Raw genomic sequence first — 260,174 nt, 5'->3', positions numbered from 1 at the left:
TTTTGTCATTTGGTAATGCTGTAGTTGCTGGGATTTATAGTTCACCTAAAATCAAAGAGCCTCCTGAACTCCACCAATGATGGAATTGAATCAAACTTGGCACACAGAATTCCCATGACCAAGAGAAAATACTGGGAAGGTCTGGTGGACATTGACCTTGAGTTTTTGGAGTTGTAGTTCACCTACATCCAGAGAACACTGTGGACTCAAGCAATGATGGATCTGGATCAAACTTGGCAAAAATACTCAATATGCCCAAATGTGAACACTGGTAGAGTTTGGAGAAAATAGACCTTGCCATTTGGGAGTTGTAGTTGTTGGGATTTATAGTTCACCCACAATGAAATAGCATTCTGAACCCCACCAACGATAGAATTGGACCAAACTTTCCACACAGAACCCCCATGACCAACAGAAAATACTATGTTTTCTGATGGTCTTTGACAACCCCTCTGACACCCCCTCGTGACCCCCGCAGGGGTCCCGACCCCCAGGTTGAGAAACACTGTTCTAGGGAGTCAAATATTTATTTATTTATTTATATTCCACCCTTCTCACCCCACAGGGGACTCAGGGTGGATTACAATGTACACATACATGGCAAACATTCAGTGCCATAGACACACAACACATATAGACAGACAGTCAGAGGCTATTTAATATTCCAACTTTCCTGGCCACCAGGGGAGCTGTCACTTCACCATCCATCTGCGACACTGATGAAGTACTTTCTGCATTCCCTGCATGCTTTGCAGGAGATTTTTTATGGCCTCGTAAATTTGTTAAATTAGCCTCCCCACACATATTCTGGACACCAGGGGAGCTGTCCCTTCACCGAACATTTGTGACACTCATGAAGTACTTCCTCATTCTATGCATGCTTGCTGGAGATTTTTATGGCCTCATAAATCAGTTAAATTTGCCTCCCCACATACGCAGTACCTAAATTTCCTTCTTTACAGATGCAACTGTCTTTCTGGTTGCAAAGGTTGACAACAAGCTACACAAAATTGGTCAGATGCTCACTCCAACCCAGGCTGGCTTCGAACTCATGACCTTTCGGTCAGTAGTGATCTTAATGCAGCTGACTCCCAGCCAGCTGCCCACAGTCCTGGTATTAAATATAATGGTACTAGTGGCTCAATGCTATGGAAACCTGGGAATTATAGTTTTACAAGGTGTTTAGCCCTCTCTGACAAAGATTCCTGGTGTGTCACCTAAAAGCCCCCTGGTTCGATAGCACTGAGCCATGACAGTTCAAGTGGGGTTAGACTGCTTTGTTCTATTATTTCTACTTTCTACTCAAGAGGAGAGGTAACCGATAGCAGTTTTCAGGGGATTAGGGATGTTTATGGATGGGAGATTAATAAAAATGATTAATTTGTGATGCCGAAAAGCAGAAGAGGAGCCAAGATTGGCTCCTGCTTGTTTTCATTGCAGGTGGGTTTTCGTACCGGGAGGGTGCTTACTGTTACGGACTCCTGAAATACTGAAGGTACTGAAGGAAAGTGAGGAAATGGAAGAAACTAATTCCGCGCACAAGTCTAGTCTATAATATAGATGCACACTATGTCGATGCCATATATTTCACCTCTTCATGGCTAGTTCAATATGGCTGCGAGACCCATCCTAGTGTCATTGCATGTAAAAAGCCTGCAGGCTATAGATAAAGCCTGGTGTGAAATATAACAGCCATGTGTCCTACCATACCTTTGATAGTCCTCTATCTAAATAAGGATGGAATTATTCTCTAATCTCAGGGAAAGGAAGGGGTAGATACAGAAATTCCCATCTTGTTTCTATACCTATAGTTTTCAAAGACAATTCCCAGTTTGAAGCTTGTTCCAAACGAAATTTGGTGGATGTATTTTTTTTTCTGTCCAGAAAATGCTATTTATTTATGGACAGTAGAATGCAGTTTTCGGTATTATTATTTTTTTGCTCAAAACAACTAAGTATGGGTTTTATGTAGAAGAAGTCCTGAGCTGTGCAACCACTGCGCGGGTTTGCTTTTGCCTTCCTTTGAAGCAGATCTACACTGCTATGTAATGAGGTTTCATAATGCAGTTTTAGCTGCACTGGACTACATTGTATGAGTCTGTACTGCCATATAATCCAGTTCAATGCAGTTAAAATATATTATAAAATGACATAATATGGCGGTATTGATGTGGTTTGAGAGAATGTGCCATGATCAGTATCAGCCAGTGTGTATTATTATTATTATTATTATTATTATTATTATTATTATTATTGATGCCCTGTTCTCCAAAGCCATAACCCAATTTATTTATTTATTTCACACATTTCTATCCCGCCCTTCTCAACCCCTGAGGGGGGACTCAGGGCGGCCTACAAAAGGCACAATTCAATGCCAGCAAAACAGATAATAAGATAAAACATATATCAACAACAATTATAAAACAATCCAGTTATACATCACAATTAATAAAAACCTATCTAATGATCAACGTTCGCCAAGCTCAGAATCCGTAAATTCATTCCGCATTGTCAAATCCTATCCAATTCTAGTAGTCATTGTCCTTTGTCTGTCTGCCAGATTACCCAAAGGCCTGGTCCCATATCCATGTGTTTAGTTTCCTTCTAAAAGAGAGGAGGGATGTTGATGATCTAATTTCCCCGGGGAGTGAACTCCACAGGAGAGGGGCCACCACCGACAAGGCCCTGCTCCTCGTCCCCACCAATCTCACTTGTGATAGAGGTGGGGCCGAGAGCAGGGCCTCGCCAGAAGATCTTAAACTCCGAGGCGGGACGTAGAAGGAGATGCGTTCAGACAGGTACGCTGGGCCGGAGCCGTATAGGGTTTTGTAGGTCAAAACCAGCACTTTGAATTGTGCTCGGAACTGGATCGGCAGCCAGTGGAGCTGACATAACAGAGAGGTGGTATGCTCCCTGTATGATGCTCCAATGCTCAGACCACTCGACCACATTTGGTTCTTATCTGCTAAACAACACTATATAACACATTTTGGGGGGGGGGGGGGAATCTATACCTGGTTTGAAAGTGTTATTCCTGTTTAATTCTTCACCCCTTACTTTGAAAGTAGTTGTTCTACTCCAGAAACTTTGTTTTTGTGGCACAAAATAGGTTAAATTGGTTGTAACTCTGTGAACTAGTCATTGAAAAACTAGAGCAAAAGGTGCTATAGCAGGATGTCCTTCCTGCAAAAACAAAGTTTTGGCAGTTTAGTAAACTTTGTCCATGTTTTTAGGATAGAACCAATAGGAAATGACATTTGTAACTCAGGACCAGAAATTGTGTTATTTAGTGATGCAAGGGCGGCATGATCAAGCAGCCTATGAGTTTGCAAATGCGGACGTGCTCAAGTTATGGTGTGTGCATTTGCCCACATGACAAATGAGAGAAGTTGTGAAAGCTTTCCTTTCACCCAGACTGCTGTTTTGTCCCATCTCTGCATGGAATATTTTCACTGCACCAATGTAGTGCCATGTAAACCACAAGAGGGCACACGGCGCACACAGAACTTGTGATGTGAGAACTGAACATAATTGGCTCTGCTTGTGTTTCCACTGCGGAGTGTTAGAATGATAGAATAATGAGGAGATCCCAAGGCCCATCCAGTCCAACCCCATTCTTTCTGCCAAGCAGGAAAAGCACAATTAAAGCACCCTCAGCAGATGGCCATCCAACTTTTGTTTAAAAGAATGAGCCTTCCTTATGACAGCCTTTCAAATATGTAAACATGGCTCTCATGTCTCCTCTCAACCTTCTCTTCTGAGGCTAGAGCCAGCTTTTTAAGCCGCTCCTCAGCGAGATTCATACTTTCCAGACCTTTGATAATTTCAGTTGTTTGCCTTTGTGTACATTCCAGCTTAGAGTCAATATCCCTCTTGAATTGTGGCATCTAGTTTTTCCAAGTGTCATGTTGATAGATTGTGGGTGGAAAATAACATATTTTCTCCTATATCAGTGGTTCCCAACCTGTGGTCAGTGGGCCACCAGTGGTCCGCAAGAACTAAAATATGATCCACGGCCTCACAATTACTACACCGTTGCAATGAGAGTGACTGGTCTTGTGAAATTCTCTTATAGTGTCAAGGCTTATTAAGTATGGTTTTCTGTGTGCAAGCAGATGATGACTACTGGATGGCATATGTTCTGTATCAGAAACTAGAGCTGATGTGGTCTATCCAATGCAATTTTCTGAGTCAGTGCTCCAAATAACCAAACTGAATCTAAAGTTGACCAAAAACTAATTTGTAACCCTTTTGGTACTAATGTTGGAGAGTAGTCCCTGGTCTAAATGGTCACTGGTCATAAAAAGGTTGGGAACCACTGTCCTATAAGGAATACTAAATACAAAGCCATTTCTATGCATTTCCATATGTTGAGTTGCGCCTCTTCTCCCTTAGCTGTCTAAATGAATGCTCTACAATTTGAGAAGCATCAAAAAAAAAAAAAAAACTGTTGATGGTTGACCATCCCTGCATTGAGAAAAGAAGGAAAGAATATTTCTCAAGGGCTCCCTTAGACCAGACTCCTCTTTCTTGCAATTGATCCAGATAATCCTGGAGAGCCAACAAGTGGGACCAAACTTTGGAAAACATTACTGATTTAGACCTTTTTGGCCAAGTTTGAAAAAGGTGTTGGAGCCCCTGAACTGCTGAACTTGCTGACCGAAAGGTTGGTGGTTCAAATCCGGGGAGCGGGGTGAACTCCCGCTGTTAGCCCCAGCTTCTGCCAACCTAACAGTATGAAAACATGCAAATGTGCATAGATCAATAGGTATTGCTCTGGCAGGAAAGTAATGGTGCTCTATGCAGTCATGCCAGCCACATGACCTTGGAGGTGTCTATGGACAATGCCGGCTTTTTGACTTAGAAATGGAGATGAGCACCAACCCCAAGAGTCTTAATGTCAAGGGAAAGCCTTTACCTTTACCTTGAAAAAAGGTAATTTTCTCAAGCCCTAAACTGGAAAATCAATGAATAGGTTAACCAATGATTGCTCGTGGTTCCCATGTGAATCTAATCTTGATCTTAGGATACAATGTGAAGTGAACCCTCAAGGCATTGAACCACATCTCTCAAATAGATATTTATATCTTGATATCACATTAAAAGTTCAGATCAAAACCCAGAGTAGATTCACTGCTAAGAAGACATCAGTTGTCTTTGGGTGCATCTACACTGGAGAACAAATGTGGTTTGACAACACTTTTGCTGCCATGCTTCCGTGCTAAGGAATCACAGGAGTTGTAGCTTGGCATGAAAAGGTAAATACTTATATGGTCAAATTACAACTCCCATTATTCCCTAGTGTTGAGCCTTGACAGCTAAAGTCGGCGCCGATTGCATTCATTCTATTGCAGACATGGGCAAATTTGGACCCTCTAGGTCAGTGGTTCTCAACCTTCCTAATGCCGTGACCCCTTAATATAGTTCTTCATGTTGTGGTGACCTCCAACCATAATATTATTTTCCTTGCTACTTCATAACAATGATTGTGCTACTGTTATGAATCATAATGTAAATATCTGATATGCAAAATGTATGTTCATTCACTGGACCAGTAGTGATCTTACTACAGCTGACACCCAACCAGCTGCACCAAAGTCCCAATATTGTTTTCTGATGGTCTAGGTGATCTCTATGATGCCCCCTTGCGACTCATCTCAGGGGTCCTGACCCCCAGGTTGAGAAACACTGCTCTAGGTGTTTTGGACTTCAACTCCCACAATTCCTAACAGCTTTGGGCCCTTTCCTTTTCCTCTTCGGCCACTTAAGCGGAAAAGGAAAGGGAAAAGGAAAAAGAAGGGGTCTGAGACTGCTAGGAATTGTGGGAGTTGAAGTCCAAAAAACCTGGAGGGCCCAAGTTGGCCCATGCCTGGTCTATAGTGTGCCTGTTGCATCCTTTGTCCATGGCTGTATCCTTTGGTTTAATTGATGGAGGATGATGGGAATTATAATACAATCCATCTGAGAGGTTGAAGAATGCTGGCAGTGACAATCATATAAATAAAAATGTAATGTTCATTTGTGGGATTAACAGAACTCAAAAACCACTGGACGAATTGCCGCCAAATTTGGACACAAGACAGCAAACAACCCAATGTATGTCCTTCACTCAAAAAAATTGATTTTGTCAATTGGGAGTTGTAGTTGCTGGGATTTATAGTTCACTTAGTTGGTGGTCAGTGTCCTTTGGTTTTGGAGTTGTAGTTCACCTACATCCAGAGCACACTGTGGACTCAAACAATGATGGATCTGGACCAAACTCTACATGAATAATCAATATGCCCAAGTGTGAACACTGGTGGAGTTTGGGGAAAATAGAATCTTGACATTTGGGAGTTGTAGTTGCTGGGATTTATAGTTCACCTACAATCAAAGAGCATTCTGAACCCCACCAATGATGGAATTGAACCAAACTTGGCACACAGAACTTCCATGACCAACAGAAAATACTGGAAGGATTTGGTGGGCATTGACCTTGAGTATTGGAGTTGTAGTTCACCTACATCCAGAGATCACAGTGGACTCAAACAATGGACCAAACTCTACATGAATACTCAATATGGCCAAATGTGAACACTGGTGGAGTTTGGGGAAAATAGAATCTTGACATTTGGGAGTTGTAGTTGCTGGGATTTATAGTTCACCTACAATCACAGAGCATTCTGAATCCCACCAAGGATAGAATTGGACCAAACCTCCCACACAGAACCCCCATGTGGGCCACAGCAATGCGTGGCAGGGGATGGCTAGTCCAGAGTAAAGATGAAGGCCAAGTCAAGTAAGAATCAAATGAAGCAAAGCTCCATTGCAGCCCAGGGTCATTGCAGTAAAATACACTGAGTAGATACAAAGACGTTAAATTCCCTATTGTAATAAAGGGCTAGCACCTGCCACTGTGTTTTTATATCCAGCTTCATGCTGGAACAGTTCTCCAGTTCTTAAGAAAAGTAGAAGCATCTCCAAATCGGGGAGTGTTGGAGAATATCTTCAATCACAGCAAGCTTTAATTTAAATTGCAAGCCCAGCGAGAAAAAGCAGAAAGAGGAAGAGAGAAAGAGATTCATAATGGCCTGGCTCAGCTCCCTGGCTGGAGCAGCCTCATCATTTCAGCCGATCGCAAGACAGGCCCGGATTGCTCTGCTAAGTACGGGGTGCTTGGGCTCTGAAATCCCATTTTCCCCTTGTCAAGCTTCATAATTGATCGCTGCACAAGAGGCAAAAGAACAACAACCGCCAATGGCCTCCAAGGTCTTGGCACTGAATGGTATAGCAGCACATTTTTGAAATGCAAGGTACTCATCCCGATAGTAAGTCTTCCCCAAGGGCAGAATGAAGGAAAACTTCACCCAGTTGGATTGATGTGTCTCAACAAATCAGTTCCGTAGTACCCATAATTGTAAGGAGCAGGGCCTTTCTAAAACGAATGGGGCTTAATCGCCCACCCAAGACAAGGCCACCTCCAAATTATTGACAAATAGAAGAGTGATGGATTGTTACTATGGAAATGCATTCTTTCTGCCTTCCTTTTACAGCAAAAGACCAAACATAACCCAAAATATCTGATATCTGAATGAGTCAAAAGCTATGTATTGTCGAAGCCATTGGAATACACAAGCATGTGGACAATTTCAACAAAAAGGAGGAAACAATGAAAATGAACAAAATCTGGCTACCAGTATTAAAAAACTCTAAAACTGGAACAGCACAACAACAGAGAGGAAACAAACAAGGACATCTAATCACCCCTCAACAAAAGATTGCTCCAGGCACTGTCAGGCCATCAAATGCTAATCAAGGTGGTCAGCTGAAACATTCACACCTAGCTCCAGCAGACAAGAGTCCTTTGTCCCATCCTGGTCATTCCACAGATATATAAACCCCTTTTCCTAGTTCCAACAGACCTCACTAGCTCTGAGGATGCTTGCCATAGATGCAGGCGAAATGTCAGGAGAGAATGCCTCTAGACCATGGTCATATAGCCCCAAAAAACCTACAACAACCCAGAGTCAAAAGCTGTTTGCATTTATATTGTAGAATGAATGCAGTTTGATACCACTTTGTCTACCATGGCTCAATCCTATAGAATCGTGAGGATTGTACAAGGGTTGAATGAAAAGTAATGCCTCCACCTTCATTACTTGGGTTTGGCTGGGAATATTTTAATAAATCAAATGCAGAAATAATCCATAGAATGTGCTCTATAACTACAACTATTCACTTTGCAACACAATTGGATACATTTCTGCCAATGATGAACAAGTTTTATGAAGCCGTCATGGGAGAAGTCAACACTGTTTCCGCAACCCATCATGCACAGATCTTCCGATAGCCAAGCAAAGCAATAATGTGACCCACACATTCTTGCAAAATGCCAATTATGCTTTCTCTCTGAGTGATACGATGATCATCCTGACTCAATCTGTCAACCTTTTGTTTGTGAAACTCGGTGGTCCAACTCTTTGTTTGTCATGCAAGTCAGATGTTCTCACCTCAACATCTTTAAACTTACTTGCCCAACAATGCACAGGACTCACATCAACACAATCACCATAAACAGCTTGCATTCTCTGATGAATCTCCTTTGGGGTGACACCTTCTGCTGTCAAGAATTCAATGACTGCACATTGCTTAAGTCGCATTGACCGACCGTCTGCACAGGGTTCCAGACTTTGCACTTTAACAACACAACCATTCAATGCTAAGGCTTCATGCCAAAATGGAACTTTAGAGGAGAGTCTACTGAACAAGCCAGTACCTGCCGCATACCAATACTGTCATCTGTTGAGGAGTTACGAAGGTGGAGGCATTACTTTTCATTCAACCCTTGTAGATTTGCAAGATCTTTAACCTACTTCACCCAAAAGACCTGCTGCATTACCAAACTATAAATTCTATTTTTCAATGCCATTGACTCATGGCCATTAAAGTGATATCAAACTGCATTAATGTTTCCATAAATGCACCCTCTTTGGCTCTTTTGCTTCAGCTGTTGGGTTTTGTAAAATTGATGATGATGATGATGATGATGATGTTGATAACATTATTCTTGTATCCTGCCTCCACCTCCCTGGAAGTACTCGGGGCGACTTACACACGGCACAAGGTGCCTAAAAACAAAACATAAAATGAAAACAAATTAAAAATATAATTAAATACAAGACATGGACATGTAAAACATCAACTGACATTCAATTAAAAACAGTGCTCATCAACCAATGGCGGTATGCTACGAAACACATGGCCAGGCAATAAATAAACGATGAAGCTTTGTAAGTGCTGGGCTTGGACCAGGATCTGAAAACTACATATCCCAGGATTGTGTTCCAAAAGGAAGAGAGCAGTGAGTTCTTCAGGTTGTCTGTTTTGTGTCAGGGCTTTGTGTTGGTCACATTGACATTGGGGATCAGCTTGAACTTCCCTAAAATCTGGAGTTGGGTACTACCTAAAAGTCATGCTGGGACAAACTCTCTTGCATGCCTTTCCCTGTTTGCCTCGCTCTCTTATTTGCTGGCAATGCATCGCCAGTTAATCCTTCCCTCCCTTTCAAAACCCATAAAAATAGGGATGATGAATAGATCGGCTTGACTAACAAGATGGATTTGCTAAAGCATCTTGCAAAAGTCACTCCAATTCCAGAAAAACCCTGTTGACAAAGTGGCATTAAATTGATGAGGGCCGGCCAAGCTCCTAGAACATCTATTTGGTTGCAAAAGGAGATGAGTTGATGCAAATTGCAGTCCTTTTTTTGGAGGTGGGGGAAAAAAAGACAGCAGGGAAGTGTTATCAAGAAACTGGACCTCCAAATTATGAAATGTAGAAAATATATGAATTACAAGACACGGCTTCATTGGGACTAATACTAAGCAAGAAATCTCGCCTTATAGTAACTCCTTTGGAATGGTGCTCAAAACAGCCAGAGCTCAGGAAACACATTTCCATAATCCTCTCACAATGAACTGAAAGACTAGAAGGGAGAACACAATGTATTTGAGCCAGAGCTCTGGGATACCTTTCCTGTTTTATTCCTAACTAGCTGGGGACCCGCCGCTGCCCGGGTTATTTGAGAAAGGAATTGTGTATCAAGGTTGGTCTTTATCAGTTATTTATACGGCTCACAGTGGTCTCAGGAAGTTAGTGAAGGTACTGCAAGTCCCATCATCTGTGGTCCATCCTCCTCCAAATTGCACCAGAATGGAGAGTGAGTTGTGGGGGCTCTGCATGCCAAGTTTTGTTCTTGATCAATCATTGGATGAGGGTCACAGTGGTCTCAGAAAGTGAGTTTAGGTACTTGGATGAATGTTGCTGTGATCTCAGGAACTGAGTGATGGTACTGCAAGTCCCATCATCCATGGTCCATCCTCCTCCAAACAGCACCAGGATGTAGAGTGTGCCAAGTTTGGTCTTGATCAGTCATTGGATGAGGTTCACAGAGGTCTCAGAAAGTGAGTGATGGTAGTGCTAGTCCCAACATCCATGGTTCATCCTCCTCCAAACTGCAGTAAGATGTCGAGTGGGTCATGGGGGCTCTGTGTGCCAAGTTTGGTCTGTATTGGTAATTTTCTGACACAGCCTCTGGTCTTTTTCTCTCCTCTCTTGTCACCTCAGAATCTTGGAACTGTCAGGCTGGCCAATCAGAGACCAAATGCAAATTTCCTTCTCTCATGTCCCTGCTTTTCTCATTAACCCTCTTCTCCACCTGTTGAGGTTGGCCAATCAGAGACCATATACAAATAGCACCACAGTGGCAGCCAATCAGAAAGCTGGCACATACACTTCCGCCCTCCGCATATATACATACATACAAACACTCTCTTTATTATATAGATATAGATATAGATATGATGTGGACAATCTGTGGGAACAATCCCTCTCCCATTCTCCAAGCCAACCTCACCCATTGAAATGCTCATCTTTCTCAAGCAGCATTGTGTACCTTTGACCATTGTGTTCACTGGAGCCAACCCATTCAGCTCAATATGAGCCCATTGCCCAATGCCACACCGTATTCCTTTTCAATCGCGCCCCTCTCAGGTGCGGACCATTGAACCTGTTATGATAAGTCCTTGCAGGATCAAGTATGTGTGTGTGAAGAAAAACCTTATTGTGGGTTGTTGTAGGTTTTTTCGGGCTATATGGCCATGTTCTAGAGGCATTCTCTCCTGACGTTTCACCTGCATCTATTGCCTGGCCATGTGCTTAGTAGCTTACCGCCATTGGTTGATGAGGTACCTCATACCTCTGAGGATGCTTGCCATAAATGCAAGGGGAACATCAGGAGAGAATACCTCTAGAACAGTGGTTCTCAACCTTCCTAATGCCACGACCCCTTAGTATAGGTCCTCATGTTGTGGTGACCCCCAATCATAATGTTATTTTCACTGCCACTTCATAACTGTAATTTTGCTACTGTTATGAATCATAATGTAAATATCTGATATGCAGGATGTATTTTTAGTCACTGGACCAAATTTAGCACAAATACCTGATACGCCCAAATTTGAATACTGGTGGGGTTGAGGGTGATTGATTTTGTCATTTGGTAATGCTGGAGTTGATGGGATTTATAGTTCACCTGAAATCAAAGAGCCTTCTGAACTACACCAATGATGGAATTGAATCAAACTTGGCAAACAGAATTCCCATGACCAAGAGAAAATACTGAGAAGGTCTGGTGGACATTGACCTTGAGTTTTTGGAGTTGTAGTTCACCTACATCCAGAGGACACTGTGGACTCAAGCAATGATGGATCTGGATCAAACTTGGCAAAAATACTCAATATGCCCAAATGTGAACACTGGTAGAGTTTGGAGAAAATAGACCTTGCTATTTGGGAGTTGTAGTTGTTGGGATTTATAGTTCACCCACAATGAAATAGCATTCTGAACCCCAACCACAATAGAATTAGACCAAACTTTTCACACAGAACCCCCATGACCAACAGAAAATACTATGTTTTCTGATGGTCTTTGGCGACCCCTGACATCCCCTTGCGACCCCCACAGGGGTCCCGACCCCCAGGTTGAGAAACACTGCTCTAGAACATGGCCATATAGCTCCAAAAAACCCCTACAACAACCCAGTGATTCCGGCCATGAAAGCCTTCGACAATGCATTAATACCTTATTGTGTTTAATTATCATGTACAGCTGGAAATGTAGGTCAACCAACAAGCCTGGGTGTGGCCCAAGGAGCTATAACTGTTTGAGTTTTCTTTTAATACATTCTGGAGTACCAGCACTGGAGTTCCAGCAGGAGATGCTGAAGGAGAGATCCTGGAGAGCTTCTGGAGAGATTTTTCTGTGAGGAGAACAATGCTACAAGGCTTTGCTCTGGGGAGCAGTTTGGAGAAGCTACCCTGAAGGAGTATTTGACTTCCTGATGGGAAGTCAAATGACAACTGGGATCACAGGCAAGCATGGTCTGGGAGAACAAAATGAAGCAGGACGCAGGCTGATAGAATTCTGCCAGGAAAACTCGCTGTGTATAATGAATACTCTCTTCCAACAACCTAAAAGACGGCTTTATACATGGACCTCACCAGATGGTCAACACCGAAATCAGATTGACTACATCCTTTGCAGCCAAAGGTGGCGGACATCCATCCAGTCGGTGAAAACAAGACCTGGGGCTGACTGTAGCTCAGATCACGAACTTCTTATTGCCCAATTTAGAATAAAACTAAACAGATCAGGGAAAATACACAGACCAGTTAGATATGATCTCACTAACATTCCTAGCGAATATACAGTGGAAGTGAAGAATAGATTTGAAGGACTAGATTTAGTAAACAGAGTCCCAGAAGAACTATGGACAGAAGTCCGCGACATTGTTCAGGAGGCGGCAACAAAGTACGTTCCAAAGAAAAAGAAAACGAAGAAGGCAAAATGGTTGTCTGCTGAGACACTGGAAGTAGCCCAAGAAAGGAGGAAAGCAAAAGGAAACAGTGAAAAGGGGAGATATGCCCAGTTAAATGCGCAATTCCAGAGGTTAGCCAGAAGAGATAAGGAACTATTTTTAAATAAGCAATGCATGGAACTGGAAGAAGACAACAGAATAGGAAGGACAAGAGACCTCTTCCAGAAAATTAGAAACATTGGAGGTAAATTTCAGGAAAAAATTGGTATGATAAGAAACAAAGATGGCAGGGACCTAACAGAAGCTGAAGAGATCAAGAGAAGGTGGCGAGACTATACAGAAGATCTGTATAGGAAGGATAACAATATCGAGGATAGCTTTGACGGTGTGGTGAATGAATTAGAACCAGACATCCTGAGGAGTGAGGTTGAATGGGCCTTAAGAAGCATTGCTAACAACAAGGCAGCAGGAGATGATGGGATCCCAGCTGAACTGTTTAAAATCTTAAAAGATGATGCTGTCAAGGTGATGCATGCCATTTGCCAGCAAATATGGAAAACACAAGAATGGCCATCAGACTGGAAAAAATCAACTTATATCCCCATACCAAAAAAGGGAAATGCGAAAGACTGCTCAAACTTCCGTACAGTTGCCCTTATTTCTCATGCCAGTAAGGTAATGCTCAAGATCCTGCAAGGAAGACTCCAGCAATACATGGAGAGAGAGTTGCCAGATGTTCAAGCTGGGTTTAGAAAAGGCAGAGGAACGAGAGACCAGATTGCCAATATCCGCTGGATAATGGAGAAAGGCAGGGAGTTTCAGAAAAACATCTACTTCTGCTTCATTGACTATTCTAAAGCCTTTGACTGTGTGGATCATAATAAATTGTGGCAAGTTCTTGGTGGGATGGGCATCCCAAGCCACCTTGTCTCTCTCCTGAGGAATCTGTACAAGGACCAAGTAGCAACAGTCAGAACTGACCACGGAACAACAGACTGGTTCAAGATTGGGAAAGGCGTACGGCAAGGCTGCATACTCTCACCCAACCTTTTTAACTTGTATGCAGAACACATCATGCGATGTGCGGGGCTGGATGAATGCAAAGCTGGGGTGAAAATTGCTGGAAGAAACATTAACAACCTCAGATATGCAGATGACACCACTCTGATGGCCGAAAGTGAGGAGGAGCTGAGGAGCCTTCTAATCAAGGTGAAAGAAGAAAGTGCAAAAGCCGGGTTGCAGCTAAACGTCAAAAAAACCAAGATTATGGCAACAAGAATGATTGACAACTGGAAAATAGAGGGAGAAACCGTGGAGGCCGTGACAGACTTTGTATTTCTAGGTGCAAAGATTACTGCAGAAGCAGACTGTGGCCAGGAAATCAGAAGACACTTACTTCTTGGGAGGAGAGCAATGTCCAGTCTCGATAAAATAGTGAAGAGTAGAGACATCAGACTGGCAACAAAGATCCGCCTAGTCAAAGCCATGGTATTCCCTGTAGTCACCTACGGATGTGAGAGCTGGACCTTAGGGAAGGCTGAGCGAAGGAAGATCGATGCTTTTGAGATGTGGTGTTGGAGGAAAGTTCTGAGAGTGCCTTGGACTGCGAGAAGATCCAACCAGTCCATCCTCCAGGAAATAAAGCCCGACTGCTCACTGGAGGGAAAGATACTAGAGACAAAGCTGAAGTACTTTGGCCACATCATGAGGAGACAGGAAAGCCTAGAGAAGACAATTATGCTGGGGAAAGTGGAAGGCAAAAGGAAGAGGGGCCGACCAAGGGCAAGATGGATGGATGGCATCCTTGAAGTGACTGGACTGACCTTGAGGGAGCTGGGGGTGGTGACGGCCGACAGGGAGCTCTGGCGTGGGATGGTCCATGAGGTCACGAAGAGTCGGAGACGACTGAACGAATGAACAACAACAACCCTGAAGGAGGCGATGGTGAAATAGCCATTTACACAAGGTTTATTTTGATCTTTCATTTGCTGCAAGATGAAGATGCTTTATTTTCTGTTTCTTAAAAAGACTGTGTAAGATTGGGTTGTTGTAGGTTTTTTTGGGCTATATGGCCATGGTCTAGAGGCATTCTCTCCTGACGTTTCACATGCATCTATGGCAAGCATCCTCACTACCTCTGAGGATGCTTGCCATAGATGCAGGCGAAACGTCAGGAGAGAATACCTCTAGACCATAGCCATATAGCCCAAAAAAACCTACAACAACCCAGTGATTCCAACCATGAAAGCCTTCGACAATCCACTGTGTAAGATTGTTGTACTGCTTGACTTTTGTATGCAACATTGTCATTTTTTGTTTCATCTTTTCTGAGTAAAGATTTTTTTTGTTCACTTTAAACCAGTCTGTGATTCCTTTTAATTTGGACTTTGGACACTAGGATGCTGGAGAAAATGTCGCTGCATAATAGAACCAACTAAAACTTCAAATGCTCCAATGACAGTTTATTGAATTTCCCGCCACCAAGGAAGAGGCAACCAGTGATGACACCAAAGGGAATCCCTGGCCAACCAGGAAGCAGATCCTAGCTGGACAATTTCTAAGCCAATCAGGAGCTGGTTTCTTGAATAGCTGTCAAATGAAACAAAAATGCTCTATGTTCACAATTGTGTTATGTCAGTACTTTGGAGTGCTTGCTCCACTGACATCCTTCTTGGCCATTGAGAATAATCCTCTGGTTTTGTTTTCTAGCTGTCAGATTTGGCCTTCTGGATTAGTTAGGCACATCGGGACTCTGAACCCATGGATCTTGCTGAAATCACTCAATACAGAGTTGGATGGATCATTGGATTCATTGCTGAACCACTCTTATTATTGCTGACATCCTTTTTGGCCATTGAGAATAAATCTCTGATTTTGTTGTCTCATTCGGCCTTCTGGAAAGTTAGATACACCAGGCCTTGAACCTGAAGTTTTAGCTGAAATCCCTTGACAGAAGGATGAGTCCTAAGAACTAGAGGATAAAAGACTGGGTTCATCTTAGAGAAAAGATAGATGAAGGGAAAGGTGTCTGATATATACAAGATTAAAACTAGACATGAACTTTGCCCATTCCTTTGGTCATCTGTCTTGGCCATGACGACACAAGATTTAGTTACTGTTTGGATTCCAATCACATGCTTTGTGAAGGACTTCCTTTTTAGAGTTTTGGAATCTTTAAGTAGTGTTAACATAGGCCTCTTCTACATTGCCATATAAAATCCAGATTATCTGCTTTGAACTGGATTATATGACAACGTAGACTCTGATAATCCAGTTCAAAGCAGATTTCTGCTTTGATGATCTGAATTATATGGCAGTGTAGAAGGGACCATAATATGATGCTTCTTTAACTTCCATGGCTCAATGCTATGATACTACAGTGACAGGGGCAGCTCAACCCATTACGCAAAGTAAGCATTTGCAGTATAGTTGATTTTGCCCAGTGGTGCTCTTGAGGCGCTCTTGGGGGAAAATAGACGTTGACATATGCGAGTTGTAGTTACTGGGATGTATAGTTCACCTACAATCAAAGAGCATTCTGGACTCCACCAATGATGGAATTGAACCAAATATGGCACACAGAACTCCCACGATGAACAGAAAATATATATCAGTGATTGGTTGGGGGGGGGGGGGCGGCGCCAAAATACTGTTTGCTTACCGTTGAAAATTCCCTAGGGCCGCCTCTGTACAGGGATTATAGTTAGACAACACCTTTACAGAAGAGTGCTGGCACCTCAGCAAACTATAACTCCCAGGATTGTAGTTGCTCAGCCCAAGTATCTAAAAGGTTGGACTATTTCCAGTAGAAATAGTGCCTTTTTTGCTTTTTGTTGGCTGGAAGAAAAACAATTCAAGGAGTCTGGAGAGGTCAAGAGAAATGGAAACAGCCCACTCCAGCTTCCTTGCCTTTTTCTCCTTCCTTCCTTCCTTTCTTCCTTCCATCCTTCCTTCCTTCCTTCCTTCCTTCCTTCCTTCCTTCCTTCCTTCCTTCCTTCCTTCCTTCCTTCCTTCCTTCCTTCTGCCTTTCTCCCAAAGGCGCTCCTATGTATAATTCTGGGACAATTCCATATGCCCTGTCCATATTTAGTTTTGCTGAGCTACGGAAACAAACAATTAAGAAATCGGATAGAAGCAAAGACTCTGCAGAGGCAAAGCTCCAAGCCAAAGAGCAATAAAGGAGCAATGGATGGTTTACTCTAATGGCTGCTGAAAGGCTAATACGTTTAAAGCTCTAATTTATCGCCACTGCGATTGGCAGAGAGTGAGATCGCAAGCTCCAAAGTCAGGACATTTTTTTTTGCTGAGCCTCCTGATTCATCTCACTTAGCATCCCAAACTGGGTTTATTAAAAAGGGATGCGGTCAAAAGTGATGGGTTGGCACCATGAATCATGACTGTGGAGTTTGACTCAAGTTTGATTTCAACACGAAATGTATTGTTGTTGTGGGCTTTCAATTCATTCCCAGCTCATGGCAACCCAAAGGCAAATCCATTACAGGGTTTTCTTGGTAAGGTTTCTTTTGTGGGTTTGGCTGAGAAAGTGCAACTTGCCCAATGTCACCCAATAGGTTTCCATGGCTGAGCAGGAATTTAAACACAGGTCTCCAAAATCATCGTCCAATGCTCAAATCACTATGCAATCCTGGCTTTGAGGGGAAGTCATAGCCATATTTAAATATAGGAAAGGACACCATATAGAAGATAAAATGACATTATTTTTGTCTACTCCATAGACTAGAATGCGAAACAATGGATTGAAATTGTAAGAAAAGACATTCCTCCTAAAAGTTTGGAAGACTTTTGACTTAACTGAGACTGAACTAGACTGCTTTAGTGGGTGACTGACACTCCATCTTTGGAGATACTTGAGCAAAGTTTGGATGGACATCTTCCAGTAGGTCTTTTCTTGCATAGTCCTTATGGAGCAAGGAGTTGGACTAGGTGATCCTTGGGGTTCCCCTTATTTCAATGATATATGTACCTCCCAATAATTCACAAGTGTGTCTGCGACATATGAGGGTTGAATGAGAAAAGTAATGCCTCCACCTTCGTTACTTGGGTTTGGACGGGAATATTTTAATAAATCAAACGCAGAAATAATCTTTAGAAAGGGCTCTTTAACTACCACTATTCAATTTTCCACATAATCACCAGAAAACTGGATACATTTCTGCCAATGATGAACAAGTTTTCTGAAGCCGTCACGGAAGAAGTCGACACTCTTTTTCTGCAACCAGCGTCTCATAATTCTCTCAACGTCTTCATCAGAAGCATAATGATGTCTCTGTAGATCTTCTGCAGAACAGATAGAAGTCAGACAGTGCTAAATCTGGACTGTATGGAGGATGTTGTACAGGGGTGAGATCCAGTTTCTGAAGTTTCAAGTCTGTGCGCTTTCATTTTAAGTATCAGCATCCTGGGTACCCATCATGCACAGATCTTCCAATAGCCAAGAAAAGCAATAATGTGACCCATACGTTCTTTTGAAATGCCGATTATGCTTGAAATTTCTCTCAGAGTGATATGACGATCATCCTAAATCAATCTGTCAACCTTTTGCTTGTGAAACTCGGTGGTTGCAGTCACAGGACATCCAACTCTTTGCCATGCAAGTCAGATGTTCCCACCTCAACATCTTTAAACTTACTCGCCCAACGACGCACAGTACTCACATCAATACAATCACCATAAACAGCTTGCATTATCTGATGAATCTCCTTTGGGGTGACACCTTCTGCTGACATTGATAAAGTCGCATTGACTGACCATCTGCGCAGCATTCCATACTTTGCACTTTAACAACACAACCATTCAATGCTAAGGCTTCCTGCCAAAATGGAAGTGTAGAGGAGAGTCTACTGAACAAGCCAGTACCTGCCGCATACCAGTACTGCCATCTGTTGAGGAGTTACGAAGGTAGAGGCATTACTTTTCATTCAACTCTTGTATACACTTGCTGAACTCCCCTTTTGCAATTGTTAACTAGTATATGCATTTTGCCATGGACCCTAACGTATAGCCACATCAGTAATGAAACGTCATGCACTAGCAGAATTCCTGCCAATCTCCTTTTTGTGCAGCAGCAGCAACAGAAAGCCATGCAATCGCCTCCCTCCCTCCCTTGTCACGAAGCTCCCCTCTTTCACGCTTTGCTTGCAATTTCTAGGCGGCCAAGGCTTTTGCTCGGGGCCAGCGATTGACCTTTCCATTGATGCGGAATGTGTTAAATGCTCCGCTTACGTTCTTCCTTCTGCTGCCGCTCGGTTATCTCATTTGCTCTGCATCGCTCTTTGAAGGGGGAAAATATTTCCAGCGCAAACACTCTGCTCAGGCCTTTCCAAACAAGAAGCAGGGGACTTGTGGCCTTTCCAACCATCTGCTTGGCTTGCAACATTGAAGGATGATAACACTTGCAATCCAACATTGCGCTCATTGATGTTGTTAGGAGGGGATTAAATTAAATCTTGGACTACTATCTTTGAATTCCGGATAAATCCAACAGACACATGTTGCATGTTGATACGACATTCCACTGCTTCAAACCTTCTTCCTTCTTCCTGCCATTGAATCACATGTGTTGTAGTTTGGTGAAACACCAACACAATTTGGGAGGGAAGGTGAAAGGTCTTGTGAAACTACCACTCCCAGGGTTCCATAGCATTGAGCCCTGGCAAATAAATTGATGCCAAACTGCATTACTCCTACAGTGTAGATGCATCCAAAGTCTCCCATCTCCAAACAGCAAATCTTAAGATATTGTAGGACAATGTGCAATGAAACTGAAATATGCTTATTTAAGATGACTATCAATTCGACCAGTTCAGGAACTAACCCAACAGTTTGGCACCTGAGAAGTCCTTTGATTATACCCCCCTTCCAGAAACCTTAGGTGCATCTACACTGCCAAATGAATGCAGTTTGATACCACTTTGATTGTCATGGCTCAATATGATGGAATCATGGGAATTGTAGTTCTTAGCCTACTCTACCAAAAAGAGGCGGTGCCTCACCAAATGATAACACTGAGGATTCCATTGCAGTTTGAGCGACGTCAAACTGCATTCATTCGACAGTGTAGATACAGCACTTGCTATACATACATACTTGCTCTATTCTGAATTCAAGAACGGAAAATGGAATGTTGTAGGACAGGAAAAGAGATTTAAAGACAGGCTCAAAGATAGGCTCAAATTTTAAAACTTTGGCATAGACACTGAGAACTGGGAAGCCCTGGCCCTTGAGCGCTCCAGTTGGAGGTCAGCTGTGACCAGCAGTGCTGCAGAATTTGAAGAGACATGAATTGAGGGTGAAAGAGAGAAATGTGCCAAGATGAAGGCGTGACAAGCCAACCCCAACCGGGACCTCCTTCCACCTGGAAACTGTTGCCCACACTGTGGGAGAAACTGCAGATCAAGAATAGGGCTCCACAGTCACCTACGGACCCACCGCCAGGATACTACACTTGAAGGACCAACAGCCTCAGACTATGAGAGATTGCCTAAGTAAGTAATACATACAAGTTTTTTGCTTCCCAGACAGAGGTTGTACAAACAGCCTGATGAACTGCTCATTGAGACCTTTAATCCATGGAAAATGTCAGGAGAGCAATATTGAGAACTTATTTCCTTTGCTTCCAGGCTTCTTTGCTTCCTTGCCTTCCCAGGAACCCCATTTCTAAGGCTCAATTTTTCCATTTCAGTCCAGCTTCTGTGAGCAAGAAGATTGAATGCAGTGCTTGGGAAATGGGGAGAAACCCAACGGCATGCCATTAACCTACGGAGCTCACACCTTGCATGCAAAGGCCACCTGCTGCAAAGCTTGGCAGAGCTTTGAATTACACAAACGCTGAGGAAAATGGAGCCATTTTGTGCTCCCCAAACGATGCATCCAACAAAATATGTGCTTTATTGGGGAAGAAACTGGGAAATAAATATTGGGTTGCTCACGGCGAGATCAGGCAAGTCCCTCCTCGACTCATTCTCAATGGATGAAAAAGTGGGGTGATCCCTGGAGTAACGCAACTCAAAGTGATGAGCCATGGGCAGGTGTTGCTCCATGCACCATTTATTTCTTGTCCCCAGAGGGTTTACAGGAAAGTAAGAAGCAATTGTCAGTAATGGGCTAGAAACATGGCAACTGTGCCTGGAAAAAAAATATTGCTCAGCAGATAGCTGAAAAAGAAGTAATATAGGAGTCGTATAGTATCCTCCTTCTGGATTCATGTCCTGTCTGTACATTGCTGGATTTGAAATCCGATCTGGAGAGAGTCCTTGACGTTGCTTGTGAAAGCTGGGAGTTGGGGTCCCAAATGGAGCTGGATGGATGTTAGCATATTAGCAGTAGTAGTCAAATTGCTCTGGAGTTTAAAGGAGCTGTCCAAGGTTCTGACACTCAGGACTCAAGACATTGGATAGCTCCATTAAAGCTCAATTATGGATAGACTAACCTGTAACCAAAAGGACACTAGTTACAGGTTAGTGTATCCATATTGGAAACTAGCCTAGAAATTGGGCCTTGTGAAGGCAAGGGAGCAAAGAGGCCTGGAAGCCAAGGAAAGAAGGTTTGAATATGGTTTTCCTTGGTATCTTCTATGGATTAAAGGTCTCAATGAATAGTTCCTCAAACTATTGATACAATCTTTGCCTTCTCTGGGAGATAAAGTGACTTGTATGCACATCAAGGGCTGTATCTACACAGTTGAGTGAATGTGGTTTGTCTCCACTTGGACTGGGAGTTGTTGTTCGGTGAGATAATTTGCAAATGCTGGGCGTTAGAATCCCAAATGGAGCTGGGTGTGGGTCCATCTAGTGATGGATGGGTGCCTTTGTGTTAGTAGCTGTACTCAATCTACTATGGATTTTAAAGGAGCTATCCAAAGTGCTGACACAATTTGAAACCTTGGATAGCTCCAACATGGGTAGATTAGCTTGTGACTTGGGTATGGGTAGACTAACCTGTTACCAGAATATCTGTAATCTTTTTGCAAAGGCTGGGAATTAGAGTCCTGAATGGAATGAATGTGGATTCAGCCAGTGGTAGATCAGTGGTTCCCAACCTTCCTAATGCTGTGACCTCTTAATATAGTTCCTCATGTGGTGGTGATCCCCAACCATAAAATTATTTTTCTTGCTACTTTGCAACTGTAATTTTGCTACTGTTATGAATCATAATGTAAATATCTGATATGCAGGATGTATTTTCAGTCACTCGACCAAATTTGGCACAAATACCCAATATGCCCAAATTTGAATACTGGTGGGGTTGGGTGGGGTTTTGTCATTTGGGAGTTGTAGTTGCTGGGATTCATAGTTCACCTACAATCAAAGAGCATTCTGAACTCCATCAATGATGGATTTTAACCAAACTTGGCACACAGAACTCCCATGACCAACAGGGTTTGGTGGGCATTGAGTTTGACTTCTGGAGTTGTAGTTCACCTACATCCAGAGAGCACTGTGAATTCAAACAATGATAGATCTGGACTGAATTTAGCACAAATACTCAGTATGCCCAAATGTGAAACCTGGTGGAGTTTGGGGAAAATAGACCTTGACATTTGGGAGTTGTAGTTGCTGGGATTTGTAGCTCACCTACAATCAAAGAGCATATTGAACCCTTCCCCTCCCCCCCTTGTTAGAATTGGGTCAGACTTCCCACACAGAACCCCCATGACCAACAGAAAATACTGTGTTTTCTGATGTTCTTTGGCGACCCCCCCCTGACAGCCCCTCAGGGGTTCCGACCCCCAGGTTGAAAAATTGAATGTTTCCATGTTAGGAGTTGCTCTGGAATTTAAACGAGCTATCCGAGGGCCCTTCCACACAGCCCTATATCCCAGAATATCAAGGCAGAAAATCCTACATTATCTGAGAAAAGACTCAGATAACCCAGTTCAAAGCTGATATTGTGGGCTTTTCTGCCTTGATATACTGGGATATAGGGCTGTGTGGAAGGGCCCCAATGTTCTCCGTTTGTTCAGAGGTTAGGATTCAGGACCTTGGATACCTCCATTAACACCTTGAATGAAAATCCACTGACAGGGAAGCCATAACTGTCAAGTTCAACATTCTGTTGTGCAAAGTCCTGGGATCAAGCCTCATGACCCCCACCCCCAAATGGTTTCTTAATGTCTTTCAATCTAAAGGGAGAACATTGTGTATAGTATCCCTGAGACCAATCCTTGGTGTTTGACCCATCCGTATCCTCCTTAGGAATTTCCTAGTTCCTCCAGGCACCTTGATAGTCAAGCCTAAAGATATCAATTACAGGGGGGGAAAGGAAAACGTCAATGGCTATCTTCAGATTATTTGCTACAGTATGGATGTTTTTCCCAATAGTTGCTCCATCTGCTCAGTCTAGGCACTCTTTGCTCCTTGCAAGGTACAGAGAATGGATTGTGAAGCAAAGGACGAGTAGGCTAGGAATCGTAGAAATACAGAGTGGGAAGGGACCCCCATGGGTCATCCAGTCCACCCCCTTCTTCCAGTCAGGAAGGCACACTTTAAGCCCTCTCGACAGATGGCCACCTGAACAGCTCCTACCCCCAGGAAATTCATCTGTTCCCCAATGCCAGCCATGGATTAGTGTTGCGTTTGCTGTCACCCTGCCATGCGCATGCCCACACCCCCATTTTCTCCCAGGAATCTGTCACGTTTTCGCAGCCAAAGAACAATTTGTGATAAAAGCTTCCTTTCCTGGGCAGAAATACCAAGCTGGCATGTGTGGCTTCATATTAAAGATCTTTTAAAAAAAGCTTTTCAAACATGTTTTACTTTTTTTTGGTGTGTGTCATCAAAAATGTTTTTACAAGTGGAATGCAGAATAAACGTGATGCTTCTTGGCACCTCTGATGTCTGTATATCATAATATGTTAGATCCCCCCCCCCCAATTTCATTAATTTATGAATATTCCAAGATTATTTATTTAATATTCTAATGTTTGATTATTCTAAGATTCAGAGTCTTAGTTTTAAGAAATACTCAAGGTCATTCAAGGACTCTTTCTCTCTCCTCCTCCTTTGTTAGTGTTTTGTTGTGCATGAGGACTTGGTAGTTAACGGACCCATTGAGAGAAAAAGATACCTCTTCTTCCAATGCGGTGCAAAACAGCATGCAGATGTCTGATTCATTACAATTAATTAAAATTATTCTGCTCCTTGGAAACTCCAGGGAATCTAGAAGGGGGGGGGGGAGATTTGTGACTCAGAACGGGAGAGGTGACTTCATGGAAATTAGTGGAGGATTACAACAGATATAGGACATCCCATAGATTGCAATCTCCCAACATCATCCAAGACATATACGTTTGACTGGAGCTTCTATCTGCTTCAGGTCATCTGAGTTTCAGGTGCAAAGTCCCAACAAGCCAAAGAGTAAGGCCCCATCTACACTGCCATTGTTTGAACTGCATCATATTTATTTATTTATTTATTGTGTCAGTAGCGAACCAAAACAGTTGTATTGCATTAAAAACAAACAAACACACAAACACAATGTTTACAGGCTTGGTATTCTATGAAATGTCCTTTGACCAATATCTGACCACTTGGAGTGCCTCTGGTGTTGCTGCAAGAAGGTCCTCCATTGTGCATGTGGCAGGGCTCAGGTTGCATTGTAATAGGTGGTCTATGGTTTGCTCTTCTCCACAATCACATGTCGTGGACCACTTTGTGGCCTCATTTCTTAAGGTTGGCTCTGCATCTCGTGGTGCCAGAGCACAGCCTGTTCAGCGCCTTCCAAGTCACCCAGTCTTCTATGTGCCCAGAGGGGAGTCTCTCATTTGGTATCAGCCATTGATTGAGGTTCTGGGTTTGAGCCTGCCACTTTTGGACTCTCGCTTGCTGAGATGTTCCAGCGAGTGCCTCTGTAGATCTTAGAAAACTATTTCTTGATTTAAGTCATTGGTGTGCTGGCTGATACCCAAACAGGGGGTGGCCCGGAGATGTCACTGCCTTGGTCCTTTCACTATTGGTTTCTACTTCCCGGGGGATGTCAGGTGGTGCAATACTGGCTAAACATGTAATTTCTCCAGTGGTGTAGGGCACAGACACCCTGTGATAATGCGGCATGTCTCATTAAGAGCCACATCCACTGTTTTAGCATGGTAAGATGTGTTCCACACTAGGCATGCGTACTCAGCAGCAGAGAAGCATAGTGCAAGGGCAGATGTCTTCACTGTATCTGATTGTGATCCCTAGGTTGTGCCAGTCAGCTTTCGTATGATATTGTTTCTTGTGCCCACTTTTTGCTTGATATTCAGGCAGTGCTTCTTGTAAGTCAGAGCATGGTCCTGGGTTACTCCCAGGTATTTGGGTAGGCTGCAATGCTCTAATCGGATTCCTTCCCATGTAGGGGGAAGAGATCAGGATGCTTGTCTGTTCTTAATATATCTGTGTTTTAGATGGATTAGGGATCAGCTTGTTTTCCCTGTAATGGGCAGTAAGAGCACCTAGAGCTTTGGAGAGCTTCTTGTCAACCATTTCAAATCTCCCTGCTTGAGCAGTAATGGCATGATCATGGGCATAGATGAAACTCTCTGTCCCTTCTGGCTGTGGCTGGTCATTTGTGTAAATGTTGAACATTGATGGAACAAGCACGCTCCCCTGAGGCAGGCCATTCTTCTGTTTTCGCCATCTGCTTCTCTGGCCATGAAACTCGACAAAAAAGCTCCTGTTTTGTAGCATCATATGATCAGTGTAGATTCATATAACCCAGTTTAAGGACTGGATATTATGTCAGTATATACTCATATAACTGAATATAAGAACTGGATTATATGGTCAGTGTAGACTCATATAAAGCAATTTAAGAAATGGATTATATGTCAATATATACTCATATAACTGAATTTAAGAGCTAGATTATATGGTCAATGTAAACTCATATAATTCAGTTTAAGAACAGGGTTATATGGTCAGTGTGGAGTCATATCATTGAGTTGAAGAATTGGATTATATGGTTAGAGAGACTCATTATCCAATATAAGAACTGGATTATATGGTCACTGTAGACTCATATCATCCAGTGTAGGGTCAAATGGCTCAGTTTAAGAACTGGATTATATGATCGGTTTAGATTTATATCATCCCGTTTAAGAACTGGATTATATGGTCAGTGTAGACTCATATTATTCAGTTTAAGAAATCCACCATATGGTCAGTGTCAACTCAATATCATGTAAGAATTGGATGATATGATTCTACAACGACCATATAATGCAGTTCAAACTGCATTATAATGGCACTGTAGATGGGTCCTAAGATGGTTGTGTCCAAGCCATGACTAAGAGCAGGCATTTGCAAAAAGGGGTGATCCAAAGGATACAAAAGATCAAAAGATCTCCAATGGCTTGAATACATTTGAGAAGTTAATGCCTATTGCTTAGTTGGCTTGCCGATGAACTGAAATGACCTCAAGCCCCTGCTCGGAAGGTGAAAGGACCAGAATCTTATGAATTTTTCAGAAGGTCCTGGGCTGTGTACCTTCAGATGCTGCTCAACACAGGCAGGCCTGCCTTGATTAAGATTAAAATCAACAGATACAGGCAGTTTATTGAATTAGCCGCCCATCTGGTCAACCTTTATATGGTGAGTCATTGCCATTTTATGTTTCCTAGAACTTATTTTTTAAAAAACAAAACAAACAGAAGCAAGTTCTGGCAGCGGCCCTAGAATGGCCGCTCTCAGGTTGACAGAGCAGCAGACTCGTTTCCTAATTGCAAAACTGGGCAGAGATGTGCACCAGAAGCCTGCAAAATTGGGTTGACTTTGCAGCAACATTCAAAGGACTGCTGTCGTTTCCAAACTTTCCCCACTTTCATTGATCCCTTAAACCAGTGTTTCTCAACCTTCCTAATGTTGTGACACCTTAAGGCAGTTCCTCATGTGGTGGTGACCCCCAAACATAACATTATTTTCGTTGCTACTACATAACTGTAATTTTGCTACTGTTATGAATCGTAATGTAAATATCTGATATGGAAGATGTATTCATTCACTGGACCAAATTTGGCACAAATACCTTATATGGCCAAATTTGAATACTGGTGGGGTTGGAGGGGGGCATTAATGTTGTCATTTCAAAGTTGTAGTTGCTGAGATTTATAGTTCACCTACAATCAAAGAGCATTCTGAACTCCACCAATGATGGAATTGAACCGAACTTGGCACACAGAACTCCCATGACCAGCAGAAAATTCTAGAAGGGTTTGGTGGGCATTGACCTTGAGTTTTGGAGTTGTAATTTGGTACCCAATATGCCCAATTGTGAACACTGGTGGAGTTTGGGGAAAATAGACCTTGACATTTGGGAGTTGTACTTGCTGGGATTTATAGTTCACCTACAATCAAAGAGCATTCTGAACTCCACCAATGATGGAATTGAACTGAACTTGGCACACAGAACTCCCATGACCAGCAGAAAATTCTGGAAGGCTTTGGTGGGCATTGACCTTGAGTTTTGGAGTTGTCGTTTACCTACAATCAGATAGCACTGTGGACTCAAACAATGATGAATCTGGATCAAACTTGGCACAGATACCCAATATGCCCAAATGTGAACACTGGTGGAGTTTGGGGAAAATAGACCTTGACATTTGGGAGTTGTACTTGCTGGGATTTATAGTTCACCTACAATCAAAGAGTATTCTGAACCCCACGAACAATATAATTGGACCAAACTTGCCACACAGAACCCCCATGACCACCAGAAAATACTGTGCCCCAATCTCCAGGTTGAGAAACGCTGCCTTAAAACAAAGGAGTTTGGTTGCAATGGCCCAAATCACTCACCTTTGGTTCTTCAGGTGAAGACGGATGGGAGTTGTCAATCAGACAATGGAAATGCAAAGCTTCCGGCTTAGCGGGTAGGGACTAGATTATCTTGGAAGATGGTTTGGAAGTCTTGAATTGATACCTTCCAGGAGGGCTTTAGTTGTGTATTGTTGCTGAGAGAGTTTTTAGTATGTCATCTCTTAAGTAGCAATAAGAAAGTATAAGTAAATGTAAGGAGCAAGCCCAATCACACTGTAAACATTAAGAATCAAGTCTTGTGTAATTTACAGCCCGGGTAGAGTAGTTGTAAAGGTACTAAAGTAGCACAACACTTGGTGTTGAAAGAGTTGTGTGGATGAAGAGTTGCTGTTGGTGAGAAAGCTGCATAGATGCAGAAGAATTGGAGAACAAGCCCATTGAGAGTCTTTTTCAAATAGAATCATAAAATCATGGAGTTGGGACTCATGGGCCATCCAGTCCAACCCCCTGCCAAGAAGCAGAAAAATTGCATTCAAAGCACCCCCGACAGATGGCCATCCAGCCTCTGTTTAAAAGCTTCCAAAGAAGGAGCCTCCACCACACTCTGGGGCAAAGAGTTCCACTGCTGAACAGCTTTCACAGTCAGGAAGTTCTTCCTCATGTTCAGATGGAATCTCCTTTCTTGTAGTTTGAGGCCATTGTTCCATTGCGTCCTAGTCTCCAGGGAAGCAGAAACAAGCTTGTTCCCTCCTCCCTATGACTTCCTCTCATGTATTTATACATGGCTATCATATCTCCTCTCAACCTTCTCTTCTTCAGGCTACACATGCCCAGCTCTTTAAGACACTCCTCATAGGGCTTGTTCTCCAGACCCTTGATCATTTTAGTTGCCTTCCTCTGGACACATTCCAGTTTGTCAATATCTCTCTTTAATTGTGGTGCCCAGAATTTGACACAGTATTCCAGGTGTGGTCTAACCAATGCAGAATAGAGGGGTAGCATGACTTCCCTGGATCTAGACACTATACTACTGATGCAGGCCAATATCCCATTGGCCTTTTTTTTACAGTATCATAAGCTGCTGACAGGTCTATGAAGACAGCTCCTGAGATCTGCTGCCTTTCAAAGCCATCTTCTATGTGCTGAGTCAGGTTCAGCACTTGCGATGTGCAGCTTTTGCCTTTCCTGATGCCAGCTTGCTGTGGAATCAGAAATTGGTCTATTTTTTCCATAATTCTATGCAAAATAAATCTCTCTAGATGATGATGATGATGATGATGATGATGATATTACATTCCTCTTCTCCCAATACGAGGTGGGATACATCACCCAAATAAAACACAATATCATAAAATGCCTGTATTAAAATACACAGATCTGCCAACAGAGCTGCTCTGCTGACTACGATCCACCAGCAGAAGAGCCAAAAGGAGGAGGAGAGGGGCTAATAGAGAAATGAATTTATTGGAATGCTCCAACACTGGATGATACAAATACAAGTGAAGTTCCCACCTGGGATATATTGTGGGTGTCTCCTTTCTTCAAAAGTTCCAATTTGAGAAGGAAGGAGGGAAGGATGGAGAGAGAGAGAAGGACAGATTGAGAGAGAGAGAGGGAGAAAGAAAGAGAACGTGTGCTTTGCCGCCTCTCTCCTCCTCCTTAGCCTACAAAGGCAAAGCTGCGAGATAGAGATAAGGCACCGACTTGAAAGGCTCACAGATGGCTGTTGCTATAAAATTGCACAAAAGGATTCTTTAATTAAGTCTTCCTCTCCCTGCTGATTAAAATTCGGGAACGATTAACCGTGGCATTTGACTGTTAGCAGAAGAACAAATCGTAACAATTGCTCTAGACTGCCCTAGACTCAAACATGGTTCATTCGTCTAGGGATGATGGAGACAGGCACACACTTAGAAACTAGGAAGTGTTTCTAAGAACCATTCAGGTTGAATCACATACAAAAATATTTCTCATAAAAGGAAAGCTCAGATAAATGATTCCACCGAAACATTAGGAAGAGCTGTTTCCAGTGGACCACGCTGCCTCGTAGTCCAGTAGAGACTTTGAAGGAGAATCTGAATGGCCCTCTGTTAGGGATGCTTTGGTTGTGTGATGCTGCATGGCAAAGGGGTTGGACTGGATGACCCTTGGGGGTCTTTCCCACCTCTATGATTCTATGAGTGTTTTGTTAAAGTTGCTGCTGGCCGCATTTAACATTGGAGGCATGCATAGTAGGTTTAAGCCCACGAATGATGGAATCAGTGAAAAAATGGGCACGATTTGTGTACCTTTGTATTTTAATATGTTTTAATATATGTATTTATAATTTTTTTACAATTTTTATGTGTTTTAATTATGCTGTAACCGACTTCAAGCCATGAAGAGAGGCAGATAAGAAATAAAATAATAATAAAAGTAATTATTATTGTTTCCAACTTATAGCAGCCCTATCAGAACCTGTCTAACAGTTTCCTTGGTAAAATTTGTCTTTGCCCTCATTTGAGGCTGAGAGAGTATGACTTGGGCAAGGCCACCTATAAAGAAAAAGGGTTATTTAATTAGTTTAATTAAATAGAGATGCAGACTCTCAAACAATATCCTGGTATTTGAAAGCCAAAAATAAAAAAGCTAATAAATAGAAAGGTGGTAACTTCTTTCCTGGCCGAAAAACCCCTTTTTCGAAAGTGCACTGGCACACACCCACTTAACAGTGCTGATAAGCCCTTGGCTTGTTGAGGTAACTTGTGAAAGAGTGTGATTGTGTTAGCCCTAAGGCTTGTGTTACTGAGGTACCCTTTGAGTTAGTTCTCTAAAACATACGCTGCCACCATTAAATTCTTGAACATTGCTTAAAGCTGCTTTGAAAACCTTTAAGCAAAGAGGCACACTTGAGTCAGATGTCATGAACAATTAACAATAAAGTTTATTTATAAGAACAGGAACAATGCAGGTACTAGCTTGGCTGTTTCAGATATTTGTCTTGAAAGCGTAATGGTTACAAAAACTGTCCTGACTTTGTTACTCAAGAAACTTTTCTTCTCTCCCTCCAAAAACAAGAATCCTGACAGGATAGTTTCTCTGGCAGAAATTCTTCAGCAGCACAGATAGTTCTAGCCTGGATATATCTTTCTACTACCCAGCTATCCTTCCAATAGCAGTAAGTCTTCACTAGCTACCCTGCTAGCAAACTCTGGCCAATCTCAGGCCTTTTCTACTAACCCTCTATGACACCACTAATCTTCGAAACCACTAATCTTCGAAACACCCTCTCCCTTCAACACCCCAGTTCCAACTCCTCACAGGGATTTAAAAACCACTCTTGAAAGACAGATTTTTCCTCTTGGCAAGTTAGCCAATCACAAATTTTCTCCTGTTTCCCTCCAAAAAGGCTGCTTTAACTAAACATGCCCCCTCCTGGAAATAAGTGACAAAATGGATTCCCTCGGTACCTCCTTCTAAGATGGCTGCCGACTCCTTGGGCCTACTATTTTTCTAGGCCTATTCCAAGCCTAACTGGAAGTAGATTCACTACACCACCCAATGCATTTCCATGGCTGAACAAAGTTTCAAACACACATTTTCCAATCACTACACCACATAAAGGGTATGTCTACATTGAAGAATTTATTTATTTGTCGTGTCAGGGCAGCCAGTCAATTATATTACATTTCTAACAGAACAAAGCAAACAGACAGAATACAAAATTTGTGAGTTTGGTAGTTGGTTAAATGTCCTTTGACCAGTAGCTGACCACTTGGAGTGCTTCTGGTGTTGCTGCAAGAAGGTCCTCCATTGTACATGTGGCAGGGCTCAGGTTGCATTGTTAAGAGATGATGGGGGTTGATGTTGACAGATTTATTTATTTATCGTGTCATCAGCAACCATTGTATTATAATTCTAACAGAGCAAAACAAACACACAGATTAAAAAGAGAAAGAAAAAAACACACAGATTTTGCAAATTTGGTAGTTGGTTAAATGTCCTTTGACCAGTATCTGGCCACTTGGAGTGCCTCTGGGGTTGCTGCAAGAAGGTCCTCCATTGTGCATGTGGCAGGGCTCAGGGTGCATTGCAGCAGGTGGTCAGTGGTTTGCTCTTCTCCACACTCGCATGTCGTGGATTCCACTTTGTAGCCCCATTTCTTTGTAGCCCCATTGAAGAATGAATGCAGTTTGTTACTACTGCAGTAGTAGTTTGTTACTACTACCACAGCTCAAGGCTATGGAATCCCTGGGATATGTAATATGTTGAGGCACCAGTGCTCTTTGCGAGAGAAGGCTAAACACCTTGTAAAACTACATCTCCCATACTTCTGAAATATTGAACCATGGAAATTAAAGTGGTGTTAAACTGCAGTAATTCTACAGTGTAGATGCACCCAATGTCTCTTTTTGAATCCCCACTTGGCCATGGAAACATCATTGGTGACCTTGGATAAGTCACATTCTCTCAACCTCCAAAGAAGCAAAAGACAAATAATCTTACAAAGTGTTAGGTTCATTTAGGGCTGCTATAAATCAGAGGCAACTTGATGGCATACAACGATGACAACGACATCACATAAATGCTGGGCAATTCTGTTGGAAATCAATGACAATGTGGAAAACTTCTTGCAAGTTGGTGGAGTTCACACTAGAACCTCAAGTGACCTTTGGTGGCTCTGATGTCTGTGTTGACGTGTGACAAGCCAACCGTGCGTTTACAAATGTGTCTTCCGTGTCCTTCATCTTTAAGGCTCGCAGGCAATACATTGGTTTTGCACTGAGCATGGCTGTCCTCGCTGCGTTCTTTGGATCTTATTTAAGCACGCTTTGGTTTATAGCCCGAAACCATGTGCCTGCATTTGATCACGTTCATATTATCTTGCCTTCTGCTTCGCTCCAAATTTCTCTTTTGCTTCTTCTGTCGTCCAAATCTCAAGTGAAGGCTCATATAGCATCAATGGCTGTCTTTTCTGCTCACAAAACTCAGCAGAGAGCCCTGTGCATCTGTGGTACCGTCTCGCTATAATATGGGCCATTTGTATAATAGCAGCCCATTATAACAGGTCTCCTTGCTCCACCGCTGAGTGAATCACAGTTTTCCCCATCAAAGCATGAATAATCTTCTGGCACAAGGAGACGGTGCTCCTTCGGAGTTGTAGATCTGCCGTACTAAGAAGATCTGGAGAGAATTGACAGCAATCCCTTTCCGATAGGAACGCATTAACACTGCGAACAAATCTCCCTTCCTCATTCTGTGAGAAATCTTCAAATGTTCTTTCAGCATTCACCTTCACTTTCACATTTGCAAAGTAGATGCAGCCATGAAAAGATTATCTCCTGGAAAGTGATTTTTGCCCATTCCTCTTCTGCCAAGCAAACTTCATGGTTGGTGGTGTTCTATTGATACACATAGTTCTCTTATTGAAACAGCCTTTTCACATGTCAACACGCAACTTGAAGGCACACATAGACAAGAAGGTGAGCTATGGATAGACTGAAAAGGCAAGATGCACGAAAAGACAGGTAGAATCCTACACTGGAGTTTTATCATGTAGATTTTGTTATCGAAAAATTGACCCCCCCCCCCCAAAAGATGGACTCAACATAAAGAATAAATGAATTTTATTTTATTTTTACATTTTATAAGGTTTTGCAATATTGAAAGAATAGCATTCCCTCTCCCTGCATTTGGCTTCATTTCCAGTAGCCAGGAAACGACACATTCCAAAAGGGAATCACTCACAAACCCTGTATTTGTGGGGGATCAATTCTGTAAAACTGTGGATATAGTGAACCCTATCAAAATAAAGGACTTCTTGCCCAAGAGTTGCACTTGGGGATGTAGAAAATACCTTGAGGGCCTATAGAGAGATAGGCAGGATATAAATAAATTATTATTATTTATTATTAGAGCAGACATATATTGTTGGACATGAATAAATGAAACTGTGGATATGGGAATCATAATGTAATATAAAAATGCCCAACCACTTCCATGTGAGGCATACACGTGTGTGAAACCCCGGCAGGAAGAATAAACTTAACAAAGAAACCACAAATATTCTTCATAATATTCTATAATACTCCTAATGATGGATGCAGCTGTGCAGTGCATTGGGCTCTGTTGTTTCAGGAGATAATGCATAAACTCTGTTTTTCAATAAATCAATTAGGTTGTTGTCTCATTTTTCTTACTTTAATTGCATTAGTATATTTAATCATGTACACTGCGCCCATGTGCTCAGAAGCCATTCATCAATGTGAGAGTTTCCCACCCCCACCCCTCCATTTTTATCTTAGGGCCATTCAGGAAAAACTCAATGAGGAAAAGTTACAAAAGCAATGTTTTTTAACATAAGCTAATAAATAATGCAATCGTTCCTCTGTATCCACGGATTCTGTAAGCAATAGGGGTATTGCCCTCTAACAAATATTCAGCCTGCCACAAATTGAATTTTCTATATTTATAGTGTTGCAGAGAGAGTGAAACTTTGGAAACCATTTATACCTAGAGATATTTCTATTTGGTCCATTCGTTGTGCTTGATGTGTGCCTTTAAATCCTTTCTCTGACCAATGGCGATACCAAGGTGAACTTGTCATGGGTTTTTTTGGCAAGCTATATTTGAGAAGGAAATTTTCTATTGCCTTCTTCTGAGACTGAGGACTTCATCCCATGGAATAAATAAAGCGTTGGGAATCTTTGTTTTTCCCTTAAGCATTGCAATGCCCCGTTTGGAAATTGGTTGTTGTTTATTCATTCAGTCGTTTCCGATTCTTCGTGACCTCATGGACCAGCCCACGCCAGAGCTCCCTGTCAGCCGTCACCACCCTCAGCTCCTTCAGAGTCAAGTCAGTCACTTCAAGGATGCCATCCATCCATCTTGCCCTTGGTCAGCCGCTCTTCCTTTTTCCTTCCATTTTCCCCAGCATCATTCTCTTCTCCAAGCTTTCCTGACTTCTCATGATGTGGCCAAAGTACTTCATCTTGGCATCTACTATCCTTCCTTCCAATGAGCAGTTAGGCTTTATTTCCTGAAGAATGGACTGGTTGGATCTTCTCACGGTCCAAGGTACTCTCAGAATTTTCCTCCAACACCACAGTTCAAAAGCATCTCTCTTCCTTCGCTCAGCCTTCCCTATGGTCCATCTCCCACATACGTAGGTGACTATAGGGAATACCATTGATTTAGCTATACGGATCTTGGTTGCCAGTGTGATGTCTCTACTCTTCACTGGTCATTGCTCTCCTCCCAAGAAGTAGATATCTTCTGATTTCCTGGCTGCAGTCTGCATCTGCAGTAATCTTTGCACCTAGAAATACAAAGTCTGTCATTGTCTCCACGTTTTCTCCCTCTATTTGCCAGTTATCAATCAGTCTTGTTGCCATAATCTTGGGGTTTTTTAATGTTTAACTGCAACCCAGCTTTTGCACTTTCTTCTTTCATCTTAATTAGAAGACTCCTCAGTTCCTCCTCGCTTTCGGCCATCAAAGTGGTATCATCTGCATATCTAAGATTGTTGATGTTTCTTCCAGCAATTTTAACCCCAGCCTTGCATTCGTCAAGTCCCACACATCGCATGATGTGTTCTGCATACAAGTTGAATAGGTTGGGGGAGAGTATACAACCCTGCCGTATGTCTTTCCCAATCTTGAACCAGTCTGTTGTTCCGTGGTCAGTTCTGACTGTTGCTACTTGGTCCTTATACAAATTCCTCAGGAAAGAGACAAGGTGGCTTGGTATCTCCATACCACCAAGAACTTGCCACAATTTATTATGATCCACACAGTCAAAGGCTTTAGAATAGTCAATGAAGCAGAAATAGACTTTTTCTAAAACTCCCAGTGGAGATTGGCAATCTGGTCTCTCATTCCTCTGCCTTTTCTAAACCCAGCTTGTCCATCTAGCAACTCTCGCTCCATGTATTGCTAGAGTCTTCCTTGCAGGATCTTGAGCAAATGATTTTCTTACTCCCATCACATGTTTTCCTTCAACTCAGCTTTCTTTTCAAATTATCCGTTTGCCTTCCCATCACGCGGGAGAAACTCTCTTCCCACTATCTCCTCCCCTGTTTTCTTTGAGTTGAAGAAATTCTCTGTGTTTATTCTCTCAAAATTACTTTTTATCGCAAGATCATTTCTTCTATTCTATATTATTCTATATTGCAGTTTATAAGTACAGATACTTCTCAATTCCAAAAGTAACTCCTTCTCGGTTCTAAAGATTATGGCAGAAGAAAGGATTCTATACTACCCATCTCAGCTTCTCCCTCCTGAATGAGTCACCATTATCTTTACAAGCGGACCATAGGGAATTCCTATGACACGTTAAATTTGACATTTTTGTGTATCTCTATGTGGGAAATTTTAAAAAGAAGTTGATTGCCAATCAACTTAGGAAGTGTAGGGGAAAAAAACAAACTTTAGGAACGGTAAAATACCTGGAACTCATGGTACGAGCTTTCATCATGTGATGGACTCTCTAGGTAGCTATTTCTTAAATATGTAGAAACGCTGATTTTATTGTGTGTGATGATGTCCTGAGAGAATATGATTTGTGTGAGGTCAGCCAGTGTGGTTTTGTAGCCAAGTGTGGATTCAAACTTTGGTCTTCAGAGTGTGCATACCGCCCTGAGTCGCCTCTGGGCTGATATGAGCGAGATAGAAATAATGCAAATAAATAAATAAATAAAATCCAACAGTGGAGTCACCATACTAAGTTCTGCTCCCTTTCTTTGGAGACTTAAACTCTTTCTCACTCACTCACTTATGTCTATTAAATCTATCATGTATGTATGTATATATATATATATATATCTGTTGCACACACACACACACACATTTGGGGAAATTAGCAGACTGGATGAAAATTTCAAGGGGGCAGAATTCCAATTCCTGTTGTCCTTTCTTTCTTTGGATTCTTAAATTCCCTCTCTCACACATACATACACTGTCTCTCATAGAATCATAGAGTTGGAAGAGACCTCATGGGCCATCCAGTCCAACCCCCTGCCAAGAAGCAGGAAAATTGCATTTAAAGCACCCCCAACAGATGGCCATCCAGCCTCTGTTTAAAAGCTTCCAAAGAGGGAGCCTCCACCACACTCCGGGGCAGAGAGTTCCACTGCTGAACGGCTCTCACAGGAAGTTCTTCCTAATGTTCACATGGAATGTTCATAATTATCTATATCTGACATCTACCTATCATATTTGGGAAAATTGGGGGACTGGAGGAAAATATCATAGGGGTAGAATCCTAATTCCTGCCCCCTTTCTTTGGATACTTGAATCTCTCTCTCTCTCTCTCTCTCTCTCTATCTATCTATCTATCATATTTGGGAAAATTTGGGGATTGGAGGGGCAGAATTCTTATTCTTGCCACCTTTCTTTGGATACTATCTATATCTGTTTATCTATCTATCTATCTATCTATCTATCTATCTATCTAATTTGGGAAAATTGGGAAATGCGGTAAATTGTCATGGAGGCAACATTTACATATGGGGGGCCTACCACATTTCCCACCCACCACATTTCACACTTTACTTCTTTCCTTGGCTGCCCTCTCCAGCTCTGCTTCCATGCCCCATTCCATTCCTCCAGTCCATCTGTCACCCAATTTTGAGCAGTTTGCTTGCTTTTTCCACCCTCTGCCATTGACCTCCCTTGCCCTCTTTCCGATGGCACTAAGGGGGCATTCGAGTGTTTTGATGACTGCCGTGCCCATGGCGACATGCTTTGAATTCCCTCTTCATTATCCCAGATAGTTAATAGGGATCTAATGATGGAACAGCTGTTAGCTGTTTTGTCATCTGCTGCCTCTTTTCCCACATTTAGCTCCCTTGGAAACTCTTTCTCTGCCTTAGTTTGGAAAATTTTGTAAAACAATGAACCTATCATTTCCAGATTGCACCTGAAATCATGGGTACTTTTGATAAAGGTACAACGGTACCTTTGGCCAATGATCTCTGCCATTTAAGTAATAATCATAATATTTTATAAACAGGGATTTCTAAGTAATTGTAGAATATATCCAATCTGATCACTTGTGTGTATCTATTAGAGCTGTGCAAAATTATCGTTAGTCACCGTAAGTCATATCAAATTTGTTAAATTTGTACTTACAATGCACAGGCATGGTCTGCACCAAAAACTTAACTATTGAAACTCACCCAATACCTTTTTTAAAAAATTTGTAAACCTCAGAAGCATCCTGTAATGGAGATAAGGGTCTTATATTGCATGTGACAGGGGGGAACCTTTCTATTCAATCCTACCACTGCCACCACTGTAAAGAAGATAGGGAGTATTCTTACAGGCAGGAGAGACAACACACCGTCTCTAATCCCTCCTGTCAGACCTAAAGCGCTTTGACACGAGTGTTGTTATTATAACGTGAGTGTGTAATGGTAGGTTTGCTGCCACCACCCCAAAATTAAAGTTTGAGGAATTGTCTTGTTGTTGTACTTGAGGTAAAATGTCCCTATACACCGGCTCTTCCTTTTGACTCCCTTTCTGGTGACTGAACTGTAGAGATGTGGAGGCTTACTGGATCTAACCTTATATGATGAAACAAGGCTGAGGCAGATTAACAGTCAACTAGAGAACAGGTTTAGTGAAATATTTGAAGCAAACAACTGACTACTGAAAGGTACATACGCGTAATTTGTTTCTGAAGCACAGACTTATTAAGCAAATGGTTTCTGTAGAAGGAGTAACTTTTCCTTAACATGAGCTACTTTCCTCACTCTATCCTGTAATATGTAACAGTGCGATTCTTTGACCAGCCGCCCCTGGCTGCCTTCCAGAGTATCTAGGTTTCCCCTGGACTACTCTGAACTTTAGGGAAATAAACCCACTTGTATTCTGTCCTAATACAAATAAACAAGCCTTCACTTTGGCTGCCCTAGTCAAGCTATACAGAAGCACTTGCTCTTAATTATTCCCTAACAGTCTAATTCCTAGCTCACTAAGAAACTCTCTTCTCTCTGTCTGAAATCCTAATCTTTTCTCTGCTAGATCAAATCCTTCTCTCTCCCTTCTGTCATTAATGACAGCCTATTTACACTCTCCTTCAACTCCTCCCCTTGAGGTCTGAATCAATCAGGAGTTAGCTGACTCCTCCCCTTGCCTCTCTGCCTATACCATCATGGCTGCCATCCTGAGCTGCCTTCCCAACATGGAGGCCAGCTCACTGACTTCCAGGCTGCGACCTACGAAGAAAAGGTATGAGTTCATTGCACATCCCAATGTCAGTTCCAATGTCAGTTTCATGTCCTGTGCAGGGAAGCAAAGCAAAGCTAAAAAAGGGCTGCCTTTCCTTTTTACATTAATGGCCTCTTGTCACGAGGAAAGAGAAGCAGCAGGGAGAAAGTACAGTTTGCTGGGAAAGAGACTGAGAAAGCACAGTATTCTGGGAAATGTAGTTTGGGAAGCTGAGAAGTCCTATGGCAGAGAATGCAAAAGAGCCTACTCTCAACTACATTTCCCAGAATTCTGCTCAGCATCAGGAAGCCCCAATCAGGAGAGGGGAGAGATGTGTCCCTCTATCGCAGCAACAGCCAGAGTTTCAATAAATTATTGAACCTGCAGAGAGGAGGATGGGTTGAGATTTTGCTTCGACTTTGCCAAAACTTTTTAAAAATCCTTAAAATCAGTAGATGTATGGATATTTCTGAAAGTTGTGGGTAGCCATCGCCTGCTATCTTGTGCCATTGTATATAAAATTCAAGGAGATCACTCTTGTAGTTTTCTTTTAAATATCTTGTTTATAAAAAATGAGGTAAAGGAGCCCTTGAATGTTCCCCACTTGCACAATTCCTATAATGAAACAGTTACAAAATTTCATTTTTCTTGTTATAGTAATGAATGAGGCCACTGAGAGTTGGAAGTGACTGAATGAATAAACAACAACATTACATTGCATATATTTTCCAAGATAGCTCCTATATCCAGATAGCCCTGTGACTCTCAATGGATCTGGGCCAAACTTGGTACACATAACCACCAAGACTAACTTAAAATATTGGATGGGTTTAGAGTGAATTGACCCAGGATGATGATGATGATGGTGATGATGATGATAGTGATGATAGTGATGATAATAATAATAATAATAATAATAATAATTTATATACTGCTCTATCTCCCCAAAGGGACTCAGAGCAGTTTCCAACAAGGAAGTCACAAACATTCAATGCCAAAATACACAACAAAGAATATAATCATGGTGGGAATTATAGTTCACCCCAAATCCAGAGAGCACTGTGAATCCCATTGAAGATGGATTGGAACCAAACCTTGGTAAAAACACCCATCATGATCAACTTTAACTACTTGCAAGTTGGGGAAAATTGACTCAGGATAATGGGAATTGTTGTCCTCCCACTTCCAGGGAGCACTGTAAAGGGGGAAAATACAATGGCTAAGAATTATACAGCTTTGTTGAGATCCTCCATCGGGGTTCTAACCACATTTAGCAAAAATCTCATCAACAGCCTTCATCTCTATAGGTGGGATTCTGCATTAATTGTTGTATGCAGGTGTATTGTTATGGCTGGCAGCAATGCTGAAGGAAAGGCACCCAAATGCATAGCCTATGTATTTCCATGTGCCATGTGCCATTTCGTGCACAATGGCAAAAAACGTGCCTACTCCGATTCCGCCATCTGGAACTGGATGCAGACATGCAGGCAAAGATGCCCAGCTGTTTCTATGAGGACACCTACATATATATATATATATATATTAAATACAGTATTTATATTCCACCCTTCTCACCCCGCAGGGGACTCAGGACGGATTACAATGTACACATATATGGCAGACATGCAATGCCAAAGACACACAACAGATATAGACAGACAGTCAGAGGCTATTTAACTTTTTCTGGCTGCCAGGGGAGCTGTCGCTTTCATTGTCCATCTGCGACACTGATGAAGTACTTTCGCATTCCCTGCATGCTTTGTTGGAGTGCTTTTCTGGAGTCTTTTTTATGGCCTCATAAATTAGTTAAATTAGCCTCCCCACACATAGGTGGTACCTAATTTTCCTACTTGATAGATGCAACTGTCTTTCGGGTTGCAAAGGTCGACAACAAGCTACACAATTGGTCAGAAGCTCACTCTGACCCGGGCTGGCTTTGAACTCATGATCTTTTGGTCAGAAGTGATCTTAATGCGGTGTAAGACCACAACAATCAGACTGTCAAGTAGTGCTCTTGCTACATGGGAACACACATACATGCCGTGTTTGCTTCCGAAGCTTGAATATATTTTATGGAACACTACGCAACGCCCCATATCTGTTTGGATATGGGCCCTGAGGGGGGGAAAAGAGAATGGGATTAGCATGAGTTGCAATTGCTTCTGTGCTCTGACTTTTCATTAATCTTTCTATGACATCTCATACTTATTTTCATCTCTGGCCCTGTCAGTACACTGGGTAATCGCTGATACTAAAATAGAACCGCGGGGAAATGTATATGAGAGAGAAACCTACCAAACTGCTTGCGAAAATTCCAAGTTCGTAAGCTTTGAAATATATTGGAAGCAAATGACATTTTCACCCAATGCACAGCATTCAAGACTAATGTCATCTTTGGAGGTCTTTAAGCAGAGGGACAATTGCGTACCTTTTGGGAGTGATTTAATTGTGCGCTCCTGCATGAGAAGGGGTTCGAATCCCTTCCAACTTGAAGGGCACATATACAGTGTAGAATTAATGCAGTTTGATACCATTTTAACTGCTATGGAGCTGGAGGTGGGGGAATGAGGGTTTTAGTTTGGTGAGGCACCAGCACTTTTTGATAGAGAAGGTTTGGTGAGGCACCAGCACTTTTTGATAGAGAAGGCTATATACCTTGGCAAACTATAACTCCCATGATTCTATAGCATTGGGCACAGAGGTGGCCCTAGGTAATTTTCAATGGTAAGCAAACAGTATCCCCACCCCCCACCCCAACCAATCACTGATGTATATTTTCTGTTCGTCGTGGGAGTTCTGTGTGCCATATTTGATTCAATTCCATCATTGGTGGAGTTCAGAATGCTCTTTGATTGTAGGTGAACTATACATCCCAGTAACTACAACTCGCATATGTCAAGGTCTATTTTCCCCCAAGAGTGCCTCAAGAGCGCCCCTGGGCAAAATCAACTCTACTGCAAATGCTTACTTTGCGTAATGGGTTGAGCCGCCCCTGATTGGGCATGACAGCAAAAGTGGTGTCAATCTGCACTAATTCTACAGTGTAGGTGCATCCAATAGCTTCAGTCCTCTCAGCTCCATATTGGATTGGGAAATACTTTTTAGAGACTTTTATATCTTTTATAGTTTTTATGGTTTTTATATGTATTAGGATGTGATTTAAATGTTTTAACTGACATATGGATGTTTATATATACGGCATCTAATTGTTGCCGCTCTGTATGCCACCCTGAGCCGCCTTCGCAGTCATGTCTGGTGGGAACGAGAGATAGGGCCTTTTCTGTGGTGGACCCCCGCCTATGGAATTCTCTCCTGAATGAAATTAGATCTGCCCCCTCCCTCCTGACCTTTAGGAAGCGAGTGAAAACCTGGCTGTGGAATGAGGCCTTTGCAGAATGATGGTTGAGACTGGTAATCGACCAAAGTTATTGATCACAATATATGGACTGAATATCCGGACTGAGTTGGACATGTTTTTATCTTGGCGAACATCTTTTATATAATTTATCTTATATGTATTTGTTAATTTACTGTCGATATATGATGTTTTAGATTTTTACTGTTAGCATTGAATCTTTGCTGTCAGCCGGTCTGAGTCCCTCTACAGAGGTAGAGAAGATCGGGATATAAAAGTTTTAAACAAATAATTAAATAATTAAATAAATGGGTGGGATAAAAATGACGTAAATAATACATAAATAAATAAATTTTCCTCTCGGAATGAAAGAGGAACGTTTCGACTCTGAAAGAGTTCTTGGACGCCAACTCCCAGCACAATTCACCATTGGCAGTGCTGTCCAGGGATGATGGGACTTGCAATTCAGCTGCATCTTCATTGCCACACGAGTCCCGGTGCGACAAAAGGCAATGTAACACACTGCCAAAAGCTATCATTTGCACTTATTTGCAAGTGTATACTTTGCTTTTTAACAGCCCCGAGACGGCAGCCAACGGACAACAAGAAGTATGGCTCTACTAAATTAGGTTTAGAATGATTAAATTTCAGCAACGTGAGCCATTATTAAATTGAGTAGAAGACCATTAAGCTGTTTATTAACTACAGCTTGAGATTTGGCGCCTGCCCTGTTCCCAAAGAAACAATGCATAGGTTAGGGAAAATGTTTTAGAAATGAGAAGAACAACAAAATGCATATATGTGAGGCATTTATAATTTTGCCATGTACAGTTTTACCTTCCTTTTCTCTTAAACCAGAGTTAAAGACCTTAGCTATCCTGCACATTTATTTTTGGAATAAGCTTTTCGTGCAAACTAGAGCTCGCTTCCTCAAACCTGAAATTAATATTTTATCCTATTGCTTTTCTTGTTTTGTTGTATTTGATTTTCACATTGCATTGAGATTATGTTTGTGTTGATAAACTTAAGGAGAGGCCATGTTTTGAATGAATACAGAAAGCTATAAAAATGCATTTTTTCCCTGGGAAGATTTGTTTCCCCCCGCCCCCAACCTTTCATCCAAGGGGTCTGAAAAAGCCCTATGAGGTTGGATAGGCGAAGAAATAATGCCAGGTCCAAGGTCATCAGAATGGATCATACTCAGGGGCGGCTCGTCCATTACGCGAAGTAAGCGGTCACAGAACACTTTTTTTTGCCAGGGGCGCAAAGGCGCCTCTGTAAATGCCCCTCGACTGCCACTTGAGGAGAGCCCCCTCAGCTCACAACAGCCCTAGCAGTCCAGGGGGAGCCTTGGCTTTCTTGCCTCGTTGCCGGGTGATCCTCTTCCCAAAGGGGCCGGGCCCTTGAGCCTCACCTAGCCTCTCTCGTTCCTGCTCCACCCGGCCACCGGGTGCGCGAGCAGAGATGGCGCTCAATCATTCTCTGCGTTCGATCCCTTTCCCGATCCCCCGGCGCTCCACCCGCCTCCTCTCCTCTCCCCAATCCGTGGGTGGGCCAAGGGATGGAGCCACCGCACTTGGCCCACTTCGGGTCCGGAGGCGTGTCTGAAGACCCCAGCGTGCGCACCAAAAGTCGCCTCTTCTCCTGACTTTCTCTTCAGCCATTGGGACCAAGAGAGAGAGAGAGAGCCCCTCCAGTTGGAGGTATCTCCCACCTTCGCTCCCTCCTTTGTTTTTGCGCCTACCTTCAGGAAAGGTGGGCATCTCCGGACTCTGGACCCAAAGCGGGCCAGGCACAGGAGCAAGTGCAGCAAGTGTAGTTACTGGGATGTATAGTTCACCTACAATCAAAGAGCATTCTGAACTCCACCAATGATGGAATTGAACCAAATATGGCACACAGAACTGCCACGACGAACAGAAAATATATATCAATGATTGGTTGGGGGGGGGGGGCGCCAAAATACTGTTTGCTTACCGTTGAAAATTACCTCTGATCACACTGACCATTGAAACCAAACTCCCACCTATTCAATGCAGGATCTACATTAAAAGCATCCCTAGGATTCACTTTTTGAAGACATCCAGATGATACAGAATCATATAGTTGAAAAAGACCTCATGGGCCATCTAGTCCAATCTCCTGCTATACAGGAAAAGCACAACCAAAGCACCCCTGACAGATGGCCAACCAGACTCTAAAGAAGAAGCTTCCACTGGACTCCAAGGCAGAGAGTCCCTCTGTTGAACATCTCTTATGGTCAGGATGTTCTTCCTAATGTTCAGGTGGAATTTCGTTCCCTGTAATTTGACTCCATTGCTCTATTGAATTGTAGTGTCCACATCAGCAGAAAACAAGCCTTACTCCCTCTTCCTTATGACATCCTTTAAAATATTTTAACACTTTCTCTTCCATGGGCTGAACAGACCCAGCTCTTGTAGCTGCTCCTCAGAGGGATTCATGATCTCCAGGCCTTTGGTCATTTTAGTCAATCTCCTCTGGACACCTGCTATAGCAGGTTTTGCTCTAGTTTCTCGATTATGGAATATCTTGGAGAGTTTGTTTACCACCAAGGCATTGAATGTGTTGTTGAAGGCTTTCATGGCCAGAATCACTGGGTTGCTGTGAGTTTTTTGGACTGATTTGATGAAGGCATGATGGAAATCCATATTACATATATTGGAAAATATATATTAGATGTAACCATATTAGAAATAGGAATTAGAAAATATATAGGATGTATGTATGCATGAACTTGGGAAAATATTCTCTTCTTAAAAGCTGCAAATTAGATCCCTCAGAAAGGCCAGTGTCTAGGAAATGAATGTCTAAGGCATCTGGCAAACATCATGACTGGTACCAAGCAGAGCTTATTGTAAGATTAACGAAGCTTTTTATATCAAGACGCTTCTTTAGGACTTATCTCAAGATGACTGGAAGCTCTTGCTATCAGTAGCCTGGTAGACATTCTGGCGCTATAGAGTATAGGATGGTCCTTTTAATGAGCAGCTCTTTAGATAAAGATGCTTAATGGAAGATTGAAGGTGTTGAAGTTAAAATATGCTATTGAAGTCAATGTAAAAGTGGAATTTTGTGACACACATTGTAATGCTTGTATGATGCATGCATATTATTTTAAAGGGTATATAAACCAAGGCAGTTCTGTTTCCTAAACTACCAGCAGGGTTCATATCCGGTTGGCACCAACCGAGAATAAATTGTGCTTTTACAGACCTCAGGAACTCTTTTTTGTCTCTTTTCCTCAAACCTTCTCCCTGCCATTTCAGTATGGCCATGTTCCAGAAGCACTCTCTCCTGATGTTTCTCCCACATCTATCACAGGCATCCTCAGGACAGTAAATAAAGAGCAGCACTCAAAAAACAGGGAAATTCCTGACATGAAACATCAGGGCCAGTTAACACCTCCCAACAAATGATTCCCCCTGGAAGGAAGCAGCCAAGTTTTGAAACTGCAAGGCCATTCAATGCTAATCAAGGTGGCCAATTGCAACATTCACATGTGTAAAATGTCAAGAGGAATGCTTCTGGAACATGGCCATACAGCCCGGAAAACTCACAGCACCCAGAGTCTGTGAATGTTTTATAATGCATACTTTTGTGAATGTTGCAATTGGCCACTGTGATATAGCCTTGCAACCTCAATGCCTGGCTGCTTCCTGCCTGAGGGAATCCTTTGTTGGGAGGTGTTAGCTCCTAAGAGCCAGGCTTTGAAGCTGCCAGGCTATCCAATACTAATCAAGGTGGCCAAGGTGGTCAATAAGACAAGAGTTCTTTCTCCCACCCTGGACAGATATATAAACCACACTTGCCTAGTTTCCAACAGACCTCACAACCCCTGAGGATGCCTGCCATAGATGTTGTGAAAAAGTCAGGAGAGAATTCTTCTGGAACATGGTCAGAGAGCCCGCAAAACTCACAACAACCCAAGGCACTGAGTCCCCCTGGGGAGATAGGGCAGCCTATAAATAATAATAATAATAGTAATAGTAATAATAATAATAATAATAATAATAATTGTTATTATTATTATCCTCCCCCCTTGTAAGTGTGTGTAAAAAAATGGAAATGTCTAATAAATATATATTCAAAACAAAAATGCCCTGTATTCACAATTGCTATATGTCAGTACTTTGGAGTGCTTTCTCAATTGACATCCTCCTTTGTCATTGAGAATAAACCTCTGGTTTGGCCTTCTGGATTCGCTAGACACACCGGGCCTCTGAATTCACGGATCTTGCAGTAGCTGAAATCACTCAACACAGCAATCAGTGGGCCATTGGGTCTATTGCCGAACCACTGATACTATCAAGAAGGGCCTTCTAACCAACAGCCAACTGAAATCTACCCTGTTGTAACTTCAAACCATTCGAATGGTCTAACCCTCTTGGGTAGCAAAGAAGAAACATGAGGCTGGATGTATACTGCATTATATGGCATTTCCCCATTAGTCAAAATGCAGTATGTGAATGTAGTTTTTGCAGTCTTTTCCTTCATTGGGAATCCAAACATATTTAGTTCGCCCCCTCTCTCTTGATTTTCACAAGAGAAAAACATTTAGTTGCTTTGATTCCATAACAAGACTCATAAATCAGCCTAAATAAGATAAGCTTGCATTCCTGGCGGATGAGGTTTTGGCTGTACCAAGCAAAAACGTTCTATTAAGCAGCATCAATCATTACCCTTCATCCCTATTGCATATATGAGCATTAAAGAATGTAATATCTAATATATAATGTCATTTTATGTATTTATGTATTTATTTATCATATCAGGAGTGAACCAAACAGTTGTAATGTATTAACACCGCCCCGCCCCCCAAAGTTTGCAAACTTGGCATTCTATTAAATGCCCTTTGACCACTTGGAGTGTCTCTGCTGTTGCTACAAGAATATCCTCCATTGTGCATGTGGCAGGACTCAGGTTGCATTGCAATAGGTGGTCTGTGGTTCACTCTTCTCTGCACTCGTATGTCGTGGACTCCACTTTGTAGCCCCATTTCTTAAGGTTGACTCTGCAACTCGTGGTGCCAGAGTGCAGTCTGTTCAGTGCCTTCCAAGTTGCCCAGTTTTCTGTGTGCCCAGGAGGGAGTCTCTCATTTGGCATCAGCCATTGATTGAGGTTCTGCGTTTTCGCCTGCCACTTTTGGGCTTTCGCTTGCTGAGGTGTTCCAGCAAGTATCTCGTAGATCTGAGAAAACTTTTTCTTGATTTAAGTCGTTGGCATGCTGGCTGATATCCGAACAGGGGATGGAACACCTCAGCAAGTGAGAGTCCAAAAGTGGGCCAGAGATGTCACTGGTCCTTTCACTATTGGTTGCTACTTCTCGACGGATGTCAGGTGTTGCAATACTGGCTAAACAGTGTAATTTGGAAGTCTGACTTGGCCATGTTAGTCCATGCTCTGGTTACATCCCGTATAGACTACTGCAACGTGTTCTACGTGGGGTTGCCTTTGAAGGCTGTCTGGAAGCTTCAAATGGTCCAATGGATGGCAGCCAGATTACTAACAGGAGTGGTGCTCAGAGAGCATACAACTCATTTGTTGCATCAGCTCCACTGGCTGCCAGTCTGCTACCAGGCACGATTCAAAGTGTTGGCTTTAGCCTATAAAGCCCTAAACGGTTCTGACCTAACTTACCTTTCCGAATGCATCTCCCCTTATGAACCTGCTAGAACTTTGTGATCATCCGGGGAGGTCCTGCTCTCAATCCCACCTGCATCACAAATACATTTGGCAGGGACGAGAGACAGAGCCTTCTCAATGGTGGCCCCTCAGCAATGGAACGCCCTTCCTAGGGACATTAGATCGGGCCCCTTCCTCTTAACATTCCGGAAAAGAGTTGAGACCTGGCTGTTCGAGCAAGCGTTTGAAAATGCAATGCAAAAGACACAGGAACTTGGAATGACTGGATGATGAGATGGATAATGTTTTTAATTAGGAGACGCGAATGTCTTATGTTTTTATTACTTTCACACTATGTATTAATGTTTTAAATGTTTTATGATGTTCTTGGGCATCGAATCGTTGCTTCTGAAAACCGCCCTGAGTTGCCTGAGGACTGAGGGTGGTATATAAATATAGTAAATAATAAATAAATAAATAAATAATATATCCAGTGGTGTAGGGCACAGATACCCCATGATAATGCGGCATGTCTCATTAAGAGCCACATCCACTGTTTTAGCATGGTGAGATGTGTTCCACACTGGGCATGCATACTCAGCAGCAGAGTAGCAAAGTTCAAGGGCAGATGTCTTCACTGTGTCTGGTTGTGATCCCCAGGTTGTGCCAGTCAGCTTTGGTATGATATTGTTTCTAGCGCCCACTTTTTGCTTAATGTTCAGGCAGTGTTTCGTGCAAGTCAGAGCACGATCCAGGGTAACTCCCAGGTATTTGGGTGTGCTGCAATGCTCCAGTGGAATTCCTTCCCAGGTCATCCTCGTAGCTCGAGATGCTTGTCTGTTCTTAAGATGAAAGAACCTCCCTGCAGGATTGCAAAACATCCAGGCGTCCTTTGGGCAACGTCTTCATAGATGACCGATTCTCTCACTCCAGAAGAGACCAGAAGAATATCTGTCTATCTATCTATCTATCTATCTATCTATCTATCTATCTATCTATCATCTATCTATATCTATATCATCTATCTATCTATCTATCTATCTATCTATCTATCTATCTATCTAATGTAATGTTCGTTTGTGGGATTAACATAACTCAAAAACCACTAGACGAATTGCTCCCAAATTTGGCCAGAAGACACCTACTAACTCAAGGAGTGACCATCACTCAAAAATTGATTTTGTTATTTGGGAGTTGTAGTCACCAACAATCAAAGAGCATTCAAACTCCACCAACGATGGAATTGAACCAAACGTGGCACACAGGACCTCCATAAACAACAGAAAACACTAGAAGGGTTTGATGGGCATTGACCTTGAGTTTGGGAGTTGTAGTTCACCTACATCCAGAGAGCACTGTGGACTCAAACAATGATGGATCTGGACCAAACTTGGCACGAATACTCCATATGCCCAAATATGAACACAGATGGAGTTTGAGGGAAATAGACCTTGATAATTGGGAATTGTAGTTACTGGGATTTATAGTTCACCTACAATCTGAACATTCTGAATCCCACCAACAACAGATTTGGGGCAAACTTCCCACACAGAACCCCCATGACCAACAGAAAATACTTAAGGCCATCCAGTCCAACTCCCTTCACTAGGGCAAGAAAATGTAATCAAAGCCCTCCTGACAAAGAGCCATCCAGCCATAGATATTGATAGATAGATATGATTCACACAAACACAGAGATATAGTGTCATAGATTTGAAAGGGTCCCATTGTACAGAAGTTGATTATAAATTGTATGATTTTAACTGTATTTGTGTTTGGATTGGTTGCACTAATGCTGGAGCGGCCTAGCTGAGAGGAGTGCGTTACCATGGAGATGATGCTGTAGAGAAGTGGGAGGAGCTTAGAGGGGAGAGTTTGAAAAACGACAATTTATGTTCAGTTAGAGTTTAGGTTCAGAGGAGTGAACAGTCAGAGTTAGGGTTTGGAGCTCGGAGTGAGCAGTTCCAGTTAGGAGGTCGTTTCAGTCAGGCGTCAGAGATAGTAGTTTAGTAGAAGAGCAGTGAGAGGGAATAGCAGTAGGTTTTTCAGCCTAGGAAGGCGGGAGGGAGAAACCTAGATAGTTTCTTTAGTCAGGGAAGGCTAAAGAAAGCTAGTTAAGATCGCTAGTCGAGAGAAGACTAGAGATTAGTAGTTTGATCAGGAGAGATCAAATTAGAAAGCTATTCACCTCAAGAAACATTGCTCAGCAAAGTGCTATATTTCACTAACAGTTGCTATAAGTTGTATCATTTGAAAGAGTGAACTGTATTTCAAACTAAGTGTTACTTAAAGTTCCAGAAGTCATTCAACAACTCGTAACCACACGCTTTGTACAAAATAAACTTGTTCTCTTTTGTTTGAAGACTGCCTCATCTCCATTAATTCTGCGTCCAGTGGGCCATTTCTCACAATATTATAACTTACCTCACGATTGGTGGCAGCTACCCTAGTTACAATATATTCTTTCAAATAAGTGAGGCCTGAGTTTAATTCCCTCCTTGATCATATATGCGCCTCGTTACACCCATAAAGAAGGACAATTATATGTTGCATGTTCCAGAGTAGGCAGACAATCTCTACATCAGCACAGACAAAGAAACAACAAGAAATACTGTTTACTCACAAGCATAAAGAAATTACATATATTAGAAAAGAACACTTTTTCATTACTTTATTTTTGAGATCACCAGATTGGGCCGCAGCAACGCCTGGCAGGGGACGGCTAATAATGCAATATAAGCATGGAACTAGATACCTGATACATACAGTGTAATCCAGAGCTGAACACGGGATTTGAGATGTTTTAGGGATAGATAGGGATGTGAACCCAAGACTCCCAAGCCCACATTTGACAATCTAACTGCTATTTTCTGCAATAGAGGCCACCTTCTGTTTCTGTTTGTTGGGCTTGTATTTTTCCTCTTTTGCATTACTGGGAACTTTTGAACGGCCTGGGTGCTGCGAAGTCCAAATAGCAAAGTAAATAATAAGTGGAGAAATAATGCCCCACCCCCACCCCCAATCTGCCTTTGCCACTCGGGTCCTGTGCAAAATGGATTTATTTTGTGTAGATGCTCAGATTTCGACGGCAAGCTCCTCTCGTCAGATGAGGAATAGAAGCGGCGACTCGCTCAGCTGGAGATTAGAAGGAGATTTACACGCTGGCAATTGGAGCATCTTTCCCTTCTGCGGGATTTAGCAGTGTGCGGATAATCGCCCAGAAATGTGGAGGCTTATGCAAAACTTGTCCAAACAAACCGCTTCTAAAAATATCTATAGATATATAAGTGGAAATATGTATGTATGTATGTATGTATCAAATATTTATGCATTTTTCAGGATGGCTCCCGCATCCAGAGAGCCCTGAGGCTCCTATTAGCAACTGATCTGGACCAAAGTTGGCAAACACACCCAGCATGACCAACTTTAGGTACTAGAGACATTTGAAGATAATTGACCTTGGATGCTGGGAGTTATAGTTCAGCCACTTTCAGAGAGCAACGTGAACTCCACTGATGATGGATCTGAGCCCAACTTGACACACAGACCCAACACAACCCCCTTTAAGTTCTAGAGACATTTGGAGGTAACTGATCCTGCATGCTGGGAGTTATAGTTCACCCCCATCCAGAGAGCACTGTGAACACTACTGATGATAGATCTGAGCCCAACTTGACACACAGATGCAACACAACCCACTTTAAGTTCTAGAGACATTTGGAGGTAATTTACCGTGCATGCCGGGAGTTATAGTTCACCCCCATCCAGAGAGCATTGTGAGCACTACTGATGATGGACCTGGATCCAACTTGACACACAGACCCAACACAACCCACTTTAAGTTCTAGAGACAATTGGAGGTAATCGACCCTAGATGCTGGGAGTTACAGTTCACCCCCATCCAGAGAGCACTGTGAACACTACTGATGATGGACCTGGACCCAACTTGACACACAGATTCAACATGACCCATTTTAAATACTCGTGGGGTTTGGAGATAATTGTCCTTGAATGCTGGGAGTTATAGTTCACCCACATCCAGACAGCCCTATGATCCCTACAGATGATGGATCTGGACCCTACTTGACAAAGAGATGCAACACGGCCCACTTTAAGTACTAGAGACATTTGGAGGCAATTGACCCTGGATGCTGGGAGTTATAGTTCAGCCCCATCCAGAGAGCACTGTGAACACTACTGATGATGGACCTGGACCCAACTTGACACACAGATCCAACATCACCCATTTGAAATACTGGTGGGGTTTGGATATAATTGTCCTTGAATGCTGGGAGTTATAGTTCAGCCACTTCGAGAAAGAACCATGAATTTCAGTGATAATGGATATGGGCCCAAGTTGGCACACCAACACAATATGACTCACTTTAAATACTGGTGGGATTTGGAGATAATTGACCTTGAATACTGGGAGTTATAGTTCACCCACATCCAGACAGCCCTGTGATCCCTACAGATGATGAATCTGGACCCTTCTTGGCACACAGATGCAACATGACCCACTTTAAGTACTAGAGACATTTGGAAGTAATTGTCATTGGACATGGGAGTTATAGTTCACCCATACTGTGAACCCACTGATGATGGATCTGGACCCAACTTGGCACACAGACCCATCATGATCCACTTTAAGTACCAGAGGCATTTGAAGGTAATTCACCTTGGATGCTTGGAGTCACATCCAGAGAGCACATCAGCCACATCCAGAGAGCACTATGAACCCTACTGACAATGGATTTGAACCAAATGTGCCACATTTGGTTCAGATCCATTGTCAGTAGGGTTTTGGAGAAAATTGACCTTGGATGGTGTGAGGTATAGTTTACCCACACCCAGAGAGCATTTTCTAATGGAACCATACATAAAACACAAAAGCAAACAATGAATATTTCTTATAGAGTTAGGAAATACCTAACCAGGGCATCACTGGATACTTAATATTCATATTCTAGCAAAAGCCTGCTTTGATATGCACATTCCAAACTGAAAATTAAGTCACTATTTCAGTCCATTGACCTGTCCTTTCTGGGTCTGGTTTGAAAAAGTTCTGCAGTAAGAATAGCAGCAATAATCTAAGGAAAGGGTATGTCTACACTGCAGAGATATAGCAGTTTGATACTTTGGATCCACCCAAAGAAAAAAAAATGGTGATATTCTTCAAAATCTCCAACCCCCTGAAGCAGAGGCAACATCATGCCGCAGTGTGAGCTGCTAAACTTGTTGACTGAAAGGTCACAGGTTTGAATCCGGGGAGTGGTGTGAGCTTCTGCTGTCAGCCCCAGCTTCTGCCAACCTAGCAGTGAGTAACAACAACAACAACACTTTATTTATATTCCGCCCTTCTCACCCCGAAGGGGACTCAGGGCGGATCACAGTACACATACACGGCAAACATTCAATGCCACTTTGTATAGACAATACACAGACAGACAGAACAGAAGGAGGTGCCATGGAAGGTTGGGCTTGAGTCCAGGGGGTGCTGTTGCTCTTTCCTCTATGACGAATAGCTGTCAGGACTTCCTCTTTCCTTTTGGACACCCAGCATTTTCTGATCTTCTTTCTTTATGGCGTCGTAAAACACCTCTCCCGCTATTTAGCGGTACCTAATTTCGCTAATCACAGCTAAAGCTTAAGCAAGACCCAACTTCCAAAATAACCAGAAAAACCAACACTCTAATTAAAAACTCCTCCATCAACTTCGACATACGACAGCAGCTATGTAAATCGGAAGCCCTTCCACCCAGGCTTTATGGACTCCCCAAAATCCATAAGGACTCCACCCCACTCAGACCAATCGTGAGTGCCATTGGGTCCCCCACATATGACTTAGCCAAATTTCTTGCTGCACAGTTACAAAGCCACATTGGGCTCACAGTACACTACATCAAGGACTCAGCCCACTTCATTGAAAAAATCAGCAATCTCAAGCTAAATACAAATGATAAACTGATCAGCTTCGATGTGGTGTCTCTATTTACCATGGTCCCAGTCGCAGACACCATGGCACTCATCAACCAGAGGTTCCCAGAAGACATCACGGCGCTGTTTCACCATTGCCTCACCACCAGCTATTTTCAGTGGGACAATGAATTCTACGAACAGAAAGATGGAGTAGCTATGGGGAGCCCTCTCAGCCCAGTCATAGCTAACTTCTACATGGAACAATTTGAAAAACAAGCTCTTGAAACAGCAACCAAAAAGCCCACGATATGGTTCAGATATGTGGATGACACCTTCACCATTTGGAGCCATGGAGAAGAAGAACTCAACAGGTTCCTGGAACATCTTAACAGCATCCACCCTAACATCCAGTTCACTATGGAAATAGAAAAGGAAGGAAGACTGCCTTTTCTAGATGTCCTAGTCATCCGCAAACCAGATCAACAATTGGGTCACACCGTCTACAGAAAACCCACACACACAGATAGATATCTACATAAAAACTCCAACCATCACCCAAGTCAAAAAAGAAGCACCATCAAAGCCTTGGCAGACCGTGCAAAAAGAATCTGTGAACCCCACCTCCTCCAAGATGAACTGAACCACCTCAACTGGGCTCTACAGGCCAATGGATACTCCACCTCAGACATCAGAAGAGCTGCAAGACCAAGAACAAGCCACGAGAGTAAAGACGAAGATCCACCCAGAGGAAAAGTGTCCCTGCCATACATCAAGGGAACCACTGACCGCATAGGGAAGCTGATGAGGAAACACAACATACAAACAATCTACAAACCCACCAAGAAAATTCAGCAAATGCTACGTTCAGCAAAGGACAGGAGGGATCCTCTCACCTCTGCAGGAGTCTACCGTGTACCATGCAGCTGTGGACAAGTCTACATAGGGACCACCAAACGCAGCGCCCAGACACGCATCAAGGAACATGAAAGGCACTGCAGACTACTCCAACCAGAGAAATCAGCCATAGCAGAGCACCTGATGAACCAACCTGGACACAGCATTCTATTTGAGAACACAAAAATGCTGGACCACTCTCACAACCACCATGTCAGGCTACACAGAGAAGCCATTGAAATCCACAAACATGTGGACAATTTCAACAGAAAGGAAGAAACCATGAAAATGAACAAAATTTGGCTACCAGTTTTAAAAAATTCTAAAATTAAAACAACAGAGAGAAAAACAGGCAGGGACATCTAATCACCTTTCATTAAGAGTTTGCTCCAGGCACAGTCAGCCCATTGTATGCTAATCAAGGTGGTCAATTGAAAAGATTCACACCTAGCCCATCTTACAGTAGCCTTTTGTCTCACCCTGGTCTTTCCACAGATATATAAACCCCCTTTTTCCCAGCTCCAGACCTCACCCTCTGAGGATGCCTGCCATAGATGCAGGCGAAACGTCAGGAGAAATGCCTCTAGAACATGGCCATATAGCCCGAAAAAACCCACAAGAACTGACAGCTAAAGCTATTTTCTAATTGCTTAGGTAAACAATGAGCTAGGCTGACAGTTGGCAGCTCACGCCAACTTGGGGCTTCGAACTTGCAATCTTTTTTGCTTGATAGATCTTATAATTGCTGATGATTTACTTGCTGTGCTAAACCTCAGGCCCAAGATCAATAGGTACCGCTTTGGTGGGAAGGAACGTTGCCCCATGCAGTCATGCCGGCCACATGACCTTGGAGGTGTCTACAGACAATGCTGGCTCTTCGGCTTAGAAATGGAGATGAGCACCAACCAACCCCCAGAGTCAGACATGACTGGATTTAATGTCGGGGAAAACCTTTACCTTTAGCTAGGCTATGGGTGTGTGTGTGTATATATATACACACACACACATATATATACACACAAAATACATTTAATAACATGTTTAATTGCTGCAAAAACCGATTGCTGCACAACCGTTCTTTAAAAGTCCTTGGAAGGCGATACATATCCATTACTCTGAAATGAACCAGGCTTCCCATTTATGGGATGCAGGGAAGGGATTATGCAGCAGCAATATGGCAGGCGGTGGTTGCCATGGCAACTTCTGTCCTCTTCCCTGGGAATTTGGAGGCTAAATTTACTTCTGGAATCAGCTGACAGTCTTCCAGCTGAGGTGCACTTTTAACCAGGAAAATTAACCTTAATTTATAGGGCAGAAACGGATCGTGAGTGCGGAGGTAGCGACAGAGGCCTCAGACAATGCGATTTTCCTAGAGGCTGATCATCTCTGCATAAGGTCAAAGCAGACAGCTGGGAAAACACTCCTTGTCTGGACTGGAGTTTCATAATGTATTGGGAAGAAAAGTCCCAAAGAATGGTTGTCCGGTTATCAAAAAATCCCAAAGTATGGTTGTCCGGGCTGTGGCGCAGCTAGTTAGTAACCAGCTGCATTAAATCACTACTGATCGAGAGGTCATGAAGCAGCTCGGGCCGGAGTGAGCTCCCAACCATTAATAGTCTTGCTTGCTGTTGACCTATGCAGCCCAAAAGATAGTTGCATCTGTCAAGTAGAAAATTTAGGTACCACTTTATGCGGGGAGGCTAATTTAAGTAATTTATGACACTACTAGTTGCTGTGGCCCAGTTTGTGTATATGTGTTTTGTGTGTGTATATGTGTGTGTATATATTTGTGTATATATGTGTGTTTGTGTATATATGTGGTTTTGTACATGCATTGTAATGTATTATTTTGTTTTTTGGCTTTCTAAGTCTCTTTTGCTGTGTTTTGCAGTGTTTTGGAGTGATGCTCACTCGGTGGCCTGATAGGTGTATTGTGTCCAGATTTGGTGTCGATTTGTCCAGTGGTTTTTGAGTTATGTTAATCCCACAAACGAACAGAGCATTTTTATTTATATAGATAAAACCTTCCAGCAGCATGCAGAAGAATGAGGAAGTACTTCATCAAAGGACTCTGTGTCACAAGTGTACAGTGAAGCAGCAGCGCCCCCTGTGGATGTAATCGACCATACCCTCATGAAGCTGGAAAGCTGAAAATTGTCTCTGTGTCTGTCTATATATGTTGTATGTCTAAATGGCATTGAATGTTTGCCATGTATACGTGCATTTTAATTCGCCCTGAGTCCTTTGCGGGGTGAGAAGGGTGGAATATAAATACTGTCAATCAATCCTCAATCAATCAATCAATCAATCAATCAGTGATTGGACTGAAATGCCCATCATCTCAGCTAGGGATCAGAAATGTTGCACTGGGCAAGGAACTGTCATTAGGGCTGGGCGGTTTCGTTTCGTTAATTCGTAATTCGTTAAAAATTCATTATTTTTTTGTTAACGAAGCGATAACGAACCATTCTGGAGCAACTTAAAAACGAAACGAATTTTTCAATTCATGTCGTAAATGCTTCGTATTTCGTTATGTATTCGTTTCGTTATTGGTTTGAGGTCGTTTCGTTATTATTTCCGCATGTCTGGGGCAAGTTTTATAGTTGTTTTTTGTTTAATTAGTGAAAAAAATTTATAATATCACACCAACAGTCAACAACAGAGGGAGAGGGAAGCTTCAGAAGTTTTTTTTAGCGTATTGAGTGATCGCGGCCGCCATTAACGAATCGATTCGTTATTGTTTCGTTATTGTTTTGCAATTTTTTTACCATTTACGAAATTTCGTAAATATCGAACTTTTTTTAAGGAAAATTTCGGAATTCTTTTAAATATCGAAACGCAAAAAACCCCAAAAAATGAATCGATTTTAGAAACAAATTTTTCCGTTGTTACCCAGGCCTAACTGTCATGTATTCTTCTGTATCACTCGACTTTGGGATGGTCACCAAGGGTATGTCTACACTGTAAAATGAATGCAGTTTGACCCCACTTGAACCACCATGGCTCAATGCTATGGGATCCTGGGAGTCCCAGGTTTACCAAGTCTTCCTTGGCAAAGAGGGCTGGTGCCTCGCTAAACTACAAATCTCATAGCATAGTGGTGATTGATGTCTTCGCTTTATCCCAGCCAGATTTCAACCTCAGGTGTTATTGTCGCCAGCCCTTGAGAGGCAGAAGATAATAATGGCACTCAAGGGAGCTGCTTGAGCTGGCTCCCAAAATAGCATGAAAGGATAGGTATCTGGACAAAAAATCCCTTCCCTGAGCTGCCTGTTCTGTGAAAAAGGAGACGAGTATCTTTAAGTTTGTATGTAAACCATAGTTTGGTGCATACAGAGTCAATTCGTCCAATATAATGGGAGATGTAGTTTTTAGTAAGGTCTTTAGCCTTCTCCTTCCAAATTATGAATCTTAAGGTTTCATACTATTGAACCATGGCAGTTAAATTGGGTCTTTTTTTAAAGAGATAAAGCAGGATAGCAATAATAATAATAGAGCACAATGCTCCTGGACCTCATGATCGTGACAAAAAACAAAGTATGAATAGCCGATGTTGCAATCCCAGGCGACAGCAGAATCGACAAGAAGCAGCTAGAAAAGCTGACACAATTTGAGGATTTATCGAACTGCAAAGACTCTGGTACAAGCCAGTCAAGATGGTCCCAGTGGTGATTGGCACATTGAGTGCAGTGCCAAAAGACCTTGGCCTGAACTTAAAAACAATAGGCGCTGACAAAATCACCATCTGTCAGCTGCAAAAGGCCACCCTACTTGGATCTGCATGCATTATTCACTGATTCATCACGACGTGTGATCATATACAAAAGCCAGAATAGCAATTTTGTTTGCTGTGTAGTAATCTTGTTGTGTATCTAATAATAATAATTATTATTATTATTATAATTATAATTATTATTATTATTATTATCGGAAACTTCTCAAAGCACAGCAGACAAAGAACCAGTACAAGAAAACTGCACTCCAAACCTGAGCTGACAGCTGGCACAACAAAGCATTGCATGGGCAGTTCCTTGACAAAATTGAAGGAAAAGTTGATAAGGAGAAGACCTGGTGATGGCTCACAAATGGAACTCTGAAGAAGGAGACAGAAGGCCTGATTCTTGCAGCCCAGGAGAAAGCCATCAGAACCAATGCCATTAAGGCCAGGATCGAAAAATCAGCTGATGACCCAAAATGCAGACTGTGCAAGGAAGCTGATGAATCCATGGCTCATATCCTCAGCTGTTGCAAGAAAATCACACAGACCAACTACAAACAAAGGCACAACTCTGTGGCCCAGATGATTCACTGGATCTTATGTCAGAAGTATCACCTAACAGCAGTAAAGAATTTGTGGGATCATAAATCTATAAAGGTAGTGGAAAATGAACACACAAAAATACTGTGGGACCTTCGAATCCAGACTGACAAAGTTTTGGAACACAATACGCCAGTTTGGATTATTGATGTCGCCATACTAGGTGACAGTCGCATTGAGGAAAAGCAACAGGAAAAACTCAGCCGCTATCAAGACCTGCAAAGGCTCTGGCATAAACTAGTACAGGTGGTCCCAGTGTGAATCGGCATACTGGGTACCGTGTCAAGAGATCTCAGCTGGCATTTGGAAACAATAAACATTGACAAAATCACGATCTGTCAACTGCAACTACTTGGATCTGCGTGCATCATTCGAAAATACATCACACAGTCCTAGATGCTTGGGAAGTGTTCGACTTGTGATTTTGTGATACAAAATCTGGCATATAGATCTCGTTTGCTGTGACATACTATGCTTTTGTGTCAGTAAAATAATAATAATAATAGTAATAATAATAATAATAATAATAATAAGTCAAACTGCATTCATTCTACAATATAAGTGCACCCAATGTGCATCTATGAACCTAAGCCATTCATATCGTCTTTTGACCACTTGGTTGCTGAGAGTATGGTAAATTGGATTTCAATGAGTGATGGTGAAAACTGGAAAAATGAAGGAATCGTCATCGTTCATTAAGGACATGAAACACTTCATTAATATAACAGAAGCCCTAACCATTCCTGAAGAATCCATATTGATGACTCTAGACATCAAGGCCCTGTACACCAACATCCCACTAGACGAAGCCAGGACAGTAATCAAAGATATACTTGATACACGTAAATCCCTGGCTCCCCCTACTCACTTCCTAATGGATCTCCTAGACATTGTGTTAGATTATAACTACTTTAGTTTTGATAAACAATTCTATTTGCAGACCTTTGGGATAGCTATGGGCAGTCCATTGGCACCATCAATAGCCAATTTCTTTGTCTCTCATTTAGAAACTAAATACATCTTCAACACTACCGCTAACCAATTTGTACCAGATATTATATACTATGGAAGGTATATTGATGATATATTTGCAATAGTTAGTTCTCAATCCGTAGCTGACCAATTCTACTGCTGGATTAACACACTACACAAACATATGAAATTTGTCAGCCAGTGTAGTTATACTAATATTAACTTCTTAGATGTTATGGTCATCAAGAATGGACAAAAACTACTAGTGAAAAATTACAGTAAGCCGACAGATAAAAATTCATTCCTTCATTTTTCTAGTTTTCACCATCACTCATTGAAATCCAATTTACCATACTCCCAGTTATTAAGATTAAAACGTAATTCTAACACTTGGTTGCTGAAGCATCTCTTTCCTCTTTCTCAATAGTAGCCATAGTGTCCGGCCAACTAGTTCTTTTTATTGAAAACTGGACCCCAACAGGATGAAACCCAGTTTGTGGTTCCATAGGGACTAATAGGGAGCCCATATTGACCTTTTCCCCAATTTCAAACCAACCTCAATTGAACAAGCACTACACACCCCAGACCTCTAGGAATGACCACACATCAGTTCACATAATCCCTTCACAATATTCCAAGAAGACACACAGAACACATAAATGGCTTTAGGAGGAGTCACAGGGTTTTTCCTGATATAATCTGTTTTTATTCCTGGGAATGTTTCCTCACCTCTCCTGCTAAACCGGACATCTCCCTTAGGATCCCCATTAAATTCACCAACACCTTGAGCATCCTTTTGTCTACCCGACTGGCAGCCATTGTATTGTGTTGACTTCAGAACCCATTTAAACCCATTATCCCTTGCCAAGTCACACTCCTTTCCACACACCCCCATTTCCTGGGTAGATCAATAAATAAAAGACACAAGCCCCCAAATAGACCAGTTTATTAAATTTTTCCCCATGACTGGAGCCAATCAGCGATGATGATGGAGGAGCTCCTGGACCTATCAGAGAACAGATACTAGCTGGCACTATTTTGGATCAATCTGAAGTCAGCGAGCCAGAGTGCCTTTGTTTTGAATAGCTGTCAAAGTGCTATGAATAAATCTGTATGTTCGCAATTGTGCTTAAGTCAGTCTTTGGAGCCCAGACTCTGCTGACATCCACTTTAGCTAAGTTGAAATAAACACATCTGATTTTGCCTTCAACCCGTCTGTGTCTTATTCAATCCTTTGGGAGTTTGATGTTCCAGACCCTGAACCTGCTGAAAATTGATCCATGTCTTCACCCGAATGATGAGAGAGCCCATGCAGGCTGATCCCAAATCTCCCACGAAGAAGCCTGCTTTCTGGAGTGTTGGCTCTATACGAGGCCTTGTCAGTTGCTGCTGAGCTTGCAAGCTGCGAGTTTAATTAAATATAATCTTGGCATGGCTGGAGCACGGCATCAGGAGGAAGGCCAACTTCCCTGGAGCAGATCCTGCTGCTACCTGCATGGTGCAATGGAAACGGCTCCCTTGCGGGGCTCCCATTGGCTGGCATCTTGTGTTAGTTGGCTTGCGTAAATGCGAGTTGTGTTATGCGTGCAGAGTGCTTTTATTGGGCATTGTACAACAGGCACAAAAGATGGAAGGAAAGGAAAGTTTGCAGGTGGAATATGTAGTGATGTGAACTGCATGGGGGGTGCATCAGTCTGTATCTCATTCATTGCAATGGGATGTCAGTCATATACATTAAGTATGATCAACATATGTTGTGTTACAGTGGGATCTAGTACAGAGAACTGATTTAGGTGACTAAAGGTGTGCGTGAATTGTAGAGTTAATGCAGTGCAACACCCCTTTAACTGCTCTGGCACAATGCTATGGAAACCTGGGAGTTGTAGTTTGATGAGGCCTCAATGCTCTTTGGCAGAGAAGTCTAAAGAGCTTGTAAAACTACAACTTCCAGGATTTCATAGCTTGGAGCCGTGGGAGTTATTTATTTATTGTGTTAGGAGCGAACCAAAACAGTTGTATTGCATTAAAAACAAACAAACAAACAAAACACAAAGTTTGCAAGCTTGGCATTCTATTAAATGTCCTATGTCCAGTATCTGGCCACTTGGAGTGCCTCTGGTGTTGCTGCAAGAAGGTCCTCCATTGTGCATGTGGCAGGGCTCAGGTTGCATTACAGTAGGTGGTCTGTGGTTTGCTCTTCTCCACACCCGCATGTCATGGATTCCACTTTGTAGCCCCATTTCTTAAGGTTGGCTCTGCATCTCGTGGTGCCAGAGCACAGTCTGTTCAGCGCTTCCAAGTCGCCCAGTTTTCTGTGTGCCCAGGACGGAATCTCTCATTTGGTATCAGCCACTGATTGAAGTTCTGGGTTTGAGCCTGCCACCAGTGTCTCTAGATCTTAGGACATGATGGGGACATAAGAGAAGCCTCCCCACAGGATTGCAAGACATCCAGGCGTCCCCTGGGCAACATCTTTGTAGACGGCTGATTCTCTCACTCCAGAAGCGACCAGAAGAGACTTGCAGTATGCAACCAAACAAGCAAGCTGTGGGAGTTAAAGTGGTGCATTAATTCTAAAGTGTAGATGCACCCTAGTATGATGAAAGATCTGCAAACCACGCCCTATGGGAAACAATTTAGGGGGCTAGGTATTTCAAGTTTGGATAAGAGAAGACTGAGTGGTGACATGGTAGCTCTCTTGTTGTCTGCTGCTCTGGAAATGAATTTACATTAGAAGAGAAATGATTCCATGTAAATATAAGAACCTCTTTACTATAAGAACTGTTTGACAGTAGAATAGATTGCCTCAAAGAGGGTGGACTCCCTATCTTTGGATATCTTTAAACAGAGGTTCGGTGGCCATATTTCAGAACAACACTACTTGCGTATTGCAGTTGGATTAGATGCAGCTATCATATAAAATGTTAGATTTTTATCCCCTTCACACAGATGAAAATAGCCTTTCTATTATTATTATTTTCACTGTCTCTGTGTCACCTCTCTGCTCACAAGCGACGAGCCAATGCGTGAAGCCTATGTCCACTGAGCTTCATCCTCTTCTGATCCTTCTTTGTTTGGCAAATAGCTAAAACCATTCATTCTGTCAAAACGATGGGGCTTGCATCCGTGATGTGGCTTTCATTTGCTAGTGGACACGTAAGACTAGATTTGGTTATTTTGCAATCATGTGCAAAACGGGGAAATGTCCATCCACCGAATGCCACATGTGCATGCATACCAGTTGAGAGTTTAGGGTAGCTTTCTGGTTGAAGAGCCGAGCTGTCATCCAGAAAATAAACCTTGCACGTCAGACAGACAACCTCCCTTGGCTGATGGTTGGCAGACAATATGAGTCTCAGCATCTCTGCACCCAATACAGTCCTGTTCAGAGGAATGAACATTGGCGTGCACATTGGCATTTGATGGGCTATCAGAAAACTATGAATCCTTGAGAGAGTTGTTTAGGAGTAGAGGGAACCATGTTTACATATTTGAAAGGACATTACATTGAGGAAGGAACATTCCTCAGAGGTAATGAGGTCTGACCTCACTACCTCTAAGGATGCTTGTCATAGATGCAGGTGAAACGTCAGGAGGGAATGCCTCTAGAACATGGCCATATAGCCCAAAAAAACCTACAACAACCCAGTGATTCCAGCCACGAATGCCTTTGACAATATTATGAATAACTTCTTGATATTAGGAGATGTTCAACAATGGAATACGTTGCCTTAGAATCTAGTCTCCTTCTCTGGATGTTTTAGACAGAGATTCGATGGCCGTCTGTCAGGATTGCTTGGATTTGGTAGTCATGAATAGTAGAATGGGATTGGATTGGATGGTCCTTGGGGTCTTGGTTTTGGATTTTTTTGATTCTATGTTTCTAGCATTACTAGCTGTTGCATAAAAGAACTGGAGGTATTCCAGATCCCAGATTTAATGGGATCCTATAAATGGTTTGTGTACATAGAATCATAGAATCAAAGAGTTGGAAGAGACCTCATGGGCCATCCAGTCCAACCCCATTCTTCCAAGAAGCAGGAATGTTGCATTCAAATCACCCCTAACAGATGGCCATCCAGCCTCTGTTTAAAAGCTTCCAAAGAAGGAGCCTCCACCACACTCCGGGGCAGAGAGTTCCACTGCTGAACGGCTCTCACAGTCAGGAAGTTCTTCCTCACGTTCAGATGGAATCTCCTATGCAATGGCATAATAGGATCATCTGTATAATAACAACAATGGCCTCAAATCCCAGGTGTCAGGGCTTGTAACAGGGCATCTCCAGGAACCTCTCTGGTCCAGTCTGTGATCCTTGGAGCAATGCATGATGCGCACAAGCAAAAAAAAATTCTGTCATCTCTGAAAGTACTTCTGGATAATTTTATTTTAACAGGAATGCCTTTTTCATTCCCTGTCTAAATGAAAATGATACTCTGTTGGTGACCTGCTTTAATTATTTCACCCAAATCTGTTTATCCCCCAGCTCTATCCCTCCAAATCCTTCTCTTGAAAGCCAGCAGGGGAGTTCGTGTTCTTCACATGGATGATTGCTTTGCTCCTGCGTGTAATTTTCACACAAAGGGTTTGTTTTTCTCCTGTGATGATTTTCCAGAACCGTTTTGCTCTCAGTTTGCAAAGAAACAGAATTGGTGTGGGCTGGAAGGCAGGCGCAGGGAGAGAGATGTCGAAGTATCTGCTCAACACCATCCCCTGTCCCCTTTTTTTGTTCTGGTGATGCAAATAAAGATATATATTCAATTGCTTCTTATTCTCTTTCTCCCTGGCAGAGCTTTATTTGCCTACAGTCAGTGTCATAAGCTTTCCGAGTTTCTTGGCAGGAGGGAATGTGAAGGAGCCATGGAGCCTATTAAGTTTTATCTGCTTTGGATGGAGCAGGAGCCAAGACTAGATGTCATTGCCGCAGAGATCATAGTCTCCATGGGAAGAGGTACATCACATCCCCAGTTTGCATGGCCTCGCCATCACATCCAGAGTACTACTATTCCAAATCCAGAGAGTCCTTAGATAAGGGAAATGGTCAATGTGCCAGCGAAAGTAGCTTCAGAATAAAATTTGTTGGTACACTAGTAAAATAGGATTTTGGAAAATAGTTGCGTTAAGCAACCCAAGGACAAAGAGCAAGCAAAAATATAAATAAAACAAAGAAGACATCTTCTAAGAGATCTAAGAAGGATTCAGATCAGCCAGTCCCCTTTCAACTTTGCTTGGCTTTTCGATATGATCCAATTCCATTTCTCAGTATAAGTGTTGCTATGTGTCTCCGAGTCATTTCTGGCTTACTTTTTGAACCTTAAAAATGTTATTTAATCAAGAGTCATGTTGGGACACCATCTATATATATAAAAAATGTTCTGTGCATAATGAGTACCTTAAAAACAAAAGAACCAATGAACGAAATCACACCAAATTTGGCAACAAAACATTTCACTACATAAGGAGTGACCATCACTCAAAAAAATATGATTTTGTCATTTGGGAGTTGTAGTTGCTGGTATTTATAGTTCATCTACAATCAAAGAGCATTCTGAACTCCACCAACGATGGAATTGAACCAAACTTGGCACACAGGACTCCCCTGGCCACAGAAAACACTAGAAGGGTTTGGTGGGCATTCACCTTGAGTTTTGGAGTTGTAGTTCACCTACATCTAGAGAGCACTGTGGACTCAAACAATGATGGATCTGGACCAAACTTGGCATGAATACTCAATATGCCATAATATAAACACAGATGGAGTTTGGAGGAAATAGACCTTGACATTTGGGAGTTGTAGTTACTGGGATTTATTGTTAACCTACAGTCAAGGAGCATTCCGAACCCCACCAACGATGGAATTGGGCCAAACATCCCACACAGAACCCCCATGACCAACAGAAAATACTGTGTTTTCTGGTGGTCTTTAGTGACTCTTTTGACACTCCCCCTCCCCCGGGTGACCCCCTCCCTAGGTCTTCCCAGGTGGAGAAATGCCATCCAGTCCTTCACCAGGGCAAGAAAACATAATCAAAGTCCTGCTGACAAAGGGCCATCCATCCATCCATTCACACACACACACACACACATACATATGTATATGGCAGATGCAGTATCAAAGATTTGAAAAGGGGCCTCTAAAGAAGGACAATGATATGTTGCATGTTCCAGAGTAGGCAAAGCGGATAATCTCCACATCAACACTGGCAAAGAAACAGCAAGAAATACTGTTTACCCACAAGCAGAAAGACATTACATATATTAGAAACCAACACTTTCTCATTACTTTATTTTCCAGATCACCAGACTGGACCACAGCAATGTGGGGCAGGAGACCACTAGTAATGTATAAAGGGGAAAAAAACTTATAAAATACTTTATCAAAGCTTGTTAGAATGGGATATGGAGAGAGAATTAGTAAAAGGAAATATGGTAAAGTGGGCAACAGATATACAATATTATTAAAGGAATGGGAACAAGTATGGAAAAGAAAATTAAGATACACAAGAGCCATCAACATAATAGAAAATTGGTATAAAATGTTCTATTGCTGGCATTTAACAGCTTTACAACTATCTAAATTTTACAAAACCTATAATAATCAATGTTGGAAATGTGGGAGATAACTAGGAACTTATAATCACTTGTGGTGGGGTTGCAAAATAAATAAAAAGTTTTGGACAAATATTCATAAACACACACAAAATATTATCAGGGTAAAATTTGATCTGAAACCAGAATATTATTTGCTGAACATATTGAACTTTGAGATGGATAAGAATGAAGAGAAGATTTTATTCTATCTGTCAGCCGCAGCTCAGAAATTGAGAGAAAAAGACCCGCCTTCAATCGAAGAATGGATGATTGATAGTAGAATACATTACTAATAGACCAGAATAAAGCGAAACAAACTAACTGGAACTCACTATGAATATATCTGCAAGAGAAAATGAAATTGAATATATGACCAATTAGAAGCCTAAATTGAAAGATTTTAGAAACAACTAGGTAGCAAAACTCTAAAGAAAATGTATTCTTCAAAGACTACCTCTCTGTGGAATGAACTGGAAGCCCCCCCACCCACCCACCCTACCTCTTTCCTTCTCTAACCCCCACCCACTCACCCCACTCACTACTGAATTTTCCACTTTCCTTCATACCCATCTTGTTCCCCCTCTTTTATTGTTACCTCAAAAATTTTGCAATAAAATGAATAATAAAAAATGTTCTTTAATCAATTTTTAGTGGGACGGAGTACATCAGGCAAGACACACAGGCCCAGTACTAGTTTTATAATAGCTATATATTGGTTACACAAACAAAGGGGAAACATTGCATTTTCTCCAACATTCACTCATAATACATACATTCAACATTCATACTCTCCATCCCTCTTCTGTTCAGGCTTCCTGCTGGGAGAAGAGGGGCGGGTGGACAGACCTGCATCCTGCAGATCTGACACACAGTTGAAAAAGAAAAGGGTCTCTTATGTAGAGGTTTTGGTTATCAATTATTTTGTTGTTTAGATAGAGTTTGTGATTCAGTTCAGTTACTGGAGCCTCATCAATTTCAGAACAGATTGGTTGTTTAACTTCTTTCACTTAAAGAGCTATTGTCTTAGAGTATGTAAACATTAGGGCTGGGTAACCATGGAAAAAATTGTTTCTAAACTCGATTCATTTCCAGGGGGCGCTAGCGTTTCCAAATTCTAAATACTTCCGAAATTTTGAGGTTTCAAAATTTCATTATTTACGAAATTTCGTTAATTTCGAATCAATTCGTTAATGGCGGATGCAATTGCGCAATATGCTAAAAAAAACACCTCCAAATGGGACAGGGGGAACTTCTGAAGCTTCCCTCTCCCTCTGTTGTTGACTGTTGGTGTGATAAAACAAACAACAACTATAAAACTTGCACCAGACATGCGAAAATAATTACGAAATAATTACGAAATAATTACGAAATAATTTTGAAATAATAACGAAACAATAATGAAATAAATTGAAAAAACTGTTTCGAATCTAATTTACTCCTCACACTATTCCTGCATGGCTCAATATCAGATCGTAAGCTAATTTAAATACGAATTAATAACGAATTACGAAATTAACGAACGAAACCGCCCAGCCCTAGTAAACATGTGTTGTGTGCATTTTGGGAAAAAATACAGAAAGAGATCCAAAAATATTAGAAATACAAATCCCTTGGAAACCATAACTATTTTTATAGGTATGTGTGAGAAAAAACTAGAAAAGAATATGGATACATTATTATTTTTAATAACCACAGCTGCGGGAATTTGTTTCACGAGAATAAAGCAAGAAGAGATACCAGAGGAAGATGAATGGCTGACGAAAATATTAGAGATCAGAAACATGGACAGACTCACTTTCCTCATTTCAAAGAATACAGGAACAAAAATGGAAGAAATAGATTGGGAAAAAGTTACTTGATACAAAAAAGAGAGGATTTTGATCTAATAACTGGAGAAAACAAAGAGAAAAAAAGGTAAAAAGGAAGGGAAAGAAATAGAAAAGAAGGAGGAGAGCAGGAAGAGAGAGAGAGAAGAAAGGAGAAAAAACCAAGACCTACAGATGATACCAGGAAGACAAAATATTTTTTTTGTATCACTTTTATTTTATTTTTATTTTTTCACACAGTTTTCTTTTTTTTACTGTTCTTTTGTCTTTATCCTTTTCCTTTCTCTTCTTCCTTTCTCTTTTTTTACAATTTATTTTGCACATTATTATTTGTGCTTCATTTTGTTATGCTTTTAAATGAAAATCTCAAATAAAGATTATATTTTTAAAAAAACATGTGTTGTGTGCACCCAAAGTTCTCAGTTTAGTTCAGCACTTTTTGTCACAGTTCATATAATTCTTCACCTCTTTTGTTCACCATAACACTGTTTCCAGGTTCCATTTTTAGGAAACTTGCCAGACCTTGATAGGCCCACAGCCAGACCCCAAACATACAACACATTTAATCCATTCATCACAATGTGAACTCTAAAACAAACTGATCCTGGGCCTTTCTTGACACAATGTGTTTGGAGGGGGGTTGCCTTTCTTTTCTCTGAGTCTTAGCGTGCATTTTAACTGTGGACTTCATCCAGTTTGGTACCACTTTAATTGCCAAGGCGCAATGTAATGAAATCATAGGAGGTGTAGTTTTATAAGGGATTTAGCTTTTGCCAAATTCAAGGTGTGCTGGTGCCTCGGCGAACTGCAAATCTTATGATTTCAAAGCCTTGAGCCATGGCACTTAAAGTGGGGCCAAACTGTGCTGGCACGGCTGTACCAGAAGCTCCCACTTTACTTGCTTTGTATCAAATGTTTGCTTGCAGTCAGGGATTCTGCAGATAAGTGGCTTCCTTTGGTTGCAGTGATAGGGCAAGTCACCTGTCCATCATTGTTAAGTTTTGGTTCCGCCCCTTGCTCAGGGCAATTGGGAAGGGAAGGGAGCCATTTTTTAATTAGTCTCAGCAAGGAAAGCTATGTACAGGACGTGTGCAAGCTTCCCCTGTACAAAAGCTTCTACATTTAAGAATTTCCAGGGAAGCATCCCCAAAGCTTTGAAGACTTTCCGGGGGAGAACAGCCCTAAAGACTAAAGAACTCCAGCTGGAGAATATCTAAACCTTTACTGGTAGGTCCACTCGGTGCTTCGAGACGCAGTTCGACCCGGTAGCAGAGCCCACATCAGTAAGGGTTAGATTACAGTCAGCCTGGGAGAAGTTAAAAAGGTTTCTTTTTCATTTAAAGTAAAGAAGAAGTTATTGAAGACAGTTTCCTGTCCTTCATGGGCAAGATTAGGAAGTCACCAGTTGCATAAAGCCTGGAAGCATTTGTTTAGCTTTATTGAAGCCAAGAGAAGTTTCTGTTTGATTGTTAGTTAATAAAAGACTTTGTTTTACTTCACAAGCCATCTAAAAGTGATTTGTGGTGGAAAACCTCTGAGAATTTCTCCTTGGGCCCCCTGGCTTTCTGCTGGGCAAAGGTTGCACGTCCTGTTCTAAAGGAAATTCTTTAAAGGCCCAGCGCACAACAGAACACGAACTGCACCATTTCTAGTCAAGATACACCCTGAGAAAATGTGATTCTCTCAAGGATTAAAACCCCGCGCAAGTGCTGAAATCACTATATTATTATAGTGGGCCATACAGTCCAAGGCAGGAAAAGCACAATCAAAGCATCCCCAACAGATGCCTAACCAGCCTGTTTCAAAGTATCCAAAGAAGGAACTTCCACTAGACTCTGAGGCAATGAGTTCCACTGCTGAACAGTTCTTCTTCTGGTCAGGAAGTTCTTCCTAATGTTCAGCTGGAACCTCCTTTCCTGCCATTTTGAATCCATTGATTCAGTCCTCCAAGGTCACCTGGAGAGATATAGTCTTCAATATTATTCTGGGAGGATAGTATGCCCACACAACCGACCACAGTGGCCCATTATATGAACAGATTGCTGGTTCAGATAAGCTTTCAGTCTGATCTATTCCGGTTTCTTATCTCCTTGTTTTCTTTCGATTGCAGAGTTTTTCCTGTATCTAATGAGGCACAAGGTGACCTCCATCCCACTCTATAATAAAATATATCCAACTGCTTCTGCATTTACTGGCTGCAGCAAAAGAGTGTGAGAAAGAGAGAGAGGGAGAGAGAGAGATTAAAATTACCTCATTTGAGAAGTGGAATTTTGACAGGTCTTATAAACACAATGACAAAGATTTCTGCCAAGGATTTTTTTGTCACCATTTTTGAGCGGCTTATAAAATGTAAGAAGCCAGAAGACAATGGCACAGAGAGCTGCAAAAGCAAACCCCATGTGACCCAAAATCAATTTTTACTGCATGACAGATTTTTTTTGTATCTCACAGGAGGAATGGTACCCAACTTTTATTTTCCTGAAGGGAACAGAGAAGAAGCAACCGGAACATCTCACAGTTTCATTCCACATACTCTTGTTTTTCTTTATTTTGTTCCAGTTGATGGTGAGAGCTTAAAATAAATCCACAATAAATAGGTTCTCGAGCAAACTTAGCCCCAACTATCGCTAGATGCTTACCTGACCATACTGAAACTATTGCACTTTGGTCACATCATTAGAAACAAAGGATTTGTTAGTAAAGACAATAATACTGGAAAAATTTGCAACCAGTATGAAAAGAAGACCATTGTAAGATAGATTGATCTAGAGAAAGACGTCATGGCCCTGGATTTGCAAGACTCAAAACAAAGGGATTCATAACAGAATAATTTGGAGATCTTTTGCCAAAAACTCAAAGCTTCATAGCAGCAAAAAAGGTATAGATTGGATTGCTCTGCTGAATTTATATTGATTTGCTCTCAGAAATGCACCATCCCATTCCTAGTAATGGAGTATGAAATTGAGAGGAGAAAAGAGAAAATTGTCTTGGAACTTGGGTCTCAGTTGACACTTTATGGGGCCAATGCGAATTATTGGTGGCTTTTGACAGTCCGTAGCCAGCCAGCCAGGTGTCTATGGGAAGCCTGCCAACTTTAGTGGATCCATTGGGCTGCCCAAGAATTGACAAAACAGCAAAACAATGGCTAAGGGGTGTCTCCTTACCTGGGCAAAGTACATCTTCCAGTGTGGGCTGTATGTATGTCTTTTTTGCAATATTTGCATGACCGTATCGTTGTCTACAAACCCACACGTTCACTCCGGTCATCTGAAGAGACCCTGCTCGTGATCCCGCCCGTGTCACAAGCGCGCTTGGTGGGGACACGAGACAGGGCCTTCTCTGTGGTGGCCCCCCGCCTCTGGAATGCCCTCCCGAAAGACCTCAGACAAGCCCCTACATTGGCAGTTTTCAGAAAGAATTTGAAAACCTGGCTGTTCCAATGTGCCTTCTCAGACTAGGAATCCCCAGTACCAAACTCCAGAAGCACTTTAGTTAGGACCAAGATCACCGCACACCGCACACCGCACTTATATTATAATCCCATATCCCTCCGACACATTAGCACTTTTAATCCTGTACCCCCACTCTGGCCGGCTCAGTTTTTAATAATGTCTTGTTGTATTGCTATTGTTATTGTTCTTGCTTAACTGTTTTATTTGCTAGGTACTGTATTGTTGTATTGTGTGGGCTTCGGCCTGTTGTAAGCCGCATCGAATCCCTTGGGAGATGCTAGCGGGGTACAAATAAAGTTATAATAATAATAATAATAATAATAATAATAATAATAATAATTTGCACTTCTGTCTTGTTGCAAATGCATTCCCCTCCTAGTTTCAGTGGGCCTTTGGTATCCATTGGCAGCATAGTAAAATGATGTCCCTTATATATAATGGGAAACAAGTCAAATGGGTATTGGAGATATCAGAGATAACCTCAGAGTCTGTGAAATGGTGATGTTGTCCAAAACTGCGGGTTCTTCCCGGTGTGCAGCTGCTCCCAATCAGCCGAATGAAAAACACACAGCAGGAGTTGAAGGCAGGGCTGAAATTGCATTGAAAAGTTGCACACAGTTGGAAACATGAAGAACAGAGGTAAATGGTGAAGTCCTCAGAAGGCTCATCCATGCTTGGTTGTGGATTGTGGATAGGTTAAAAGGTTCATGAATCTCATTTGATGATTGGCTGAGTGGTCTGCTGGGGATGTTCAACAAACCATCATTGGTTGAATTTGAAGCTGTCTGTTGCCTGATGTCTCTGCATCCCAAAGAGGATCTGGGAATGGAAATTGGGCACAATTGGGAGATGATGGCAGTTGATTTTTGATATTGCTGTTTTTAAATTGTTTTAAATTGTTTTAAAATTGTGTTAGATTTTAGCCATTCTTGTAAGCCGCTCCGAGCCCCAGGGGAGTGGTGGCATATAAGTTCGAATAATAAATAAATAAATAAATAAATAAATAAATAATCTTTATTTGTACCCTGCCACCATCTCCCCAATGGGGACTCAGGGCAGCTTACATGAGGCCAAGCCCAACAATGCAATACAATAGATAAAATCAAAACACAAACAACAACATTATAAACTACATAAAACATAAAATGTAAGAACACAGTAAACAAAAATAAAATTACAATAACATAATAACATAAAATAGAACAGTGAGCTGGGCCGCCTGTACAGACTAACATACTAAGGCTAAAAACATGGCTAAAAACATAGGGTGAGACAACAATGGAGCAAATTATTTGTGGGGGAGAAACTTTCCGGAGTGGAGTCGAAAAAGATCCTTTGTACAGAAGAGGAGGGGGTATGCACTAAAGACAGTTGTTGAGGAATAACAGTCATATGGGAGAATTATCCCATAGGACACAGTTCCCAAGTTTGGGATAATGGAATTCTCGGTCACACTGATGCATCCTGGGATTTAGAGGCAATGGGTGTTCAGATGACCGAATGGGCTTCACAGATATGGCAAAGGGCCAAGGAAGTATGCAAATGGGTTATTGGATCCTTCTGGGTTTGGAGCCTTTGTGATGCATGCAAAGATGGCCAAGACTAATTCCCACTTATAGTGATGGTGTAAGTATGGGGAAATATGTGGTGCTTTATGCAAACTTGGGTCCAGACCTTTGAGGGAGGCTCCATGTGGTTTTTGGACTTGGGAGAAAGGTCAGAGTGGGACCTCATAAGGCTATCCGTCCATTCCTCATTTGTGATAACAGCAGGAAGCCAAAGGGACAGCACAGTTTGCCCAAAGCTCAGTGAAGAACTTGGCAAACTCCAAGCTTACCTTTGGGGTTTGTTTTTAAAATAGTTTCAAGCCATAGTTGGTTGAATTCATAAATGCAGAGCTCAAGCACATAGAGAGCCATCTGAGCCTGTGTTTGGCAGCAGGCTGAAATAATGCAATAATAACAGCAAAAAATGTAGATTTACATGAAGTTCCCAGCCCTCATTGTTACTCGTGATATGTTACTCCCAGGATGTGCTGAAGGCTGTCCCTTGGGACTTGGCTACACGAAGTTCCTCTGGAGTATCGCTTTCTCGCTGATCCTGAATAAAGCTTCAGATAAACAATCTGGTGTTAATGGCACAGCCAAGCAATTACACTGTGTTTGGTCTACAAACAATCCATGTTTATGAAGAAGATTTGTCATGTTTGCCCTCCAACTTGCACCAATGAGGAGGGGAAGCTCTCAGCAAATAGTGTGCCCTTCTGTTTTGGAGAGCATTGTTCTTCAAGGAGGGACTATATACTGAATGCTAAGCCATCTTTTTGCAAATGCCTTGGAAGCCTTTCAGGGATTCCTTATTTCTTGAAAATGGTGTAATAACAGAAAGTATCCCCAAAAGACATCTGGCCCATTCTGACAAATTGCCTCAAAGTGTGTAGTTCTGCTGGAATATCATTTGTTTAGATCAGTGGTTCCCAACCTGCAATCTGGGGAACACCAGTGGTCCACAAGAATTAAAATATGGTCTGGAGCCTCACCATTACTGCACCATTACAATGAGAGCGAATGGTCTCGCAAAACCCTCTTATAGTGCTGAGGATTATTAAATATGGTTTTCTGCGGGCAAGCAAATGGCAACTCCTGTTCTGCATATGTTCTGCATCTGATGTGGTCTATCCAATGCAATTTTCCGAATCAGCAAGTTGACCAAAAACTGATTTGTAACCTTTTTGGTACTAATGTTGGAGAGTGGCCACTGGTCAAAGTGGTTCCTGGTCAAAGTGGTATGGAATGTATGGAAACTGGCAAATAGAATTTAATCCTGGACAGGTTTGACGATGCCTTTGGGGGATATTCGCCTGTGATGTAACCATGCAATCGTAGTTCCACATGCCCATTCTTTTTAATACTACAGAACTGATGTCAAACACGAATTTGGGGGGCCCTGCCTAAGCAGAGACTGGCCAGACCCAAAAAGAGGATCCGGAACACCTGGCAAGACAGCAAGCACCAAAGAAGATTTTTACTTAATTTTTCCCAAAATAAAGTCTCACCAAGCTGAAGGAAAGCCACCAAGATGTTTATTTCATTCCAGCAAGAACAGGTGATGACCGCAGTAATTTGCCCAGGAGCCAACATAACTCACGAGGCAGAAAAACACAATATTTATAGACTTCAGATTCAAAAGTTCCCATGTCGACCCCCCCCCCCCCCCCCGCCGTCCACCCCGAGCCGGCTTTGTTATGATTGATCCTGCTTTTGGCCACCCAGCCAATGAGGTGGAAGGGAGGTGGGCAACAGGGAAATAATGAAGAAATGTCTAGTTAACTGAATTAACAATGGCCAGTGTTTGCCAAATGGCCTGGCGATAGCTTCAGGCTCTGAAGCCCGGTCTGAGTTATTGTTCTGTTTCTTGAATTAATATTTTTGTCTGGCCCCGAGAGGTTAGGTCCTTTGTTTTTACTATCCTACGATATGGAATTCATTGATGAAACAGAGATGAGTTTGAGAGATCCAGGTGTGGCATAGCAGGGAGACAGTGACAAATCCCCAGTTCCTTGCAGATGAGGAAATGTCCTTTGTGTTGGGTGACCCAATATGTCCATAGACTCCATTAATCTAGGGGGGCTGGCTATCAGCCCTCTGAGTCCAGATAGATAGAGTCATTTATCTATTGTCCATGCAAATGGATCTGGTTGAGTCCTTTGTTAGGGGATTATCAGCTCAGTAAGTTTGGAAACTCCAAGAGCCATGAGTTGCTGGTTCATGAAAAGGTTGCTTTCCTTCATATTTTCTTATATAGACATACATACATATAGGGAATGAGGAATGGGGCAAGGGAGCATACACAGAGTTCATGGGAAAAGGGGGAAATTATTCAGGGTCTAAGGGAAAGTCCATTTCAGTTCGCTGACCCCCAGAATGTCTATCAGACTTTGTATTTCTAGGTGCAAAGATTACTGCAGATGCAGACTGTAGCCAGGAAATCAGAAGACGCTTACTTCTTGGGAGGAGAGCAATGTCCAGTCTCGATAAAATAGTGAAGAGTAGAGACATCAGACTGGCAACAAAGATCCGCCTAGTCAAAGCCATGGTATTCCCTGTAGTCACCTACGGATGTGGGAGCTGGACCTTAGGGAAGGCTGAGCGAAGGAAGATCGATGCTTTTGAGCTGTGGTGTTGGAGGAAAGTTCTGAGAGTGCCTTGGACTGCGAGAAGATCCAACCAGTCCATCCTCCAGGAAATAAAACCCGACTGCTCACTGGATGGAAAGATACTAGAGACAAAGTTGAAGTACTTTGGCCACATCATGAGGAGACAGGAAAGCCTAGAGAAGACAATGATGCTGGGGAAAGTGGAAGGCAAAAGGAAGAGGGGCCGACCAAGGGCAAGATGGATGGATGGCATCATTGAAGTGACTGGACTGACCTTGAGGGAGCTGGGGGTGGTGACGGCCGACAGGGAGCTCTGGCGTGGGCTGGTCCATGAGGTCACGAAGAGTCGGAGACGACTGAACGAATGAACAACAACAACAAAGGGAAAGTCATGTCAGCCCCCCTGCCCAAAGTCCATAAAAGTTCATAAAGTTTGGAAAGAGTTCCCATAAAGTTCATGAAAGTTCATAAGAGGTCATAGGGGAGGGGTGCATGGAAGCTCAAGGGAGCACTGAGAAGTCACAGTGCATTCATAAAAACAGGAGGAGAGATAGGGGATTGTGGGATCAATTCAGCCTTGTGTTCTTGGGAAAACTATGAATTCCCTGATTTTGAACTATCTTTTACAGAGGCCAGGTAAGGGGGGGGGGGTCACATCCGATCACAGAACTCCACAGCAACTTTTTCCAACCCAGTGCCCTCCAGATGCTGGGCTACAAATCTCATCAACCCAAAGGTCTAAAATAAGACTTTAGAAAGGCTCTAGGAGCTGGATTCAGAAAAATACATTTTCTGTCTTGTTCTGGTGTTTTGAGCACGTTTGTGAAGCACAGTGGGCTTTGCAGTGTTTCTTTGGTAAACATGACTGCAGGTTATGTGCATTTCAGAGCATTTGCAGCATATGTTGTGTAGTTTGGCTAAGTGTCAACATCACAAATGTAAAATAATACAAGAATGAAGGGAGGGGAGTTGCCGAAGCAGGAAAGTGCCCATAGATGCAAATCGTCCTTGTGCTGCACCATTGTTCTGCTGAATACCAATGCTATGTAGCTGATTATGAGTCTGCAAATGTGCTTTCATATTTTACCATTGGTCAGTGGGATATAAACATTGGCAGCTTCTGCATTCCCAATGAACACCATCATCCCTTGAAGGCAACATCCATAATTATATAGAGGCACCAAAAATACGTGGCTCTATGGAATCCTTTTTGCAGAACCTTTTATTGATAGACTGATCAATTGATTGATGACAGATGGATGGATGGATAAATAGATAAGTAGCTAGGTAAGAAATACAGTAATAACAAATACATAAAAAAGGGTCATGCTGCATTTAGATCAATTGTTTTCATATTGATCTTCTGTTAGTCGGTGTGAGTTGCCAGTAAATTCCTTTGTGTGCACATTTAATAATGTGAGCTGTTTTGATTAGCTTCTCAGTAGGACTCTTGCAATTTCTTTATGACTCTTTATTGTTCGGTAAATTACTTGGAAATGATGCCCTGTGTTGTGATGTCAGTGTTGCTTATGTTTGCATGCTCTATTGTGCATGTTCTTATTATGCAAAAACTGCAGAGTAATTAATTAAGGCGAAAGAATGACGAAGAACAAGAGGAAGAGTAGTTGTAAATAACAGTAATTAAAATATTAATTTACTAAGTTTTCATGGTGCTTGACATCTACTATCTTAGACCCCTTCTGCACTGTCATATAACCCAGTATCTGATCCCTGATTATCTGTTTTGAACCAGATTATTTAGCAGTGTAGAGCCCCCAGTGGTGCAGTGGGTTAAACCACTGAGCTGCTGAACTTACTGACTGAAAGGTCAGCGGTTCGAATCCAGGGAGTGATGCAACCTCCCGCTGTTAGCCCCAGCTTCTGCCTACCTAGCAGTTCAAAAACATGGAAATGTGAGTAGATCAATAGGTACTGCTCCGGTGGGAAAGTAACTGCGCTCCATGCAGTCATGCCGGCCACATAACCTAGGAGCCGTCTATGGACAACGCCGACTCTTCAGCTTAGAAATGGAGACGAGCACCAACCCCCAGAGTCGGACATGTCTAGATTTACGGTTAAGAGGAAACCTTTACTTAGACTCATATAATCAAGTTCAAAGCAGCTAATTTGGGATCAGAAACTGGATTATATGGCAGCGTAGATCCAGCCTTAGTTGACCCCCTCTGCCTACTGGTTGGGCAGGCTGGCCAAACTGAAATATTTTGAAATATGATAGTTTTGGGTCTCTCAAGCAGAGTAATGCAAATAGAAAGGCAGCAGCTGAACAATAACCATTTCCATGTTCCATCCCCGAACGTAGCAAAGTGGAATTTTCTTTGTATATATGAAACAAGCCTGACTTACAAAAAGTTTATGGATAACTCAAACACACAGTCTAAATAAATGAAATCTTGCCATATTCTGAATTTTTATAATCTAGAGTGAGAACATTATTTATTTATTTATTATTTATTTACAGTATTTATATTCCACCCTTCTCACCCCGCACGGGACTCAGGGCAGATTACAATGTACACATACATGGCAAACATTCAATGTCATAGACACACAACACATATAGACAGACAGTCAGAGGCTATTTAACATTCCAATTTTCTGGCCACTAGGGGAGCTGATGCTTCACCGTCCATCTGTGACACTGATGAAGTACTTTCCGCATTCCCCGCATGCTTTTGCTGGAGATTTTTTTTATGGCCTGGTAAATTTGTTAAATTAGCCTCCCCACACATAGATGCTACCTAAATTTTTTACTTGACAGATGCAACTGTCTTTCGGTTGCAAAGGTCGACAACAAGCTACACAAATTGGTGTATTTTCTGCCCATCCTTTCTCCTTAAGATCTCCTGGGGTGGGATGAAGGTGGCTTATCGTCCATAGTCCCACTTTTGTAATCTCTAAAATCCCTTGGATCCAAAATTTTGAAACATCCTTCTAATATTCAAGACATCTATAGCCTGAAAGCCATTAAAAATGTTCCAGAGACAGACATAAATGTAGAGGTCTGTCTCTGCAACACCCCAGAACTCCTTGAAAGATCTCTGCAAAAGATTTGAAATCCCAGCAAAAAGAAAATGGCCAAAATAATGCCTGTAAGTGATACATGATCTCTTTCAGCATGTTCTTAATGTGTCATTGTGGCACACAGGGTAATAGTTGCCCACCCTTGTGCCAAGTTTACCTTCTGCAAGGTCCTGTGGATTTCCCCTGAAGGATAGGAACCTGTAATTGCCTCTGCATTGATGTATTCTTGCCGCAAGCCAAAGGTGGGTGATGGAGCATGTCAAGATGACCTTCAGAATCAGTAATCCTGCAGGTCATTAATCAAGACCAAGTGTGACAGTCGGGTTTGCCTTCTGGCAGTCCTTCCCAGACTGAAGGCAGTCTTCTCCCAAACTCAGTCTCCTCTGAAAAGCACCGCATGTGGTTTTCATTCCGAAGTGAGAGCTCAGGAAGTTGGTTTGCAAACTTTGATTCCTGTTTCTTACTACACACATTTAGAGAGGGACATGGGGGTGCACTCCCACATTGCAATGATAGCTGTCTGTGACCACTTTGGCTGCCTTAGGCCCCTTCCACACAGCTGAATAAAATCCCACATTATCTGCATTGAACTGGAATATATTATTTATTATTTATTTATGTAAAGTATTTATATTCCGCCCTTCTCACCTCGAAGGGGACTCAGGGCGGAGCACAACATATAAACGGCAAACATTCAGTGCCGAAACATACTAGACCATACACATACAAAAACATTAATATCATTTATCTTGATATTAAAATCCTCTAGTTAAAACTGTCTCAACAACCATATCGAATTTGGTTGGCATACTCATAGTTCTTATTTCCACCTCATTACACAGTCCCAAAGGCTCGGTTCCACAGCCACGTTTTTATCATCCTTCTAAAGGACAAGAGGGGGCTGACCTGATCTCATTAGGAAGGAAGTTCCATAGCTGAGGGGCAATCACTGAGAAGGCTCTGTCTCTTGTTCCCACCAAACACACCTGTGATGGTGGTGGGACCGAGAACAGAGCCTCCCCAGAAGATCTTAATCTTCGTGGTGGTTCATAGGGGGAGATGCATTATATGGCTGTGTGGACTCAGATAACCCAGTTCAATGCAGATGCCTTAATAATCTGGGTTATATGGCTGTGTGGAAGGGCCCATAGAATTATCCTATGGGATCCTGGCATTTGACATTAGCAGAGAAAACCCTGCCAGAAGTTCTGGTGTGGAAGTTCCACTCTTTACGGTGTTGGAAGTAAGGGCATGGTTCTATGTTCAGGACAATTTTGGGGTCTATCTGGATGAGAGGAGGGCAACTCTGAGGCTTGGAGACCATGAATCTCCTGAGGAGCATCTTAAAGACCAGGGTCTGTGTTGCCTCCAGAAGAGAAGGTTGAGAGGAGATAAGTTAGCCATGTATAAATATATGAAAAGGCACCATAAGGAAGAGGGAGCAGACTTGTTTTCTGCTGCCCTTGAAACTAGGACTAGGAGCAATGAAGATTCCACCTGAACATGAAAAAGAACTTCTTGATCTTATGAGCTGTTCAGTAGTGGAACTCTCTGCCTTTGAGTCTGATAGAAGCTCCTTCTCTGGAGGCTTTTAAACTGTCTCTCAAAAGTATTTTGTGTTTTTCCTGAATTGAAGAATAGGGTAAGACTGCATGGCTAATGTGGTCTCTTCCAACTGTATGGTCCTATGATTCTAGCTGTTGGTTGACAAAGCATCCCATGGCCAGGAGCACACGATGTGAGTCATTTCCCAGGACACCGATCACTAGTCAAGATAGAGTGTTGGACTCAGGGTCCTTCCACACACCCATATAACCCAGAATATCAAGGCAGATAATCCACAATATCTACTTTGAACTGGGTTATCTGAGTCCACACTGCCATATCACCCAGTTCAATGTGGATATTATGCAGCTGTATGGAAGGGGCCTCAGACTCTTGGAACTGTTGTATTGCCATCAAGTTGACTTTGACTTATGCATGAGAGACCTTCAAGTCATTCTATGCTAATCTGCTCAGGTCTTGCAGACTCAGGGTAGCTGTGGCTTCCTTGATTGAATCCATCTATCTTTACCTCCTGCCTTCTACCATCCCAAGAAGACTGTCTTCATTAGTGAGTCTTGTCTTCTCATGATATGTCCAGAAGTATGACAGCACCAGTTTGGTCATCTTAGCTTCTAGAGAGAGCTGATTTGTCCTACAATTGATTTATTTGTCTTCTTAGCCATTTGCGGTCTCTGGAGAACTCTCTCAGCTTCAGACAAAGCCTCATAGGATATGTCTTGCCAAGAAACCCTCATAAGATGTTCAGCTTCAGGTCAGCCTAAGTCAGGAATAACTTGAAAGCACATGGCATCAACAATTGCTAGCCCTTTGGTTGGGATGCTGCCAGACTATATGCTTGGTTTGGGGAGACATTATCAGTCATAAGTATTATGACAGACCTTTGTCACTGCAGTCATAATGACAATGCAAAATCTCACCTTTTCAAAAAATACAGTCAATGGAAATGAGCGCAGTTCCATTCGCTCGTTTGTGCAGCTATTTGGGAAGGTGACCAGGACTGCAATGCAATCACCAAACTAAAAGTGCCATGAAACACTTCTTTCCCCCTTCATGACTTACCGTGTGGAGGCTTGAGAGCTGAACTGTATTTTTGTGGAGTATTTTTAGCAGTCGAAAACAGGGCCGTGGGATGATTGCCTTTGCTCTGAGGGAAGCTCAGAGATATACAGTGGCATGCTATGGATTTTGTTCTGGATGAAATTAAGGTTCATTCCATGCTCAATATAGTGCACTCTCCTCAAAGGCTGTATTTCTCAAAACAGTATTTCTCAACCCGGGGGTCAGGACCCCTGAGGGTGTCATGAGGGGGTCTCAAAGGGGTCACCAAAGACCATCAGAAAACACAGTATTTTCTGTTAGTCATAGGAGTTCTGTGTGGAAAATTTGGTCCAATTCTGTTGTTGGTGAGGTTCAGATGCTCTTTGATTGTAGGCGAACTATAAATCCCAGCAACTATGACTCCAAAATGTCAAGGTCTATTTTCCCCAAGCTCCACCAATGTTCACATCTGGGCATATTGAATATTAACATTAATATTCATCCCAAGTTTGGTCCAGAACCATCATTGCTTGAGTCCACAGTGCACTTTGGATATAGGTGAACTACAACTCCAAAACTCAAGGTCAATGCCCACCAAACCCTTCCAGTATTTTCTGTTGGTCATGGAAGTTCTGTGTGCCAAGTTTGGTTCAATTCCATTGTTGGTGGAGTTCACAATGCTTTTTATTATAGGTTAACTATAAATCCAAAGAACTACAACTTCCAATGACAAAATCAACACCCCCCCCCCCAACCCCACCAGTATTCAAATTTGGGCGTTTCGGGTATTTGTGCCAACTTGGTCCAGTGATTGAAAATACATCCTGCATATCAGATATTTACATTGTGATTCAGAACAGTAGCAAAATACAGTTGTGAAGTAGCAACGAAAATAATGTTATGGCTGGGGGTCACCACAACATGAGGAACCATATTAAGGGGTCGTGGCTTTAGGAAGGTTGAGAAACACTGGTATAAAACTTCCCACTGAGATGAATAGTTAAAATGCAAGGGCTGAATGGGGCTCAAGATGCTAAGGAATCCCAGAAATCCATGCCAACTGTGGGATTTTGGGATCTACAGTTCGAATAGTTTCTTTGTGCATGGAATGGTGGGGACACCATATTGTTCTTTGTATCTGTTTGGGGCTGTGCTCATTTTCATCAATGGTATTGATTATTAGTTCTAATCAGAGCAGATATGCTTAATCAATTGCTAAATGCCAAAATCTGCCTGTAGGTCGATCACATTGATTCTCTAACCCTGAGGCTAACCAAAAGGTTTGGATCATTATCTCTCCAAACAAATGGAAGGAACAAGTAATCCCAACAAAGGGAAACCAGAGTGAAACTAGATTTAAGATGTGCTTAGAATCCTCTTCTTTGGAACCTAGAATATCATAACTAGCCCAAAGTTAGGCAGTGGGTTTCCATGGCCAATAATCATTTGAATTGTGCTCTCCAGAATCATAGTCCAATGTTAAACCATCTACACCAGGGGTCCTCAAACTAAGGCCCGGGGTCGAATATGGCCCCCAAAGTCATTCACCTGGCCCTCACCCAGGGTCAACCTAAGTCTGAAATGATTTGAAGACACATAACAACAACAACAACAATCCTATCTCATCAACCAAAAGCAGGTCCACACTTCTCATTGAAATACTAATAATTTTATATTTGTTAAAATCGTTCTTCATTTTAATTATTGTATTGTTTTAAAGTGGGTTTTTTTGCACTACAAATAAGATATGTGCAGTGTGCATAGGAATTCACTCATTTTTTTTCAAATTATAATCCGTCCCTCCAACAGTTTGAGAGACTGTGACCTGGCCCTCTGTTTAAAAAGTTTGAGGACCTCTGATCTACACCATGCTGGTTCTCAGGAACAAATAATAAAATGCCTATATATTATAAGCAAGATGAAAAGGAATGGATTTTCTCTTTCTCATATTTTTTCCTAAACATTACGAGTCAGCAAACAGACTGGGCGGACAGCAATTCAAAAGAAAAAGATGCTTCTCCATCGTTCTCTATTTATTGCTGAGCTTCTATATATCACAAGATGCCTTCTGGCTTAAATGTTGGTTTGCTTTGTTGGTTTGGAACATTTTTGAAGGAGACACCCATCAATGGTTGTCAGGCATCAGGACAGTCCTGAGACATTTTGCTGCCTGCGGAGAAAGACAGGCGCAATCCCACAGACAGAAGTGAACCAGAATGACAGTTGAGGCTTGCTTTCATGGTGGGGATGGACAGGGCTGGCCAAAGAAAGGTTTGATTCCTCAGAACCGGAGATTGTGACATGGCCATGAACAGAGTTGTTGCAACTCAACCTCTATGTATGGAGTCATGTGTTAATTGTTCTTCGCAATCCTTGTCTCAAATGGCAACATCACACAATGCACATAGATTCCAAATGTGCATGTTGGAAGTTGACCACAGAGTTGGACTAAAGGACTTACAGACTCATAGAGAGGTGTTCTCTCAGTTTTATTTTAAACTAGCTTGGGGACCCGGCGCTGCCCAGGTTATTAGAGAAAGTGGGTAATGGCGGTTCTGTATGCCAAGTTTGGTCTTTATTGGTCATTGGATGACGGTCGCGGGATGTATAGTGGGTCATGGGGGCTCTGTGTGGCAAGTTTGGTCTTTATCAATCATTGGATGAGGGTTGCAGTAGTTTCAGTAAGTGAGTGAAGGTACTGCAAGTCCCATCATCCATGGTCCACCCTCCTCCAAACTGCAGCAGGATGTAGAGTGGGTCATGGGGGCTCTGTGTGCCAATTTGGTCTTGATCAGTCATTGTTGTAGATTGCAGTGGTTTCAGAAAGTGAGTAAAGGCACTGCAAGTCCCATCATCTATGGTCCATCCCCCTTAGAACTGCATCAGGATGTAGAGTGGGCCATGAGTACTCTGTGTGCCAAGTTTGGGCCTAGTCTGTGATTTGTAGGGGCTACAATGTTCTGTGGGAAGTGAATCGGGTGAAGGTACTGCAAATCCCATCATTCGTAGCCCATCCTGCCCTAAACTGCACCAGGTTTAAAGTGGGCCATTGGGCCTCTGTGTGCCAAGTTTGGTCCTGATCCGTCCTTGGTGTGGGCCACAGTGCTCTAAGGAAGTGAGTTAAACTACTGCAAGTCCTGTCATCCATGGTCCATCCTCGCTCAAACTGCACCAGAATGTAGAGTGGGTCTTGGGGGGTGGGGGCGGTCTGTGTGCCAGGTTTGGTCTTGTTCTGTCATTGTTGGGGGCCACAACAAGGTGTTTTGGACTTAGACTCCAACCATTCCTGACAGCTCCAGGCCACTTTCCTAATCCCTCTGCTTCCTCGGAATGTTGAGATTGGCCAATCAGAGATCATATGCAAATTGAACCACAGTGGTAACCAATCGGAATCTTAGAATGTTGCGCGTGGCCAATCAGAGACCATATGCAAATTGTACCACAGTGGCATCCAATCAGAACGCTGCCACATACACCTCCTGTCCTCCCTCCGCATACAAACACTGACTTTTATTATATACATAGATAGAAGAAGACTAGCTTGGGTCCCCCGGTGTAGGTGAACTACAAGTCCTATAAACCCCCCAAAGCTCTCCAGTATTTTTTTTGTTTGTTTGTCATGGGAGTTCTGTGTGCTAAGTTAGTTCCAGGTCCATCACTGGTAGGGTTCAGAGTGCTCCTTGATTGCAGGTGAACTATAAATCCCAGTACCTACAACTTCTATAAAATAAAGGTGAATTCCCCCCAAACCTCTCCAGTATTTTTCATTGGTCATGGGGTTGCCGTGTGCCAAATGTGGTCCGGGTCTATTGTCGGTGGAGGTCACAGTCTTGATGCAGGGTGAACTACAACTTCCATTATGGCGAGTCAGTCCCCCAAATCTTTTCAGTATGTTCAGTTGCTGATCAGTTCCTCTCTGTTTGCTGCGCACTGTAGAAAAGAGTAGGAAAGGGTTATGGGAGAGGCAGTGGGTGGGGTCATGCAAATTCCACACCAATGGAGAGAGTAAGAAACACTAGGATGTCTGTGATGGAGGAAAAACATAAAATCTAGGATGAAATTGTCCCTGTATGGAAGCCTCATTGGTGGGTATTACAGCTGTTTGTGGAAGTGGGAACCTGTCTTTGTAAGTGGATACCCTAGTAACACACATACATACAGATTTTAACTTTTATTATGTATATAGATATATTTTTCTTCACTGTTTTCCCGCTTTTAAGGGGTTCTGCACCCCAAATGCGGAGAGTACATAGCTTGCCTTTCCTGACACTTGTCATCACAAGACAATTCATCGCTCATGTGCATTGTGCAGTTACCTGCCACATGCCACCTCAACATTCCCTATAGATAAGACCATCCTTGCTAGATGTTAATATATTGTCTGTCTTTGAAAACTTCTGAATGCTTAGTGTCGGCAATAAAGAAGAAAGAGCAACTCTCCCCTTCATGCGCCATTGAGCACAAAGGGTGTTTGGCTGGTGACAGAAGATGGCACTCATTGGCTGGATGTCATCCCGGCAAGTCTGTTTCCGAACCGTTGTGCCCTGATGCACAAACAAGCCAAAGGACTCCCCTGGTATGGAGCTGGTGCCGAGTCCAAGATGCAACCACTTAGGTTAAAATGGATTTAATAAATATGTAAATCGGTTTGTCTTTATACAAAACACGCCGGGGCTCAGATTGGCAGCCAAATCACTCCATTGTGCAGCATCATTTTAAGTCTTTCCCCCCTTTCAATACTCTATCCAAGGAAATTAAAAGAAAAACATGGGCAACAGAATGGTGTCCCTCATTCCCTCTGCTTGAAAATGGTGATAGTTCCTTCCATGGTGGATTAGTTCATTTTACAGGGGAAAGTAGATGAAGGAGTCAAAAGAATAGTTTGCCCCAAGGCAGCATTCTTGCACCAACCTTGTTTAACATCTTTACTAACGATCAGCCACAGCCACCACTCACAATATATGCTAATATATGCTTGGCCTAGTGCTTCTCAACCTGGGGTTCCCAGATGTTTATGGCCTTCAACTCCCAGAAATCCTAACAGTGGTTAAACTGGCCGGGATTTCTGGGAGTTGTAGGCCAAAAACATCTGGGGACCCCAGGTTGAGAACCAACAACACAAGCAAATGATTTTGAAACAGTCAAAATCCAACTTACCGGGATTGTGGCACAGCTGGCTAAGTGTCAGCTGCATTAAGATCACTCTGACCAAAAGGTCATGAGTCTGAAGCCAGCCCGGGTTGGAGTGGGTTTCCAACCAATTGTGTGTAGCCTGTTGTCAACCTTTGCAAGCCGAAAGACAGTTGCATCTGCCAAGTAGGAAAATAAAGTACCACCTTAAAGTGTGGGGAGGCTAAATTAACTGATTTATGAGGCCATAAAGAAGACTCCAGCAAAGCATTCCAGCGGGGAAGCATGCGGGGAATGCGGAAGTGCTTCATCAGCGTCACAGATGGACAAGGAAAGCGACAGCTCCCCTGGCAGCCAGAAAAAGTTAAATAGCCTCTGTGTATGTCTGTATATGTCTGTATGTCAAAAATTGGCATTGAATGTTTGCCATATATGTGTACACTGTAATCCGCCCTGAGTCCCCTGCGGGGTGAGAAGGGCGGAATATAAAAGCTGTAAATAAATAAATAAATAAATAATGCCATGAACGATCTCTCCAGGTACTACAATGAGAACCACCTTAAGCCTAACCCTGCCAAGACACTATTTATTTATTTATTTCATGTACTTTTACCCCGCCCTTCTCCCCATGAAAGGGGACTCAGGGTGGCCTCACACAAGCACCATATGATGCTGTCAACAAGTAAACAATTCGAAGTACAATTAAAGCATTAAAACCATTAAAACGTTAAAAGTCACTAAAACACATTATATAATTCATTAGACAGTAGAATTAAACATGCTGGTAAAACCAAATCCAAGTCTTGACAGATTCAATGTCGTAAATATCCTAAGTCTTCTTTCCAATTGCCTCTATCCATTAATCAAACGTCTGACCCCAGAGCCAAGTCTTTACTTGTCTTCTAAAGGACAAGGGGGAGGTGGCCAATCTGATGTCCCTGGGGAGAGAGTACCACAGATGGGGGACCACTATCGAGAAGGTCCCCACCAACCGCGTTTGCGATAATGGTGGGATCTAAAGCAGGGTCTCTCCTGAATATCTTAAACTTCGTGATGGTTTGTGGCAGGAGATACGCTCGGATAGGTAGTCTGGGCCAGAACTGTTTAGGACTTTAAAGGTTAAAACCAGCGCTCCGAATTGTGCTTGGAAGCTGATCAGCAGCCAGTGGAGTTGGTGTAACAAAGGAGTTGTATGTTTGCACTCTCCACCTACAGAACTGTGACACCAACAGGAAATTGAAAGTTACCTAGGAAGGTCAAGAGCTTGAACAGTGTTTCCATCCTAAATATCTTGGTGTCACCTTAGATCGAACACTAACGTATAGGAAACACTGCATGAATACTAAGCTCAAAGTAGCTGCATGCAATAACATCCTGTGGAAACTTACTGGCAGTGCATGGGGTGCAGACCCAAAATTAATAAGAACATCAGCACTGGCCTTGTCTTACTCAACTGCTGAGTATGCCTGCCCTGTTTGGTATAGGTCTGCCAATGCAAAGCAAATGAACATAGCATTGAATGAAACATGCAGAGTAATTACAGGATGTTGTAAACCTACACCTGTTGATAGACTCTACAAGCTAGCTGGCATTGCCCCCCTCCCTCCGATGTGTGATGGGAAGTTGCTGCCAACTGCACAACAAATAAGGTTGGACTCTTGAAAACCACCCACTGCATGGCTATCAGCCCCTCCCAGTACACTCAAATCAAGGAAAAGCTTCATGAGAACCATGTTTCCCCAGCAACAGCAAGAGTATCCCTCCAGGCAGCGAAACCAGGAAATCCCAATTGGATGGCCCCCCATGAGGGTCTTCCTCCAGGGGCAAACCAAGAATGGGCAACATGGAAGTCCCTGAACAGACTCAGAAGTGGAGTGGGCAGATCAAAAGACAACTGGATAAAATGGCACTACCTAAAAGAATCCTCCACTTTGTGTGACTGTGGAGCAGAACAGACAGCTTCACATCTGTTCACAATGTCCTGCCTCATGTACAGAGGAATTGTTAGAGGCTACAGACAATGCAGTCACTGTTGCCCATTTTTGGTCAAAATATATTTAGCCACTTGTGCTCCTTCTATTTGTATCAGTTTTATACTAATTTATGAAATGCTTTTGATACAAAATAAATAACATTTTACAAGATACATTTTCCAAAATGTGCACAGCTATATGCATCCCAAATCAAGATAGAAATAGGTTCCTCAAGTTGTTGCCAAATTATGGCAAACCTATATGCAACTGAGAGAATGTAACTTGCCCAAGCTTTCCATGGTCAATAGGGATTCGAATCTTGTTCTACAGAGCCATTGCCTAGTGCTCAAACCACTGCACCATGCCGTCTCTAAAATGCTCAATTATGCTGCTATGAACCTTCATTGGTGCTGTGGGTTTGCAGAATACAGTTGCTGTGAGCGTAATGATTTGCCTAAATTATGGCAAAACAGCAGTACATTTGCTGTTTTCTTTTAAAAGAGAAAGGAAAACGATGAAAAGGAACCGATAATTTCTCTCTTTCTCGCTCACTCTCCACCATGCACAAAAGATGGGAAAAGACTAGGCATTTAAGAGCAATTCTGCCTTCAGTTTGCCTCTGATGTTGAAAATGGAAGCAATGCAAGGGAATCATTATGCAGAATAGACTTTTACAAGATCAGGAAAGCTTCTGCACAGCCCTTTGTGGGCCGGCACGTCTCATTGATATCTGATTGAAAACACAATCAGATTTTCCCAGGACATCTCTCACCAAAAGAACAAACACAGCCCTGGGCCTGGCTTTAATTTAATCTCTTTTGCATTTAAGTGCTGTATAGAACATGCCACAAGGAGGTCTGGAGGGCCACAATTAGTGGGTGCTTAGGATGAAAAGTGGGCACTTCAGGCTAAATGCCAAATGGAGGGCGCATTCACACACCGATCCATACTAAACATTGCCTGGTGTGGATCCCGGATTGCAATGCTCTGTGATGGGTGGGAGAAGAATCAATGTCTTGTACACTGGTGCTTATGTGGAAGTGACCATGCTGGCTGGAGGATTCTGGGAATTGCAGCCCAGATATACAGCTTTTCCAAGGTCAGTTCCTAGCCTGAAATGGAACAAGCTTCCAGATGATAGGTAGGAGAAAACACCTATTGCACAAGAGAATAGGAGTATGCAATTCGGCTAAGCCCCATGTCATTTTCGGTGTCTGGATTTCAGTGGCATTTTTTGGGAGACTCCTGAATTCAGGTGGGCAAAATTCTGTTTTTTGATCTGGCTGCCGAAAGATCAATTTTTGCTCTGGGAAGATCTGTCCCATTGGCAGCAATGGGGGAACTTCCCAGGCTTCCCTTTCCATTATTTTTAGGACATGAGTCTTAAGAAACCACTTTTTCTGGCATTGTTTCTCTTTAGATCCTTCAATAAGACCTGAGTTTAAGGCATCCAAATTAAGAAACCACCCTTTCTGGGATCCTTTGTTCCCAGATCCTTCAGTAAGACCTGGGTTTAAGACATCTGAATTAAGAAACCACCCTTTCTGGGATCCTTTCTTCTTATATCCTTCAATTAGACCAGGGTTTAAGGCATCCGACTTAAGAAACCACCCTTTCTGGGATCCTTTCTTTTATTTCCTTCAATAAGACCAGAGTTTAAGGCATCCGACTTAAGAAACCACCCTTTCTGGGATCCTTTCTTCTTATATCCTTCAATTAGACCAGGGTTTAAGGCATCCGACTTAAGAAACCACCCTTTCTGGGATCCTTTCTTCTTATATCCTTCAATTAGACCAGGGTTTAAGGCATCCGACTTAAGAAACCACCCTTTCTGGGATCCTTTCTTTTATTTCCTTCAATAAGACCAGAGTTTAAGGCATCCGACTTAAGAAACCACCCTTTCTGGGATCCTTTCTTCTTATATCCTTCAATTAGACCAGGGTTTAAGGCATCCGACTTAAGAAACCACCCTTTCTGGGATCCTTTCTTCTTATAACCTTCAATTAGACCAGAGTTTAAGGCATCAGACTTAAGAAACCACCTATTTTGGTATCCTTTCTTCTTATATCCTTCAATAAGACCTGGGTTTAAGGCATCAGACTTAAGAAACCACCCTTTCTGGGATCCTTTCTTCTTATATCCTTCAATAAGACCTAGGTTTAAGGGTCTGGAAAGCTCTGGTGTAGACTATACCTCTGGAATAGATTGATAATTTACTTCCGTCCTTCACTCTTCTCCCACCAATGAAGGAGATCCGGAAGAATGGGAAGGTTATTGGGATCTATTTCTAGCCCTCCTTGGATCCTTTGGCCATATCAAAATCCCTTTGATGGTGCCAATGGCAGCTGGAGAGCCACAAAAGTTGCTTTTTTGGAGGAGCCTGTGTGTTTTCACCCTCTTGTGGGATTCTTGAGTGGGAATCCAATTTTCACTTCGGCCCCAAGTTTTGTTTGGAGAGCTTTCCTTTCAAAAGCACCATCTGGAAACTCAGAACATCCTGGAGAGAAATCTGTCTAATTATAATTTCTCTTTGGAATATATTCTTCTCTTATCATTGGGGAAAATTGACTCCAAGGAGCTTGAGAAAATTGGAATCAAGTCCTTGTGAGGGAGGTGGGAAAGGATGTTTGTGGCAAGGTACCCACACTCTATGCCAGTACTTTGGAGACTTGGCATGCATCTACACTGTAGAATTAATGCAGTTGGACACCACTTTACCTGCCATGGTTCAATGCTATAGAATCCTTGGGGTTGTGGTTTTGTAGGGTCTTTAGTCTTCTTTGCTAAATGGTGCAGGAGCCTCGCCAAGCTACAGTTTCAAGCATGGAACCATGACAGCTAAAGTAGTGCTACCAGGTGGAGAAAGAGGGCACAAGGCGACACCAAAGGTCAGTCATAGTCCTCATTGTGACACCTTTTCGGATATTTAAACATGGCTCTCAGATCCCCTTCTCCAAGCTCAGCATCCCTAGCTCCCTTAAGCCTTTCCCCAGATCAATAGTTTCCAAAATTATGGATCATTTGGATCTCCCTTCTCTGGACCCCTCTTTTTTATTCTATATTTTAATTTATTATTATTTTATTAATGTTTATGGTACTGTTCCATATACATTAATAAAATAATAATAAATAAATATCTGAGTGGAGGCCACAAGGGGGTGCTAGACAGAGAAAGATAGTCCATTTTATGTAGGGGCGGGGGGAGAGAGTTGAAGGACGAAAGCAATTTTGCCATTTTTTTCTGGTTATTCACCCTCCCCACTTCCCATTTCATAAACGATTGTAATTTTGACAATGGCAGCATGGGTAGGGAAAATAACAGGGAAAGAGGGAAATGGTTTAACTCCTTCAACCCACCCTCCACCCTGTAAAATGGACTATCCTTCTCTGTCTAGTGCCCTCTTGTGGACTCCATCCGGAAAATGAAACAGAACAAAACAAGAAAAGAAATAAAATTAATATTATTAACATTATTAATAATTTTATTTCATTTTATTTATTAGTGTTTCATTTATTAATTATTATTAATTATATTATTTTAATAATACCTCTATCCCTTTTTTCTCATCATTTCCTTAAGCTTTTTTCCCTCTTTCCTGCTCTCTTTTTTCCTGTAAAAATAGGAAATGGTCTATAATAATAATAACAACAACAACATGATAGCATAGCAGGCTTCCTCCTCCCTCCCTAATAATAATAATAATAATAATAATAATAATAATAATAATAATAATGACATGATACAAGGGAAGTGGCTCCAGCAGCAGATAAGGCTTCCTCTTCCCTCCCTAATAATAATAATAATAATAATAATAATAATAATAATAATAATGACGACATGATACAAGACAAGTGGCTCCAGCAGCAGAGCTGGCTTCCTCCTCCTCCTCTCCCTCCTTCCTCTCTTTCCTCCCTCCTCTCCTTCCCTCCTTCCTTTCTTTCCTTCCTCCTCCCTCCTCTCGTTCCTTTCTTTCCTTCCTCCTCCCTCCCTCCCTCCTCTCTTTCCTTCCTCCTCTCTCCTTCCTTCCTTTCTTTCCTTCCTCCTCTCTCCCTCCTTCCTTCCTTTGTTTCCTTCCTCCTTTCTCCCTCCTTCCTTTCTTTCCTTCCTCCTCTCTCCCTCCCTCCTGTCTTTCCTCCCTCCTCCCTCCTCTCCTTCCTCTCTTTCCTTCCTCCTCTCTCCCTCCTTCCTTTCTTTCCCTCCTCCTTTCTCCCTCCTTCTTTTCTTTCCTTCCTCCTCTCTCCCTCCTTCCTTTCTTTCCTCCTCTCTCCCTCCTCTCGTTCCTTTCTTTCCTTCCTCCTCTCTCCCTCCTTCCTTTCTTTCCTTCCTCCTCCCTCCTCTCGTTCCTCTCTTTCCTTCCTCCTCTCTCCCTCCTTCCTTTCTTTCCCTCCTCCTTTCTCCCTCCCTCCTCTCTTTCCTCCCTCCTCTCTCCCTTCTTCCTTTCTTTCCTTCCTCCTCTCCCTCCTTCTTCTCTTTCCTCCCTCCTCTCCTTCCTTCCTTCCTTTCCTTCCTCCTCCCTCCTCTCGTTCCTTTCTTTCCTTCCTCCTCTCTCCCTCCCTCCTGTCTTTCCTTCCTCCTCCCTCCTCTCCTTCCTCTCTTTCCTTCCTCCTCTCTCCCTCCTTCCTCTCTTTCCTTCCTCCTCTCTTCCTCCTTCCTTTCTTTCCTCCCTCCTCCCTCCTTTCGTTCCTTTCTTTCCTCCCTCCTCTCTTCCTCCTTCCGTTCTTTCCTCCCTCCTCCCTCCTTTCGTTCCTTTCTTTCCTTCCTCCTCCCTCCTTTCGTTCCTTTCTTTCCTCCCTCCTCTCTCCCTCCTTCCTCTCTTTCCTTCCTCCTCTCTCCCTCCCTCCCTCCCTCCTTCCTCCCTCCTTCCTTCCTTCCCTCCTCCCCTCCGGAGCTGGAGAAGAGGGGAGGAGAGAAGCGAGAGGAAGGCAGGCTGAGAGAGAGAGAGAGAGGGAAGGAGAAAGAGGAGGAGGAGGAGGAGGGGAGGGAGCGGGCCATGGCAGCGGTGCGGGCGGCGTCGGCCGGGCTGGAGGCGGCGATCTGGCTGGGGATGCCCAAAGGAAACTGCTGCCGGCACTCGCCCCCGGGGGCGCCTCGGTAGCCCGGGCTGGGGCCAAAAGGAGGCGACGAAGAGGAGGAGGAGGAAGAGGAGGAGGAGGAGGATGCCGGGCAAGAAGCCCCCCGAAGGGGACCCGCCGGGCCCCGAAGCCAAGCGCCCGGGCGGTGCCTGGTGCTTCACCAACATCCAGATCTTCCTGGTCTCGGAATGCGCCTTGATGCTGGCCCAAGGCACGGTGGGAGCTTACCTGGTGAGCAAACAAGGATGGAGAAGAAGGAGCTGACCTTTCTGGGGGTTTCTTGCCTGCCTTGGGAACTGTCCAGAGGATTGGTGCAAAAAGGGGGAATGTCGGGGGGGGGGGGGATGCCAAGGCATGCCAGCTCTTCCCTGCTGCATTGGGGTTGCATTCCCTGCCTCTCTCCAAGGTGGAAAAGGCTTGGGGGTGGCCCAAAGTCAAAAGCAGAGGACCAGTTGGGTTTGGGAAAGGCCTTGAGCTTGATCTTTACATTCATGTTGTTTTGTATGTTTTCTACTTGCCTCTTGTATGTTTTCTAAGCCACCTGAGTCCCCAGATAGGGCAGGAGAGACATAAAGTCCCATTCATTGTCGAAGGCTTTCATGGCTGGAATCACTAGGTTCTTGTGGGTTTTTTCAGCTATAGGGCCATGTTCTAGAGGCATTTCTTCTGACGTTTCGCCTGCATCTATGGCAAGCATCCTCAGAGGTAGTGAGGTGACTACTTCTGAGGATGCTTGCTGTAGATGCAGGCGAAACGTCAGGAGAAATGCCTCTAGAACATAGCTCTATAGCCCGAAAAACTACCTCTGAGGATGCTTGCCATAGATGCAGGCGAAACGTCAGGAGAAATGCCTCTAGAACATGGCTCTATAGCCCGAAAAAACTACCTCTGAGGATGCTTGCCATAGATGCAGGCGAAACGTCAGGAGAAATGACTCTAGAACATGGCTCTATAGCCCGAAAAAACTACCTCTGAGGATGCTTGCCATAGATGCAAGCGAAACGTCAGGAGAAATGCCTCTAGAAGATGGCTCTATAGCCCGAAAAAAACTACCCCTGAGGATGCTTGCCATAGATGCAGGTGAAATGTCAGGAGAAATGCCTCTAGAACATGGCTCTATAGCCCGAAAAAACTACCTCTGAGGATGCTTGCCATAGATGCAGGCGAAACGTCAGGAGAAATGCCTCTAGAACATGGCTCTATAGCCCGAAAAAAACTACCTCTGAGGATGCTTGCCATAGATGCAGGTGAAATGTCAGGAGAAATGCCTCTAGAACATGGCTCTATAGCCCGAAAAAACTACCTCTGAGGATGCTTGCCATAGATGCAGGCGAAACGTCAGGAGAAATGCCTCTAGAACATGGCTCTATAGCCCGAAAAAAACTACCTCTGAGGATGCTTGCCATAGATGCAGGTGAAATGTCAGGAGAAATGCCTCTAGAACATGGCTCTATAGCCCAAAAAACTGCCTCTGAGGATGCTTGCCATAGATGCAGGCGAAATGTCAGGAGAAATGCCTCTAGAACATGGCTCTATAGCCCAAAAAAACTACCTCTGAGGATGCTTGCCATAGATGCAGGCGAAACGTCAGGAGAAATGCCTCTAGAACATGGCTCTATAGCCCGAAAAAAACTACCTCTGAGGATGCTTGCCATAGATGCAGGTGAAATGTCAGGAGAAATGCCTCTAGAACATGGCCCTATAGCCCAAAAAAACTACCTCTGAGGATGCTTGCCATAGATGCAGGCGAAATGTCAGGAGAAATGCCTCTAGAACATGGCTCTATAGCCCGAAAAAACTACCTCTGAGGATGCTTGCCATAGATGCAGGCGAAACGTCAGGAGAAATGCCTCTAGAACATGGCTCTATAGCCCGAAAAAAACTACCTCTGAGGATGCTTGCCATAGATGCAGGTGAAATGTCAGGAGAAATGCCTCTAGAACATGGCCCTATAGCCCAAAAAAACTACCTCTGAGGATGCTTGCCATAGATGCAGGCGAAATGTCAGGAGAAATGCCTCTAGAACATGGCTCTATAGCCCGAAAAAACTACCTCTGAGGATGCTTGCCATAGATGCAGGTGAAATGTCAGGAGAAATGCCTCTAGAACATGGCCCTATAGCCCAAAAAAACTATCTCTGAGAATGCTTGCCATAGATGCAGGCGAAACGTCAGGAGAAATGCCTCTAGAACATGGCTCTATAGCCCGAAAAAACCCACAAGAACCTAAAGTCCAATTCATTCATCATCCAGGTTGGGTTTCCTTGGTTTTTAATTTTCCTGCAGGGAAAACTATCAGGGAAAATGATAATACAAATCCCACGGTGAAGGGAATGCGATGGCGTGGGTTGTCCTGAGGGTCTCTTGGAGGAGTGGGAGCCTACAACAGAAGGATGGAGGCTCTTCCTAAGGGTTTGCGTGTCATTTTGCCGGGGGAAAGTGTGGAGGAGGAAAGGAGAAAGATTGTATTTGGAAATTATGTGTGTGTGTTGTGTGTGTGTGTGTGCAGAGGCGGCCCTAGGTAATTTTCAAGGGTTTTTGGTCGTGTCAGGAGCGACTTGAGAAACTGCAAGTTGCTTCTGGTGTGAGAGAATTGGCCGTCTGCAAGGACGTTGCCCAGGGGACGCCCGGATGATTTGATGTTTTTATCATCTTGTGGGAGCCCCTGGTGGCGCAGTGGGTTAAAGCACTGAGCTGCTGAGCTTGTTGATTGAAAGGTCACAGGTTCGATTCCGGGGAGCGGCGTGAGCTTCCGCTGTCAGCCCTAGCTTCTGCCAACCTAGCAGTTTGAAAACATGCAAATGTGAGTAGATCAATAGGTACCGCTCCGGCGGGAAGGTAACGGCGCTCCATGGAGTCATGCCGGCCACATGACCTTGGAGGTGTCTATGGACAACGCTGGCTCTTCGGCTTAGAAATGGAGATGAGCACCACACCCCAGAGTCAGACATGACTGGACTTAACATCAGGGGACTACCTTTACCTTTACCTTTTATCATCTTTGTGGGAGGCTTCTCTCATGTCCCCGCATGAGGAGCTGGAGCTGTTAGAGGGAGCTCATCCGCCTCTCCCTGGATTCGAACCTGTGGCCTGTCGGTCTTCAGTCCTGCCGGCACAGGGGTTTAACCAACTGCGCCACAGGGGGCTCCCATTTTCAAGGGTAAGCAAACAGTATTTTGCCTCTCTTCCCAACCAATCACTGATATATTTTCTGTTCGTCGTGGGAGTTCTGTGTGCCATACTTGGTTCAATTCCATCATTGGTGGAGTTCAGAATGCTCTTTGATTTTAGGTGAACTATACATCCCAGTAACTACAACTCGCATATGTCAAGGTCTATTTTCCCCCAAGAGCACCCCTGGGCAAAATCAACTATACTGCAAGTGCTTACTTTGCCTAATGGATTGAGCCACCCCTGTAATTTATAGTTCAACTACAATCAAAGAGCATTCTGAATTCCACCAACGATGGAATTGAACTAAATGTGGCACACAGGACTCCCATAAACAACAGAAAACACTAGAAGGGTTTGGTGGGCATTGACCTTGAGTTTGGGAGCTGTAGTTCACCTACATCCAGAGAGCACTGAGGACTCAAACAATGATGGATCTGGACCAAACTTGGCATGAATATTCCATATGTCCAAGGTGGAGTTTGGGGGAAATAGACCTTGCCATTTGGGAGTTGTAGTTACTGGGATTTATAGTTCACCTCCAATCAAAGAGCATTCTGAACCCCATGAACAACAGAACTGGGCCACAGCAATGCATGGCAGGGAATGGCTAGTAATATAACATAATGTAATCTATATAAATAAAAATGTAATGTTAGTTTGTGGGATTAACATAACTCAGAAGCTACAGGACGAATTGACACCAAATTTGGACAGCATACACCTATCAGGTCAACGAGTGACCATTGCTCATAAAACCCTGAAAAACACAGCACAAGAGGCTTAAAAAGCAAAAAAAACCCAATTACAATGCATGCACATAACCACATTGTTCCCCTGACATTAAGTCCAGTCGTGTCCGAATTGGGGGTGGGGGGGGGGGTGGGATTGGTGCTCATCTCCATTTCTAAGCCCAAGAGCTGGTGTTGTCCATACACACCTTCAAAGTCACATGGCCGACATGACTGCATGCAGGAGTTATCTTCCTGCCGAAGAGCTACCTATTGATCTACTCACATTTGCATGTTCTCTCATTGTTAGGTTGGCAGAAGCTGGGGCTAACAGCGGGAGCTCATGCCGTGCCTTGATTTGAACCTGCGATCTTTCGGTGAGCAAGTTTAACAGCTCAGCGGTTTTACTCACTGCACCACTGGGGGCTTTGGCATAATCACAAGTGTATATGCATAACCACATAAATACACATATACACAAATATATACAAATACGTATACACATATATACACACACAAAACACATATACACAGACTGGGCCACAGCAACGCGTGGCAGGGGAAGGCTAGTATAATATAATATAATATAATATAATATAATATAATATAATATAATGCCCCCGGTGGCGCAGTGGGTTAAAGTGCTGAGCTGCTGAGCTTGTTGACCGAAAGGTTGCAGGTTCAAATCCAGGGAGCGGCGTGAGCTTCTGTTATCAGCCCCAGCTTCTGCCAACCTAGCAGTTCGAAAACTTGAAAATGTGAGTAGATCAATAGGTACCACTCTGGCGGGAAGGTAACGGTGCTTCATGGAGTCATGCCGGCCACATGACCTTGGAGGTCTCTATGGACAATGCCGGCTCGTCGGCTTAGAAATGGAGATGAGCACCACACCCCAGAGTTGGACAAGATTGGACTTAATGTCAGGGGAAACCTTTTGTATGGAAGATACCATTTGTATGGAATGGGATTTGAGCATCCATGGATTTGGGTACCCACTCAGGTTCTGGAACCAAACCCCAGTGGATACAGAAAGCCATTGGACTCTTTTTCCCTCCCTTGATACCCAAGATGAGTGTTTCCCTCTTTCTCCAATGCTCTTCCAGCGTAATTATGACTTTCCAGGCTCCTTTACGGCAGCTCTTGGCATTTTCCCAGCCAGTGGTAGTTTGGGGTGGCATTATAACTCCTCCTTAACTTATGGTGAACCTTAGGTGACCCTTTCATGGGGCTCCTTTAAGGCTGAGAGAGTGTGGTTCACCCAAGGTCACTCAGTAGGTTTCCGTAGCTGAGCTTTGGACCAAATGCTGGTCTGCAGAGTGGTAGCTCAGTCCTCAGTGCTGGCAAAAGTTACTTTGCATTGGTATCAAGGGCAACGAGAGAGGTGCCTCCTTCTGATACTATGCCTTTTCTGGCTCTGCTGTGTTGTTTGTGTGTATGAAAAGGCCGGTGCCAAGGAGACATTTTATTTCAAGTGGGCTTTGAGGGGAACAACATGTGCCGAGGAAAAGACCCATAGAAGAGGAGATTTGGTGGACTGAAAGCTGAAAGTGGTCATTTTAACACCTCAAGGTTATTCCAAATGATTTGTATGCTGAAACATCTCCTTTGGAGAGCGAGGATATGAATTATTTCATTGTAGTGTTGAACGAATGCTATTTTAATTTATTTCGGAAGACTTCCATGTTTGAAAATGGCCTTTTGGAGAGGTGTGCGTTGCCGCAAGCAGTTTGCCTTGCCAAGGGTGCAAAATAGCCTGCTATTCGTTGTGTGATCTGGAGTTGCTTCGATGCTATTTAGCAAGCAGAACCCAAATAGCATTGAGTATTGGACGGCACCAAAGGTCCAGGCCTGGCGACGTCCTCTATGGATATTCTATGGCATTCAGAACTCTTTGCATCTCGATTCAGCCATGTTCAAGATGCTCGCATCATAAGCAAGTCTCCTGCAATAATGACGATGACCAAGACACTATATCAACTCTTGTTGCTTTTGTAATGAAGTCATTTGTCCTGTTTTGATCATCCCCAAGCTCCTTCACCTCTTGCAGCTGATGCCCAATAAGAGGGCACTAATATATGACGATTGCAACTACAGTTGTAACAATAATATCACAATTATGGCTGTGCGATGATTGGGAAACTATTTCATATGCGTAGCCACAATAATGTCTGCTGCACACTTGAGTGAGCATCAGCTGCATGCAGAGAACGAAGCCTACTCTGCTCGTAATCCCAGCATAGGTGAATGGCATATACATCAAATATTGGGATGGTGCTTCAACACACCTTCCTTAATTAAGTATACAGTGGTATCCACTAGAATTATGCGCAAAACTGTTTTATTTCATTTCATCTGTTAAAAACATAGAATCATAGAGTTGGAAGAGACCTCATGGGCCATCCAGTCCAATCCCCTGCCAAGAAGCAGGAAAATTGCATTCAAACCACCCCCGACAGATGGCCATCCAGCCTCTGTTTAAAAGCTTCCAAAGAAGGAGCCTCCACCACTCTCGGGGGAAGAGAGTTCCACTGCTGAACAGCTCTCATAGTCAGGAAGTTCTTCGTAATGTTCAGATGGAACCTCCTTTCTTGTAGTTTGAAATGTTCTTTTGTTACTTTTGGGAACACGTAACAGGAAGCCCCCCCCCCCCCCAATTCGAAAATCAGCTTGTCATGAAAGCAAGCGGGAGCTGATCCTGGCTCTTCACTTGCTTTTTGTGAACACATGGCTCTCCATGCCACCTGCCTTGGAAAGAGAGAGAGTGTTTGGGAAAGTGTGTGTGTGTGTGTGGTGTGTGCAGGCACAGAAAGCATCCATGTCTGCCTGCAGCTCAGCTCCTCCTCTCGAGTAAGAATGAGAACTTACCTGTTGCCTTGGAAAGGGAGTGCATGTGTGGTGTGTAGGCCCACAAATTGCACATACCTGCCTGCAGCTCAATAAGACTGAGAACCTGCCTCCTTGCCTTGGAAAGAGAGCATGTACACGTGTAGCACACACTCACTGTCATTATGTTTGGTTGACTGCTTTTATGTATTTATTTATTTATTTATTTATTTACGGCACTTGTAGACCGCTGTTCTCAGCCCTAGGGCGACTCACGGCGGTGTACAACATATAAAAAACAATTTACAATAAAGGCAATAGCACAAACAACAGTAACAACATCAATCTCAATAATACAATTACACTAACTCATTCGCAACATCTCATCATAGAATCACAATCCAATCTCGTTTTCCATATTCCGTTCCAATCGTCATTGCCAATTGTTGTAGCACTTAGTCAAACGCCTTCTCAAACAACCAGGTCTTTAGTCTCTTGCGGAATGTCATAAGGGAGGGCGCCTGTCTGATGTCTACAGGGAGGGTGTTCCACAGCCGGGGGGCCACCACCGAGAAGGCCCTATCCCTCGTCCCCGCCAGGCGTGCCTGTGAGGCAGGCGGGATCGAGAGAAGGGCCTCCCCAGACGATCTCAAAGTCCTCGTGGGCTCATAGGCCGAGATGCGGTCAGACAGGTATTTTGGGCCGGAACCGTTTAGGGCTTTGTAGGGCTTTAAATGTTTTGTGTATATTGTTTATATGCCTTTATGTTTTATACTTTAATGTTATGTTGTTTATTTTATTGTAATTTGTATCTTATTGTATTGTGATTTGTTGTTTGGGCTTGGCCTCATGTAAGCCGCTCTGAGTCCCCGTTGGGGGAGATGGTGGCGGGGTATAAATAAAGTTTATTATTATTTATTATAGCATGTAGGCCCAGGAAGTTTGTGCATCTGCCTGCAACCAAGTGCCTCTCCTCTAGAGTAGAGTGTCAGGTCCCTCTTCTCTAGAGGAGAAACAGTTAAGAAGCCTCCATAAAGCTTGTGCCTGCCTGCAGCTGAGCATCTCTCCTCTAGAACAGCTTAAATGCCTATTTATTTATCGTATCATCCGCAACCAGAACATTGTATTACATTTCTAACAGAACAAAACAAACAAACAGATAAAAAATAAAAAAACCCACAAATTTTGCAGACTTGGTAGCTGATTAAATGTCCTTTGACCAGTATCTGGCCACTTGGAGTGCCTCTGGTGTTGATGCAAGAAGGTTCTCCATGGTGCATGTGGCAGGGCTCAGGTTGCATTGCAGCAGGTGGTCAGTGGTTTGCTCTTCTCCACACTCGCATGTCGTGGATTCAACTTTGTAGCCCCATTTCTTAAGATTGGCTCTGCATCTCGTGGTGCCATAGCGCAGTCTGTTCAGCGCCTTCCAAGTCGCCCAGTCCTCTGTGTGCCCAGGGGGGAGTCTCTCATCTGGTATCACCCACGGATTGAGGTGCTGGGTTTGAGCCTGCCACTTTTGAACTCTCGCTTGCTGAGGTGTTCCAGCGAGTGTCTCTGTAGATCTAAGAAAACTATTTCTTGATTTAAGTCGTTGACGTGCTGGCTGATACCCAAACAAGGGATGAGCTGGAGATGTCTCTGCCTTGGTCCTTTCACTATTGGTTGCAACTTCCCGGTGGATGTCAGGTGGTGCAATACCGGCTAAGCTTAAATGCCTAAAATGACAGGAAGGGAAGCCTGGGAAGCCCCCCCCCCCCCACCCAATAATAGGCTGATAGAAAATGGATCTTTTGGCACCCCAGTGCAAAAACAGATATCTGCCTTCCCAATTTCAGGAGGCCCCCAAAAAACAGATTGCCCCCCCCCCATCAAAAGCCATGACATTAAATGGGCCAAGGTTTACCTCAAAAGCACAACCCTAGTATCCACTGGTTTGGCTCTAAGAACCACCTGTGGATACCAAAACCCAAGTTGTAAAATGGTCTCCCTTATATAAAATAATTAAACCAAGTTCTGCTTCTTGGGATATTTCCAAGCCTTGGACTACCACCCGTGGATACAGAATCCGTAGTTATGGCAGGCCGATTGTATGCCACAACTTAGACCAAGGGTCCTCAAACTAAGGCCCGAGGGCCGGATACGGCCCTCTAAGGTCATTTACCTGACCCTCGCTCAGGGTCAACCTAAATCTGAAACAACTTGAAAGCACACAACAACAACAACAATCCTATCTCATCAGCCAATAGCAGGCCCACACTTCCCATTGAAATACTAATAAGTTTATCTATATATATAAATTTGTTAGGGGCATCCAACGAGGAAACAAAACTCAAAAACCCCCCAACGAAACTTAACCAAAATTCCCATGCCCATAACACAACCCACAAGGTACAAACAAACTCAAAATGAAAAACAACACAACAACACACTCACAAAACGGCAAAACAACAAAACTCAAAAATCCCCCAACGAAACTTAACCAAAATCCCCGTGCCCATAACACAACCCACAAGGTACAAACATACCTACTCAAAATGAAAAACAACACAACAACACACTCACAAAACGGCAAAAGAACAAAACTCAAAAAAACCCCAACGAAACTTAACCAAAATTCCCATACCCATAACACAACCCACAAGGTACAAACATATCTACTCAAAATGAAAAACAACACAACAACACACTCACAAAACGGCAAAACAACTGAGCATGCGCATTGGCGCCCAGCCGCAAGTTCCCTGGCGCGCGCACATGGCCTTCCGGCCAACGTTCCCTCTGCGGAAACCATGCCCACTCCAAGCCCCGCCGCGCCGCTTCCCGCACACACACACCCCCTGCCGCACACACACACGCAACCCCACGCTCCATCACTCCCCCCGCCGCCGCATACACACACGCAACCCCACTCCCCCCGCCGCCACACACACACATGCAACCCCACGCTCCATCACTCCCCCCACCGCCGCTCACACACGCAACCCCACTCCCCCCGCCGCCGCACACACACACGCAACCCCACGCTCCATCACTCCCCCCGCTGCCGCACGCACACACGCAACCCCACGCTCCATCACTCCCCTGCCCCAATCTTACCTTCTTTTACTTCACGCCACCTCCAAACCCCACCCCGCCCCTTCCCGCCCTGTCAAAATCTAGGAAAGACAGGAAGGAAGGAAAGAAGGAAGAAAGAGAAAGGGAGGTAAAGAAAAAGGGGGAAGGAAGGAAAGTTAGAGGAAGAAGAAAAGGAAAGAAAAGGAAAGATGGAAGGAAAGAAAAGAGAGACAGCAGAAGAGAAAGAAAAAGGGGGAAGGAAGGAAAGAGATAGAGAAAGAAGAGAAGAAGGAAAGATGGGAAGGAAGGAAGGAAGGAGGGAGGGAGGGAAAGAAGGAGAGAAAGAGGGAAGATTGGCCACAGCAACACGTGGCGGGTAAAGGTTGTTATTTCTATTATTATTATTATGCTATTGTTCCTATGAGACCCTTTTAGGGGGAATGGGAGAGGTGTCAGGTCCCGGAGGCAATGCATTGCATTATTGTTATTGTTATGATGGTGGTGAAATAAAAGGAAATAAAAAGTGAAAGAAGGAAGCAAATAGGGAGGGAAGAAAGGCAAAGGAAGAAAGGGGGAGGGGATGAAGGAAAGAGAGAAGGATGAAACCAAGTAGTGAAAGAAGGAAAGAAAGAAAGAGGTAGAGAAGGAAAAAAGGAGAGAAAGGGGGAGGAAAAGGGGGAAGGAATAGGTAGGGACCTCTCTTTCATAATAGTCCAGATATCTACCTCAACTTTGATAAGTTTTACTATAGGCCACAGCAACGCGTGGCAGGGCACAGCTAGTATTTGTTAAAATTGTTCTTTTTAATTATTGTATTGTTTTTAACTGGGTTTTTTTTGCACTACAAATAAGATATGCAAAGTGTGCATAGGAATTCATTCATTTGTTTTTCAAATTATAATCCGGCCCTCCAACAGTTTGAGGACCCCTGATTTAGACAATTTAAAATACTGGTAATCATAATGCACAGCTCCGCATGTTTATGATCCAGTGCCAAATGCTCTTATAGATTTGCATTTGGCTTAACTCTCGACGCCACCTCTCCTGACATCTCCATCGAATGAATGGATGCCGGTGTGTGGAGGTGGGATGTGTGGGATGCAAGCGAAAAGGAGAAGCGTGGAGTGGATGTTTCTCCCCTCAACCATCTGCCTTTTTCACTTTTTTGCAGACCACCTTGGGATTCTAATCTCAGTTTTTGCTCACTGTGCAATTCCATTTTTCCTTTCTCTTTTGTTCTGGGTGGGAGCGAGGAAGAGAACAGATTGATGAGGGATGGATGTGCTGTCCCACGCTGGGCCTATGCATAAGACTGTAGACAGGACATAAATTCTGTGTGCCCAACGGGATGCCGGGGATGCCTCAGATTAAAGGCCCTTGGATTTCCTTAAAACAGAGTCTTTAGATTGCTTAAAGGTTCAACAAAGTTCTTTATTAATGAAAACAATCAGGTACTTTAAGGCTTTCTTAACAGTCTATTGGCTCTCTCAATCTTGTCCACAGCGAACAGGCACTATCTTCATAACTGTAACTAATGGGGAAAATCCTTAACTTCTAATCTGGGCAGTCTGTCTTTGCTTCTGTTGGCGTGGAGCCCCTGCACCCGGTACCAACTGCTTCTGGCTTCCGCGAGTGACCCTTACCAAGCAGAGCTTTGTAGACTTCCAGGGAAAAAAGAACTCAGGTTTCTGTGATGGCTGACTGAAGTCCTTCAGCAAAGGAGCTGTAGGGCTGTAGAGCTGTATAACTCACGGTCCCATTTTGCATCTTGGTTCTCCAGTGTTTGACAAGGATGCTTGTGAATACAAGACACTGTGTTCATTGTTGGATGATCCTGCTTCACGGCTCATGTCAGCATATAAATCTAGGATGAGTTGACTAGTTCAGACACAAACTCAAATTGCAGGAAGCATTGGAAATGGGTACTTTGAATAGATGTTTGTTTACATGTATAAAAATGGGTGCAGTGATGGAGGTAAGAAGGCGAGGAAGCCGCAGAGATGTAAAATACTTCTGCAAGCACAAGATGGTTTGAGTGCAGACCTAAGTATGGTGGACCTTTGATATCCACTGGAATTTGGTGCCCTACGGACACCAAAATCCATAGATGCTAAGGTTCTATTATATTCAATGACTTAGTGGTCAAGGTAGCAAAATCAAAGTTTTTTTGAGGTAATGTTTTCAAGCCATGGATAGTTGAACCCACAGGCATGGAAACCATGGATATGGAGTGCCAACTATATGCTTTACAAATGGGAAAGTTCTAGTTGAAGAACCCAGTGATGATCTAATTAGCTTGTACTCATTCCACTCTAAAATACTTAGAATCATAGAGTTGGAAGAGACCTCATGGGCCATCCAGTCCAACCCCCTGCCAAGAAGCAGGAAATTGCATTCAAATCACCCCTGACAGATGGCCATCCAGCCTCTGTTTAAAAGCTTCCAAAGAAGGAGCCTCCACCACACTCTGGCGCAGAGTTCCACTGCTGAACAGCTCTCACAGTCAGGAAGTTCTTCGTAATGTTCAGATGGAATCTCCTTTCTTGTAGTTTGAAGCCATTGTTCCATTGAGTCTCCAGGGCAGCAGAAAACAAGCTTGCTCCCTCCTCCCTGTGACTTCCTCTCACGTATTTATACATGGCTATCATGTCTCCTCTCAGCTTTCTCTTCTGCAGGCTAAACATGCCCAGTTTTTAAGCCGCTCCTCATAGGGCTCGTTCTCCAGACTTAATTGATTGACTCTCTTATTTGGCCTTTTTTTGAAACCCAGTTTATATTTAAACTCTGCCTGCCAAAAATTAACCTGAACCACAAGGCTTGTTACTATCACAGTGTCATTTGTGATGGTGCTATAGGAATCTAATCCATAGGAAATGCTGTAGTTCCTTGTTTGCCTTGCTGCTCCATTATCTTCCCATCCCACCATTCCTTCCAGAACTTCACATAAACCATATTAGTATGCCATATTTGGATCCCTTTTATTAATTGGGACAGTTAGGGGTATTTGTATGCATTTGGTGACATTCTGGAAGCTCAAGCATGAGACAACAGCTCGTGTTAACCAGAGTTTGGTAAGAATAATTTTTTGGAACAGAACTCCCATCATCCCACAAATTATCATGAACACTGGTCATGTTAAACTTTATGGGAGACAACACTGAATGAGATGAATGAAATTCCTCTTCCTATTTCTTAATATCTTCAAAGAGAGATGTTATTATTTTTGGACTGAGATGCAGAAGTTAACCATGGAGTCAGGTTGGAGGATGGAGAAATTTCTAGATACATATTCTTTCCTAGATAAGTATCCTCTCAAGTTTGGCTATTTTTTCCACTTTTGTGCAAGTTTTGTACCCTTAACTTTGCCAAAATGGAGTCTATACTGCGTACTGGCCCAATCTCAACATGATTTGTGAAATAGCTTATTATTGGGCTCTGAGAGTGACATTATATGATTCCATCATTGCTCTATTTTCTTTTCTTGACAAATGCAAGATACGTCACTGGCAGAAAAAATGGTGGATGCATGGCTCGATGGCAGTACATGTGAAAAAGATCTTGGAGGTCCTTGAGGGGAGAAAGGTGAACATGAGCCTAAAATGTCATGCGGCAGCTAAAAAAGCCAATGGGATTGTGGCCTGCATAAATAGGAGTCTAATATCTAGCTTCAGGGAAGTCATTCTCCCCCTCTATTCTGCCTTGGTCGGTCGGACCACTTTACCTGGAATCACACTGTGTCCAATTCTGGGCACTGCAGTTGAAGGGAGATGTTGACTCTAAGCTGGAAGGTGTCCAAAAAAGGACGACTCAAAGGATTAAGGGTCTGGAGAACAAACCCCATGAGGAATGGCTTAAAGAGCTGGACATGTTTAGCCTGCAGAAGAGAAGGCTGAAAGGAGACATGATGAGGGCCATGGGTCGAGATGTGAGGGGAAGTCATAGGGAGAAGGGAGCAAGCTTGCTTCTGCTGCCATGGAGACTAGGACGCAATGGAGCAATGGCTTCAAACTACAGGAAAGGAGATTCCACCTGAACATGTGGAAGAACTTCCTGACTGTGAGTGAGAGCTGTTCAGCTGTGGAACTCTCTCTCTGCCCCAGGGTGCGGTGGAGGCTCCTTCTTTGGAGGCTTTTAAACAGAAGCTCGATGGCCATCTGTCGGGGGAGCTTTGAATGTGATTTTTCTGCTTCTTGACAGAATGGGGTTGGACTGGATGGCCCGTGAGATCTCTCAACTCTATGATTCTATATTTTGCCAGTGTCACTTCGAAAACTCGAATGCTATACTTTGTGAGCTTTACTTGGCCAAGAAAGGTATAACTCTCTAGTGGGACATTGTATCTTATTATTATTATAATTTTGGCTCTGTTGTTGACATGGCTTCACCAAATACATTTCTTTCATAGGAATGCAATTATCATATTTGCTCGTGTCTAACGTGCACCTTTTGGGGGCTGAATTCAATCGCCAAAATTGGGATGTGCATTAGATTCGATGCATGTCACTTTGCTGGAGGAAAGTGTGGAGGAGGAAAGGAGAAAGATTGTATTTGGAAATTATGTATGTATGTGTATGTATATATATATATGTGTGTGTGTGTGTGTGTGTGTAAATATAAAATATATTATATATTATATATAATAAATATATAGAATAATTTATATGTATAAATATAAACCTTGTCTCCTGTGCTATGCTTATAATATAATATAATATAATATACTTATAATATTTATAATATTATAATGTAATACAGTATAATACTAGTAATAATAATAATGATATTATAATCATATATATTTAGATTACATGTAATATTACTAATAATATTACAATATAATGGTAGATCAATAGGTACCGCTCCGGCAGGAAGGTAACATCACTCCATGCAGTCATGCTGGCCACATGACCTTGGAGGTGTCTACAGACAACGCCAGCTCGGTGACTTATTTATTTATTTACTGTATTTGTATACCGCCTTTCTCAGCCAATCGGCGACTCAAGGCTTAGAAATGGAGATGAGCACCAACTCCAGAGTTGGACATGACTGGACTTAATGTCAGGAGACTGTGGTCAACATGGCTTCCCCATATATATTTCTTTCATAGAAATGCAATTACCATATTTGCTCGAGTCTAACGTCCACCTTTCTGGGGCTAAATTCAATCGCCAAAATTGAGATGTGCATTCCATTCAATGGCACATTATATTCAAGTAAATATGGTAAACTGTATTTCTTTTTGGTATTGATGGAGCAAAAGTAAGCCCACAAGGCCTAGAATAGACATTGACTGAAAGAGATTCACACTTTGGATGAAAATGGCCCCGTTGAAGCTACTTTTTAGATCAAGGGTAAATCATCTTTGTTATCAGTGAAGGTTTCTATAATATTACAAAGTGATTTTCATTAGAACTATGGCAGAGGGAAAAGAAAGGTTAAATTAATCCCAGCCTTAAAAGTCTCTGCTGTTTGCTCTCTTCCCTCCATTGGCAGCGATTTGCATTACAAAAGACTAGAATGAAAATTGCGTTCATGCAAATTTTCTCCCAACTGTTTCCCCCCCATAATGCTAAAACCTGGCATAGGATGGAGCTGGATGACATTTGCAAAGAGGCACTCCCTGTTACGCTGCATTGCTGAGAGTTTGTTTTTAAATGGTCCTCCTCTAGGACTGTGTTATTCTTAACTGCTTTCCAGGCTGACTGCTGCTGAATGTAAACGTATGTCCCCCTTGCACTGTTTCCCAAAATAGGTGGACAAGACAGACTGTGGCCGAGACCAAAAATAGTTAGATAAGGCAAGACTGGGAAGGAATGGAAGGAGGGGACCTTGCTAGCTGCAGGGGCTTCTGGGTCGCGTAATCCAGAGATGTAACTTTTGTAAAGTATGGCAGCAGTTAGAAACAGACAGATGGGCTGATGCAAATTCCAACTGTGTGATGAGCTAATTCTTTATCATCATTATCATCTATTTAGATGGTATTATCAAAGCATATAGTGTTTTACATGTAAAGCCATCCAAAAGGCCTTCGTTCCTTGCCCTCTGGTTGACAATCTAACTATTAATAATAATAATAATAATAATGACTGGTGATAGCAGGATTGAAGAGAAACAACTGGAAAAGCTGACACGATATGAGGATTTAAACATCGAACTGCAAAGACTCTGGCACAACCCAGTCAAGGTGGTCCCAGTGGTGATCGGCACACTGGGTACAGTGCCTAAAGACCTTGGCCTGCACTTAAACACAATCAGCGCTGACAAGATTACCATCTGCCAGCTGCAGAAGGCCACCTTATTGGGATCTGCATGCATTATTTGCCGATACATTACACAGTCCTAGACACTTGGGAAGTGTCCGACGTATGATCCAATACAACAACCAATGATCTTGTATTGTCGAAGGCTTTAATGGCCGGAATCACTGGGTTGTTGTAGGTTTTTTCGGGCTGTATGCCATGTTCTAGAGGCATTTTCTCTGAGGATGCCTGAATCTATGGCAAGCATCCTCAGAGGTAGTGAGGTCTGTGGGAACTAGGAAAAGGAGTTTATATATCTGTGGAATGACCAGGGTAGGACAAAGGACTCTTGTCTGCTGGAGCTAGGTGTGAATGTTTCACTTCTGCAGGAATCTACTGTATCCCATGCAGCTGTGGACAAGTCTACATAGGGACCACCAAACACAGCATTGCCCAAACACGAATCAAGGAACATGAAAGGCACTGCAGACTACTTCAGCCAGAGAAGTCAGCCATAGCAGAGCACCTGATGAACCAGCCTTGACACAGCATATTATTTGAGAACACAGAAATGCTGGACCACTCCAACAACCACCATGACAAACTGCACTGAGAAGCCATTGAAATCCATAAGCATGTGGACAATTTCAACAGAAAGGAGGAAACCATGAAAATGAACAAAATCTGGCTACCAATATTAAAAAAAACTCTAAAATTAGAATAGCAAAACAACAGAGAGGAAACAATCTGGGACATCTAATCACCTCGCAACAAAAGATTGCCCCAGGCACTGCCAGGCCATCAAATGCTAATCAAGGTGGTCAGTTGAAACATTCACACCTAGCTCCAGCAGACAAGAGTCCTTTGTCCCACCCTGGTTATTCCCCAGATATATAAACCCTTTTTCCTAGTTCCAACAGACCTCACTACCTCTGAGGATGCTTGCCATAGATGCAGGTGAAAGATCAGGAGAGAATGCCTCAAGAACACGGCCATATAGCCCGAAAAAACCTACAACAACCCAGAGTGATCTTGTTTGCTGTGGACTCATCTTGTTGTGTTTCTAATAATAATAATAATAATAATAATAATAATAATAATAATAATAATAATATATTTATACCCCACTTTATCTCTCCCGCAGGAGACTCAAGTGATTTAACATCAAAACATCATCATACAATTTAAATATACTAATATACAAATATTAAAACAGCATTAAACATCATTAATATGAAAACAATTCAGATTAAATCCATACCAAAACATATAAAACCATGGTCTTAAACACCATCATCTTGAAAAGCCTATCTGGACAATAAGAGTTTAACCTAATTAAGGCAAGATACATAAGGAAAGGGAAATGATGGCGTGGAAAGGGAATAAATCTAGCTATTGTATATCCCTCTGAGGTCAGGGCAGTGGCAGTAGGGATGAAGGTCAGGGCTTTCTTCTACTTCTGCTCTTAGACATGATGGAGTAGTGTTTTCTGATGGAGCTGTGCCTTCTGCTCTCCGCTGAGAGGATGGCGGTGTTAGTTGGGATTGAGTGAGGGCCTTCAGTCTGCTTCTGGGCCCAGATGTGATGGAACTGTGCCTGCCTCTTCTTCTCTGCCTCCAACATCAGGGCAATGGCAGTTGGGATGGATGGCCTTTCATCTGCTTCTGGGTCTGGGCATGATGGCCTAACTCTTCTTCTCCCCCACTAGGACTGTGAAAGTTGGGATGTAGGGAGGACCACTCACTTGCTCCTTGGCCAAGGCATATTGGGGCTGTGGCAGCTTCTTCTCTCCCACTAAGGCCAGGGCGGTGGCTTTTGGGATGGAAGAAAGACCTCACATCTGCTTTGAGGCCTAGTCATGAGGCATGATGGGATTGTGCCTTCTCTTCTCTCTGCCAGGGCAATGGCAGTTGTGATGGAGTGAGGATCATTCACCTGCTCCTTGGCCAAGGCATAATGGGGCCATGGCTTCTTCTGTTCTTGCACTGATGCCAGGACAGTGGCAGTTGGGATGGAAGGAGAGCCTCTGATCTGCTTCTTAGCCAAGGCATAATGGGGCTGTGGCTTCTTCTCTCTCACTGAAACCAGGACAGTGGCAGTTGGGGTGGAAGGAGAGCCTCTGTTGTGCTCCTTAGCCAAGGCATAAGGGGGCTGTGGTTTCTTCATCATCATCATCATCATCATCATCATCATCTCTCCCACTGAGACCAGGACAGTGGCAGTTGGGATGGAAGGAGAGCCTCTCGCCCACTCCTTGGCCAAGGCATATTGGGGCTGTGACTGCTTCTTCTTCTCTCCCATTGAAGCCAGGGCAGTGGCAGTTAGGATAGATGAAGGATTTCTCACCTAAATCTTGGCTTAGGCATGATGGAACTGTGCCTTCTCCTCCTTCTCTCTACCGCCAAGGCCAGGGCGGTGACAGTTGGGATGGAAGGCGAGCCTCTCATCCACTCCTTGGCCAAGGCAGAATGGATCCATGGCTGATGCTGCTTCTTCTCTCCCACTGAGGCCAGGGCAGTGGCAGTTGGGTGGATGAAGGACTTCTAATTTGCTTCTGGGCCTAAGCATGATGGGACTGTGCCTTCTTCTCCTTCTCTCTCCTGCCAAGGCTAGGGCAGTTGCAGTTGGGATGGAAGGAGAGCCTCTCATCCACTCCTTGGCCAAGGCAGAATGGATCCATGGCTGATGCTGCTTCTTCTCTCCCACTGAGGCCAGGGCAGTGGCAGTTGGGTGGATGAAGAATTTCTCATTTGCTTCTGGGCCTAGGCATGACGGGACTGTGCCTTCTTCTCCTTCTCTCTCCTGCCAAGGCTAGGGCAGTTGCAGTTGGGATGGAAGGAGAGCCTCTCATCCACTCCTTGGCCAAGGCAGAATGGATCCATGGCTGATGCTGCTTCTTCTCTCCCACTGAGGCCAGGGCAGTGGCAGTTGGGTGGATGAAGAATTTCTCATTTGCTTCTGGGCCTAGGCATGACGGGACTGTGCCTTCTTCTCCTTCTCCCTCCTGCCAAGGCCAGGGCAGTGGCAGTTGGGATGGAAGGAGAGCCTCTCATCCACTCCTTGGCCAAGGCAGAATGGATCCGTGGGTGATGCTGCTTCTTCTCTCCCACTGAGGCCAGGGCAGTGGCAGTTGGGTTGGATGAAGGACTTCTCATTTGCTTCTGGGCCTAGGCATGACGGGACTGTGCCTTCTCCTCCTTCTCTCTCCTGCCAAGGCCAGGGCAGTGACAGTTGGGATGGAAGGAGAGCCTCTCATCCCGTTCTGGGACCTAGCTTAGTCTTGCTGATTTCCTGTCTTTTTTTCTTCCCCTGTGTATCCTGTGTTATTGTGATTAAACCGGCCCAGCCAAAACAAACCCCTGGCAATCAGTCCTCTGTGTGAGCAGGAGGAATTCCCCTGTGAGATCAACTTATGATCATTTCCCTTTCCTTTTTTTATTTTTGCTTGACACTGTCTTTAAAATGCAAATATATGCAACAGGGTTACATATCAGTATTGTGCTAATATATTTAAAGTGATCAGTCTGGCTTTGATCCCAAAGGCCAGAATCACTGTTGTTTTCCATAGAGCTTTCTTAAAAAAAAAACAACCCTGTTCAAACAATTATTAAAGCACTTTAACTGCTGATTTTTAAAAAAAACCTTTATGATTCCTTCTTTATCTATTCCTGGAACAGTTGTATAAGGCTTCTTTCTTTCTTTTTTCTCAATATAGCTTACTAGCCGTCCCCTGCCACACGTTTCTGTGGCCCAGTCTGGTGATTTTGGAAATAAAGTAACGAGAAAGTGTTGGTTTTTAATCTATGTAGTATCTTGATGCATTATTAGGTTCTTGTGGGTTTTTTCAGGCTATATGGCCATGTTCTAGAGGCATTTTCTCCTGACGTTTCGCCTGCATCTATGGCAAGCATCCTCACTACCTCTGAAGATGCTTGCCATAGATGCAGGCGAAACGTCAGGAGAAAATGCCTCTAGAACATGGCCAATGGCTTCAAACTACAAGAGAGGAGATTCCATCTGAATATGAGGAAGAACTTCCTGAGTGTGAGAGCCGTTCAGCAGTGGAACTCTCTGCCCCGGAGTGTGGTGGAGGCTCCTTCTTTGGAAGCTTTTAAACAGAGGCTGGATGGCCATCTGTCAGGGGTGATTTGAATGCAATATTCCTGCTTCTTGGCAGGGGGTTGGACTGGATGGCTCATGAGGTCTCTTCCAACTCTTTGATTCTATGATTCTATATAGCCCGAAAAAACCCACAAGAACCTATTGATTCCAGCCATGAAAGCCTTCGACAGTACTTCTTATTTCTTTGCCAGTATAGACATTGTCCGGTTTGCCTACTCTGGAACAGACAACATATTATTGTCCTTCTTTAGGGGTCCCTTTCAAATCTATGATATTATATCTGTCATATACATGTGTGTGTGTGTGTGAATCATATATATCTATCTCTATCTATGGCTGGATGGCTCTTTGTCAGGAGGGCTTTAATTATGTTTTCGTGCCCTGGTGAAGAAAGGCAGCGTTTCTCAACCTGGGGTTGTTGGGACCCCTGGGGGGTTAGGGTTAAGGTCAGGAGGTGTCAGAAGGGTCACTAAAGACAACCAGAAAACATGGCATTTTCTATTGGCCATGGGGGTTCTGTGTGGGAGGTTTGGCCCAATTCTATCATTGGTGGGGGTTCCGAATGCTCTTTGATTGTGGGTGAATTATAAATCCGAGCAACTACAACTTCCAAATATGAAGATCTATTTTCCCCAAACTCCATCTGTGTACACATTTGGACATATGGAGTATTTGGGCCAAGTTTGGTCCAGATCCATCATGGTTTGAGTCCACAGTGCATTCTGGATGTAGGTGAACTACAACTCCCAAACTCAAGGTCAATGCCCATCAAACCCTTCCAGAATGTCCTGGTTGTGGGACTCCTATGTGCCAAGTTTGGTTCAATTCCATCGTTGGTGGGGTTGAGGATGCTCTTTGATTGTAGGTGGAATATAAATCCCAGCAACTACAACTCCCAAATGACAAAATCATTTTTTTTTTAGTGATGGTCTCTCCTTGGGGTAGTAGGTGTATTATGTCCAAATTTGGTGTCAATGGTTTTTGAGTTATGTTAATCCCACAAACGAACATTATGTTTTTATTCATATAGATGGGGAACATCTTGATTGGAATTATGATGGTGTCCTACACAAATTAGTTCCATTGTACAATGGATGAATGTCACACTCTCTCAGCCTCAGGCAATGACAACCCTTGCCAAGAAAACTGTGATTGGTTCACCTTAGAGCCACCATATGTCAGCATTGACTTCAAGGCAAACAAGAAGAGCTTTGTGTTATTTTGATGTTTATTAGTACTGTACTATGTTGCATTATATCAGTGGTTCTCAATCTTCCTAATGTCGCAACCCCTTAATACAGATCTTCATGTTGTGGTGACCCCCCAACCATAGCATTATTTTCGTTGCTACTTCATAACTGTAATTTTACTACTGTTATGAATCATCATGTAAATATCTGATATGCAGGATGTATATTCATTCACTGGACCACATTTGACACAAATACCCGATATACCCAAATATGAATACTGGTGGGGTTGCGGGGGTGGGGGGGATTGATTTTGTCATTTGGGAGTTGTAGTTGCTGGGATATATAGTTAACCTACAACCAAAGAGCATTCTGAATTCCACCAATAACGGAATTGAACCAAACTTGCCACACAGAACTTCCATGAACATCAGAAAATACTGGAAGGGTTTGGTAGGCATTGACCTTGAGTTTTGGAGTTGTAGTTCACCTACGTCCAGAGAGCACCATGGACTCAAACAATGATGGATCTGGACCAAACTTGGAATGAATACTCAATAAGTGAAGACAGAAGGCCAATTATAACTGTTTGTACATCAACTATTTGTGGAACTCTCTGTTGGGCGAGGGGCTTTGAATGTGATTTTCTTGCTTCTTGGCAGAATTGGGTTGGACTGGATGGCCCATCAGATCTCTTCCAACTTTAGGATTCTACGATTCTAGAGCTGACGTGGTAGTAGTAATGTTTTGTGGGTAGTCAGCCTCTCACCTCCCAACATCTCAGTTACTTACTTTACTTAATTAGGTGATCCCTCGTTGGCCGAGTAGGATAGTCTTCCAGGATCAGAATTCTTGTGAGTCTGTAGGTGGCTGTGGAGCCCTGTTCTTGATCTGCATCTTCTTCCGCAGTGAGGGCATTGGTTTCCAGGTGGAAGGCGGTCCCGGTCGGGGTTGGCTTGACGCACCTTCCTCTTGGCACGTTTCTCTCTTTCACCCTTCACTCGTGCCTCTTCAAATTCTTCAGCACTGCTGGTCACAGCTGACCTCCAGCTGGAGTGCTCAAGGGCCAGGGCTTCCCAGTTCTCAGTGTCTATGCCAGAGTTTTTAAGGTGGGCTTTGAGCCCATCTTTAAATCTCTTTTCCTGTCCATCAACATTCCATTTTCCGTTCTTGAGTTCGGAGTAGAGTAACTGCTTTGGGAGATGGTGGTCGGGCATCCGGACAACGTGGCTGGTCCAGCGGAGTTGATGGCAGAGGACCATCGCTTCAGTACTGATGGTCTTTGCTTCTTCCAGCACACTGACATTTGTCCGCTTGTCTTCCCAAGAGATTTGCAGGATTTTTCGGAGGCAGCACTGATAGAATCATTCCAGGAGTTGCATGTGACATCTGTAGACATCCCACGTTTCGCAGGCATATAGTAGGGTTGGGAGGACAGTAGCTTTATAAACAAGCACTTAGTCTTCCTACGGATGTCCCGATCCTCAAACACTCTCTGCTTCATCCGGAAAAATGCTGTGCTTGCGGAGCTCAGGCCTTGTTGTATTTCAGTGTTGATGTTGACTTTATTAGAGAGGTGGCCGCGAACCATATTTTTGTTCTTATGGACCACTGGTGGTCCACGAACCACTGTGCTAAATAAAGCTGGAGTCTCTCTAAATTGCAAGTCCATAGCTTTTAAGTTGAGTCAAGCTACATTTGTTCTACTGGGTGAATGCACCATTCATTTGATTTTAAAGCACAAGTGGTAGAAAAATTAATCTTTGCGACTGCAATCCTCAAAATCCCCCACCAACTGACCTAGCTGTTTTGGCTAAGGTTGATGGGAGCTGCAATCATTAAATGCCCTGTGTCATCTTGTTCATCTGTCATGCCTCCTCCTATTACAGAATTGGACTGGAAGTTCTTTTCTGCTGGAACCAGGACAAGCGCTTGCTTACTGCAGAATTGACTCAGCTTATTGTTTTAATTGTTTTACTTAAAGAATGGCCAGATTTGTCTCCATAGATGTCATCTGGTTCTGCTTGTGATTTCTTGCTTCCCCCCGCCCCTCTTATTGGCCTATGGCTATATTAAAATACTGTATAATAAGGACAGAAGAGAGGAAAATGGCCTCAAAGCACATTTTTAAAGTGTCCAAAAATCCTGATGCAAAGAATCTGGGATTGATCCGAGTCTTAGCACCGAGAGACATATTCTGTACAAAATATGCATTTTTCCTGCAGTATTTTCTGCTGCTTTGAAAGGTATAATGGGTGGCATCCGACAAACAATTCATATATGTTTGTCGAAGGCTTTCATGGCCGGAATCACAGGGTTGTTGTAGGTTTTTTGGGCTGTATGGCCATGGTCTAGAGGCATTCTCTCCTGACGTTTCGCCTGCATCTATGGCAAGCATCCTCAGAGGTAGTGAGGTCTTACATGTTTGATTTGCATAGGAAAGAGGACTTTCTGTGCAGGAAACCACTTTCATCTCTGCAAAATGCTCTTTTCTGTAGAAAACAACCAGGCGTGAATTTTGTACAGAATAAGTCCTGAATTGCAAATACTAGTTGAGTCTAAAATGGATTTTTAAAAAGACTTTCTTGTAGTTGGAAGAAACTTGCTAAAAGTATTCATTGCTTTAATGTGTTGTCAAAGGCTTTCATGGCCGGAATCATGGGTTGCTGTGAGTTTTCCAGGTTGTATGGTTAAGTTCCAGAAGCCTTCTCTCCTGACGTTTTGCCCACATCTGTGTTCCGAGGTCTGTTGGAAACTAGGCAAGTTGGTTTATATATTTGTGGAAGGTCCAGGGTGGGAGAAAGAACTCTTGTCTGCTTGAGACAAGTGTGAATGTTGCAATTGGCCACCTTGATTAGCATTGGATAGCCTGGCAGCTTCAAAGTCTGGCTCTTGGGAACTAACACCTCCCAACAAAGGATTCCCTCAGGCCGGAAGCAATATTCACAAAAGTGGCCTTCCAGTTGCAAATGCCTGGGGAAATTCTTTGTTGGGAGGTGTTAGCTAGCCCTGATTGTTTCCTGTCTGGAATTTGCCTGTTTGTTGAGTGTTGTTCCTTATTTACTGTCCTGATTTTAGAGGGGTTTTTTTAAATACTGGTATCCAGATGTTCATTTCCATGGTTTCTTCCTTTCTGTTGAAATTGTCCACATGCTTGTGGGTTTCAATGGCTTCTCTGTGTAGTCTGACATGGTGGTTGTGAGAGTAGTCCAGCATTTCAGTCTTCTCAAATAATATTCTGTGTCCAGGTTGGTTCATCAGGTGCTCTGCTATGACTGACTTCTTTGGTTGAATTAGTCTGCAGTGCCTTTCATGTTCCTTGAGTCATGGTTGGGCAATGCTGCTGCATTTGGTGGTCCCTATGTAGACTTGTCCACGGCTATATGGCCAGCTGTGGACAAGTCTACATAGGGACCACCAAACGCAGCATTGCCCAGGCACGAATCAAGGAACGTGAAAGGCACTGCAGTTGCAAGGCTGTTAAATCAGTGTTTTGGCCTACAACTCCCAGAAATCCCAGCCAGTTTACCAATTGTTAGGATTTCTGGGTGTTGAAGGCCAAAACATCTGGGGACCCACAGGTTGAGAACCACTGCATTAAATGCTAATCAAGCTGGCCAATTGCAATATTCACACTTGCCTCCAACAGTCAAGAGTTCTTTCTCCCACCCTGAACATGATTCCACAGGTATATAAACACTATTTTCCTAGTTTCCAACAGACCTAACAACCTCTGACGATGCCTGCCATAGATGTGGGCGAAACGTCAGGAGAGAATGCTTCTGGAACATGGACATAAGGCCTGGAAAACTCACATCAACCCATTCATTGCTTTCTTGTGGGGCTTTGGAATTGAAAGCTATCTCAATGTGTAATTTTTCTGAAAGTGATCATGTAGAATCCTTATTGCTATTCCTTAAGACTTCATTCTTGGAGAAGTCGTTTTTCTTCCCTTCTTGCCCTTTTGTCTGTTTACATAGAACAGACTCTGACTCTAATGGTTTGCACAAGCAAATGGGAAAGCAACCTGGGAATAATATTAATAAGAATTGAAAGAGTGATAGAGGAATGATATTGACAAGAACTGAAAGAAGTAGCACAGGAATTATACCGATTGGACGAATGCCTGGGCGCCTTCAATGAAAAACAGTAGGGAATGTTTTTGCTTTTGTCAACTTACCAAGGCTTTGAGATAAATAGATGTGGGTGTACGTATGTGTGTGTGTATATAGCATCTTCAATGTTTTTCATGCCATGGCTTGCAACCTAGAGGCAGAAGCATTTGCGGCATGTCGTTGCCAACAGATTCATGTAAATGTCTAAAACAGCCACTAGGTGGCAAGCTGCACACTTTTTGGTGATCCCCAAATTAGGGGATCCCAAATGCGATTGTGACCCACAGTTTAAGAACTATGCCACAATCCATGTGTTTCTATGCAGTGTGTCTATGATCCCATCTACACTACTAGTATAATGCAGCTTGGATTATATGGCCATTTATTAATTATTTATTTATTTGCAGTATTTATATTCCGCCCTTCTCACCCCACAGGGGACTCAGGGTGGATTACAATGCACATATACATGGCAAACAGTAAATTACAACATATATAGATAGATACTGAGGCAATTTAACATTATAGCTTTTCCGGCTTCATGAGGGTATGCTCAGTTCCGGCCACAGGGGGAGCTGCCACTTCACCGTCCACTTGGGACACCGAGTCCTTGATGGAGTACTTCCTCATTCTTACGCACACTGCTGGAAGGCTTTTTTATGGTGTTGTAAATTAGTTAAATTAGCCTCCCTGCATAAAGCGGTACTTAAGTTTCCTATTAGTGCAAGTCTTTGGGGCTGCATAGGTCAATAGCAAGCTAGACTATTAATGTTCGGGAGCTCATGTCAACCTGGGCTGGCTTCGAACTCATGACCTTTTGGTCAGTGGTGATTTAATGCAGATGGCTATTAACTAGCTGTGCCACAGCCCAGCCATGTAGACTCATTTGATCCAGTTAAATAGAGTTCAACTGCATTATATAAGTCTACTACAATGGTCACCGGTGGCGCAGTGAGTTAAAGCACTGAGCTGCTGAGCTTGTTGATTGAAAGGTCGCAGGTTCGATTCCGGGGAGTGGCGTGAGCTACCACTGTCAGCCCTAGCTTCTGCCAACCTAGCAGTTCGAAAACATGCAAATGTGAGTAGATCAATAGGTACCGCTCCGGTGGGAAGGTAACGGCGCTCCATGCAGTCATGCCGGCCACATGACCTTGGAGGTGTCTACGGACAACGCCGGCTCTTCGGCTTAGAAATGGAGATGAGCACCACACCCCAGAGTCAGACATGACTGGGCTTAATGTCAGGGGACTACCTTTACCTTTTACCTTTTTTACATTGACTATATAATGCAGTTCAGACTACATTGTATGGCATTGTAGATGGGGTCTGTATAGCCTTTTAACGCTGGAACATTAAGTCCGATCTACTTTACAAGATAGTCATGGCGTACATGAAACACTGCAAGCGTAAAAGCGGAGTATTCTTACTATTAGGCCTGCCAGCCAATTAAACTTGCTTTGGTTGGTTAGTGCTCTGTCTTTTTAACCACAGATAGATTTGAACAGATAGATTTATTCCTTGGTTTTACATTTCAAGCAATTTGCCGATTGATCCGACCAGGCTGTTGTTACCATGCGAGCTTTGATGCAATTGAGCAAACCAGAAAGCTGAAACGATTGGTTACGGCCATACTTCCAGTGAACGGAAACACTTTGCAGCAAATACATTCCAATTGTATGCATAATTCTTGTTTTTCTTTAAAAGAGAGGCCTGTTTTGAGCTTATCAGAAGCATTCTGTTCCTCTTTTCCTCTTCCAGTGCTGCTGGAAATGGTTGTCTCCATAATCATTTCTCCTCCCGATGGATGAAATCCTGGCTGAAACAGAAATGAAATCAGTGCTTTGGCAGAGAGAAGTGGGAAAAAAACAACAAGCCCTCTCTCGAGTCTGACAGCTTCCAGTTTATTGGGAGGTTTTTGTTGTTATTTTGCAGAGGAAAGAGGCTGATTTCATTTTCTCTCCTCGGTCTGTAGCCTCCGAGAGCCTGAGCGAGCAAGAGCTCCGATTTAGGCTGACCTAGTTGCAAAGACCCAACATCTGCCAGAGTCACGGGGGTGCGGTAGATAAAGACTATCCATCTGGGAAATGTGTCGCCAAAGACGACGGCTCCACGCGTGTTGCTTTGGGAGGGTTGGGGTTTTGAACGAGAACCCACGAGAGGCCGTTCTTGAGGTTCCCTTGGCTTAAAAGGTAGCCACACAAGGCTGATGGAAGGGATAGGAAGACAGAAGGATATAAGGGAGTGGAGAGAATAACAACACAATAGTCAACCTGGGAAAAAGGGTGGTGGGAATAATAATAATAATAATAATAATAATAATAATAATAATAACTAGCTTTACCCGCCATGCGTTGCTGTGGCCAACGTTCTCTCCCTCTTTCAGTCCTTCCTTCATTTCCTTTTCTTCTTTCCTTTCTTCCTTCTCTACCTGTTTACTTCCTTCCTTAGCTTTTTGCTCCCATGCTTCCTTCCCCTTATTTCTTTCCTTCCCTGCATCTTTCTTTCCTTCTTTCTCTTCTTCCTTTGCTCCGTCTTTCCTCCCTTCCCTTTTTCTTTCCTTCTCTCCTCCTTCCTTCTCTTCCTCTTTCCTTCCTCCTCCCTTTTTATTTTCCTTCCTCTTTCTCTCCTTTCTTCCCTCTCTATCTCTTTCCTTCCTTCCTTCGCTCTTGACTTCCAGACTTCCTTTTCTTTCTTCCTTTTCTTCCCTCCCTTTCTCTTCTTCCTTTGCTTTCCCCCCTCTCTTCCCCTTCCTTCCTTCCTTCCTTCCTTCCTTCTTTCCTTCCTTCCTTCCTTCCTTCCTTTTTTCCTTCCTTTTGATACCTTCCCTTCCCCTTCCCTTTTATTCTTTTTTTCTATCTTTCTTTCCTTTCTTCCTTCCTTCCTTTCTCCCTTCTTTCCCATCCTCTTTCTCTCTCTTTATTCATTCTTTCCTACCTTTCTTCTTTCATATACCTTCTCAACTTCCCTCCCTCCCTTCCCTCCTTCCTTTCTTTCCTTCCTTCCTTTCTCCGTTCTCGCAGCATCCTGGCCCCCAGCGAGCAGGCCGCATTCTAGAACTACAGTTCCCAGAGTGCATTGCGTGTGTACTTCCTCCCCTGGGCACTGCACATGCTCAGTTGGTTTTTGTAATTGTGAGTTTGTTGAAATGTTGTTTGGAATTTTGATGAGTGTTGTGCATACCTTGTGGGTTGAGGTATATGCACGGCAAATTTGGTGAGTTTTCGTCAGGGGGTTTTCGCGTTTCGCTGTCCCGTTGAACACCCTTTCCATTTTTATATATATAGATAATAATAATAGACAATATGACCTCTGTATCCATCTACTTCCATCTGACAAAGCACCTTCTCTAGGGAATTTCTTCCACGACATGTGAGTGTGGAGAAGAGCAAACCACACACCACCTATTACAATGCAACCTAAACCCTGCCACATTCACAACGGAGGACCTTCTTATAGCAACACCAGAGGCACTCCAAGTGGCCAGCTACTGGTCAAAGGGCATTTAATAGAATGCCAAGTTTGCAAACTTTGTGCGTTTTTTAAAATACAATACAACTGTTGTGTTTGGTCCTGACACGATAAATAATAATAGGGATTTTCTAGAGATTTTCTTCCATCAACCACATGAGAGTGATGGAAGGGATAATGTAAACAAAAACAACACAATGGTCAACCTGGGAAAAAGTGTGCTAAAGGTAAAGGTAAAGGTTTTCCCCTGACATTAAGTCCAGTCATGTCCGACTCTGGGATGTGGTGCTCATCTCCATTTCTAAGCCGAAGAGCCGGCATCGTCCATAGACACCTCCAAGGTCATGTAGCCAGCATGACTGCATGGAGCACTGTTACCTTCCTGCCTGAGCGGTACCTATTGATCTACTCACATTTGCAGGTTTTCGAACTGCTAGGTTGGCAGAAGCTGGGGCTGACAGCGGAAGTTCACGCCACTCCCCAGATTCGAACCTGTGACCTTTTGGTCAATAAGCTTAGCAGCTCAGTGGTTTAACCCACTGCGCCACCAGGGGATCCCACAAAAGTGTGGTGGGAATAATAATAATAATAATAATAATAATAATAATAGACAATATGACCTCCGTATCCATCTACTTCCAACCAACAAAGTATCTTCTCTAGGGATTTTCTAGAGATTTTCTTACATCAATCACATGAGACTGATGGAAGGGATAGTGGAGAGAATAACAACACAATAGTTAACCTGGGGGAAATGTGGTGGGAATAATAATAATAATAGACAATATGACCTCTGTATCCATCTATTTCCATCCGACAAAGTATCTTCTGTAGGGATTTTCTAGAGATTTTCTTCCATCAACCACATGAGACTGATGGAAGGGATAGTAGGAAGAATAACAACACAATGGTCAACCTGTGGGAAAGTGTGGTGGGAGTAATAATAATAATAATAATAATAATAATAATAATAAACAATATGACCTCCGTATTCATCTACTTCCATCTATTAAAGTATCTTCTCTGGGGATTTTCTAGAGTTTCTTCCATGTAGAAGGTGAAAGAATGTCATAAGGAGGAGGGAGCAGGATTGTTTTCTGCTGCCCTGGAGACTAGGAATCAATGGGTTCAATCCCAGGAAAGGAGATTCCGCTTAAACATTAGGAAGAACTTCCTGACCATAAGAAGAGCAGTTCAGCAGTGGAACTCTCTGCCTCGGAATCTCTTTCTTTGGAAGCTTTTAAACAGAGGCTGGATGGCCATCTGTTAGGAGTGCTTTGATTGTGCTTTTCTTGCATGGCAGAAGGGGTTCGGATTGGATGGCCCATGTAGTCTCTTCCAACTATATGAGTCAATGCAAGTGAATTTTACAAAACATGGAATGGTAAAAGACAAAAGGAAAATATGATGCAATGGGCTCCAGAATGACATGACATCAACTTCAGATCGCTAGATATTCTAGAAACTTAGTTATGTTCTCATTGAACACTGGGTTACTGATCAGATCCTGCTAGATATGTACACAGCAGAGGAAAATGATGTGATCTGTTATGCTCTGGTTTTATTGATTTCATATCAAAAGCATTGCATAAATTAGGATAAAACTGATACAAATAGAAGGAGCACAAGCAGCTAAATATCTTTTGACCAAAAATGGAAAACAGCAACTATGTTGTCTGTACCCTCAAGCAATTCTTCCTCTGTTATGAGGCCAGGCATTGTGGACAAGCATACAGGTGTGGAGTTGTCTGTTCTGCTTCACACTCACACAAGGTGGAGGATTCTTTTAGGTAGCATCATTTTGCCAGGTTGTCTTTTGAGCTGCCCACAATACTTCTGAGTCTGTTCAGGGATTTCCAAGCTGCCCATTCTTGGTTTGTTCTGGTTGATATGTCTGTACAGAAAGAATGTGCCAGAGTGTTTCATATCTACACCAATGGATGTTCCAGTGCTAGATAAGACCTTTGAACTGACCACTGTTTGTGGAACTTTAGTAAGTACAGGTTAAGTATCCTGTATCTGAAATTCTTAGGACCAAAATAGTTTTGGATTTGGATTTTTCCCCCCTCTGAATGTAGAATACTTGCATTTGCAGATGGTAATATTATTTATATCTCTCCCACTTAACTCTCTAAAAAGAGACATGATAGCCATGTATAAATATGTGAGGAGAAGTCTTAGGGAGGAGGGAGCAAGCTTGTTTTCTACTTCCCTGGAGACTAGGACGCGGAACAATGGCTTCAAACTACAAGAAAGGAGATTCCATCTGAACATTAGGAAGAACTTCCTGACTGTGAGAGCTGCTCAGCAGTGGAACTCTCTGCCACCGAGTGTGGCGGAGGCTCCTTCTTTGGAAGCTTTTAAACAGAGGCTGGATGGCCATCTGTCAGGTGTGCTTTGAATGCAATTTTCCTGCTTCTCGGCAAGGGGTTGGACTGGATGGCCCATGAGGTCTCTTCCAACTCTATGATTCTATGAGATCCAAAGTAGATGCTTTGATTGTGCTTTTCCTACCTGGCAGAAGGGAGTTGAACTAGATGGCCCCTGGGGATTCTGCTACAATAATAATAATAATAATAATAATAATAATAATAATGACTGGATGTGCACAGACCTGTGAGATAGATAGATATGCACATACATATATACATATACATACACATATACACACAAATATAATATAATATAATATAATATAATGACATTTCTTGGGACTCCACGAGAAATGTTTGCTTCAGAAAGGGCTCCTCGGCTGAAAACGTTTGAGAAGCCCTATCCTATAAAGTGTTCCCCAACACTGAAGAAATTCTATCAGTCCAGACAACGCAGTAGTGAGTTCTCTTCCAGCCTCAGTGCAAATACAAGTGAGAACTTGGTTACACCGTCAAGACTAACCGATTTACTATGGCAAAAGGTTTATGGCCTGGAGCCCACTTAATTAGATGTATGAATCATTATTCCTCTGTTGGCAGAGATGGCTTTCATTTGCTTGGCTTGAACTTTGACGGAGAGGATAGTTTTGGCTCTCTGGAAAGAGTTTAACATATGCTGCAAAGCCGAGGTGATTCTGGCAATCGTTTGCAATGTTAATTTGCTTGCTTCTGTTCTTGTATTTTCCAAAAAGCTTAAGCTTTAAGCATATAGGAGGTTTGTATCATTGGGGTTCCCCATTGCTTCTGGAAATCTCCATGGGTGCATCTATATTGCAGAAGTCATACTTGAAGGTCAATTGCTCAGTGCTATGGAATCCTGGGAGTTATAGCTTTACAAGGTCTTTAGACTCCTCTGCAAAAGAATGCTAATGTCTCCAAACAATTATGCCTATAGTCCCATAGCTTTGACACTTGGCAGTTAAACTGGTGTCAAAGTGCATTCAATCTACAGTTTAGACGAGGTATGGGCAAACTTTGGCCCTCCAGGTGTTTTGAACTTCAACTCCCACAATTCCTAACAGCCTACCGGTTGTTAGGAATTGTGGGAGTGGAAGTCCAAAACACCAGGAGGGCCAAAGTTTGCCCATGCCTAGTGTAGACGCACCCTATGTGTTGTCAAAAGTACAGTACCATGTTGACTTAAGGTAAAGGTAAAGGTTTTCCCCTGACATTAAATCCAGTCGTGTCCGACTCTGGGGTCTGCTGCTCATCTCCATTTCTAAGCTGAAGAGCCGGTGTTGTCCGTAGACACCTCCAAGGTCATGTGGCTAGCATGACTGCATGAAGTGCTGTTACCTTCCCACTGAAGCTGTACCTATTGATCTACTGACATTTGCATGTTTTCGAACTGCTAGGTTGGCAGAAGCTGGGGCTGACAGCAGAATCTCACACCGCTCCTGGATTTGAACCTGAGACCTATCAGTCAACAAGCTCAGCAGCTCAGCACTTTAACCCACTGCGCTTTAACCCACCTATTGATCTACTTTGCATGTTTTCAAACTGCTAGGTTGGCAGAAACTGGGGTTGACAGCGGAAGCTCATGCTGCTCCTGGATTTGAACTTGAGATCTATCAGTCAACAAGCTCAGCAGCTCAGCGCTTTAACCCACTGTGTTTTATCCCACCTATTGTTCTACTCACATTTGCATGTTTTCGAACTGCTAGGTTGGTAGAAGCTGGGGCTGACAGCAGAAGCTCACACCGCTCCCGGATTTGAACCTGAGACCTATCGGTCAACAAGCTCAGCAGCTCAGCACTTTAACCCACTGCGCTTTAACTCACCTATTGATCTACTCACATTTGCATGTTTTCAAACTGCTAGGTTGGCAGAAGCTGGGGCTGACAGCGGAAGCTCATGCTGCTCCTGGATTTGAACTTGAGATCTATCAGTCAACAAGCTTAGCAGCTCAGCGCTTTAACCCACTGTGCTTTAACCCACCTATTGATCTACTCACATTTGCATGTTTTATTTATTTATTCATTTATTTAGTACACTTGTATACCGCTAATATCTCAGCCTAAAACGGCGACTCATTGTTTTCGAACTGTTAGGTTGGCAGAAGCTGGGGCTGACAGTGGAAGCTCACGCCGCTCCCGGATTTGAATCTGTGACCTATCGGTCAACAGGCTCAGCAGCTCAGCGCTTTAACCCACTGTGCTTTAACCCACTTATGATAACCCTATTAATTTCTTAGGCTTGTCTTGGGCAAGAAACACTCATAAGTCGATTCTACCAGTTCCTTTCTCTGAAACGCAGCCTGGAATTCCTTGACGGTCTCCCATCCAAGTACTAGCCAGGGATGACCCTGCTTAGCTTCCAAGATGAGACGGGATCCGGCGCCTTTAATGGTTATGTTCATTTGTCTAATGTTGCGGGACAAATGTATTTCATATTTGGGAAATTGATTAGAAAGGTGAACCGAGTCATTTTGGATGCCATTTCTTTAACGCTGACAGAGCACAGCTTGTCAACCTTTGGCAAAGCTAAACGCGGCTGCCAGTAATACTGTCTATTTCTCGCATTTGTCTTGTGCAGAAAGCTATAAGCGATTCAGATATAAGAGCTTGGATTCCCTCTCTCTAGAGGAATTTCTCGAGCTCGTTGACCTTAATCTCAAGTGCTGTGACTCTATTCCCAGAATTGGAGATTCTGCTTGCAGCCTATTAAGTCATCCGGCACAAGACCAATTTGAAACACAGAAGTGGGTTGCATCCACACTGCAGAATGAATGCAGTTTGACCCCACTTGAACTGCCATGGCTCAAAGCTGGGGAATATTACCTACCAGATAGAGGTGTGTATATGAGAATGGAAGGGAGAGGGAGAAATGCTTATATAACCCTTTAATTTACATATATTTGACTCCCAGGCGTTTGGTTTGTTAGTTCCCAAAGGAACGCTCACTCATCTTTGGGAAATATGGAGCAAGTCAGAATTATCTTTTGTTACATCTGGCAATTAAAATCTAACAGGAGTGCTCCGGAAAGAAATTAGCGCTGTTTATTAGCTCCACAAGTAAGAGTTTTTAATCAGTCGGGAGACTGATTTGACAAATTATTTGAATTGTGGGAAACTAGAAATAAAACCCTCACCGTCTGGTGTTGCTTTTCCTAGGATGCAATGTATTTACATGGGTACAGTGTCGAATTAATGCAGTTTGACACCGCTTTAACTGCCATGGCTCGATGCTATGGAATTGCAGTTGTATATGTGCAACCTACTTCCTCCGCCAAATAAACCCCTGTGCCAGCAGGACAGGTCGCAGGTTCGAATCCGGGGAGAGCTCCCTCTGTCAGCTCCAGCTCCTCATGCGACGACATGAGAGAAGCCTCCCATAAGGATGGTAAAACATCAAAACATCTGGGCAACCCCTGGGCAACGTCCTTGCAGACGGCCAATTCTCTCACACTAGAAGCGATTTGCAGTTTCTCAAGTTGCTCCTGACACAACAACAACAACAACAACCTGCCATGGCTTGATGCTATGGAATTGTAGTTGTAGTTGTTTAACCTACTTTCTCTGCCAAATAAACCCCTGTGCTGGCAGAACAGGCCGCGGGTTCAAATCTGGGGAGAGCTCCCTCTGTCAGCTCCATCTCCTCATGTGGCGACATGAGAGGAGCCTCCCATAAGGATGGTAAAACATCAAAACATCTGAACATTCCCTGGGCAACATCCTTGCAGGCGGCCAATTCTCTCACACTTGAAGCGACTTACAGTTTATCAAGTTGCTCCTGACACAACAACAACAACAACAACAACAACAACAACAACCTGCCATGGCTCGATGCTATAGAATTGCAGTTGTAGTTGTGCAACCTACTTCCTCTGCCAAATAAACCCCTGTGCCGGCAGGACTGAAGACTGACAGGTCGCAGGTTCGAATCCAGGGAGAGCTCCCTCTGTCAGCTCCAGCTCCACATGCAGGGACATGAGAGAAGCCTCCCATAAGGATGGTAAAACATTAAAACATCTGGACATTCCCCAGGGCAACATCCTTGCAGACGGCCAATTCTCTCACACCAGAAGCGACTTGCAGTTTCTCAAGTCGCTCCTGACACAACAACAACAACAACAACCTGCCATGGCTTGATGCTATAGAATTGCAGTTGTAGTTGTGCAACCTACTTTCTTTCCCAAATAAACCCCTGTGCCGGCAGGACTGAAGACCAACAGGTCGCAGGTTCGAATCCAGGGAGAGCTCCCTCTGTCAGCTCCAGCTCCTCATGTGGCGACATGAGAGAAGCCTCCCATAAGAATGGTAAAACATCAAAACATCTGGGCATCCCATGGGCAATGTCCTTGCAGATGGCCAATTCTCTCACACCAGAAGCGACTTGCAGTTTCTAAAGTCGCTCCTGACACAACAGCAACCTGCCATGGCTCGATGCTATAGAATTGCAGTTGTAGTTGTGCAACCTACTTCCTCTGCCAAATAAACCCCTGTGCCGGCAGGACTGAAGACTGACAGGTCGCAGGTTCGAATCCAGGGAGAGCTCCCTCTGTCAGCTCCAACTCCTCATGCGGGGACATGAGAAAAGCCTCCCATAAGGATGGTAAAACATCAAAACATCTGGGCAACCCCTGGGCAACGTCCTTGCAGACAGCCAATTCTCTCACACCAGAAGCGACTTGCAGTTTCTCAAGTCGCTCCTGACACAACAACAACAACCTGCCATGGCTTGATGCTATGGAATTGCAGTTGTAGTTGTGCAATCTACTTTCTCTGCCAGATAGATAACCTTACTAAATTATTAACCCCATCATTCCATAATATTGAACCTTGGCTTTTAAAGTGGTGTCAAAGTGCATTAATTTGACAATGGTGCAGTGAGTTAAAGTGCTGAGCTGCTGAAGTTGCTGACCGAAAGATCGCAGGTTTGAATCCGGAGGGTTGCATGAGCTCCCGCTGTTAGCCCCAGCTTCTGTCAACCTAGTAGTTGAAAAACATGCAAATATGAGTAGATCAATAGGTACCACTCCAGCGGGAAGGTAATGGCGCTCTATGCAGTCATGCCGGCCACATGACCTTGGAGGTGTCTATGGACAACGCCAGTTCTTCGGCTTAGAAATTGAGATAAGCACCATCTCCCAGAGTCAGACATGACTGGACTTAATGTCAGGGGAAAACCTTTACCTTTGACAATGTAGATGCATACTATAGTCTCACTAACAGGACCTGTGAAGGTTTGAGGATAGAAACAAGGTGTTACACGGCTATCTCAGGGCCCAAGCAGGATCATATGGGGAGATATATAATGTAATATAATGTAATATAATATATTGTATATACATATAATATTTATAATATTATAATGTAATGCAATATAATACTACTAATAATAATATGATATTATAATTATATATTTATATTATCTGCAATATTACTAATAATATTACAATATAATGGTATAGTACAATATAGTAATATTTAATATTGATATTGCACTATGCTAATCTATATAAATAAAAATGTAATGTTCATTTGTTGGATTAACATAACTCAAAAACTACTGGACAAACTGACTTGAAATTTGGACACTATACCCCTAACAGGCCAATGAGTGACCATTCCTCATAAAACTCCCTAAAAAACAGTAGAAAGGACTTAAAACCCCCAAAAATCTAAATGACGAAAAGCTAAATCACAATACAGAAAAAAAGGGAAGAGGGAGGGAGGGAAGGGGAGAAAGAAAAAAGAGAGAGAGAAAGAGGGAGAGAAAGCGGAAGGAAAAGAAAAAGGGAAAGAAGGAAAGAGGTAGAGAAGGAAGGAGAGAAGGAAAGAAGAAAAGGGAAGGAAGGAAAGAAGGAGCGAAGGAAGGAGGGAAAGGAGAGAAAGAGGGAGGGAAAGTTGCCCACAGTAACGCGTGGCAGGTACAGCTAGTAACATAATATACTGTATGTATATATATCTTGTAAGCCGCTCTGTGTCCCCTTCGGGGTGAGAAGGGCGGCATATAAATGTCGCAAATAAATAAATAGAATATAGCCTGCATGTTGGCCTGGATTCCAGGGCTTTTTAGGGTCATAATTGGAATTTAGCAATGGATCTGGAAACAGAGCAGAAGTGGTTGGAGAAGGGAGTTGTATGATCTGCATAACTGCCTTAGTTGACACTGGCATCAACTCTTCAAAGGTGGCCTCACTGGGAGCGTGTTGCAGCCATCCGAATAAGGATCCAAAGGTTGTGGTTTCCGTTGGTTTGGTGCCAGACTCCAACCACACAGGAACATGGGTTTGTCATGGAGCGATTGCAGCTGGAACGTTGGGCGTGGGAGCTGCGAAGGGAGCCTTTCATCGCTCTAACCTTCATACCGCAGCAACACCAGCCCTGCCAAGGGGGGGGGGGGGGTGATCTAAAAACAGCCTTCTCTCCCTCTTACCTCCCCATTCGTCCAGCCCAATCTCTGAGTGTATCCATACAACACAGTTATAGGTTTTTTTTTGTCATGTGAGAAACTGCAAGTCGCTTCTGGTGTGAGAGATTGGCCATCTGCAAGGACGTTGCCCATGGGACACCCGGATATTTTGATGTTTTACCATCCTTGTGGGAGGCTTCTCTCATGTCCCCGCATGAGGAGCTGGAGCTGACAGAGGGAGCTCCTCCGCGTTCTCCCTGGATTCGAACCTGCGACCTGTTGGTCTTCAGTCCTGCTGGTACAGTGGTTTAACCCACTGTGCCACCAGGGGCTCCACAATTATAGTACAGTTATAGCACTTGGTCTTTCATGGACCCAAACAATGACCAATTCCAGTCTGCCTGACATCAATACCAGGAAAGATCCTTATGGAGCAGTGTTTCTCAACCTGGGGGTCGGGACCCCTGAGGGGGTCGTTTGGGGGTGTCAAAGGGGTCGCCAAAGACTATCAGAAAACAGTATTTTCTGTTGATCATTGGGATTCTGTGTGGGAAGTTTGACCTAATTCTATTGTTGGTCGAGTTCAGAATGCTCTTTGATTGTAGGTGAACTATAATTCCCAACAACTACAACTCCCAAATGTCAAGGTCCATTTTCCCCAGACTCCACCAGTGTTTACATTTGGGCATATTGAGTATTCGTGCTAAGTTTAGTCCAGATCCATCATTGCATGAATCCATAGCACTCCTCTGGGTATAGGTGAACTACAAATCCCAACCTCAAGGTCAATGCTCACAAAACCCTTACAGTTTTTTCTGTTGGTCATGGGAGTTCTGTGTGCCAAGTTCGGTTTAAATCCATCGCTGGTGGAGGTCAGAATGCTCTTTGATTATAAGTGAACTATAAATCCCAGCAATTACAACTCCCAAATGACAAAATCAATCCCCCCCCCCCCCCAACCCCACTAGAATTTACATTTGGGCATATTGGGTATTGGTGCTTAATTTATGAAAATACATCCTGCATATCAGATATTTACATTATGATTTATAACAGTAGTAAAATGACAGGTGTCAAGTAGCAACGAAAACAATATTATGGGTTGTAGGTTTTTTCGGGCTATATGGCCATGGTCTAGAGGCATTCTCTCCTGACGTTTCGCCTGCATCTATGGCAAGCATTCTCAGAGGTAGTGAGGATGCTTGCCATAGATGCAGGCGAAACGTCAGGAGAGAATGCCGCTAGACCATGGCCATATAGCCCAAAAAAACCTACAACAACCTAGTGATTCCGGCCATGAAGGCCTTCGACAATACAACAATATTATGGTTGGGGGTCACCACAACATATGGAACTGCATTAAGGGGTCACGGCATTGGAAAGGTTGAGAACCACTGTTATGGAGGCAATCTGCAATCACTTAGAAAGGAATGCTGTGATGACTAAAAGTCAACATGGATTCCTCAAAAACAAAGTCATGCCAGACTAATCTTATCTCTTTTTTCAATAGAGTTACAAGCTTGGTAGTTGCAGGGAATGCTGTGGATGGAGCTTATCTTGGTTTCAGTAAGAACTTTGACAAAGTCCCCCATGACCTTCTTGCAAGAATGTGGGTTAGGCAATGCTACTGATAGGTGAATTTGTAATTCTTTGAGTGACCGCATCCAAAGGGAGCCTCTTCATCATCCTGGAAAGAAGTGACTATTTGGGTGCCATGAAGCGACTAAAATGATAAAAGGTCTGGAGAACAAGCCCTATGAGGAGCGGCTAAAGGAGCTGGGCATGTTTAGCCTGAAGAAGAGAAGGCTGAGAGGGGATATGATAGCCATGTATAAATATGTGAGAGGAAGCCACAGGGAGGAGGGAGCAAGCTTGTTTTCTGCTTCCCTGGAGACTAGGACACAAAACAATGGCTTCAAACTACAAGGGAGGAGATTTCATCTGAACATGAGGAAGAACTTCCTGACTGTGAGAGCCGTTCAGCAGTGGAACTCTCTGCCCCAGAGTGTGGTGGAGGCTCCTTCTTTGGAAGCTTTTAAACAGAGGCTGGATGGCCATCTGTCAGGGGTGATTTGAATGCAATATTCCTGCTTCTTGGCAGGGGGTTGGACTGGATGGCCCATGAGGTCTCTTCCAACTCTTTGATTCTATGATTCTATGATTCTAAGAGGGTTCTCTCCTGGGCCCGGTTCTGTTCAACCTCTTTACTAATGACTTGGATGAAGGTTTAGAGCAGGGGTCCTCAAACTAAGGTCTGGGGGCTGGATACGGCCCTCCAAGGTCATTTACCCAGCCCTCGCTCAGGGTCAACCTAAGTCTGAAACGACTTGAAAGCACACAACAACAACAATCCTATCTCATCAGCCAAAAGCAGGCCCACACTTCCCATTGAAATACTAATAAGTTTATATTTGTTTACATTGTTCTTCAGTTTAATCATTGTATTGCATTTAGGTGTGTTTTTTTTTTTTTGCACTACAAATAAAATATGTGCAGTGTGCATAGGAATTCATTCATGTTTTTTCCAAATTATAATCTGGCCCTCCAACAGTTTGAGTTACTGTGACCTGGCCCTCTGTTTAAAAAGTTTGTGTGCCCCTGGTTTAGAGGGTGTGCTTATCAAGTTTGCAGATGATGATGATGATGATGATGATGATAATAATATAATAAACTTTATTTAATACCCCGCCACCATCTCCCTAATGGGGACTCGGGGCGGCTTACATGAGGCCAAGCCCAACAGCATATTACAATAAAGTAAAACCAAAACACAATAACAACACAGTAAAATACATACAACATATGAGTACAAAGACGATAAGGCAAAATCGTAAAATAAAATAACACAGTAAAATAAAATAACATAACATAGCTTTGAGTGGGCCGAACTAAAAACTATGATACCAAATTAGGGGGGATAGCTAGTACTCCGGAGGACAAGATCAGAATTCAAAATGGCCTTAACAGATTATAGAGCAAAATGAATGTCAACAAGGACAAATGTAGGCAGAAAAAAATGAAATGCAAAGATATAGAATGGGTGATGCCTGGCTCGACACCAGTCCATGGGAAAAAAACCTTGGAGTCTTTGGTGAGAACAAGTTGAACTTGAGCCAGGAGTGCGATGCAACAGTTTAAAAAGCACTATGGTAACTTAGTTTCTTTTTTCGTGTCAGGAGTGACTTGAGAAACTGCAAGTCGCTTTTGGTGTAAGAGAATTGGCCATCTGCAAGGACATTGCCCAGGGAATGTTGCCTGGATGTTTGATATCCTTTTGGGAGGCTTCTCTCATGTCCTCACATGGGGAGCTGGAGCTGGAGCTCATCCACGCTCTCCCCGGATTCAAATTTCCAACCTGACAGTCTTCAGTCCTGCCGGTACAAGGGTTTAATTCCTAGACTTTCATTCCTAGACTTTTACGTGGATCTGTGGCAGATGCTATTGAAATGAAAGACTTACAGCCCAAATAATATATAGAGGCACACTGGGAGGCGTAGAAAATGCCCAGAGGCAGTAAACTATTCCATATTTTTAATGCATTTTAGCTGCTCAGTTTTATATTATGTTGGTAATTGTGTGTGATGTGATACATTATGTTTATGTAAGCTCTTACTGTTTGGTTATTTTTAGTTAGCTACTACAAGTTTGTATTGATGTTGTTTTATTTATGGTGTCAAATAACAACTGTTTATTTAATGTGATTTTAATGAATTTGTTGAATGTTTTTATGATTGTTATGACACTGAATGGTGTTTGCTGTGAGGCCGCCTTGAGTCCCCCCTCGGGGGTGAGAAAGGCGGGGTACAAGTGTATGAAATAATAATAATAATAATAATAATAATAATAATAATAATTGATTGATTGATTTGTTGTTTGTCTGCTTTATTATGGCATTGAATGTTTGCCACTTCTCTTGGAAACCGCTCTGAGTCCCCTCAGGGAGATAGGGTGGGTTACAACGAAAGTATTATTATTATTATTATTATTATTATTATTATTAGATACATAACAAGATTAGTTCACAGCAAACAAGATCACTATGCTGGCTGTTGTAGTTGATCATACACCACACCCTTTCCAATGTCTAGGACTATGTGATGTATTGGTAAATAATGCATGCAGATCTGAGTAGGGTGGAGTAGGATGGTAATTTTGTCAGTGCTGATTGTGTTTAAGTGCAGGCCAAGGTCTTTAGGTACTGCACCCAGTGTGCCAATCACCACTGGGACCCCCTTGACTGGCTTGGGCCAGAGTCTTTGCAGTTTGATCTTTAAATCCTTGTATTGTGTCACCTTTTCCATTTGCTTCTCGTCAGTTCTGCTGTTGTCTGGGATTGCAACATTGACAATCCATACTTGGTTTTTTTCCACGATCGTGAGGTCAGGAGTATTGTGCTCAGTCTGAATTCAGAAGTCCCTGAGTAGTTTATTATTATATTCTTTGTTGGAAGGGGATAAATGAAGCCATTGTTACCACACCTGTGGATAGGGTGGTTGTGCAATATAATTGAGGTTTCCAAAGACAAGGGACAGGTGATGTGAACACAGCAAAGTAGAAGAGTTGTAAGTATTCAGATTCAAAGACATAGCCATATTGGTCTGGAACATCAATATGCAAAGGCATCTTGTACCAACCTGGAGAATGAGAGAACAATGTCAGTAGCGCAAGCTTTCACAGACTAAGGATGCATCTAGTAGTCTGCATTGCAGAATTAATGCAGTTTGACACCACCATCTTTGGGCTGCTTTTGGGGTCTGCATCGGAGAGGGACAAGTCACAACTGGAGCCTTTGCATTAAAGAGCAGGCAAAGCTGCCTGTGATGGGCGTGTTTTCCCACGCGGAGTGGGAGCATTTGCTGCCGTGCTCTTTCTTCCGTCCTGCTGTTTTAAATGGTAACGGTTGTGGCAGGAACCCCACTATTAATCTTGGTCGCATTGTGAAAAATGGCCGGCTGTGGGCTCTACCTCATCAATTCTAGTGTTTCAGTGGGCTGTGCTAGGAAACAAGAAACCAGGAAGAAATTGCAGCCATTATTATCTTCATTGGTTTACACCCCTCAAAGTTTTCATTCCTGCTCAAGTGCCAGATGACAGTGTATAGTCTCATATAAGAGAGGAAAGTGGGTAAATAATAATCATAATCATAATCATAGAATCATAGAATCAAAGCGTTGGAAGCGACGTCATGGGCCATCCAGTCCAACCCCATTCTGCCAAGGAGCAGGAATATTGCATTCAAATCACCCCTGACAGATGGCCATCCAGCCCCTGTTTAAAAGCTTCAAAAGAAGGAGCCTCCACCACACTCCGGGGCAGAGAGTTCCACTGCTGAACAGCTCTCACAGTCAGCAAGTTCTTCCTCATGTTCAGATGGAATTTCCTCTCTTGTATTTTGAAGCCATTGTTTCGAGTCCTAGTCTCCAAGGAAGCAGAAAACAAGCTTGCTATATCTTTGCATTTCGTTTTTCCTGCCAAAGTGGAGTATCTTGCATTTGTCACTGTTAAACTTCATTTTGTTAGTTTTGGCCCATCTCTCTAATCTGTCAAGATCGTTTTGAATCCTGCTCCTGTCCTCTGGAGTATTGGCTATCCCTCCCAATTTGGTGTTGGGTGCAAACTTGATGATCCTGCCTTCTAGCCCTTCATCTCATTAATAAAGATGTTGAACACGACATAATAATAATGTTAAGGGGCTGCTGCAAAGCAAAAAATGCTGCAATGAGCCATACTGGACTACAGCAATATATATAATACACTGGCCAACACATATTTTGGGCCTGTTTCTGGATATATTTGATTTGTTGATTCCAAAAATGACATCAGTTTTGCCCTACCAGTTATACATTTTGAGATACAGAACATATCCCATCTAGCCCTACTCTCAGTCCCACCTCTGTCGCAAATGTGCTTTGCAGGGATGAGAGACAGGGCCTTCTTGGCAGTGGCCCCCCACCTGTGGAATTTGCTCCCCAGCAAAATTAGGGGAGTGGCCCCCTTGTCCCGAGGGCAGGAGAAGGCCAGGCTGGGCCAAGGGAGGCAGCTGGGGAAGTGCCCCCAAAGCCGCTTCGCCTGCTGTCTCCCTCGCCATCTCCTGCCTTTGGGATGAGGTGAGGCCCCGTCCCGAAGGCAGGAGATAGCCAGGCTGGGCCAAAGAGGCGGCAGAGGAAGCGGCCCCAAGGTGGCTTCGCGTGCCGCCTCTCTCGCCATCTCCTGCCTTCGGAATGAGGTGAGGCCCCATCCTGAAGGCAGGAGAAGGCCAGGCTGGGCCAGGGAAGCGGCAGGCGATGCGACCCCAAAGGGGGACTCACCCTTCTCCACACCCCGCAGGCCAGATAAATGCCCTTGGGAGGCCGGGGCCGGCCCATGGGCCGTAGTTTGAGGACCCCTGGTCTATACAAAGCGGCATTGAATATTTGCCGTGTATATGTACTGTGATCCGCCCTGAGTCCCCTTTGGGGTGAGAAGTGTGGAATATAAAGTGCTATTATTATTGTTATTATTATTATTATTATTGATGGGTCTATGGACCGTAATAAATATTGTTGCTGTTGTTGTTTTTGTTGTTGTCCCTCAGAATACAAAGATGTGATGTTGGCATAACATGGGTCTCCATCTCTCCGTTGCTTTACAGGTGAGCGTCCTGACCACCTTGGAGCGACGGTTCAACCTCCAGAGTGCCGACGTGGGTGTCATTGCCAGCAGCTTCGAGATTGGGAACCTGGCCCTCATCCTCTTTGTGAGCTACTTTGGCGCCCGGGGTCACAGGCCGCGCCTGATCGGATGCGGAGGGATCGTGATGGCGCTGGGGGCCCTCCTTTCCGCACTACCCGAGTTCCTTACCCACCAGTATGAATATGAGTCTGGGGAGATCCGTTGGGGAGCTGAAGGCAGGGACGTGTGTGTGGTCAATGGGTCCACCCGCGAAGAGGGACCGGACCCGGATCTTATCTGCAGGAACCGGACTGCCACCAACATGATGTATTTGCTTCTCATCGGGGCACAAGTTCTCCTCGGCATTGGGGCTACACCCGTACAACCTTTGGGAGTTTCCTACATCGATGACCATGTGAGACGGAAAGATTCCTCCCTGTATATAGGTAAGTGACCCACAATCAGGGTTATTTCCTCTTTCATTACACCTAGTCTTTATCTTCTCGGCATGGATAGCTTTGGAGTTTTTGTCTCATATTTGGTAGATAAGAAAGGAGAGCAAGTGTTGTCAGAAATGTTGCAAGTGTTGTCAGATCTTCAATCCATTGTATCACAGGTGGATCAAAATGATCATCCCAGCAATCAAGTATTAATTTTTTAGCAGTCAAACATGGATCAAAAACCAATTTCTCTTGTCTGTGTTAATTTCAGAGAAACAGGTCAGTCATTCAAAATAGCATTCATGTCCTTGAAGGAACTTTCCAAAACCATATTTACACATGTGATTACTTTGTCTCAAAATGCAGCTACTGTGTGGAACAACTCCAAATCATATGCCTTTGGAAACATTAGCAGTATTACATTTCCAACAATATTCTGATTTAGAAGGTCCATACATCAATAGATATTGTGCCAACCAATAGACTCAAAAGAGCAATTTTTGCTGTGGAAGACATAGGTGGAGATCTATAGCTGTACTAATATTTATTTCGGAGTGTCAGGAACCCTGTTTGTCCACCTGGAAAAATAGAGTAATGAATATTCTTTCCATCACTAATGTGTGTGAGTTCAGTCATATCTTGGGACACGAAGGTAGAGAAATTGTGCATTTGGTTATACATTCATGTCAGATGATGATGATGATGATGATGATGATGATGATGATGATGATTATAGGACAGGATTGTGGCGCAGCTAGTTGGGAGTCAGCTGCATTGAAATCACTACTGACCGAGAGGTCATGAGTTCGAAGCCAGCCCAGGTCGGAGTGAGCTTCTGTCCATTTGTCTAGATTGCTGTCGACCTTTGCAGCCCGAAAGACAGTTGCATCTGTGCTGGTTTTGACCTATACAACTCTATATGGTTCTGGCGCAGCTTACTTGTTCGAATGCATCTGCCTCTACGTCCCACGTCATAACTTAAGATCATCCGGGGAGGCCCTGCTCTCACTCCCACCAACATCACAAATGCGGCTGTTGGGGACGAGAGACAAGGCCTTCTCGGTGGTGGCCCCCCGCCTGTGGAACGCGCTTCCGAGCGAGATATGATCAATCCCATCTCTCCTGGCTTTCAGGAAGAAAGTAAAATTGTGGCTATAGGATCAGGCTTTCGGTCAGCAGGCATAAATTAGCACTTTAGTGGAAATGGATTGGAAAGGTGATTTACATGAGGATACGATTCTATTTGGTAACAAATATTTTTATATTGTTTAATTAATGCCTTATGTATTTTATGTATTTTATATATTTTGATGGTTTGTTTAATAGTTATTGTATTCATTGTTCATGTAAGGGCATCGAATTGCAGCCTATGTAAGCTGTCCTGAGTCCCCTTTTGGAGTAGAAAAGAGACAGGATATAAATACCATAAATAAATAAATAAATAAATAAATAAATAAATAAATAATAAGTAGAACATTTAGGTACCGCTTATGTGGGGAGGCTAATTTGATTATTTTATGACACCATGAAATTCTCCAGCAGTGTGCAAAGAATGAGAACGCACTGCTTCGATGTCACAAGTGGATGGTGAAGCAATAGCTCCCCCAGTGGCCAGAATTCAAGAAAGCATACCCTCATGAAGCTGGAAAGTTAAATAGCCTCTGTGTCTCTGTCTATATATCAGTATTTCTCAACCTTCCTAATGCCACGACCCCTTAATACAGTTCCTCATGTTGTGGTGACCCCCCAACCATAACCTTATTTTTGTTGCTACTTCACAAAGGTAGTTTTGCTACTGTTATGAATCATAATAATATCTGATATTCATCCATTGCATCAAATTCGGCACAAATACCCATTACACCCAAATCTGAATACTGGGGGGTTGGGTTGATTTTGTCATTTGGGAGTTGTAGTTGCTGGGATTTGTAGTTCACCTAAAATTAAAGAGCATTCTGAACTCCACCAACGATGGAATTGAACCAATCTTGACACACAGAACTTTCCATGACCAACAGAAAATACTTGAAGGGTTTAGTGGGTATTGACCTTAAATTTTGGAATTGTAGTTCACCTACATCCAGACCAAACTTGGCATAAATACGCAATATGCCCAAATGTGAACATTGGTGGAGTTTGAGGAAAATAGACCTTGACATTTGGGAGTTTGGTGGGCATTGACCTTGAATTTAGGAGTTGTAGTTCACCTACATCCAGAGAGCACTGTGGACTGAAACAACGATGGATCTGGACCAACTTGGCACAAATACTCCATATACCCAAATATGAACACAGATGGAGTTTGGGGGAAATAGACCTTGACATTTGGGAGTTATAGTTGCTGGAATTTATAGTTCACCTACAATCAAAGAGCATTCTGAACCCCACCAAAGATAGAATTGGGCCAGACTTCCCACACAGAACCCACATGACCAACAGAAAATGCTGCATTTTCTGATGGTCTTTCACGACCCCTCTGAAACCCCCTTGCGACCCCCCACCAGGGGTCCCAACTCCTAGGTTTGGAAACACTGCTATATATGTTGTGTGTCTATGGCATTGAATGTTTGCCATATATATGTGCATTGCAATCCGCCCTGTGTCCCCTGCGGGGTGAGAAGAGTGGAATATAAATGCTGTAAAAAAATAAGTAAATAATATTGTTCAATGCAAAAGTTGTGCAGTGCTAACAACATGTAACTCTTGTATAGGAGCCATCTTTTCCCCATCTGAATGCTTCGTGACTCACTGCTGTTCAAAAGATTGCTTTGTAACATTGGAGCTGTCTAGATATTGATGATTTTGGGGAGGCCCTTGGTGTCTTTTCAGGTGGCAGGCAGGAAAGGAATGGCAAGAGAATGACCCATCTTTCCTCCTTGCCTATTGGTTTTCCTAATTGGAAAGTCACGGCTGAGAAAACCATTCTATTTATCTACCGTTTGCCGGCGTTAGAGAAAGCTGATGATCTGTTAATAATCCTTTTTGGCCTGACAACCGTAATGAGGCAGTGGCTAATTAGGAAGATCTCCTCCTAATGTCTTCTGTGAGCAGGATCTGCAAAAAAAATAAAATAACCTTGAACTTTAATCATATGGGTATTTTATTTTTGACTGACTTGAAAGTGATCAGTGATGACTTTCTGGACAATAAGTTCCTCCTCACCACCTTTCTTAATTACCTTTAGTGACTGCCAAGATGTCCTCCTCTGAAATCTCTTGAAAAATGCCCAAACTGGTGGAAAAAGTGCCCATTTTTCATCATAAGATTCCATAATGTGTCTTGGCCTTACCCCTGAAATTGTCCTTTTTCTTGAGATGAGAAACTAGCAGTTCACAGGCGTTGCCCTTGTTAAAACATCGCTGGGGCACAATCTTGTTGATGTTGTTGTATTTCCAAAAATGTTGGGCATTTGTGGTCCATATGGAGCATCCACCATGTTTCCCGTGATGCGACATTGCCCATTGTCTTGGGTGTCTTGATTGGGTTGTACAACAGTTTCTCAACCCAAGGATTGTGCAGCATTAATGTTACTTACTTACCTAGGAGATGTTGTCCAAGTATGATGGCCTTCCAAATGTAGTGTCTTGGCACTGGATACGTAGGTGACTGTGGAGCCCTATTCTTGATCCACATGTTCTTCCACAGTGAGGATATCGGCTTCCAGGTGGAAGGTGGGTCTGGTCAGGGTTGGCTTGACATATCTTCTTCCTCTTGGCACATTTCTCCCCTTTGCCCTCCAAATACCATTGGTGCCTCTTCAAATTCTACAGCACTGCTGGTCACAGCTGACCTCCAGCTGGAGCGCTCAGGGGCCAGGGCTTCCCAGTTCTCGGTGTCTATGCCACAGTTTTTAAGGTTGGCTTGACATACCTTCTTCCTCTTGGCATATTTCTCCCTGTTGCCCTCCAAATACCAATCGTGCCTCTTCAAATTCTACAGCACTGCTGGTCACAGCTGACCTCCAGCTGGAGCGCTCAGGGGCCAGGGCTTCCCAGTTCTCGGTGTCTATGCCACAGTTTTTAAAGTTAGTTTTGAGCCCATCTTTAAATCTCTTTTCCTGTCCACCAATATTCTGTTTCCCATTCTTGAGTTGGGAGTATAGTAACTACTTTGGGAGACGGTGATCGGGCATTCAGACAATGTGGCCAGTCTAGCGTAGTTGATGACGTAGGAGCATCGCTTCAATGATGGTGGTCTTTGCTTCTTCTAGCACACTGACATTTGACTGCCTGTCTTCCAAAAGATTTGCAGGATTTTTTTTGGAGGCAACGCTGACAGAATCGTTCCAGGAGTTGAGTGTGACGTCTGTAGACAGTCCACATTTCGCAGGTATTTATTTATTTATTTATTTCTGTTACTTATACCCCGCCCTTCTCACCCCCGAGGGGGGACTCAGGGCGGCTTACACAGACGGCACAATTCGATGCCCTTATAAAAATACATACAAATATAAAACAGTAATTAATAATTAACAGATTAAAAACAACAGTATATATATAGCACCATAGCACAACAGTAAACAATCTCATGGTCGGTGTTTCGCGTTCCATAGGTCCAATAGGTTAGGATAGGTTCCTACAATATTTGCCCTTCATTATGGTCCTTCTTTTTAGCTGCCAGAGTTTCCGAAAGCCTGGTCCCACATCCAAGTTTTCAACTGTTTCCTGAATGAGAGAAGGGAGGGCGCTGTTCTAATCTCCCCGGGGAGTGAGTTCCACAGGCGAGGGGCCACCACTGAGAAGGCCCTGCTCCTCGTCCCCGCCAGTCTCACTTGCGATAAAGGCGGGGTCGAGAGCAGGGCCCCCCCAGAGGATCTTAAACTCCGAGGTGGTGTGTAGAAGGAGATCCGTTCGGACAAGTACACTGGGCCGGAACCGTATAGGATTTTATAGGTCAAAACCAGCACCTTGAATTGTGCTCGGAATTGGATCGGCAGCCAGTGGAGCTGGCATAACAGGGGGGTGGTGTGCTCCCTATATGCCGCTCCGGTGAGCAATCTGGCTGCCTCCCGTTGGACTAGTTGAAGTTTCCGAGCAGTCTTCAAGGGCAACCCCACGTAGAGTGCGTTGCAGTAATCCAGCCGGGATGTGACAAGAGCGTGGACCACCGTGGCCAGATCCGACTTCCCAAGGTACGGGCGCAGCTGGCGCACAAGTTTTAATTGTGCGAAAGCTCTCCCGGCCACCGCTGAGACCTGGGGTTCCAGGCTCAGGGGTGAATCCAGGATCACTCCCAAGCTGCGAACCTGCGTCTTCAGGGGGAGTGTAACCCCGTCTAACACAGGCTGTAACCCTATACCCTGTTCGGCCTTACGACTGACCAGTAGGACCTCTGTCTTGTCTGGATTCAACTTCAATTTGTTAGCTCTCATCCAGTCCGACACAGCAGCCAAGCACCGATTCAAAGTCTGGACAGCCTCCTTAGTGACAGGTGGAAAGGAGTGACAGATTTGGACATCATCTGCGTAGAGATAACATCTCATTCCGAAACTCCGAATGATCTCTCCCAGCGGCTTCATGTAGATGTTAAATAACATCGGGGACAGAATTGAACCCTGTGGGACTCCACACAACAACGGTTGTGGGGCCGAACAGGTGTCACCCAACGACACCTTCTGAGACCGACCCTCAAGGAAGGATCGGAGCCACCGCAGAGCAGTGCCCCCGAGCCCCATATCCATGAGGCGTCCCAGAAGGATACCGTGATCGACGGTATCGAAGGCCGCTGAGAGGTCCAGCAGAACTAACAGGGACACACTCCCCCTGTCTAGTTCCCTGCGCAGATCATCTACCAAGGCGACCAAGGCTGTCTCAGTACCATGTCCCGGCCTAAAGCCAGACTGTGCCGGATCTAGATAATCAGTGTCTACCAGAAACCCCTGGAGTTGTGTCGCCACCACACGTTCCATGACTTTGCCCAAGTAGGGGAGATTGGAAACTGGCCGATAGTTGTCGAATTGGGTGGGGTCCAGTGATGGTTTCTTCAACAGCGGTTTTATAATAGCTTGTTTTAAGCTCGCTGGAAACTCTCCTTTCTGTAAGGAGGTATTAACCATCACCTTCACCCACCCTGCCAAACCCCCTCTGGCTTCCTTAATCAGCCAGGAAGGGCAGGGGTCTAGGATGCATGTGGTGGGTCGTACCTCTCCAAGGATCCTGTCCACATCCTCAAGCTGAACCAATTGAAATGAATCCAACAAAACTGGACAAGCAGATGCTCTCGCCACATCCCCAGAGACTGCCGTTAATGTGTCGTCAAAGCCCGACCGAATCCGCCCAATTTTATCCGATATAAAATCGGATAAAAGGTATATAGCAGGGTTGGAAGGAGAATGGATTTGCAAACAAGCACCTTGATGTCCCTACGGATGTCCCAGTCCTCAAACACTCTCTGCTTCATTCAGAAGAATGCTGCACTCGCAGAGCTCAGGCGATGTTGTATTTCAGTGTCAATGTTGACTTTTGTGGAGAGGTGTCTGCCAAGGTAGTGGAAGTGGTCAACATTTTCTAATGTTACACCATTAAGCTGTATTTCTGGCATTGCAGAATCTCCCTCTATGATCCACCTCGGGCCCTAAGATCATCTGAGGAGACCCTGCTCATTGTCCTCCCATTGTCACAATCACGCCTGGCGGGGACAAGGGACAGGGCCTTTTCTGTAGTGGCCCCCCGGCTGTGGAATTCCCTCCCGAGTGAAATTAGATCTGCTGCATCCCTCTTGACCTTACGGAAACAAGTAAAATCCTGGCTATGGGATCAGGCCTTTGGAGAATAGGCTGACCTAGTGACGTGTTGACTTATTTAGAACTAATGGACTGCCCTTGGATAATGATTTAAATCGGTGACCACTGACTATTTGTTGTCTGTTTTTATATTGTTTATACGGTTTTATACTGTTTATACTGTTTTATATTGTTTTTATTACATTGCTGTTAATTGTGTATTTATGTTTTGATGTGGGAGCCATGGGGTGCCACTTTGTTAGCCGTCCTGAGTCCCTCTGCGGAGGTTGAGAGAGGACAGGATATAAAAGCCCTAAATAAATAAATATATAAATTGGCTGGTGACTTCTGGAAGGGCACTTTGGTTTTCTCAATGTTCAATGACAGGTCGAACTTCTTATATGCTTCTGCATAGGTGCTTAGAGTGGCTTGCAGGTCTTTTTCTGAATGCGCACAGACTACGTTATCATCAGCATATTGGAGTTCTATAACAGATGTTGTTCTGACCTTGGTTTTGGCTTTCAGTCTGCTGTGGTTAAATAGCTTGCCATCTGTGCAGTAGATTATTCCACTCCAGTAGGAAGCGTCCCATCAACAAGGTAATTAAGAGTAAGGCATTAATGTACTACTCCTTCTATATCGGACATGGGCAAACTTCAGCCTTCCAGGTATTTTGGACTTCAATTCCCACAATTCCTTTGGCCCTTGGAGGGCCAAAGTTTGCCCATGCCTGTTCTGTAGTAATTTGTGCCATACAACTCTAATGTAGGATCTCACCTTCTGAATGTCCAGACCTTGGGGAAAATTCCTTTTTTGGAGTCGAAGGGGAAACTTGCCCAGTTTGAGGTTGAAAAATAGAGGCATAATGACTCGAAGGCAGCTGTTTATTTAATGACACAAAGCTGGTCCAGATGTCAGCCGCACATCCGAGCAACCTCACACCCGAGCAAACATACCATTCATAGTCGTTGGGGAAAATGAACCTAGCAACGGCATACAACAACATATAGCAGTTCATAGGAGTATCCCAGAGATGTGTGTTAACCGGTTTTGAAACTACATATATTGAACCATAATGGAAAGTTACCAAGCCGGCATCAAGTCAGGAGGATTATTTGTGCTGAACAAATAATTTTTTAAAAATATTCCAGATCATTATGATTATTAGTGAAAAGTGCTAGTTAGTTGACGCCGAGGTCAGAATGATGTGGTAACACTTAATCGGCTTTTCCTTGAGGTTTTGAAGAGCTTAATAACTCTGCAGCTTGCAATTTTTCCTTGATTCCCGTTGTAGGATGAGTGCATCTTATTTTGCCCTTTTGGTCAACTCTCAGGCTTTTCCCTTCAGGCTTCACCTTTTAAGATTTTCCTGCCAACTACATCTCTCTTTCCCTTCCAAGTTGAGTCATGTCCTATCACTTCTTGCAATTTTGAGCAGGACTGGATTGTCAAATATCCTTGTCCATGAACAATGTTTACTGCATAGCCCTTTCCTCAACTATAGCATAGCCCATTCCTCGACTATAGCTACTGCATTCTTGTCTATTCTTTTCACAGAATCATAGAATTACAGAATCCTAGAGTTGGAAGAGACCTCGTGGGCCATCCAGTCCAACCCCATTCTGCCATGAAAATTACATTCAAAGCACCCCCGACAGATGGCCATCCAGCCTCTGCTTTTTTTCGTGTTAGAATTGACTTGAGAAACTGCAAGTCGCTTCTGGTGTGAGAGAATTGACATCTGCAAGGACGTTGCCCAGGGGATGCCCAGATGTTTTGATGTTTTACCATCCTTGTGGGAGGCTTCTCTCATGTCCCCGCATTGGGAGCTGGAGCTGACAGAGGGAGCTCCTCTTTTCTCTCCCCAAACTCGAATCTGTGACCTATTGATCTTCAGTCCTGCTGGTACAAGGGTTTAACCCACTGCACCACCGGGGGCTCCTAGCATCTGCTTAAAAGCCTTCAAAGAAGGAACCTCCACCACACTCTAGGGCAGAGAGTTCCGATGTTGAACACCTCTTGCAATCAGGAAGTTCTTCCTAATGTTCAGGTGGAATCTCCTTTCTTTTCTATACTTTGAAGCCATCATTCCATGTCCCAGTCTCCAGGGCAGCAGAAAACAAGCTTGTCCTCTCCTTCCTATGACGTCCCCTTACCTTTTTATACATGGACATCATCATGTCTCCTCTCAGCCTTCTCTTCTGAAGGCTAAACATGCCCAGCTTTTTGAGCTGCTCCTCATAGGGCTTGTTCTCCAGGACCTTGATCATTTTAGTCGCCCTCCTCTGGACACATTCCAGTTTAAAGTCAACATCTCCCTTCAATTGTGGTGCCCAGAATTGGACACAGTGTGATTCCAGGTGTGGTCTGATCAAGGCAGAATAGAGGGGGAGCATGACTTCCTTGGTTATAGGCACTAGACTCCTATTGATGCAGCCCAAAATCCCATTGGCTTTTTGAGCTTCCGCATGACATTGTTGGCTCATGTTCAACTTGTTGTCCACAAGGACTCCAATATCTTTTTCACATGTACTGCTCTCGAGCCAGGCATAGTCCCCCATTCTGTATCAGATAAGGATAGAAGTTGCCCAACCTTGGAGGCATCTAGGAGGACCTCAAAGCCATAGTAGCAATATAGGCTTTTTTTGCTGCCTCATGACATTGTTCATATTCCCCTTCCTTCCCACGAGGACTCCAAGATCTTTTCCACACAGCCTGCTGTTGATCCCGGTGTCCCCCATTCTATATCTTTGCATTTCCTTTTTTCTGCCTAAGTGGAGTCTCTTGCATTTGTCCCTGTTGAACTTCATTGTATTAGTTTTGGCCAATCATCTCTCTAATCTATTCAGATCGTTTTGAATTCTGCTCCTGTCTTCTGGGATATTAGCTACCCCTCCCAATTTGGTATCATCTGCAAACTAGCCACGTGGCATATTAATTGGGGTATTATTTATATCAACTGGGTTGTTGTAAGCTTTTCGGGCTGTATGGCCATATTCTAGAAGCATTCTTCTCCTGACGTTTTGCCTGCATCTGTGGCAGCCATCCTCAGAGGTTGTGAGGTCATACCTCACAACCTCTGAGGTCTGCCACAGATGCAGGAGAAACTTCAGGAGAGAATGCTTCTAGAACATTTATTTATTATTTATTTAAATCATTTATATTCCACCCTTCTCACCCCGAAGGGAACTCAGGGCGGAGCACAGCATATATACGGCAAACATTCAATGCCGGGACACAAATTCACATACAATACATAAACACTAAAAACATTTATCAAAATATTAAAATACACCATTTAAAACCGCCCTAGTCATCCGCATCAAATCAATCGGCTTGGTCATCTTTCCTATTGCCGCTTTATTGCCCTGTCCTGAAAGCTTGGTTCCACAGCCAAGTTTTTACCATCCTTCTAAAGGACAGGAGGGAGGGGGTCAACCTGATCTCACCAGGAAGGGAGTTCCATAGGCGGGGAGCAATCACCGAGAAGGCCCCGTCTCTCATCCCCACCAATCACGCCTGTGACAATGGCAGGACGGAAAGCAGGGCCTCCTCAGGGGATCTTAATCTCCACAATGGTTCATAGGGAGAGATGCATTTGGACAGGTAATTTGGGCCGGGGCCGTTTAGGGCTTTATAGGCCAAAGCCAGCACTTTGAATTGTGCCCGATAGCAAACTGGCAGCCAGTGGAGCTGGCGTAACGTGGGAATTGTATGCTCCCTGTATGCCGCCCCAGTTATTAATCTGGCCGCCTCTTGTTGGACTATTTGAAGCTTCCGAGCAGTCTTCAAAGGCAACCCCACGTAGAGTGTGTTGCAGTAGTCTATCCTAGATGTAACAAGAGCGGGGACCATCGTGGCCAACATGGCCATACAGCCCAAAAAACTACAACAACCCAGTGATTCCGGCCATGAAAGCCTTCAACAATATATTTATATCAACCTTTGGGGAGTCGCTCCCAGAAAGATGTTCATTTATCAACAACCAGAAACCTTTATTTACATTTTAGTCCTCATTTGGCCATATGGAGTACATGGGTATAATTATATTATTGTAAGTCTCTGCAAGGCTCTCTGAGGATGTTATGGCACCAGTTGCACTGCTGACCCCTGTCAATATGACAGCAAGTCGAGGGCTTTTAAATGAGCCACCTTTCCCTGAAGTCCGAATTACCTTTTTTCGGCAAGTCTGGAGAGGTTGCTTGGGTGCCCACTTATCATGACGATAAACAAGACGGTTAAATGGAAACATAAATAAGGCTGCAGTTCATTTTGGGTTGGAGCTCTGATCCATTAACAGCAACGCTTTCGCACAGTGTAAAGGCGAAATTGGGAGGCCACTTAAGCAGATGTATTCATTAAATTAAAAAGGTGGGGAGAAACGCAATGTCATATTGGCTCTGAGTCGCCAATATTATTACAGCAATCACTCTGCTTCTTGTTATTTTGCTAATGGTTTTCCGAGGTCTCCGCTGAATAAACAAGGCAGGAGGGATGTCAATGCATGCTTCAAATCAGATCAAGCACTTAATTTTTCCATCTTGACTTGAATGGTTTGTTGAAGAAGCACCCGATGCTGAGATCAGGGTTCAAATCCCTGCTGTGCTACAGAATCAGTCTAGGTCAGTGTTTCTCAACCTGGGGGTCAGGATCCCTGGGAGTCGCGAGGGGGATGTCAGAGGGATCGCAAAAGACCATCAGAAAACACAGTATATTCTGTTAGTCATGAGGGTTCTGTGTGGGAAGTTTGGCCCAATTCTATCACTGGGGGTGTTCAGAATGCCCTTTGATTGTAGGTGAACTATAAATCCCAGCAACTACAACTCCCAGATGTCAAGGTCTATTTTCCCCAAACTCCACCACATTTCGGCATATTGAGGATTTGTGCCAAGTTTGGTCCAGATCCATCATTGTATGTAGGTGAACTACAACTCCCCCATATCAAGGTCAATGCCCACCAAACCCTTCCAGTATTTTCTCTTGGTCATGGGAGTTCTGTGTGCCAAGTTTGGTTCAATTCCATCATTGGTTGAGTTCTGAATGCTCTTTAATTGTAGGTGAACTATACATCTTAGCAACTACAACTCCCAAATGACAAAATCAACCCCCCCTCCCCCAAATCCCACCAGTATTCAAATTCGGGCATATGGGGTATTTGTGCCAAATTTCATCCAGTGAATGAAAATATATCCTGCATATCAGATATTTACATTACGATTCATAACAGTAGCAAAATTACAGTTATGAAGTAGCGACAAAAATGATGTTATGGTTGGGGGTCACCACAACATGAGGAACTGTATTAAGGGGTCGCAGCATTAGGAAGGTTGAGAAACACTGGTCTAGGTGATCATGGGCAATCCATACACTCTCAGCCTCAAAGGAAGGCAATGGCAAACCCTATCCAAACAAGTCTGAACAAGAAAGCCCTATGGTAGGTTCATTTTAAAGTTGTCATAAGTTGGAATGGATTTGGGGGACCTCAAACACAACTGATGCAGAGTAGCACACTTGGTCCATCCGGAATTGTGTTGTGAATGCTGGCTGGCATTCGTGGGGTTTCAGGCAGGAGTCTGAACCCAGCCTAGAGATTTGTAGTAATCCCTTGTAGTCTCCCATCCAAGTACTAACTAGGATAAACCCTGCTTAGCTTCTGAAACCAGATCAGATCAGAGTATGTATCAAGTACATACTCTCTACGTGGGGTTGCCTTTGAAGACTGCTCGGAAGCTTCAAATGGTCCAGCGTTAGGCAGCCAGGTTGCTAACAGGAGCAGCACTCAGGGAGCATACTACTCCTCTGTTGCGCCAGCTCCACTGGCTGCCGGGCACAATTTAAAGTACTGGCGTTAGCCTCTAAAGCCCTAAATGGTTCTGGCCCTACTTACCTCTCCGAACGCATCTCCTCCTATGAACTAACTAGGACACTAAGATCATCTGGGGAGGCCCTACTCTCGGTTCCGCCTGCATCACAGGTGCGCCTGGCGGGGATGAGAGACAGGACCTTCTCAGTGGTGGCCCCTCGGCTGTGGAACACCCTGCCTGCAGATATCAGATCGGCCCCCTCCCTGCTGCTGTTTCGTAGGAAAGTGAAGACCTGGCTGTTCTAACAAGCATTTGATTAAACAGTGTAATTGAACATAGGAATACGGAATAATGGATGATCAGACTGGATTCTGATTTTACTGTTGAGGCGCTAATGATTGTTATACGGATGTTTAATGATTTATGTTACAATTGTTTTTAATTGCCCTATACTTGTCTCGTGATGTTTTGTATTGATGTTGTTCACCGCTTTGAGTCGCCGGAGGGATGAGAAAAGCGGTATATAAATAAAGTAAATAATAAATAAATAAATAAGTGGTGTGATGGTATCAAAGTGAGAAGTTGTATTGGGAGTTTAAGATCTTCTGGGGAGGCACTCCTTTCGCTCCCACCACCGTCGCAAGCACGGTTGGTGGGGACGAGAGAGAGGGCCTTCTCGGTGGTGGCCCCTCGCCTCTGGAACGCCCTTCCTGGAGAAATAAGACAGTCCCCATCCTTCCCCTCCTTTTGTAAGAGGCTGAAGACCTGGTGGTTTAAACAAATCTTTGAGAACGACTAGTTCTAGCTCTGCCCTAGATACTGTTGAAATTGGCCATATCTTCTTCTACCAATTACCCAGGTCACTCTCTTCTGTTAGGCCCTGGAAATATACAGCCATAGACTCTACCTAATTTCCTGGACCCTCTAAAATCGCAATAGCCCAGCCCCGCCTTTTAAACTGCCTTGATCATTATTATTTTAAATATATGTGCTTTTGTGGTTTTAATGCTTATATTGTCTTGTTAATTTTATGTTTATGCCGTTTTTCTTGTATGTATTGTTTATGTTACTTGGAAACCGCTCGAGTCCCCTTGGGGAGATAGAGCGGTATATAAATAAAGTTTTGTTGTTGTTGTTGTATTTTTGTTGTGGTTGTTGTATCTTTGAGAAATTCTCAAAGATTCAGATCTTTGAGAATTTCTTGGGAAAATAGCTTGCCATTCAAGAAGGTCCCTTTGTTGTTGTTCATTCGTTCAGTCGTCTCCGACTCTTCGTGACCTCATGGACCAGCCTACGCCAGAGCTCCCTGTCGGCCGTTACCACCCCCAGCTCCCTCAAGGTCAGTCCAGTCACTTCAAGGATGCCATCCATCCATCTTGCCCTTGGTCGGCCCCTCTTCCTTTTGCCTTCCACTTTCCCCAGCATAATTGTCTTCTCTAGGCTTTCCTGTCTCCTCATGATGTGGCCAAAGTACTTCAACTTTGTCTCTAGTATCTTTCCCTCCAGTGAGCAGTCGGGCTTTATTTCCTGGAGGATGGACTGGTTGGATCTTCTCGCAGTCCAAGGCACTCTCAGCACTTTCCTCCAACACCACAGCTCAAAAGCATCGATCTTCCTTCGCTCAGCCTTCCCTAAGGTCCAGCTCTCACATCCGTAGGTGACTACAGGGAATACCATGGCTTTGACTAGGCGGATCTTTGTTGCCAGTCTGATGTCTCTACTCTTCACTATTTTATCGAGACTGGACATTGCTCTCCTCCCAAGAAGTAAGCGTCTTCTGATTTCCTGGCTACAGTCTGCATCTGCAGTAATCTTTGCACCTAGAAATACAAAGTCTGTCACGGCCTCCACGGTTTCTCCCTCTATTTTCCAGTTGTCAATCATTCTTGTTGCCATAATCTTGGTTTTTTTGACGTTTAGCTGCAACCCGGCTTTTGCGCTTTCTTCTTTCTCCTTGATTATTTCTTGGGAAAATAGCTTGCCATTCAAGAAGGTCCCTTACAACTTGAAATAATGTCACATCATAAATTGCAGTAAGGAACATATGGTCCTCCTGCTGTACTGTTTATATTGTGGTCCCCTTTGGCCCACCCTGTATAGTAGCCACAGGTGTAAAATGATGGAAGCATCAGCACAAAAACATCTGGATGCCGTCTATTTCCTATTCTTCCAACTCTAGCCTTTGCCTTTCTACCGTGTGAGTCACAGGTTGAACAAGGATCTAACTCCATGGGCAAAGATCCCATCAGGATTTGTGTGATGAGCTGAGACCATCCAACTTTCCTTGGATAATGAAAGGTACAGAGCCAGGCATACAGGCACCTCCATTCTAATCTGTCTGAAGCAAGGACAAGAGCCGTATCTCATTCTCAGAGAAGGAGAGGGTGAGCTGCAAAGATGCGCCAGGCTCCCTTCTTGGCATGTGACTTGCTGTCTCCGACTCGCCCTTTGGCATTTGTCTGATGGCGGTGGGGCCTGGGAAACTTTGATAACAAATATTTTTATTGTGTATAATCAAGGAGCGCTTTGTTGAAACTTTGTAGCTTGTTAATAGAGACGTTGTTGTTCTGGCATCTGTTTGCTGCTGCAGCAAAAACCTCCATGGCCCTTTGTTCCAGGACAATGAGCTTGTTCTCTATCCTTCCTCTTTCTCTCTTCGGCTCCCGCTTGGGGCCTAGAAGCTAATAGGATCATGCTAAGTCTCCACAAGCAACCGAGGATCAGCTTGGCTGGCTTCCATGGACCTCTTAACACCTTGAACTCATGGCACAACCAGTCTCTACTGACTTGGCATCTGGGTCCTCCATGTGGATTATTGATCAAGCCTATGCCATTGGCTGGCCATTTCCCCAAATATCTAGTACTGGTTGAGCACCTTTTATCCTAAATGCTTCAGTCCAGAAGTGATTCGGACCGCCTTCAGATTTTGGAATACTTAGGTGATCCCTCATTGTCCGAGCAGGATTGTCTTCCAAGATCGATGTACTGGTGGTGGGTCCATAGGTGACAGTGGAGCCCGATTCTTGATCTGCATGTTCTCCTGTAGTGAGAGCATTGGTTTCCAGGTGGAAGGCGGTCCTGGTCAGGGTTGGCTTGATGCGCCTTCCTCTTGGCCCATTTCTCTCTTTTGCCCTCCATTCGTGGCTCTTCAAATTCTACAGCACTGCTGGTCACAGCTGACCTCCAGCTGGAGGGCTCAAGGGTCAGGGCTTCCCAGTTCTCAGTGTCTATGCCAGAGTTATTAAGGTTGGCTTTGAGCACATCTTTAAATTTCTTTTTCTGCCCACCAACATTCTGTTTTCCATTCTTGAGTTTGGAGTAGAGCAACTGCTTTGGGAGACCATGGTTGGGCATCCGGACAACATGGCCGGTCCAATGGAGTTGATGGCAGAGGACCATCGCTTCAATACTGGTGGTGTTCACTTCTTCCAGCACACTGACGTTTGTCCGCTTGTCTTCCCAAGAGATTTGCAAGATTTTTTGGAGGCAACTCTGATGGAATTATTCTAGGAGTTGCATGTGACAGGCATATAGCAGAGTTATAGTAGGCATATAGCAGGGTTGGGAGGACAATAGCTTTATAAACAAGCACCTTGGTATCCCTACAGATGTCCTCAAACACTCTCTGCTTCATTCGGAAAAATGCTGCACTCACAGAGCTCAGTTGTATTTCATTGTCAATGTTGACTTTTGTGGAGAGGTGGCTGCCAAGGTAGTGGATGTTACACAATTGAGCTGTATTTCTGGCATTGGAGAGGGACTGGCTGGTGACTGCTGGAGGAGCACTTTGGTTTTCTCGATGTTCAATGATAGGCCAAGCTGTCATTTTGGAATACCTTTAATATGCATATAGAATGGGTACCTCTACATTTGCAGGTAATCTCTAGATCTTCCAGTGTAAATCTATTACCAAACTCTGTTGGAAGATGACCGCAGAGGCATGCTGAGGGAACTTCTAATATCCTTCCCTCCAATGAGCAGTTGGGCTTTATTTAAAGAATTATGGACTGGTTGGATCTTCTTGTGGTCCAAGGCACTCTCAGAACTTTCCTCCAACAGTACAATTCAAAAGCATCTACCTTCCTTTGCTCAGCCTTCCCTATGGTCCAGCTCTCACATCCGTAGGTTACTATGGTGAATACCATTGTTTTTACTATGTGGTTCTTCATTGCCAGTGTGATGTCTCTACTCTTCACTATTTTATCGAGATTGATCATTGCTCTCCTCCCAAGGAGTAAGCATCTTCTGATTTCCTGGCTGCAGTCTTCATCTGAAGTAATCTTTGCACCTTGAAGTACAAAGTCTGTCATGGCCTCCACGTTTTCTCCCTCTATTTGCCAGTTATCAATCTGTCTGGTTGACATAATCTTGTTTTTTTTTTTATGTTTAACTGCAACTCAGCTTTTGCACTTCCTTATTTCACCTCAGCTCCTCCTCGCTTTCGGCCATCAAAGTGGTATCATCTGCATATCTAAGGTTAATGTTTCTTCCAGCAATTTTTAACCCAGCCTTACAATTTGTTAAAAATTTACATTTTGCTTACTTTTGTGAGGATGTTGTGCTTCTTACCCCAATGAATATGGAGGTCTGCATAAAGAGATATCTTGCAGATGGGACCCAAGTCCAACACGAAGTTTATGGATGTTTCATATACACCTTGTACACATAGCCTGTGGCCCCACTGGTGATGCAGCAGGTTAAATTGCTGAGCTGCTGAACTTGCTGACTGAAAGGTTGGTGGTTCAAATCCAGGGAGCGGGGTGAGCTCCTGCTGTTAGCCCTAGCTTCTGCCAATCTAGCAGTTTGAAAACATGCAAATGTCAGTAGATCAATAGGTACCCCTTCTGTGGGAAGGTAATGGCACTCCATGTAGTCATGCTGTCCATGTGGATAATCTTGGTTCTTTGGCTTAGAAATGGAAATGAGCAGGGGCGTAGCCAGAAAAAAAAATTGGGAGGGGTTGAAATTTTCGGGGGGGGGGGGTTGAAATTTTCGCAGGGGGGGGGGTTGAAACCTGCCTCCTAGCTCACGCTGAAGCAAAGAGCACAGCAGGGGGCAGAGCAGCCTTCAATAGCCTGCAGCTCCGCCCTTGTCAACCACCTCCACCAAGTCTGGCCTCCTTATGAGAGCATTCAACACCCCCCCACCCAAACTTGGTTGCTTCACTAGTGTTCTGTCGCGCGCTGGGCCTGTAAATAATTGTCTTTAGAACAGGATGTGCAACCTTTGCCCAGCGGGAAGCCAGGGGGCCTAAAGAGAAGTTCTCAGAGGTTTCCACCACAAACAGTCTTTAGAAGGCTTGAGAAGTACAACAAAGTCTTTTATTAATGAACACTCAAACAGAAACTTATCTTGTCTTCAGTAAAGTTAAGCAAATGATTCCAGGCTTTTAGGCAACTGGTGAATTCCTAATCTTGCCCACGAAGGACAGGCAACTGTCTTCAATAACTTCTTCTTTAAAGGAAAATCTCCTTTTTAACTTCTCCCAGGCTGACTGTAATCTAACCCTTACTGATGTGGGCTCCACTACCAGGTCGAACTGCATCTCGAATGCTGAGTGGACCTACCAGCAGGGCAGTAGATGTTCTCCAGCTGGAGTTCTTTGGTCTTTAGGGCTGTTTTCCTGGAAATTCTTTGGAGACTCTTAAGACCTTTCTCCCCCGGAAGGTCTTAAGGGTTGAAGCTTTTGTACAGGGGAAACTTGCACACATCCTGTACATAAGCTTACCTTGCTGAGACTAACTAAAAATGGCTCCCTTCCGAATTGCCCTGAGCAAGGGGCGGGACCAAAACTTAACAATGATGGACAGGTGACTTGCCCTATGACTGCAACCAAAGAAGTCACCTATCTGCAGAGTCCCTGAAACCTAGGACTGCAAGCAAACATTTAATACAAAGCAAATAAAGTTGGAGCTCCTGCTACAGCTGTACCAGAACAAACTACATCGGCTATTGCTGCAAGTAATGACAGTGTGAATAAATTGCTAATATTTGCTTGAGATAGTGCTTGCAGTTCTGGAGGGACTCTTGATTTTTTGCATCTCATAGACTTAGCATGGGGATTTGGTTAACCAGTTAAAATTCATGAGTAAACTAGGTTTTTTAAAAAAATCTGAAACATTTCATGGGGGGTTTGAACCCCTAAACCCACCCACCCCCCTCTCTACGGGCCTGGAAATGAGCACCACCCCCCAGAGTGGGACGCAACTAGACTTTTAATGTCAAGGGGAAACCTTTACCTTTTACAAATAGTCTGATGGTAATTTTATACACAGTGTTTTTGTGCATGAAACAAACTTGATGTACATTGAAACATCAAAAAGCAAAGCTGTGAAGGAGGCTGCTGACGTGCCACTCCATCACCCAAATGAGCCCCTGGTTGTTGTTTTTTAAGACACTTTAGAGGAAGGCAAGGAATCGACTTTGATTTTGGGGACTCACGTTGCAACCCTGTGTGCCCACTTAGTATTAATTTCCCTTGAAATGAATCCAGACACAACTTGCAAGCTTGCACAGGAAATTGTCTGGGTCGTGGGAACCAGGTACTTTGGCTTGGCCTTCCATAGCTTGTCCGCCCCTTTGCTGAGATATGACATGGATTCAGAGCATTGTCCTCTTCAAGTTGTCGGACAGGTTCGCACCTAAAGGAGACGGATTGTCTCACATCATGTGCAAGCTGCCTGTAAAAGCAAACCTTCTTTTGCAAGCAATTTTGGAAAAACTGAGTCACCGCTCTAAAATGGGGACATGTATTAATAGCACCCATGCTCTCTCCAAGGACCTGGGAAACAAAAGGCATGCCTTTCTTTTTCCTACAACTTTGTGACATGGGTGCAGAAATGCGGTTGGAGCACTATGTTGTTTCAGAATAGTTGTGCAAACAGTTCCTTTTGTGATCTATGTAGCATACATTGTGCAACAGAAGTGGAGTGGGATTTCTTTTTTTGGACAAGGTACAATGGTGATGGAAATACAGCTGGGTTTTGTACATGATGGCAGCCAGATATCTTGTCCTTCAGTCTGCATTTGTTTTGCTCTATTGCTATCCCATGCAGGAGAAGCAAAATTCAACTCTGCTGGTGGGTATTTATTTATACAACAAACTGAGTGTCCCTTATCTGGAATTTTAAACTCTAAAAGATGCCCAAATCAGCCAAACTATGGTTCTATTTCCTCAGCATATGTGGCTAAGATAGTGAAATGTTTACTTTCTGATGAGACAAAGTACCCAAATTTTGTTTCATACACAAAATTATTATTGTTTAAATGTCTGAAATTACATTCATGCTACATGCATTTAAGTGTATATAATAATTAATAATAATAATAATAAGGAGCCCCTGGTAGCGCAGTGGGTTAAACCACTGAGCTGCTAAACTTGTTGACCGAAAGGTTGCAGGTTCGATTCTGGGGAGCGGCATAAGCTTCCACTGTCAGCCCCAGCTTCTGCCAACCTAGCAGTTTGAAAACATGCAAATGTGAGTAGATCAATAGGTACCGCTCTGGTGGGAAGGTAACGGCGCTCCATGCAGTCATGCTGGCCACATGACCTTGGCGATGTCTATGGACAACATTGGCTCTTCAGCTTAGAAATGGAGGTGAGCACCACACCCCAGAGTCGGACACGAATGGACTTCATGTCAGGGGAAAACCTTTACCTTTACTTAATAATAATAATAATAATAATAATAATAATAATAACAATAATAATACTTAATACTTTATTTATATAGTATCTCCCCGGGGGGACTCAGGGCGGTTTCTAAGCAATAACATCAAAACACACAGAGTCACAACATGAACAAAAAATAACAGTAATAGCAACATAAGCATGGAATTACTTAACAACATATAAATATTAAAAGAAAAAAATACTGCCTGCTCTTCATGTCTATTTGTTAGGGCATGGAAAAGGAATGGGTCAGGACAATTAAAAAACATGGGTTAAGACTGATACAAATTGAAATAAGATGGGACTGGCATTTGGGTACAGTATTGTAATAGGTAAACGACAAAAGTGGGGACTGGCTATGTCCAGGGGCCTGTTAGGAGAATGACCAGAGCAATATATAATGGGCTAGGTCATGTCCGGACAGTGTCTGGGCTGAGCTAGCACTGGTCATCAGTGAATGCCATTTCCAAGAAATCTCATTTAGGTGTATATATGCAGATACAGGGGGGCGTGGTGGCATAGCAGGTTCAACTGCTAAGCTGCAGAACTTGCTGACTGGAAGGTTGGTGGTTCAAATCCGTGGGATGGGGTGAGCTCCCACTGTTAGCCCCAGCTTCTGTCAACCTATTTATTTATTATTTATTTGGGGTTCTTTTACCCCACCCTTCTCACCCCGAAGGGGACTCAGGGCGGCTTACAAAAGCAAAGGCACAATTTGATGCCTGCATCATAAAAACAATCAAACACAGAATTACATCAATACACAGTTATCAACAAATATACATTATAACCATAAAATCAATAAAATCTATAAAGCCAAATACAAACCCAATTTCTCCTCTTACATGGTCAGCGTTCGCTACTCATAGATCTAGTTTTACGTTCCACTTCATCAATCCTGCTGGTCTTACTCGCCTGGTTGTCTGATTTAGTTGCCGGAGCGCCCAAAGGCCTGGTCCCATAACCAAGTCTTCACCCTTCTCCTAAAGGCGAAGAGGGATGATGATGCCCTGATTTCCCCCGGGAGTGAGTTCCACAGGTGAGGGGCCACCACTGAGAAAGCCCTGCTCCTCGTCCCCACCAGCCTCACTTGTGACAGTGGTGGGGTCGATAGCAGGGCCTCCCCAGATGATCTCAGACTCCGAGGTGGGACGTAGAGGGAGATACGTTCGGACAGATACACTGGACCGGAACCGTACAGGGTTTTGTACGTCAAAACCAGCACCTTGAATTGTGCTGTTTGAAAACATGCAAATGTGAATAGATCAATAGGTACAGTTTCAGTGGGAAGGTGACAGCACTCCATGCAATCATGCTGGCCACATGACCTTGGAGATGTCTTGTTTACGGATGAGCACCACCCCCCAGAGTTGGACTCAACTAGACTTAATGTCGAGGGGAAACCTTTATCTTTACTATGCAAATACAGATATTCCAAAATTTGGGAAAAAATGAAACCCAGTGGTCTTAAGCATTTTGGATAAGGAATACTCAATCTGTGACAGATTTGTGCTTATGTGGGGAAAGCAAAACAGAAGGCATTGTTTTCTTTCAGTTGTCATGTTGCAAGTATCGCAGGAACTGCTAAGAATATGAAACAAGGGTTTGAGTATCCTGACCAAAGGGACTGGCAATGAAACCATGGAAATATAATAATAATAACAATATGATATTATAATTATATATATTTATATTACATGTAATATTACTAATAATATTACGATAGAGTGGTATGGTGCAATATAGCAATGTTTAATGCTGATATTGTACTATGCTAATAATATTAAATATTCTATGTAATATACACCTTGTATATATTACACAACCCTCTGAGTCCCCTTCGGGGTGAGAAGGGCGACATATAAATGTTGTAAATAAATAAATAAATAAACAGATAAATAAATGTGAATATAGCCAATATGAGGGTTCTAAATGTGAATCATTTTCACTTTAAAGGAGCTATCCAACGTACTGAATCATTTGCAAACCAAGATTCAGCACCTTGGATACTGCTCCTTTGAAGTTGGACTAAAACCTGACATGGATTCACTGCTCAACTGAGGTGGAAGGCAGGAAATGTTGCAAATAGTAGCATTTTGTGGAGGAATAGAGCCATGTCGAGGGGACGAGGCATATTTATTGACTCTTGGTATCTTCATGCTGCGGCACCTCTGGTTAAAAAAAATTAAGAACTGCAGGTACTTGTTGGAGTTGTTCAAAACTATAGAAGCAAAAGGAGAAGCAAGATGAATTGGTGAGCTCAACTCCTCTGTCCTGTAGAGATACTCATTTGTTTTAAAAATCAATGTGCTATACAGGCCGCCATGCGAGCTTGCTGTTACACCTGTGATTTTCATACAGGATATTCTTTTTGCAAAAAGTAATCAATACCTAGATTCTAACTCAGCAGTATAAACCTCATGAAATTATTGAGTGGAGATGCGCCTTTGTCGTGTATTGATTCCTATTCATTCATCCGCTCTCTTTCTTGTGCTGATGCTAAGGATTTGTTGCTATAAAGGAATGGGGGGAAAGGACCGTCTGGGCACACTTTGGGCACATGTCTGGTTGTATCAATATATGGAAACTTACCAATATTCTGGGCAAAATGTGCATTGTTTTTGGAGAAAGAGAGATCTCTTGCTTTGAAGAAAATGCTATATCTGGGGAGATTACTCGACACAATGCCTACATGGCACTTTTCTGCACAGATAAGACTATGTAATATGATTTTTGTTCCTGGGTTATAAATGTTATTTCCTAATAGGATCTGTCATAAAAACATGGGAAAAGTTGATTAAACAGCATTTTGAGGGACATCCTGCAGCACATGTTGTTATAGTTATTCAATGACTATATCATCGAGCCTCAACCAATTCAACATAGTTTGTGGTGGCCACAAAAATGAAGTTTCTGGAGTAGAACAACAACTTTCAAAGTAATTTCAAATGTTAAACAAGAAATAACATTTGCAAATCAGCAACATTTTTTTTCCAAATTTGGTTACATATGTTATAACCTGCCTTGAGCCAGAAGGCAGGTAAGAAATAATAATAATAATAATAATAATAATAATAATAATGATGCCAGTAAAGTTGGTTCCAGTGGTGACCAGCACACTGGGTGCAGCGCCTCAAGACCTTGGCCTGCACTTAAAAACAATTGGCACTGACAAAATTACCACCTGTTAGCTGCAAAAGGCCACCCTATTGGGATCTGCACACATTATTCACTGATACATCGTACAGTCCTAGACACTTAGGAAGTGTCCGACGTATGATCCAATACAAAAGCTAACAGAGTGATCTTATTTGCTGTGTACTAATCTTGTTACGTATCTAATAATAATAATAATAATAATAATAATAATATTTTTTCCATGCAATATTGCGCCAAGGAAATTCAAAATTCTGAGTAGTCTTCAAGTGTTGTTTCTCATGGTGGGAGGAAAACTGCTAAAACAACTTGTTGCTTCCTTTAAGAACTAATGCATTTTTTCGTGAATGCAAGACAGTATTTTGGTAGAAGGGCCAATATTGACACGCACCCTATCTACATGGACCATGTAATCCAGTTTCAAACCAGTATTGAAGGAAGTTGTTTCGTTGTGCAGATGGAACCACTTTGAGGCCTGGATGGTGACAACACAAGCACAAAGCTCAAATGCACATTTAGGGCTTTCTTTCTGGTGCTTTTGTGGGAGTTTGGCATTTGGCCTTTGCAGTTTGAAGCTAGCTCTGAACTGCATTAAATGCTCCATGTAGGTGGGACCTTTGTGTAGAGCAACATCTTATATGTATTGGGCCACAAGCTTTCCCCACTACTTCATGGAGCTAGGCTAAGAATAGTAGAAAAAAATCGTTCAAATACTGTGTTTATTTGAATCTAATGCTCACCTTTTTTGGCTGAATCACCTTGCCAAAATTAGGGTGCGCATTAGATTCATGTAATATGGTGATCTTAGTTCTGAGCCAAAGCAAAAGGGGAACCTGCTTCAGAAGCGTCTGGAGCTTCTGTTTGAGTGATGTCATCTTTAATTGAACCAAAGTACAAATCCTGAGATTTGTAGTTTGGTGAGGCATCCACACTCTTTGGCAGAAAAGGCTCAAGACTTTGTCAGACTACAACCCCCATGTTTCCATAGCATTGGATTCATTCTACAGTATAGATACACCCCAAGTCTTCCTTTTCCATTGCTGGAAGCTTTGGTGCTCTAACACTTTGGTTTTTAAAGGAATTCTAACTGTCATGGGCATATTACAAAGAGGGCACCTTTTGCTGTTGCACATTACATTCATCATTAGATTCAGTGGTGCATTAGACTCGAGTCAATGTGGTAGTTAAAATAGCAAGAATGAGTTGAGAAGCCGTGGCCACATTGGGGCTGAGCCCTTCCCTTTAAACCAGTCCAGCCTTTGGTTCTCCAGGTGTTTTGGATCTCAGCTCCCGGAATTCCTGATCACTGGAAAAGCTGGCTATGGCTTCAGGGAGGACCAAAGGTTGGACACCACTGCTTCAGACCAGCCCTTTTAGTGCTGCTTTTGTTTGAGTTTTGTCAGTGGGGCATTTTTGGCACTCTGTGGATCCAGCCGCATGAACTGTTGAACTCCCCCTGACCTACATATAAGGAGGGGGTTTGTCTGCGTTCAAAAGCCCTGCCAGGTCACAGCTAACAAGCAATCCATTGCTAATCCTCAGAGCCCATTTTAATTTCAGGAAAACACTGCGTTCCGTCTGTTTTTCTGCCTTAGCTCCTGCGCAGCTGCTGCGAACCCCAGTCCTGTGCTATCGGTAAACTGGCCCTGACTGGGAGCCCTCCAGTTGTGTTGGGCTTCAACTACCGTCATCCCTCACCCAATCAACCAGGGAATGATGGAAGGTGCTTTTCAACACATCTGGACAGTGCCAAATTGGCACAAGCTGTGCTGGAAGCATCTCAGTGGAGGAAGCCAAGAAGGACTGTCACAAATTCTTTTTAAGCATTAAAAGGTTATTTTATTCTACTTACAGTGACACAGAGTATATTGCAGAATGGTACAGAGAAAGAAGTTAGAGACTAGGAGTGTGCAATATCTATTTATTTATTTAAAACTTTTATATCCCAATCTTCTCACCACCGCAGAGGGACTCAGACCGACTTACAGCAAGGATTCAATGCTACTAATGCAAGTTAAAACATCATACAACAATACAAGATTAAACTACATAGAGATAAAATACATATATACCAAATCGCCAAGGTAAAATCATGTTCAACTCAGTCCGCATATGTGGCCACTCCCTTTGGTCTGTAACCAGTCTCAGCCATTATTCTGGGAATGCTTCGTTCTATAACTAGGATTTCACTAGCCTCCTGAAGGACAAGAAGCAGGGGGAAGATCTAATCTCACTCAGGAGATAGTTCCATAGCCGAGGGGCCACCACAGAGAAAGCCCTGTCTCTCGTTCCCACCAAATGAGCTTGCGAAGGTGGTGGGACCGAGAGCAGGGCCTCTCCGGAAGATCTTAATGTCCTTGATGGCTCATAGGGGAGAATACATTCAGACAGGTAAACTGGGCCGGAACCTTATAGGGATTTAGTTGCGTGTTTGTTAGTTGCGTGTGGAAGGGCAACACACCTCCCACTGACAAACCAAAGATGACACAAACACCGAGTTGGGAAGAAAATTGGCCATAATTTGTTTATTGATTACAGGAATAGAACAGGAGGTTGGCAGCCAGGCATAGGGTCTGGATCATGATCGGTCAGCCTGCTGCTGACCGATACCGCTATGCATGCCAGGGTGCCGCCGGCACAATACCAGGCTACTAAACTTGGCACCTCTGGAACCACCAGATGTTCTCCCCTTCTGCTGGGGGGGGGGGGGGAAGGGAGAGATACAGATCCAGGGCTCATTCCACATGCCGACCCAAGTTGTGATGAGTTAACAATGACCAAACCTGTGGCAACAATATCAACACACAATAATCATGCAGGGCGGGTGGGATGGACAAGCCAAGAAGGCAAGGTACCTGTGAAGGGCCCAGGGCAGCTCTATAAGGACTGCCGGGCGAAGAAAGCAGCCATCCCAGGGGCCGGGGCCAACCAGAGCACGGGGCCCATTGGCGGGAAATTTCCCGCTGTGCAGGGGCAGAAAAAGAAGATGAAGCCCCCTGCATCTCAGTATGGCCAGTGAGAGGGCACCCCCCGCCGCAACAAGCTTCGCCCAGTAAGTCGGGCAATGCATTTCCCGTAAGTCGGATCAAATTAGTTAAATTTGTACTTACAAAGCCATATCCAACATGTGGGCCAAAAACTTACCCAATACTTTTTCCCTTTAATTTTGTTAACATTGGAAGCCTCCAAAGTCAGTTTCATTCTCAGTGAAAGGAAGCAAAGCAAAGCCAAAAAGGCTGCCATTCCTCTTTAAATTAATGGCCTTTTGCCATTAGGAGAGAGAAGCAGCAGGGAGAAAGCAGAGTTGGCTGGGAAAGAGACAGAGAAAGCACAGAATTCTGGGAAATTTATTGGTGGAGGAAGTTATTGGAATGTGATATGATACTGACTGATAACCAGCTAAACTGGTCCTCATGAGACTGGGATTTTAGCTAGCATTACAATATTGGCAGTGCTCTTTTGCTGAGTTTATCCTTTCCCATTCCAAGGCCAGCATCACATCACATTCCAAGATGCAAAGCGATCTGGTAGCACCTCAGAGACTAACCAAGAACTAAGTTAATTTGTGGTCTGGGGGTCTCGTCTAAAGACCTTGTAAAGCAACAGTTGCCAGAGCATTGAGCCGTAGCAGTTAAAGCGGTGCCAAACTGCATTAATTCCACAGTGTAGGTGCACACTTAAACTCACAGGTGCTACAAGACTCCTTTGCATATTGATATTCCAAACAGACAAGGCTATGTCTTTGAATTCAAATTAATGTTAGCATTGCAAGGGGGAAATAATGCATTTTATGCATTTGCTTTTGCCTGCCATTCAACCCCCTCGGCAAGAACGCAGCAAGACAAACACTTCTGCCTCTTTTTCTGTCCTGGATCATTAAAACCATTAAAAAGAAAATTACAGCAAGGCACTCCATTATTCAAGCGCCATTCACAGCGATGACTTTTGTTGCTCTTTCCGCTGCAAAAGTCTTATCAAAATGAACAACTATAACTCTGTGTGAGCCCCCTTTGGAAAATGTCAGTTATAAGAGTGGCATATATTAAATCCTTTCCACAGAAAAGAGCCAAACCTTCAGAGTCATGGGAACGCTATGAAGACATTTGTGTGTTTGTGGAAGAATAATGCCTTCTCTGGTGGGTGCAATCTTGCCATGAGTTTGTTTTAAATGAAGCAGCTATCTCCTGCTATTCTGAGAGTGCCTTGGATCACGAGAAGATCCAACTAGTCCATACTTCAGGAAATAAAGCCCGACTGCTCATTGGAGGGAAGGATATTAGAGGCAAAGATGAAGTACTTTGGCCACATCATGAGAAGGAAAGCTTAGAGAAAACAATAATGCTTGGGAAAATGGAAGGAAAAGGGAAGAGGGGCCAACCAAGGGCAAGATGGATGGATTGTATCCTTGAAGTGACTGGCTTGACTCTGAAGGAGCTGGGGGTGGTGATGGCCTACAGGGAGCTCTGGAGTGGGCTGGTCCAGGAGGTCACAAAGAGTCGGAAGGGACTGAACAAATAAACAACATCTCCGGCTTCTGTATCTTCAAGGTGACTTGCAATCCTGCAAAACAGAAAAGAAAGATCGTCATATGCCTGCAATACCTTCCTAATGCCACAACCTTCCTAATGCCACAACCCCTTAATACAGTTCCTCATGTTGTGGTGACCCCCAAAATAACATTATTTTTGTGGCTACTTAATAACTGCAATTTTGCTACTGTTATGAATTGTAATGTACATATCTGATAAGCAGGATGTATGTTCATTCACTGGACCAAATGTGACACAAATAGCCAATACGCCAAAATTTGGATACTGGTGGAGTTGGGGGGGGGGGATTGATTTTATCATTTGGGAGTTGTAGTTGCTGGGATTTAGAGTTCACCTACAATCAAAGAGCATTCTGAACCCGCACGAACGATGGAATTGAACCAAACTTGGCACTCAGAACTCCCGTGACCAACAGAAAATACTGGAAGAGTTTCCTGGGCATTGACCTTGAGTTTTGGAGTTGTAGTTCACTTACCTCCAGAGAAAATTGTGGACTCAAACAATGGCAGATCTGGATCGAACTTGGCATGAATACTCAATATGCCCAAAAGTGAATACTGGTGGAAAATAGACCTTGACATTTGGGAGTTGGAGTTGCTGGGGTTTATAGTTCATCTACAATCAAAGAGCATTCTGAACCCTACCAATGATAGAATTGGGCCAAACTTCCCACACAGAACCCCCATGCCTTGAAGGGACGCAGTGGTGTAAGCCTCCCTCCAGCCTCACACGCTCTCCCTTGCCCACACATGTGCACCACGCGCCGAGCTGCCATGCGCCGAGCATGCCTGCTCTCCCCTCCCCGCTGAGAGGTTGGCCAATCACAGAAGAGATAGGCTTTTGGAGGATTCCCTGTCTCTTTCCAAAAAAGAAGAGAAGGACAGGTGGAGAGATCTTCAGCCTTCTCTGCCAAATGGGTTCCCAATACCATCAGAAATATATGTTTTCTGATGGTCTTTGGCAACCCCTCTGAAACCCCCTCATGACCCCCAGGTTGAGAAATGCTGGTGTAGAATTAATGCAGTTTGGTACCACTTGACCTGCCATGGCTCAATGCTGTGGAATCCTGGAAGCTGTAGTTTTTAAAAATAGTACCAATACCTCACCAAGCTACAAATCCCAGGATTTCATAACATCGAGCCATGGTAGTTAAAGTGGAGCCAAACCACATTATTGATCCTAAGATAGGTTGGATCTACACCGCTATATAATGCAGCTTCAAACTCCATTATATGGCCACTATAGACTCTTATAATGCAGGCCAATGCATTGCATGAGCCCACATTGATAGACATGGGCTTTATGTGATCCTACACTTCACATCTAGAGGCATGTCCACTATTTTCCAAAGAATAGTTGCACTGCTGAAAAATAAGTAAGCCCTTAAAGATTAACAGATTTGTTCCAGCATGATTTATTTGTGATCTGTCATCTACTTTGTCAGATTTGTGGAGTATTATCTTAAATTTCAGATAGATATTTGTGTGCACTTGTAGTTCACGTAATGCTAGGATGTTGACAGCGACGTCAGAGGGAAATTGAACTATGAAGAAAGCAATGAGAGAGCATCCCTTATACCAGGCCCGTAGCCAGGATTTCGTTTCGGGGGGGGGGGGGGGGGGGCTGAATTTTTTTTCAGGGGGGGTTTCGGGGGGGGCTGCGTTTCGGGGGGGGGGGCTGAGTCTGAGTGAAAGAGGAGCTAGCCTAGCAAATCTTTTGTATCATTACCCCAATACCCCCATGCATATGGGATATATTGAGTATGGTGATCAGATCATGATATGAATAAACATAACAGTTTAAATAATGCCCCAATAAGGCCTTTTCGCAAACCACCATGAAAATTTCGGGCTGCCTTATACATGTAAGTGTTCCAATACCTGAAATATGGAACACCTTTGGTCCCAAGCATTTAGGACAAGGGATGCTGTATTAACACCAGAGAGTCATAACCAAACCTTATTATTAAAGCAAAGAATGCATCACTCAGTAAATCAATCAATACATATTATTTGCATTAATACTATTGGTTAATTCCAAGTGGAGTCAATCCATTAAATCAATTGCTAAATGGTGAGTCAACACGCAGATAAACCTTGTCAATGTAATAGGCTTAATCTAGTTGTGAGCAACAATAGGATCTAGAAGGGCATTCATATTGAAGGCAGAATTTACACTAGGTTCTTGTAGGTTTTTATGGGCTATAGGGCCATGTTCTAGAGGCATTTCTCCTGACGTTTCGCCTGCATCTATGGCAAGCATCCTCAGAGGTAGTGAGGTCTGTTGGGATTAGCACTACCTCTGAGGATGCTTGCCATAGATGCAGGCGAAACGTCAGGAGAAATGCCTCTAGAACATGGCCCTATAGCCCATAAAAACCTACAAGAACCTAGTGATTCCAGCCATGAAAGCTTTCGACAATACACAGAATTTACACTGTCATGTAATGAAGCCTGAACTGCATTCTATGGTTGGTGTAGACCCATATAATGCACTTGTGTGGCTCAGACTGCATTGCATGGGTCTGTGCATAACACATATTATGAATTGTATTATGCATATTATGCATTATATGGGTCTATTCATAAGGCATATTGTGCATCATATTACATTATATTATATGCATTATATGGGTCTGTCCATAATGTATATTATGTATTATGTATTATATTTATGTAGGTCTATGCATACTGCATATTATGCATTATATTATTAAATTATATGCATTTTGTGTGTCAGGAGCGACTTGAAAAACTGGAAGTAGCTTCTGGTGTGAGAGAATTGGCTGTCTGCAAGGACATTGCCCAGGGGACACCCGGATGTTTTACCATCTTGTGGGTGGCTTCTCTCATGTCCCCACATGGGGAGCTGGAGCTGACAGACGAAAGCTCGCCCTGCTTCCCAGATTCGAACCATCAACCATTGAATCTGGGGAGTGGGTGAGCGCCTGTCTGTCAGCTCCAGCTTCCCATGTGGGGATCAGCAATCCTGCCAGCACAGGGGTTTAACCCAGGGGTCCTCAAACTTTTTAAACAGAGGGCCAGGTCAAACTATTAGAGGGCTGGATTATAATTTGGAAAAAAAAACATGAATGAATTCCTATGCACACTGCACATATTTTATTTGTAGTGCAAAAAACACTTAATACAATAATTAAAATGAAGAACAATTTTAACAAATATAAACATTAGTATTTCAATGGGAAGTGTGGGCCTGCTCTTGGCTGATGACATAGGATTGTTGTTGTTGTTGTTGTTGTTGTTGTGTGCTTTCAATATCTGACTTAGGTTCATCCTGAGCAAGGGCCGGGTAAATGACCTTGGAGGGCCGTATCCGGCCCCCGGGCCTTAGTTTGAGGACCCCTGGTTTAACCCATTGCACCACCAAGGGCTCCATGCACCATATGTATTACATGGGTCTATTTGTAAGCCATATTATGTATTATATTATATCATTAAATTATATATATTATATGGGTCTAGGCATAATGCATATCATGTATTGCATTGTATATATTATATGGGTGTATGCATAACACAGTTTGACCAGTTTTGTATTGGCAGTGTAGATCCAGCCTTAGGATGTAGACTCTCTTTTTTCACTCAAGAGGAAGACTCTCAGAGCTCTGCCATGAAACAGGTTGCTTGTGAGCCTAGAAATGCATGTGCCATGAAACAGATTGTTTATGAGCTGCTGATGTTGTTGTTCATTTATACCCCACCTTTTCTCTCCACAAAGGCGACTAAAAGCTTTTGCCCTTCATTCTGCTTTGAGCCTAGAAGCTGACTCTCTGCTTCTTGGGTATGACTAAGATGCTCATTGGAACATCTCCCTTGCGATTGATCTCTTAACCTTTTCAATGCATTTCCTAATGCTGGGCTGACCCTGTCCCACATCTCAACACATTTCTCTCTGCGCAGTCAGTGCTGCCAATTGCGCAGTTTGTGCAGCCTTTGCTGATGGCAGGGATGGAGAGAAACGTCCTTGCGAAACACAGAGGGACTTGATTCGGCGCCAGCCAGCTTCTGCATTGCTATATCTACATTTCCAAACTGTGGCTTTCCCTCTTTTGTCCAGAAGTGAATAGAGTTCAACATCAGCGCCTTGTGCGCCTTGTGTGATGCGCGGCTGGGCTCCTTTTGCTTTTCCATTGCCTGCTGTGATCTAGTTAACTTGACTCCGACCTGTCAGTCGGATTGGAAGTAAGTTACCTCCTGGGTGCCAAAAAGGATTTGGGCTCAATTCGATTTTACGCTGTGTTTCGAGGCCATTCTTTTTAAGCATTTCCCTACTCTTTGTGTTTGAACAGGATTTAAAAAATGAAAAGATTCAAAGGAATCTGAAATTATCCTCAATCCTCTTGCACTGTTGGACCCAGATTATGGGAAGGGGGTGCAATGGAGCGATGGATTCAAAGATTCCACCTAAACATTAAGAAATAATAATAATAATAATAATAATAATAATAATAATAATAATAGTGTGAAAGGCAGTCAAGAACCAACATTGAGGGAAGTCAATAGTAGTAAATTGCTTAAAGTGCAAAAGACAAAGAGCGAATACCGTAAAAACACAATCCAGAGCAGAAGAGAAAACTGGCAAAAGAAGGCTCTCCATGGACAGTTTCTGGCAAAAATTGAGAGCCAAATTGACAAAGAAAAAGCATGGCCATGGCTCACAAATGGGACTCTGAAAAAGGAGATGGAGGGCCTGATTCTGGCAGCTCAAGAACAAGCCAGTCAAACCAATGCCATCAGAGCCAAAATTGAAAAGTTGACCACAGTTCCCAAATGTAGACTCTGCAAGGAAGCAGATGAAACAATAGATCACATCCTCAGCTGCTGCAAGAAGATCACGCAGACAGGCTACAAGCAGAGGCATAACACCGTTGCTCCGATGATTCATTGGAACTTGGATTCATTGGATTTGGTAGGAACCCCACTACCAAATCCCAGAAGCACTTTAGTAGAGCCAAGATCACCGCTCACTGCACACTGCACTTATATTTAATCCCTTATACCTCCGACACATCAGCACCTTTTAATCCTGTAGCCCTACTCCGGCCGGCTCAGTTTTTAATAATGTCTTGTTGTATTGCTATTGTTTTTATTGTTTTTCTGCTTAACTGTTTTATTTGCTATGTATTGTATTGTTGTATTGTGTTGGGCTCCGGCCTGTTGTAAGCCGCATCGAATCCCTTGGGAGATGCTAGCGGGGTACAAATAAAGTTATAATAATAATAATAATAATAATATAATAATAATAATAATAATAACTTGTGGCACAAATACCATCTGCCTGCCACAAAGAACTGGTGGGATCAGAAGCCGGAAAAAGTTACAGAGAATGAACATGCCAAACTCCTCTGGGACTTCTGGATTCAGACAGACAGAGTTTTGGAGCACAACACTCCTGACCTCACAATCGTGTTAAAAAACAAAGTATGGATCGTCGATGTCACAATCCCAGGTGACAGCAAGATTGAAGAGAAACAACTGGAAAAGTTGACACAATATGAGGATTTAAAGACTGAACTGCAAAGACTCTGGCACAAACCAATCAAGGTGGTCCCAGTAGTGATCAGCACACTGGATGCAGTGCCTAAAGACCTTGGCCTGCACTTAAACACAATCGGCGCTGACAAAATTACCATCTGCCAGTTTTAGATGGCCACCTTACTGGGATGTGCATGCATTATTCGCCGATACATCACACAGTCCTAGACACTTGGGAAGTGTCCGATGTGTGATCCAATTCAACAGCCAGCAAAGTGTCTGCTGTGGACTCATCTTGTTGTGTTTCAAATAATAATAAAAACTTTATTTATACCCTGCCACCATCTCCTCAAAGGGACTCGGTGTGGCTTACATGAGGCCAAGCCCAGCGATATATTACAGCAACATAAAATATAAACAACAAAATAACATCACAATAAAACAAAACAAAAAACAATCAAGTAAAATAAACAGTACAAAATAACATAATGGAAAATAAAACACAGTGGGTGGACACAAAATGATAAAACACTGGATGAGATAGCAATAAAAAGGTACATTTATGAGGGAGGAGCTCATAGGGGACTGAACACTGGAATTAGAAATTAGGAATAAGATCCGGTACAAACCATTGTGGGGAAAATATAAAAATTAGGCATGTGCAATCCATTAAAAAAGTTTCAAACATCATTACAAAATTTGTAGGCACATGTGTTTTGTTTCTGAAGTGTTTCTAAAGTATCATTAGTGAAAATTTTGTTACTATAATGACATTTTGTTACTTTTTCATTATAGTAATTGCACAAGGGGGGAAACTTCAGGGGCTCCTTTCTCCCTCATTTTTTCAGCTATTGGGGTGAAACTTGCTACAATGGTAGAACACAGTTACCAATGTGAGCCCATCAAGTTTCAGAACGTTTTGCTTATCCATGGAATTTTGGGGAATTTTCAAAGTTTTTATAAACAACTTTTTTTAAAAAGCTACAAGAGTGATCTCTTTGAACTTTCTATTCCACGACACAAGATAACACGGGATCATTCCCCCCAACTTTCAGAAATATTCTTACATCTACTCAAGTTAGGGAATTTTAAAAAGTTTTGACAAAAAGGTTTTTTGTAAGCCACAACAGATATCTACTTGAATCTTTTTCTCTCTCTCATATGAACCAATAGATTTCCATTGAGGGATTTCTTCCTAGCCCAGCACAGAGATTGACTTCCTAGAAGTCTCAGCCAGTCCTCCTCTTTGCAAATTCAATCATTCATTGGAACTCTGGCTGGCTGCTGCGACGGAGGGACCCACCTCTCCCTCTCCTGATTGGGGTTTCCTGATGCTGAGCAGTGTTCTGGGAAATGTAGTTCAGGACAGGGACTTTTGCATTCTCTGGCATAGGGCTCCTCACCTTTCCAAACTACATTTCCCAGAATCCTGAGCTTTCTCAATCTCTTTCCCAGCACACTCTGCTTTCTCCCTTCTGCTTCCCTCTCCTCATGGTAAAAGGCCATTCATTTAAAGAGAAAAGGCAGCCTTTTTGGCTTTGCTTTGCTTCCTTCTACTGAACATGAAACTGACTTTGGGAGGCTCCCGAGATTTACAAAATGCAAACAAATAAGTATTGCGTAAGTTTAGATTGTTAAGTTTTTCTCGTGGCCACTCGTTGGATATCATGTTATAAGTACTAATTTAATTAATTTGATAGACTTACTATGACTATCTGTCTGAACGTATCTCCTTCTACGTCCCACCTCAGAGTTTAAGATCTTCTGAGGAGGCCCTTCTCTTGACACTGCCTCTGTCTCAAACGCGCTTGGTGGGGACGAGAGACAGGACCTTCTCGGTGGTGGTCCCCCGCCTGTGGAATTCGCTCCCTGGAGAAATTAGATTATCTACATCCCTCCTTTCCTTTAGAAAGAAGTTAAAACATGGATGTGGGAACAGGCCTTTGGGTAACCATGTGGACAATGACAATGATGAAATCGACATGGAAATGTATTACGGACAAGCTTGATGGAGTTTCTAACTACAGAATTTCGGCTTTAAATGTTTTTTAATTGAATGTGATTCTTTTGTGTTTAAATGTATGTAATTATTGATTTTATTATGTATTTTATTATGTGTACATTGGAGGCATTGGATTGTTGCTGGGGTGAGGAAGGACAGGGTACAAATATCTTGAATAATAAATAAATAATACAACTAACAAAAAAATGTACACCCCTAATAAGAATCATTTGGCTTTGAACAAAACCACAGTTAGTTTGAGTTACGATTATATGCTAATGGTGACCTCTCCATTGGTAAAATGTATGACTTTTTATTGGAAATGTAAATGGAAGGAGAAGTAATTAAAGACTGTATGATGGAATCAATAAAGAATTTCAGCTCTAATACAGAACGGGAAAAATGGAAGAAATGTGGCATTATTTTATTTTACGTTTTCAAATAATCATTTTTTTAAAATAATAACATCAGGATATTTAGCAGGGATTGGGCTCCTTTCAGATTGCAAGGAACATGATTCTAGTTTTACAATGGAGAGTGGTATTTGAGAGTTGGGGCAGGTGGAGACCTTTGTGATCTATATTTGGATCCAAGCCACTCTCAAAGAAACATCCTTTCCCATGTAGAGGTGATTTCTCTCCTATAAAAAAGCCCATTTCTCTCTTTCCGGGAAGTCCAGTGTCCCCGCGATATTTTATGTATATCTGGCAAACAAGCCAGCTGTTGCTTGCTTGTCAAGAGGAAGCTGGAGAAGGGTATAAATAGTAGCACTCAGCATTCTTCTCAGACCTTAAAAGTTCATATCTCAGCGGCTCAAAAAAAAAAAAAAGGCCAGGTCAATGGGGTGCTAGGAGTCAATGCGTCCTTTCGGGCTCTTCATATACTCATCCTTGCCCTGTCATCCTGGGCACATTTCTCCATTGCAAATTGGCTGACTTCCTGGGACCTCCGAAGTGCCTGATGCCCCGGCAGATGGCCTCATAAATCTGCTCCCAGGGAGCTGGAAATGGGAGGGTGATAAATGCATTGAGAATGGAGCCATTTCGATTTCGGGGTGAGCAACCAGGCCAGAGGGTGGGCAGATTTCTTCTTCTAAATCCTAGAATATTGGAGTTTGAAGAGACCCCAAAGACAATCCAGTCCAACCCCATTCTTATAGTCATAGAGTCATAGAGTCATAGAATTGGAAGAGACCCCAAAGGCCATCTGGTCCAACCCCATTCTCATAAAGTTGGAAGGGACACCAAAGGCCATCCAGTCCAACCCCATTCTCATGGAGTGATGTAATCATCCCACAAGGATGGTAACACATCAGGTGTCCTTGCAATTCTCTCACACCAGAAGCGACTTGCCAAGTAGCTCCTGACATGACTATATATATATATATATATATGGATGGCATCCTTGAAGTGACTGGCTTTACTCTGAAGGAGCTGGGGGAGGTGACAACTGACAGGGAGCTCTGGCGTGGGCTGGTCCATGAGGTCACAAAGAGTCGGAAATGACTGAATGAATGAACAACGATATATATATATATATATATATATATATATAACAATAATCAATTAACAGAGTTGGGAGAGACCCCAAAAATCATCCAGTCCAACCCTATTCTCATAGAGTCATAGAGTTTGAAGAGATCGTAAAGGCTATCCAGTCCAACCCTATTGTCATAGAGTTGGACAAGACTAACCCCATGCTCATATTCATAGAGTCAGAAAATTGGAAGAGATCCTAAAGGCCATCTGGTCTGACCCCATTCTCATAGAGTTGGAAGGGACCCTAAAGGTCATTCAGTCCAACGCCATTCTCATAGTCATAGAGTCATAGAATTGGAAGAGACCCCAAAGGCCATCTGGTCCGACCCCATTCTCACACAGTTGGAAGGGACCTCAAAGGCCATCCAGTCCAACCCCTGTCTCATAGAGTTATATAATCATCCCACAAGGATGGTAACACATCAAAACAACCAGGCATCCCCTTGGCAACGTCCTTGCAATTGGCCAATTCTCTCACACTAGAAGCGATGTACAGTTTCTCAAGTCGCCCCTGACACGAATACACACACACACACACACACACACACACATATATATAGTCAAATAACAGAGTTGGAAGAAACCACATGGGCTATCCAATCCAACACCCTTCTGCCATGAAGGAAAACCACAATCAAAGCACCCCAATATATGGCCATCCGACCTCCATTTAAAAGCTTCCAAAGAAGATCCTTCACTGGACTCCTGAGGCAGAGAGTTCCATGGCTAAAGCCCTATTTCCCCCCTTCATGATAGCAGTTGTCGTCGTTCTTCCCTGCAGGATTAATTCACAAGGCGACCTGTCTCTTGGAAGATCTTCCTAGTCTGTCTATGCTATTGAGGGTTTTTTGAAAAACCCATCTCCGATGTGTAAAATGATGACATATTGCATCCTGAGTCATCAGAAAAAAAAGAGAGTGATGGAGAGAGGGAAAGGAATCATAACGCATAGCTTTTGACATTGTTTGCTTTTCCTTGGCATTTCCCCTGTTCATGACATTTTCTCCGGCTTCTCTTGTTTTTCATATTTGCAGACTTCCAGAGTCTTGCAATTGTGCAAAAAAAAAAAAAAAAACCCTGGATTTTGTGGTCACTTTGGCTTAGATCTACTTTTGCCTAACTTCAAGAGAGATGGGGGATTTATTGATAAGAATAATTTTGGGAGATTGACTAATGGTAGGATTTACGAGGTAGTGATATGTTCCTAAATGTAGCAGTGCAATTATACAACATTTCGTAAAGAAAGTTGACTTGTCAGATTTACGAAACCATTAGCTCGAGAGTAAGAAGTTGGTAGATTAGTTTTTCCATTTGTACATTTGCTTTTGTGTGTATGTTTTGTGTATTGGCTTGGTTTAGTTGTTTTGTTTGTTCGTGTTTTATATTGAGAATGAATGCTTGTGTTTGGTGTAAAGTGCCTCTCAACCCATTCAACGTAGTTCATGCCACAAAAACGAATTGTGGGAGCTGAAATCCAAAACACATAGAGGGCCGAAGTTGCCCATGCCTGATCTACACCTTTACAGCAGAGGGACAATTCTCAGTCCTACAGTCTGTTAGGGGGCTAGACACAATAAAATATAATAATAATAATAATAATAATAATAATAATAATGACGCGTGATCCAATACAACATCCAGTAGAGTGTCTGCTTTGGACTCATCTTGTTGTGTTTCTAATAATAACAACAATAATAATAATAATAATAATAATATACTATGTAGCCATATTTGAAAAATGTTCTGTTCCTGGTATGAAAGTGTGATTTCTGTTTCATTGTGCGCTGCAGCTCATACTTTGAAAGTTGTTGTCCTCCTCCAGAAAAACATGGGAAAAGTTTAGCAAACTCCAAGAACTTTGTTTTTGTGGGCACGAACTAGGTTGAATTGGTTGAGACTCTGATGAGAGATTCATTGAAAAACTGTCGCAAAATGTGCTCTAGCAAGATGCCCCACAAAACAAAGTTTTTGCAGTTTACTAAATTTTCCCCATGTTTTTTGGGAAGAGAACAAGTCCTTTCAAAGTAAGGACTGCACAATGAAACAGGATATTACACTTTCAAACCAGGAACAGAAATATTTTCAAGTTTGGATACATTGTGCTGCTGCTGCTGCTGCTGCTGCTGTTGTTGTTGTTATTATTATTATTATTATTATTATTATTATTATTATTATTAGAAACAAGATGAGTCCACAGCAGACACTCTGCTAGCTGTTGTATTGGATCACACGCCGGACACTTCCCAAGAGTCTAAGACTGTGTGTTGTATCGGCGAATAATCCGTGCAGATCCCAGTAGATGGTAATCTTGTCATTGCCGATTGTGTTTAAGTGCAGGCCAAGGTCTTTAGGCACTGCATCCAGTGTGCCGCTCACCACTGGGACCACATTTACTGGTTTGTGCCAGAGTCTTTGCACTCTGACCCACTTTGCACTTTGACCCAGACAGATGTCCATCCAGGCCCTGCATAATAATAATAATAATAATAATAATAATAATAATAATAATAATACATCACACAGTCCTAGATGCTTGGGATGTGTTCGACTTGTGATTTTATGATATGAAATCCAGCATACAGATCTCGTTTGCTGTGACATACTGTGCTTTTGTGTTAATAATAATAATAATTGTTGTTGTTATTATTATTATTATTATTATTATTATTAAGCAGGGCCTGGATGGACATCTGTCTGTGGTGCTTTTATTGTGTCCAGCCCCCTAAACAGACTAAAGGACTGTGAGTTGTTCCTCTGCTCAAAAGGTGTAGATCAGGCATGGGCAGATTTTGCCTCTCCAGGTGTTTTCGACTTCAACTCCCACAATTCCTAACAGCCAGTAAGCTTTTAGGAATTGTGCGAATTGAAGTCGAAAATACCTGGAGGGCTAAAGTTTGCTTATGGCTGATATCAATGCACTGTTTGCTCCAAGAAAGCAGAACGTTCACTGCTGGATCTGGATCATTCTCTACTTGCCGAATGAAAAGCAGAGACACAGGTGTCAGGCAGCCTTTCTTAAACATTCGCACACAGAGAGGGAGGTGAAAAGGGACGGCTGCGAAAATAAATATTTTGGGATGTCTCCAGTCGTCTGAGTCATCGACTGCTTGACATATCCCTCTGTGTCGGTCGGCACAGCAGCTCTGGGGTGTTAATAGCCAGAGTATCCCAGTGATCTTGAACTTTTCTGAGTCTGTTTGTAACTATTGTTCGGTGACATTTTCAAACGGCTCCCCACAGGCTTTGAAAAGCAAAACAGTCACTCCTGAATGACAGGGTTGTTTAAACCTTCTCCCTGCGAAGAACTCGTTCCAGTCATCTGCACCGAAAGCCGCAAACAGCAACGGAGCATTTTGTAGCATCTTAAGGACTGAAGAATGTGTTGTGACATAACCTTTAGTGAGTTGGAGGTCCATGGAGAGTCATTCAAGAAATGTTATCCTTCGTCAGCTGAGATACCTTGACACAGGCAAAGTGGGGGATGGACAGACAATATTTTGGACTACAATACCCAGAAATCTTCAATGCTTTGCTGGGGGATTCTGAGATTTGTGGGCCTGTAATGTGTCTCCTCCCCCAAGGAGACACATGGAAAAAGTGAATAGTAGGGGCAGATAATAACAATGTGCCATCTGGCATTTTGTTCCACAGCGATGTGATATCTTTGGCAAAATGTATCTTCCTTCAAAATAAATGCCCTTTGCATAGGAATGTTCGCTGTCTGTTCAGTGCACACTGTTCCTTAATGCACAATTATGCAGAAGTTTGTTTTTTTTGCATCGGAAATATGAATACCACTCTTATGCAAAATTGCAGAAGTTTCATCTAGTAGTATAAGGCCCCCATAGAAGTCGTGGTGGGGAGGGGGAGATACGGGAAAGGGAGGCCTTTAATTCGGCCTAGGGAACGTGGAACAACATTAGTAATTCCAAATCGGTCTCCTGATACGGTAAGCTGGTGTAACCAGGATGGCGGTCCCTCCGAATTGAAAGTGGTGCTGTTGAACGCCAGATCTGTCAATGGTAAAACAACTTTCATCCAGGATTTAATCCTGGATGAACGGGCAGATCTGGCGTGCATTACAGAGACCTGGTTGGACGAAGCGGGAGGTGTAAATTTGACCCAGCTTTGCCCACCAGGTTTCTCTGTGCAGCACCAACCGAGATCCGGAGGGCGGGGAGGCGGAGTTGCAGTGGTCTATAGAGACTCCATTCGTCTGACCAGGGCCCCCATTCCGCAGTCTACAAATTTTGAATGCGTCCACCTGAGGGTGGGTGACCGGGACAGATTAGGGATTCTGTTAGTGTACCGTCCACCTCGCTGCACTACAGTCTCCCTGCCTGAGCTAGCGGGGGTGATCTCGGACCTGGCATTGGAGTCTCAACGGCTGCTTGTGCTGGGGGACTTCAATGTCCATGCTGAGGCCACCCTATCGGGAGCGGCTCAGGACTTCATGTCTACCATGGCAACCATGGGGCTGTCCCAACAGGTATCTGGCCCCACCCACAGTGCTGGACACACATTGGACTTGGTTTTCTGCCAGGGATGGGAGGAAGGTGGTGTTGAGGAGTTATCCATCTCTCCGTTGCCATGGACCGACCACCACCTGGTCAGCTTTAGACTCACTGCACCCCCTAACCTCCGCAGAGGTGGAGGACCCATTAAATTGGTCCGCCCCAGGAGGCTTATGGATCCGGATGGATTCCTGATGGCTCTTGGGGAATTTCCCGCCGCCTCGGTTGGTGATCCTGTCAATGCCCTGGTCGCTCTCTGGAATGGGGAGATGGCCAGGGCAATAGACACGATCGCTCCAGAACATCCCCTCTCAAGTAGCCGAGCTAAACCAGCTCCTTGGTTTACCGAGGAGCTGGCAGCGTTGAAGCGAAAGAAGAGGGAACTAGAGAGTGTGTGGCGTTCGGATCCGAGCGAGCCAAATCGAACACGGTTTGTGTCCTTTTTAAGGGCATATGCCGCGGCAATAAAAGCCGCAAAGAAGGCTTTCTTTGCTGCCACTATTGCGTCTGCAAAGAACCGTCCGGCTGAACTGTTCCGAGTTGTCAGAGGCCTGTTAAAACCCACCACCCAGGATGGGTGCCCTGATGACTCGGCAGCTCGCTGTGAAGCCTTTGCTCAGTTCTTTGCAGACAAAGTCGCTTTGATCCGCTCTGGACTGGATACCATATTAACGGCAGTCTCTGAGGATGTAACACGAGCATCTGCTTGTCCGGTTTTGATGGATTCATTTCAATTGGTTCAAACCGAGGATGTGGACAAGGTGCTTGGAGGAATGAGAGCTACCACATGCATCCTAGACCCCTGCCCATCCTGGCTTCTAAAGGAGGCCAGAGGGGGATTGGCCGAGTGGGTGAAGGTGGTGGTTAATGCCTCCCTTCGGGAGGGCAAAATTCCAGCCAGCTTAAAGCAAGCTGTGATAAAACCGCTGTTGAAGAAACCATCACTGGATCCCACTCAATTCGTCAACTATCGGCCTGTTTCCAATCTCCCCTTTTTGGGCAAAGTCATGGAACATGTGGTGGCCTCACAACTCCAGGCATTCTTGGTAGACACGGATTATCTAGACCCGGCACAGTCTGGCTTTAGGCCGGGGCATGGTACCGAGACAGCCTTGGTCGCCTTAGTGGATGATCTGCGCCGGGAGCTCGACAGGGGGAGTGTGTCCCTGTTGGTGCTGCTGGACCTCTCAGCGGCCTTCGATACCGTCGACCACGGTATCCTTCTGGGATGCCTCGCGGGGATGGGTCTTGGAGGCACTGTCCTGCAGTGGCTCCACTCATTCCTCGAGGGTCGGTCTCAGATGGTGTTACTGGGAGACTCCTGCTCAACCCCACAACCTTTGTCTTGTGGGGTTCCTCAGGGTTCAATACTGTCTCCCATGCTGTTTAACATCTACATGAAGCCGCTGGGCGAGATCATCCGGAGTTTCGGAGTGCGATGCCATCTGTACGCAGATGATGTCCAACTCTGTCACTCCTTTCCACCTGCTACTAAGGAGGCTGTCGAAGTCCTGAACCGGTGCTTGGCCGCTGTGACGGTCTGGATGGGGGCGAACAAATTGAAATTGAATCCAGACAAGACAGAGGTACTCCTGGTTAGTCGTAAGGCCGAACAGCATATAGGGTTACAGCCTGTGTTAGACGGGGTCGCACTCCCCCTGAAGACGCAGGTTCGCAGTCTGGGTGTGATCCTGGACTCATCGCTGAGCCTGGAGCCCCAGGTTTCGGCGGTGACCAGGGGAGCATTCGCACAGTTAAAACTTGTGCGCCAACTGCGACTGTACCTTGGGAAACCTGACTTGGCCACGGTAGTCCACGCTCTGGTTACATCCCGTCTTGACTACTGCAATGCTCTCTACGTGGGGTTGTCCTTGAAGACGGCTCGGAAGCTCCAATTAGTCCAACGGGTGGCAGCCATGATACTAACGGGAGCGGAGCGCAGGGAGCATACAACTCCTCTGCTGCACCAGCTCCACTGGCTGCTGATCTGCTACCGGGCCCAATTCAAGGTGCTGGCGTTGGCCTTTAAAGCCCTAAACGGTTCTGGCCCAACTTACCTATCCGAACGTATCTCGGCCTATCAGCCCTCCAGGACCCTAAGATCTTCTGGGGAGGCTCTGCTCTCCATCCCGCCTGCTTCACAGGTGCGGCTTGCGGGAACGAGAGACAGAGCCTTTTCTGTGGTGGCCCCTCGGCTTTGGAACGCCCTCCCCATAGAGGTAAGATCAGCCCCCTCGCTGATGGTGTTTCGGAAAAGATTGAAGACATGGATGTTCAAACAAGCATTCGGTTAATCCGGTGCAAAGAAATTGATGATTAAGGACTGGTAATCATGGACGATGAAATTGGACTACGATTCTAGTTAAGAGGTGCATTGGATTGTATTGGTGGCCCAATACTATGTATTATATGTTGTTTTTATGCTTTTTATACTGAATATTGTTGATTGTTTGTAGAGCTGTAAACCGCGTTGAGTCGCCAATTCTGGCTGAGAAACGGAGGTATACAAGCGCAGTAATAAATAAATAAAATAAATATGTCACCAATAGGATCAGGAGCCTCCGGTGGCGCAGTGGGTTAAACCCCTGTGCCAGCAGGACTGAAGTCCGACAGGTTGCAAGTTCAAATCCGGAGAGAGCACGGATGAGCTCCCTCTATCAGCTCCAGCTCCCCATGCGGGAACATGAGAGAAGCCCCTCACAAGGTTGGTAAAACATCGGGTGTCCCCTGGGCAACGTCCTTGCAAATGGCCAATTGCAGTTTCTCAAGTCGCTCCTGACACACACACACACAACCCCAACAGGATGCAACATTTTCTCATTATATTATTTTCTACCCAAGGTACTGTTTTTTTTTAAAAGAAATCACAGGAAATAGATATATGTATTTTTTGTGCAACTGAATTTTCCCAGAAGAAAGTTATGTTGTGATCTAATCAAGTCCATTCTTGGAAACAACAAGAGCAATATAATTTGTTACCTTCTCTCCTCTCAGCTTGAGTACAGGGTACAACACAGCCAAAACACATTGACATAAAACAGATACGATTACATACATATATTCAAACATATATAAGGCATTAGCTGCAATATATCTAAGACAGCATTTCTCAACCTGGGGGTCAGGACCCCTGGGGGGTGGGTCATGAGAGGGTGTCAGAGAGGTTGTCAAAGGTCATCAGAAAACACAGTATTTTCTGTTGGTCATGGGGGTTCTGTGTGGAAAGTTTGGCCCAATTCTATTGTTGGTGGAGTTCACAATGCTCTTTGATTGTAAGTGAACGATATATCCCAGCAACTACAACTCCCAAATGTCAAGGTAAACCCCCCCCCCCCCCCCACCAAACCAGTGTTCACATTTGGGCATATTAGTATTCATGCCAAGTTTGGTTCAGATCCATCATTATTTTGTCAAGCTAAGATGCAACTTGACAGAAGCAAAATGCTAGATCCACCAGACACAACTCTGAAATCAAGGACTCTGGAGACTTTGGTTACAAAAGAAAACTCAGTTTATTAAGCACAGAAAAACACGCCCCTACAGCGAGCGAAACACAGGAAGAGAGAGGAAAACCGAAAATCAAAACAGAACTTTGCAGCTGTTAATCTTTCTTGCTCCAAGCGGCAACTCCCTAGAAGTTTTCAGCAGAAGAGAGCTTATCTTAAGGTCACTTAATCACAGCCTCAACATAAACATTTCAGCACAGCATTTCTATTCTCAGTGGCATCCATATTTGCTACACAAGAATTACATTTAAAACTCATACACATAATACATATTATACCTCAATAAATCCTGACATATTTGAGCCCACAGTGCTCTCTGAATCTAGGTGAACTACAACTCCAAAACTCAAAGTCAAGGCCCACTAAACCCTTCCAGTATTTTCTGTTGGTTACAGGAGTTCTTTGTGCCAAGTTTGGTTCAATTCCATTATTGGTGGAGTTCAGAATGCTCTTTGATTGTAGGTGAAGTATCAATCCCAGCAACTACAACTCCCAAATGATAAAATCAATCCCGTTCCCACCCCAACTCCACCAGTATTCAAAATTTGGACATATTGAGTATTTGTGCCAGATTAGATCAAGTGAAAGAATATACATCCTGCATATCAAATATTTACATTAAGATTCATAACAGTATCAAGATTACAGTTATGAAGTAGCAATGAAAATAATTTAATGTTTGGGGGTCACCATGACATGAGGAACTGCATTAAGAGGTTGCGGCATTAGGAAGGTTGAGAAACACTGGTATATAGTAACATCAAAGCCGCAGTGTAACCTTTTATCCAACCAAGGTTTCTGGCAGATGTTTAGATAAGCATTCCAAGGGTGTAAACTCGCCTTCTTCAAATACCGGCCATGTAGACAACCCAACCCTTGTTCTTTACTATCAAAAGCTCCTTATCACTATGTGTGTCAGAGGGAACTAGATGGCCCTTGCAACATCGGCTGTGTCAGCTTGTTTTGATGGAGGAAAACCCTTGAGACCAAGGCTACAAAGATAGGGGAGTATTTTTTTTCCTAAGTTAGTTTATGTGGAGCTTTGCTCGTTCGTGTCTCCGCAAGACCACCCAGGTGTAGCTTGTAGCATGTGGTTAGTATTTATGCAATGGGGCACAACGCAGAAGATGTGTCCCAACTTGTTCCAAACTGGCAAGCATTAGAAGTGAAGAAATAATTAGAAGTGAAGAAATAATAATAGAAATAATAATAGTAATAGTAATAGTAACAGTAATAATAATAATAATAATAATAATAATAATAATAATAAACAACTGGAAAAGCTGACACAATATGAGGATTTAAAGATTGAACTGCAAAGACTCTGGCTCAAACCAGTCCAGGTGGTCCCAGTGGTGATCAGCACACTGGGTGCAGTGCCTAAAGACCTTGGCCTGCACTTAAACACAATCGACACTGACAAAACTACCATTTGCCAGCTGTTGAAGGCCACCTTACTGGGATCTGCACGCATTATTCGCCGATGCATCACACAGTCTTTGTGATGTGCTTTTGAGCTGTGGTGTTGGAGGAAAGTTCTGAGAGTGCCTTGGACCACGAAAAGATCCAACCTGTCCATATTTCAGGAAATAAAGCCTGGGTGCTCATTGGAGGGAAGGATATTGGAGGCAAAGATTAAGTATTTTGGACACATCATGAGAAGACAGGAAAGCTTAGAGAAGACAATGATGCTTGGGAAAATGGAAGGAAAAAGGAAGAAGGGCTGACTAAGGGCAAGATGGATGGATGGGATCCTTGAAGTGACTGGATTGACCTTGAAGGAGCTGGGGGTGGTGACGGCCGACAGGGAGCTCTGGTGTGGGCTGGTTCATGAGGTCACAAAGAGTTGGAAGCGACTGAATGAATGAACAACATGAAATACTGATGTCAGATCTGGAAAATTTCCCCTGACATTCTTCTTTGATCAACGAAGCAACAAACCCCTGATTCTGCCCTCCGCTCTGTGGAAACTATTAGAGCTGGCACACCGGGAATGAACCTGATTTTGGGACAACTGAAAGAATGCCCCTTTCCCACTTCCTTCCATGGATATTTGTGCCAGTGAGTGAACAGTCGTTTAGGGACTCACGGCCATGGGAGACAATCATACTTGGCCATGAGTATTTATTTATCGTGTCATCAGCAACCATACCATTGTGTTACAATTCTAGCAGAACAAAACAAACAAACAGATTAAAAAAAACACAGATTTTGCAAACTTGGTAGTTGGCTAAATGTCCTTTGACCAGTATCTGGCCACTTGGAGTGCCTCTGGTGTTGCCGCAAGAAGGTCCTCAATTGTGCATGTGGCAGGGCTCAGGGTGCATTGCAGCAGGTGATCAGTGGTTTGTTCTTCTCCGCACTCGCATGCCGAGGATTCCACCCTGTAGCCCCATTTCTTAAGTTTGGCTCTGCATCTCGTGGTGCCAGAGCGCAGTCTGTTCAGTGCCTTCCAAGTCGCCCAGTTTACTGTGTGCCCAGGGGGGAGTCTCTCATCTGGTATCACCCATGAATTGAGGTGCTGGATTTGGGCCTGCGACTTTTGGACTCTCGCTTGCTGGGGTGTTCCAGCGAGTGTCTCTGTAGATCTAAGAAAACTATGTCTTGATTTAAGTCATTGACGTGCTGGCTGATACCCAAACAGGGGATGAGCTGGAGATGTCTCTGCCTTGGTCCTTTCACTATTGGCTGCGACTTCCCGGCGGATGTCAGGTGGTGCAATACCGGCTAAGCAGTGTAATTTCTCCAGTGGTGTGGGGCACAGACACCCTGTGATAATGCAGCATGTCTCATTAAGAGCCACATCTACTGTTTTAGTGTGGTGAGATGTGTTCCACACTGGGCATGCATACTCAGCAGCAGAGTAGCATAGCGCAAGGGCAGATGTCTTCACTTGGCCACGAGTGATAGCCTATGATGGTTATGATGATGATTTGTGGCAATGAGTGAATTCACAGCCAAGGTGAGATTCATACCTCTGATGTCTTTCGTTAGAGCTGTTTCAGTCTGTATGCTGCATCACAATGGGGACATGCGCTCCTTATTAACATCTCTGGCCAGGTGTGGAAAATGAGGGAGAGGAAGTGACAGCGGATGACTTCTTTGTTCGATTGTGGTAATCCAAAACTGACAAAAGTGTTGGCCTGAATTAATTGGCTCTTTCCTCTTCTCATCCCAGAACATGACAAGCTCTCCAGTGCAAACGAGTAGCTCGATCTCTCAGACAGAGAGACTGTGCGTTTCCAATAATAAGTTGTTGTTGTTACTATTAATACTACTATTGTTATTACTATTGTGGTTACTGTTATTCATAGTACCAGTAGAAGTAGAAGTAGTGTCATGGTTATAGTTATAGTTATTGCTGCTGCCATTATTACTGTCTATGAATCTAATTACTGTGTTGAAGGCTTTCATGGCTGGAATCTCTGGGTTGCTGTGAGTTTTCCGGGCTGTCTAGCTATGTTCCAGAAGCATTCTTTCCTGACGTTTTGCCCACATCTATGGCAGGCATCCTCAGAGATTGTGAGGTGTGTTGGAAACTGCCCTGGCAACTATCAGGGATAGCTAATCACCTCTTAACAAAAGATTCCCCCAGGCTCTAACAAGCCACACCAAAAAACTGCCAGGCCATCAAATGCTAATCAAGGTGGTCAGTTGAAACATTCATACCTTGCTCCAACAGACAAGAGTTCTTTGTCCCCCCTGGTCATTCCACAGATATATAAACCAAATTTTCCTAGTTCCAACAGACCTCACTACCTCTGAGGATGCTTGCCATAGATGCAGGCAAAATGTCAGGAGAGAATGCCTCTAGAACATGGCCATATAGACCGAAAAACCTACAACAACCCAGACCTCACAATCTCTGAGGATGCCTGCCATAGATGTGGGCGAAAAGTCAGGAAAGAATGCTTCTGGAACATGGCCATACAGCCCTGAAAACTCAATGTTATTACTGTTCTGCTATCACTACTACTATTATTAAGTTATTAGTGTTGATACGATTATTTTAAATTCACATAGAATAATTACAATGTTTTCATGTCAGCGACTTGAGAAACTGCAAGTCACTCCTTGTGTGAGAGAATTGGCCGTCTGCAAGGATGTTGCCCAGGGGACGCCCGGATGTGGGAGGCTTCTCTCATGTCCCCGCATGGAAAGCTGGAGTTGACAGACTGGAGCTCACCCTGCTCCCCAGATTTAAACCACTGACCTTTCGGTCAGCAGTCCTGCCGGCACAAGTGTTTAACCCATTGCACCACTGACCTTTCGGTCAGCAGTCCTGCCGGCACAAGTGTTTAACTCATTGCACCACTTGAGGCAATCAAAATAGTATATTATAATAGGAGTGTTTGAGTTAACAGGTTAACTTAGATCCCCATTTCTCTCAATTTGAAAATATATCTAAACGAGAAAATTGAAATAATGATTTGATGCAGTCTAGTGCTTTGAATCTTGAGTTAAGTTTTGGGAGTCCGTGGCCACTAAAGCTATTTAAAAGGGGGTCCACGGTGAAGAAAATGCACTAAATGCCCCGGAGTGTGGTGGAGGCTCCTTCTTTGGAAACTTTTAAACAGAGGCTGGATGGCCATCTGTCAGGGGTGCTTTGAATGCAATATTCCTGCTTCTTGGCAGGGGGTTGGACTGGATGGCCCATGAGGTCTCTTCCAACTCTGTGATTCTATGATTCCATGTGATTAAAATAGCCCTAGGCTTCTGGATCATACTCAGCCTTTTTGAAAAATGTCCTCAATAGAGTATTTTCCAACCTTGTTCTACTTCCCTAACTTTACAACACTGAGCAGAAAGCCTTTGCCAGCCTCAAAGTGACACATTTCTTACATCAGCTTCAAAAGCGTGATGAAAATAATGCCACCCTGTTCATTTAATGGACGGGTTGTTAGTTTCGGTTTGCAGTTGCAAGAAGAACCACCTACATCAGTATCGGTTGCTATCATTAAAGCGGCTGGCATCTTTCAGGTGTTGTAGACTTGCTCAGAAAGAATTGGCACATAGGAGTATCCAATATGCTGCATGGCTTTGGTTGTGCCAGCCTTGTGTTGGCGCCTTTCCATGTCCAACAATGCTCTGCCACCCAAAGCCTTTCTGCAGACAGGTGTGGCTTATGGCCAGCTGCCATCTCTACCGCAAAGCTGGTGCCACAGCCTCTGCTGGCAAACAAATGGAAACTTAGTTGAGACAAGACAGATGTGCTTCTGGTCAGTCGAGAGGCGGAATAAGGAAATGGGATTCAGCCTGTGCTGGGTGAGGTTGTGCTCGCCATCTATATAAATAAAAATGTAATGTTTGTTTGTGAGATTCACATAACTCAAAAATCACTGGACAAATTGACACCAAATTTGGACATAAGACACCTAACAACCCAATGTATGCCCTTGACTAAAAATAAATAAATGATTTTGTCATTTAGGAGTTGTAGTTGCTGGGATTTATAGTTCACCTGAAATCAAAGAGCATTCTGAACCCCACCAACGATGGAATTGAACCAAACTTGGCACACCGTTCTCCCATGAACAACAGAAAATACTGGAAAAGTGTCCTTTGGTTTGGGAATTGTAGTTCACCTATATCCAGAGATCACTGTGGACTCAAACAATGATGGATCTGGACCAAACTCTACACGAATACTCAATATGCCCAAATGTGAACACTGGTGGAGTTTGGAGAAAATAGAATCATGACGTTTGGGTGTTGTGGTTGCTGGGATTTATAGTTCACCTACAATCACAGAGCATTCTGAACCCCACCAATGATAGAATTGGGCCAAACTTCCCGCATAGAACCCCCATGTGGGCCACAGCAATGCGTGTCAGGGGACGGCTAGTCTATATAAATAAAAATGTAACGTTCATTTGTGGGATTAACATAACTCAAAAACAACTGGACGAATTGACACCAAATTTGGACACAATACACCTATCAGGCCAATGAGTGTCCATCACTCTTAAAACATACACAGCAGAACGGACTTAAAACCCCCCAAAATAAATTATATATACATATTTGTTGTTGTTGTTGTTGTTCATTTGTTCAGTAATCTCCGACTCTTCGTGACCTCATGGACCAGTCCACGCCAGAGCTCCCTGTCGGCCGTCACCACCCCCAGCTCCTTCATATACATATACACATACACATATACACATATACATATACATATACACATACACATGCATACATACATACATACAGACACATATACATATATACATAAGCACACACAAATATACACATGCATATACACATGCACACATACACATATAGACATACATACACACACATATATACACAAGCACACACATATACTCAATATACATATACTCATATAAACACATAAATACACAAATATATACACACGTATAGACACATATATACACACACATACATATACACCCATCTATCTTTATCTGTCTATCTATCTATCTATCTATCTATCTATATATATATGCAAACACACATATATACACATATACACAAATATATACACACACATAAACACATATATACGCACACAAAACATATACACAGACTGGGCCACAGCAACACGTGGCAGGGGGTGGCTGGTGAAATAATAAATAATAATAAACTTTATTTATACCCCTCCAGCATCTCCCCAAAGGGGACTCGGGGCGGCTTACATGATGCCAAGCCTGGTAACACATTACAACAAAATAAATACAGATATAAATAAAAAAAATATCACAATAAAATAAATAAAACACAAGAGCAAAATAAAACAGTGCAAAACAACAAAGTGAAAGTGAAGCTTGGTCATTGCTCCCGGATTAAACTCTGAGCCTGGAAGCTCAAGTTTCAAGGGCGGCTCGCGCACCAGCTGCATCTGTTTCTTGAGATGCTGAGTCCTGCCACATGTTGGCATTGCATCCTGGGATGCTTCTATGCTGCAGATTAATTTAGTTTGGCACCACTTGAACTGCCACGGATCAATGCTGTGGAAACTTGGGAGATGTCGCTCCACAAAGTATTTAGCCTTCCCTGCCAAACAGCGTTGATGCTTCACCAAACTACAAGTCCCAGGATTCCATAGCCTTGAGCCGGGGCAGTTCAAGTTATTAGGACTGTGCAATTGGAAAAAAAAATGCTTCAAAAGTCATTACAAAATTAGGCGGTGCCGGCATTTCCTTTCTGAATTTTTTCTAAGGTGTTGTTAGTGAAAATTTGGTTACTATAACAAGGGTAATGAATGTTTTGTTGAAGGCTTTCATGGCCAGAATCACTGGGTTGTTGTAGGTTTTTTCGGGCTATAGGGCCATGTTCTAGAGGCATTCTCTCCTGACGTTTTGCCTGCATCTATGGCAAGCATCCTCAGAGGTAGTGAGTAATGAACCTTAAATGGTCCATTACTCACTACCTCTGAGGATGCTTGCCATAGATGCAGGCGAAATGTCAGGAGAGAATGCCTCTAGAACATGGCCATATAGCCCGAAAAAACCTACAACAACCCGAGTAATGACATTTTTTTTACCTTTTCATTACAGTAATTGCGCAAGTGGAGAAACATCAGGGGCTTCTTTCTCCCTCATTTTTACAGGTGTAAAATTTACTACAATGGTAGAACACATTGACCATGGTTAGCCCATCAAGTTTCAGAATGTTTCACTTATCCACGGTTTTTTGGGGAATTTTCAAAGTTTATATGAACAACGTTTTTAAAAAACTACAAGAGCCATCTCCTTGAATTTTCTCTACAATGACACAAGATAACAGGAGATCATTCCCCCCCTCCCCCCAAGTTTTAGAAATATTCATACATCTGCTGATTTTAGGGAATTTTTCAAAGTTAATAGGGGATCATCACCACCACCACCCCTCCAACTTTCAGAAATATTAGTACATCTGCTGATTTTAAGGAATTTTTAAAAGTTTTGACAAAAAACATTTTAAAAGCTACAACAGCTGTCTCATTGAATGTCTGTCGCTCATATTAACCAATAGAACTTCCATGGAGGAATTTCTTCCCAGCCCAGCACAGAGATTGACTTCCTAGAAGTCTCAGCCATTCCTCCTCTTTGCAGATTCAACCATTCATGGGAACTGGCTGGCTGCTGCGTTGGAGGGACACATCTCTCCCTCTCCTGATTGGGGCTTCCTGATGCTGAGCAGCATTCTGGGAAATGTAGTTTAGGGCAGGGCCTTTGGAATTCTCTGCCATAGGGCTCCTCATCTTCCCAAACTACATTTACCAGAATGCCATGCTTTCTCAGTCTCTTTTCCAGTTAACTCTGCTTTGTCTCTGCTGCATCCTTCTCCTAATGGCAACAGGCCATTAATTTCAAGGAGGAAAGGCAGCCTTTTTGGCTTTGCTTGCTTCCTTGCACTGAACATGAAACTGATTTTGGGAGACTTTCAAGGTTTAAAAAATGCAAACGAAAAAGTATTAGGTAAATTTAAATTCTTAATCTTTTGGAGTGGGCCACACCCATGTGTCAGATATCACATGCTGTAAGTGCAAGTTTAACAAATTTGATATGACTTACGACAACTAATGAAAAAATTGTACACCCGTAATATTTATTCATACACCGCTTTTATCTCTTGACTGAGACACAAAGCGGCTCACAACAGAAAAAGCAAACAAACACAATGCAATTTAATTCATAGAATCATAGAATCAAAGAGTTGGAAGAGACCTCATGGGCCATCCAGTCCAACCCCCTGCCAAGAAGCAGGAATATTGCATTCAAATCACCCCTGACAGATGGCCATCCAGCCTCTGTTTAAATTCTGAGAATTAACCTTTGAGAGTTGCATTCTAAGGGTGCATTTACACTCCAGAATGAATGCAGTTTGACACCACTTGAATAGCTATGGCTCTATGCTATATTTTGTTGAAGGACCTACACTATTTGGCAGGGAAGGCTTGTAAAGCTGCAACGATATAGATTCCATAACATTGAGCCATAGTTGTCCAAGCGATGCCAAACTGCTTTCATTCTTCAATGGAGATGCACCCTCAAAGCCTTTTTGAAATTTATATCTCACCTCGAAACTTACGATCTTCCAGGGAGGCCCTGCTTTGTTGCAAATGCACTTGGTGGGGATGAGAGACAGGGCCTTCTCAGTGGTGGCCCCCCACCTGTGGAACATGCTCCCTAGCAAAATTAGGTCAACGGCTTCCCTCCTTTCCTTCAGGAAAAAATTGAAGACGTGGCTATGGGACCAGGCATTCGGATAGCAGACTGACAATAAAATGACGACAATGCTATGGAAAATGGACTATGGACAAGCTTCGGATTAAGTTGTTGATCATAGAACTCAGACTTAGACATGGCCAATTAATTCAATTTGCACTATTTTAAATGGTTTTAAATCGAATTTTAATGTTTTACTTGTTATGTAACTGTTGTTACAACAATATGGAGGGCATCAAACTGTTGCCGACTGTAATCTGCCCCGAGTCCCCTTTCAGGGGTAGAGAAGGGCGGGGTACAAATATTCAAAATAAATAAATAATTAATAAATTTTGGGCGCTGCTTTCTCTGCCAGAAATTGTTGGGCCTTTTATCTAGGCAGAACTTTTAAGATGCAGGTGTTTTGTTTTTCTCCTCCCATGTTTCCTATCTCTGGAGCGGTCCTTGGCGCTCTGCCCAAGTAATTAAGCCGAAGGCAGTGCGCAACACGTGCTTTGCCTGTGCCATGCGCCTGTGCATTGTCTGCACGACAATGGAACATCTCCGGACCTGTGGGTTAATTATCATCTTTTCAGGGGCCTAAATAATGCATAATGGTGAACAGCAGGGCTTTGGGGCGTTAGTCTGTAATCAGTTTATTAGGAGGCGGATGAAACGCCATGGCGGGATGGCATTCTTCCTAACGAAGGCCCTGGAAATTAAATGGCATGCTGTTTGTGCATAATTGGATGGTACAACGATCTCTTCGGATCCTCCCCCACCGCCCATTGATTTGTCTCTTCCCCCCACTTCTCCTCTTGGCTTTCGAAATGTTTGTTCTCTATTTTATAGCTCTTAACTAAGAGAAAAGTTAATTGGAAGATGCCAGCAACTTTATTAAGCAGCCAACATTTTTCTTGCTTCCATTCCAGTTCAAGTTGCGTCAAGTTGTATTAATTCTGCACCCTGCGATCTCAGCCACCCATGACTACAGTGTTGGAATATTTCACCTGTTGAAATTCCTTCCGATACATATTTTGGTTGGAAATTTCCTGCAGATGAGAGTCAATGATGGGATGATTCACGTTGAAGTTTCGCTTCTATTCCGATGGGGATCAAAGTGGGTTGAAAAAGGTACTTGGATGGAGAGAAGCTACATTCAGCCCCTGACTGCACTGCCATATAATACTGTTTGTTCATATAAGCAGCATTATATGAGTCTATGCAAGGCATGGGCAAACTTTGTCCCTCCAGGTATTTGGACTCCAACTCCCACCATTCCTAACAGCCTCAGGGAAAAGGAAGAGGCCTGAGGCTGTTAGGAATGGTGGGAGTTGGAGTCCAAAACACCTGGAGGGACAAAGTTTGCCCATGCCTGGTTGACACTGTCTAAAACTCGTGCATCAGCTGTGCGCGTACCTTGGGAAGTCTGATCTGGCCACGGTAGTTCATGCTCTGGTTACATCCCAAATAGATTACTGCAACACACTCTACGTGGGGCTGCCTTTGAAGACGGTTCAGAAACTTTAGCTAGTTCAACGGGCGGCAGCCAGATTGCTAACTGGGGCGGCATACAGGGAGCATACCACCCCCCCTGCTATGCCAGCTGGTCCATCTCCAAGCCCAATTTAAAATGCTGGTTTTGACCTATAAAGCTCTATACTGTTCTGGCCCAGCTTACTTGTCCGAATGCATCCACCCATACATCCCACCTCGTAATCTAAGATCATCCAGGGGGGCCCTGTTCTTGCTCCCGTCAACAGCACAGATGCGTCTGGCGGCGACAAGAGACAGGGCCTTCTCGGCTGTGGCCCCCCGCCTATGGAACACACTCCCAAATGAGGTAAGATCCGCTCACTCCCTCCTGACTTTTAGAAAAAAATTAAAATTATGGTTTTGGGACCAGGCCTTCGGGCAGTAGAAGTAAATGTATACAGCATTTTGGAAAGACAATGACTGGAACAGTGATTCCATTGTTTTATTGCTTGTGGATGTACTGTTTTTAACTTGATTTATGTCTAATTGTAGCGTATAATTGTAATTGTTTGTACTGGCACTGAATTTTGCCATTACTTATGTGTAAACCGCTTTGTGTCCCGCTCGGAGTGAGAAAAGCGGTATATAAATACTATTAATACTATAAATACTAACCGCTCTGAGTCGCCTGATGGCTGAGAAGAACGGTATACAAGTGAAGTAAATAAATATAAATAAATAAACAAATAAGTTTCCTATTGCATTATACGGCAGTGTAGATGGGACCAAAGTGAAGCAAGGAGGAGCAAGCTTCGTTTTGGAAAAAGCACCCATACACACAGGCCATGTTTTAGCAATCTCTATAGCAACGCAGCCATAAATAATTGAGCTGGGACTCCACCTGGCAAGTGGGATTTGTGGCAGATGGGAGCTTTCACTTGCCTGCTCATGTGTACTTTTCATATTAGAGATCTCAATCAAGCTATCTAAGAGAGAATTGCCTAGTTACCTGGAGTCAACCGGCCCCGTTTCCAGGAGACCAGACAATATAAGAGTGTATGTCAATCCTTCAATAAATCCAGCTTGGGGGGTGAATAATTATGGCTGCTTTTCACCAACGCTCATGTTGCACGGACCATGTGCTGAATGGGAAAGTTGTGCAACTGCATGCCTATTTATTGACTTATTTATTTACTGTATTTCTATACCGCCATTATCAGCCCGAGGGCAACTTATGGCGGTTTACAGAACGGCACAGTTCGATGTCCGAAACAATACTAAGATAGTTAAAACATTAAAAAAAATTAACATAGATAAAAATTCATTACAAATAACATCAATAAAAACATTTAAAAAACATAAATCCTCCGCATTTCAATTACCAATCCTTGTCCAGTTGCGTTGTCCAACCATTCCGAGATCAGAGTTTATCAGCTACACTACATTTGGGAAAGCCTGCTCATATAGCCAGGTTTTGACTTTTTTTGTGAAACGTTAAGAGGGTGGGGGCCAATTTAATGTCCCTGGGGAAAGCATTCCACAGCCAAGGGGCCACCGCTGAGAAGGCCCTGTCTCTCGTACCCGCCAGCCAAACCTGTGAAGATGGCGGGACAGAGAGCAGGGCCTCCCCAGAAGATCTTAAATTCCTAAATGGTTCGTAAGGAGAGATACGTTCGGACAGATAAGCAGGGCTGGAACCGTTGGGACCCTGCCTAACCAAGGTCCCATCTACTCTGGCATATAATATAGTTTCATAATGCAAGGATGGTAAAACATAAAAACATCCAGGCATCCCCTGGGTAATGTCCTTGCAGATGGCCAATTCTCTCACACCAGAAGGGACTTTCAGTTTCTCAAGTCACTCATAACATGAATAATGATGATGATGATGATGATGATGATGATGATGATGATGCATTGAACTGGATTATATGACAGTGTAGACTCATCCAATCCAGTTCAAAGCAGTTAAACTGAATTATGAAACTGCATTATATGGCAATGTAGATAGGAGCCCCCGGTAGCACAGTGGGTTAAAGCACTGAGCTGCTGAACTTGCTGACCAAAAGGTCGCAGGTTTGAATCTAGGGAGCAGCGTGAGGTCCCGCTGTTAGGCCCTGCTCACCGCACCAGCTCAATAGATATCTTGAGCGATTTGCCCCAAAGAAATGGGAAATTATTGTTTCCATTTGATGTTTTGTCTTATGTCTGTTATAACAGGCTGTGCTTTTTATTTAATTTTAGTTTGTTAAGTTATAATTCGTATTTATATGTTGGGTTGTATACATTTTGTTAGTATGGATGTATTGTTGTATTCGGGCATTGAACGTTTGCCTTTTATGTTTGGAATCTGCCCTGAGTCCCTTTGGGGAGATAGAGCAGAATATAAAAGTTATTGTTGTTGTTGTTGTTATTATTATTATTATTATTATTATTAATATAAATATTATTCTGCCAACCTATCAAACATGTTAATGTCAGTTAATGTCAGTAGATCAATAGGTACAGCTCTGGTGGGAAGGCAACGGTGTTCCATGCAGTCATGCTGGCCACATGACCTTGGAGGCATCTAGGTACAATTCTGGCTCTTCGGCTTAGAAATGGAGATGAACACCAATCCCCAGAGTTGGACATGACTGGACTTAAATGTCAGGGAAAAACCTTTACTTTACCAAGTTTGCAACAAATGCACAAGCTGAGGTAGTTCTGCATACAAAATGGCATCAGATGGGCGACTCGGTTTCCATGGCCTTGAACAGAATGTGAACATTCAGTTTCTTCCAGGCTGCTTTCTTGTCTTATACCTCTCTTGTTGCTGCACAAAAGGCTATGTCTGGTGCACACAAGCATTCCTTTTCCCCCTTGGATCTCTTCTCAATAGAAAAGCAGGATACACATGTTATAAATAAATAGATGGATTTCCATCTCCTCTGGTTTCATATCTTTCCCCCTTGGACCTCATTTTGAGAGAAAGGTAGGAGATAAATAAGTAAAGGAAGTAATTTCCATCCCATTTGGTCTCTTTGCATGTTTCAATTTTCTTCTGTTTGGGGGCCAAATAATGGAGGGTAATGTCAGCGGGGCATTGAATCGGCCCTGGAGGTTGGGGCTGAGCTCCAAAACAGCTCCTCAAGGTGTGGAACCCTTGTTTCAAAACACATCTCACTTCTTCGAGAGCTCTTTTACTGTTTGGACTGAAAACCAAAGTAGGTTTACAACCTCAGAGTCACCAGCTGCCATAATATATTGTGAGATGTGCGTCTTTGCCTCAGGCAGCAAAGGCTTCAAACCAGCCAGGGGCGGCTCATCCATTACGCGAAGTAAGCGGTCGCAGAACACTTTTTTTTGCCAGGGGCGCAGAGGCGCCTCTGTAAATGCCCTCGACTGACACTTTAGGAGCGCCCCCTCAGCTCACAACAGCCCTAGCAGTCCGGGGGGAGCCTCAGCTTTCTTGCCTTGCTGCCGGGCAATCCTTTTCCTAAAGGGGCCAGGTCCTTGAGCCTTGCCTAGCCCCTCTAGTTCCTGCTCCACCCGGCCACCAGGTGCACGAGCAGAGCCGGCACTCAATCGTTCTCCGCGTTCGATCCCTTCCCCATGACCGGCTCCCTTTCCCGATCCCCCGGTGCTCCACCCGCCTCCTCTCCTCTCCCCTATCCTCTCCTCTTCTCTCCCCGCGGGTGGGTCAAGGGGCGGAGCCGCACACATGGCCCGCTTCGGGTCCGGAGGCGTGTCTAAAGACCCCAGCGCACCAAAAGTCGCTTCTTCTCTTGACTTTCTCTTCAGCCATTGGGACCAAGAGAGAGAGAGAGAGAGAGAGAGAGAGACCCTCCGGCTGGAGGTATCTCCCACCTCCGCTCCCTCCTTTGTTTTTGTGCCTACCTTCAGGAAAGGTGGGCATCTCCACCTCTGTCTCTGTCTCTCTCTCTCTCGGTCCCAATGGCTGAGGAAAAAGTCAGGAGAAGAGGTGACTTTTGGTGCACATACCGGGGTCTTCAGGCACGCCTCCGGACCCAAAGTGGGCCAGGCAAAGGAGCAAGTGCGGCAAGTGTAGTTACTGGGATGTATAGTTCACCTACAATCAAAGAGCATTCTGAACTCCACCAATGATGGAATTGAACCAAATATGGCACACAGAACTCCCACGACGAACAGAAAATATATATCAATGATTGGTTGGGGGGGGGGGGGCAAAATACTGTTTGCTTACCGTTGAAAATTACCTAGGGCCACCTCTGAGACCAGCCATGGTGCAGCTCCTTGTGATCCAAACCTATGGGAGTTATCAGTGAAGGACATATCATGCTCTATAGATGGAGAGTGCCTGTTTAGGGCCCAGCACAAGGGCAATGGGGCATATGGACACATCCCAAGTCATGTTGTTGTTCATTCGTTCAGTCGTCTCCGACTCTTCGTGACCTCATGGACCAGCCCACGCCAGAGCTCCCTGTCGGCCGTCACCACCCCCAGCTTCTTCAAGGTCAGTCCAGTCACTTCAAGGATGCCATCCATCCATCTTGCCCTTGGTCGGCCCCTCTTCCTTTTACCTTCCACTTTCCCCAGCATAATTGTCTTCTCTAGGCTTTGCTGTCTCCTCATGATGTGGCCAAAGGACTTCAACTTTGTCTCTAGTATCCTTCCCTCCAATGAGCAGTTGGGCTTTATTTCCTGGAAGATGGACTGGTTGGATCTTCTTGCAGTCCAAGGCACTCTCAGAACTTTCCTCCAGCACCACAGTTCAAAAGCATCTATCTTCCTTCGCTCAGCCTTCCCTAAGGTCCAGCTCTCACATCCGTAGGTTACTACAGGGAATACCATGGCTTTGACTATGTGGATCTTTGTTGCCAGTGTGATGTCTCTACTCTTTACATGTACGCAAGACAATAGCAATCCCTCGGTTGGCCATAGTGCCAAAACTGCACCTCTTTGATGCTGGATGCAGGGTGTAGCTCTCCAAAGTTGTTGCTACTCAGAAGGCTATGTCCACTGCACTCAAACCACATCAGTTCTTATTGCCTTCATTTAGAACTTAGTTTATTAGCAAGCAGCTAGATCAGCTAATGCATAACATTCTTTTATGAGAACTGAAGATCCCTCTAGAACAGACATGGACAAACTTCAGCCCTCTAGGTATTTTGGACTTCAACTCCCACAATTTCTAACAGCCAGTAGGCTGTTAGGAATTGTGGGAGTTGAAGTCCAAAACACCTGGAGTGCTGAAGTTTGCCCATATCTGCTCTAGAATCATCCTTATAAAGGCTTGTATGCCCAGTCTTACTCTTTGCACCACGGTGGGAAGAAGTTTTATTTCCCAGTTGCATCAAACTCCTGACTGATAGACATTTCTTGTTTCCTCCAATTTCCCGTTTGATGGTCTCAGTTAAATTGACCTTGTGTAAAAGGTAAAGGTTTCCTTTTCACATTAAATCTAGTCGTGTGGTGCTCATCTCCATTTCTAAACTGAAGAGCTGGCGTTGTCTGTAGACACCTCCAAGATCATGTGTCCACTGGCAAGACTGCATGGAGTGCTGTTACCTCCCCGCCAAAGTCATTTACTCACATCTGTATGTTTTTGAACTGCTAGGTTGGCAGGAGCTGGGCCTAACAGAGGGAGCTCACTCTGCTCCCTGAATTTGAACCACCGACCTTTCGGTTAGCAAGTTCAGCAGCTCAGCGGTTTAACCCACTGCATCACTAGGGGACCTTTTATATACAGTAGAGTCTCGCTTTTCCAACCTTCGCTCATCCAACGTTCTGTATTATCCAACGCAATCTGGATGCACAGCAGTTTCAATACGTTGTGATGTTTTGGTGCTAAATTGTGATGTTTTGGTGCTAAATACAGTAATTGCTACATAAGGTTACCATGTATTGAACTGCTTTTGCTGCCGATTTGTTGTAAAACATGATGTTTTGGTGCTTAATTTGTAAAATCATAACGTGATTTGACGTTTAATAGGTTTTTCCTTAATCCCTCCTTATTATCCAACATTTTCACCTATCCAACATTCTGCTGGCCCGTTTATGTTGGATTAGCAAGACTCTACTGTCTATACAATAATTATATGTCCCATTCTGACCTTTATGGCACGACTTCAAAGAAGTTGTGACAAAATGCCAGCCCCCCCCCCCCCCCCCACTTTTTTTGGCTTGGTTTGAAAATAGAGATGTTGTTAACGTGTTGGTGATGTTTTGGCGCTGTCAATATGATGTCTCTACGAGATTATCTCTATCTTCGAGGCAGGTAAATGCCCTTGCTAACTTGGCCTTTGATCTTCCAGAGAGAACACTCTGCCCTCCGAAATGCCCGCTCTCTGTTCCTTCTGAATCCCTCTCCGGCACTTGTTTCACCAAAGGCATGTGCGGCTGTCTGGGTTAAATATAACCCCATAATCCCTCCCGAGGGGGAAAACACACCCCTTTATTATCCTCCGCAGAAATGTGGGGCAAGCAGAATTTGCAGATTAACTGAGAGCAGCTCTTTCCTCTCTTTGGCTAGAGTTCGAGGATGGAAATGGTTTTGGAAAAGCAGTCCGAAAGAGGGACCGGCTGGCGATGGACAAGTTTGCTAGGTCCATGCATCCTTTCCAAAGCTGCAGGATAGTGGGGGCTTTTATTTAAGGTGGTGAGGATTCCAGATAGGGAAACTGGTCCAGAAGTTTTATAAAGGCATGACCTTTTAGAGATCATAACCTTTTGGAAAACCAGAAATCTCCATTGCCTTTTGGTAATGTGACCCTTTTGGAGATAATCATAATCCTTTTGGAAAGTCTGATCTCCCTGAGAAGAGTTGAATACTTCTTTGAGTGAATCTTCTCCTTAGTGGTTAATATCCACTAATATTCATTGAAGCCAACTTAGACTTCTCAGTTGTTAGACTGATATACCTGGTTATCTCTCAGAACTGTTTGGAACAAAGATATGCCAATGCACAATATATATAGCAGATCTTCAGAAGTGTTAATTCAAATGTCCAAAAATATCTACTCTCCCATAAAAAATATATTGCTTTAAAATCCTGCTCTTGAGAAACGAACATTAGGTAGTCTTCGTTAAAAGTAGCATAGTTGGCTTACTTACAGACTTCATGTATTCAGCATACAGGTACATTTCTTAGTGGTTGAGAGTTTAAGTAGTAAGACCTCTAAAGCATTATGATTTAATATCTTCTCTGTTGCATACAGGCTAACACTCTTTTCAGTCTAATACATTCCTAAACGTTGACTGAATACACACTGACTACACACTGCAGCATACTGACACTAAAGGTAACGGTTTCCCCTTGACATTAAGTCTAGTCGTGTCCAACTCGAAGTTGGTGCTCATCTCCATTTTTAAGCCGAAGAACCGGTGTTGTCCATAGATGCCTCCAAGGTCATGTGGCCACTAGCATGACTGCAAGGAGTACTCTTACCTTCCCACCTATTGATCTACTCACATTTGCATGTTTTCAAATTGCTAGGTTGGCAGAAGCTGGGGCTAACAGCAGGAGCTCACCCTGTTCCCTAGATTCAAACCTGCAATCTTCCAATCAGCAAGTTCAGCAGCTCAGCAGTTTGACCCACTCCACCACCAGGGGGCCTGCTGACACTGCTGACTTCTACAATGTACTCTCCTGCTTCTGATACAAACTCCTTCTAAAACGGAGTCTCAGTCTGAATAGTTCCAGATCTGGTCACATGGTCTGCAGTCCCTCCCACAACCTCAAATAACATAGAGTTAAGGGAAACCTGCATACTAAATCATATACATACAATATAGTAAGCAATCACAATTATATACATAACAATTAACTAGCATAGGAAAGTTGCTATTTCCTACAAGAAGTTGGAAATAGAATACATTTCTTCTATGTATTTTCGCATGCTAAATTTTGTGTAGAGACATACGTGTGTTCTATGCACCATTATCATTTTTATATGTCTCATCACAATCTTTGCCCCATTGTTTTCACATAGACATATGTTTGTGCACGCATGTGTGCTTGTGTGTATCAAAAGACTGTTTTCTGAGCACAAAAGGTGAAAAGGCCTTATAAAACCACAACTCCTGGGATTCCGTAGCATTGACCATTGCAAGTTACAGTCGTGTTGAACTGCATTAATTCTATAGAATAGGTGCACCTATCAGTAAATCAGTATTGTCCAGAAAAAAGGGGGGTTGAGGGAATCGGAACAGCCCTAGAAATGCAAAAATATGGTCTTGGAAGCCATATACAGCCTCAAAGCCATACTTTCTCACTCATCCCAACTTCACAGCTTGAGCGGCATACATGTCTGGCGCACTATATGCTGCAAATATATCCGTTGGAAACAAGGGACGTTATAAGACATCTCTTTCCATCTGCTTATGTGTTTCTACTTTCTAATTTCATGTAACTTCAACCAATGCAATCTGTTCTCCCACTGTTATTGTTATTATTATTATTCATAAGCAGTGTCTAGTTCTTAGCACTGTAAAAATAGCATGCCATTTCGAAAAAGTGTGTTTCTCGCTTTTCAAGAAGGCTGGGAGTTATGATGCGCTCCGGATGTGTTTGGACAGCAACTCCCAGCAAACTCAGATGGCATTTGGCAACTGTGATGAATCCTGGGAATTGTAGTTTGTGGGCCAACCTGAAGGGCCCACGATTCCCAACAACCATGTCAGACTGCACAGAGAAGCCAATGAAATCTACAAGCATGTGGACAATTCCAACAGAAAGGAAGAAACAATGAAAATGAACAAAATCTGGCTCCCAGTTTTTTAAAAACTCTAAAATCAGGACAGTAAACAAAGAGCAACACTCAAAGTCAGAGGAATTCCAGACAAGAAACAATCAGGGCCAGCTAATCACCTCCCAACAAATGATTTCCCCCAGGCAGTAAGAAGGCAGACCTTGAAACTGCTAGGCCATTCAATGCTAATCAGCGTGGCCAATTGAAATATTCACACCTACCTCCAACAGACAAGAGTTCTTTCTCCCACCCTGGACATTCCATTTTCCTAGTTTCCAACAGACCTCACAACTTCTGAGGATGCCTGCTATAGATGTAGGTGAAACGTCAGGAGAGAATGCTTCTGGAACATGGCCATAGAGCCCGGAAAACTCACAGCAACCCAATGATTCCGGCCATGAAAGCCTTCGACAATACATAGTCAATGCTCTTTTTCAAATCTTAAGAACATTATTTTGTTGCTTTTTAAAAATAGCTCTTGGTATTGCTGAGAAACTAGATGTCTTTCTTTTTATATAGAGCTGTAGTTTAGGATGGAAAGCTTATAGCATCCTCTAGTGGAAGAAACCTAGATTTGGAAAATATCTTTCTGAATTATCAAATCACAATGAGAGCCACTTCCTGAAGTGTTTAGTTTTTGTCTCCTCCTCCCTCTATATCCACAGATTCTGTATCCACACGTTCAACCATCCACATTGTGGAAAATATGGTTTTAGACATCCAAACAGCAAAGCTTGATGTTGACATTTTGTGTAATGAGCACCATTTTGCTATGCCATACTACATAAAGGGACTTCGATGTCCATAGATTTTGGTGGAATTGTGGGGTGGTCCTAGAACCAAACCAACAGATACCACAAATCCCATTGTATTGTTTCTGTGTATTATAATACTTTTGGTGTCTAGAAATGGTGTATCCATACAGATTGGGTTCCACTTAAGCCAAGTGTTGGTTCACGGTCCCCTGGACTTTTGGGGGGCCGGACTGAAATTTGAAAAAAACACTAATGGATTCCTATGCACACAGCAACAAAGATGAATTTTAATTAGCATAAACTTACCAATATTTCAATGGGAAGTTTGGGTCTGCTTTTGGCTGATGAGAGAGTTAAATCAATAAGGATTCTTGTTGTGTGCCTTCAAGTTGTTGTGATGGGGAGATATTGGAAAAAGAGATATTTATTTATACATAAATTGTATGTACTTTACAAGCACTGAAATGTATAGAAAAATCAAGTTCTCTCTGTGCAGGTACAGCTGTACCAGGAGCTCCAATTTTGTTTGCTTTGCATTGAATGTTTGTTGTAATCCTAAGTTTCAGGGACTCTGCAGATAGGTGGCTTCTTTTGGCTGCAATCATAGGATAAGCCACATGTCAGTTATAGTTAGGTTCCCTGGTCCCGCCCCCTTTTTGGGGTTTTGGAGGGAATAGGAGCCATTTTGGGTTCAGTCCACACAGAGAAGCTTTCCATGCAGGACATAATACCAAGACCTCCTGTAGAAAGCTTCATCTTCTACAGCTTGGCCGGGGAGAAAGGTCCTGTAGCTTAGCCGGGGCGATACACAGCCCACAGCGTGACTGGGGTTATACAGCCCTACATCTCCTGTGCTGAAGGACTTCAGTCAGCCATCACGGAAACCTGCGTTCCTTTCCCCTGGAAGTCTACAAAGCTCTGCTTGGTAAGGGTCACTCGTGGAAGCCAGAAGTAGTTGGTACAGGGTGCAGGGGCTCCGCGCCAACAGAGGCAAAGACAGACTGCCCAGATTAGAAGTTAAAGATTTCCCCATTTGTTTGTATACAGTTAAGAAGATAGTGCCTGTTCCCCGTGGACAAGCTTGAGAGAGAGCCAATAGACTGTTAAGAAAGCCTTAAAGTACCTGTTTGTTTTCAATAATAAAGAATTTTGTTGAACCTTTAAGCAATCTAAAGACTCCGTTTTAAGGAAATCCAAAGGTCTTTAATCTGAGGCAGCCCCGGCATCCCGGCCACACAGAGATTATGTCCTGTCTACAGTCTTATGCACAGGCCCAGCGTGCGACAGCACACTCTCTGTATCAGAAACCCAAGCTGACAGGACAAGCAAGCTATGTCCAGGTACAGCAAGAGGGAGGAGAACATTCCAGGGGGGAGATAAGCCCATCCTAGTAGCAACAGAGACTGGTACTAAAAACCCAGCATCTAACTTCTAAGTAAGAAGCCCATCTCTCCCTCATGACAGGTCAAAGCAGGCCCCTTGATTGATGAATGTAAGCTGTAAGCTGCTCTTTAGAAAAAAAATACAGACACGTGCCTTTTGTATGTTGGAAGATAGAATTTTAAATTTCTGTGATGCTAAAGTGATGCAGAGAATGTCAATGTATGTAGAAGCATGTTTCTTTGTTTGCCTGCATTTGAAGTGTATAAAAAGGCAGTCAACGCCTTTATTGGGCAGTCTGGTTTCCTTTTGGACACAACTCCTCACCAGAGTCCCAGCTGGAAATAAACGTACTTTTCAGACCTCCTAAATCAGTGGTTCTCAACCTTCCTAATGCAGTGACCCCTTAATAAAGTTCCTCATGTTGTGGCGACCCCCCCCCCCCCAACCATAACATTACTTTCGTTGCTACTTCATAACTGTCATTTTGCTAATGTTATGAATCGTAATGTAAATATTTGATATGCAGGATGTATTTTCATTCACTGGACCACATTTGGCACAAGTATCCGATACACCCAAATTTCAATACTGGTGGGGCTGATTTTGTCGTTTGGAAGTTGTACTTGCTGGGATGTATAGTTCACCTACAATCAAAGAGCATTCTGAACTCCACCAACGATGGAATTGAACCAAACTTGGCACACAGAACTCTCATGTCCAACAGAAAATACTGGAAGGGTTTGTGGGCATTGACCTTGAGTTTTGGAGTTGTAGTTCACCTACATCCAGAGAGCACTGTGGACTCAAAGAATGTTGGAGCTGGACCAAACTTGGCACAAATATTCAATATGCCCAAATGTGAACACTGATGGAGTTTGAGGAAAATAGACTTGACATTTGGGGGTTGTGTTTGCTAGGATGTATAGTTCACCTACAATGAAAAAGTATTCTGAACCCCACAACTATAGAATTGGGCCAAACTTCCCACACAGAACCCCCATGACCAACAGAAAATATTGTGTTTTCTGATGGTCTTTGGTGACCCCTTTGACATCCCCTGGTGACCCCCCAAGTGTCCCGACCCCCAGGTTGAGAACCACTGTCCTAAATGGATCTCTCTTGATATAATCTCTCCTATCATTGCTGCAACAGTTGCAAACCAAGGGCCACCCTAAGTCTAAAGTTTAGGGCAAAAGGATGGGAAAAGGATCTTGAAGGGCCACATCCAGACCATAGGCCATTGTTTCTAAACTCTTGCTCTATAGTGTATGTCATGGCAGTGTAGGGATGGCATCATAGACTCATAGAGTTGGAAGGGACCTCATGGGCCATCCAGTCCAACCCCATTCTGACAAGAAGCAGGAAAATCGCATTCAAAACACCCCCGACAGATGGCCATACAGCCTCTGTTTAAAAGCCTCCAAGGAAGGAGCCTCTACCACACTCCAAGGCAGAGAGTTCCACTGCTGAACAGCTCTCTCACACACTTAGGAAGTTCTTCCTCACGTTCAAGTGGAATCTCCTTTCCTGTCATTTTAAGGCATTGTTCTGCATCCTAATCTGCAGGGCAACAGAAAGGAAGCATGCTCCCACCTCCCTATGACTTCCCCTCACATGTTGATCCATGGCCCTCATTCTGTCTCCTCTCATCTTCTCTTCTGCAGGCTAAACATGCCCAGCTCTTTAAGCTGCTCCTCATAGGGTTTGTTCTCCAGACCTTTGATCCTTTCAGTTGCCCTCATTATTATTGTATGTTTATGTTTATTTGTACCCTGATTTTTCTATCCACAAGGAGACTCTTCCAACCTCAGGCTGTGCATCTTGCTTACCTCTGTTGTGTTGATTTTGTTTCCTTGCAGGTATCTTGTTTACAATGCTGGTGTTTGGGCCAGCCTGTGGATTTATCTTGGGCTCATTCTGTACCAAAATCTATGTGGATGCCATCTTCATTGACACAAGTAAGGATGCATTTTCTCTCTTTCTGTGGTTGAATAAGAAGCACTGCAGAAGGGAAACTCTGCAGAAGAAAATGGGAGGACGAGGCCACTTTTTGAAAGGCAAACTAAGGATTTTTTTTTAAAAAAACTGCAAGTTTGATTGATTTTGTCATTTGGGAGTTGTAGTTGCTGGGATTTATAGTTAACATGCAATCAGATAGCATTCTGAACTCCACCAATGATGGAATTGAACCAAACTTGGCACACAGGACTCCCATGACCAACATAAAATACTGGAAGGGTTTGGTGGGCATTGACCTTAAGTTTTGGAGTTGTATTTCACCTATATCCAGAGAACTGAGGACTCAAGCAATGACAGATCTGGACCAACTTGGCACGAATACTCAATATACCCAAATGTGAACACTGGTGGAGTTTGGGGAAAATAGACCTTGACATTTAGGAGTTGTAGTTTCTGGGATTTATAGTTCACCTACAATCAAAGAGCATTAGAATTGGGCCAAACTTCCCATACAGAACCCCCTTGGCCAACAGAAAATACTGTATTTTCTGATGGTCTTTGGCAACCCCTCTGACATCCCCTCACGACCCCCCCAGGGGTCACGACCCCCAGGTTGAGAAACACTGCTTTAAAAGGTCCTTTCACCTTCCCTCAACCTCAGAGCCCAAAGTGCTGTTGGGTTGCAATTCCCATTATATCCCAAGTCCGCATTGCAGACAACACTATGTAACACAATTTTTGTTCCTAGGTTATAAATGTCATCTAATTGGTTCTATCATAAAAAAAACATAGGGGAAATGGCTTGTTGTGAGTTTTCCGGACTGTATGGCCATGTTCCAGAAGCATTATCTCCTGACGTTTCGCCCACATCTACAGCAGGCATCCTCAGAGGTTGGGAGATCTGTTGGAAACTAGAAAAATTGAGATTATATATCTGTGGAATGTCCAGGGTGAGAGAAAGAACTCTTGTCTGCTTGAGACAAGTGTGAATGTTGTCATTGGCCAGTTTGATTAGGATTTAAAGGCCTGGCAGTTTTTAAACCCCATTTTCCTAGTTTCCAACAGACCTCACAACCTCTGAGGATGCCTGCCATAGATGCAGGTGAAACGTCAGGAGAGAATGCTCCTGGAACATGGCCACAAAGCCCGGAAAACACACCACAACCCAGTGATTCTGGCCATGAAAGCCTTCGACAACACATGGGGAAAAGTTTATTAAACTGCCAAAACTTTGTTCTTGCAAGACATCCTGCTATAGCACATTTGCCGTAGTTTTTCAATGAATATCTCATCATAGAGCAGTGGTTCTCAACCGGGGGTGCCCAGATGTTTTTGGCCTTCAACTCCCAGAAATCCTAGCAGCTGCTAAACTGGTTGGGATTTCTGGGAATTGTAGGCCAAAAACATCTGGGGATCCCAGGTTGAGAACCACTGTCATAGAGTCTCAGCCAATTCAATGCAGTTTGTGGCGGACACAAAAACAAAGTTTCTGGAGTAGAACAACTACTTTCAAAGTCAGGGCTTCATAATGAAACATGAAATGATACTTTCAAACCAGGAACAGGGACTTTTTTCAAATATTGTTACATAATGCAATCTAAAGGGATGGGAGTTGTCATTCAATGATACTAGTGGACAGAAATTGATAAAAACTAAAGAGCAGCAACTATCCTGTAAAAAAAAAATATAGTTGTATCCAACTATCCATGGACAAAAAATCCTTTGTATCCATGGATTTTCTGTCCATGGATGAAATAGCCCTTTGAAGGCACTGGCAACCGTAAGGCATGAAAATGGGTTTAATAAGAATAATAATAATAATTATTATTATTATTATTATTATTATTATTTTACTGACACAAAATCACAGTTTGTCACAGCAACTATATGCTGGATTTCGTATCACAAAATCACAAGTCGAACACTTCCCTGGCATCTAGGACTGGGTGATGTATTTTCGAATGATGCATGCAGATCCAAGTAAGGTGGCCTTTTGCAGTTGACACATTGATTTTGTCGATGTTTATTGTTTCCAAATGCCGGCTGAGATCTTTTGGCACGGCACCCAGTGTCCCAATGACCACTGGGACCACCTGTACTGGTTCATGTCAGAGCCTTTGCAGTTCGATTAATTATTATTATTATTATTAGGACTGTGTGATGCACACATTATTTGCCGATACATCACACAGTCCTAGACACTTGGAAAGTGTCCTACATGTGATCCAATACAACAGCCAGTAGAGTGCTCTCGTTTGCTGTGTACTCATCTTGTGTTTCAAATAATAATAATAATAATAATAATAATAATAATAATAATAATAGGTGATATTATTATTATTATTATTATTATTATTATTATTGGGAAGTGTCCGACGTATGCTCCAATACAACAGCGAGCATACTGATCTTGTTTGCTGTGTACTAATCGTGTTGTGTTTCAAATAATAATAATAATAATAATAATAATAATAGTTATTATTATTGTTGTTATTATTATTATTATTATTATTATTATTATTGGGAAGTTTATGACGTATGCTCCAATACAACAACCAGCATACTGATCTTGTTTGCTGTGTACTTATCTCGTTGTGTTTCAAATAATAATAATAATAATAATAATAATAATAATAATAGGTGATATTATTATTATTATTATTATTATTATTATTGGGAAGTGTCCGACGTATGCTCCAATACAACAGCGAGCATACTGATCTTGTTTGCTGTGTACTAATCGTGTTGTGTTTCAAATAATAATAATAATAATAATAATAATAATAATAATAGTTATTATTATTGTTGTTATTATTATTATTATTATTATTATTATTATTATTATTATTATTGGGAAGTTTATGACGTATGCTCCAATACAACAACCAGCATACTGATCTTGTTTGCTGTGTACTTATCTCGTTGTGTTTCAAATAATAATAATAATAATTATTATTATTATTATAGGGAAGTGTCTGACGTATGCTCCAATACAACAGCCAGCATAGTGATCTTGTTTGCTGTGTACTAATCTTGTTGTGTATCAAATAGTAATAATAATAATAGTAATAACCTTTGATTTATACCCTGACACCATTTCTCATAGCGATTCGGTGGCTTACAAACACACAATAGTGCCATACAACATATAACATACAATATAACCACATTAAAACGATGATGTCTTCTGACCGTTTGACACCCCATGACTTCTTCTGACCAGCTGCCCATTCTTGCATGTTTCCTCCCCATTGTCACTACCCAACCTGTCTTCTGTCCCTCTGCAGGTAAGCTGGACATCACCCCCGATGACCCAAGGTGGATTGGCGCATGGTGGGCAGGCTTCTTGCTCTGTGGTGCCTTACTTTTCTTTTCGTCTCTCCCGATGTTTGGATTCCCACAGTCCCTGACCCACCAGCCAGAGCAGACGACAGAGGCTGAGCAGGCCATGCTTCCCGAGCGGGACTACGAGAGGCTGCCAAAGCCCAGCAACGGGGTCCTCCCGGGAAACAATGTCACCGTGGAAGCGGGAGAGGGTGCCTCCTGCCTCCAGCAGCTGAGAGGTGACGCACTTCCCCCATAGCCCACCTCTTCTGCAGGACTTCTGCGGGAGCCCACAGGTTAATGGCCGGCTGGATCCCTCCCCTGACCCACATGCTGGGGGCATCTGCACCATAGAATTAACACACATTGGCACCACTGGAAAATGCCTTGGCTCAGTGCTGTGGAATCCTGTGAGATGTCATAATCATCAGCAATCACTTGTGTCCTAGTATGATTGCCTTCCAAGTGTAGTGTCTTGGCAATGGGTCTGTAGGTGATTGTAGAGTCCTATACTTCTGCAGTGAGGAACTCACAGCAACCCAATGGTTGATATTGATATACACATAGGTTAATGGTCACTATGCTTATGTTTGCAGCTTGTAGCTTCAAAATACCTTACAAGCACGACTTTAGTGTACTAGACATTATGTACTTTGCACATTGTGTACATATAATCTATTGCACTTGTATTTGTATAGCCAGGGCAGAAATAGATTGTGCTGGGCACTCTATGTTAAAACAAGCAAAGATTTCTCTTTTGCAGAAGAACAAGGAGGTAGCCACGGTTTTGTGATTTATTTGGTTGCTGTGAGTTTTCCGCAGAGACATCGATTTCCAGGTGGAAGGCAATCCCAACAAGGGTTGACTTGGTGCACCTTCTTCCTCTTGACATGTTTCTCTCCATCGCCCTTCATTTGAGCCTCTCCAAATTCCACAGCACTGTTGGTCACAGCTGACCTCTAGTTCTAATGCTAGGTGTCGATGCCACAGTTTTTAAGGTTGGGTTTAAGCCCATCTTTACATCTCTTTTCCTTCCCACCAACATTCAATTTTCCATTCTTGAGTTGTGAGTAGCGTAACTGTTTTCCAAGAGGATTTTTCAGAGGTAACACTGATGGAATCGTTCCAGGAGTTGAGGGTGACATCAGTAGACAATCCACGTTTCACAGTCACAGAACAGAGTTTGGAGGATAATGGGTTTATAAACAAGCACCTTGGTCTCCCTAAAGATACCCCAATCCTCAAACTCTCTCTGCTTCATTTGGAAAAATGCTGCACTCGCAGAGCTCGAAGTTGATTTTTGTGGAGAGCCGGCTGCCAAGGAAGCAGAAATGGTCAACATTTTCTAACACCATTTAACTGTATTTCTGACATTGCAGAGAGATTGGCTGGCATCTTAGCTGAAAGGCACCAGCTATTTTTGTGGCCTCCAAAGATTAATATATTTTAATCCTTGGAGACCACATATTTCTCCATGTTCAGTGAGAGGCCAAGCTTTCTGTATGCAAAGGTGTTTAGAATGACTTGTAGGTCTTCTGAATGACCACAGATTTTGTTATCATCAGCATATTGGAATTGTTGTGATTTTGGTTTTGGCTTTCAGTCTGCTGAGGTTGAATAACTTGCCATCTGTCCAATCGATGATTTCCATGCCGGTAGGAACCTTCCCATCCACAAGGTGCAGTATCATAATGATGAAGATAGAGAATCAGGTTGAGGCAACAACATATTGTTGTTTGACACCTGATTCTACCTTAAATGGGTCACTTTAGGAGTTGTAGTTTGGTGAGGATGCAGAACTATTCGTCTATGGCAGAGAAGGCCATAGTTGTAAAATGACATCTCCTGTGATTCCATAGCATTGAGCCATGGCCATTCAAGTGGTGTCAAACTGAATGAATTCTATTGTGTAGATGTGCCCCTTGAGACTTTCCTTCATAGGAATGTAAGTGGTTACTTTAGATCACTGATGGGCAACCACACAAGGGTTCGAGGCTATTTTTCTACCAATGGGATACAGTGTGTGTTTTGAAATACCCAAAGTGGTATTTCCCATTATGAACATTTTAGAAGTTTTCTTTTGTGGACAGAAGAGGCTCAGGAGAGCTTTGCAGAGGTGCTGCATGGTTAACCAATGTTGTTTGGGTGCATTTCGGGAGCTGAAAATGCACCCAAAAATTGTCTTGATGTTTTCCTCTCCCTGTCTGTACCCTTGGATCTAGGCTGCCCATTCCATTGCCAAATGTATCTTATAGTAAGGAAGTTCTTCCTAATGTTTACCTGGAAGCTCTTTTCTTGCCATTTGAATCCATTAATTCAAGTCCTTTGGGCCATAGAAAACTGCTTGATCCAACTTCTGCATGATAATAATAATAATAATAATAATAATAATAATAATAATAATAAGGCTCACAAATGGAACTTTGGAAAAGGAGATGGAGGGCCTGATTCTGGCAGCCCAAGAACAAGCCATTAGAACAAATGCCATCAGAGCCGGAATTGAAAAGTTGACCACAGATCCCAAGTGTAGACTCTGCAAGGAAGCAGATGAAACAATAGATCACATCCTCAGCTGCTGCAAGAAGATCGCATAGACAGATTACAAGCAGAGGCATAACACCATTGCTCAGATGATTCATTGGAACTTGTGCCACAAATACCATCTGTGTGTGACAAAGAACTGGTGGGATCACAAGCCTGAACAAGTTACTGAAAATGAACACGCCAAACTACTCTGGGACTTCCGAATTCAGACCGACAGAGTTTTGGAGCACAAGACTCCTGATCTCACGATTGTGTTAAAAAACAGAGTGTGGATCGTCGATGTTGCAATCCCAGGTGACCACAGATTGAAGAGAAACAACTGGAAAAGCTGACATAATATGAAGATTTAAAGATCAAACTGCAAAGACTGGAACAAACCAGTAAAGGTAGTCCCAGTGGTGATCGGCACACTGGGTGCAGTGCCTAAAGACCTTGGCCTGCACTTAAACACAATTGGCGCTGACAAAATTACCATCTGCCAGCTGCAGAAGGCCACCTTACTGGGATCTGCATGCATCATTCGCCGATACATCACACAGTCCTAGGCACTTGGGAAGTGTCCGACGTGTGATCCAATACAACAGCCAGCAGATTGATCTTGTCTGCTGTGGACTCATCTTGTGTTTATAATAATAATAATAATAATAATAATAATAATAATAATAATACACTTTATATTCTGCCCTTGTCCCCTAGGGGACTCAGAGGGGATTACAGGATTTACATACATAGGCAAACATTCACTGTCTTTACAGACATCAGGCACACAAACACAAACAAAGGCAAAGGCTTCTCCTTTCATTTCCGTCTCCTGGAAGCAGTGTTCATCTCTATCTCTGGGAGTTGCTTTTCTCCATTTTTAAGCTGAGGAGCCTGTATTGTCACCTCCTGGTCATGTGACCAGCAAGATTGCTTGGAGCATCACTTTGCTGTTTCCCACCGAAGCAGTACCTATTTATGTACTCACATTTGCATGTTTTCAAACTGCTAGGTTAGCAGGAACCAGAGCTGACAAATGAGAGCCCACCCCATTTTGTGGATACAAGTTCAGATATTCAAATAACAATCATATCACCTGAGAGTCAGCATGGTATAGTGGTTCGAGCATTGAATTCTGAAAGCAAGAGTTGGATTCCCTGCTCAGCTTCAGAAACACACTGGCGAACTGGGTGAAATACGTACTCAGCCCAAAACCAGTGTCACCATAAGTCTGGTTGTGCAGGCCAAAAATGGCTGCTTTTGAAACCCTGAGATATTAAAATCAGAGAAGAGAGAAGAAGGAGCGGCTTAAAGAGCTGGGCATGTTTAGCGTAAAGAAGAGAAGGCTGAGAGGGGATATGATAGCCATGTATAAATATGTGAGAGGAAGTCACAGAGAGGAGGGAGTGAACTTGTTTTCTGCTGCCCTGGAGACTAGGACATGGAACAATGGCTTCAAACTACAAGAAAGGAGATTCGATCTGAAGATGAGGAAGAACTTCCTGACTGTGAGAGCTGTTCAGCAATGGAACTCTCTGCTCCAGAGTGTGGTAGAGGCTCCTTCTATGGAAGTTTTTAAACAGAGGCTGGATGACCATCTGTTGGGGGTGATTTGAATGCAATTTTCCTGCTTCTTGGCAAGGAGTTGGATTAGATGGCCCATTAGATCTCTTCCAACTCTTTGATTCTATGAAGTAATGACGTCTTCAAGATCACACCATTCTCAGTCCCATTGTGCTGTGGTTTCAGAGGGATAATGCTCAAACGGCATGTTTTTTCTTCACCAGGAATTAGTCACCAGGTATTAAGATGAGCAGAGTTTCCTTTGCCTTTCTACTCAAGTTGTGACAGCTCTGGAAGAATTAAAATGCTTATGGAAATAAAAAATGCTCCCACTAATACATTACCTTAAAAGCCACTTTTCTCTCTTGAATCTAGGAAACCAAATGAGGGTTTTGCATGAGATTTTTGGTTTAAAGACGAGTCCTTGTGGAGATTTTCAGATGAACTAAAAATAAACAGGGGCCACAAACTTACATCAGAGGGATGAGATGTCATTTTAGATTAATAGGGTTTTGTGGTGACAGCGCAACTAAAAAACCAAATGCCTGTTTGGAAGCCTGCATCTGGAAGCACAATGTGCAATCACAGTTGTGCATGCACACAACTCTGCCCTCACATCCTTGAATGGAATATAGATGTTCTGCATTGGACAAAAATGTCCAGCCTTTTCCATAGGTGATGAATTAAGACCTTGTTTGGATTCTGACAAGAGAATTTCCCCATCTTTTTTAAGATTCAGCACAGTCCAACCTTAGTCTGAGGAAACTCATTTTTGTTCTTCAACTTTAAGCATCACAATATTTAATTTAAAATATATTAATCCTTGGAAGCCACAAAAATAGCCTTGGGTGCCAAAAGCTGCACTCTGCACACCTCTGTGTTAATGGATGGTATTTTATGCAGGAAAAAAAGCCAATGGATTGATCAGACATCTTCCAGAGGTTGGAAAGGTAATCCCAGGAATGGGCAAACTTTGGCCCTCCAGGTTTCTTGGACTTCAACTCCCATCATTCCTAACAATCTCAGACCCCCCTTCCTTTTCCCTTTCCTTTTCTGCTGAAATGGCTGAGGGGGAAAAGGAAGGGGCCTGAGGCTTTTAGGAATGGTGGGAGTTGAAGTCCAAAACACCTGGAGGGCACAAGATTCCCCATGCTTGAGTATAGTTGAGTCCCAAACACAGATGACGAATTGGAGAGCCAAGAGTGGAGGTAAACAATGCCTGGCATGCTATTGGAAAGTTGTATCATTGCAAACCAGTTTACACGTGAAGTTGGTCTGCACCATTATGTTGTTCTTGGGAGGGGAACAGAGATACAGGACTTTATCACATTGGGATCTCTGAGACTCTTTGAATGTGATCCCACATTGGTCCTATCACATGACGTTTGTCTCATTCCATCAGTAAGACATCTGCAAGATGTTGTAGAAATTGAGTCATTGCACACAGGACACAGAGGGGCCGACTAAGGGCAAGATGGATGGATGGCATCCTTGAAGTGACTGGACTGACCTTGAAGGAGCTGGGGGTGGTGACGGCCGACAGGGAGCTCTGGCGTGGGCTGGTCCATGAGGTCACAAAGAGTCAGAGATGACTGAACGAATGAACAACAACACACTGGATTCTAATTGTGTGTTTTTTTCTGATTTCATACGGTTCGGAGGCACTGTTTTTGCGTGTGATCATAACATCAGTATGCATCCCATCAGGTAGAACAGGAATGGGCCTGGAGATCGGGTATGGCCCCTTGGGCTCTTTTCCCTTTTGTGTTTCCTTCCTTCTTTCCTCCCTCCCTTCCCTCCCTCCCTCCATTCCCTCCCTCCCTCCATTCCCTTCTACCTTCCTACCTTCTGTCCTTCTTTTCCTCCCTTCTTTCCTTCTTTCCTCCTAACTTCCATTCTTCCCTTTCTCTCTCTCTCTCTCTTCCTCCCTCCCTCCCTTCTCTTTTTCCTTCCTCCTTTCCTCCTGGGGGATGTTTAGATTGGAAAAGAGAAGTTAGAGAGGGGACATGAGAACCGTGTTTCAAGATATAGGATTCTATATCAGGAGTAGGCAAAATGGGGTCTAATGAACAGACTTTTTCTCTGATGTCCACCATCTCATCCTGACCAAGGCCAGCCCTTTTGGGATCCAAACGTTTCCTGTCTTTCCTTCACTTTATGTCTCTGAAAGAGAAGAGGAAGGGGAGGAAATGGCTGGAGTTACACTTTAAAAATGTACATGTTCCAACCTACAAACAAATTCAACTTAAGAACAAACCTACAGAACCTCTCTTGTTCGTAACTTGGGGACTGCTTGTATATCCCAATGTGATAAGGTCCATAGTTCCACCATCAGGACTTCTGGCAGATGATGAGCATTGAGTCTCACTGGAGGACCTACAGAGAATACTTATCTAGGAATCTATGTCCTCCAACAAAAGGAGACTTGTAATGTTCTCTTACTTCCACTAGATGGTCCTGTTGACTTTAGAATCATCTAAGCTGCCTGAATATTTATCTGATTTGTATCATTTCTTTCCATTTATCATGCTTTGGAAAGTGATGTTTTTGGACCACCACTCACAGAACCCACTGCTTACAGCCTTTCCCACAAAATGGGAAGCCAGGAAGTTTGGAAAGTGGGATCTCAAAGGATTCCATAAATAGCTGGCTCTCCTAGATAGAAGAATACCTCCTGGGAGCTGTAGTGGATGGCTTTGTGAAGCCCCTTTTTCTTCTTGTTTCCACCTTCTAGTGATCCCTAAAGTAACTAAGCACTTGCTCTCCAACCCGGTCTTCACCTGCATCGTCCTGGCCGCTTGCATGGAGATAGCGGTGGTCGCCGGCTTTGCGGCCTTCCTGGGGAAGTACCTGGAGCAGCAGTTCAATCTCACAACGTCTTCAGCCAACCAGCTGTTGGGTGAGTCACTCAAAAGGTGCACCCATCCAAAGGGGTGTTTGCGACTGTCAAGAGACAGCAGTCGTTGGGGTGAAGGACCAGATCAACTGAAATGGAGCCAGCTGCATCTAACTTGCCATTCAAACATCTAAATTGGAGTCATTGGAACCAAAGCAAGACATGTTTATGGCTATTTCACATACACATCGCCGGGTTGAGAGAGAATCTCTGACCCCAGCTCATTTAGGGAACATCATGAAAAGTAGGGCACAGACTATGACTTCTCATGTTTTGTTTCTTCTCCTTTGTTTCCTCCCAGGCATGACTGCTATTCCCTGTGCCTGCCTGGGCATTTTTCTGGGAGGACTCTTGGTTAAGAAGCTGAGCCTCTCTGCTCTTGGGGCCACGCGCATGGCCATGATGGTCAACCTGGTGTCCACGGCGTGCTATGTCTCTTTCCTCTTCCTGGGCTGTGACACGGGCCCTGTGGCAGGCGTTACTGTTCCCTATGGAAACAAGTGAGTAGAGCCAGCTCTTGTTCTAGCTCAGATTCCAGTTTTTCTTCAAGATACAGCCATGGCTTTTCTGGATTTCTTCTTAATTCACTTGATCTGGGTAGAATCTAGTTTAACATGTGTGACCAACTTTAGAAAACACATGCAAAAAAAGATGGGGTGGGGGAATTACATAATCTCAGCTTACACATATCCACCCATTGTTTCACATATCCATATCCAACAAAGTATGTCTTCTCTAGACATTTTCTAGATCATCCAGTATGACTCTATTGTATAATCAGATCGAATGTCCTTTGTTTCAGTATTATCCATTGGTCTGAGTCTTAGGGTGCATCTACATCAGTGGTTCTCAACCTTCCAAATGCCGTGACCCCTTAAAACAGTTCCTCATGTTGTGGTGACCCCCAACCATAACATTATTTTTGTTGCTACTTCATAACAGTCATTTTGCTACTGTTATGAATCGTCATGTAAATATCTGATATACAGGATTTATTTTCATTAACTGAACCAAATATGGCACAAATACCCAATACTCCTACATTTGAATACAGGTGGGGTTGGGGGGATTGATTTTGTCATTTGGGAGTTGTAGTTGCTGGGATTGATAGTTCCCCTACAATCAGAGAGCATTCTGAATTCCACCAACGATGGAATTGAACCAAACTTGGAACACAGAACTCCCAAAACTAACAGGAAATACTGAAAGAGTTTGGTGGGCATTGACCTTGAGTTTTGGAGTTGTAGTTCACCTACATCCAAAAAGCACTGTGGACTCAAACAATGATGGTTCAGTACCAAATGTGGCACAAATACTCAATATGCCCAAATGTGAACACTGGTGGAGTTTGGGGAAAATAGGCCTTGACATTTGGGAGTTGTAGTTGCTGGGATTTGTAGTTTTCTGAACCGCACCAACAATAGAATTGGGCCAAACTTCCCATACAGAACCCCCATGACCAATAGAAAATACTGTGTTTTCTGATGCTCTTTGGCGACCCTTCTGATACCCCCCTCATGACACCCCAGGGTTCCTGACCCCCAGGTTGAGAAACACTGTTCTACATTCTAAATTTTACACCACTTTAACTGCCATGGTTCAATGCTTGGGCATCATGCGAGTTGTATATTTATAAGACTTCTCTTCCAGTAAGTGCTAGGGCTTCACCAATCCATAACTCTTGGAGATGAGACTCAAGTCTAAACATGAAATCCAGGGTTCAATACCATTTTTTTTGTTGTGTCAGGAGCGACTGTAAGTCGCTTCTGGTGTGAGAGAATTGGCCGTCTGCAAGGACGTTGCCCAAGGGACGCCCGGATGGTTTTTGATGTTTTTATCATCCTTGTGGGAGGCTTCTCTCATGTCCCCGCATGAGGAGCTGGCGCTGATAGAGGGAGCTCATCCACCTCTCCCCAGATTCGAACCTGTGACCTGTCGGTCTTCAGTCCTGCCGGCACAGGGGTTTAACCCACTGCACCACCGGGGGCTCCTTTCAATACCATTGAGCCATGGCCATTCAAGTGATGTCAAACTCCATTAATTTTACAATATAGATGCTTCTTAAGATTCATTTCAGCCAAGAGGAAAAGTGCATAATCAGTATAGGGTGAGCATTCCTTATCTGGGATTCTGAGAGAGTAGCACTTTGATGGTTAAGTGGATACAACTCTGTTTCATTCTACCCAAACTATTAAAAATCTTGTGTGTCAAATTACCTTCAAGATTTGGCACATCTCTTTATATATGTATATACAATACAGTTATTCTAAAATTCAAAATGTTTCTAGTCCTAAGATAATAAATCTTCAGCGATGGAGCTCCCTCACACCCTTTTGTAACCTTCTGGGTAATCCATAGCTAAGAAGTTTTGAATGTTTTCGATGACCAGGTTTCGATGACCAGGAGTCAATAATATTACTGGACCTTGTTCTTCCTTCCCAACTGCTAATGTCTCCTTCTTGCTCCCTTTTCCTTTCCTCTTTTTCAGATCAGTACTGTCATCCAACCTGGCCCCGTATTCTGCCTGCAATAACAACTGTAAATGCCAAACGGATTCCTTCACTCCGGTCTGTGGGGCGGACGGGGTCACATACTTATCGGCCTGCTTTGCTGGATGCACAAGCACGGTAAACCGTCAACCATGCCTTCCAACTGTCCCAATTTGTTTGAGACTGTGCCGGTATAATCCTTGGTCCTCCTACTTGTTAAAGTAACCTCCTCTCACTTCCCCCTTTATCCACAACTTACTTCTGTTTCTGAAAACTGGGTTCAAAATATCAAAGATGGCTATATTCATTTAAGTCAATGGGAGTAAAAGGAGGAGGAGAAGGGACAAAATCTTGCCCTTCTCAGTAGACTCAGACTGCATTCTCTCCTAGTTCATCTGTTCTCCAGTATTAATAATGTCAGCATTTTAATCACACTCTGATGTTATTGGCCACATGTGTTCGGTTTGCTGGTCATGCACATTTTAGTTGTTTGCATTTTTAAAGATATGCATTGTTTACAGATGACCTTGAGACACAGATGACCTTAAGTTTCAATGATGCCTATTATGCCATATTTGTACTATTGTGTTAAGAGTTCAAGTTCATCTTGTTTATTTCCCATACTTGTGGTGCATTCACCTTGTTCTTCTGGATACTGTATTTTGGACAACCACAACTTTCTGGCTCTACTTGCCTTTCTTGGCCTTGGGCTGTAGAAAATCATCTCTTGCAACTGACAACATTTCCCCAATATCGAAACCTTGCTTCATTCTGACCATGGCTCATTGATTCTGGATGCCTAAAGCTGAATATGGTGGAAGATATCATTGGTCCACATCCGGCTTTGAAACATAACGAAATGCTTCTCCAATTCTCCTCTTCTTACTTACTTACTTGAGCGATCCCTCTTCAAATTCTACAGCACTGCTGGTTACAGCTGACCTCCAGCAGGAGCGGTCAAGGGCCAGGGCTTCCCAGTTCTCAGTGTCTATGCCAGAGTTTTTAAGGTTGGCTTTGAGCCCATCTTAAAATCTCTTTTCCTGCCCCCCAACATTCAGTTTTCAATTCTTGAGTTCGGAGTAGAGCAACTGCTTTTCAACTCTTCACCAGCCACAGAATGGCTATTCAAGGGGCTATTTCAGCTAATAGACACAATGGAGATGTGCTGATGCTAGTGTAGGCAATGCAGGATCTTAGACACTAATTGTTGTGCCTGTAATAGTCAAAGTCCATGATTATCCATGTTACAGTTAGCTGTGTGGCATTGCAATGCAATACCTTCTAAGTGTTGTTGAAGGCTTTCATGGCCGTAATCACTGGGTTGCAGTGAATTTTCCAGGCTGTCTGACCATGTTCCAGAAGCATTCCCTCCTGATGTTTCACCCACATCTATGACAGGGATGATCAGAGGTTGTGAGGTCTGTTGGAAACTAGGAAAATTGGGTTTATATATCTGTGAAATAATGCCCAGGGTGGGAGGAAGAACTCCTGTCTGCTGGAGGCAGGTGTGAATGCTGCAATTGGCCAGCTTGATTAGCATTGAATGGCCTTGCAGCTTCAAAACCTGGCTGCTTCCTGCCTGGGGGAATCCTTTGTTGGAGGTCTACGTCCCTGCAATAGATGTGGTTGAAACTCCAGGAGAGAATATTTCTGGAACATGGCCATACAGTCCAGAAAACTCACAGCAACCCAATACCTTCTAAGTTCAGAAAGGAGAGAGCCTTCTCCTCTAGAACTCATTGCCTGATGAGATTAGGAAAGCCCCTACCTTAGAAACTTTTAAAAAGAATCTCAAGATCTGGCTCTGCCGCTGCGCTTTTGGAGAGTAGCCACACAAGCTTTAGCTATTACCCCCCTCATTTAGACCTAGGAGTACCCCCCCCCCCCCCCGTATGAAGGTATGTTTATTACACTGTTTCTCTATGAGTTCCCCATGCAAATAATCTGCTCCTTTTATCTCACCCTGAGTTTTGAAACCATTTTATTGTACATGCGGACTGCTCACTGTCATTAGGTTGTTTATTGCTTTCTTATACTTTGTGTATATTGCTTATTGTATTTATATGCTTTGTACTTTGTTGCAATGATGTTTATTTTATTTTATTGTAATTTGTATTGTATTTTATTGTGATTTGTTGTTTGGGCTTGGCCTCATGTGAGCCGCCCCGAGTCCCCGTTGGGGGAGATGGTGGTGGGGTATTAATTTATCGTGTCAGTATCAACCAGACAATTGTATTACATTTTTAACAATTTTTTAACAAACAGACAGAACAGAGTTTGCAAGCTTGGTAGTTGATTAAATGTCCTTTGACCAGTATCTGGCCACTTGGAGTGCCTCTGGTGTTACCGCAAAAAGGTCCTCCATTGAGCATGTGGCAGGGCTCAGATTGCATTGCAGCAGGTGGTCAGTGGTTTGCTCTTCTCCACACTCGCATGTCGTGGATTCCACTTTGTGGCCCCATTTCTTAAGGTTGGCTCTGCATCTCGTGGTGCCAGAGCACAGTCAGTTCAGTGCCTTCCAAGTCGCCCAGTCTTCCGTGTGTCCAGGGGAGAGTCTCTAATTTGGTATCAGCCATGGATTGAGGTTCTGGGTTTGAGCCTGCCACTTTTGGACTCTCGCTTGCTGAGGTGTTCCAGCGAGTGTCTCTGTAGATCTTAAGAAACTATTTCTTGATTTAAGTCGTTGATGTGCTGGCTGATACCCAAACAAGGGATGAGCTGGAGATGTCACTGCCTTGGTCCTTTCACTATTGGCTGCTACTTCCCGGCGGAAGTCAGGTGGTGCAATACCGGCTAAGCAGTGTAATTTCTCCAGTGGTGTAGGGCGCAGACAACCCATGATAATGCGGCATGTCTCATTAAGAGCCACATCCACTGTTTTAGCGTGGTGAGATGTGCTCCACACTGGGCATGCATACTCAGCAGCAGAGTAGCATAGCTCAAAGGCAGATGTCTTCACTGTGTCTGGTTGTGATCCCCAGGTTGTGCCAGTCAACTTTCATATGATATTGTTTCTAGCACCCACTTTTTGCTTGATGTTCAAGCAGTGCTTCTTGTAGGTAAGAGCACAGTCCAGAGTGACTTCCAGGTATTTTGGTGCGTTGCAATGCTCCAGTGGGATTCTTTCCCAGGTAATCCTCAGAGCTCAAGATGCTTGTCTGTTCTTAAGGTGAAAAGCTCATGTCTGTGTTTTGGATGGGTTAGGGATCAGCTGGTTTTCCCTGTAATAGGCAGTAAGGGCACCTAGAGCTTCGGAGAGCTTCTGTTCAACCATCTCGAAGCTCCCTGCTTGAGCAGTAATGGGGTACAAATAAAGTTTAATAATAATAATAATAATAATATCCTGCACATTTTGTTTGTGCAAAATTACATTGGCCTGTAGATTGTGCCATTTCTGATCACTCCCCTATTTTATGTAGCAGTGCCTGATTTCTTCTGTGCAAAATGCACAATGGCAAATGTCAGGGAAAAGGAAAATGGAAGAGTGAAGAAGGGCTTGAGCAGATGTGTAGCTCTCCTTTGCAGAGAACACAGAGCAAGGCGAGTTGGGCAGAAACCGTGAGGTCCTTGCAGTCTCTTTTTAGCTCATTTTGCTCAAATGTCACACCTTTCCCAGCGACATCTCTTTCATCCTCGCTTTCCCTCCCCCTCTCTACCTCTTTCATCTTCTTTTTCGATGTCTCTCTGGAGAGCAACAGTGACTGTCAGCGGATCTCTACAACTTGACAAAGGGAATAATTTCTCTTTGTTCTCCAAAATCCTGATATTGGAATGGAAAGGCAGAACTGGTATCCGAATGGCGTGTGTACGAGTCCTTTTTAAAATTTCTCTTGCAAAGTTGCCATTTCACTCCCAGGAATTGAAATGGAAGGTTTCATGTGACGCCCCACAGAGCCTCCTTTCAACCATTATTTAACTCTGTGTTGGTCCGTGAAGCAGAAAACGTCTGCTTTTGCCAAGTCATGAAAGGGAGAAGCGCCGTTGTGTTTTTAAAAAAGCATTTCAAAGGCAGTGTCACACACATATCAAGACTTTTTTTTCTTTACAGAATAATAGAAAACCTATACAGAGAGTGGAAACCTATCTGGTGCCATGGTTAAAAAATTTTGAACTGGCATTTAGGGAACGGAATTTGGAGAGATACAATAATACGGCAACTTTTTGTGTGTCAGGAGCGACTTGAGAAACTGCAAGTTGCTTCTGGTGCAAGAGAATTGGCCGCCTACAAGGACATTGCCTAGGGGGTGTCGTCTGGGTGTTTTGACGTTTTACCATCTTTGTGGGAATCTTCTCTCATGTCCCTGCCTGGGGAGCTGGAGCTGACAGATGGAGCTCATCCACTCTCTCCCCGGATTTGAACCTCCGACTTGTCAGTCTTCAGTGCTACCAGCACAAAGGTTTAATTATTTTATTTTATTTATTTATTTCGAACACTTTTACCCCCGCTCATTTCAACCCCTGGGGGGGGGGGGGGGGGACTTAGGGCAGCTTCCAATTGGCAACAATTCGATACCGCATAATAAAATACAAACACCAATAATTATATTAGTTAAAAACATTAAAACATTAAAACAATATACTTACAATCTACTGAACTATTACCAGTCTGGTGGCCACCAGCTAGCCAAATTCTAAGACTGAGTACTCCATTTAACTTATCCATAATCCATTTCCAAGCCATTGTCAACATTTTCATTGTCATTTCCACGTAATTAACCAAAGGACTGGTCCCACATCCATGTTTTTACCTTCTTTCTAAAGGTGAGGAGGGATGACGATGGCCAATTTCCCTGGGGAGTGAATTCCACAGGCGGGGGGCCACCACTGACAAGGCCCTGTCCCTTATCACCACCAAGCGTGTTTGAGACAGAGGTGGGGTTGAGAGCAGGGCCTCCCCAGATGATCTTAAACTCCGAGGTGGGACGTAGGAGAGACGTTCAGACACTGTGCCACCGGGAATGAATTCCACAGGCAGGGGCCACCACCAAGAAGGCCCTGTTCCTTATCACCACCAAGCGTGTTTGAGACAGAGGTGGGGTTGAGAGCAGGGCCTCCCCAGATGATCTTAAACTCCGAGGTGGGACGTAGGAGAGACGTTCAGACACTGTGCCACCGGGAATGAATTCCACAGGCGGGGGCCACCACCAAGAAGGCCCTGTCCCTCATCCCCGCCAAGCGTGTTTGAGACAGAGGCGGGACCGAGAGCAGGGCCTCCCCAGAAGATCTTAAACTCCAAGGGTGGGACGTAGAAGGAGATAGTTCACATTGTGCCTCGGGGGCTCCTATATGGCAACGGATGACAACAATATAACAACTTTTCACATCCCTATCCACACTGAGTGTCTAGTGTGTAACCAATTTTGCGTGTGTGCCCATATCTATCTCTATATTTTAATACTGAACATTTAACAGTTCAAGACAAGTCCCATAATAGCACCTAAAGTGTTTCTGTATATCCCATTATCCTTAAGGGAACAACATCCATGATTGCAGTGCATTCTGAGAATGCACTTCATGTTATTTCAAGGGAAGAGAGGAAGTTATTGAAGGCAAGAAATGAGCACAGCGGTGCTTCTGTGCTGCTCAGACAGCAAACCTCAACCGATCCAATTATCCCCAGCCGTTCCAATTCCTTCTTCATCATGCCAACCTATCTGCCGTTGCTATTCCCTGATCCAATGATATCTTCAAAAGCTTTTGCTTCTCTTCTCATGAGCAAACACTCACAGTGTGGCTCTTCTTATGGCACCTCTGTGGGTACTTCAGAATTGCGCTCTCCATGGCATTTGCATAGAAGCACAATTTGTTGCTTTTGCGGCATCGAAAGAACAGCATTGGTAGACGATGGATTTCTTAACATATCTTTCTGCAGCACTTAAGCACAATGGGGAAAAGCATTAGCAAGGGTCCTTTACAAAGGTTGGACCCACTCTTTGCTATAAACGAACCCTCAGCTTGCCCTGCTTTCTGTTTGAGAGGAGGTTACTTCTGTAGCTCACCGCCATGTAAACATGGGAGTTGTAGTTTTACGAGGACTTTAGCCTTCACTGTAAGAGAGCTCTGGTTCTACAACGAACAACAACACCCAGGATTCCATAGTATTGAGCCATGGCAGTTAAAGTGTTGTCAAACTGCTACACACTGAGTCCTCTGCTCAGAAGGTTTTTAATATCGTCAGGGGCTGTGGTGATTTTATATATTTTTAATATTTATTTATTGTGTCATCCACAACCTTTTAATGATGTTTCATATTGTTTTAATGCTTGTATATTTGTGTACTTTAAGTTTTTTTTGTTGTGAGCCACTTTAAGTCTCCGTATAGAGAGAAAAAGCGGGATATAAATAAACATAATAGCAGAATTGATGATGAGTAACTGGAAAAGCTGACATGATATAAGGATGTAAAGGTCGAACTGCAATGACTCTGGCCCAAGCCAGTAGTCCCAGTGGTGATCGGCACACTGGATGTAGTACCTAAGGACCTTGGCCTGCACTTAAAAACAATCGGCACTGACAAAACGACCATCTATCATCTGCAAGAGGCCACCCTACTCGGATCTCCACATATTATTTGCCGATATATCACACAGTCCTAGACACTTGGGAAGTGTCAGACGTACAACAGCAGCAGAGTGATCTTGTTTGCTGTGTACTAAACTTGTTGTGTATTAGATAGATATATAGATATATAAATTTAGTGTTCATTTGTGGGATTAACATAACTCAAAAACCACTGGAGGAATTGACACAAAATTTGGACACTATACCCCTAACAGACCAATGAGTGACCATCACTTGTATAACACCTCCCCCCCCCCCTAAAAATTAGCAGAAAGGACTTAAAAACCCAAATAAACTAAATGACAAAAGCTAAATGACAATACAGAAAAAAGGAAGGAAGAGGAGGAAGGAAGGAAGGAAGGAAGGAAGGAAGGAAGGAAGGAAGGAAGGAAGGAAGGAAGGAAGGAAGGAAGGAAAGAGGGAGGGAAAGAAAGAAGGAAATGGAAAAGGAAGCATGGAGGCAAAGAGCAAAAAGAAGGAAGGAAAGAGGTAGAGAAGGAAGAAAGGAGAGAAAGAAAGGAGGAAGAGAAAAAGGGGGAAGGAAGGAAAGAGGTAGAGAAGGAAAGATGGAGACAAGGAAAAAAAGGAGGGAAGGAAAGAGAGAGTGAAGGAAACAGGGAGAGAAGGAGGGAAAGAAGGAGGGAAGGAAAGAAGGAAAGGGAAGGAAGGATGGAAGCAAAAAGTGAAGGGAAGAAAGAGGTAGAGTAGGAAGAAAGAGAAAGAGGGAGGGAAGGAAAAAAGAAGGAAAGAGAAAAGGAAGGATGGAAGCAAAAAGCGAAGGAAGGAAGGAAAAAGATAGATAAAGAAGAAAGGAGAGAAATAGGAAGGAAAAGAAAAAGGGAGCAAGGAAGGAAAGAGAAGGAAGGAAGGAGAAGGAAAGAAGAAAAGGGAAGGAAGGAAGGAAGGAAGGAAGGAAAGAGGGAGCAAAGGAAGGAGGCAAAGAAGGAGAGAAAGGAGGAGGGGAGGTTGGCCATAGCAACGCTTGGATCTGTAAGCATCATTCGAAAATACATCACACAGTCCTAGAGGCTTGGGAAGTGTTTGACTTGTGATTTTGTGATACAAAATCCAGCACGCACACACACACACACACACACACACACACATATAGTTTGCTGTGACATAATGTGTTTTTGTATCAGTAAAATAATAATAATAATAATAATAATAATAATAATAATAATAATAATATTTCGCCTTCAAAACCATCCTATGCATTGTGCTACATATTTTCCTTCCCTGCATTCTGGAGACTGAGGATTCTCCACTGGACCACCCTTGGCTTTCTCTTCCAGAATCTCACTGGCTGCGCATGCCTCAGTTCGGCCCCAGCCGAGAATGCCACGGTCGTTCCCGGGAAGTGCCCCAGCCCTGGATGCCAAGAAGCCTTCCTGACATTCCTTTGCGTGATGTGTGTCTGCAGCATGATTGGAGCCATGGCCCAGACGCCCTCCGTCATCATTCTCATCAGGTGAGGCATTCCTCATGTGTCAGACAAGTAGGACAGAGTCTTTGGGATGGGGAAGGGGACTGCATTAGCCCTTCACAGGAGATTTTGAAAGAGCTGTACCATGACTGCATGTTTTTATCACAGTCACAAGCCCTATGAGGAGCAGCTTAAAGAGCTGGGCATATTTAGCCTGAAGAAGAGAAGGCAGAATGGGGGACGCCTGGCTTGAGAGCAGTACGTGTGAAAAAGATCTTGGAGTCCTCGTGGACACCAAATTAAACATGAGCCAACAATGTGATGTAGCGGCAAAAAAAACCAATGGGGTTTTGGCCTGCATCAATAGGAGTATAGTGTCTAGATCTAGGGAAGTAATGCTACCCCTCTATTCTGCTCTGGTTAGACCACACCTGGAATATTGTGTCCAATTCTGGGCACCACAATTCAAGAGAGATATTGACAAGCTGGAATGTGTCCAGAGGAGGACGATTAAAATGATCAAGGGTCTGGAGAACAAGCCCTATGAAGAGTGGCTTAAGGAGATGGGCATGTTTAGCCTGAAGAAGAGAAGGCTCAGGGGAAACATGATAGCCATATATAAATATGTGAGAATGTGTTCAGAGGAGGGCGACTAAAATGATCAAGGGTCTGGAGAACAAGCCCTATGAGGAGCAGCTTAAGGAGCTGGGCATGTTTAGCCTGAAGAAGAGAAGACTCAGAGGAGACATGATAGCCATGTATAAATATGTGAGAATGTGTCCAGAGGAGGGCGACTAAAATGATCAAGGGTCTGGAGAACAAGCCCTATGAAGAGCGGCTTAAGGAGCTGGGCATGTTTAGCCTGAAGAAGAGAAGACTCAGAGGAGACATGATAGCCATGTATAAATATGTGAGAATGTGTCCAGAGGAGGGCGACTAAAATGATCAAGGGTCTGGAGAACAAGCCCTATTAGGAGTGGCTTAAAGAGCTGGGCATGTTTAGCCTGCAGAAGAGAAGGCTGAGAGGAGACATGATAGCCATGTATAAATACATGAGAGGAAGTCACAGGGAGGAGGGAGCAAGCTTGTTTTCTTCTGCCCTGGAGATTAGGACACGGAGCAATGGCTTCAAACTACAAGAAAGGAGATTCCATCTGAACATTAGGAAGAACTTCCTGACTGTGAGAGCCGTTCAGCAGTGGAACTCTCTGCCCAGGAGTGTGGTAGAGGCTCCTTAGAATAATAGAATCCAAGAGTTGGAAGAGACCTCATGGGCCATCCAGTCCAACCCCTTACCAAGAAGCAGGAATATTGCATTCAAATCACCCCTGACAGATGGCCATCCAGCCTCTGTTTAAAAGCTTCCAAAGAAGGAGCCTCCACCACACTCCAGGGCAGAGAGTTCCACTGCTGAACGGCTCTCACAGTCAGGAGTCACAGTTCTTTGGAAGCTTTTGAACAGAGGCTGGATGACCATCTGTCGGGGGTGCTTTGAATGCAATATTCCTGCTTCTTGGCAGGGCGTTGGACTCTATGATTCTATAAGCAGAGTTGTAGAATACTCTGAAATGGAGGCTTTAAGGTGGAGCAGCACACCAAAAAGTGTCAAACCACATTGCATTAAGAGACCAATGAAGGGATCGACTTTCATGCTCATTGCAATGGGGAGAGTTGACCAAAAGGCCCCAATTCCTCCATGGAGGTGAAGCCAAGGATATATTTATTTATTTATTTATTTATTTCAGTTACTTCTACCCCGCCCTTCTCACCCCCGAGGGGGGACTCAGGGCGGCTTACAAAGAAGGCACAATCCGATGCCTATGTCAAATATACATACATACATAACAGCAATTCAACAATTAACAGGTTATAACCATCAGTACATAACACAATCAATAAACTAATCTCATGCTCAGTGTTCAGAGTTCCATTAATCCATTCCGTTCAGTCAATTCCTGTCCATCATCAAGGTCCTTACTCTAGCTGTCAGAACATCCAAATGCCTGGTCCCACATCCAAGTTTTCAATTTTTTTCTAAATGACAAGAGGGAAGTCACCGATCTAATCTCCCCGGGGAGTGAATTCCACAGGTGAGGGGCCACCACCAAGAAGGCCCTGCTCCTCGTCCCCGCCAGCCTCACTTGTGATAGAGGCGGGGTCGAGAGCAGGGCCTCCCCAGAAGATCTTAAGCTCCGAGGTGGGACGTAGAGGGAGATCCGTTCAGACAGATACACCGGGCCGGAACCGTATAGGGTTTTGTAGGTCAAAACCAGCACTTTAAATTGTGCTCGGAATTGGATCGGCAGCCAGTGGAGCTGACACAATAGGGGGGTGGTATGCTCCCTGTATGCCGCTCCGATGAGCAATCTGGCTGCCTCCCGCTGGACTAGTTGGAGTTTCCGAGCAGTCTTCAAAGGCAACCCCACGTAGAGTGCGTTGCAGTAATCTAATCGGGATGTAACAAGAGCGTGGACCACCGTGGCCAGATCCGACTTCCCAAGGTACGGGCGCAGCTGGCGATCAGAGATCCTGGGACCAATTTGAGACACTTTCTGCAATGTGCATCAGCACTGTCCAGGCCTCAGACTGGTTTCAGGTCTTGCGATTTAAACATCCACATACTAAAACTATTTTCTCCTCTGCCAGTTCCACACCAATCTCATTGGCCAGTGTAGATGTGCCTTCCAACATCTACCTAGGATCGGTTTTGCATGACCTGATCTGTTTGTAAACACTGCAATTCATGTGATGTGTTCTTAGGTTTTTGGTTGTCTTCCCCTCCTAAAATACAAAAATAACAACAATTTGATCATTTTTGGTGGCCCTTTTCTCAACGGTTCTAATTTCCCCAACTGGCTCACTTTTTTGGAGTTCCTCTTTGTGTTTAATTGTGGCCATAGGGTGCAACTGCCTTCGTTCTTGTGATCCCACACTGCCTGAATTGCAATGCCATGAAAGGTGCCCATGAGAAGCTCATTAGCGCTTGATCTGAAGGTGCTGTGTGCCCAACTTCAGAGCAAACTGTTCTGCTTATGATGCTCTTTTATCTTCTCATTGTGGATATGGATCAAAAGCAAACTCTTCTTTCATATGCAACGCACCTGAGCACCCAAAGTTCCTGTCCGGGGTGGGTGGTACAACACAACATTGTCTTGAAGCCGGAAGACTGGTTTCTGTCACCTTTCTATGTTCTCTGCCTTCCTTGTGAATTTCCAGGTTTGTTTTCTCTATTGAGACACAACCAAGTCCCCAAATCTATCAGTTTAAACTATCTTGTGTCCCTTTGGAACAGAAGTGCCAGGGATACTTACCTATTTCCTTGTCCTTAATCAGAGAGGTGGCTTGAGACATGGAGGCACTTCCTTGAGGAGATGGGAAGCCACCACAAATTTATTGAATAATAATAATAATAATAATAATAATAATAATAATAATAATAAATTTCTCCCCTGTACAGAACAGTGAGCCCAGAGCTGAAGTCTTACGCATTGGGAGTGCTCTTCCTCCTTCTCCGATTGTTAGGTAAGTGGATCCAATACTCTGGCATCCCTCTAGTTCAGTATTTTTCAACCTAGGGGTCGGGATCTCTAGTGGGGTCGTAAGGGGGGTGTCAGAAGGGTCTCCAAAGACCATCAGAACACACAGTATTTTCTGTTCGTCATGGGGTCTCTGTGTGCCAAGTTTGGCCCAATTCTATCGTTGGTGGGGCTCAGAATGCTCTCTGATTGTAGGTGAACTATAAATTCCAGTGACTATAACTCCCAAATGTCAAGGTCTATTTTCCCCAAACTCCAGCAGTGTTCGCATTTGGGCATATTGAGTATCTGTGCCAAGTTTGGTCCAGATCCATCATTGTTTGAGTCCACAATGCTCTCTGGATGTAGGTGAACTACAACTCCAAAACTCAACGTCAGTGTCCACCAAACCCCTTTAGTATTTTCTGTTGATCATGGGAGTCGTGTGTGCCACATTTGGTTCAATTCCATCAGTGGTGGAGTTCTGAATGCTCTTTGATTGTAGGTTAACTAAAAATCCCAGCAACTACAACTCCCAAATGAGAAAATTGATTTTGTTTTTGTTTTGTTTTTTTAGTGATGGTCACTCCTTGGGTTATTAGGTGTCTTGTGGCCAAATTTGGTGGCAATTCATCCAGTGGTCTGTTAATCCCACAAACGAACATTACATTTATATATATATATACTAGCTGTCCCCTGGATTGCGTTGCTGTGGCTCACATGAGGGTTCTGTGTGGGATGTTTGGCCCAATTCTATCATTGGTGGGGTTCAGAATGCTCTTTGATTGTAGGTGAACTATAAATCCCTGCAACTACAACTTCCAAATGTCAAGTTTCTATTTTCCCCAAACTCCACCACTGTTCACAGTTGGGCATATTGAGTATTCATGTAGAGTTTGGTCCAGATCCATCATTGTTTGAGTCCACAGTGCTCTCTGGATGTGGGTGAACTACAACTCCAAAACCAAAGGACACTGCCCACCAAGCCCTTCCAAGTCATGGGAGAACTGTGTGCCAAGTTTGGTTCAATTCCATCACTGGTGGAGTTCAGAATGCTCTTTGATTGTAGGTGAACTATAAATTCCAGCAACTACAACTCCCAAATGACAAAATCATTTTTTTGAGTGAAGGACGTACATTTAGTTGTTAGACGTCCTGTGTCCAAAATTGGTGTCAATTCGTCCAGTGTTTTTTGAGTTTTGTTAATCCCACAAACGAATATTATGTGTGTGTGTGTATGCACACACATATACACACACACAATATATATATACACACACACACACACACTTCACTTGCCTCATTTCCAGCAGACCTCTGAAGATGCCATTAGCCACAGATGCAGGCAAAACATCAGGAGAGAATGCCACTGGACCATGGCCATACAGCCTAAAAAAACTTACACCAACCCAGTCTAATCCATCCGGGCTCGTTTTGCATTCTTAAAAACAGAAGTCCCTTCTCTTGAAGCTGGTTCAAGCAATTCTCTTCTTCTTCCCTAGGTTTTATCCCACCTCCTCTCATCTTTGGAGCCGGGATTGACTCCACTTGCCTGTTTTGGAGCACGTTCTGCGGGGAGCAAGGCGCGTGCGCCCTGTACGACAACGTCGTGTACCGGTACTTGTACGTCAGCATTGCCATTACCCTGAAGTCCTTGGCCTTCATCTTGTACACCACCACCTGGCAGTGCTTGAGGAAGAACTATAAGAAGTACATCAAGAACCACGAAGGCGGCCTCAGCACCAGCGAGTTCTTTGCCTCCACCTTGACCCTGGACAACCTGGGACGGGACCCCATTGGCTCCAGCCCGGCCCATAGGACAAAATTTATCTACAACCTCGAAGACCACGAATGGTGCGAAAACATGGAGTCTGTTTTGTAGTGACTGCAAAGGCGGGTGGCTAACCCAAAGGTTCTTTTTAAAACAGATATATTATATATATATACGAAAGAGAGAGAAATGTAATATATATATACATACACACGGACATTTTGGAAAGTACAAGCAAAACAACAGACACAACTGTTTCTCAGAAACGACCAATTTTTTTCCCTTTGCTAGGGATCTAGCTAGCAGATCTAGCAAGATTTGAAAGACGTATATCATTGTTTGGAGACCTGGCATGAGAAATAGAGGTCCAACATGTGCCAGATGGGTTAGCCAGCATCGTAGAGAGATGGGCAAAGCTGCCCATCTTGGGATCCAGCATGGGCTTAAGGAGTGGAGCGGCTGTCTCTCTCTCCTTGGATCTAAAGGCAAAACCACCCAAAGGCAAAGAGAAGGAGCAGAAGGAAGCCACAGAGTGGTTTCCCCAACGAGGTCCCTTTCGGCACCATTGGGTGTAGCCTTTGCAATACGAGCTCAAAGGATGTAAACATGGGTGCTATTCAGTCCCAGCATTTTTCAGTCTCCTCTCTACCATATCAAAGGGGTGACCTTGGGGAAGGGGAAAATCCTTCAGCCAATTCAACCGTATCATCACCAGCTCAATGCCAGAAGATGAAGCTAAGCAGCTCCATCACATTACTGCTCTTAAAGCACCAGCATCCGTTCCATTTTTGGTATAGAAACTGGGAGTGGGATGTACCTGACTATGCCAGGAAAATAGGGAGGGGAGTATTGGATGATCTTTGCACCCATATTTCTGCAAAACTTTTGAAATGTAGTAGAAATGAAGCGGGTCTAAAGCAAAGAGAGATGTAGGACTTTCAGAAGTGGAAGAGGGGAGGTCGAACCATCAGTCTTCTTAACTAATATAAGCTTTTGTATACTTTGGAAAGAAAACCTAAATTCTCAGTATAGTTTGGACCAGGGAAATGTTGAGTTGGGGAAGAGAAGGGCACCTATTCCCAAAGCAAATGTTCAACTTTTTATTATATATTTATGTTTTTATGGTTGGGTGAGGGCATGCAGTGAGACATGAATGCATACATGTGCATTGGGATGGGAAGGATCGTATTGGATGCAGCATTCCAGTTTGCGGGGACATTTTGACAATGTCCATCCCTCTTCCCAGGTGGCCATTTTGGCCATCCTTTTTCGTTTGGAAATGAAATCCAAACTTTTTTGGGAGATGTACTTTCCTTTACTGAGATATATGCCAGCTTTCTCTTTCTTTCTAAACTTTGATAAAGTTGGGTTGCTGTGAGTTTTCCAGGCTGTCTGGCCATGTTCCAGAAGCATTCTCTCCTGACATTTCACCCACTTCTATGGTAGGCATCCTCAGAGGTTGTGAGGTCTGTTGAAAGCCAGGCAAGTGGGGTTTATATATCTATTAGGCTTGGGCGGTTTCATTCATTAATTTCGTAATTCGTTATTAATTCGTATTTAAATTAGCTTACGATCCAATATTGAGCCATGCAGGAATAGTGTGAGGAGTAAATTAGATTCGAAACAATTTTTTCAATTTATTTCATAATTATTTCGTAATTATTTTCGCATGTCTGGTGCAAGTTTTATAGTTGTTGTTTGTTTTGTCACACCAACAGTCAACAACAGAGGGAGAGGGAAGCTTCAGAAGTTCCCCCTGTCCCATTTGGAGGTTTTTTTTAGCATATTGCGCAATCGCGTCCGCCATTAACGAATCAATTCGTAATTTTACGAAATTTCGTATATTTCAAAATTATTAAAAGGAAAATTTCGGAATTATTAAAAAAAACGAAATGCAAGGGCCCCCTAAAAACAAAACAAGTTTAGAACCAAATTTTTCCGTGGTTACCCAAGCCTAATATCTATGGAAAGATATCCAGTGTGGGAGAAATAACTCTTGTCTCTTGGAGGCAGGTGTGAATGCTGCAATTGGCCAGCTTGGTTAGCATTGAATGGCATTGCAGCTTCAAAGCCCGGCTGCTTATTTATTTATTTGTTATTATTTCTGGTATTTCTACCCCGTCTGTTCTCTATCCCCGAAGGGAGTCTTAGGATGGCTTACATTAGGCAACGATTCAATGCCGTTTCATATACAACTTTTACAATAATACAACACAATTAAAATACATAAAGCATTAATTAAAACAGTACATAAACATTAATTAAAACTATAATACAATATCATCAGCTGTATCGTCACTCCAGTCAATAAGTGCTAATTAAGTCTGCTGTCCAAAAGCCTGGTCCCACAACCACAATTTCACTTTCTTCCTGAAAGCCAGGAGGGATGAGGCCAATCTTATCTTTTCTGGAAGCATGTTCCACCGGTGGAGGGCCACAGCCAAGAAGGCCCTATCTCTCATCCCGGCCAAACGCGTTTGCGATGTAGGCGGGAGCGAGAGCAGGGCCTCCCCGGATGATCTTAAATTATGAGGTGGGATGTAGAGACAGATGCATTCGGACAAGTAAGCTGCTTTCTGCCTGGGGGATCCTTTGTTGGGAGGTGTTAACTGACCCTGATTGTTTATTTATTGTCTTGAAACACTCAGAAAACTGGGGAATTCCAGACATGAAACAATCAGGACCAGCTAACACCTCCCAACAAAGGATTTCCTCAGGCAGGAAGCAATCAGGCTCTGAATGGCCCGACTGATTGGCCATTCAATGCCAATCAGTGGGGCCAATTGCAACAGTGGTGCCTGCCTCCAACAGACAAGAGTTCTTTCTTTCTCCTGCCCCGGACATCATTCCCCAGATATATAAACTCCACTTGCCTAGTTTCCAACAGAGCCCACAACTTCTGAGGATGCCTGCCATAGATGTGGGTGAAACGTCAGGAGAGAATGCTTCTGGAACATACCCATACTGCCTGGAAAACTCACAGCAATCCGGTGTTTCCAGCCATGGAAGCTTTCAACAACACTTTGAAAAAGTTAGAGCCCAACACAGGAGCAAAAGAGGACTTCTCCCAGACTTCTTGCAGTGGAATAGTCTCTGCCATTTTTGGTTGATGGTTCCATCCAAAGATGGCCCCATTTTTTCAGAGGAGATGAACTCCAGCATGCACAAACACTTTGGCCCCTCTGTCTGCAGGATCAGTTGTAGTCCAGACGATCGCAAGCTCAGGAATGGTGGGGATGCACTATCTTAGCCCCATGACAAAGCTTGGAAGGCTAACTGAAGGGCACCCCAAAATCGCTTCTTTCGTTACCACAGAAACCCAGCAGCGGCTGTTAATTTTGAGGCCACCTCCCAAATTTGTTTGGCAACCTCAAAAACTCTGTGGTACCAGTAAAGTGGTGAAGCTGGAGCATTTATAGGTCCTGGGCAATGGTTTGGTGGTTCGTTTTTGGGTGTTCATTAAGGGCAACATGACCTATGGTCTCCATGTTGCCACTGCTGCCCTATGCGATGATGGCCTTCCTGCCACTAGACTTCCCATGAAATGCACACACATACCTTTACATTTCAGCCTCTGTTCACCGTTAAGTCATACTATAAACAGAATCGCTCCCACGTGCTATTGCTTTCGAAATCTAGGTGCTTCTTCTTCTACGTTACTTGCAATAGAGAGGTGTTTGTGTTTCAGGCAGGTCTGAATTAGATACAGTCCATCATCTGTATTAATGGATTCTGTGTCCGTGGATTCTGCTATCCACCATTCAAAACCTCCTCCCTGCTTATTTTTGTCATTTTGCACAAAGGGCACTATTTACTCTGCCAATATGTATCATGGGACCGGAATATTGACATTGGTATCCACAGGAGGTCCTGAAGCAAAACCCCAAAGGATACCAATAACTCACTACATCATAGTAAAAGTGGCAGAAAATGGAAAGGCCATTTACGAGTGGTTCAGAATTATTACTTATAGAGGGTTTGGTGCTGTCCATGGTTTCAGGCATCCATAGAAGGTCTTGGAACATACTTCCTGCAGATAAAGGGGGCACTTCTTGCAACGCCCTTCGGCATAGATGCGCTTTCCACAGTTTCACTTACACAGAGTCCAAAAAAATAAATAGTCCCCTGGAAGTGTTTGCGGGATGCTCTAAGTCCTCCAGTGTGATTCTGTGGTATGCTTCTGACCCACGTATAGTCAAAATATAGGGTTTGCTATAACTTGTAGTTCCATGTATCCCCTTCGGAAACAAGGGCCATACTATATTGTTTGGAAATAATAGCATGGTTTATCCCTGCTTTGCCTTTGCTAACGGCCTGGATTTGGTTGTTCTGTAGTTTTTACGTCCCTTGCATTGACCACACAGGGTCCATCCACATTATCAAATGAATGCAGTTTGACACCCCTTGAACTGTCAACTCGGTGTGATGGGATCCCTCTGGTTTGTTTTTTGGTGATGTCCCAGCAGTTCTAGTAAAGAAGGTGAAAGACCTTGTAAAACTACAACTCCCAGGATTCCATAACATTGAGCCCTGGCAGTTCAAGTGGTGTCAAACTGCATTCATTCGACAGTGTAGATCAGGTATGGGCAAACCTAGGCTCGGGGGCCGAATGCGGCCCCTTGTGCTCTTTTTTTCAGGCTCTCCTCTCTCACATCATCCTGTCCTTCCTTCCGTCACTCTTTCCTTCCTCCTTCCCTCACTTTTTCTCCTTCTCTTCAACCCTTTCATCTTTCCTCTCTTCCCTTCCTCCTTCCCTTCCTTCCTTCCTTCCTTCCTTCCTTCCTTCCTTCCTTCCTTCCTTCCTTCCTCCCTCCCTCCCTTCCCTTCCCTTCCCTTCCCTTCCCTTCCCTTCCCTTCCCTTCCCTTCCCTTCCCTTCCCTTCCCTTCCCTTCCCTTCCACCCTTTTGTCCTTACCTCCTTCTCTCCCTTTTGTCTTTCCTTCCTTCTCTCTTTCCTTCCTCCTTCCTCCCTTCCTTCTCTCTTTCTCCTTCCATCCTTCCTCCCTTTCGTCCTACCCCTTTTCCTCCCTCTTTTCCCTCCCTCCCTCCTCCTTTCCTTCCCATTTTCTTTCCTTCTCACTTTCTTTTATCTTCCCTCTCTCCCTCCCTTCTTCCTTCCTTCCTTCCTTCCTTCCTTCCTTCCATCCATCCATCCATCCATCCATCCATCCATCCATCCATCCTCTGTTTAAAAGCCTCCTTATTTGGAGGCTTTTAAACAAATGCTGGGTGGCCATCTGTCAGGGGTGCTTTGAATGCGTTTTCCTGCTTCTTTGCAGGGGGTTGGACTGGATGGCCCATGAGGTCTCTTCCAACTTTATGATTCTCTTCATCTATTCCTTCTCTTTTTCCTTCCTCCTTTCCTTCCAACTTTTCACCCTTCCTACCCTTTTGTCTTTCCTTCCTTCCCTCTTCCCTCCCTCGTTCCCTCTCTCTCTCTTTCTCCTTCCATTCTTCCCTTCCTCCCTTTCATTCTTTTTTCCTACCCTCTTTCCTTCCTCCTTCCCTCCTTCCCTCTCTTCCTTCCTTCCTTCCATCCATCCATCACCAAGCAGCTTGTCCAAGCGGGGAGTGCTACCATGCAGCCCCCAAGTTAGAAAGTTTGCCCATGCCTGGTGTAGATGCACCCACAGGGCATGGAAGATGCATGCCCCTTCCCAAGAAAGAGGAGCAATACTGCCTTGGTTTGCATTCCCTCAAGGCAATTTTTTCATAGGGGACACAAAATTTGCATCCTGTTGCTTTCCCAATTATTTGTGCGCCATTGACCATTGTCCTTTCAAGTCATAGCTCTTCTTCGCACCTTGTTTTGAATTGCCTTGAAGTCAACTTTGGCTTCTGTTGACCCAACCCTGATCCATTCAACGGAGGTTTCCCCCTTGCCCTTCTCTAAGGCTGAGAAGACATTCCACTTTGAACGTTTGGGCTTTGAGGAGATTATCTAACGACACATCCATTGGGTTCTTTTTCATTCTTGTGTTTTCTTTTTCTTCAGGGTGGGATGGGGAGCAAGATGGGTTCCGGAACAAGGACCCAGTCCTCCTCTCCTTCTGACCGAAGGGGAGACAAGTAAACAGGAAAAGAGAAAGAGAGGCGGCGCTCAGTATATTTTGAGCACCGCCTTCTGTATTTTTGCAAGCTTATATTTTGCAGAGGAGTTTAGAAAACAAAAATTATGTGATGACGTGAAATATAATGTACTGTAAGTTTGCTGTAAATGATATTAAAAGCACTATTTTCATTCATCAATGGCGTCCTCGAATGACCTTTTTATTGGGAACTCACACATATACTTCACATTGCCCAGGTGTCGTTGGGACCACCACTTTCTCCTTTCTCCAGCTTTGGGAAGGTCTGCTCTATGGCCAGGCATGTAGCCGAGGGGGGGGGGCTTGAGGGGCTTCAGCCTCCCCTCCCCAATTCTCAGGGTGGTCCGCGAGAAGGCTTTGTCCGTGCCTGGGCCCTCATCACACTCTCTTTCCTTTTCGGTGCCCCTGGTTTCAGCCTTTGGTGCTGGGAGAGGAAGGGGAGTGCACCAACAGCCCAGGTGCCAAAGAGGATGCCGCCGCACCACAGACCATTCGGAGGCTGCAATAGGCCTTAGCGCCCGTGCACTCGGCAGGCCTTTCACCCATGCATTGAAGTCTCACCACACTTGTGGTTGGGAGTGGAGTGCGTCGAGCCCGTCAGCTGCCTTCTGGGACTCTCTGGATCCAGGTAAACAACAACTCCCATTTGAAAAAAGGACACTCATTCCCCAATCCCTGCCTCTATGAACAGTTGGGCACATTGGCTCTATGTGCCAAGTTTAGTCCAGATCCAGCGTTGGCTTGGTTCAATGGCCTCTGCAAAAGGGTGCACTGCAACACCCAGATCCAAGGTCAATCACCCCCAATCCCCGCCTGTCCTGTATGCACAGTTGCAATTAACACAAAAGACAATGGATTCCCACAATCACAACAAACACAAATCCATGACAAGTCGTAGTACATAAATCACAAAGGTAATTTTTTTTAGCTTATGTAATGTAATATAGAGAAGACAATTATGCTGGGGAAAGTGGAAGTCAAAAGAAAGAGGGGCTGACCAAGGGCAAGATGGATGGATGGCATCCTTGAAGTGACTGGACTGAACTTGAAGGAGCTGGGGGTGGTGACGGCCGACAGGGAGCTCTGGCGTGGGCTGGTCCATGAGGTCACGAAAAGTCGGAGACGATTAAACGAATGAACAGCAATGCAATATTAAACTTATAACCAACTTATATGATGCAGCATTGAGCAATATACAATGAACAAAAAACTGTTGTTGATACAGTGATTTTACATCAGTAACAAAAATAGAGTCTTTCTTGCTGTAAAGCAGACTTATCTTAAGGGCATAAGATCCCTTACTTTAGAGAAAGATACTCTTGAGTGGAGTTTCCAGTCCCTTGTAAGAGGATGTCCACGTAGAGGATTTCCAGACCGGTTTCGACTAACGTCTTCCTCAGGTGGAGAAATGTGAAGAGTATAATGAAGTGGACATCAAGTTCTCCAAAATAATAATTCTTCCTCAGGTGGATAAGAATGAAACAGTGGATATTAGGTTCTCCTAAACCATGCTGTGCGGATACAACTGTACCAGGAGCTCCAATGTTGTTTGCTTTGCATTGAATGTTTGTTGTAGTCCTAAGTTTCAGGGACTCTTCAGATAGGTGGCTTCTTTTGGCTGCAATCATAGGGCAAGCCACCTGTCAATTATAGTTAGGTTCCCTGTTCCTGCCCCCTTTTTGGGTTTTAGAGGGAATAGGAGCCATTTTGGGTTCAGTCCACACAGAGAAGCCTTTCATGCAGGATATAATACCAAGAGCTCCTGTAGAAAGCTTCGTCTTCTACAGCTTGGCCGGGGAGATATACAGCCCACAGCTTGGCTGGGGTTATACAGCCGTACATCTCCTTTGCTAAAGGACTTCAGTCAGCCATCACGGAAACCTGAGTTCTTTCCCCCCTAGAAGTCTACAAAGCTCTGCTTGGTAAGGGTCACTCGCGGAAGCCAGAAGCAGTTGGTACCGGGTGCAGGGGCTCCATGCCAACAAAGGCAAAGACAGACTGCCCAGATTAGAAGTTAAGGATTTCCCCATTACTTACAGTTAAGAAGATAGTGCCTGTTCCCTGTGGACAAGCTTGAGGGAGAGCCAATAGACTGTTAAGAAAGCCTTAAAGTAACTGTTTGTTTTCCTTAATAAAGAACTTTGTTGAACCTTTAAGCAATCTAAAGACTCTGTCTTAAGGAAATCCAAAGGCCTTTAATCTGAGGCAGCCCCGGCATCCCGTTGGGCACACGGAATTTATGTCCTGTCTACAGTCTTATGCACAGGCCCAGCGTGCAACAGCACACGTGCTCTGCAATGGTTTGATTCTGTAGCAAGCAAGTTTTTTGTTCATTGTATATTGCTCAATGCTGCGTCATATAAGTTGGTTATAAGTTTAATATTGCATTATATAAACTGAGAAAAACCATTTACCTTTGTGATTTATGTACTATGACTTGTAGTGGATTTGTGTTTGTTCAGTATACACAGTTGGCCATGTTTGGTCCAGATATGATGTTGGCTGCCTTCAGTTCTTTCTTGATCCAGGTAAACAACAACTACCATTTGAAAACAGCAATCATTCCATGTGTCAATTCACTCATACAGAACATTACCAAAAGGGTCATGTCAAATGAAGACATTTTAACCAGTTTCCAGGTTACCCTCCCTGGGTTTTCAGGTCTAGACAAAGTTCACCATATGGAACAACTGTCAGAATACTTTGAAAATGAGGCAGCACTTGCTTCCGTTAAGGCTGAGTGCATAATGTGGTGTAATATTACACCATCAATTAAGAAAGATACTATTGGTCAATAAATTTCCTTTTGACTGTGTTAGCTACTCTACCAGTAATGATATGCAGTGGGAAAAGATAATTTTCAACCAGGAAGAGAGTGAAAAGTGTATCTAGAAGTTTAATGACAGACCAGAGACTTAGTGGCCTAGCAATGATTTCCTGCTTCAACGTGATGAAGTCCTTGCAAGAAAGCTTGTCTGATTTTTTAAAGATTCTATGGAGTTAGTTTTTCATCCATGGGTTGCAACTTCTCAACTTATGGTCATGCATCTACACCAGGGGTCCTCAAACTAAGACCTGGGGGCCGGATGCGGCCCTCCAAGGTCATTTACCTGGCCCTCGCTCAGGGTCATCCAAAATCTGAAATGACTTGAAAGCACATCACAACAACAACAACAAAATCCTACCTAATCAGCCAAAACGCAGGGCCACAGTTCCCATTGAAATACTAATAAGTTTATATTTGTTAAAATTGTTCTTCATTTTAATTATTGTATTGTTTTAAAGTTTTTTGCACTACAAATTTTGCACTACTGTTTAAGGAGCTCCATTGGCTGCTGTTCATTTTCCGGTCCCAATTCAAGGTGCAGGTGCTTACCTACAAAGCCCTAAATGGTTTGGGACCCGCCTACCTGCGTGACCACATCTTTGTGTACGAACCCACATGATCTCTTCGTTCATCTGGGGAGGCCCTACTCATGATCCCACCTCCATCGCAAGCGCAATTGGTGAGGACGAGGGATAGGGCCTTCTCGGTGGTGGCCCCTCGACTCTGGAACTCGCTCCCCAAGGACATCAGGCATGCCCCAACTCTGGCAGTCTTTAGGAGGAGCCTGAAAACGTGGTTGTTCCAGTGTGCCTTCCCAGAATAAGGAAACCCTAAGCAACATGTCCCTAATCGCACTTTACTAATGGTCTAGGATTGTCTGCTTGCTCCATCTCTCTCCAAATACCTATCCTAGTTATATGTCACCTTGTCATGCCCAACATTTTAAAAAAATTAATTATTACATTTGGCCCTGCCATAGGTTTTTAATGCATCGTGGTGTTATTGTTACTGTTTATTGCTTTGTTTATGAGTTTATTTATTGTCTGCATTGCTCTTGTTGCTTTTTTACTGATGTATTTGGGCTCGGCTTCTTGTAAGCCACACTGAGTCCTTCGGGAGATGGTAGCGGGGTATAAATAAAGGTTTATTATTATTATATGTGCAATGTGCATAGGAATTCATGGGTTTTTTTCCAAATTATAACCCGGCCCTCCAACACTTGAGGGACTGTGACCCGGCCCTCTGTTTAAAAAGTTTGAGGACCCCTGATCTACACGGTTGATGTAACACAGTTTGAATTGCCACAGACAAACACTATGGAAAGCTGGGAGTTGTAGTTTGGTGAAGCAGCAGCATTCTTTGGCAGAGGAAGCTCAAAGCATGTGGAACCGCAACTCCCAGATTCCATAGCATTGAGCTGTGGCAGTTAAAGCAGTATCAAACTCCATTAATTCTTGCTTTTTAGTAGATTCCATGTTGAGGAGCCCCTTCCACGGTTGTGATAAAATGCTACCCAGATTTCATCCACCCAGTTTCCAATCCAAAGAGCAAATGAAATCTAAACACCTTGAGGGTCCTTAAGAATAGGCTTGCCTCTACAGTGCATTTGTCTTGTTCTGCTTGACGCCTTGCTCCTTGGTTTCGCTTAAGAACAAACACAGCCGGCAGCGGACAGAATCAGATGGTGTTATCTCCAGAGGAACGTGCAAAATCATCTTTGCAATTATTATTCTTGGCACAAGGAGACAAAGAGATCCAAAAAAGAAGGTAAGAACACAAAGCTATTGCCAGCTTCACTGAGCCATTCCTTTTCTGAAGGCAACCATCTCCCCAAAGAGTTGAAGCGACTCTTCTATTATAACACATTTTCAAAACTGTGTTAGCAAATGTGAATTAATTCTTTCCAGCCGAGATCTTCCATTCAACAATGGCTGTTCGGCTTATTTGAGCCTTCTTCAATCTGGCTGAGCACGGGCAGGAAAACCAATCACCATGCTGGATGTGGAGGATGGGCATTGTAGTCCAAGTTGGAAAACACTGTTCTCGAGAGAGACTGAAAGCCTTCCTTAACTGGGCTAAATTTTGTATTTCAGATGATGGAAATTGTGGTCCAGCAAACCTGGCAAATTGGAACGAGGCATGCCTCTGGAAATAGCCTCCTTAGCAATATTGGAAAATGCTTTACACTGAGTCCCTAACTTTTACTTAGGTGATCCCTCATTGTCCGAGTAGGATTGTCTTCCAAGATCAGTGTACTGGTGGTGGGTCCGTAGGAGACTGTGGAGCCCTATTCTTGATCTGCATCTTCTCCCACAGTGAGGGTATTTGTTTCCAGGTGGAAAGCAGTCCCAGTCAGGGTTGGCTTGACACGCCTTCCGCTTGGCACATTTCTCTCTTTCACCCTCCATTCGTGCCTCTTCAAATTCTACAGCACTGTTGGTCACAGCTGACCTCCAGCTGGAGCGCTCAAGGGCCAGGGCTTCCCAGTTCTCAGTGTCTATGCCAGAGTTTTTAAGGTTGGCTTTGAGCCATCTTTAAATCTCTTTTCCTGCCCACCAAAATTCCATTTTCCTTTCTTGAGTTCGGAGTAGAGCAACTGCTTTGGGAAAAGGTGGTCGGGCATCCGGACAACGTGGCCAGTCCAGCGGAGTTGATGGCAGAGGACCATCACTTCAATGCTGGTGGTCTTTGCTTCTTCCAGCACGCTGAGGTTTGTCTGCTTATCTTCCCAGGGGATTTGCAGGATTTTTCAGAGGCAACGCTGATAGAATAGTTCCAGGAGTTGCATGTGACATCTGTCCACGTCTCACAGGCATAAAGCAGGGTTGGGAGGACAATAGCTTTATAAACAAGCACCTTGGTATTACTACGGATGTCTCAGTCCTCAAATACTCTGTGCTTCATTCAGAAAAATGCTGCACTTGGAGAGCTCAGGCGGTGTTGTATTTCAGTGTCACAGAGCTGTGCCAGTTCAAATGGAAATGAACTGCATTGTATTATTGGAGGCTTTCATGGCCTGAATCACTGGGTTGTTGTAGGTTTTTCCGGGCTATATGGCCATGTTCTGGAGACAATTTTTCTCCTGACGTTTCGCCTGCATCTATGGCAAGCATCCTCAGAGGTAGTGAGATCTGTTGGAAGTAGGAAAAATGGGTTTATATATCTGTGGAATGACCAGGGTGAGACAAAGGACTCTTGTCTGCTGGAGCTAGCTGTGAGTGTTTCAGCTGATCACCTTGATTAGCATTCAATGGCTTGGAAGGGCCTGGGGGGAATCTCTTGTTGAGAGTGATTTTATGTGCCTGTTTGTTTCCCCTCTGTTGTTTTGCTGTTGTAATTTTTGAGAATACAGAAGTGCTGGACCACTCTCACAACCACCATGTCAGACTACACAGAGAAGCCATTGAAATCCACAAGCATGTGGACAATTTCAACAGAAAGGAAGAAACCATGAAAATGAACAAAATCTGGCTACCAGTATTAAAAAAACTCTAAAATTACAACAGCAAAACAACAGAGGGGAAACAAACAGGCACATAAAATCACTCTCAACAAGAGATTCCCCCCAGGCCCTTCCAAGCCATTGAATGCTAATCAAGGTGATCAGCTGAAACATTCACAGCTAGCCCCAGCAGACAAAAGTCCTTTGTCTCACCTGGTCATTCCACAGATATATAAACCCATTTTTCCTACTTCCAACAGACCTCACTACCTCTGAGGATGCTTGCCATAGATGCAGGCAAAACGTCAGGAGAAACATTGCCTCCAGAACATGGCCATATAGCCCGGAAAAACCTACAACAACCCATGAACTGCATTATTTCTCCAGTGCAGATGCACCCAGGGACTCTGGGGATTGAATTTCTATTGAGCCATGAAACTAAATAGATCTTGGGTTATATTTCAACTTATAAATTGTTTTAGAGATTGGGAAGAACTATCTCTGCCAACTTATTTTGTGTGCTTCGGCGCTTCAGCGTAGTAGAATGACTGCAGCTTGACTCCACTTGAACTGCCATGGCTCCATGCTATGAAATCCTGGGAGTTGTAGTCTTATGAGATATTTAACCTTTTCTGCCAAAGAGCACTAAGTGCTGCAACAAATCCCATGATTACATAGCAAGTGTGAACAGACTGCGTGTAGATGCACCCTAAGACCACTTTTCATGATCTGATGCAGAAAGTCTTAGGTTGAATCAATCCTGGTAGACCTAGACCCCTTCCATACAGCTGTATAAAATCCACATTGAACTGGATGGGCCAGATTTTAGCACAGTGGGTTAAACTGCCAGCTGCAGAAAATCTTGCAGATCAAAAGATCAACGGTTCAAGCCCAGGTTGGGGTGACCTCCCAACTGTCAGCCCAGCTCCTGCTCACCTAGAAGTTTGAAAAGAGTAATGTGCGTAGATAAATAGGTACTGCTTTGTCAGGAAGGTAATAAAAGGTGCCCATGTAGACATGTCGGCCATTCAGGAGAGGTCTAAAGACAACAATGCTCCTCAGCATACAAGATGGAGAAACAACACCCCATGTGGCCAGAGTTGAGTACAGCCTCCAAATACTAGAGATGGAAAAATATGGGGAGCCTTTACCTCTGTTTATGTACTGTCTGTCTTTGTTTATTGTATAACGGCATTGAATGTTTGTCGTATATGTGCACTATTATTCACCCTGAGTTCTGGATTATCTGCCTTGATATTCCAGGTTATATGACTGTGTGGAAGGGCCCCTAAAAGGTTGCCGAAGAGTTGTTTGAGCACTCTTCGGTAGAAGAGAAGGCTTGAGACCTTATAAAACTACAACTGCCAGGTAGCTGCAGTTGTGTCAAACTGCAGTTATTCTACAGTGTAGATGCACCCACAGTTTGCTTGAATTATGGTCTATACCAGGCGTCGGCAAACTTCAGCCCTCTTGGTGTTTTGGACTTCAACACCCACAATTCCTAACTGAATCTGCTGTTAGGAATTGTGGGAGTTGAAATCAAAAACACCTGGAGGGCCAAAGTTTGCCCATGCCTATCTAATCTGATAAAGATGCTCAGCAAAAACCTGGACTATTTGGTTTCTTCATGTCTGGATGGAATGCTAGATGTGGTTAAAGTAGTGTCAGACTGCATTCATTCTGCAGTGTAGATGCATCTCCTGCCCAAGACTCCAACCACTATGCCATGCCACCTTTAACACAATGTAACACAATTTTTGTTCCTGGGTTATAAATGTTATAAATTTCCTAATTGGTTGTATCATAAAAACATGGGGAAAGTTTATTAAATTGGCGAAACTTTGTTTTGCAGGACATCCCGCAGCACATTCTGTGATAGTTTTTCAATTAATATCTGATAGGAGTCACAACCAATTCAACCTAGTTTGTGGCAGGCACAAAAACAAAGTTTCAGGAGTAGAAGGACTACTTTCAAAGTAAGGACTGCAGAATTAAACAGGATATATTACTTTCAAACCAGAAACAGTTTTTTTTCCCCCAAATGTTGTTACATAGTGCAGTTGAAACTCTGGCTGGATCCATGTGCCAACACAGATCCAGGCGAGTTCAATTTAAGCTCTTCTTTGGCAGTCCGAGCCAATTTCATGTTCTGCTGTCTGGGAAACAGACAGCAGAAGGGACGAACGTGCCCCAGATTGCAGAGAGCTGTCAAAAACTGCCGTGCAGAGCGGTGACAAAACACGACGTTTTTCAGCTGTGTAGAAGACAAGTGCAGTTGACAACCTCTCGGATTTTCTGTCTTCCCGAGTCCCCCCTTTGTTATAATGCTCCAACACCAAGCAAGTGATTATTCTGGGCCAAAGGAAACTTTTCGAAATGGTCCCCAGCACCTCCAAAGAGCCTTGCTCCTCATTCTTCTTGCGGCACTTTTGTTGTCGATGTGAAGGCTTTTCAGATTGGTGAACACCCTGCCGCCCCTTGTCCTCCGCCTTTTGTAAATACTGTCCTTGGAACGAATGAAAGAGAGAAAGGAGAGGAAAAAACCAGGCAATCGCTAAGCAACGTGCGTGCCACCATAACAAAGTGATGCACACAATATGCATTCCGAAAGTAACCTTATCTCCAAAACACGGAATGAATACTTCTGCAGCGATGCCACAAGGGAAGCTTAGAATCATAGAACCGCCTTGTTTGAAGAGACCTCAAGGGTGATCCAAACCCATTCTGCCATGCAGAAATATGCCATCAAAGTGCTCCCAACAGATGGCCATCCAGCTTCTGTTTAAAAACCTCCAGGGAAGGAGACCTCATCAGATTCCCAGGCAAGAAGGCTTCTCACTTTCAAACATCTCTCACTGTATTACTGTTTGGGTGGAATCACTTTTCCTGCAGTTTCAATCTCTTGCTCCACATCTTCGTCTCCAGAGCAGCAGAAAACATGCCTCCCCATCTTCAAGATGGCCTCCTTTCAAATATTTAAACATGGCTATCACATCCCCTCTCAACCGTCTCTTCTCCAGGATAAACATACCCAATTTGCTTAGCCATTCTTCCACATTGGAGGCAGTTTCAGTTGCTGAGAAATTCAATATGAGGGTTTTGCTTGTGGGCTTCCCATCAGCAACATGTTGGGTGCTAGGAAGGCAGGTGTGTGGTCTTGGTTGACCTTTTGCTCAATCTAGAATGGCTTCTGTTACGTCCCTGTGTTCATCTACATTGTTGAATCAATGCAGTTTGACAACGCTTGAATTGCCATAGATAAACACTATGGAAAGCTGAAAGTTGTCATTTGGTGAGGCAGCAGCATGCTTTGGCAGAGGAGGTTCACAGCATGTGAAACCACAACTCTCAGATTCCATAGCAGTGAGCGGTGGTGGTAAAAGTGGTATCAAACTGCATTAATGCTTTTAACTGCCATGGCTCAATACTATATAATCCTGCGATGCTTAGTTTGGAGAGGCAGCAGCAGCTCTCTTTTGGGCAGAGGAGGCTAAAGACCTTGTACAACTGTCATGGATAAATACAATGTATGGTTTGAAAGGGATTGTATGAAAGGAATATTAGTGGGGCCTAATTGGGCTAAAGACACAATTCTAAAATATGAGGCCTGTAAAATAACTACCTTCAGGAACTGTAATTAAAAGTTGCTGAACTGTTGACATTGATGAGATTTCAATGGCTTCTCTGTGTAGTCTGACATGGTGGTTGTTGGTGTGGTCCAGCAACACGAATCAAGGAACATGAAAGGCACTGTAGACTACTTCAACCAGAGAAGTCAGCCATAGCAGAGCACCTGATGAACCAGCCTGGACACAGCATATTATTTGAGAACACAGAAGTGCTGGACCACACCAAAAACCACCATGTCAGACTACACAGAGAAGCCATTTTGGTGTGGTCCAGCACTTCTGTGTTCTCAAATAATATGCTGTGTCCAGGCTGGTTCATCAGGTGCTCTGCTATGGCTGACTTCTCTGGTTGAAGTAGTCTGCAGTGCCTTTCATGTTCCTTGATTTGTGTTGCTGAACCACACCAACAACCACCATGTCAGACTACACAGAGAAGCCATTGAAATCCACAAGTATGTGGACAATTTCAACAGAAAGGAAGAGACCATGAAAATGAACAAAATCTGGCTACCAGTATTAAAAAACTCTAAAATTACAACAGCAAAACAGCAGAGAGGAAACAACCAGGCACATCTTAACACCTCTCAACAAAAGGTTTTCCCAGGCTCAGGCAGGCCTTCAAATGCTAATGAAGGTGATCAGCTGAAACATTCACACCTAGCTCTAGCAGGGAAGAGCTCCTTGCCTCACTCATTCAACAGATATATAAACCCATTGTCCTATTTCCAACAGACCTCACTACCTCTGAGGATGCTTGCCATAGATGCAGGCGAAACGTCAGGAGAAATGCCTCTAGAACATGGCCCTATAGCCCGAAAAAACCCACAAGAACTTAGTGATTCCAGCCATGAAAGCCTTCGACACTACATGCAATAATGTTGTGTTTACATTATAAGAGACAATGAGTCTTTAAGTTAAGGAAATGTTTACCACGTTTCTTACATTAAGAGGGAAGTCAACACAAGGCTTACCTTTACCAACACAAATTATGCAAAGACAACATCTGCCCAGGAAGTGATGAAGCCAGGTTGTTTCAGGCTGGAAAAACATCTATTGGTCATTTACAACTTTGGAACAACATCAGCAGAAATATTGCTATATAAGAGATCTTATTACAACCCCAAAATTGTGACAGAGCGCAGAGCTGTTCATCCGCTCCTTGGGAAGGAGAGAGATGGTGTATTTTCAAGGTGACAGATCTGCAATGGAATGCAGAGTCTGGTCTCTGCCTTCTTTCCTCAAGGGAAGAGGAAGGAGTGTGTTTTGGAGTCATGATACATTTGGGAATCGGTTTCTGCTATATGAAAAACTGGGATTTGATCCTTGGCATTGCTCATAGGGAAAGAGGGTGTTTTGGTTTTTTTTTGCATTTTAGAAATTTTGAAAGTATTGGAAAAGTGGCATATTTGCAAGGTAGCAGTCTGACACAAGAGATATTCTTCTCCAGGAGATAGCAGGAGAAATGATGATGTATGCATGAGGATAATTCCCCTTTGTTTGTTAACTAATGCAACTGTACATTGTTTGTGGATTCAATGTAGTTACATAGAATCCGTATGTCTTTATGTCTAAATGTCATTCTGTAAATGTTCTGATATCGTTTCTTATACTGGAAAATTGCAATAAAAAGAAGCTATGCTTTAAAGTTATTGAAAAGTTGTACTGTGGAGTCCCGCAGGGTTCAGTACTGTCCCCTATGTTGTTTAATATATACATGAAGCCGTTGGGAGAGATCATCCGGAGTTTTGGGGTGCGGTGTCATCTGTACGCAGATGATGTCCAACTCTATCACTCCTTTCCACCTGCTACTAAGGAGGCTGTTCAGGTCCTGAACCGATGCTTGGCCGCTGTGACAGACTGGATGAGGGACAACAGATTGAAACTAAATCCAGACAAGACAGAGGTACTCCTGGTCAGTTGAAAGGCCGAACAAGGTACAGGGTTACAGCCTGTGCTGGACAGGGTCACACTCCCACTAAAGGCGCAGGTTCGCAGTCTGGGAGTTCTCCTAGACTCATCGCTGAGCCTGGAACCCCAGGTCTCGGCGGTAGTTAGGGGAGCTTTTGCACAACTAAAACTCATGCGCCAGCTGCGCCCATACCTTGGGAAGGCTGACTTGGCCACGGTAGTCCACGCTTTGGTTACATCCCGTTTAGACTACTGCAACGCTCTCTACGTGGGGTTGCCTCTGAAGACTGCCCGGAAGCTGCAGCAAGTACAACGTGCGGCAGCCAGATTACTAACGGGTGCTGGGTACAGGGAGCACACCACTCCGCTGTTACACCAGCTCCACTGGCTGCCAATTAGCTTCCGAGCACAATTCAAAGTGCTGGTGTTAACCTATAAAGCCCTAAACGACTCCGGCCTGGTTTACCTCTCCGAACGTATTCTCCCCTACGAACCATCAAGATTACTAAGATCGTCTGGAGGGGCCCTGCTCTCGGTCCCGCCGGCCTCACAAGCGCGGCTGGTGGGGATGAGGGACAGGGCCTTCTCGGTAGTGGCCCCGCGACTCTGGAACTCTCTCCCACCAGAGGTTAGAACCGCCCCAACAATCCTGACATTCAGGAAACAGGTGAAGTCGTGGTTATGGAGACAGGCCTTTGAAGAATGAGACAATGATATGGATGGAAGACAGTGTATATTCGATTTTAGTATGACGACTGACCACTGTAGTTTTAAATATATGTGCTTTTTTAAATGTTTTATTGTAATGTGTATTTTGATATTTTACCGATTGTATGTGTTTTTATGGTTGGAAACCGGTGAGAAGCTCGGTATATAAAACTTTGAAATAAATAAAATAAATAAATAAAAGTTATTCATAACACAGCTGCAACTGCCATGATGCCATAATAATAATAATAATAATAATAATAATAATAATAATAATAATAATTTATTTAAATATACCCCACAGTAATCTCCCCAGGGGGACTCGGGTGGCTTACATGAGGCCAAGCCCAACAATACAGCAATGCAAATAAACAACATACAACAACAGTAAAATATAAAAATAAAAAGTAAAATACAAGAAGCAATATAAATAAACATCAACAATATAAAATCACAATAATTTAAACACAAGAAAATAAATCACAGTGGGCTGGGCCAATAGCAAAGGATTTAAAAGTGACAGACTTTGTATTTCTAGGTGCAAAGATTACTGCAGATGCAGACTGTGGCCAGGAAATCAGAAGACGCTTACTTCTTGGGAGGAGAGCAATGTCCAGTCTCGATAAAATAGTAAAGAGTAGAGACATCAGACTGGCAACAAAGATCCGCCTAGTCAAAGCCATGGTATTCCCTGTAGTCACCTACGGATGTGAGAGCTGGACCTTAGGGAAGGCTGAGCGAAGGAAGATCGATGCTTTTGAGCTGTGGTGCTGGAGGAAAGTTCTGAGAGTGCCTTGGACTGCGAGAAGATCCAACCAGTCCATCCTCCAGGAAATAAAGCCCGACTGCTCATTGGAGAGAAGAATACTAGAGACAAAGTTGAAGTACTTTGGCCACATCATGAGGAGACAGCAAAGCCTAGAGAAGACAATTATGCTGGGGAAAGTGGAAGGCAAAAGGAAGAAGGGCTGACCAAGGGCAAGATGGATAGATGGCATCAGGCCCGTAGCCAGGATTTCGTTTCGGGGGGGGGGGGGGGGGCTAAAAAATTTTCAGGGGGGGTTTCGCGGGGGGGCTGAGTTTCGGGGGGGGCTGAGTCTGAGTGAAAGAGGGTCTAGCCTAGCAAACCTTTTGTATCATTACCCCAATACCTCCATACATATGGGATATATTGAGAATGGTGATCAAATCATGATATTAATAAACATAACAGTTTAAATAATGCACCAGTAAGGCCTTTTCGCGAACCACCATGAGAATTTCGGGGGGGGGCTGAAGCCCCCCGAGCCCCCCCCCCCCCCCGGCTACATGCCTGGATGGCATCCTTGAAGTGACTGGTTTGACCTTGAAGGAGCTGGGGGTGGTGACAGCCGACAGGGAGCTCTGGCGTGGGCTGGTCCATGAGGTCACGAAGAGTCGGAGATGACTGAACTAGGCCTGTCGGTTTCGTTTCGTTAATTCGTTAATTCGTATTAAAATCGTTATTTTTTGCATATCCGAAGTGATATCAAAACATATTTTTAAACCCGGAAGGGTTTAAAAATATCGAAGCAGCAGCCCCATGTATTTTACGAGCTGAAGCTCCGCTCGTTAATTGCATGGAGGCTGCTGCTGAGCGCGCCATCCGGCTCTGGCTCCTCCTCTTCCTCCGGAGCCCATTGGATGGCGCGCGCGGGCTCACAAGCGGCCTCCGCGCGCCATCCGGCTCTGGCTCCTGCGCCCCCCTCCTCCTCCTCCTCCTCCTCCTCTTCCTCCCAGCTGGGAGGAAGAAGAGGAGGAGGAGGAGGAGGAGGGGGGCGCCGGAGCCCATTGGATGGCGCGCGCGGGCTCACAAGCGGCCTCCGCGCGCCATCCGGCTCTGGCTCCTGCGCCCCCCTCCTCCTCCTCCTCCTCCTCCTCTTCCTCCCAGCTGGGAGGAAGAAGAGGAGGAGGAGGAGGAGGAGGGGGGCGCCGGAGCCCATTGGATGGCGCGCGCGGGCTCACAAGCGGCCTCCGCGCGCCATCCGGCTCTGGCTCCTGCGCCCCCCTCCTCCTCCTCCTCCTCCTCCTCTTCCTCCCAGCTGGGAGGAAGAAGAGGAGGAGGAGGAGGAGGAGGGGGGCGCCGGAGCCCATTGGATGGCGCGCGCGGGCTCACAAGCGGCCTCCGCGCGCCATCCGGCTCTGGCTCCTGCGCCCCCCTCCTCCTCCTCCTCCTCCTCCTCTTCCTCCCAGCTGGGAGGAAGAAGAGGAGGAGGAGGAGGAGGAGGGGGGCGCCGGAGCCCATTGGATGGCGCGCGCGGGCTCACAAGCGGCCTCCGCGCGCCATCCGGCTTGTGTGACTTTTCAGGGCTGTATGACCATGTTCCAGAAGCATTCTCTCCTGACATTTTGCCCACATCTATGGCAGGCATCCTCAGAGGTCTGTTGGAAACTAGGCAAATGGTGAGTTATATATCATCTAATATTATCTATGGAATGTCCAGGGTGGGAGAAAGCCATTCAATGCTAATCAAGGTGACCATTACTGCAACATTCACACTTAGCCTGTTTGATCAAGAAAAATTTTTTTTCAAAAATGTTTTGTAAATAATAACGAAAATTCGTAAATAACAAAACATTTTTTTTGAAAGTTTTGTAAATATTTTTAATATCGAAACAAAAAAACACCCCAATTAAGAATCGAATTTAGAAACAAATTTTTTCTTGATCAAACAGGCCTAGACTGAACCAATAAACAAGTAGGTAGAAAATAAAGTGCTTCCGAGGGCATTTTTTCAAGGTTTGGTCAGGTCAGGGGTTATGGTTCAGTTCACCATTCCTTGAAGGCACACTGGAACAGCCAAGTTTTCAAGCTCTTCCTAGAGACTGCCAGGGTGGGGACTTGCCTAATTTATCTGGGGAGCAAATTCCAAAGTCGAGGGGCCACCACAGAGTTGTGCTCGTCCCCACAAGTTGCACTTGAATTGGGCCCTAGCATTTAGAGTGGTGTCAAACTGCATTGAATCTCCAATGTAATGTGAGTTTTGGAACATATAGATACAGAAAAGAAGAATGGAGAGACCAACTTTGCTTGTTCATTCAAGCTGTTATTAGAGAGCACACAGGGACAGCTCCAGGGTCTCCCACCGACAGCCGGCAACCATTTTTTCCCGGTCTAGAGCCCTACTGTGCCTTGTCAGGGGCAGCCATCGTGAAGCATTGCAGCTTAATGAGCAACTGGTTAGAGGAAGCTGCGAGCCGAAAGAGGCCCCATACCGATCGGTTCTCAGCCAAGGCAGGGATTGAGTGCCTTGCTGTGAAGCAAATGGAGCAATTTAATAAATGGCATAACAGCTTCAACAGTATTTGGTTGCAGGGGGGCTAGAAGCATTTGTGAGGTCCAGAGACCATCAGGAATACAATCTTTGGGAGCAAGTGAAGATGCCGAATTCTCCATCTCAGGGCAAGGATCTCCATATATTGGGGAGGAAGGTGACAGGTAAGGCATAAAACTGGACCCAGCGAAAAAGGTGAAACACATCCTGACATCGATGCCAAAGGAAACCTTTTTCTTCCCCACAACTGTCTTTTCTAATTAAGTCATCCCCAGCATTTCAGGACAGTGCCAGCTCTCTTGGCCCATAAACCAGGGCTACGTTCCAATTCTTCAAGAGCGGCTTTGTTCCATCAGACGCTGTCCTTGCTTGGTTCCACATGGGACAGAGCTTCAGAAAAGGAGCAGCTGTGTCCCATTCTCTGCCATGAGGTTCTTCTTTGTCACTTGGGCATCTTTCGATGAGGAACGATACAAGCACGGCCTCAGGACGGGGTGACCAACATGTGCATCATACACAGCCTGGCCAAAATAAGGGGTGTGCATTGCCAAGAAGAGGAGGAGGAGGAGGGCGACAACAAAGGGGTTGCTAATTTGAACAAAATTGGCTATTTGAGGCAGTCCAAGATTCTAGAAAGCCATGGAAGATGTCAGGGGAGAGATGTGCATGCCATGCTAGCCTTCCCTGCACTCTTGAAGCTGCCTTTATTGGCATGAAATAAGAATGAAAGATTCAGATGATCTGTTGCAACAAGCCTGATCAACTCCATCTTGACAATAGCTGATGTCTCCCCATGGCCCATGCTAGATCCAGCCCTCTGTGTCATTTTATATAGTTCTCCAGATGCTGGACAACAGCTCCTGTGTTCCTCATCATTAGACGTCATGACTGGCGCTGATGGGAGTTGGAATACAGTCACATCTGGGAGGCTGCAGTTTGTTCTGTTGAGTCAGGAGAGTGGGTTTTGGATTCAGATACAAGGCTTGTGAATATTATGTCCTTTAACCTTTCCCCTTCCTCAGATCCACAAGTGCTATTAGATGGCAATTCCCATTATCCCCAGTTCATAGGACGAATAATCGAAGGTGATGGGAGTTGACATTCAATAACATCTGGGGGCCCAAAATAGCCTTCCTGACAGATCACCATCCAACCTCTGTTAAAAACCTTCAGAGTAGGAGACTCTATGATGAGCCAAGGCACTAAGCAGCATATTCCACTGTCAAACTGCTCTTACCATTAAGAGGTGCGGAAGAATTCAAATTTGTGATCCATCTCTCCAACTTCCACTTTGAGATGGTAGAACAAAGAAGCATATTTGTCTAATAGCCCTGATATTGTGTACCTTCCAACTATCCAACTGACACAGGAGCTCCCAAGCATCTCTTCCTTCTCTCCCTTCCACTCACATGATCAGAAAATATCACTTTCATCCCATTGTTCCTCCTCGATGATGCCCCCCCTCCATACAGCTTCCAAGCCTAATTAAGCTTGACGTTATCGCTGTTTCCGTCACATTAAGGCCCCACTTGGCTCCTGGAAGCATGCCGTGCCATGACGAGAGCGCAGCTTTTAAAGAGAAACCGGCAGAATTGGGTTCAATTAAAAATTCATCAACATGCAAATGAGTTTCCCATCTCTCCTCCCCTTTGGAGGCTTCACTCACGGTGGCATTTTTAATCACAGATGGTGGCGGGAGGCAATATCTGATGCATCAAGAACCAGGGAGGGGGGTGCGACTTTGTTACCGTCTTCCTCCACATTATTTTTAAACAATGGAACACAATTTGTGTTCCTGGGTTACAAATGTCATTTCCTAATTGGTTCTATCATAAAAACATGGGGAAAGTTTAATAAATTGCAAAAACTTTGTCTTTGTGGGAGGGACATCCTCCATAATTAGCTTCTAACTGGAGTTAATTATAGGGAGCAAATGACGCCCCTAGTTCCCAGTCCCAATTTAAGGTGCAACTAAGGATTTTGGGTCCTGCCTATCTTCATGGCTGGGGAAGCCCTGCTTTTATTTCTGCCACCATCACAAGCACGGTTGGTGGTGATGAGGGAGAGGGCCTTCTCGGTGGTGGCCCCCTGACTTTGGAAGACCCACCACAAGGAGATCAGGCAAATTTATTTATTTATTATTATTTATTTATCTTACTTATATACTGCTGTTCTCAGCCCGAAGGTGACTCACAGTGGTTCACAACAAATAAGAACAGCAAAAATTCAATGCTACAGTATAAAAAATAGTTAATAACCTAACACATTACATAATTAATAACAATTACTCCAAAACCATTCATTATCGTCTCATCATCAAAAACATGATCCAGATTTGTCATCCATTGTTCCATTCCAGTGTTCATTAACCAATCATTGCACTAATTATTCGAACGCCTGCTCAAACAGCCAGGTCTTCACTTTTTTGCGGAATACCATTAGAGATGGTGCTAGTCTAATGTCCGTAGGAAGGGCGTTCCACAGCCGAGGAGCCACCACCAAGAAGGCCCTATCTCTCGTCCCCGCCAGCCGTGCTTGAGAAGCAGGCGGGATCGAGAGCAGGGCCTCCCCAGAAGATCTCAAAGTCCTGGTGGGTTCATAGGCAGAGATGTGGTCAGATAGGTAGCTTGGGCCAGAACCGTTTAGGGCTTTAAAGGCCAACGCCAGCACTTTGAATTGAGCCCGGTAGCAGATCGGTAGCCAGTGGAGTTGGCGCAACAGGGGGGTTGTATGCTCCCTGCACTCCGCTCCTGTTAAGATCATGGCTACTGAGCGTTGGACTAGTTGGAGCTTCCGTGCTGTCTTCAAAGGCAACCCCACATAGAGAGCGTTGCAGTAGTCTAAACGGGATGTAACCAGAGTGCGGACTACCGTGGCCAAGTCAGACTTCCCAAGGTACGGGCGCAGCTGGCGCACACTGTCCTTCTTTTGCAGGGATTTGAAAACCTGGATTTTTCAGCTAGCATTTGAGAACGGCTAGTCCCTAGTTATGAATGCTCATTCCCTAGGTCACCTGATAATATTTCATTCTCTGCACTTCATCCAGTACCCTGGCCCTATGGTATGCTGTTTTGCACTATCTCCTGCACAACCCTTTTTATTGCCTGGTCATGTCCATTGTATTGCTAGTTATTTGTTTTGCTGAGCATTGTTTTGAGTTCCAATGTTGCTGTTTTATATTCTTATGTTTTATTTAATTATGTTTTATCTGGATTTTTATATTTAACTGTGCCTTTATTTTAATTGCGTTTTTGCTTTGATGAATTGTTTCGTATTTGTGTCTGTGGGCATTTTGTCCAATATATAAGCCGCCCCAAGTCCCTTCAGGGTGATAGTGGTGGGGTATAAGAATACATTATTATTATTATTATTATTATTATTATTATTATTATTATTATTATGCTGCAGCACATTATATTATTATATCACAATTATATTTATATAATAATAATATTATTAATTTTTGTCGTGTCAGGAGCGACTTGAGAAACTGCAAGTCGCTTCTGGTGTGAGAAAATTGGCCGTCTGCAAGGATGTTGCCCAGGGGACGCCCGGATGATTTGTTGTCTTCTGGGAGGCTTCTCTCATGTCCCCGCATGAGGTGCTGGAGCTGATAGAGGGAGCTTATCTGCCTCTCCCCAGATTCAGTCTTCAGTCTTGCCGGCACAGGGGTTTAACCCACTGGACCACTGGGGGCTCTAATAATAATAACAATTATAATATTCATTGGAACTTGTGCCACAAATACCATCTGCCTGCGACATAACTGGTGGGATCACATGCTGGAAAAAAGTTACAGAGAATGAACACATCAGGCTACTCTGGGACTTCCAAATTCAGACAGATAGAGTTTTGGAGCACAAGACTCCTGACCTCACGATTGTGTTAAAAAACAAAGTAGGGGTTGTCAATGTTGCAATCCCAGTGACAGCAGGATTGAAGAGAAACAACTGGAAAAGCTGACACGATATGAGGATTTAAAGATCGAACTGCAAAGATTCTGGCACAAGCCAGTCAAGGTGTTCCCAGTGGTGATTGGTACACTGGGTGCAGCACTTAAAGACCTTGGCCTGCACTTAAACACAATCGGCGCTGACAAAATTACCATCTGCCAGGTGCAAAAGTCCACCTTACTGGGATCTGCATGCATTATTGGCCAATACATCACACAGTCCTAGACACTTGGGAAGTATCCAACGTGTGATCCAATACAACAGCCAGCAGAGTGTCTGCTGTGGACTCATTTTGTTGTGATAATAATAATAATAATAATAATAACAACAACAACAACAACAACAACAACAACAACAACAACCAATTAGGAAATGACATTTATAATCCAGGAAAATGTGTTACATATTAAATATAATTGTAATATAGTAATATAATGTGCTGCAGCATAATAATAATAACAACAATAACAATAATAATAATAATAACAATAATAAATAACATGTTTTTTTCCTGGGTTAAAAATGTCATTTCCTAATTGGTTCTATCATCAAAACACGGGAAAGGCTATTTAAACTGTCAAAACTTTGTCTTTGTGGGAGGGACATCCTGCTATAGAAGGTTATATCATTATATTATCATTGCATTAAATAATAATAATTATTACAATTAAAAAAATTTGTTCCTGGATTATAAATGCCATTTCCTAATTGTTTCTATCATAAAAACACGGGAAAAGTTTATTAAACTGACAAAACTTTGTCTTTGTGGGAAAGACCTCCTGCCATCAAAAATTATATTATTATATTATAATTATTATATTATTATAATCGTATTATTATTAATATGTAACATGTTTTTTGTTCTTGGGTTATAAATGCCATTTTCTAATTGATTCTATCATACAAATATGGGAAAACACATTTTACTCCAGTTTTTCAATGAAGATCTCATCATCGATTCTCAACCAAGTCAACACAGTTTGTGACAGCCACAAAAAGGAAGTTTCTAAAGCAGAACAACTTTGAAAGTAGAACAATTAAATAGGAAACAAAGCCAACCTTAAAAACTCTGGCATAGACACTGAGAACTGGGAAGCCCTGGCCCTTGAACACTCCAGCTGGAGGTCAGCTGTGACCAGCAGTGCTGCAGAATTCGAGGAGGCACGAGTGGAGGGTGAAAGAGAGAAACATGCCAGGAGGAAGGCGCGCCAAGCCAACCCCGACCGGGACCACCTTCCACCTGGAAACCAATGCCCTCACTGCGGAAGAAGATGCAGAGCAAGAATAGGGCTCCACAGCCACCTACGGACCCACAAGGAAACCCATGAT

General features: G+C 43.6%; 1 protein-coding gene across 1 annotated transcript; it reads left to right on the top strand.

Moving 5' to 3' along the window:
• Positions 1 to 93,432: 93,432 nt before the first annotated feature.
• On the top strand, positions 93,433 to 239,245 carry SLCO3A1 (solute carrier organic anion transporter family member 3A1). Its single transcript, XM_067471309.1, has 10 exons — positions 93,433 to 93,974; positions 138,076 to 138,541; positions 206,830 to 206,928; positions 210,217 to 210,492; positions 217,074 to 217,238; positions 217,537 to 217,735; positions 219,724 to 219,862; positions 227,581 to 227,756; positions 231,169 to 231,233; positions 232,729 to 239,245. The coding sequence occupies exons 1-10, from the start codon at positions 93,828 to 93,830 to the stop codon at positions 233,106 to 233,108; spliced, it is 2,112 nt and encodes a 703-aa protein (XP_067327410.1). The 5' UTR covers positions 93,433 to 93,827; the 3' UTR covers positions 233,109 to 239,245.
• The last annotated feature ends 20,929 nt before the right edge of the window (positions 239,246 to 260,174 follow it).

Source organism: Anolis sagrei, chromosome 9, assembly GCF_037176765.1.
Source record: "Anolis sagrei isolate rAnoSag1 chromosome 9, rAnoSag1.mat, whole genome shotgun sequence".
Taxonomy (NCBI): domain Eukaryota; kingdom Metazoa; phylum Chordata; class Lepidosauria; order Squamata; family Dactyloidae; genus Anolis; species Anolis sagrei.
The sequence above is the reverse complement of the archived record's forward strand: the minus strand, read 5'-3'. Positions and strand labels throughout refer to the sequence as shown.

Excerpts from the sequence above, each read along its gene's own strand:
- SLCO3A1 (XM_067471309.1), top strand. The coding sequence starts at position 93,828 with ATGCCGGGCAAGAAGCCCCCCGAAGGGGACCCGCCGGGCCCCGAAGCC. Across the intron at positions 210,493-217,073 it reads CTGCCTCCAGCAGCTGAGAG|TGATCCCTAAAGTAACTAAG; the intron begins GTGACGCACTTC and ends TCCACCTTCTAG. Across the intron at positions 219,863-227,580 it reads TTGCTGGATGCACAAGCACG|AATCTCACTGGCTGCGCATG; the intron begins GTAAACCGTCAA and ends TTTCTCTTCCAG.